We start from the raw sequence: 288,358 nt of genomic DNA on the forward strand, positions 1-288,358 counted from the left end.
GTGAATATGGCTGGGTTCAGTATATCACAGTTACTGGTCACATGCTAATCTCCTCTGGGAAGCTGATGAGAAAGGGTTATATGCTGGGACGGTCACTGAGATGATTTGTGGAAAGTTGTCAAACAGTGCAACTGAAAGGAGAAAGTACAGGCAGTGTGAACACAGAATGTGCTGGAAAGTGATATCCCAGCCACACTACGGACCATCCAGGTAAAGAACAGACACGACTCAAAACAAGGACACTTAGGAGGGGCATCTTTCCAATGAACACTTCGTTTTTCTGTTTGTTTTTCTGTGTCCCTTCCCCCACCCCCAGGAGATGTTTCTCCCTCAAACACTGCAACAGTTGAGGGGTTTGTCGTCTATGTAAATAGCCTAAATCTATCCCCTCTCCACGTACATACTCAAGATTACAGCTTGTCTTTTCTGAGTTAGACTGTTCCCCATTACAAAGAGGAGGGGAGCAGAGCCGAGTCAAGGAGTGTTCAAATCGAATAAAGCTATCCTAACATCTGTGTTCCATTAGAGGAGACACCAGACAAAACACCGACTCTTGAGATTAAGTCTAAATTTCCTGCTGGAGCTCTGGAAGAGCTTGGAAGTCTAGATCCAAAAATCGACAAAGAAAAGAGATCTGAAACATGTCCTTAACCCCAGATTCAAAAGCTGCTTAGTCATTTCTCTAAAGCACCCAGTCAGCAATTACCCAAGAGCCACACAAACAAAACCCGGTGAGAATTGTGCTTTGTGGTCAAGCCTCTCTCCGCATTATAGGATACACACCTGGAGTCTGAGTGTCATGGGAGATGCTGAAGCTCCCCTCCAATTCTCCTTCTCCAAGATGTTCCTGAATTCCAACATCTTCCTCTCCTGAAAATACTCACAACACAAGTAGATCCCTAGAGATATCATTTCAGTCTCTTTTGGTGGTCAGTTGGCCTTTACTTTCATAACACACACTTCTAGGAAAAAGCCCAAGCCTCCCACAGACCAAAGCAGCAAAGAAAAAAGCTTGTCACAGCAAAGACTAAAAAGCACAAGGCCAGAATGCACTCAAGGAGCTGCTCTTAAGTCTACAGTTGCAAGCCTACGACCTCTTCCTTGTTGAGCCTTTAAGGAAGTCATACTAACCTATTGTGTGTAATTGGTTAAATGGGTGCTTCTGTAACATGCTACTGTTGCATGTATACTCTCGCACACATGCACACACACACACACACACACACACACACACACACACACACACACACACACACACATATGAAGGTAAGCTTTCCAAGGGCAGTAATTTCATTGTGGTTGTGTTTACTGATGGGATGGTTGTTTTAGATACTTTTCTATTGCTGTGAAGAGACACCATGACCAAAGCAACTTATAAAAGAAAGTATTTAATTTGGGCTCATGGTTCTAGAGAATACTGGAGTCCATAAACATCACGGCGGAGACCATGGCAGCAGGCTGGCAGGAAAGCATGGAGCTTGAGCAATACCTGAGATCTTACATCTGATCCACAAAGCACAAAGCAGAGAGAAAGACTGGTGTGGTGATATATTGTGTATTAAATAAAGCTTGCCTGAGGATCAGAGGACAGAACAAGCCACTAGATTAAACATAGATGCCAGGCAGTGGTGGCACACACCTTTAATCCTAGCACTCGGGAGGCAAAGATCTGTCTGGACCTCTGTGAGTTCAAAGCCACCCTGGACTATATGAGATTGATTCAGTCTAGGAAAGAAACAAGAGCCAGGCAGTGGTGGCACAAACCTTTAATCCCAGTATTTAGGAATCACACTCCTTTAATCCCAGCACTAGGAAGGAAGTGATATGGCTGGACAGAGAAAGGTATATAAGGCATGAGGAGACAGGAACTAAAGCCTTTTCAGCTGAGGACTCAGAGGCTTGCAGTCTAGTATTCATGGAGATAGGATCTCATCTTCCATTCAGCCTGAGGATTCAGTAGTGCCAAGAAGTTTCTCTAGTGACTTGTTCCTTTGTCTCTCTGATCTTTCAGCTTTCACTCCAGGTTTTTATTCAAAGACTATTAGGATTCGAGCAACAGACTGGGAATGGTGTGGGCTTTTGAAACCTCAAACCCTATCCCTAGTCACATACTTCCTCCAACAAGGCAACACCTCCTAATCCTTCCCAAAGAGTTCCACCAACTAGAGACCAAGCACTCAAACATATGACTCTAGGGGTACCATTCTCATTCAAAATACCACAATGGTTAACCTTCATGTTCAGCTTAACTATGTTTAGAATCATTATGGAAGCACACATCTGGTTCTATTAATGAGGCTGTTTCCGGAAGGATTTAACTGAGCTATCTGGATCAACTGTCTAAAGTTCCTTACTTTTTGATTTAATAAGCAATTGAGTTTTTTGCTTCAACTGCACCATTCAAATCATATTCTTAAAAAGGGGAGGGAGATGCAAGTTACTGTTTTTTGTTTGGTTGGTTTGGTTTGGTTTTTTGAGACAGGGTTTCTCTGTGTAGCCGTGACTGTCTTGGAACTTGCTCTGTAGACCAGGCTGGCCTCAAACTCACAGAGATCTGCCTGCCTCTGCCTTCCGAGTGTTGGATTAAAGTCATGCACCACCACAGCCTGGCTGCAAGCTAGTATTTTAAAATGTATATTTTATTTGTAAACCTAGCACAGTTCTCTTGGTGGCTGATATAGGCAGGTTACTGGATCTTTCCTACACATGAGGATGAGAATAAATTTCCATCCAGATATGAAGAACTTCAGATTTTTTTTTATTTTCTACTGGGCCTTCAGTTCCCTTGACATCTACCCAGACTCATTTCTTCCAGGAGGTAAATGTCAAGAATTCATTTTCCCCATTACTCCAATATGCACAGGTTTAAAAGAGTAATTAAAGCTTAAACATACCTGTGAGATATTGACCACTTTCCAGTAAATGAAGAATCACAATTAGTATATTCAGATATGCAAATACGTTACTGATACTGAAAATGACAGCAATAATTCTAGCAGGTCCTGGGTCACCTTACTATAGTACCAGATGTTTCCCATATATCATCTCTAATTGTCATAAAACCTAGGCAGGGAAGATGCTATCTTACATTTTACTAGCGGGAAATGAAATTCAAGAAGACTAAATGGAGGCTGGGGAGATAGCTCAGTCAGCAGAGTGTTTGCCAGGCAAGCGTGAAGACTCTTGGGTTTGATGCTAGACCCCACGTAAAGAGCTGAGCATGGTGGCTGTGTGGTGGTTTGAACGTGACTGCTCCCTACAGGCTCAGCCATCTAAACACAGCACCAGTTGGTCAAGTTCAGGTGAGCTACCTTGCTGGAGGAAGTATGCCTCTGAGGTCAGGTTTTGAGAATTAAAAGCTTTTGGTTTTCTCTCTCTGCTTCATGCTCCCAATTGAGATGTGAGCATTCAGCTTCTGCTCCTGCTGCTCTATGTCCCCATCCCTATGGAACCACAAGCTGAAACTCTTTCTTACATAAGGTGCCTTGCCATGGTGTTTTAGCATAGTACAGGAAAGTAATGGATACATTCTTGTAATTCCAGCACTCAGTACATAGAGAGAAGAGGATCACTGGGGCTCGCCAGCCATCAGCCTAGCCGCATCAGCAACTTTTAGGGCAGTGAAAGACCTTGTCTTAAAAAAAAAAAAAGCGGACAGCTCCTGGGTAGCAACACTGGAGATAGTAAAAACTGTCCTGAACAAACATAGCTTTCCATCTTTTCTTTCTTTGCGCATGAGCACGCGTGTGTGTGTGTGTGTGTGTGTGTGTGTGTGTGTGTGTGTGTGTGTGTGTGTGTGTGTGTGTGTGTGTGTGCAGGTGCACTAGCCCACGAGAGCATGTGTTGGCCGGAAGTTGACATCAGGATGTCTTCCTCAGTCATTTCTCTACCTTATCTTTTGAGGCAGGGTCTCTCACTGAACCTGGAGCTTTCCATTTGGGCTAAACTGGCTGTCAGTCAAGCTCTCCATATGGAGAGGAGAGTGAACAGAAGTCAAACAAACACAGTGAATAAGTAAATGATGGTGGCAAACTAAAAGTCCGTGGAGAGGAGTGAGTGTCCAAATACCACATGACACCAAGTCATGGTGAATAGAATACCAGGGCTGGTGCCTGAAAAATTAGAAAAAAAAGAGGCCTTATGGATAAATATGCCAAATACTAAGCATGCTATGATCAAAACAACGCCTACAAATGGGACTATTTATTTTAAGATGCATGTGAACTTTTGCTCCCAAGTATGATAAAAATAAATATGGTAATAAAAACCATATTTACCCGCACACCCGAAAGACTAGGGGTAGGGGAGATGACATACATGAAACATGGTTTGAGAACCACTGGGTATCAAACAATAATTCCTGATAAACGAGGAACAAATGAGGTGGACCTCATGATGTTCCCAACATACTGGTTTGAAAGAATTTTCAGGCCATGGTACAGGGAAGGGAACGGAGCTACATCCCAACTACAAGTGACCACTACAGTAGTATTTAAAATGAAATGTATAGTTTCAACAACCTATAAAAGAAAGAAGGAATATCTCAAAACAACTTCAGCTCCTACCTTAAATTAGGGGGGAAAAAGAACAAGTTAAAAAGGCATCATGTGTAAACCCTAATGAAGAAACGAGACAGCAGGCTGCTACATAGGGAGGATGCAGGGGGAGGATGCAGGGGGAGGATGCAGGTGAGGAGGATGCAGGGGGAGGATGCAGGGGGAGGATGCAGGGGGAGGATGCAGGTGGGGAGGATGCAGGCGGGGAGGATGCAGGTGGGGAGGATGCAGGTGAGGAGGATGCAGGGGGGAGGATGCAGGCGGGGAGGATGCAGGCGAGGAGGATGCAGGCGAGGAGGATGCAGGCAGGGAGGATGCAGGGGGGAGGATGCATGGGGGAGGATGCAGGTGAGGAGGATGCAGAGGGAGGATGCAGGTGAGGCGGATGCAGGGGGGAGGATGCAGGGGGGAGGATGCAGGGGGAGGATGCAGGGGGCAGGATGCAGGGAGGAGGATGCAGGGGGGAGGATGCAGGCAGGGAGGATGCAGGGGGGAGGATGCAGGGGGGAGGATGCAGGGTGGAGGATGCAGGTGAGGAGGATGCAGGGGGGAGGATTCAGGTGAGGAGGATGCAGGGGGAGGATGCAGGGGGGAGGATGCAGGGGGAGGATGCAGGGGGCAGGATGCAGGGAGGAGGATGCAGGGGGGAGGATGCAGGTGGGGAGGATGCAGGGGGGAGGATGCAGGGGGAGGATGCAGGGGGAGGATGCAGGGGGCAGGATGCAGGGAGGAGGATGCAGGGGGAGGATGCAGGTGAGGAGGATGCAGGGGGGAGGATGCAGGCGAGGAGGATGCAGGCAGGGAGGATGCAGGGGGGAGGATGCATGGGGGAGAATGCAGGTGAGGAGGATGCAGGGGGAGGATGCAGGTGAGGCAGATGCAGGGGGGAGGATTCAGGTGAGGAGGATGCAGGGGGGAGGATGCAGGGGGGAGGATGCAAGGGGAGGATGCAGGGGGCAGGATGCAGGGAGGAGGATGCAGGGGGCAGGATGCAGGGAGGAGGATGCAGGGGGGAGGATGCAGGTGGGGAGGATGCAGGGGGGAGGATGCAGGGGGAGGATGCAGGGGGAGGATGCAGGGGGAGGATGCAGGGGGAGGATGCAGGGGGGAGGATGCAGGTGAGGAGGATGCAGGGGGAGGATGCAGGTGAGAAGGATGCAGGGGGAGGATGCAGGTAGGGAGGATGCAGGTGGGGAGGATACAGGTGGAGAGGATGCAGATGAGGAGGGTGCAGATGAGGAGGGTGCAGAAGGGGAGGATGCAGGGGGAAGGATGCAGGGGGGAGGTGCTGTGGGCCGCAGGAATATATTATAAGAACTCAGCTGGTTATGGCAAAGTCACTACCTGGAGGAATCAGGAAATTCCTCCAGAGAAAGCCAAATCCCAAGGAGTTTTTTGTGTTACTTGGCTTGTTATATATCAGTTGTATTCTGTTATGAAAATCATGTGTGCCTTCATAGTTTTCCCAATTGACTTTTCCCCAAGAAGGGCTAACAGTGTGGACTGATCACTCTCTGGACATACACATTCCAGGTATTTGGAGAATAGTCTCAGGAAAGGCTTTCTCTGGAATCAGACATCTCCCTTGGCCACTTTCAAGGACTAGCAGTAATAACAGTCCACATGCAAGTCTCCTGATTTAAGATAAATTCCACAAGGAGACACCACCTAGGTCAGGTGGACGTTAAGTAATAGCTTTACACAATTCAGCTCAGACCCTCCTTTCTTACAGCCTTACTAACTTTATAGACCGCTAACTCCTTACCTAACCACTTCTAGGAATATTTAGATAACCTTCTGCGCTGACAGCTATGCTCAGCCAGAACCCCAGTTCAAGCCTCTCTGTAATTATCATCATTGGCAACATCCAGCCAGGTCCATCCCCAGATGAGGAAAGTACCTTATCAGAGATACCTGATAAGAACAGATTTTCTAAGAACAGACTTAAGCATCCAGGCTACCCATTTGAGAAGGCCTGGCGGATATGCCAATTAAGCCTTACTTCCTCTTTTCCCAAACCTTACCTCTGGTTCCAGATCTCCCTTTAACTATCACCAGAGATATCTAGCTGTACACAGGTTGCCTAGCAACTGAGCACACTCTCCCCCACCCTGCAGAAAAACGGCAGATAGCTTGGACAGATAGGAGCCACAGGAAAAAAGAAGACAGTTTTATTTTCTCCCATTGACCTAGCAACTTATAGATTCTTAACATTTTCTACTAATCATGTTTAAGACTATAGTTGAGCACATAACATTCCCTCTTCTTAGATATTACCCGAATTTAGCCTTTAGTTAATTCATTTCCCCATTGGTCACTTCCCTTTGGGGTTGCAAATGATAATTAACGGTTATTGCCTCCCTATGTGATTCTTATCACCCCTCCATTTGACCCTGGAAGCCTGGCTTTATATACCAGGACTTCCAGGGCACGGAGAGACGGAGAAGAGAAAAGAGAGTGGAAGAACTAGACGGGTAAGAACTTGAGAGGAACAAACTGAAATGGGGAAGAACTAGGTTGTAGGGCTAGAAGAGAGCACCAGAGGAACGAGATGGAAGATGAGGAACGAGATGGAAGATGAGGAAGAGTCAGATGAGGGAGAACTAGATGGAGAAGAACAAGTTGAGAAAAAACGAGATGAGGAGAGAGAAGGAGATGGGAGAAAAGATGATATGGGAAGGAACAAGATGGATGAGAACCTAGAAGGGGCAGAACTAGATGAAGGAATTAAGATAGAACCCAGAGGGGACCGCAGACAAGTGTAGAGAGAAATCAGGCTAGAAATGAGCTAAATACGAGAGCAGAATATAAGCTTGTAACTGACTCAGAAGAATAAAGTATATGGACTAAGGAGTTTCATGTACATAGATTCACTTCTTCTCATCAAAGATTAATTATCAGCTGGTTGTAGATTCTTCCTGGACCCTGGGAGGGGACTATCAAGGGGCTGGACCCCCACAGTCCCCAATAGGGAGGATGCAGTGGGGAGGATGCAGGTGGGGAGGCAAGGGCCACTACACATGACTTCTCTGCACATCTTGGGCTTCCTCCCAACATGGTGGCTCATCTCAAGAGAGAACCAGACAAGAGCTCTGTCATATCTTCTAAGTTACCTTTTAAGTGTCAACCACTAAAATCAAGTACCCATAGGTGGCCCGCACTAAAACCAAAAGATTTAGACTCACCTTTAACAAAAAAGAATGTGACAGGATTGGCAGTTACTACACCTATGGCTCACGCCGACTCCTTATGTTCCTTCCAAATGTTTGACTGTATCAGGAACTCTCAGAAAGGGCTCTGCATCAGGAGCTAAACACTGTGGTTTCAAATTCTGGTATATGTTTGAAGCTCTCTGTGTTTATGACCACTAATATTCTGTGCCCAAAATACAGGTAGGAATCTCGTGTATTCCAGTGAGGTTGAAGAGGACAGAAAAGAAAAGAGATGGAAGAAAGATATAGTGAAGTATTTAGCTTCAAAGAAGCAGTACAAGCAACAGACAAAATACAGTCTCTAAACTCCATAAACAACATTTAAAGGCACTTATGGGTCAGTATCAAGAAAGAATGGAGACTAGAAAAGGGCAGGTCAGCAGCCACCAACATGGAAGTTTCAAAGTAGGTTATCATCGGAGGCTGTAAGGCCTGGGCTGAGTTTTGGCATCCTGTTCCGAAATGTGATGATTTGAATGAAAATGACCCCAATAGACATCTACAAAAGTAGCATTATTGGAGGTGTGACCTTGTTGGAGTAGGTGTGGCCTTGTTGGAGGAAGTGTGTCATAGGGGGTGGGCTTTGAGGTTTCAAAAGCTCAAGCCAGGCCCAGTGTCACTTAATTCCTGCTGCTGATCCAGATGTAGGACTCTCAGCTCCTTCTCCAGCACCATGTCTGCCTGCATGCTGCCATGCTTCCCACCATGATGAATGGACTAAACCTCTGAACTGTAAGCCAGCCCCAAGGAAATGTTTTCCTTTCTAAGAGTTGACATTGTCATGGCATCTATTCACAGCAATAGAAGCCGAACTAAGACACTAGGAGAGCTTGTGTTTTCTCTAGACACAAGGTTTTTGCCCTTGTTGTATCAGCTCAGCTAGTGCTACCACTGCATGTCTGTATGACCAGTTCTACCGAACTAACACTCTGCAGAGCAGGGAATGAGCTTTAGTCTTTTTAAAAATTTTTATTTTATTCTATGTATCTGACAAGGTGCCTCTAGTGCCTGAGACTTAGCAACTGAGCATTAATGAATTGACCTGAACTATCAAAAAGAGAGCAAAGAGCTAGTCTCAAAAATAAAAAAAAAAATAGTTTAGAACAAGGGATTCAGACAGAATTTAGAAATTGGAAAACAAAGGTCTAATTATTGAACTGTGTAGTGATCTATGGTCTACAACCAAGAAGATCAGTTTTCCAATTCAATTACTTTTAAAATAAATGTGTGTGTGTGTGTGTGTGTGTGTGTGTGTGTGTGTGTGTGTGTGTGTGTGTGTTGGCATGTGTGTGAGTGCACATGAATATAGGCACACATATGGAGGTCAGAGGACAACTTCTGGAAGTCAGTTCTCTCTTTCAGTTGTGTGTTCCAGAGATCAAACTCGAATGGTCGGGCTCGGCTGATGAATGCTTCTATCCACTGAGCCGTCTCACTGTCCACAACTCAGTTCTGAGGTACTTACTCTGACTGGCAGCAGGGATGGCCTATCTAAGCTGGACTTTCCCCCAGAGACTCAAAGGCTGGGAATTCCCACAGGAAGGGAAGAAGTAGCAGGCATAAGGAGAGCTGCTAGCTAGATTCAGATGGCTCCAGACATCCGAGCACCAATTCTCTTGGGTTCTCTAGTAGTCTATCCCTGAAGTCCCCCAATACACACACACACACACACACACACACACACACACACACACACACCTACGATATCCTTTATTTGTTGCCTGGACAATTTATTAGGGCAGCTGCTACAGTAGCTACCAGAAGCAGCCCTTCCCATCTCAGCTTCTGGAAATCTCACTTAGAGAGCATTTCAGACCTTATGTGCCAGGAAAAAAAAAACTTTAAAATTTAGTGACTAGGTGATGTTATTTTTAGAACACATCCAGAGGGGAACCACTTAGGACTTGAAGTTTAGACCTAGAAAATTTAGTTTCAAGAACTGTTAAATTTTGGGTTATATTACTAAAACAGTAGGTCTGAAATCATATTTATTACCTAAATCAACAACAGCATCATTTAGTTATCAAAATTATGTTCCATAAGGTTTTTAAACTCCATCAAGGTTCTCAAAGTCCACTGAAATGATTCGTTCATGATGTCATGCTGAAGAACGGAAGAGGGGCCAGGGAGATAGCCCCGCATTTGAAGTGTTTGCCTCTCAAGCATGAGGACCTGTGCTGGGATCCCCAGAAGCAGGGCCGGTGGGGCAGCCTGTCTCGTCATTCCAACCTCAGAAAGCAGAGGCAGAAGATCTCTGGAGCAAGCTGCCTAGCAAGACTAGCCACATCGGGGAGCTCTGGGTTTGACTGAGAGACCCTGACTCAGTGAACAAGGAGGAAGGTGAGAGGGAGGTAGATGATTCCAGAAATCAGTCTCAAGCCCCCATGTGCACACTCGCATGCACACACACACACACACACACACACGCACGCACGCACGCACGCACACACACACACACACACACGCACACACACACACACATACACACACACGCACACACACACGCGCGCACACACACGGAAGAAGGAAAAAAAATAAAAAGAAGCAGGGAAGGTCTTTATACATACTTCCCATATGGCAGACACTTACATTTGTTTTAACCCTAAGATGCAGGTGTAACCACACCCATTTCAGAGCCAAAGGAATTCCTAACCAGAGTGATTATGTCTAAAACATTTTAACTCACACAACAAAAGAACTCTGATAGCAATATGGCAGAATGGTGAACTTGATGATGAGAAACAGTAGGTGACCAGATGTTCCGGAGTGGTTCTCTGTAAGTCTGCGATATTGAATAATAAAGACAAGTCAATAGCTGGTGGTAAGAGTCTCCCCACAACACAGTGCTAACTAGGGTCAGAGCCTCAGCCCATATTCCCATCTGTTTGACTGAAAAGGTCGTGTTTTTTCCCACAGTGTTGTGTTGCCTCCCTCAAAGGAAGAGTTTGAGAATGATGTCTGAGCCCATAACCAAGGAAGAAGACCCACCCGAGGTGTAGCTCATCACCGAATGGACTCTCACCAGCAGTGCTAGTGACACAATGCGACAAATACTTTGGACTCACCTGCAACCTTCTCCCTAATTTTTTTTCCCAATTAAAATAGAACTATATCATTTTCCCCCTTCTCTTTACTCCCACCATACCCTGCTATGCCCCTCCTTGCTCCTTTTCAAATCCATGGCCTCGTTTCTTTAATTGTTATTGTTACACACATGTGTATACATATATGCATAAATATGTAAATACAAACTGCTTGCTCCAGTTTGGTGTTACTTGTTTGCACATGGTTTCAGGGCTGACCACTTGGTAACCAATTAGGGAACTCATCCCTACGGAAGGCTGTTTCTCCTGTTCTCAGCATTCCTTAGCTGTCTGCATTTACTGGGAAAGTTATCCCTGATTTCCCAAGAAGCATTTTAGGATACAGTCTATAAGCTTAGAAGCGCCTCTCTTTTTTTCAGAACCCAAGGAGGAATTTAAGTTAAATACTACCCAAGGGGCTGGGGAGATGACTCAGGAAGTAAGGTGTCTGCTGGCCAAGCATAAAGACCTGACCTCAGACCCCAGCACCCAGGTAAAAAGTTAGTATAGTGGCCCAAGTCTGCAACCCCAGTGCCAGGTGTCTCAGTTAGGGTTTTTATTGCTGTAAAGAGACATCATGACCATGGCAACTCTTATAAATGAAAACATTTAATTGAAGTGGCTCGCTTACAGTTTCAGAGGTTCAGTCCTTATCATCATGATGGGGAGCATGGCCGCATGCAGGCATAGTGCTGGAGAAGTGGCTGTGAGTTGTACATCTTTTAGGCAACAGTGACACTGATAACTAAGCTTAAACAAAAGAGACCTCAAAGCCTGTGCCTACAGTGACACACTTCCTTCAGCAAGGCCACACCTACTCCAACAAAGCCACACCTCCTAATAGTGTCACTCCCTGTGAGATTATGGGGGCCAATTACCATCAAACCACCACACCAGGGAAAGCAGAGACATGGGGATCCTTGGGGCTCATTGGCAGGGTAGTATAGCAAATCAATGAACTCCAGGTTCAGTGAGAGACCCTGTCTCAAAATGCAAGGTAGGGGAAGACATCCAATACTGACCTCTGGCCTCCAGATGCACACCCATGCATGTACAACCACACACATCCACATGAGCACATACATAACACACACACAGAAACAGACAGACAGACAGAAAGACAGATGAGACAGAGACAGACCAAATACAGCAAATACTGTGAGGAAAGATGGAAAAACAAGTGAAAACAGAGACGAAGTGGGGAGGGGGCAGCCGAGCAAGCTTGGAAGAGGAATGTGAGAACGAATGCTAAGCCCACAGAGCTAAGGAGAAGTCGGGACAGGACTAATTATAAGAAGAGAAGCATAAAAATAAGCAAGATGGGGTAGATTCTGGAAATAAAGAAAAGTGTTACAGAGAGTAAAAGGAATATAGGATGGGAAAAATCACTGAAAAAAGAGAAACAAAAACAATTAGGGGGGTGAGCTGAATGCCAGAAAAAGAGGCGGGCAAGGCCTTCCAGGCATTTCACAACTTAGCTCTATGTCCTTCCATGTGGGGTTTCTCTCCCTTTCCTGACATTAACAAGATCAGCAACTTTGAGTGATACATTTTGCAATAGCAGCGTAATAAATTGAAAGCATCAGTGAGCAAACAGACCCTCACAATGAAAATTAAGCTCCGAGGAATGCAAATTATACTCACATATGACATAATGCTTCAAAATGGGGCACACGACATTGAAACAGGGCCACATTCTGAAATCATTTTCATTCCAAAGGGAGCTTCCCCACCACAGGCTCTGCTACAGAGTGTATTTCTACCATCCTCCATCCAGCAGGCTGTAGATTGGAATTTACTCCATCTTTGCTACTGAGCCATCAAGGAGAACTCTACATAAGCATCCCTGAGCGCAGACATACCCCTGACAGCATGCTCAACCACGTTATGCCTGGGGCACTGCATCCGCAGCAATGAGCATCCGCAGCAATGAGCATCCCTACGCTGTTCCAAAAGGCTCTCTTCCCTCTGATTCAGGGAGTTTATAAATCGCACTCACAGTGGCCAGACCCTTACTATGCCTACAGTTGAAATAGCTTCTTCCACACTTATTCGTCTCCTTTTTGAAGATAAACATTTCTTTCTTCAAAGGTAGAAGCTGAGAACCACAAAGCCATGGCTGGAGTGAGAGACATTTACTGAGGGTACCTAAAGCCCGGGTCCAACCAACAGCACCATAAAAACAAACAAAGTTCATGCGTACGTGTGTGTGTGTGTGTGTGTGTGTGTGTGTGTGTGTGTGTGTGTGTGTGTGTGTCTGTATGTGTGTGTGTGTCTGTGTGTGTCTGTATCTGTGTATGTGTGTGTGTGTGTGTGTGTGTGTGTGTGTGTGTGTGTGTGTGTATCTGTGTATGTGTGTCTGAGGGAAATTTAGCCAATATATTAGTCCCTCAAATGGGGATAAATTTAAAAAACAGAAAGAAAACAAACAAACAAACAAAAAAGTAGGCCTGAGGCTAAAGCTTAGGGTAAGTACTTGTCTAGCTTGCTTGGGCACAGGGTTGGAGTCCCAACATGGAAAAAGAAGGGGTGGGTACTGGGGATGGGAAGAGATGGAAAAAAGAAGGAAGGAAGGGAGGGAGGGAGGGAGGGAGGGAGGGAGGGAGGGAGGGAGGGAGGGAATCAGGAAAGTTACCCTACAGCTCTTGTTTTTAAGAGAAGTGTTTTATTAAAGGATTTTATTAAACCCAGAAGTATTTTATTAAAGGACTCAGACTAAATATTTAACAAGTGGCAGCTTCTAACAAGGCCCTGCGACCTGAACTACACAAGATTCTAATAAAAACATCAGCCATGCGCTAGGTAATCTACTGAAGAAAAAAAAATCAACTCTATGGACAGGCAGTGCCGTGAGCAAAATCCCAGCAAGCACAACTCGCCCACGTGGCCACTACTTGCCATCACTGAGAACTGCAGCCTCCGCATGTCACTGACTGTCTAAACTACAATCCACAGAGCCCTTGGTCCTCGTTCCCAGGCCTGCTCCTTCTTGGCTGTCAATCAACATTGCAGCTTTCCTCAGCAGATGCCACCCTTCTCCAAAATGGACCCAGCCTTTCTCCCACCTGCACAGCTACGTGCTTCCTGCATGGATACCCTGGCAGAGATTACGGACTCCATTCCTAGCCAAAGTTCATGGAGGAACAGCCACTGGCCTCCAACCAAAACAGGCTGAGCTTTGATCCCAAGTTCTCCACTCACTCACTGGACAGCACTGGGCAGTTTACTGAACCTCCCAGAACTCTGCTGTTCTCTTCATGAGATTGCTATGAAGGTGTTGGAGCTTCAGAAAATGCATATGAAGGCATTTCCCAAAGCCTAAAGGGATATTTACTTATTCAGAAGTGATCATTTTCAGAGCTATGCCATGGTCAGAAGTGGTCTGATTTTATAAATTGTATTATACAGGGAAAGTGACTGGCCTAAGCCAGGTGGTGGTAGCGCATGCCTTTAATCCAGCACTCAAGAGGTAGAGGAAGGCAGATCTCTGTGAGTTCAAGGCTAGCAGAGCAAGTTCCAGGACAGGATCCAAAGCTACACAGAGAAACCCTGTGTCAAAAGAAAAAAAAAAAAAAAGGAAGTGACTGGCCTATGAAAGTCAGTAATTGCAGGCCCAGCCCTGGCTCTGCTAGATAACACTAACCAAGTCACTCAGCCTCTGTGATCCACTGCACAGCCTAGTGGTTTTACTAACTTGAAGGTCCCTGAAGAGCCTTCAAGTACTAGTAAACTTGGTTTGTAGCAACTTTTCTCAGTACACTTAAGTTAAAAAAAAAAAAAAAAGGATTTAAGAGCAAGCCTGGGAATAGACTAGCAATATAGCATTGTTTATACAGAAATAAGTTCTGAGTTCTGACAATTAACTTACAAGTAGACTTTTGGAAGAAAATCAGTTCTCAATTTGGAGACCGTTTGGACCACAATGGTAGATTTTCTTAGAACGGCAAAAAATCAAAAAACCTCGGTGAAGTTAAGGAATCTCTCCCCTGCTCCTCTGGAATGGATTTCCCACATCTGTGCTCTCATGCTGGATGAGATTCAGCTTGTAGTCAGGTTTTAGTTAACCAAATACTACTGATTCTGAGAACAAAAGGGATTTCCCTTTGGCACACAGTAGGTACACACATGTGCATGTGTGTGCCCGTGTGTGTATGTATGCACACATGTACCAGCCCCCACCTAACTTCAGCTCAAACGCAGCATCCATCTTGCCAGTAGACTCTGTTAATTCAAGATATATTTCAAGGCTCCTTGTGTCCTCCTTCCAAAATCAAGAATCCAACGAGCCACGACAATGTCACAAAAGCAAAATAAAGAGACCTCACTGGAAAATAACTCGCTTACACCATGCCACTCTGTGCTCGTCCTGTTCTCCCAATTCATCATAGACAGGAGCCACATTGGGTTAGGGCCCCACATCCATGACTTTATTTAACATATTTGCCCCTTTGCAGTTCTTGCCTCCAAATACATTTTCTAACCCGTAGTAAATATGCTGAGGACTTCAACATGTGACTTTCAGAGGACACAGTTGAACCCATAATAGATGCAGCACAGACTACGTTGTTCCAGCTTTTTGTTGTTACAATACTGCAATGAATACTACTGTATGTGCGTTTTTGTACATGTCTGGGTGTGCTGGTAGAATTAACTCGGAGAACTGCTGGGTCAAAGGAACGCATTCATATGTACATTGTCAAATTGTCCCCCACATTTCTGTGTGATTGAGGCTGCCTCCAGCAGTGAGGGAGCGCTGTCATTTCCCGTCACACACAGCACATGGCCTGCCATCAAATCTGTCCATCTCACCCATCTGCCACTCTTAAGTTGTCTTATTTCAATCTGCTTATTTTAATTCTATATTATAGAATATACACAGTGAAGTTTATACTGTGTATGTTCTATAAGGTAAAGTGGAACATGGGAGGGGGTATCATTATAATAAGATGCCATTCTTGTTATAGTGATTAAATTTCCACATTCTAGGCCAGCCTGGGCTACCAAGTGAGTCCCAGGAAAGGCGCAAAGCTACACAGAGAAACCCTGTCTCGAAAAAACAAAAAAAAAAAAATTTCCACATTCTAGATATTAAATTAATGAATCAAAAAACTTTAAGTGTCTGTAATGGTTAATCTTGCCAACGTGACAGGATCTAGATTCTCAGGAGACAAACCTCTGTATGTGTGTGTAAGAATGTTTCCAGGGAGTATTAACTAAAAAAGGGAAGACCTACCGCAACTGTGGGTAGAATCATCCCATAGGCTGGAGTCCCAGAGTGAATGAAAAAAAGAAATAGTTGTTCGCCAGCATCCATTTCTCACTTCCCGACCGTGAATGTACTGCGACCAACTGTCACAAGCTCTTGTCACCATGCCTTGCCCTCCGTGAGGGACTGTACCCTTAAACTGTGAGCCAAAATAAACCCTCCTTCCTTAAGGTGTTTTGTCTGGCATTTTGATGTAGCTATGAGAAAAGTAACCAAAACAGCATCTTTATTGAAGCTTACAAGCAGGCATAGAACTGTGGTTCCAGTACCGTTCCAATAAGAAGCAGATCCACCACGTATGTTCTGCAAAAAGGCTGTTCTAAGTACTTGGTGAGTGAAACTGGCCAGTGGCCAATCCTACCAGTCTTCAGAACTAGTAGTACAAACCCTAACTGTCTGTGCCTTGCAGAACGGCTGCATTCACATCTTTAGTAAGTTTAAATTAATTACGACTTTTTCTTCTACTAATTTTCCTCCCGTTGATATGTTCGCTATGATTTGACCTGATATTTTCAAACTATACTGAAAGAAACAGTTGGTTTTCATTTGAAGCATCTATGGGAAAGTTTGACAAATAAGCCAAATTTATTTTTTTAGTTTCTGACTAGGATAGACTTCACTGTTTTTGCACACTATCACACTTTTAGAAACTGTAAAGCAAGCAGAAGCAGGAGCTGCTATCAGACACATTTAATGAACAAAGCAAGTTTCAAGTAAATAGACAAGATGCTGGAAGGAGATGAGTATGTTTGCTATAGAACATACATTTTTTAAAAAAAGAAAAAGAGCCTGCAGGTCTTTACGAGTGTACTTGTTAGGATGAGGACCCCACAACGGGAAGAAGGTCCTTCTACCTCTAACAGAACTGTCTGGGTTTCCCAAGTGCCTTCTAACAGCAGCAGCAGTATTTATGAACACACACACTAGTGGATTCTGCGGGCCACATGTAAATCTGAAGTGCACATTAAGGTTTTCATGCCTCAGGATTTCATCACACTTTTGGCAAGGGTCTGTACACATAAGGAGACCTTTTGTCAAACCACATAACTCTGACTTGTTTATGAGCTCTAAAATTAAATTATCTTGCGTAAATGCTCAGAAGGTAATCTTCGTGTTCCTCTCAATGGTCCACAGTGCCACCACAAAAGATGCAGTCACAATTCATTCTGTGACACTGGGCAGCCCTTCGGCTTCCTCGGTGGTACAATGTGCTGCTTCATGGGAGTTTCGCGACCTACAGACTCTCACGAGTTCAGGGAGGGAGAGCATAGCTGGACGCGCTTCTGCCAGATCTGTAGTGAAAGCATTCACTGTTGAACAAAGGAAATCCATGAATGTAAAAGGCCAAAAATACTACTTCAGAGCCTGCAAACCTTTTCTATGTGGGACCAAATAGTAAACATTTCACATTTTCCAAGCCATACAGTCTAGGTTTATGGGCAACTACTAAATTTTGCTGTTGTATCATAAAAATCACCATAGATAATACATAAATGAACAGGCACTGGCAGTGTTCTAATAAAACTTTATTTAAATAAAATGGATGGCCAACCAGATTTTGCCTGTGGGCTATACACTCTACATAAACAAACCAATTGCTCTGGACTATGTTGGTCTCCCTTTCTCTATGCTCTGCTTTTGTATATATACATGGTTAATAAGAACCAGACCCTTCTAGGCTTAAAAAAATTACTTAATTCCTGATGTAGTGGCACAAGGTTGTAATCCCAGTACCCAGGAGGTAAAGGCAGGAACTGGGAACATCAGGAATTCAAGACAGGCTTGTCATGTAGCTGCTTCAAGGGCAGCAGGCTACATGAGACTCTGTATCAAAATAATAATTCTTACTGGGGCAAAGTCAATGGCTTCATACGTAAAGTTTTTACTGTGCAAGGGCTAAAACCTAAGTTAAGATCCCCAACATGTGCCGGGCAGTGGTGGCATACGCTTTTAATCCCAGCACTTGCGAGGCAGAGCCAGGTGAATCTCTGTGAGTTCAAGGCCAGCCTTGGGCTACAGAGTGAGTTCCAGGAAAGGCGCAAAGCTACACAGAAAAACCCTGTCTAGAAAAAAAACCAAAAAACAAATCCCCAACATGCATGTAAAAGCCAGACCTGGCCGTGTGCACACCTGTGACCCCAGTGCTGATGGCATGGAGACAAGTAGATCCCTAGAGCTCTATGTTACCAGCCAATCTTACCAATACCTTTCCCGAAGAAGTACCCTGGATACTTAAACGTGCTATTTTTTAAAAACAAGAGTACAATAGAAAAGTCTATATTTGGGGTGAAATTAGTGACTATGAGGATAAAAATAAAGAACCTTCCATTGTGTGCGGACATGGCTAATAGGTACCATGGATAAACCAAACAGTGGTCTCCACCAGACACCAAATCAGCAGCCACCTTGACCCTGAACTTTCCTTCCAGACTGTTAAATACAATTTTTATCATTTGAAAACTAAAAAAGAAACACAAGAGCTCCCCAAAGTTCTATACTACAAAATTATGAGTCACAGGAATTGAAAGAGATCTCTCCACCGTGAATAGGGGACATTCTGAGCTGTGGGATTTGTCCAAGATTGAAGGGAATCATTCTGAGCACTGGTGTTCTCATGGCACCAGGGGCAGGAGTTCCATTGGAAGTTGTCACTTGCCCGATATTCTGCATGGCTTCAGCCTCTCTAGCTATGCAGACCATCATACCGTCCGGAGTTTTGTTTTGATCACAATTTACCTCCCCTGGCAGGATTAAAGCCACCTTGTAATTAGAGGAGAAAGCAAACCAATAGTTCACCTTGGAAACACAAGACATTTTCTACAGTTGCCAAAGAGAATTTGAAATGCTTGAATATTGAGATTATACATTCAGTCAAATCCGCGATTACAAATTACCAGCTTTGTGCAAAGACAAAACAAAAGTAAAACTACAACTTACTTACCAAACCAGGGTCTGCTGATGTGGTCAGTGGGAACAAAAACCAGGCCCAGGATGGAAGGGTCTCAGCAAGACTGAGCTGAGACAAGTTTATAGGAAACAATCAGACTTCTTATCCCCTTATCAGAAACAGAATATCATGGCGGTTGCCAGGAAGAATACAATTGTAGTTGCCAGGATACAATGACATGTGCAAGCCATACAGGGTCCACAAGGTTAATGTCTAAGACTATTTGTCCAGTCAAGCTTCTATATGCTTCGCTGACTTCTAGGGAACGCAGGATACACAGGAACCCAGCATGCTGCATGGCCTGAGGGAGAGCCTCGGGTTCTCAGAAACTGTGAAAGGCACACAGTACCATAGAGCCACGGACTCTAACCTGAAAAACCTATGCCCCATGCCTCTCAAGGCAGCTAGGCCAGGTCAATGCCATGATTTCCTGAAAGAGATTATTCTCTGAAGAATCACAGTACAATCCACAGACCCAGAGAGGTTAGATAAAGAGGAGAGGTCTAAAGGGACCCATGGGACTCCCTGGGAAGGAGACATAGAATAGATTTTGTGGGTGGACTGGGGTTGGGTGGGGATGAGAGCAGGAGGGATCAGGTCGGGAAGGAAAGGATGGAGGGAGAGAGTATTGGTGGAATAGGTGGGGATTTAGGGGGCAATTGAAGGTGACCCTAGCAAGATCCTCCCAGTAATGGAGGATATGGAGCCTGAATCAGCCATCTTCTGTAACCAGGGTAGATGCCCAGTGGTGGGACTGGGACACCAGTCCAGCCACAAAACCTATGACCCACAACATACCCTACCTGCAAGATGAGCTGGGGAAATGGTGGCTCCGAGCTTGTGGGAGTGGCCAACCAATGACTGTCTAATTTGAGGCCCAAGCCAACAGAGGGAGCCCATGCCCAACACTGCCTGGATGGTCAGGATCCAAAAGCTCGATGACTCAAAAACCAAACATGACTGGAAAAAAAAAAAAAGTAAATGAAATGATTCCTAATGCTCATAGATTGGTACCTAGCCCAATCATCATTAGAGAGGCGTCCTCCAGCAGCTGATGGGAGCAGATGCAGAGACCCACACTCAAATACTAGGCAGAGCTTTGGGAACCCTGAAGAAGGGGAGGAAAGATTGTAGGAGCCAGAGGGTCGAGGACACCAGGAAAACAAGGTCCTCAGAATCAACTAAGCAGGACTAATGGGGTTTTTAGAGAATGAAGAGGCAATCACAGAGCTTGTGTGAATCTTCCCTAAGTCCTCTGCATACGTGCTGTGGTTGTTCAGCTTGGGGTTTTTGTGGGACTCCTAGCAGTGGAAGTGGAGGCATCTCTGTCTTTTTTGTCTGCTCTTGGGACACTTTTCCTACTACTGGGTTGCCTCGTGCAGCCTTGATATGAGGGTTTATTCTTAGTCTTATTGCATCTTGTTACATCGTGTTCGATTGATGTCACTGGGAAGCCTGCTCCTTTCTGCAGGGAAATGGAAGAGCATTTTTCCTGCAGTTGGGTTGTATTGTATGGGAGAATAAAGAAAGGGGGAAAAAGGAGTCTCTGGGAAAGAAAAGTGGATGTTTTCACATCCCATTCATAAAACCTAAGTGCAAATCCATAAGCTCTTCTGTGACCTTTACTGCAGGAAAAGAAAAATGACAAAACACGGCTTCCATTTGTTAGAATGCTTCAGCTTTCATGTCCTGTGAGAGCAGAGGACACTTGACCCTAAAAGATGCCACAAAGCTTATACAGACCATGTTTTGCAAGGTTAAAAAAGTATTTTGTCAGAGCTGCAAAGATGGCTCATCATTTAAGAGCCCTTGCTGCCCCTGCGGAGGACCCGTTAGGTTCTCAACACCCGCATGGTGGCTCATAGCCATCCATAACTCCAGTTCCAGGGGATCCAGCATCCGTTTTCCCCCCATGAGCATCAGATACTCAATGCAGTGTACATACATACAGACATGCAGGCAACACACACACATAAAATAAAAATAAATAATTTCAAAAACATATTGTGTTATGTAAACGTGTTCTGTCATTCACTAGAAAACAACAGCACCACCACAGTGGTATTTTGACCTCAGTTCCTAAGAAGCTCTGAAGATTTGGGGGTTTTAAGTATAATACTTTTATTAATCCATTGTTCATACTATATCCCTTGATGATATTTAGTCCCCACTCCTTTCCTTATCACCTCCAGATCCACCCTAATGCCTCCCAACCCCGGCTAACTCGGTGTACTTTTCTCTTGTCATAATCCACCCCATCAATGTGTGATGTCCATATACTCATGGGTATGGGGCCATCCTCTGGAGCATGGTCGACCTACCAGGGCCACACACTTCAAGAAAACTTACTCTCCTACCCCTGAAGCCATCAACTATCAATAGCTCCTCAGGAGTGGAGCTTCATGAGCCTCTTCCCATTCCATGCTCCATCGTGTGTAGGTCTTATGCAGGCAATCACAGCTGATGTGAGTTCATACTACAGCAACCCTGCCATGTCCAGAAAACACTGTTTCCCTCTAGTCCTCCCTGATTTCTGGCCCTTCTGGTCACTGAGCCTTCTTGGGGGGAGGGTATGACATAAATGTCCCATTTGCAGTTGAGCACACCAATGACAATTATTCTCTGTCTTTGATTAGTTGTGAGTTCTCCATAAATCACCATCCACTGCACCAAAAAAAACAAACAAACAAAGGAAAACTTCCCTAATGGATTAAGAGCTGCACCAATCTATCAGTACCGATACAAATTTAGAGAGCGGTTTGCTACTATGCCCTTTTAGCAAAATAGCAGCGGGAGGTTCACCCTTGGGGTCGGTGAGTTGTCCATGGGTTTAGGGCCAGATTTACAGTAATACTCCCTCTTGTGATACGGATCTTCAATCAAATTTGTAAAAGTGGTTTGTTACCCCCATAACCTCATGTCGCCATTGCACTCACACTCCATATCTTTATATGTCGGTCATTATTGGTTTTTTTTGTTGTTGTTGTTTTTAAAGATTTATTTATTTATTATGTATACAGTGTTCTGTCTGCATGCATCCCTGCAGGCCAGAAGAGGGCATCAGATCTCATTACAGATGGTAGTGAGCCACCATGTGGTTGCTGGGAATTGAACTCAGGACCTCTGGAAGAACAGTCAGTGCTCTTAACCTCTGAGCCATCTCTCCAGCCCGTCGGTCATTATTGTAGCTCCCAGGGCTCACAGCTAGATACTGCTGTTGAACACACACACACACACACACACACACACACACACACACACACACACACACACAGGAGAGAGTGCCTACACAGCACCAGCAAGGAGGAAGCTTCCTGGTCAGTACCAACAGGATTTCTCTGTGTCTTGTGACCACAGTGTGTGGTGTCTTCAGCCTCAAGCTCTGAAGTGTTTATTGAATGAGAAAACATGAAAAGATAGAAGAGAAACATGGGGGCCCAATTATGTGCTTGGCTTTGTGCTAGGAAATCAAGCTGTTTCACTAAGAAAATAGCTAACTCATTAATATTGATTTCTAGGTTCAAGTTCTGGAGACTGTTGAGTATTGTTTGAAATGCTTTCTCATTGTAGTCTCTGTTCGGAAAACTTTGAGTGGGGAAGCCCTCCTTTCTTTTGACTAACAACTTTATTTGAAAGAGGCCAAGGACTCTCTCTTCCGTTTGTGCGTGCTCTCTGTGACTGCCGTATGAGCAACGGGACCTCCGACCATTTTGGGTTATCCCTCCTTCCCGCCTGCTACTCTCCATCACAGGTTGGTACATCTTCAGTACAAGTGTGCTCCTTACTGTGGTAAGCAAGGCATGGTAGAAGCGACTTTAACAGCAGCAGGGATGCCCCTGAAGAAGTCATTTGGAGAATTAAACACGGGAGCATCTGACTCCTTTTCCTGAAGACCTTCTGAAGGGGAGCTGGCTACTTCTTGCAGCTGACTGACGCCCGCTGTCCCTCAGCCCTGACCCACTGTGCCTCCGTGGACCTAGAGAGCAGCTTCCACACCACTTCTCTATCGAGCCTCCATGGCCCTGGAGAGCTGTTTCGGACACCCAGAGCTGCTCTTTCCTCACATTTCCACCTTGTGTCTTGATGCAAATTCACATAAAACTAACTTATCCCTTTTTGTTGTTTTCTCTGTGGCATTGTGTTGCTTTTGTCAATATCAGTTTAGCTAACACTATCTTAAGTTTTAAGGTACGTGAAGCTTGTGGGTTTTTTTCCCATCTCTATGACTAATTACCTGACAAGAAGCAACTGAATGGGAGAAGTACTTATTTCTGTTTGAGAGGATCCGATCGATCCTGGTAGGACAGAAGATATGGTGGATGGAAGATACAGCAGAGGCAGTTCTGTGGTGGCTTGTTCACACTCTGTGGAACGAAGGCTAGCTATAACCCTCTGGCCCCAACATCTGCCAGCCTGCCTCATGTCCAGAAGGTGCTGCAACCTCCAAAAACAGCACCACTAGCTATGGACCGAGTGTTCAAACACATAAGCATGGGGGAAGTATTTCATATCCAAATCATAACTAAGCTTTATCATCACTTAGAAGCACCCATGAATCAAGTGTAATACTGTTAGCTCTATTTAGATAATCTATGCTTTACACAAATAATTCCATGCTTCTAGTATTATCGCCATAGCCACCTTGTGAGGTACGTGTTGCTATCCCCACAGCACAGAAATGGAATTAGAACCTTAGACATTAAGTTATCAATGGGCAAGATGGTGATCATGAGTCAGCTGCTCTTCACCATGAGGCTGAAGCAGCTGGGCACAAAATGACAAATGTATTCTCATAAGTTGTCTCTGTCTCTTTAAACTTTATCTTCTTTTGAAAATCACTTTTTCATAATATTAAATTTAGATATAGTGGGTTTTTTACATCATTTTGGTTGCAGATGCCACAAGGAATTAAATGCTATGGGCCTGCCACCAAGAAATAAAATGCACATGCCGCATGTCTAACACTGTAGATGCTGCCAACTTAGATGGGGCTTTCCTGATCAATCAGATGCCTTTTCATCCACACACTAATATTGCTAGCCATCGCTCTGTAGAAACGAGTACAAGCCCTCTTTTATCCTTTGCTTTTATTTTTGACTTATGAAACATGGTGATGGAGTGGAATGACTCACAGTGGACTTTCATACTATAGATCCCATCCTCAACAATAATGGTGAGGATGGGAGGGCCTTTCCCCATCAACCTCAAAGGGATGGTGTTGTCTTTCTATTGCCAGCACACTTCCCTCGCATTGGAACAGTCTTGACTTGTGCATTATGTCCATATAATGTAAGGCGCAGTCACTTTTCCTAGAAACACTCAAGAAAAGGAGCTGACCAAAAAGACATAATGGAAACACTTAGAAGAAGCCAGGTATGAATGGCAGCCTCAAACGGTGTGGTAGTAAAGAACCTAAGCTTTGTCTTCTTTTTTCAGATGATTTTTTAAAAGATATATATAGATATAGATATATATACATATGATTTATTTTTATTTTATGTGCACTGGTGTTTTGTTTACATGTATGTCTGTGTGAGGGTGTTAGAGTCCCTGGAATGGGAGTTACAGACAGCTATGTGCTGCCACATAGGTTCTAGGAATTGAACCCAGGTCCTCTAGGGGAGCAGTCAGTCCTTTGAACTTCTGAACCATTTCTCCAGTCCCTAAAGATGATTTTTTATAGAAAATATTTTAATTTTTTCATTAAGAATTTTTTATTCATTTTACATACTAATCACAGATCCCCCTCTCTTCCCTCCTCCCACCCCTCCAGCCTTTCCCCCTCCCGCAACCCATCCTCCATTCCCTCCTCCAACAAGGTAAGGCCTCCCATGGGGAGTCAGCAGAGCCTGGTACATTTGGTAGAGGCAGGTCCAAGCCCCTCCCCTACATCAAGGCTGTGCAAGGTGTCCCCCCATAGATAATGGGCCCCAAAAAGCCAGCTCATACGCCAGGGATGGATCCTGGGGAAAAAAATTTTTTAACGATATATTCTGGTCATGGTTTTCCCCTCCCCCAACTCTTCCCAGATCCTCCCCAATCACTCAACTCCATGCCCTTTCTCTCTCTTTAAAACACACACACACACACACACACACACACACACACACACACACACACAAGAAACCACGAAAAATGTAAGCAGAAGACCAATAAGAGGGAAAAAAAAATGTCCAAACAAAGCAATATGAGACAAAACGTCTACAAAAATACCATTGAGTTCAATTCACTACTCCTGAACATGGGGCCTGCCCTGAAGTGTGAGACTTCATTGGAGAAAACCGATTCTTCCTTTGCAAGTAGGTGTCAGTGGTAGAGAGCTCCTTGGTGAGGGGTGGGAGCTCATGTCCAGTTCACCCTCTCAGCTCTGGAACCCCATCTGACTTGACTGTGCAGGCCCTGTGTGCCCGCCAGTCTCTGTAATTCACATGTGCACCAGTCCTGTCGTGTCTGGAGGACACCGTTTCCTTGGAGTCAGCCGTCACCTCTGCCTCTTCCGGTCTCTCTGCCCGTCTCCCACACAGATCCCTGAGCCCTGAGTCCCAGCCTAGGGCGGACACTGGGGTCCCTGGTGGAAAGTGTTTCTGGGAATTGGAATTGGGAAAGAAGTGGAGATAGGTCAGAAGAGAAGGCTGAGAGGGTTAGCAGGAGAGAGCTAAGCTAAGTCCTCACCGAAAGGGAGAGTCCCCCAGAAGGTGAGAGGAGGGACTCTTGCAAGCAGTCTGCTCTAAGACTGAAAAAGAACGCAAGCTTTGATGGATGTGACTATGGCCTCAAATGTGGGTTGTGCCATTTACTTCCTGTGTGGTCTTGAAAGACTTCTCTCCCTCCCCCATCTCTTCTGAGTTTCTTAATCTACAAAATGGAGATAATATTACATATATTTGCATGATGTGTGTTAATGTTAAAAGTGATCAGATGGGCTGGAGAGATGGCTCAGAGGTTAAGAGCACTGACTCTTCTTCCAGAGGTCCTGAGTTCGATTCCCAGCACCCACATGGTGGCTCACAACCATCTGTAATGAGATCTGGCTCCCTCTTCTGTATACATAATAAGTAAATAAATCTTAAAAAAAAAAAGAAAAAAATGTGATCAGATGAAAAATTCACATTACATGATACCTTTTATAATTTACAACACTCTCACTATCTAGAATACAGAAAGAATGTTCATGTCAATAGTAGATAGGTAGGTAGGTTGATTTACCATTGATAAAAGCAATATGTAGGGGCTGGTAAGATGGCTCAGCACTTAAGAGCTCTTCTTGTTGTTCCAGAGGACCCGAGTCAGTTCTCACCACTCACATCAGCTCACAGTGGCCTATCACTCTAGCTCTGAAGATCTGGAGTCTTCTTATTGCCTCCAAGGGCACACACACACACACACACACACACTAACATTGAAGATTAAACTATAGAACTTTTGCCTGTTCCCAGAATGAAACCCAATCAGTTGGATTTCAGATTTTTATTGTGATTTTGGATTTCTGACTTTTAAGCAGTTCTAAAAATACTGGGCCAGACAGTTCAGCAGGTAAAGCACTTGTCATGTAAGTGTCACAACCTGAGCTCCATTCCTGAACACAAGTAGAGGTGGAAAGGGAGGACCAGCCACACAAAGCCACATATCAGACATATCATCATCATCATCATCAATGAAGACCTTTAATAATAATAATGCTTAAAGCTAAAATTGCATGACTTATACTATGTTTAATCATTTGTAAGGATCCTTGTGCTTAGGATATACTAATGAATATACATCATTATTACTGTACAGTAGGCATACAGATTGTGGTATTTTGAAAGAAAATGGCTCCCAAAGGGAGTGGCACTATTGGGAGGTGTGGCTTTGGGGAAAGGCCTTGTTGGAGGAAGTGTGTCACTGTGGAGGCGGACATTGAGGGCTCATATATACTCAAGATACCACCCAGTATCTGAGACCACTTCCTGTTGCCTGCAAGATGTAGTACTCTCAACTATTTCTCCAGCACCATGTCTGCCTGCAGGCTGCCATGTCCTGCCATGATGATAATGGACTGAACATCTGAACTATAAGTGAGCCACCACAAGTAAATGTTGTCCTTTATAAGAGTTGACATGGTCATGGTGTCTCTTCACAGTGACAGAAACCCTAAGACAAAGATATATAGAGAAAGAGAAATTGTCAAACCATAAAATATTAATTATTCTTTACTATAGTCAACTATTTTGTGACCTATGCTTTTAATTTTATTTATTTTTTTAAAGTTTCATACATGCTACCTTAGTTACGGTTTCTATTGCTGTGATGAAACACCATGACCAAAAGCAAGTTGGGGGAGGAAAGGGTTAACTTTCACATTGTAGTCCATCATTGAAGGAAGTCAGGACAGGTACTCAAAAAGGGCAGGATCCTGGAGGATGGAGCAGAGTAGAGGCCATGGAGGGTGCTGCTCACTGGTTTGCTCTTCATGGCTTGTTCAGCCTGCTTTCTTGTAGAACCCAGGACCACCAACCCAAGGATGGCACTACAGAAAATGCCCTACAGCTGGCTCTTATGGAGGCATTTTCTCAATTGAGGCTCCCTCCTTTCAGATGATTCTAGCTTATGTCAAATTGACATAAAACTAGCCAGGACACATGGATACAATGTATATTAATCATAACTACCGCCACCTCCCCTAGGGCCCGGAACGCATTACTAAGAAGTCATCTAGAGCCAGGTGTGGTGGCTCATGCCTGAAATCCCAGCATCAGGGAGGTGGAGGCAAGAGGATATGAAGTTTAAAGTCATCCTCAACTACATAGCAAGTTCAAGGTCAGCCTTGGCTGCATGACCTTGTATCAAACAACAACAAAAATGAAAAGAAGTTATCTAGGAAATGTGATTTTTGAATGATACTGTGACAGTGTTGGGTACTCAATGTAAAGTCCCACATTAAAGGCCAAACTGGAAAAATATCAACGCCAGATAGTGTCCAAATCCTTGAGGTATTTGCTCTTATTGTTTCCCTACTCTACAGGTGAGCCAACTGCATGTTAGAAAGTTTAATTTCCAATAGACACACCTAGTGAGTCACATAAAGTAACTAATTAGTGCATCAAGATTCTAATCCTGGCCTAACGTCAAAGCCCAGGTTGTTCATACCCTACTCTGCAGCTTGCCAAACTTTACAGAGAAAGATAAACAAATTTCAAACCAATCAAGAGCTCTGCCTACAAAATATCTACCCCCCCCCCCCCCCCCCCCCCCCCCCCCCCCGCCACACACACACCCAACTCCCACCATCTTCAATCAGGTAATGCTGGTGGGGGATAGCAAAGTTCAAGGAACAGACATACAGAATCTGGTCCTCTAGAGTAAACAGGGAGATTTCAAAAAAAAAAAAAAAAAAAGGTAAAAAAATTCAGTAGCTCTCTGATCTGAACCATTTAAAAATTACAACACTCCTTTTGGCTTGTAATGCAGCGTCACATAAATGAGCTACATCCTAAACTAATTAGAACTCCAAGTTATATAAACATAACTTGGCAATTTGATTACTTACTAATTTGAATAAGGCATTGCAAAGGGCATATGAAAATGCTACGCATAAATCAAGGGAATTTCTCCAATTTCAATGAATCGTATTTTCAGGAGTTAAGCCACAGTTAAAAGTGAGTTTAGATGCTAATTAATGAGGCTACAATTTAAACAACTTGCCTGTGCCTGGAGTGAAATGTACTCAATCTAGGATCATTTACTTTTCATCTGTGGTAGTAACTTATCGGTGTGATTATAAGCAAGAAACTGAAAAAATAAAGTGTTAGAATCCAAGTAATAGAACAGGAATCAACAGGCACGCAGATCTGAGCAGACACTCGGCACTTCAGAAGTGTCACTGTGAGAAATGGGCAGCAATCATACAGTCATTTGTCATCTTGGGAGTCTTAGTTTTCTGTGTCTACAAAGTTCTTATTTTTTTTTAATCCAGTAGACATACATTGTATACAAATTTCTCTTTTTCACTTAAAGTACTTCTCATGGAGGATCTCGCACTGGTATCATTACATCCTATCAAGCATGCGGTATCTCCACACATGAACATACTATAATTTATTTACTCCGTCCCTACAGAATACCGAATAATTTTTACTGCGGTAAACAATGCTGCAGCAACATTCTAGAAGTTACATTTCAGTGCAGATATGCCAGAACATTATCAGATAAAGTCCTTGGCACAGATCCTAAATTTCTGTTCAGTTTAGCAGCCTGGTTATTTCATGGCAGATACTGCACACAGTAAACATTTCCGTATTGCTCTAGAGCAGTGGTTCTCAAACTGGGGGTCGAAAGACCCTTCACAGGGGTCACCTAAGACCATCAGAAAACACAGATATTTACATTACAATTCATAACAGTAGTAAAATTACAGTTATAAAGTAGTAATGAAAGTAATTTTATTGTTGGGGGTCACCACAACATGAAGAACTGTATTAAAGGGTCCAGCATTAGGAAGGTTGAAACCACTGCTTTATAGCCTCCAAGGTGGAGGCATTAATTATGACTTATCCAAGGGACATGCTCAGTCTCTCTTCTGTTGGGTTAAGTCTTCCCAATTACCTATTTTTGTATCAAATTCAGAGGCCTTCCTAGGGCCCTATATCTGACCCTCCTGTCACTGTGAAGGTGTCCTCTTCAGGGTGAGAGGCACCTCCGCCCTAGAACATGCTCTGATCCCAGTGGTCTTAGAATTCTCTGTGTGAGCCTAAGCCCAGTTCTGGACACACACCGTCTTCCTCCCTGGGTGTCAGGGCACATAGGGCAGCATGGAAGGGTTGCAGGCTTGATCCCCACAGGATACACATATGGTCCTTGCCTGATAGGACTAAACCTTGGAACAGTCACGGGCCTCCATTTATACTGTCGCACTCCAGGCTCCCCAAATGTTGGAATGGTTGCCATGATACCCAATATCCTATTCTCAGGCTCCATAGAGCTCCCTGGGTGGAACCACTGCCTAAAACTAGAAGAAACAAATAGAAAAAAAAGCCTCTTCCAAATCATATGTGGCCTTATTTCTGCACCTCTGCTGTCAAAAATTTTGATTTGCCAAATTTAAAGCTTAAGCCTTGAGGACAAACTGACGTTGTGAAGGAGTGAGGTGGGAACAGGCTGGCTTTGCTTGTCTGTCCTACCCAGACCCAGGGAAGCAGACGGTGATGCCCCCCTGGTTTTGTCTTGAGAACAGCCCGTCCCTGTGCCCTGTCGCCCCACATCCTCCTCTAGCTGTATTTGTTCCCTTCAATCTTGAGGCCACTGCACACTTGGTCACGTACAACAGTGTCAACATTGGTACCTAACCATCATCCTGTCTTCTAGCTGGATCCCTTACAACATACACATATTGCTTAATAAAGAAGGAATACTGCCAGACTCTAAAATTAAACAGTGAATTGTGAATACACCCATGCCCTCTGCCAAGCCAAGACAAGAAAGAACATGAAACAATTCATTTGGGAGTGCTCAAAGGTTCTCCGCAAAAGTCAAATGTCAGTCCAGATTCTAAATAGCCCATAAACTTTAAAATAATACTAAAGTTGGCTTATTTCCTCCCAGATTGTTTAACCAAATGGAATAACCCATACTCGACTCCAGATAAAATTAGCCTTTATGTAACCCACCTTTATTTATTCAAGTTTATTCTAATTAGTAAAGAGGTGTCTAGACAGTGATAACCAGCCGAAAGGCAAAAGACACGTGATTCAGCAAGCAGATGGCCCCTTGCTGTTTAATGAACAGACAGTTTTTTATTTAGATTGATGACCCGAGCAGAGAAGGTATTTAGTTTAAGCTGTTCCCTAGAGAACTCTGGATGGCTGGACCCCAGTGATTTTGTTCAGAGTCAAGTCTTCCTCCTACCAGAAGTGGCCTCCATAATTCATAAGGCCTTGTGTTTACAGCAGGCAAGCACAGAGCAGACAGCCACACTCCTTCAGATGGTGTGCTAACTTACTCTATTTCCGGGCTCAGAAAAGCAGAGCAGAAGAGGAAAAGCCCTTTCCATCTTCCAAAGGTGGCATCAAAAAGAAAGAAAGCAAAAAAAAAAAAGGAGATCAGAAGCAACTGTTCCTCATTTGATCATTCTCAATGAGTGACTTAAATCAAGATTCATAAAAATTTGTTGAAGGTAAATGGCCACAGATGTGAGATTCAGGGCAGGACCCAGAGGTGGACACCAGGCACTAATGGAACGGTCTTTTCATGTACTTCTCAATTTATAGCTTGAGCTGCCCTAATCAGCTTTGAGAGCCTTCCTAGAAAACTTCACAAATCAGAGTGCTGCCAAGCCTGACAACTGTCTGGTGACTCCGACAAGTTGTCCTCTGACATTCACAAACATACACACACACACACACACACACACACACACACACACACACACACACACACACACACACGTTAAGCATTCAGGCACATATTAAATGTGAGTGTTGTACAAAGTGTTTATTAAGTTGTAAGAGACCAGCATATAAAATAGGAAGTGATGTAAAAGAAATAGATGTTTCTAACAAGGTAGATTAGATAGAATAAATGCATCTGTAAATATTGTCTCTTTCACATAACATCTATGGAAACTAGACAGAGAAACACCTACAAAGGGAGGGTGTTACTCATTGTATCTGTTTTTCATGAAGTTACAACCCAAGAGCTATTTAAATAAATACAAAGTTGTTGGGAGTTATTTGGTTTAGGGTTGGGCTTGTTTGTTTGAGAGATACGATCTCCCTATATAACCCCAACAGGCCTGGACCTCCCAGTGCAGCCCAGGCTGGCCTCAATTTGCTGAGAAAATGGTGGTTTTTAAAGTCAGTCTGAGGTTACTACCATCATCTATTAGGTTTGTTTTTGTTTTGTATTTTCTTTCTCTGGCTTAAAAAAAATTATATATGGTTCCCCATGATGAACCTTCTAAAATTCAGGCTTTACCAAATATGACTTTTCTCAGATTCATTATCTTTACTGAAAAATAATTCTAAATTGGAGATTTAGAAATTAAAACTTAGTCTTCTTTTTCCAAATAACTTTACAAATACGTCAACAAGAGAAAGAAGTCAGAGTTAGGAGGCAGGAGGCCACAGAAGGTTTTTTTCTGGAGGATTTGATGTGAATGCCAACAGTCCCATAGAGGTTGCTCTCCAAAGGAGGAATGGGATCATGGATCTTGGGTAGAATCATTTTGGCTGGCCTGGATTAAACTGAAGCTTAAAGATTCGGAGAACAGCTCGGGCTGTGATGTCTTGTCTTCCTTCTTTAAAGAATCTAGTTGTATTTGGACTCCTTGCCACTCTGCCAGCTCTGAGACAGCTGGAGTCTGGCACTTGCTTAACCACTAATAGAGGCAGCCGTAACTCGGGCTGTAACTCGGGCTGCAACTCAGGCTGTAACTCAGGCTGTAACTCAGGCTGTAGTCATGCCCGCACTAATACACATGATGGAACTTGGGTAGAACCATGAGTGTGTGTCTCCCTGAAACTCAGCATGCGTAAATTTGGAATAAAGCTCCAATCCAATGGGCTGTGAGGTCTGTTCCTTTCACAAAGGGATGTTTTATTATTAAGCTCCCAGAAATGAATCAGTCCTAGAGTGGCTACAGTGGGTGGTCTCTGTGTAGCCCAGGCTGGCCTTGAACTCCTGATCTTCCTGCTTCGGTTTCCCCGGTGCCCTTGGTTACAGGTGTGAACCGCCCTGACTGGCATTAGCTGGTCTTACTTACAGGCTACTGTTATGCTCTCTTTTATTTTTCTCTTTGAGTAAATGAGTCGCTTTATATTCCCCAGAAATACATTTGCATTTTGCATCCGATATCTTAATTTTTGTCCTTGACATTTTCTTGTGACTTCAGGACATAAAATTATAATACCACTGGTGATAACTGTAGAACACTTGAAAGAAAAGAAAAAAAGGTCGCTGTAAGTTGGCAGCTCCTTGAGGCCCTGTTTTCTAAGTCTGAACACAAACATTGTGACATATTTAAAGCTACTCCATGAGTTTCTGGTCTCAGAACAAGGTGAGGTAAACAAATTCTTCCTGCAAAGTAAACTAAAATCGTGCATGCGTGCGTGCGTGCATGCGTGCGTGTACATATGTATCCATAAATACCAGACTTGGAGAAAAAAAGGAATCAACTCAGAAGTATCATGAGCCCAAACAAAAATAAATAAATAAATAAAGAGGAGGAGAAGAAAATCAACTATATTGGCAGAGTTTTTGTTGTTGTTTTGGGTTTGGGGGGAGGGTTGTTTTTGGTTTTTTTGTTTGGTTTGTTTTGAGGGTTTTTGTTGTTGTTGCTGTTTTAAGCACTCAGGAGACTGAGGCAGGAGGATCACATGTTCACCTGCCTACCTTTATCTGTAGCTTTCTGTGGTCTAGACCAAGCATATATAGCTGATAAGACATTTTAAGCTTACATAAGAAAACTCTAGACTGCAATATGAACACGAAAGAACAGACATGGAGCATATTCAAGGCAGACAGAGGCAGCCCTGGCATCTCACTTTAATCTGACCTCACCTTGAGAATCAAAATCTTACTTCCAAAGCACAAGGTGTTTACAACCTTGCTATTCATCAGACAGATAAAAAAAAATCACATTAATATTTAATAATCAAAATGCCAGTTAAGAAGCCTTGCATGTGTTTGTATGTGTATAACTAGGCAAAACCAAAGGAGTAGAACAGAATAGAAAGCCAAGAGATAAAGCACACAGGGCTGGGGACATGGCCCAGGAGCAGAGTGCTTGCCTAACATGCATGAGACCCAAAGCTCAATCCTCAATACTACCAGCAGTAAATAAATACAAATAAATAACCCAAGTGTATGGGGATGTAGTATATGGACAGGGTATCCCCTGAAATCAATAGGGGAAAGATGAACTATTTGATAAGTGGTACAGAACAAATTGGATAGTCATGGGGGGGGTGTAAATTTTAGACTCACTGGGTAACTTAGTTATCCATCACTGTGACCAAACACCTGAGGAGGAGGAAAGATCATTTGAGTTTATGACTCTAGAGATTATGGTCCACAGTCACTTGTTCATACTGCCCTAGACATACAGAGAGGGAGCACAAATATGATAGCTATGCATGCTGAGGAAGGCTGTTCAGTCCATGGAAGCCAGGAAACAAAAAGAAATCCAGTTCAATCTTATATATAACCAAGTCCCCCCTCCACGAAACCCACTAAGCTATTAATCCCTAACTGGATTGATCTTGTCATGATGATACAGTGTGAAGGGTTATGAGGGATAAGAAGAAATGTCAGTGTTGAAGCTGTGAGGATGAGAAGCAGAGGCTTACTCCTGGGACAAGACAACCAAGTAGACTGGCTAAGAGGGCAGGGGGGCAGGCTGACCTGCCTTGAGGATGTAACTCGGGCACTGTGGCCCTTTCCTTTATTCTTACTTTTAATGCAGCTCATTGTATCAGATTTCAAGGTAAAGGTAGGTTTTAACAAGAAAGGAGACCGCTCTGTCACCCCATAGACAAAGCCCTCGAGATGAGATAACCATCAAAGATTTCAGAGACGTGTTAGCTCTCTGCCAAAGAGGTGAGAGTCAATCATGTGGCTGTGAAAACAAAGATTGTTGTATGATAAGCAGCTATCAGACCCTGTGAGGCCTAAGAGCAGCAACAACCTCGAGGGCAGCGTGACTGGAAATGCTTGTGGGAGCTCATGACCAACCAGCAGACGGTCAACGTCAACATCTACCAAGGTGAGTCAGAGGAGGACAAGGGGGTGCTTCAATCACCCCTCACTGAGTGACAACGAACAGCCAAAACAATGGGACGCTGAGGCTTGCCAATGCCATGTGATATGACAGAGACACAAGATCTAAGAAAATGGACGTGGAAGGCTGGCAGGGGAGAGCAAGTGGCTTCCGCAGGAGACAGATGCCTACCAAAACAGACCCAGGGTCTGCCGGCTGCTGCAGCGGGACAAATATCCCAACAGCTTGCGCCTACATGTACTGTCTGAGTGCTGTGCTCGCCCATTTGCTCATTCCTTTATTTATTTATTCTTTACAGGCTGCAAACTTGGGCTCTCATTTTAGATTAAGTATTTTAAGGGCAGAAGGGAATTATATTCTCCAAACTTGATAGGCCCACGGAAATGAAAATCAATTTAAGGAGGCAATTATTTTTACAGAACATTAACCTAAATTATAAGATTAGGAATGGGGTGATTATAATGAGCCGTTATGAAAATCAAAAGTGATCATTGCTAGGATGCTTGCTGAATGTTGATTTCAGGGAGGTTTTCAGAGCCACTCCTGACCTCCTGACGTCTGTCTAAGCTTCCATAGTAAACTACCGACATTGAAACATTGGAAATGTGGGGAGAGGCCACACATAGCTTTAAATTTGAGGATTTTTTTCCTCAAGAGATGAAGGAGGGAAACTTTATAACGGATATGTAGAATATATAAATTTAAGTCTCTGTCTGCTAGAGGCCAGTCTGTTTCATTCTCCATAATCCCATCTCAGGTTGCGAGTGTCTCACGCATGCCCCCCAGTGCTCTCTATATACTGCATCTTCTCCTGGTTGTTAGAATTCTGTTGCCGCCTCTGTCTCACCTGCTAATGGCTTTCTGGACAAAGCTCTGTGTCTTTTATTTACTCTGATGTCACAGAACTGTGTAGTATGTCTGGCTCACTGGTGTAAGGATTATGTCCTTAATTACGTCACTAGCCTGCGAGGGCGTTCCAGCCTAAAAAGCGGGCGTGCCCTCTGTGCCCTCTCCTCTTTCCACACTCTCTCCTTCCCCCCACTCTGTGCAGTCCCTCTCTCCCTCTCTCTCCCTCCCAATAAAGCTCTAGAAAGGTAACCATGGCTCGTGATTCTCCCGCCAACCAGCACTCTCCTCTGTCAGCATGGCCGCCACCAGCCACGAGTGCTGCTGCTTAACCAACAATTGGTGCTTAGTAAATTTTTTTAGCTTAATAAAGTACCAAAAAAATTAAAAGTTACAGCACATATTTTATGTATCAGTGACTCTTTAGATATCCAACAGCTTCATTTAGCCTGAATTTATTTTGTTTTGGTATATTCTGTCAAGTAAACGCCAGTTTATAAACTGGGCCTGGTGGTGCATGCCGTTAATCCCAGCACTCAGGAGGCAGAAGCAGGAGGATCTCTGTGAATTTGAGGCCAGCCTGATCTATATATTGAGTTCCAGGAGTCAGGGCTACCCAGAGAAACCCTGTCTCAGAGAAAGAAAAAAATGGTCAGTTTACGAAGCTAAAGAGAAAAACTGAATGGGAAGGGCATCCCGGTAGTCCTTAGCATATATATTGTGGCTTCTGGTTTTGTGTTTAATGGAGTTCCTGTGGGTGCAAACGTGTGTGTCTGCATCACCATGGGTTCCTTCTGCTTTTCCTTCGGCCCCTTCCTTCTGTTTGTTTGGTACTATTCTGATTGGTTTGTTTTGTTTTATCTTATTTTATTTCCTTTTATTATTTTCCCTTGGGTAGCTGTTTGGTTTTTTATTTATTTACCCATCTATTTGTTTATTTATATGTGCATTAGTGTTTTGCCTACACGTATGTGTGTGTGAGGGTGTTGGAACAGGTGTGAACTGCCATGTGGGGGTGCTGGGAATTGAACCTGGGTCCTCTCGAAGAGCAGCCAGTGCTCTTACCAATGCTCTTAACCACTGAGCCATTTTCCAGGGCCCCAGCTGTTTGTTTTCCAACAAGAGACAGAAATGGGGAAGGGGAGAGAAAACCGTAGTTAGAATATATATTGGTGTGGTGGGGGGGGATCTATTTTCAAGATTTTTTGGGGGGGGGAGTTTCAAGACAGGGCTTTCCTGTGTAGTTTTGGTGCCTGTCCTGGATCTTACTCTGTAGACCAGGCTGGCCTCAAACTCACAGAGATCCTCCTGGCTCTGCCTCCAGAGTGCTGAGATTAAAGGCATGCGCCACCACCGCCTGGCTTTATTTTCAATAAAATTTTTAAGAAGAGTGTCACTGTAACACCACAGTGAAGCTCTCCAAGGCTAGTTTTGTTTTTAAAAGTCAACTTTTTCCATCATCTCTGTATTCAAGGTATAGAAATTATTGCAGATGTGTTGGTGCCTTCGATTGCGATATGCTTTTTTCCCTTTTAATTTGAATATTGTATGACATCTGACACACACAAAAGAAATCTAAATTTCTGTGTCCAAAAGATGTTATGTCGTAGAAATGAGACACTACATACACTGTAGGCTCTACCTGCCATCTTATGAAGAGGCCCTGCCTTGTGTGGCCAGGAGGTGGCAGCATGCTCCAGCGAAATGTCACCAGATTGCTGTGCACCACCTTCTCGGTTTTCAGAGCCGCCCCATTAACTCCCTCCTCTGAAAAGTACGGTAAACAAAGAGCTTCTGGCTCCCGCTGACTGTTTTCAAAGCAGCGGGGATCGTGGAGTGGGTTCAACCAATAGACAACTGGATCCGCTGTTACTAATTATCGCCTCTTTGCTAAGAGAGGAAAGAAGACCTCAGGGAAGAAAGAAAGGAAGGAGGGACGAAGGGAGGGAGGGAGGGAAGGAGAAAGTTCAAGGAACCTGGAACCTCATTATCTGCATACTTAATGAACTTTCAAGCCAATACACATGATTAACATTTGGTATATCTGTACCGTTTTCAAGGCTAACCCTTTACCTTCTAACACAGATAACTACTGATTGTAATGAAATCATACAGCTACAAAAACTAGTGGAGATTTTAAGTTGGTTAACTTACTGATCCTGTGGACATGTAAATCCTCCGTTTTTGCCAAAGAATTTATCCCTGGGAAGGGCCCTTCTATTCAGACTGACAATATCCTCACACCATGCATCACACCTATGTTACTGACATGTAATCTTTTCTCAGAATAATGAAACTGTAATTTTAGGTAACTAGATTTTAAAACAGACATACAATTAGTTGTCTATTTGGTTGGATTTGATTCGGTCAGTAGCAAAATGTACTAATATGTATACCTCCCTAATTTGTTTTATTCTGCCAGGCTGACATGCTTACCTACAAACCATTAGGTAACAGCACCCTTGAACTAAACCTCCAAGAGTTCCTGGCATGCTTTTCAAACCATTTTCCTTTGAGTGCTTACTTTCCTGTGCAGTTTCCCAGGAAACGGAATGACCAATTACTATTTAAAACACAAAAATAAACTGAGGGCTTGTCAGCTTAGTCTTGTCTTCAGTAAGAAAGAGCAAGGAGGTTATTAAAGACCGTCTTGGGGCTGGAGGGACAGCTCAGTGTGCGGAACACTTACTGCTATTCCAGAGGACATTTGTTCAGTGCCCAGAGCCCACACCAGGCAACTCTCAACCACCTGTAACTCCAGCTCCAGGGGACCTGATGCCTCTCTTGGCCTTCAAGGGTTTCCTGAACACATGGCGCATATACACGGAGACACATACATTAAAAATAAATAAATAAATAAAATCTGGGTTTAGAGACAGTCTCCAGAGTAAAGGCAAAGAAATGGGTAGAGTGAAATAAGCAAGGAATGAATAAATTAACGGACCAAAGACGTTCATTACTTGTTGAATTGCAGTGTGGTTAGTAGTATTTATGTTAATGGCTGCAGTTGCATGCAGAAAATTAGCATTTTTCTTTTTTCTTTCTTCAAGGCTATTATCAACAGAAAACAATATATCACATATCGATTCTGTTACTAAATTGATGAAAGTTTATTGATACTTATTTGAGATTATAAAGTAGTGATCCCTAAGTTTAGAAATGTGTCAGGCAATAAATAGAGTATAAGCCAGGTTTGGGTTTGGTATTTCACACGAAACCTGAAGCCTTGGTGAAATATCCCTGTCCACAGGCCCAGCCAGTGCCCTATAGTGACCCAGCCACAGACGCACAGTCACTTAGCATCACTCCCCATCTAGTACACAGCTAAGTCATTGAGGGATGAACTGCTCGGCCGAGCTTTCTGTACTCTGTGTGCTCTAGAGATTTGGTAAATGTAAGGATGGGGCGGAAGATATGGACTTGGTGCACAAATAAATTGAACAAAGGAAATTTACCAAAGAATGGAACTGAACTGGTAATAAAAATGATCCCTGAAGGATAATCGCTAAAAACTGCCGCAGCCAGCACAGCAGAAGCCAAAACTAGGAGACCCAGAACAAAAGAGCAATGATTGCACAGGTTCACACGGCTCCCTGAGTTTCTTTTCCTGAGAAAAGAAACCAACTTTGTTTTACAGCTGCGTGTGTCTAAAGCAGGGTTCCTGCAAGTGTCGGGCCTTAGACAGAGCTGTCGAAGTCACAAGAGCTCAGAGCGACCTCATGAACATACTTCCCCCCAAAGCGTCCCTAAAGGCAGTTTCCTTCTCACTATTAGACTGTCCTGCAGGACTCTGCAGAGACATGTGAATGCCAGGGGGGTGGATTAACTGAACCACAGGTCGCCCTTTAATTTAGGTTTGCCTTTGAGGAAAGCTTTTTAAAAGTCATAAATAGTTTCTAAGTACTTTCTTCTAAGTGCTTTAGAAGATCCTGGGGAAACAAATGTAAGTCAAGTGTTGGCAGAGAGGTGGAGAAGGCGGCAAATGTGATCTCAACAGTTTACACCTACTATGAAAATGTCATAATGAATCCCATTATTATATATGATTAATATATGCTAATAAAAACATTTTTTTAATTGGAAGACTGGAGAGAAAGCCAGCAGTTAAGGGCACTTGCTACTCTGTCCTAAGGACCCAAGTTCAGGTCCCTGCACCCATATTGCTCACAAACACCTGTAACTCCAGCTCCAAGGGATTCAGCACCCTCTCCTGGCACACACACACACACATACACACACACACACACACACACACACACACACACACACACACACTGATACACACAAAATATTTAACGGGTCAAAAACATTTGTAGCATGGTAGACAAGTCAGAGATAAAATATGAATTTGAGATTTATTTATCAGTAAAAGACCAAAGTTATTCCTTCAGAGAAGGAATGGGGAGAGATAAGAATTCTGAAGCCACGCTTGGCAGAAGCCTAGATAAAAGGCTATACAGATAAGCTAGCCGGAGGCAAGAGGGTAGAGGACATGGTGGAGAAAAATAGTGCCTTGGAACCTCAAATGGCTGTCACCAGGGGAAAATGCCAGAGCTTGGGCAGGTAGATGTTGAAAACGTATTGTGTTCAAGTGCTCGGTTCAGGGAAGAAGAGACAGAACTGCATCGGGCCAACAGTAAAATAAGTAGGTATTTAGATCCCCATGCTTCCATCATTTCCAAAAATCATCCTTCGCAGTGAAACCACAGCCTTAAAGGGATCCAATACATCAGTACACTCCTCTTCAAAAGACTTTAAATGTGCAGCACATTTAGAATGAGCGAAGATGTGGTCGTTTTGGCTTCTGAAGAGGTAATAAGCACTGTATAAAATGCCACTTAAAGCCTCCGGGCAAAGCTGCACTCAGTTGGCAGAGTGCACGCACAAAGCCATGGGTTCGGCCACCAGCACCACATGAACAGCGTGGCCAGGCACACATGTCACCCCAGTGCTCAGAAGGCAGAGAGGAGATGACCAGAAGTTCCAGGTCTCCCTCAAAGCCAACCTGTGCACCCGAATCAAAGATAGTGAGAAGGTGCCAAGAAGACTGTGCTTCCAGCTAAGGCCCGAAGGAAACGGAATCTGGTCGCCTTTCTTTGGCCAATGGGTTCAATTTTCCATGAGAAAGTTTAAGGCCAGCTTGGACTATATCATGAGTGGTAAGGCATCTGGAGACACAGCAAGACACTGATTCAATATTAAAAAAAAACAAGAACAGTGTTTTAATATCTCTTTTAAAGTACTAGGTTAAATTGCATTCTTCTATCAACGATAAAAACTCATGTTCTTTAATTCATTACTAAAAATCAAACCAAACTGATGAGTTATAGTTCCTGCTTTGACCTAAGAAGTCAATGACACCTGTTATTTTCAACTTAGTTCAAACAGCAGTCAAATACTATCAGTATCCAGTGACACCAGAGAAACAAATTATTTTACAATGGTACATTTGGCTTTTTAAAAAAGCCATGAGAAAGTTGAAAATATTCCCGTGTTCAGTCATGGGGGAGGACACAGGAAGCTAAAATTCAGTGTCATGCTACTATCATCCTCCCTTTCCAAGGGGACTTTGACAGCAGATGTTAAAGCAACCTATGAAACTCAACAACAATCAATGAGACAATAAATACAGACGTTCCAAACTTAAGGAAAGAAGATCTGGCTGCTTTTGAGTGGTCACGGGGTTTAATTTCTCACTGAAATGTAAAACCACACACACAATGTCTCTGCCACCATCAAGTCGCCAACCAAGCTGCCATTTTTCCCAAAGCTGAATTCTTTACTCAGTGGAAATAACAGGTTCTTCCTGGCTGGTTCGTTCTCTCTCTCTCTCTCTCCCTCTCCCTCTCCCTTTCCCTCTCTCCCTCTCTCCCTCTCTCCCTCTCTCCCTCTCTCCCTCTCTCCCTCTCTCCCCCACATGATGCACTGGCCCATGCTTCCTGACCCACAGTAATGTCAACAGCTGCCGCTGCCTTGCTCTCACCACTACCACAGACGAAGCCACCCCACCACGCCTTTCCCACTACAGCAGACGGAAGGCCATCACAGCTATGAGCCCAAACCAGCCCCCCTTTAACCTGTCTCTACGTGCGTTTTTGGTCACAATGACACAAGAGTAACTGATACTGAAAACCAAAAGAACTGTATTTTATTCCCCACCCTGTGCTCACTAGTTTATGAGATAAAGATTTCATATTGACGGAGTCCCTGTGTATGGAAGATGTGGGGAAGGACCTTTGAAGGCACTAGCATAATTGAGAACAGTAAACACTAAATGAGGTTGATACAAAGGGGAATTTTTGAAAAAGGCTTCATGTGTCAATTAGCTGATACCCCAAATCTAGATATTGGTTCTGAATAACTAGTCTATATCTTTTGCAACTAAATAATTGTTGTGTATTTTTAAGATATGTGACCCATTACCTTTTTTCTCTTATTACATGATGTTCATTCCAGTTGAATATAATACCTCACAAACAATGCTTGAGAGCTACACAAGGGGAAAGAAGTAGAAAAGAGAAAGTTGAAACTTTTCTTTGGAAGGGATGTTGAATGGTCAAAAAATCAAGGAAGACATTTCCATGAGAAAGAGTCAGAGTTTGCTTGTGTTGCTCTTTTCCAGGTACCTTCTGTGTCCTGGGCCTACAGTGTCCCTGGTCAGTAGTATGAAGAGTATCCCTCTTGTTCCACTGAACTCCAGCAGGACACACCAGTGATTTCAACTTCAACATCACTTCCATTTCAGTGGCGACTTTAACCATTGCTCTCTTCTGTGGTTTTCCAGTACATTCTATAATTCGAATCAGGAATCTCCTCAGAAATATAGCAGGTTTCAAAGAGTTCAATCCATCATGGTGGGGAAGGCATGGCAGAGGAGCCTACAACATAGAAGGCAAGAAACAGATGGACTGGGTACCATCTTGTAAGGAATGATCTAAGCCTGACCTTTTTCTTAGTGTTTCATCTTATATACTCAGGAATCTGATGCCCATTGAAATGAATGTTACTGTTGCCCATACAGCATCCATCTGTTTATCCCACGCCTGTACCTTTCACACATAATCCGAATTTCACGGACCCTTACCAGAAGATCTGTGATCTTCAGAAGAGGCCAGCTCCCTCCTCAGTGCTGGGGTATAAATCTTAACTGCCTTAAACCTATCACAGAGGCCTTCCCTATACCCATTGCCTAAGCATAAGCAATTACAGCAATTTTATTTAATGAGACACAAGGAGAAAATCTGCCTGATGAGAGGGTTCCCTTAGCCTTGAAACAGAAGAAAGCAGTGTGTCCTTTTCCTGCTTCAGACACCATCTGTCACCTGGACCTGTGAGCACCACTCGGGGATCAGAAAAGAAAACCTGACTAGAGAACAACCCAGTCCATAGATGGCAGACCTTAAACAGGCAGACATCTCAAGACTTATCGACATTGTCAGACACTAAATCCATCAACCCTGGGGAATGGCTTCATGCATATAGCTATCTAGGCCAAGCGTAGAGAGGACTTAACATAAGGACACTTAGTAAGGTTCCATTACAGCAACTGAAAGCCTTACAGCTGATAACATAGCCTTGCTTTTCAGCTGTTTCCATTCCTAAACAACAGCTTCTCAGTATAAGACTATGCAATAGGTTTGAAGCAAAAATAACTGGCAAACACTCCTCTTATGCTCAAGCTGCTGCTCCAAGTCAGAGGAGGAATCTGGTACCCATCCCATGAATCTATCTCTCATCAACAAAGTTCAGCAGAGGTGATATAATGCTGGTTCCAAGTCTAGGTTTTTCTTTCTCTTTCACTCTATGGAAGCCAGCTACTGTGGAAGAACGCTCATGCTGACCATCTAAAGGATGGATGAGACTAAATACGTGGTGAGATTCCTGAGTGAGGAACAGCAGGTTGCACAAGCAGGAAGGTAGCAAGCATCAAGTCCAGGAGTATAAGTAAAGTCACTTCGAACTTCCAACCCTGGCTCAAGCACCAGAGCTAGCGTCTCATAAGGCAAGGCCTGGCAATCTCTGCTAAACATTGTTGAATTCCTTGCCATGGAATTTTTGTGAGCAACATTTGCTGTAATGTCTAAGCCTTCAGAGTGGTCTGTTATCCAACAATAGACAACAAACACCAAGTAGTATTATTTTGACAGAAAAACACAAAGGGGACAAGAGTTTATTTGGGAGTCAAATATGAGTAGTCATGGCCAGGGAACACAGATTTAGGCCATCCCAAATTAGATGTCCCAACGTGCAAGCAGTTTCATGAAGTTCTTATAGTAACAGAACAAAGAAAGTCGTGAACATCAAGACACTTTTTAAATACATTGGTGGAGACCTCAGAATCAGGTGATAGCCCAGTGGAGAAATCTCAGCAATAGGCTTCAGATGATGTCTGATAACAGTTAATACTTTTCAATGGAACACTAATACATTCCAAATGATTTACCTAAGGTCACAGAGCTATTAGGTCAGATACACAGGGGAGTAATAAATGGTTGTTAAGAGGGCTAAAGATGGCCTAGATAATTTGGCTCTGGACTTGCAACATCCCAAACTCTCCAAGTCACTTAAGTTCTAGTTAATCAGCCTTGCAAAGGTTAATGTAAGGTACAGCTTCTTTCTGGGAAGTTTTGCTCAAGCTTACCTATTTGCTATATTATTTCACATTATCTATGATTATTGAGTTATTAATAGATCTAGAGCCTAATGGACATTGTTTCCAAATATCTGATTTAAGTGCTAGTTCACAAAAGAGAACTTATTTCTGTCATCACCTTGTTACCCTTTTTTTAATTAACATTTTTTAAAAAGTTACAAATAAATGGAAAACTATTTGTGAAACATATCTGGCGTCCTTAACAAATACAAGATATTTCACAAAGTAAAGTACTTTAACTTTTAAAAAGAGACAAGCTGGGACTGGAGAAATGGACCTGTTAAGAACATTTGCTACTCTTCCGGAGAACCACGATCCATTCCCAGCACCCACATGGGGGCTCACATTACCTGTAACTCCAGTTCCAAGGGACCCAACACCCTCGTCTGATCTCCGTGGGCACTGCACACACATGCCATATAAACGAAGACACACACACACACACACACACACACACACACACACACACACACACACACACACACAAATAATAAAGGTAAATATTTTAAAACGAGGACAGACAGGCTGGGAAAGATAGCTCACAGGTGAAGAGCACTTTGCTGCTCTTGCAGAGGGCCAAGGTTGGGTTCCCAGTACCAATGTGCACAACCACTATCACCCCAGTCCCTGGGGATCAACGCCCTCCTCTGGCCTCTGCCCGCAATGCATGGTGTACATATACACTCAGGGAAAACATTTATACACATAAACAACAGCTACTAAAAAAAAAAAAAAAAAAAAAAAAAAAAAAAAAAAAAATGGGAAACCCGACTTTAAAGGCGTGTCTGGCGCCCGAGTCACGGCAGCTGGGCTTTGTGCAGTGACTTCGTGCACACAGGGGACCGAGCAGGCGGCTGCCGCGCCGAGCACCTGGGGCAGCTCGTGGGACCGTTACTTCTTGCTCGGTGCATTCACGCGTAGGTTTACTCTTGTCAGGGGTCATGGAAAACAGCTGTCACGACGGGAAAATCTGAATAGGGAACTGGAAAACTGGGGGAGTGAGAAGGGGCAGACGCGACAATGGAGCTCGGGGGCGCAGGCGGGAGGAAGACCCCACGTGGGCGGGGCGGAGGTTCGCGTGCGCGCGAGCGGAAGGGGCGGGGCGGGCGGAGGCAGGCGCGTGCGCGCGGGCGGAAGGGGCGGGGAGGCGCCGCAGGTCTTTGTGGCCGGCGTGTGCACTGCCCGGGCTGCTCCTGGACCGGCGCTCGGTCGGAGGGGAGGCGGTGGCACGTCCCGGCGAGGCCCTCGACCCCCGCTTTCCGCTGGACGGCCCGGTGGTGCCCCTTGAGGCACGCGCCGACGCTGTGCTTTCACCCGGAAGCTAAAGTGGGTGCGTGCCGCGGGCTGCCGACGAAGACAGGTTGGTGGCGGGTGTGTTGATAGCTGGGCGGGGAGCGGTGGTGTCGTCGGCGCGTGGGGTCCCCTGTCACGGCACTGAGGTGTGGTGAGGGGTGAAGGAGAGTTGCAGCGCCGCCAGGACGCAGGCTTGTTAATGGGTGGCCCTGCTCCGTTAGAGCAGGGAAGGGTGCCGACTTTGCGCTTCTTGACGGGGTCAGATTTCTCTGGTAGGGAGTGGGGCTCGGTTAATGTGTAAGCTGGGACACAGGATGCTGTCGCTGCCTCGGCCCCGGGCAGTGGGGAACTTCTCATCCTGCGCTCAGCCTTGTGAGCTTAGGGCCGGGTTTCAACACTAATTGAAGGGCACCCAGGCCTCTGCATATACCCCTCCAAACATCAGGTCGTGTTTGTTCTATGTCCCCAAAGCTAGTACGTGATTTCTACCATATTTCAATTAAATACAGTTAAATTTAGAATACTCCAGCTTTTGAGAGCTTAAGTTGACTTATCGTCCCTAATAGCATGTTTCCTTTTAACCCAAGCTAAGTATTTTACAGTTACTAATTCCTCACTAAATTCATTCATAAGCCAAACCTTTCTATAATATTGGCTCAGAACAAAAGCCCACACACAGTAAGTCCCTCCACGTTTGTTGAAAAATTCAGTATACTAGTGGGACCAAATAGCAAATATACAGCAATGTTTTATTTAAACAAATTCATGTTTAGTGTGAGTTTTAAAAATGTTACTACCTTAAATGTAGACCAACACTGCCTGCTATAATAAACAATAACTAAAAAAAATTAAGCCTGCATTATATTCTACCAAAAGCTGGGCATGGTGTTATATGCCTTAATAGTAGCACGGCAGAGGCAGGAGGATATCTGTGAGTTCAAGGCCACCCTAGTCTACACAGCAGGTTCCAGGACTACATAGACCCTGTCTCAAAAAACCAGGAAAAAAAATCTGCCAAAGTATTATTACCTTTGGATTTCTGAATCTGCAGCCTGTATTTTATTAAAATTGTTCTGTGGCTGGGGATGTAGCCCAGGGGTAGAATGCTTGTCTAATATGGTGAAGGGCCTGAGTTCAAGTCCCAGCACTGTCAAAGGAAGCCAAGGATGCAGTTTAGTAGCAAAGTGAAAGTGTTTGGTGTTTGTTTAAGGCCCTGAGTTCATTCGCAGCACTGAAAAAAGTTCTGGTTTACATAAGGAGTAAAGAATTTTTCTTTCTTTTTTTTTGGGGGGGGGGGGGAGGGTTCAAGACAGGCTTTCTCTGTGTAGCTTTGGAGCCTGTCCTCGAACTCGCTCTGTAGACTAGGCTGGCCTCGAACTCACAGAGATCCACCTGCCTCTGCCTCCCAAGTGTGGGGATTAAAGGCATGCACCACCGCCGCCTGGCTGGAGTAAAGAATTTAATCAGGACTGAAACATAGTTGAAAGGAAATAATCTCACTATGTAATTCATATTAATATTGCATTCTTACACTTCTAAAATTTTTCTGTAATTAGTGGTAGGAATTTTACACAGTTGGGGGTATGATTAAAATTTTGTCAACTTATTTAGTCTTAAGCCTGTTTCCTTTCAATGTCACAAGTTTTTGGAGATTTTTCTTTCAATGCTGTAGGTTAATAGTGTTTCCATATCTTGTAGGATCCTCCCCAAGCACAAAACCCAGTTGTACTAAGGTTTTTGTATGGCTATGGAATCCAGAGCAATTTCAACGTTAAAACCTCAGGATCAAGAAGAAGAATTAATACTAGTAAAAATAGAAGATAGTTTTTCTTGGAGTGAGAAATGTAAACAGAATGGGAGTACCCAATCTTGCCAAGAATTGTTTCGCCAGCAATTCAGGAAGTTTTGCTACCATGAAACACCTGGGCCCAGAGAGGCTCTGGGTCGACTCCAGGAACTTTGCTATCAGTGGCTAATGCCAGAGTTGCACACAAAGGAGCAGATCCTAGAATTGCTAGTACTGGAGCAGTTCCTGAGCATCTTACCTGAGGAGCTGAAGATATGGGTTCAACAACATGGTCCAAGAAGTGGTGAGGAAGCTGTGAATCTGCTGGAGGATTTGGAGAAAGAGTTTGATGATCCAGTGCAGCAGGTGGGAACAGAGATATGTGTTGTTGAAACAAAAAATGCAGCCTAGATTATGTAGTATCTTATCTGGTTAAAATGTCTCTGAGGAGCCACAACCTTTATATAACAATAGCACATACCTATCTCCACCACCCATTCTTAACCTGTGGCAGTGGCTTCATTTACCTGTTTGAGATTTTTACTAATCGTATTTTCTGGTTCCAGGTCCCAGATAGTCCACAAGGACCATCAGTGTCATGGAAAGATTTGACATATCTCAGAGCATCCCAAGACTCAACAAGCATCCAAGTCCGGCCTTTGAAGACACAGCTGAAATCCTGGAAACCCTGCTTTTCCTCTAAAAGTGGTAGGAATAGAAACTTATCTTCAAATTTATGTAAGTGAGGCCTCTGGTTCTGGAGATGCGGACTTGCATTTATAAACTTGTTGCATGTGCACATCACTTGCATTAAAACCAGAGGTACTCACTTGAGCAGCTTTGTATTCCGTGATCCTTCTGAATTGCAGTCATCCTCCCTTGTATGAGGTTCCCTGTCATTGATTCCCTTCATCGTTTTATAACATGGAAGAATGCTAGAAATGGCTAATCCTACGGTAGATACGTTTCCATCTTCAAGGAACTTTCAGGCCTTCATGAGTGGTTCACAGAGAGGAAAGCAGATGCATCCTGTTGCAGTAAATTATGGACTACAAGTAGGCACTGTGTGGGTACTGCAGCAGCACAGAGAATGACACCGAACCTAATATGAGATTCAAGGAGAGTTGGAGGGGGGCTCAATGATTAAGAGCATTTGTTGCTCTTGCAGAGGACCTTGGTTCAATTCCCAGCTCCCACATGGCAGCTCACAACTGTAACTCCAGATCCAACACCCTTTACTGACCCCTGTGGCACTGTATTTGAACTATGAGTAGGAGAAAGCCAGGTAAATAGGTAGTTAAGGTGAGAGAATACAAACCATTATGGAAATTATAAGTTCTTCGGTTTGACTAGAGAATTGGTAAGGGTAGGCATAATGAAAGAAAAACTAAAGGAGAAAGTGAGGCATGGTTGTTAAAGCCTTTATGTCACACTAATTCACATCCTACATGAAAAGGGTGCAGTTGAAGAGTAATGGATAAGAAAACGGCATTATTGGATTTGTGGTTTAGAACTCAGCTGGATAGTATAGAAGTGATTGGAGGAAGGCAAGATTAGACGCTTACTAGAGACTTGGAATCCAAGAGGCTACAGTGAATGAGGAAATCTGTTACTCTGAGGCAAAGAGAAGATTAAAGCTGAATCCTATTTCTCAGCATTGAAAGTTCATTGCAGTAGATGGTCATCATTAAAAGCAGCTCGTGAAAGAGAATAATCTGAATGTGATCAAGTTTCAGTCTTGAACAGCTTGGCTAATAATGGTACTGTTCATAAAAAAGAAAAAAAAATCTGATGAGTTTGGTATGGTACATTTGGGTACACATACAAGCAAAAATCCAATATGACAGTCTCAAGGTAGACTTGAAGATCTGAAAAGACATAGCTTAAATATAAGTAGTAACTGAAATCTAGGGTAGAGAGTTTCAACAGTTAAGATACATGAAAACCCAGGGTAGACTCTGAAGGAACATAGTTTTTTTAGTTACTAGCCCTAAAATCCAAAAAGAAAAGCTAAAACAACATGGAGAAAAGGAGGGTTACATGTAGTGTCTCACATTTTTAATCCAGCCTTTGAGTTTGAGGCCAGCCTGGTCTGCAGAGTGAAACCCTATGTCAAGAAGAAAAATAGAACAATGGAAGGTATGTGTCTCAGTATCATGCTAGAAAAAGATCCAAGAAGTACCCATTCAATTATATACAGTTAAAAAATTGGTAACCCTAACAAGACTACTATGGGTAGAAGTAGCAGAATTCAAGAGGAAGGTAAACTAGAAACCAGACTGCAGAATGGGAATGACTCCAGACAAACCATTTCAAGAAATTTACTGTGAATGTAAGGTTGCTCAACAGATAGATAGGCAAGGAGCTTGGTTTTTAAGGAGGGAGGGCGTGACTTGAGCTGTAAGTGGGATTGTCTTGGTTTGTTTTGGGTTTCTATGATAAAATACCTTGGCAAAAGCATCTTAAGGGGAAAATGGTTTATTTTACCTCATGATTATAGATTATATTTCATTACTGAAGGAGAGTCAAGACAGTAAGAACTTGAAGCAACTAGTCACATCCACAGTAAAGAGCAGAGAAAGGATAAAAACACACATGCCTACTACTACACTCATTTTCTCCACTCTTATACAGTCCAGGACCCATATCCATAAATGATACAGTCCACAATGTGCTGGGCCTTTTCACATCAATTAACATGAGACAGTCCCCCCCACACACAGACACGCCCACAAGCCAACCTGATGTAGACGGTATCACTGAGACATTCTTCCCAAGTGATCCTAGATTGTGTTGAATTGATAATTAAAAACTAACCATTATAGGAAGTCAACTTGGAAAGAGATTGAAGATAATAGAAAAGTAGTGAGCAATTGATCAGTTGAAGTCTTAAAAGAAAGAAAAGATGAAAGTCAAAAGGAAGATGTAGGCTTTAGCATTGGGAAAGAGAAAAGACCCCAGGTGACATCTTTCTAAGTAGACCCTTCTACTTTCCCTTACATAAAAAGTGACTAAGTTAGCCATAGTGGAGATTACATATAATCCCAACTATTTGGAAAGATGGGTAGGAAGAATCCCTTGAGACCAGAAGTACCAGGCTAACCCATGGAACATAGAAAGACTTGAGAGTAACTGAAGAAATGTAAATCCTGGGGTTTACTAATTTTATTTTGTTTGCTTTTACTATTTCAGATTCAAAGAATAATGAAACAACAGCAAACGACATTTCAGGAGAAAAGTCACCAGAACTGTCTTGGGATCCTTCACTTAGAGGTGTTAGTGAGCACAAAAGCAATTTAGAGTGGCAGCAAAGAAGTCCCCCTCCTCTCCATAGGGGTAGTTTTAGTCAAGTGATCTTCACACACAAATCCTTAGCAAAAAGAGACCATCACGATGAATCTCAAAGATGCTTAATTCTAAGTACAAACTCTGTAACATGTCAGAAAGTTTCTCCAGAAGATAAACCTTACAGATGTGATGTATGTGGGCATAGCTTTAAACAGCATTTCTCTCTAACACAACATCAGAGAATCCATACTGGAGAAAAGCCCTATAAATGTAATCAGTGTGGGAAGGCCTTTAGTTTGAGGTCATACCTCATTATTCATCAGAAAATCCATAGTGGTGAAAAAGCATATGAATGTAATGAATGTGGAAAAGCCTTCAACCAGAGCTCAGCCCTCACTAGACATCGGAAAATTCATACAGGTGAGAAAGCTTGTAAATGTAATGAGTGTGGCAAAGCATTCAGTCAAAGTTCTTATCTAATTATACATCAGAGAATTCACACTGGTGAGAAGCCCTATGAGTGTAATGAATGTGGGAAAACCTTTAGCCAGAGCTCAAAGCTTATTAGACATCAGCGAATTCATACAGGAGAGAGGCCCTATGAATGCAATGAATGTGGGAAAGCCTTCAAGCAGAGCTCAGAGCTGATTACCCATCAGAGGATACACAGTGGAGAGAAACCCTATGAATGTAGTGAGTGTGGGAAAGCCTTCAGTCTGAATTCAAACCTCATAAGACATCAGAGAATTCACAGTGGAGAGGAACCGTATCAATGTAATGACTGTGGCAAAACCTTCAAAAGGAGCTCAGCCCTTGTTCAGCACCAGAGAATCCATTCTGGGGATGAAGCTTATATATGTAATGAATGTGGGAAGGCTTTTAGGCACAGATCAGTGTTGATGCGCCATCAGAGAGTCCATGCTGTTAAGTAACTTAATACAATGACTGGTAAATAGTATATTTTCCTCTGTATTAGCCAGAAGGTTGACTTTGGAGCAAGATTCCATAAAGGTAGTTTTAAAAAACAAATGGTCTTTAGTCAATCTAACTTGCTTTGTGTAGCACTTCCCAATGCAGTGCAAATTTTCTTTGAAACTTGCTGTGATTTACCACAAGATATAAGGCCATTACTTTGAGCTATGCTCTTAACATTAGGAATACTCAGGAAAATAAAAACAAAAAGTAATGTAATAGTGAGATCTTATTTTCTGTGAGAATGTCATGGAAAAGGCTTCATTCTGTCTGTCACTACATCTGATGGTTTGTACCAGGTTTGTGAGATAATAGGGATGGCATGAGAAACTGCTTAAGAAACTAAAGTTTTTACTCAGTGGTAGCTAGTCAACAAGTAAAATGAGGAAACAGTTTCATCAGTGATTTGTTGATCCCAAGGTAGGCCCAAAATGAAATGAGCTTGAGAAGAAAAAGATACAAATTAGTTTATACACGCTGGGGCCCTGTCCATTCCCCACTTCTGTGCTGGGTATTGAACGTAGGGTGGCACAAGCTAGGAAAGTGGTCAGTCCTGTTTTTTTTAATACCTGCTTTGTACCAGGGACTAGAAATATAATGACAAAAGATCATTTCTACAGTCTAATAGCAATTACCAGTCAGGTAATGACACTTTAGTATGGTCAGTGTATTACAACCTTTGGGAGTGGGGTTTGGGTTTGAGACAGGGTTTCTCTGTATAGCCTTGGCTGTCCTGGTATTCATTCTGGCCTCGAACTCACAGAAATGTGCCTGCCTCTGCATCCCCAGTGCTCGGATTAAAGGCGTGTGCCACCACTGCCTGGCACTTTCCCCATTTCCCTCTTGTCCAAGAACTTTGGATAAAGGAAACTAAAATGATATGAAGAATGAGGAGTTAATCAGGAAGGAAGGCCAGGTTATAATAAAGGAAGAAATTTTTTTTTTGTTTAACACCAGGAAAAAAACATGGAACATTGCCTATTGAGTTCAGAATTGGCATCACATCTGTGAGAAGTATGACTACAGCCAGACTCTCAAGAAGTGCATATGAGCCTATGAAGCAGTTTCTAATAGATAAAAGCCTAGAATCCTTGGTCACAGCACCATGAAAAACTTTGTCTTGGTAATGTGGCCTAATGGAATGGGCTAGAAAGTGGTTTCCTGGTACAACCTGAGACAGTGTTTAAACGTCTACCGGGAGAGTGGTAGGAGTGCAGTATGTAAGAGACAGCCTAGATGCAGGCTCTGGGTTCTTTAGACAGTATTGGAGTTGCTATGTTAGAAGACACCATAGCAACTCTTCCTAAGGCTGCTCCATGAGGATTTCTCTACCTGAGCACAATTGCCTTGCTCAGGTGCTCAAAACATTGTCAGTTTCAGGTCTTTGGCTCTTTCTCCAAATGCCTTGCACATACTTTGTCTTATGTCAGCAATATTTATCAGTATCTTGAAAATTTTAAGGACGATGCTAGAGAAGTAACAACAGAAAGGGGTAATTTTGCCAGGTCTTTCCCTCTTCTGAGGAACCCATCAGGAAGAGTATCGTAAGGCTGGTGCAGTGCAAGATGGAAAGCTGATGAACTCAAGAAGCCTGTTATCCCTGCACTCTGAACAGTGAGACAAAAGGATGAGGCATTCCTGGTCAGTTTGAGCTACATGATGGGACCTCATCTCAAAAATACTGTGGGAAAAAAAGTCAATTCAAAGACCTAGTGGTTTGGAGAAATAACATACCTTACCAAAATCAAATCTATGTAGAAGCATAGAAAAATAATTCTTATGAGGATACAAAAGTAATGCTGTCTTGGACATTTATAGGTGAGTATGTACTAACTAATAAAAATAATGAACTAAATGTCTAATGTAGACGTTAAGTAGATGTTAGAAAAGGGAGAAATACCGTAGAGCTCTTACATAGATCAGAAGGAAATGTAATGGTTATTTGCCAAGGGCTTTATGTATGTGTTAATCATTAATACAAATCATATTTTACACATAGGAAATGGAGGCTATCATAGCTAAAAGGTCAGAATTTTAACTCAGAACTCTATTCTGGAAGCACCTTACTACTATCCATGAAAAAGTCCCATTAACATTTAAATCACAGATGTGTCAGTGAACAATACATATATGTCCAGTCTTACAAGTTATAGTCATATTGGAATAGGAGTGAAGGTGGTATTTGTTTTCCATATAAAATTAACAAGGATTCGAGCAAATTAGGACTCTCTTGCTGCTTACAGTCTGTGAATACATATCTCTGGCCAGAAGCCTTAAGCACTGCCTTGGACTTTGACATTCTACCCAGAAATACACATAAGAAACCATGAATATGCATCCTTACAAGCTGTTAAAACATGTTAAACATTCATGATATATTAAATATACAATATATACAACATGATCCTGTGTAAAACATGCATTAAAAATAATGGAAATATACAATGTCAAGATGTTATATTGGTTACTCCTGGGTGATGAAGTTACAGGTAGTGTGCTGTTTTTGTATTTCAAGTTTTACTGCAAAATCTAATACTGTTTGTAGAGGAAGGGGCAGGAGAATATAGTTCAGTTGTAAAGCATAAGTTTACCATGTTTAAGGCTCAAGCTTAATCCCTAGATTCCCCAGCCCTAGGCAGAGCAGGTAGTGAACAAAGGCCCAAAATAGGTGTGGAAATAAGCCCTTGCCTTCTAGGACATCCCTGTCTCAAGTCTTAACTAACTTAACTCTGGTCTTTCATTGTTGATGAAATCAATGCAGACATACCTACTTTATAGTATTAGAAGAATCCCCTTCAAATTCTAAATTCCTGTGCAAGTGAACTGCATGAAGATTTGTGGCTGAGAACTTCTGTCATGAGTGCTTTTCCATGAATTCAGCAGGCATAAACAAGTTGTTAGCTCACAGCTATAGGCTCACATTAAAGGAGCTGAAGATGATCTTATGGTCAGTTTCAACAGCCTTTTCGGAGAGGAAATAACTAATGTCCTTCTCTGCTCTGTGCTTTTCTTCCTCTTGCTCCAGCGGCAGTCTGAAGCAGTGCTTCCCTCGCATGGGTCTTAAATCAGCTTCATACCTTTCTTTCTCCCTCATTTCCACAGCCTGCAGCTAACACTGAGAAAGGACTGAGTCTTTCAGTCATTTGACAGTGACCCAATAACCTACTTCTGTTTGTGAACAACTGAAGAGGAAAGTCCCATCTCTTGGGCCAGCCTAGGCTTTATATGAAACCCTGTCTCAAAATTACTCAAAACATGGGACTAGAGAGATGGCTCAGAGCAGATACTGCTTTTGTATGGGACCAGAGTTCCATTCCCAGCAACCACATTCAGTGGTTTACTCCCTGTAGCTCCACTTCAGGGGGACCCAGTGCCCTCTTCTGGCCTCTGTAGGTTATTTGCATTCACATGCACATAATTTAAAAGTAGTCATTCCCAAGGTCTTTCTCAGCACTTAGGATTGAGGAGGAAGGATATCTTGGTGGATTTAGTATGTGTAGGAATTTAAAAGGTTCTTACTTTCATTCCAATGCTCCAGCAACTCAGCCTTAAAAGTCTGGCTGTCATAGCTTCCTGGTGCTGTTTATTTAACCCAGGAACTAGAAACAAAGTGTGCTACCTACCTTTTTTCCACACTCTTCCCACCCTCCAGCCCAACTCCACTCATGTTGTATTCCTTTACCTGAATGATTTAAAAGCAAAACTTTAAAATTTCAGTTTTATTACAATACATTCCATTACATACTGATACTAAGCAACTGGAGTGCATATTGAACATATAAATATTAAAATCAGCAAAAATTTATACTAAAGATTTTTACCAAAGATACTAGGATTACTAATAGGAAGTAGTTCAGAAGTTAGTTTTGTTATGGGTAATAGGACTATTGATTTATACTTCTCAACACTCACAATTAGAAGAAGGGTTAAATGATATTTAAAACATTGATGCATTCACTTGTCATCTATAAGAAAAGGCAATTCACTGTCCATTTGAATTATCCCTTTAAATTAGAGCTTAAATGATAATTGTACAACCTTTGGAAGCGAAAACCACATCCAGTCCTACCTCCCCTATTCACAATAGCTATTATCGCCAATTCTGCATTTTCCTAAGTAAAAATTACCTTCAGCAATTGTGGGTTAACTAAAACTGCCAAATTAAAATCAAGGAAGTTTTTGTAGAGTCTGAAAGACTGATTCATATGTACTTCACTCAAGTGGCTTATCATCTGCAAACCCAATGCTGAGGAGACTCCAGATTTCAGTGCCCCTCAGCTTCCAATTTATGCTGTTTCCTTGGTGTACATGTATGACTTTACAAACACCAGGGGTTTCTTTTACCATGCTAATTTTGAATACATCTAGATCATACAGGTCTTGTGACCTAAAACAAGGTATCCAACTCAGGCTATTACAAACAGGAAAAGAAACCCACCTAGCTTCTGAACTGGGGTCAAAGAAAACTTCAGCAGGAATTGAAGTCAAGAAACAGGAATGTCTCCAGACCCTCTCCTCATCATGCCATGTATGTATGAAAAACTCTGCTTCTGTTCTGCCAATAGCCAGGCAACCTCTGTATCTTAGGTCTCAAATGAGATATCACACCCAGGAAATCTTTAGTTACCTCGTAGATCAGGTAAAGCATTTCTGAAATGTCTTCCAACAGAACACTGAATTCATCTGGCAATTATTGGCACACTCTTACCGTAATAACTTGTCTAATAAATCTGTATATTCCATTAGCCCTTTATTTTGAGAGTGCAGTGACCAAGTCTGTTCTTCCAGTAGCTAAGCCCAGGGGGTACCAAATAAGGGTGCACACTGCAACAGGAAACTCAGGGTGGAAAGAACTGGCAAGGGGCAGAATGAGCTTCCATCCCTCAGATATTAAACTGATTCAGGACATGACATTTCATAGCCTCAACTCAACATTTCAGAGTTCAGTAACTCTTAAAACATGCCTACTCCCGTCAGACACAAACACTTTGCTGAACAGTGATCTTTGCCACCTTACAAGGAGATCTTGCAGGATCTGTGTCTCAGTCATGGACTTACATGAAGGTGCGCAAAGACAGTTCATCTGTAGTGAGGAATGGGATGAACAGCAGATTGGTGAGAGTCCTCATTCAGAAATGGGTCAGTCTTTCTACCATTCTTCATAGACAAGATCTAGATACAGAAGCATTTTTGTATGAATTTCTTTACAGAACTGAACTGGGCTAGAAAGACAAAAGTCCTGCAGTCAGGAAACTTCTATTTTTTTGTGGAGTCTAACCTTCAAAGTGAATTCCCTGCATTTCACAATTACACAACTCTTACCCACAGAGTTGAACTCTGGTGTGTGTTCTCTGATGCTGCATAAGGCCTGACCTGTGCCTAAATATTTTCCTACATTCATAACATCCATAAGGTTTTTCCCCAGAGTGGGTTCTCTGGTGCTGGGTGAGTGCTGAGCTTTGATTAAAGGATTTTTCACATTCATTACATTCATAAGGTTTCTCGCCAGTATGGATTCTTTGATGTTCCATAAGAACAGAACTTCTCCTAAAAGCTTTACCACATTCAGTACATTCATAGCCTTTGTCTCCACTGTGAATCTTCTTATGCTGAATAAGAGTAGAGCTCTGGCTGAAGGCTTTCCCACATTCATCACAACCATAAGGTTTCTCTCCAGTATGAATTCTCCTATGCCTAATAAGCCCTGAGCTGCCCCTGAAAGCTTTTCCACAGTCAGAACATTTATAGGGTTTTTCACCACTGTGAATTCTCTGATGTCTAACAAGATCTGTTCTGAAACCAAAGGCTTTTCCACATTCTTTACATGCGTAAGGTCTCTCTCCAGTGTGACTTCTTTGATGTCTAATCAGCTTTGACCTATGGCAGAAAGCTTTCCCACAATCCAAGCATTCATAGAGCAGTTTCCCTGTGGGAGTTCTGGGCTGTGTAGTACCATGTAAGTTTAGACTGAGAAGTCCTTCCCCTTCATTACACTCCAAGGTGTTCTGTTCTGTGGAAGGTTTCTTGGTAAAGGCTGCCAGACTGAGATAGCTTTCCTGGGAGGAAAGTGGACTCGTTTCATTGCTTGTATCACTTCCTCTTTGCTTCTCATTGATGTCCAGACATCGCAGAGTTTCTTCAGCTGTCTGTACTGGAGAAGCTGCCCTAGGAAGTCTTCCTGGAGATGCCATGGCCACTGCTGGAACACATTCAACAATTTCTTGCTTTGCTGTCGATACTTTGTCAGCCACCATCTTGCTATCTAAAAATGTGAATAGGCTGTGTCATTTTTTCTCATGTTAAAAAAGTTACAAGAGGAACAACAAATAAACCAAAGGAAACGGGGAATGCTGGGTCTCGAGAGATGGCTTGGTGATTTAAGAGAGCATTCTCTTCTTGCAGAGGACCCTGGTTCAGTTCCCAGCATCCACCTGGTAGCTCATAACCATCTCTAACTCCAGTTCCAGGAGATGCAACACCCTCTTCTGGCCCCTGTGGGGACCAGGCATGCAGGTAGTGCATATGCATACATGCAGGCAAACACTCATACACATTTAAAAGGAGGGCGGGGGGCAGATACAGCCCAGTGACAGAGTGCTTGCAAACACAAAGCCCTGGCTTTGATCTCCAGGGCTGGGAAAGGGATATGGGTGGGGAAATGACAATTAGCTTCCCAATATAGAAGAGTATAGGAGAGTAAAGGGACACTATAGGAGAGTAAATGGACAAAGAATGTAAGTATTGGAGACACTGAGTAGTGAACAAGAAAACAATACTCAGAAGTGACAAACAGTATTACCAGTCATAAACCAGAAAGGAAAGAGACGGTTCTAGATTAGATAATATGAAAAAGGAGAAGAGGTGATACAGAACCAGAAATAAGATGTCTTAAGAGTTGTAGATCAGCATTACATCTAACAAAGCAGAAGAGTACATGATACCATACAGTGTTTGGGGGATAAGTATTAGACACAGGGAGGTGGGCAGGAAAGAGCAAGATAGCATTTGCAAATTCTGGCAGGTTCCAGATAGGGCAAATATAAGCAGTAGAGAAAGACACAAAGCATTTAGAAAGAAATCCTCTGGGTTCCTTACTCATTCTGGGTCAGGTGGGAGTATTAGTAATTCACTACACAAGTATAAATGTTCAAACAAAATGGATACAAACAACTGCCTAAAGGCAGATACAGCTGTCCTGCAGCATGCCCTTTTATTTCTAAATTTCTAGTATCTCTAAGCAGGAACTATTAGAGACAGTTAATATACACTGAATTATTTTAAGGGTAAAGTCTGAACTGTTAAATTATTTTTATTTCTTCAAAAATTCTCTAAAACTGCATTTTACCAATCAGGAAACAGAAGCTTTCAAGAGCTATGGGAAACTATAGGATTACTACTTGGTGGTCAAGATTAAAGATGATGGCTAACTTCACATTTTAAGGTCTTTCCCCAAGTTACCTGCATGTCTTTTTAGAATCATAGCTGTAGTTGCACTGAGACAAAAAATAATTTAAAACTCATTTTAATTCATCTTTGGAAAAGCGATGCTTTTACATAAAAATAAGTATTTCTGATATGCACATTTCACAACACCTTGAAAACAATACAGCATTATACTGAATATCTGACAAAAGCTGAGAGCAAGCTGGCTTCCTGTTCTACCATTTCTTATGAGAAATTAGAGACAGCAAAGATAAGACCTGAACAATGAAATTTGTACTGTTCTAGGATTTCAGAAAGTTAAATCATTAGTTATAGTGACAACTTATTCAAGGTTGTGTTTATCTTTAAAAGTTATAGAAAATGGCTAGGTGGTGGCACACAACTTAAATCCCAGCACTCAGGAGACAAAGACAACTAGATAGATCTTTGAGTTTGAGGCCAGTCTTGTCTACATACTGAGTTCCAAGCCAGCCAGAATTACATACTGAAACCCTGTCTCAAAAAGTATATATAAATAAAACGCCCAACAAAGCACTAGTATATAATAAAGGCATAAAAACAGTACACTTGTTGGGCATAGTGGTGCACACCTTTAATCCCAGTATTCAGGAAGCAGAGACAGGTGGATTTCTGTGAGTTCCAGGTCAGTCTGGTCTACGCAGTGAGTTCCAAGACAGCCAGAACTACATAGTGAGACCCTGTCTTGAAAACAAAACAACAAAAAAAATAAGTACTACATGTAGCTAAAGTTTTCCTGCCTGGCCCACGGTCAGGACAAATCTCTCTCACCTGCCAGACCCACAGCCGCTCAGACCCGACCAAGTAAACACAGAGACTCATATTGGTTACAAACTGTATGGCTGTGCCAGGCTTCTTGCTAACTGTTCTTACAGCTTAAATTAATCCATTTCTATAAATCTATACCTTGCCACGTGGCTCGTGGCTTACCAGCATCTTCACATGCTGTTTGTCATTGTGGCGGCTGGCAGTGTTTCTCTGACTCAGCCTTCCACTTCCCAGCTTTATTCTCCTCCTTGTTCCACCTATACTTCCTGCCTAGCCACTGGCCAATCAGTGATTTATTTATTGACCAATCAGCAACACACTTGACATACAGACCATCCCACAGCAACTACATGAAGTGAAATGGTGTAACCAGAGAAAGTTTGACCTTAGATGCATAAGTCAGAAAAACAAGATTTTTTTTTCCCTGTTCCCAAAAAGACAGCAGGCATAATGGATAAGGAACACAGTAGCGTCATGCCCAAAAAGTACAGTCACATCCTAAGATACTAAGATAAGAGCTAGAGCTTCAACTACCTATGAAGGTAGTCAGAATCTGTCAGGACCTTAATAAAACTAAGCAGAGGGCCAGGTGTGGCATGGCACCTTTTAATCCCAATACACTCAGGAGGCAGAGACACAGGCCTTGTCTACATATTGAGTATCAGGTTTGGGACAGTCAAGGCTATGTAGCAAGGCTGTCTGAAAAAAATAGTAATAGAGACAGAAAGGTAGGTGTGTGTGGGGGGGGAGTAGATATATCTATAAAAGATTTAGACATTGTTATGGTTTTCATACTGTTTGTTCTCTAAGGCTTATCTTTTGGGTGCTTGGTCCCCAGTACAATCATGTAGCAACTGATGGAGCCTTTAAGAGGGCAGGCCTAGCAGGAGATCCCAATCAGCTGCAACATCCTCAAAAAGGATTGGGATGTTTCTCATGAAACTCATTAGTTCTTGCAAGGATTGTGCTAAACGCCTATCTCTGCTTCCTGCTTTTATGTGATCACGTCTGTCTGTACTCTCATGACCAACATTATGGTATGATGTTACAGAAAGGGCCCTAACCAGAAACGAGCCAATGAAAGTAACACAGCTTTAAACTTACAAATGCATAAGCTAATAAACCACTTTTTTCTTTATAGTGTTCATTGCTTCAGGTTTCTCGTTATACTGATTAAAGACTAATACAGATGCTGTGCCGTGGTGGCACACGCCTTTAATCCCAGCACTTGGGAGGCAGAGGCAGGTGGATCTGAGTTCAAGGCCAGCCTGGGCTACAGAGTGAGTTCCAGAACAGCCAAGGCTACACAGAGAAACCCTGTTTCGAAAAAGTAAAAGAAAATCCTCAGCAAAACAAAACAAAACAAAAAAGCAAAACAAAAACACCTCTAATACAGACATTTAGCTATTATTATCTATTAATAGTTCCCTGTAAGGCAATATGATAAGATCATTTTTTAAATGCATTTTAATATGCTTACTGCTTAATACACAGGGTATTTAAGAGGGCAGTATCAGAGCAGGTAAGTAGAGAAAGGTTCAGTGGGTGTTTCTAAAGAAACCTCATTAGATAACTGATATGATTCCTTTGGTGAACTGCCAAGGTTAGGCCTTCAAGCTTCTGTACCCTTATACCTAATTATATCAACATACAATGAACTGATTTACTTCTTAAGGTGGACTCATATTAGCCAAACACTTGTAACTATACAGTATAACTTTAATAATAATGTATATTACATAGACTTGACTTAATAAGGCATTTACTTAATATAGTTAAGCTTCCCTGGACTGTAATAAGATTGCTTGGTGAAAATGAAGTCAGAAGCAGTTAGATGTAACAACAGGTTAATAAACCTGATGTGGCTGCTGTCCATAGAGATTTTGTCAATAACTTAAAGTCCTCTTGGCTCTAACTCTTGGCACCTGTGATACTTTCAACTTATTGCCTCCTTATTTCAAATTTATCACTGTCCTATCTATAATACTTGCATTATGCTAGCACATACATTTTATCAGTTGAGAGAGTTGGAAGAACAGTGGAGAAGAAAACATTTGTGTTCATTCCTACAGCATGCAGGACACCCAACAACACAATAAATTTCAAAGAAACTGTCCACCTTGGCAGCTTCCCAGCAAATTTTATGCTAAGTTAAATTTTCTGGCAGGCTTTTAGTACTGTAAGGTGGCTTCTACTGAATATAGCCTAAGGAGCATTTCAAAGCACATCTCCACCTCCATCTGTGACGATATTGTCTCTAACAATATCATGATCTCAGCCCTAGCAGGAGCAGATGAAACATGGCATATGTGTTCTTCTGAGGACTTTCCACCTTAGCCCTGTACGTTCTAGAGTTTGACTTTTAGTGATACTATAGTGGTCAATGCCTTACTACTTTTCTTCTTGAGACCATCATGTTATGCTGTCCAGGCTGGCCTGGAACATGCAGCCTCCTACCACTCAGCCTTTCAAGTCAGTACTGGTATTATAGGTGTATGCCACAACATCTAGCTTGCAGCTGACAATTTTGAATATTAAGTTTTCCCTTTTCCAAGTTATTATGAGACTTTAGTTACTGATACAATATTCTTGTCCCTCTTAGAAACTGCCTTGTTAGAATGACAAAAATACTTTTAAAAAACAGTATCAGTCTTGGAATATGGTACTAGAAAGATCTTTTCTTTCTTTCTTTTTGGTTTTTTTTCCAAGACAGGGTTTCTCTGTGTAACTGCCCTAGCTGTCCTGGAACTCACTTTGTAGACCAGACTGGCCATGAGCTCACAGAGATCAGCCTGCTTCTGCCTTCCATGTGCTAGGATTAAAGGTGTGTGCCCCACCACCCAGCTTGCACCACCACCGCCTGGACATTAGAAAAATCTTATGAAAGACTTTCATTCTTAATCCAAGTTTAAAAAATCATATTGAAATTTCAGGTTGTAGGCTGAGCCCAAGTCAGCAGGATTTCCCACACTGCTTAGTGACAGTACAGGTGACAGTCATTAAGAAGGTCTTGGCACATTTGATAGTCCTCACCTCCTTCCTCAACCCTAAATGGTAGGGTTGCCTCATCTCGCTCCTGGAAAACCCGGGGCTCCTGGGGCTCACTCCTGCAATGGTTCTCCAGGGACTGCAGTGGGCTACTTGGAGACTTCTGTGTTCCCATGAGTGTCATTTCTTTGCAGATCACTTCATGGCCATGAGCTGTGTCCTAGAGTAACAAGTACCAGCACTGTGACTGAGGATATACAGGAGAAACACCCTACAGCAATGGACAAAAGAACCAGAAAACTCTTCAGATGACTAGAGAAAAAAGAAAAGCACTACAGACCCCCTGACTTGAATTAATGGGTGAATAATTCATTTACCAAGAGACAGGAAACTAGTTAAGTTCCCTGAGCACTGAGGCAATGCCACTCACAATGGCTTCTCTATTAGCCACAACAGATCAAAACCAACAAAAACACTTACATCTTACCTGTTGTTTAGGTTCATCAAATTCTCTCTCCAGCTCCTCCAGCAGAGTTACAGCCTCCTCTCCGTTTCCAGGTCTGTGCTCTTGCACCCAGGCCTGCAGCTCCACAGGCAGGATGGCCACAAACTGCTCCAGCACCAGCAGCTCCACGATCTGCTCCTTGGAGTGCTCCTCTGGCCTCAGCCACTGCTGGCAGAGCTTCTGCAGTTGGTTCAGAGCCTCCCGGGGCCCAGTGAAGTCAGAGTAGCCAAACTGTCTGAACTGCTGGCGGAAAGCCTCCTGGCTCTGGAGGTTTCCCTGAAGACTGAAGTCCTGCCTCCAAACATTTTCTTCTTCAACTTTCACAACACTGAGTCCATTTTGTCCTTTTGCAGCATGACAGGCCAAGGCTGTGGCCTCTCTGAACATCCTGGGCAAGACAATCTGAAAAGACTACCTAGCTGAGGCAGAGAGGAGGTGGATCCAAAGAGCCCCTGAGGTGGACAGTGCTCAGGTTACACAGGGAAAGCATGTGCTCAGAATGTATATACATGTTTATGAAGGATAGCCACCTGGGTATATACCACTGGGGGGTTGGGGGACTGACCTGCAGAACTAAGGAACTCAGCTCACTGGTTACAGTGCCTGTGTAGAAAACGGACTAAAAGGGAACTTCCATACAAATGATAATCTATAGATAATTCAAGATTGTTTTCAGAACATGCGACAAAATTTTAGTATAGCTAAAATCATGCGACCTTTAGTAATAACGTTAGGGATAGCATTAGGGATGATAAAATAGTGCCACATAAGGACAATTGTGTTTTTGTCCATGCTCCAAACGAGGCTTCTGAGCATCATAAGATGACCAAAGACACACAGCTAATAAACAGCAGAGCTGGACTTTGCAGGTTTTTAGCTCTGTCCTGCCATGGAGTCTCCCAAAGACAGGAACTCAAAATGTAACACTTGCTATGGGCTAGCCAGCTTACAAGAGCTATTTTATTGAGTCTCAGTGATACCACTGTGCAGTAAATGTCATCCCCATGTTTTACAGATGAAGAAGTCAGGCATCTTGAATTTGCCCAAGTCCCCAAACTAGTCAGGCTATGAACCTAGGATTGCCTGATGCTCAGTCACTGGCTGTTTTTATTCCAGAACTGACTGCCCAGACCAGTCTTGGTTGTTCTTGCAAATTAGTGATGGCAAAATGTTTGGATGGGAGGGCCACAGGAAATGTCCATGAATGCACAAAGAAGGAGAGATTATTCGTGACTGTAAGTCACAACATAAAAAAAGTCATGGCTTCCCTTCTTTCATTATTTCACAAATATTTAAAAATTGAATGTGCGCTATACAGACTGCCAAGCAGAAGTCTCACGTTAAAAGTTGTCTTCCCAGGGTCTCTTAGTTCAATGTGGGGGGAAAAAAAAAACAGGTAAAAAGCAAGATCAAGGAAGGTAAACACAAGAAAAAGACCACTGACTAAGACCAGAGAGAGGGGGGCCGGAAGAGGCAGGGAGAGCTGCCTGTAGGAGAAATCTCAGGAACCTGGTCTGAGTGACACAATGGCTGTGAGAGGGCATGGCCCACTGAAGAAGTCGACGGTGGTGTAGGGACAGCAGACTAATGGCTGTCACCTCCAGTTATAGCTCAGTTAGCCGTGGAGGACGGACCCTATGACAGATTCCGTCAGAATCTCCGGGAGTATGGTTTCAGTAAATGCCCCAGGTATTTCTATGCACCCAGGTTTAAGAGTCTATGCCAGACCCCGGTACACTAATGGATGACAGTAAGAGAAAACAGAACAGACCTGAACAGCCATCCATGCCTCTTAGACACCTCCCAGACCCTTCAATTTTAGTACGAGAGAAATACTAAATAGTTCCTTTTGTTCTTAATCAGTCAGGATTTAAGAAGTTTCAGGGCTACATAGTGATACCTTGTCTGGGGGGCGGGGGGACGGAATGGAAGGACAAGATGGCACAGTAGACACTTGCCACCAAGCCAGATGACCTGGAACACAAAGAGTAAAGGAGAATCCTTGGATGGTTTCCTCTCATCTATACACACACCCCAAATAAACTAAAATATAAACAAAGAGGGAAACAAATGATATGTGCCATGCCATCACATCCGTTTATGGCATGTCACAGCATGTGCCAGGGCTGCACACGGATGTGTGTTCTTCACTTAGTGATCATCGGTCTGTTACATCTCTAGCTTTTCAATTCCAGTGTCCTGAGATTACTCAATTTTTAAAATTTCTTTTTCATAATCTATTTTTAATTTTATATATATGTGTGTGTGCGTCTATGTATGATCTATTTTTAATTATATATATGGATGTGCATCTACGTATGGGTTTGCACTCATGCATGCAGTGCCCACAGTGGCTAGAAAAGGATATTTGATTCCCTGGAGCTGGAATTACAGGCAGCTGCGACAATCAGCCAACATAAATGCTAGAAAGTAAACTCAGGTCCTCTGCAAGAGCAATATAAGCCCTGAGCCACCTCATCAGCCCTCACTCAATTTTATTATAAATACTGTGCCCAAACAACTTGTCTTTCAGGCTTGTGTGGCTGAGGGGAACTTAGTTATAATCACAAAGAATTGTTTCTGCTCCTCCAGTTCCTTTCCAGTGCCTCCCATAAAATCAGTCCTAGCATTTCCTTTTACTGGCCCTCTCCACATCCCTCAAGACTTCCATACCCTCACTTTCTGCTAATATCCATCACCGGATCTCTAGATCTAGTTGCCTACAGTTGCTCATTCTCATCATGAATTCTCTTGAAACTCTCAAAAGGACTTTAGATGCAGCATAAATCATAATATTATACCTCATAAAATATCTCATAAGATCATGAGGTAACCAATTCATGATTCTTGCCAGCTTAAACCTATATTCAGGCTGGGAGGCAGTGGTGGCACACGCCTTTAATCCCAGTGCAGGAGGCAGAGGCAGGCAGATCTCTGTGAGTTCAAGGCCAGCCTGGTCTACAGAAGGAGTTCCAGGACAGCCAGGGCTATGCAGAAAAACTGTGTCTTGCAGGGAGTGAACGGGGGCTGTCTTCAGTAGACAGGAATGTCCATCTGGCTGTGTGGTCAGTAACCAACACATCTCTAACAGTCCTCTGTAACCCCTTCCTTCTAGTCAAATTAAGCCCTACTGGCTTATTCCCTCCCTCTAGAGTCTGCCCTTCCAAATCTAGCCATCACCCTATTTGACTATTCTATGTGCAAACCACACACCTTACCACCTGCGTTGCCCAAACTCCCTCAGTCCCCACCAGTCTGTTATCCACATTTGTGGTCTTCACAAATCGAAAAGATGATTATATTCCTCTGACCAACTTGTGCTCACAGCAGTGTTTACTGATCAGGGTCAGCTATTGGTTTTGACTTTTGATACCTAATGTGATTGTAACGTGCTATCAAGACTGTGCTTGGGAGACAGGAGGGATGGCTTAGGGGTTAAGAGCACTGGCTGCTCCTCCAAAGGATCTGGAATCAAGTCCAGCACCTAACAGTAGATCCAGCTGACAGCAGTCTGTAACTTCAGTTCCAGAAGATCCAATGCCCACTTTTGGCTTCCAAGGGCTCTGCAAACACTTAGTGCACAGAAGATGTACATGAATGAAAAATAAATGAATCTTTAAAAAAAAAAATGTTATGGGCCAGACTGGGTTTCCACAATGCATCACCCACTAGTTAGCAATCGATTCTGGCTGTCAGCTGGATCTACAATTAGTAAGAATGCTATGTATGTTCCCTCCATGTGCCTCTGGCTCGGTTTTTTAAAACAAAAACCTCTCAGGAAGCCCTCTTTTAACGTACTCATCCCACTATGCGAATGGGATGACTTCTAGCTTAGTCAGATGCACCTAAATCAGATCCCAATAACTCCATCTGTGACACAGTCCACAAAGGATCCTGAGATGTATCAGTGTTGAGAACTCTCAGTCAAGGAGTTGTAAGAGACAAGGTTAAAGGGAACTGCATTTCCCTCAAAGCTCTTCACTTTTTGTCAAAAAACAAACAAACAAACAAAACAAAAAACACTTTCCTGGGTGGAAAGGGTTAGCTGGAGATGGTTCAGTGGTTAAGCACACTTACTGCTCTTACAGAGAACCCAGGTTCAGCTCCCAGTACCCATATAGTGGCTCACAACCACCTTTAACTCCAGTTCCAGGGACTAGAATGCACACAGTGCACATAAATGCACACAGACACACATAAATAAAATAAGTACATAAATTAATACACACACCTTCATGGAACTACTGGTCTTGTCCATGACTACACAACAAGCATTTCAAAGAAGCACTGGTCAACACTGTCGGGGACCTGATACAAACTGAAAAACATTTCCACAGCATTTAGCAGACCTCGGGTAAATGATGTAGCTCACAAAAAGCGCCAGTGTCGGAGTCAGACAATCATAACCTGTCAGGTCCATCACGGTGAGATTTTACTCAGCAGCTGAACTTTTCTGCTGTCCCATTCCCTCTCCTGGGAAGAGCCAATAAAGTAACACGGAGGTGCTAGAGGAGCTAGTTCTGCTTGGTGTGTTAAACACATCTTTTTATTCCGATGCTTTCACACAAATAGTTCCTCTCAGCGCTACCCAGTTCCCACAGCAGGAAGAACTCAGTGTGAGCGTCCCTTTCATTGAAAACCAACAGACCCAGAATCCCCTCTGCCCAAGTTCTCAGTCAAGCTCTCGAGCTCCAGACCATCACTTTCCAATTCTGATCCCTTCAAGGTCAGCACCAAACAAGCAGAGAAATCCCCGTCTCCAGAGTGCACCAAAGTGACCCAAACAAGCAAACACGCAATGTGCTTCTGCAGCTTCCCCTGTCCCCTCTTCCAGCACCACAGCCGTGGTGAGGCAAGGTTTTTACCATTCCCCCTTGCTTTTTCTGCCTCCTGACTCGGGCTTTCACAGCAAGGCACGCCCCACCCCTGGAGAACTGTAGGAACAAACTGCCTTTCCAACCCAAATATCTCCTGTTCTGTTGTCCTAACCACACCTGAATAATAACAAACCCACGTTTCAAAACCGTCCCAGGAAGACAGTCAAGGCAAGAGGCAAGTCCCATTTCACAAGGAATGGGTTACGGAATAGGTTCACTGTGGAAATTTACCAAAAGGACATTCAATAAAAGTAAACCCAGGGCCTTGACTCTCCTTCCCATCCTCTCACAAAAGGCAAGTCTAGAGAGAGGCATCCAGGGTTTCAGGGCCCCACTCCCAGGCCTTAGGACACAAATCTGAAGAAGCAAGTTGTCCCTGAGGATAGACAGTAACTGCTCTGATCAGAAAACCTGGACTTAGGGGTCACCCAGCAAATGGTGAAGGGCAATGGAGAGGTGGGAGGCACTGAACTGGGGTGCAAGCCCCCCTCTGTTAACTAGCCATCATTCTAACCAAGAGGAAACCCCCAGGACACGTCTGGGCAATCCTCCACTGGCGGAGGCAGGCTGTTACTATTAATGCATCTGCTCTGAAATGTTATTATGTGTCAGAATGTTACTGCTGATCATTTAATAATTAACAATACACTGAGCCTTTGTAGTGGATTCCAGCACTGTCAACCCATTTTAATGCCCCAATTCACTTTGTCTTCACAGCATGCTATAGTGTAAGTTCATATATGAAGAGAAACAAAATATGCAAATTGTCCCACCTTGTGTGGCTTGGGAGGTAATATGGACGGCCACTGTTGATTTTGGTTTGGTTTCATTATTTGAGCCAGGGGCTCATACTTTGAGCTAGCCTTTAACAATCTGATCCTCCTGCCTCCACCACCTGCGTGCTGGGATTATAGGTCTGCCTCCAGGGTCCACACTCTTGGAAGACTCCTCTGCTGAAATACCTCCATTACTCACAGAGTCAAAGTGCTCATCAGAAGAGGGCCTGTTTTTCACAGATGTTTTACTATTTATTGTGTACAGACATTATATCAGGAGCTAGGCAGTTATCAGGACATCGCCCCCGCCATTACAGAATTTAACCGCAGGGAGAAGCACACATATGTGTCTAAGAGTGGATACAAATTACAGAGAGCCAGACCTGGTAGCACAGGCAGGGCTGCGAGCTCAGCTACTTGGGAGGCTGAGGCAGGAGTTCAAATTCAAGGTCAGCCTGGGCTAGAGTGAGTTCGGGGCCATCCTGGGCAACTAGTGAGATCCTGATTTTAAAATAACCTACGGAGAGGTTGGTGCTCTGAGAGTGTTTAAAAAAAAAGGTAAGCCAAGACCACGACTGAGATCTGGCCCTGGAACGAGCTTTGTTCACAGGAAAGAGCCTGCCAGCACCGACACACAGGAGGCGCCCGTCAGTGGAAGGGCAATCAGTGCAAGCCGCAGGTGGAAGCGCGCGGCAAGCCCAGGCACCAGCTGAGAGACAGGCGACCCGCTGACCTACCAAGTGGCCCCGGCACAGTTCCAGGCTCTCCCCGAGACGGACGTGGGGCGAGGGGTAGGGGAGAGGGTATATGGGAGGCTCGCCGCCCCACCAGCGGGGTCTGGAAGGCATCGAAGCCGACTGGCTGCACCCTGGCACTCACCTCGCTCCGAAGGTTGCCGGGACCGCCCTGGGAAAGCGGGGAAGCCACTAGAAGCACGCCCCCCGGAAGTGGGGATGAGCATGCCCCTCTAGGAACCCCGGAGGACTACTATTCTGTGGCTGATGCGCTCTTTGGGGAGTCTGCTGAGGAGGGGTGTGCTGGGAAAAGGGAGTAACTGAATAGATGATAAAATTGCAGTCAAAGATTATGGTGGTGAACCAGATCTTGAGAGTTGAATCAAGTCAGTGCGTGGAAGAGACTATTAGGTTTCCAAGGTGTGTTCAGTATCCGTGCTATCCAATATGGACACTATTGGCCACATGAAGCCATTGATAATTAAAATACTGTGTACTTTTCCCTCAAATTGATCTGGCCACAAAGGACCCCCGTTGATAATGATTCTTTCTCAGCTTTATTAAGATCATTGTTTTGAGGCATACAGCTTTCCTGAATGCCAAAAAAAAAAAGGATTCAATCAAAATACAAGTGTTGAGCCTGATACAGTATTTAAGTTAAACAGGTTCTGAAATACCTTTCAGAATGTTCTTTCAGGACTCAGATAGTGAACTACATACAGGCCTTCCAACAAAGCTAGTCATTTATATGCATCACTTATGTTTGCTTAAAAACAAGATTACAGCCCGCCATGGAGGCACAACACCTTTAAACCCAGCACTTGGTTGGCAGAAGCAGGTGGATCTCTGAGTTCGAGCCAGCCTGGTCTACAAAGTGAGTTCTGGGACAGCCAGCACTGTTACACAGAGAAACCATGTCTCCAAAAACTAAAAAGAAAAGAAAAACAAAACATGATTACAAACAACAAAAAGAACAGTGTTCTTGCTGTTTTCTCTGGCCCCAGTTCTGTTGTACACTGAGCTTTGTACAGGGTGTAATCTTGCAGTCATGACACATGATTCTGCATGCATCTCCTCACTTCTCCATGAATCTCCAAGCTGAGAGGGCTCAGGTTTTCAAAGGCCATTCTAAATGCTGTGTGTGTGTGTGTTGTAGCACAGTATCTAATATAAAAATACTTACTGAATAAATAAATTCACATAGTCCTAAGAAAATTCCAGTTGGGGAGGCACGGTGGCACACACCTTTAGTCTCAGCATTTAGGAGGCAGAGGCAGGTGGATCTCTGTGAGTTCTGGTCTATATAATGAGTTCCAGAACAGTCAGAGCTACATAATAGAGACCCTTTCTCAAAAAAATAAAACCCAACAATAATCTTGTTAACCCAGGTTTTCATTCCATGATTGTGAATTTCAACTTACACTGTGGCTCCTAGCTTGACGATGCTTTCTTCCACTTTGCTCCTATGTTCCTTTCTGCCTGGTCCATATCAGGTTCCAGCATTAGACTCATAGACACATGAGCATTACAGACGACCTGACCAGTTCCTGTATTTGTATAAGTCAATTTCCCTAAGTATATACATGCAACACATACATGCTACTACTGCTGTTGCTTCTATGGTTGAACATTGATGTTGTATCCATAAGGAAAGTCACTTCATGATGACAAAAGGGGGGTGTAGTAATGCACACCTAAAATCTCATCACTCAGGAACCTAAGGCAGGAGTTCAAGGACAACCTGGGTTGCATGGTGAGTTCCAGGTCAGCCAGAGCTATACAGCTAGACCCTAACTCACAAAACAAAAACAAAAACCAAAACAAACAAAACAAAAAGCACCGCCACACAAGAGGACTGCAGGTTGGCTTAGTGGATAAGGGCACTTGCCGCCACAGCTCATGACCTGAATTCGATTCCTGGGACTCAACAAAATGGAAGGAGACAGCCAATTAATGCAATTTTTCCTCTGACCTTCATGCTATGTTATAGCATGTGCAAAGACACATATGCACTAAATAAATAATGTCATTTTTAAGAGAGAGAGAGAGTACGCAACGAGTCAGGTCTAGTGAGACATCTGTAATCCCAGCAACACCAGGCTCAGACAGAAGGACGGAAAATCCAAGGCCTGGGCTTTGGCTTAGTAAGTGGGGGAGGGAGGGTAGTGGGTAGGCTTACGGCAACTTGACACACAAACTAGTTATCTGAAAGGAGGGAACCTTAACTGAGGAAATGCCTCCGTAAGATCCAACTGTAGGGCATTTTCTAACTAGTGATTGATAGGGGAGCACCCAGCCCATGGTGGGTGGTGCCTTCCCTGGGCTGGTGGTGTCCTGCGTTCTGTAAGAAAGCAGACTGAACAAACCCTGAGAAGCAATTCAGTAAGCAGCACCCCTCTATGGTTTCTGCATCAGCTCATGCCTCCATGATCCTGCTGTGTTTTGAGTTCTTGTCCTGACTTCCTCTGGTGATGAAAAGAAAAGCGATATGGAAGAGTAAACCAAATAAATACTTTGCTCCTCAACTTGCTTTTTGGTCATGGTGTTTCATTGCAGCAATAGAAACCCTAACTAAAACAAGTGGGGTTGGATGGGGGGCTATGTAAAAGTCAGCGGGGGATATAGTTCAGGAGTAGAATGTTTAACTACTACTGAATGTTTAACTGCACATGTTTAGCATATTCATGTGCCTGGATGGATGGAAGGGACGAGGGAGGGAGGAAAAAAAGAGGACTAAATTTAGGAAGTTCACTTAGGAAAGTGATTAAGTGAGGGGAGGGGGTGGACAGAGGCAGATGCAGCAGAAAAACGGACACGGGAGTTAATCTGGTCAGGAAAATACCGGGCCTTGAGAGTTTTTCCGAAAGATGATGGATTTTGACATTCACCTCAAGAACCAGTAAACCGCAGCAAAGGATGAGCTTTGGGCCAAGCGAGTGTCTTTGGCGGAAAGCTGGGAGGAGCCGCTTTTGGGAACAGCCTGGGATCCTAATGCTCCCTGCGCAGGCTTGACGATGCACCATAGAGCTGTGATCCTCCCAGATTCCTAGAGCGGCCGAGGGAGCGGCCGGAAGGTGGGGGGGATTGTGGGTGGTGATGTTTGACAGGCAGTTTCTCCAGCCCTGGAGAGTCAGGGTCGCTTCTTGGCCACGGACAGCGAGTGGGTTCATGGCTTAGTGTTCTGTGCACAGCTAGCCTGTGCTCACTGAGCCTTCGATTCAACTGCATGAACGTCCGAAATGTTGGGATGCTAGTGGAATCACGAAGTGGGTGAACCCCCAGTAATCAGCCTGCGGAGCTGGAAAAGAGATACCTGACTTGTGTTAGAAGTGAAGGAAGACAGAGAATAACACAGTCGTAATTTCTAGTGCAAATACTAACCCCCGGCATTATTGTTCCAGTTACACACCTCTGGTTTAGTATTATTAACCTCCAGTCTTGTTTGAACACCTCTCATCTTGTAAGGGGAATTGTGTTGGAGAGGGTTAATTCCCACTTCCTGGATGATCAGAAAGGAAGCTTTCACCAAGAGGAAAAGCACATGGAAGCTGAATAAGCTTTTTCTCCTTCACTTTTTTTCTCCCGCACCTAAAAGCCCTAGTCTCAGGAAGGGCATCTCTCCTCTGCACAGTAGTTCCCATCTGCAGGCTTCAGACCGTTATGTGGACATGAGGATCTTACAGAAGAAATGGTAATTCTCCAGTTGTTTCCTGAGGTGTCCAGTTGTGTTCCATGGAGATCCAATTCAGTTGTGACTCTCAAGAGCATCACCTTCTATCAGGTGAGGAGGCGTACATTGCATGTGATACCAGCACTCTCCATCGCCTGCACCCTCTCTGGTAAGCAATACCATGTCTTTGGTGCTCCACGCAAAGTCATACGGCTTTGTTTTGAATTCTAGCAATCCAATTTTTATTCATTTGCCTCTTTTTAAAAATAATAGACCATCTTTTATTAATTTTTTGACAATTTTATACATATAAATGATGCATTTTGATCACATTCACCCCAACTCCCTTTACCAGTTACCCAGACATGCTCCCCGCTTCATGTCATCTCTTCTTTTTTTTTTTTGTAAGCTACCTGTAGGAATGTTGACATATCTTATTGGCTTGATCTTGTGCATATAATCATAGCTGCAAAGAGTACAGTGTTGTGTCTAAAAGAGCAGTTCATAGACTCTCCCCATCTTGCAGCTCATTCAGCCATTCGGCCCTCTCTTCTGGGGTGCTCCCTGAGCCTAGGGAGTAGGCAGGTTACAAAAAAGTCCATTTAGGACTTAGTACTCAGTCATCACTTATGCTCAGTACTTTGACCAGCTAATAGTCTTTGTATTAACTGCTGACCACAGCAGAAAGAAGCTTCTCTGGCCAAGGTTGAGGGCAGCACTAACCTAGGTGTATAAACATAAATGTTTAGAAGGCAGTTTGACAGTGTGTCCACTTAGCAAGACATCACTAGTGGGTTCTCCACTAGGGCCTATGACTTTTAACCAGATTTACAGTGCTGGGCATGAATTATCTCCTGTGTATCAGGCTGAAATCCAATCCAAAAGCAGTTATTGCTTCCTGTGGTGGTTTGAATAAGAATAGCCTTGATAGGCTCATATATTTGAATGCTTAGTCATTAGGAAGTGGCACTACTTGAGAAGGATCAGGAGGTGTGGCCTTGTTGGAGGTAGTGTGCCACTAGGGGTGGACTTTGGGGTTTCAAAAGCCCAAGTCAGGCCCAGTGTCTTTCTCCTCCTGCTGCCTGCAAATCCAGATGTAGAACTCTCAGCTCCTTCTCTAGCACCATGTCTGCCTGCATGCCACCATGCTACCCACCATAGTGATAGTGGACTAACCCTCCGAAACTGTAAGCCAGCCCCAATTAAATGCTTTCTTTTATAAGAGTTACCATGGTCATGGTGTCTCTTCATAGCAATAGAGCAGTGACTAAAACTCCCCCATGATCTTTGTGCCATTATTGTACATGTGAGAACACCTTGCCTGGCTGGTCAGGGTCTTAATTTTCTATTGCTGTGCTAAGATATCATGGACAAGGCAATATAGAGAAGAGTTTATTGGAGGCTTACTTACAGTTCCAGAAAGTTAATGTCCATGACCATCATGTGAGTATGGCAGCAAGCCGGCAGGGATGACGCTGGAACAGTATCACAGAGCTCACATCTTGATACATAACCACAAGGCAGAGAGAGCTAACTGGGAATGGTGTGGGCTTTTAAAACCTCGAAGCCCACCACCCCCAGTGACATACCTTCTCCAACAAAGACACACCTCCTAATCCTTCCCAAACAATCCCATCAACTTGGGACCAGGCATTCAAATCTATGAGCCTATAGGGGCCATTCTCATCCAAGCCACCACAGTCAGTATTATAGCACACAGTGTTTGCAGCTGGGTAATACCATTGATGGATTTTCTCTCCCAGTGGCCTGCATAGCACTTTCAAGCACTATGAAATCTAGCCTGCAGGGAGAAAATTTTCAGGTTAGTTCCAGCTTGTTTTCTCTATATCCTGCAACCAGAATGTGTTATGTCTAATAGAGTCTTACCATTTAGTTCTGGTGGGCAGCCAGGAGCAATGGCAATGGTCTGTGTTGTTGGGGGGGGGGGGGACCTGATAATAACTCAGAGGAGGGTATCCCATGACTGGCACTAAGATTTTCATTTACTTACCCATGTCTTCTTGGGGAAACATTGTCCACTCATGCAGGGTACTTGTGTTCAGGATAGTGGGGTATTGCTGTGACAGACCTCACCATGTTTCATGGAGGATTGTGTAAGGACTTTGGAATTCTGTGCAAGAAAAGCCATTCAGTGTTCAGTGCTTGGTGAGCTCTTCTGTAGGAGCTTGGAAGGTAAGAATGTTGAGGGCAATGCAGAAGATAGAGGCCTGGCTTGTGAAGTTTCAGAGGGAAGTTTAAAGACTCTGTCATAGCCATTTGCTTTTTTGAATTAAGATTCTGTCATTCTGAGCAGCTGGAGCTGAAGAGTCAGCCATGGAATCTAGTAGTGGTGGTGGTGCAGGCCTTTAATCCCAGCACTCAGGAGACAGAAGCAGGTGGATCTCTGTGAGTTCGAGGCCAACCTGGTCTACAGAGCGAGCCTGCGGGCAGACACAGTGCTGGAGCCGAGAGTGCTACGTGTTGATCAGAAGGCAACAGGAACTGGTCTCCAACACTGGGCGGTATCTTGAGCATAGGAAACCTCAAAGCCCACCCCCACCCCACCCTCACACACAGTGACATATTTCCTCTAGCAAGGCTATACCCACTACAACAAAGCAACACCTCCTAATAGTGCCACTCCCTATGAGTTTACGGGGGGCCAATTAAATTCAAACTACTACAGAAACCTTTGCTTTACTGGGACAATTGATGCTGGTTAGCTGGAGCTAAGAAATTAGCAGTGATTAAGAAAAGACCAGCATCACTGAGATGAAATCTTCTGGGAAGTGTTTCCTCGGGGTCAGCACACAGAAGCTGTGTTCCAGAAGCAGCCAAAGTGGTACCTTGTGCTGGCAGCTGAACTTGGTAATGTAAGCATCACCCAGGTGGTACTGGTTCTGAAGGCATGAAGGGGTCATGGAGAGCAGCTGAGACTTGGCACTTGGTTAGGGGTCAGGAGAGGCCATTGGTGAAGGTGTAGCCTCAGAGGCAGTTGAAAACCCAAGACCAAGGAGTCATGCAAAGAAGTTGAGGCTTTACTCCACAAAGAGGGCCTGAGAGGCTATTGGCGAAAGTGCAGCCCAGCCGCAGCAGAAGACCCCAGTACCATTGGGATGACCACCAAGAGCAGCAGCAGCAGCGGAGTGGAGCAAGCCCGTAAGCAGCCTACAGCCTCTGCATCAGCTCCTGCCTCCAAGTTCCTGCCCTGCTTTAGTTCCTGCCCTCACTACTTTTGATGATGAACTGTTATATGGAACTGTGAGTGAAATAAACTCTTTGCTCCCCAAGTTGCTTTGGTTATGGTGTTTCATCAAAGCAAACGTAACCCTAGCTAAGACAAGTTGAAGTCCATTTGTAAAGTATAGAATACATTAGTTAATTTTTCCATTGCCGTGACAAAATCCCCTGACAAGTGCAACTAAAGGGAGAAAAGATTTATTCTGGCTCACAACTGAGGATTACAGTCCACCATGGTGGAAAACTCACCACATCAGGAACTTGAGGCATTTGGTCACATTGTGCATGCAGCTAAGAAGTAGAGAAGGGTGAATGCTGGTCTTCAACTCACTTTCTCCTTTCTATGTGCTGATTAATCAAGATAATCCCCTACATGTGGTGATGCAATATTAAAATATCTCTTACATTCTAAGAGACTGGAACTTTTGCTGGACCTTACAGCCAGAGCTAATAAGTGACCTCACACCTCGAGGCCACTTAAGACTGCTATCCTACTGTGTATTCAGCCTGTTTAACTTGTCTTTAAGAGAATAATATAACAACCAACTTTACTTGCCTTTGATTTCCCATGTTATCAACTTTCACAATTAAGTTAATGCATAGCTGTAACCTTAAATCCTTAGTTATAGCTCAGTGTTCTTTAGTTTATAATATAAACTCGATTTCTTACATTATTTAAGTCTTTGGCAGGGCGCTATTGTACAGGCTCTTCAGAGTACCCTAAAATTAGACTTGAGAGAAGAGGTACCCCAAAGAATTCTCTGGAGTTCTTGCTCATGGCATACAGTAGCAACTTATTCCTTGGAATTGGGACCATTCATTCTGACCACAAGTTCTATAGTATGAAGAGCCTAAAATGGCCAAGAGGCAAATTTACCAGCAATCATGACCTTCCACAGTAGAAGCATCTCTCCACTGAGTGCTATAACTTCAAACTTACCAAGGCCTAGGATTGGGGATAGGAAGCAAAAATAGCCTAAATGGATTGTTAAGTATGTAATGGGGGACAGTGAGATGGCTCAGCAGGTTAAGGTATTTACTGCCAAGCCTGATGACCTGAGTGGACCCATATGTGTGGGAGAAGAGAACTGACTCCTACAGGTTGTTCTCTGGCCTCCACAAGCACCAAGTACACCATGGTGCACATACACACACACACACACACACCTATATATCTATATATCTATATGTCTATATAGAGAGAGATGTGTGTGTGTGTATACATACATACATATTTTTTCATATATAGGAGGAAGCATTCTCATAGCTCCTGTGCTGACTAGGTTTATGTTAACTTGATACACTAAAGTCATCTGAGAGGAGGGAACCTCAATTAAACAAATGCCTCCATAAGACTGGGCTGTAGGTAAGCCTGTAGGGCATTTTCTTAATTAGTGATTGATGGAGGAGGGCCCAGCTCATTGTGTGGGCCACTCCTGGGCTGGTAGTCCTGGCTGCTATAAGAAAGCAGGTTGAGCAAGCCAGTTAGCAGCACCCCTCCATGGCCTTGGCATCAGCTCCTCCTCCAGGTTCCTGCCCTGTATGAATTCCTGCCCTGCCTTCCCTCAATGGACTGTGTCTCTGGATCTGTGAGCCAAATAAACCCTTTCTCCTCTGACTTGCTTTTGGTCATGGTGTTTCATCACAGCAACAGTAACAATAACTAAAACAGCTCCTCCACTCTTGGTTCCTATAACTGCATATGTATTTTGACCATTAAAAAATTGATGAGCTTTTTTTGTCCTTTGTCTTAGGACACATAGTGTGTCCTCTATGACAGCTCCCCTAACATAGCCTTTAGATCATTCCATCATAATCCCAAGTCTGCATTCTTCTGGATGAGGGAACATACATAAGATCCGTGAGCTACAAGTATGTGAGCTCACTGCTATTCTTCCTTTCCTATAATATTACCTTTTTTGGAGGTAGTATTATATAGGATAGCATGGTAACAAACAGAATTTCCATAAATAAGTACAAATTTGTGTCTACACTATGAATTTAATCCTTTGAAAACAAATTTCTGCTATCTTCATGACAAAACTGGTCCCATGCAATGAATCTTCCTCCAGTACATACTGACTGATCCCTATCTTGGAAACATTACCTTAGTTGCTATGTACTGTTGACTCTGGTTGTTGAATATTCAAGCATATAGAATTGATAATAGGCATGTCCACCTTGGAGAGAGGAGATCCATATGTTTGTCACTATATATAGCCTTCATCCTTACCACCGTGACAATTCTGTACTTGAATTAACCATGGCAGCACTAGAATAGAGGCTGATTGACATTGTGCTGTGGGTGTTCTTGTCTTCTAGCTGAGTGGCTGTACCAGGAAATTCTAATTGGTTTTAATAATAAAAACCTGGAGCCAGATATCAGGGTAAATGTTGAAAGATCAGAGAGACAAAGGAACAAGCCACAGCTACCTCTTACCTCACCTACTCCTCAGTCTGAAAGAAATTGAGCTCCTGTCTCCTCCCGCCTTATAGTCCTCTGTCTGCCCAGCCATATCACTTTCTGTCTCCACCTCCCTAATACTCAGATTAAAGGCCTGTGCCTCCTAAGTACTGGAATCAAAGGCATGAGATCCTAAGCACTGGGATTAAGGGTGTGTGCCACCACTGCCTGGCTTCTATGGTTAACTAGTGACTAGCTCCATGCTCTGATTTCTAGTCAAGGTTTATTTGTTAGAGCACAAACAAAATATCATATTTCACTTTTTTTGTCTAAAAGATTATAACTAATATAAGAAAAACTATATACAATAATAACTACATACAATATATACAGGCAATAAATACATCAACAATGTCTAGTCCATTAACAATTGACAAATTCAGAGAAAATACTTCATATCTATTCTATCTTGGTGAGTCCAAAAGGTTGTACCTAATTCACTTTCTATTCTAGCTTTGCATAACCCAAACTATCTTTTAATGTCTCTCAACCTTATACACTTCACACCTCTTTAGTGAATTTCTTTTCTGTATCTGGTAACAAGGAAAACTATAACTATAAAGTGTTCAACTCCATCAGAGACCGAGAAGGAAATAATATTTCCTGAGTAAGCAGGAAGTGCAAGCAAGCAACTTCCAAAAAATGTGAGAAATGACAGAAATAGCTAGATGACTGGACAGTCACCCAAGATTCCTCTGCAACATTGGGGCATCCATCTTTGGCCTACAGGCCTAGCATATCTGACAGAGTTTTTGGTGAAGCAGGATGTTCTGAAGGGTTGTCCTACCTTGTCTTGGCAAACTTTGGCAGTCACTTTCTTTTGTGTCCTGCTTGTCTAATTTGGACAACATACTGTCCCTTTGGGTTACTTCCTGCAGGTAGCGGAGTTTATATGAAGAACAAGTAGGACGTTTCCTTATAATTTCCTTGGCTTGTTGCCAAGTAATGGGAAAATCCTTTTTCAAACCCTTGCTATTGACATTGTGTTTTTTATGAAATTCTGAGGCCTTGAGCACATTTCCTATCAACAGTTGATCAGTTTCATCATTGTCTTGTGCTAGAGGGCCTGGCAGACCCATATGGGATTGGATATGTGTTATATATATGGGATTATTCCTATTCCTGATTATATCTTGTAACTGAATAAACAACAAAGTTAATCCTGACTCATCAGGAATAAATTCAGCAGTTTCAATATGTAAAACAACTCTTTTTACATACTGAGAGTGAGTAACTATGTTAAGAGTTTCTGTAAAATCTGTTAATACCATCAGAATAGCATATAATTCTGACTTTTGGACAGAATCATAAGGGCTTTGAGCCACTTTACTTAAATGTCCTGGTTTATAACCTGCCTATCCTGATTTGTTTGGATCAGTATAAAATGTAGGGATTCCAGAAATTGGAGTTCCCTGTACAATATGAGGAAGAATCTAGTCAGTTCTCTTTATAAATTTAATTCTCTCACTTTGGGGATATTGTTGTTAATCTCTCCCAAAATATTACTGCAAGCTCTTTGCCAAGGTTCACTTTCTACCATAATTTGTCAGTTTCATCATTAGTAAAAGGTACTACATTTTCTGCTGGGTCTATTCCTGATAATTGACAAAGTCTCAATTTTCCTTTTAGAATCAACTCAGAGACCTTTTCCACGTAAGTTTTTAATTTTTTATTCTGTTTATGTGGTAAAAAGATCTGTTCTAAGATAATATCTTCCCTCTGCATTAATATCCCTGTAGGAGAATGTGTAGAGTGTAAAATAACCAGTAATTTTTTTCCACCAAGACTAATTCTCTCTCTGCTTCAGTGATAATTCTCTTGGACTATTTAAGTACGTGTCACCTTATAAGGTTTGAAACAAATTATTAAGTTCTGTATTTTTTTTACTCTAATAGTGAGCCATAGATGGGCACTAGCAACCTTTGAAAGTAATCAAGAGTCTGCAATTGATCTCTTCTAATTTGCACCTTTTGGGGTCTAATTTTTTGTAGACCTATTTTATATTCCAAGTAATTATTAGGATCTCCTCTTTATATTTTTTTTCAGGAGCAATTTGTAATCCCCAACAAGGCAAAATTTTCTTTACTTCTTCTAATATTCTTTCTAAGGTATCTACATTTGAATCAGCTAGTAAGATGTTGTCCATGTAATAGAAAACTATAGATTGAGGAAACTGCTTACATATCATTTCCAGTGGCTATCATACAAAATATTGGTATAGGATGGGGCTATTTAACATTCCCTGTGGGAAAACCTTCCATTTATATCTCTTAACAGGCTGAGAGTTATTATAAGTAGGCACTGTGAAGGCAAATTTTCTCTGTCTTTTTCTTGTAAAGGTATAATGAAGAAACAGTCTTTTAAATCAATAACTATAAGAGACCCCTTTAGGTAACAGAGAAGGCAAAGGAATTCCAGACTGTAGAGAGCCCATTGGCTGAATCACCTTATTAACAGCTCTTAGATCTTACTATTGTCCATTTTCCAGATTTCTTTTTAATAACAAATACAGGAGAATTCAAAGGGCTGGTTGATTCTTAAATATGCTGAGCATTTAGCAGCTCCTGTACCAGCTGTTCTAAAGCCTGCAGTTTCTCTGTTGTTAAAGGCCATTGCTGAAACCATACAGGCTTGTCTGTTAACCATTTTAAAGGTAGGGCTGTTGGTTTCTTTGAAAGATCAGCAGCTGTTATGCCCTGTTCTTGTACAACCTGAATGGTTGGTGACTGTTCTTTATAATGCCTTCTAATATTTTTCTCAGAAACATCTATTAATTTATTCTTTGTTTCTGAGATTGGAGGGATGTTAATATAGGTTTACCATTGCTGTAACAAATCACTTCCCCATAAATTCATTGCTGTGTTAGCCACATATGGCTTTAATTTTCCTCTCTGTCATTCTGGCCCTATACAGTCGACCCATCTTGTGCTACTTTACCTGAGATAATATTCCAGTCCCTAAAAGCTGAACATTTACCTCCTGAAGAGGTCAATTTGGATGCCAAGATTCTGGTGCAATTATTGTTACATCTGCTCCTGTGTCTACAAGACTTTCAATGACAAAGTCATTTATTTGTATTTTTAATTTTGGTCTTTGTTCAGTTATAGAAGTTTGTCAAAATATTGCCTTATTGTATATCCTGAATCTTTTGTTCTCTCTTCTATAGCTGTTCTATGATCCAGAGCAGTATGGTTTCTTACAATAGGCATTAGGTTCTTTAATTACTCTGGGAAGAAGTTTCCTCCATGATGACAGGAAATTATCAAACCAAATTTGATATGGGAGCCTTTAAGAGGCCCCCCAAGGTGTTTCCCGATGTTATAGGGTTACCTTGTCCGTCTCTTGTTGTTCTACATTCATTAGTCCAATGCCTGTTTTGCCGTTAGATTATGCTAACTTCTGCATAATCCAGAAGGGAGGGGCATTCTGTTGGGATTATTCTTAGAAAAAACATTGTTTCTAGGAACACCTGTTTACAATCTCTTTTTAGGTAACCTTGTTTACCACAACTGAAACACCTGACATTTCAATTTTTCTTCAAACCTCTGGAAATCACCTCTCCTATCCAAGCATCATCATGATTATAAAATTTGATATTGACTGTATCTTGGATCCATTTCTCTGAGGGTGCTGATCTTGCTTCTAATGGCCTGATTACCCTTTTGCATTGTCCATTATCATTTTCAAAAGCCAGAGATTCAATTATTATTTGTCTAGCTTTTGAATTTGGTATCATTCTATTTACTGCTGAAGTCAATCTCTGTAAAAAATCAGTGAACATTTCTTTTGGGCCCTGTATTATTTTAGTAAATGACTCAGTTTTATTTCCTAATACTTCAATTCTGTCCCAAGCATTCAAGGCTGCTTCACAGCATAAACCAAGGGTGTGGTCATCATATAGAGGTTGCCTTTCTACATTGACATAATCTCCCTCTCCAAGAAGTTGGTCTTGGGAGATTTCAAAACCTCTAGCCCTACTTCATTATTCAATGGTCTTAGCCTCATCTTTCCACCAGGTCCTACACTGTAATTGAGGGCTAGGCTCCAAGACTGCTGTAACAAAGTCTCTCCAGTCTTGAGGGATAATTCTAGAATAAGCTAACCACAAGTTTAACATCTGCTTCATAAAAGGTGAATGCATGCCATATGAGACTATTGCTTCCTTGAATCTCCTCAAATCTAACATTTGCACAGGAGTCCATTCAGCTCTTATACAGCCCTGAGGATATCTATCATTTGGCAATTCCTGTAAGGTTATTGGATAAATTAAGGTTGTCTGTTTGAAAACCTTATGCTGCTCCTCTCTAACCTTATAATGCAATGCTGAGATTGGTTCTCCTTTAAATTCCTCTATCTGGGTCTGAATATCTCTATGATCTGTTTTAATGTTTTTCTAAAACTTTCATCTTGGCACTTACATTAAACAACTTTTTTAAAGATAAAACAAAAGTGAACAAACAGATATTTATAATTGACATTATGTAAATCCCACCTAATTAATTATCTTCTCATTTAATTGCTCCATTTTCAAACTGTGCAGTGTATTACCATACAGAGACCTAACTCCCTTCATTGTAGTAGTGTTTCCCATTTTTTAATATAGGGAAAAAACTCTCTTTTAACTAATTCCTCCCTTTAAGAATTCCCAATTGTCTTACCAAATCTGCCAACAATGATGATTCATATAACAATGAAGTGTGAGGATGACTGTTCTGCCTAGAACAATGGAAGCCCAAGTGGATTTCAAGGCAGCTACCTAGTGTGGCAGCAGCCTGAGGAGGGGTCCAGGGAAAACCCACAACCCATTGGGAGAGAAAAAGCCAAAGATCCAGCCGTCTGCACAGGGAAACATGCAAAAGTGGCTAACTCCTGTGGTTTGCTGCAGATAGGCTGCAACAGAAAAATCCCAACTCACTCAGAGGCTTGAGGAAAAGAAAGGAAAACCTTAGCAAGCAAAGTAGTGACTCTGACTGCTCTGTGCAGCTCCAGCCTGTGACAGTGGCTGCAAAGCCACAGGCAAGTGGCTTTTGTGAATTTGTGCCCCAAAAGTTGAATGCCAGATGTAGCACAAATTCTAATTGGTCTTAATAATAAAAACCCAGAGCCAGATATTGGGGTAAATGCTGAAAGATCAGAGAGACAAAGGAGCAAGCCTTAGCCACCTCTTACCTCGCCAACTCCTCAGCCGAAAAGGGTGAGCTACTGTCTCCACCTGCCTTATATTCCTCTCTCCACCCAGCCATATTACTTCCTGTCTCCATCTCCCTAGTGCTAGGGTTAAAGATGTATGCCTCCCAAGTACTAAAATCAAAGGCATGAGATCCCAAGTGCTGGAATTAAAGTTGTGTGCCACCACTGCCTGGCTTCTATGGTTAACTCATGGCTAGCTCCACACTCTGATCTCCAGCCAAGCTTTATTCATTAGAACACAAACAAAATATCACCACAAACAACTTCTTTGCTGGATGCCCTTTGATGAACATGTACAAAGAATGCAAATATATTTGCATACTTTGCCCATTCCATGAGGTCTATCCCAGTGTTTCTCCCGGAATTCTTGTTTCTTTCTAGTATTCCAATCTTGTTCTTTTCATGTATTTGATAAGTGACTTGTCATTAGCCATGAATCAATCTAGGCTTATATACTAGACCATTTCCTTTCATAAATAGTAGACAGCAGTTTTATTTCTAAAGTTCTGTCTGTGAGGGAATTTGCTTTCACCATTGTCTGAGACCATCCCTGAATTCCGGGAACATGAGTGAAAGTTTTCAGGCCGATCTGTAAACCTGTTCTGAAATCACTTGTATGTGGAATTTACTTGTGGATTTGCTTTTACAATGGAATGCTGGTTTGCTCAATTTTAGATTTAGTAGGTCAAAACCATCTAGTATATAACAAGCAGTTTATAATGTGTAGCCATTTAGTATTCTGTGATCAAGAAGTTTCCACTGGTGCTTATTAAATAGTAATGCAGAACTTGCTTTTCACTTAGAAAACTATTATCAGCAGAAGCATATATGGCACTGCTCCACTGTAGCTCTCTTAGAAATCTCCCATGTAGCATCTTTACCATCACCTCTAATGCCACAGTTGTCCTTGGCCTGAAGTCAAGTTTGACTCAAAGGTGGCAACCTAGCTAAGTATGGAAGCATACACCTGTAATCCCAGTACTGGTGAGCCAAAGGCAGGTAGACTACCATGAGTCCAAAGCCATCTTGATGTACAAAGTGATTTCAAGGGCAGCCAAGGCTACATTACAGGACTATGTCTCAAACAAACAAAAATAATAAGGAGGGGTTGTGTAGAGCCAGATGTAGTAGCCAATTTCTGTCTTCTCAACACTCAAGAGTTGAGACAGGAGGATTTTGTCATGAGTTGCAGGCCAACCTAGGCTACAGCATATCTCAAACAAAAACAAAAATAGCAAACCTACAATTTATTTAGTCATTTTAGGGTACTGTGAGATGGCTGAGAGGGTAAAAACACTTAGCACCCACCCTGCCAACCTGAGTTTGAACCCCAGGACCCGCATGGTAGCAGAAGAGAACCAGCTACCTTCCGTAATTTATCCTCTGACTTCCCCACACATGTCTTTTCTGTGTGTCTTCATCCCTGGTGTCTCTTCCTTTTGTACATATACATCAGTTCTGTTGGGTTAGAACCCTACCCCATGGCCTTATTTGACCTCATTAAGGGCCTCATTTCTAAATACCTTTCATATTGAGAATTAAAGACTTCAACATATGAATGATGGTAGAAAGGAACATAATTCATTTCATTATACATGGGAAACCAAACAACATTTTCTTTAAAATACAGACATTTGGTAAATATTTCAACAAAAGCGCAGGATAAACACAAAGTTCAGTGTACACATTACTAGAATAGGTAGAGGAAGAGGTTGGAAGGAGACAGGAACAGAAAGCATGCTGCAAATTCTAAGAAAATTTCTGGCAATTTTGTTTTTCTTAAACTAAATGGAAAGTTTAGTTTCATTTATTTAAATTGTATATAGCTGTCCATATATAAGTAAATGTATATATTTTCTGTGTATAAAATATTGAGCTTAAATTTAAAAAGACACTAATATTCCCAAGGAAAATTATTTTTGTTGGAGTAGTTTACATATAACAGTTGATATGTTTAGATTTAAATATACATGCTTTTTATTTTCTTTGATTTTTTAAAACTTTTTTCATCATCTGTGTCTAGTTTTCTATTATAATGCCTTTGTTTTTTTATTCTCTATTATCACGTCTTTTCTTAAACGTGGTTCTATGAATGCTCCAATGCTCTAGCCATTGCAAGTAATGTTTTGATATTGCTCATATATATCATTTACAAAATAATTTTAAATTCATCATTAATTCATTTTGTGTGTATATGTGTTTTATCACAGCATTCTAGCAACAGCTAACTACTGCAGAAATTGGTACCAGGAGTGGGGTGTTGATTGATAAAACCCATGACCTAAAGCAGCTTGGAGCAGAAAGGATTTATTTCAGCTTACAGTTTACAGTCTATCATGAACAGAAATCAGAGCAGCAACTCAAGGCAGGAATCTGAAGGCAGGAACTAAAGCAGAACCATAGAGGAATGCTGCTTACTGGCTTGCTATCCATGGCTTGTTCAGATTGCTTTCTTATTCCACCCATGGTCATCCACCCAGGTGTGGCACCTCTTCCATGTTGGGCTAGGCCCTCCCACATCAATCATTAACCAAGAAAATGCCCCACTGATTTTTTTGTGTGTGTACTGGCCATCTGATGGAAGCATTTTTCTCAATTTAGGTTCCTTCTTCCCAAATGACTATAGCTTGTGTCGAGTTGACAAAAAATTAATCAACACAAATGACATAGATGAGATACTGATACAAACATGGCCTTTTAGGAAAGGTTGTTAGAGGCTCCAGAATTCAAGGCAATTAATAGGAATAAATAATACATATGTTGACCCAAGTATATGGTCAATTGAGCAATAAATATTTTTCTACTTTTTGCCTGTTAGTGAGTCAGCAGTGGGAGGTGATGGCAGGCCAAATTCAGGAATCATATTTGTGATGGTTGGCTTTAGGTGTCAACTTGATACAGCCTACATTAACTGAGAAGAGCCTCAGTTACAGTTGTGGGGTTGTGTATATTGGGTTGACCTGTGAGCATGACTGTTGGGATTGTCTTTACTAAGTTATTAGATGTGGGAAGATCCAAACCACAGTGGGCAGTAGCATTCCCCAGGCAGAGGGTCCTGAATTATATAAAAGTGGAGAGATCAAGCTGAGTCCAAGCAAGCAGCCTGCCGTTCGTCCACGACTCAAATCTCTCTGCTCTAAACTGTAGATATGCTGTGACAAGCTGCTTCAACCTCCCACGGCTGTAAATTCCCCACAATGATGTCTTATAATCTGGAATTTTGAAATAAACTAAGTAATTTCTTTCCTAAGTAGCTTGTTAGTAAGGTATTTTAGCAACAGCAACTAAACTCGAACAGTAGTCAAAGAAAGCTCTCCAAATTACCACTTGGCTGGAGGTCCTTTGGCACAACCCAGAAAAACTCATCGGTAGGTAAGGAGAAGTCATCAAGTGCTGCTCTCTGGCAACCATTATCCCCTTAGTGTGCCGCACTGAGCAGCAGACAGTAGGCAAGTAGAAGAGGCAGCACATGACAGCCGCTTCCGTTACAGTGTTGGTGCAGGCCTTGCACATTGAGCCCTTCACACCTGGTGGTCCGACACCTCTTAAACCTTTGCCTCCGAAGACCTGATAGTGGACTGGACCAGAGGTTCTTCCGGGGTTCATGCTGGGACTCCAAATGGGGAGACCAGGGATGAGAAAGGAAGACTTAAACACTGGGGTCAGGAGGGATGCAATGCTGATCACCCAAGCCATCACGTTTATTAGTGCCATAGCTCCTTATATGGTCCTCAGATGGGGAGCAAACAATAAATTAGTAAAGTTCATTGGACAGCAGAATTACTGAGAACCTCTAGTTCCTCTTTGCAGGGTACATACTGATACTGTAAGCATCTGTGTCTAGAACATTTGGCCACCCCTTTACAGTGAAACTGTCAAGCCCCAGGCCTAGGCCTTGGACCCCCTAGAACCGTGGGATGGGTCCATTGCTGGTCTTGCCAATCAGGACTCTGGCAGGGAACAAAATCCAGCACTCCTGTTCCATCCACAGGGTTTCAAAGGGCCTTTGGTTCTACCTGGACCCCAACATGGTAACTCTCTCAAACTCTTCTGTCAACTAAAGCCTGTAATTGCCTTTCTCTTGCTCCTTACAGCCTGTTGTCCTTCCACCCCAGCGCTCTGTCCTCTCTTGCTCTCCACTCCATTGCCCAGCTTCCGCCCTGGCCACAGTTGTTTAGTAGCTGCTTCAGAAAGCCGACTTCCTTGCCCTTGAGCAACCCGGCCTGCCACCAGCAGGAAAGGATACTTGAGTAAATCCTAGTGTTACAACATCACTGGAGTAGCAGAAAAAAATGTCTCTGGTGGCTTGCTTAGTTAAAGAGGAGTGTTTAAGCCAATCTTTTTTTTTTTTTCAGTTGGATCAATTGTAGCTATTTGTTTGGACCAGTCACAGCCTTTTGTCTTAGCAGCAAATGCAGTTACTGGTTCAGCCTTGTTTTTTAGCACTAGGCATGGCAGTATCTCTCCTAGACCACCAGGGCAAATGCGTCCTTTGCGTCCTTTTCCTGGCCTAGATGGAAGTGGTTGCAGAGTCATTTAGAATACATTGAGACATTGATGTGGTGCTGAGAGAGAGAGAGAGAGAGAGAGAGAGAGAGAGAGAGAGAGAGAGAGAGAGAGAGAGAGAGAGAGAGAATGCGCTGAGGATTGTGATAAACCTCTGGCCAAAACTTTTTTAGACAGCCCTGGTGAGGCTGTGCAGCAGCTGTGGCCTCCCTGTTATTTTCACGGTGTCTGTGGGGTGTTCTAGGTGGCTGAGTATGGCATAAGGGTAGTCCAGCTGGCTGTTGGTCTGGTAGTCTTTTTACTCAAGTTAGCTAGGGCAGCAGGGGGGATGGGTGTCAACATCTTGTCTTGTTCATAGGAAAATAAATGTAAAGAACTTGCCCGACACTATTAGTGATTTTTAGCCCATTTTAATAGTTCTTAGCACCCTCCAGTTGCCTGGAGATAGCTAGATGAAAGTTCTGTGCTGAGGAGGCAGGTGCTGAACGCTCCAGTGGTGCTCCAGGGGTGTTGCAGTCGCCACTAACTGTTCTGTAGGGGAACTTTCTCACCAACTGAGTGATTAGCCTCAGACTTACCTCTTGTAACAACCAGTAATTGTAATGCATCCCGAGTCTATGGAAGTTCCCACCTGCCTAGGCATATACCTGTACTGCATAAAAGGGGGAAAATGTACAATCACTAGGGGTAGAAGTCAGGTGAATTGCTACCATTTTGGCAGCTTTGCTTGGATGGAGGTTAATTAACCTAATGTCTGTAAACATAGGGTCTGGTGATTTACATACGTAACAGTACAGAGTTGAAGGTCACTCCCAGACAGTTCTTGCTGAGGATCCAGGTGCTGAAGCATTTAGTGCTAAGAGCCAGGCTTTGTAAAGTTCCCAAAGAGGGGGGACCACTGCTAGAGAGTTCTACTGGGGGGGTCACACTGCAGAGTCCTGCTGGGGGTCACACTGGAGACACCTGCTGGGGGTCACACTGCAGAGTCCTGCTGGGAGTCACACTGCAGACTCCTTCTGGGGGTCACACTGCAGAGTCCTGCTGGGGGTCACACTGCAGAGTCCTTCTGGGGGTCACACTGGAGACACCTGATGGGGGTCACACTGCAGACTCCTGCTGGGGGTCACACTGCAGAGTCCTGCTGGGGGTCACACTGGAGACACCTGATGGGGGTCACACTGCAGAGTCCTGATGGGGTTCACATTGAAGAATTTGGCCTTGTGAGTTGTTAGTTCTGAGGTGTCGGTGCTGAGGAGGTCAGCACTGAGGTGGTCCTGAAGGGTCAGATGGTGAAGAGCAGGTTCTGGAAGTCACTTTGAAGAGTTCAGCACTGAGGGGACAGGCTCTTTAGAGTTCAGCTCTGAGGGGATTGGGTCCTGATAAGCTGACTGAGGAATTGGGAGAATTCTTGCTAAAGAGGCTCCGGAGGAGTTATTTCTAAAGAGTTTCCTCTGACAAGTGGGGTCATAGTTTATACCAAGGACTTGGGAGCTAAGGAGTTCAGTGGTGTGAACGAGATAGCTAGGCAATCACTGTGCTTGCTGTGGTCTGTGAACTCAAATGCTGGTTTGCCATGACTCTTAGAACTCAACCCTTGACATGTAGAAGTGATGGCCCTTCCAAACACGCTTGCCTTGAATCCACAGCTCCGGCAGTCACCCGAAGGGCTCTTAATAAGAACAAGACAAATGATGGCCTTCTAATTAACCAAACTGAATTGTTTGTGCCATTGGTTACTGTTCATGGACAGCCTTTTTCTGTCAACATAACTCTGCCAGTGTATGTGTGGGAAGATCTATGCCTTCAGGTGCCAGGGTGGAGCCTGGTGAGGCCCTAGAGCTGCAATAGGCTGGACATCTTCAGTTGGCACAATGAAGATTTGGAAGACAACTTCAATGTGTGGAAAGGACCTGGACTAACTCACTCAAAAGCATGTTGAAAGTCCGCAAATGGTAAAGGAGACTGAAGAACTTCACTACATTCCAGAGTCCAAACTTTTGATGGAACTGATAAGTTATGCTCTAGGTAAGGAACTGGTCAAGTTTACTCTCCATATCATTCAATGTGTTATGTTTGGGAAGGTAAATACTGTTCATGCTTTAAAAGAGGAAAATATGCTATGTAACTTGAAAGAAAGTTAGCTGAAGATCTGGGGTGTAACTCAATGATAGGTCATTTGCCTATGAGGTGAAAAGTCCTGGTTCAATCCCTAGTATGCTAAAAGCCACCACTAAAACACCACAACATGGCATTTAATATGTGCACTCTTAGCACCAAGCCAGGCATGACTCACCCTTTCAAATGCAATAGCTAAAAATGATCTTGAACCCTTGATCCTTCTGCCTCCTCTCCATAAGCTAGAAGCTTAATTAGTAAGTTATAGTATTGCTCATTCAGTTGCACACCTCCAAATTTTTGGGTAAAATGTGGAAACAGAGAGTTCCATGTGCTGGTATAGAAGGGACCTGTGTGCCACTGTGTGACTGTCTGGGGATTTAAAGGTATCTGCTTGTGCTATAGTAATTCAATGTTGACCTTAAATTTTTGTTGATGAATATTTGCTGATTAAATTTGTGCTTCGACAGTCTCATAATGTATATAGCACATCCTGTTCCCTCTTACTCCACCCCTTATCTTTACGCCACCCCTGTTGTCCCCTTCCTCCCTACAAGTCCCTTTCCCACGTTCATTCCTGTTTGTTTGCGTTGTATGATTTTAGCCAGGATCGTCTGTGTGTCAACAGGTTTGGATCATTCACTGGATCCTGGTGGGTCATTCACTGGATCCTGGTGGGTCATTCACTGGATCCTGGTGGGCTCGCTGGCACACACTGAAGGTAGTAACTGTCCCTCCCCAGATTCCATCAGTCAGCAGTAGTTCAGCAAGTTGAGTAGGGTCCTATGAGCTTCTCCCTGATCTGGAATTAGCTTCTAACAGGCTCTACCTTGTGCAAACCCAGTACAGGCAGCCACAGCTACCCTGAGATCATGTTTGCCATGGCTATGTTACATCCTAAAATAGAATTTCACATCTCTTCTAGCTCCTTCATCCTTTCTATTCTTTGCCTCCACAGTATTCTCTGTGCTTTAAAGGGAGTGGCACGAATGTCCTGGTTATGACTGAGAGCTGAACTGTCGTTCTAAGCACCTGAACAGCCCTGAGTTTCTGTATTCACTGCCGTCCTCCGCACAGAGAAGCTTCTCTGGTTAAGGATGGAAGTAGCACTTATTTATGGGTATTAAAGTAGGGGGGGCGACATTGGGCATTGAAGAAGTCAAGCAGGAACGGAGGTGGAGGGGTACAGGAAATGAGGGGTTTGGGAGCACAGGTTAACCAGTGTGAAGGCTACACGACAAAGTCATATGGAAACTCAGTACTTTATAATCTGGTTTCAAAATAGCTAAGTTAAAAAATAGTTAGTAGCCGGGCAGGGTGGTCCACACTTTTAATCCCAGTACTCAGGAGGCAGAGGCAGGTGGATCTCTGTGAGTTGGAGGCCAGCCTGGTCTACAAAGTGAGTTCCAGGACAGCCAGGACTGTTAAACAGAGAAACCCTGTCTCAAAGACCAAAACAAGCAAACAAACAAACAAACAAAAGAAAACAGTTAGATAGGATAGTCTAGATGTCCTGGATGGCTGGATAATGCTATTCCTAGAGGCCATTGTTTATCAAACAAAAATTTCAATTCCAAGTATGGAAGGAATACCTTCTTATGAGTACTTGGCCAAGGAGGCCCCAGAGAGTCCCCAAGCAACACAGACTATTGCCATTCCTCTTGGTTGCTCACCAGAATTAAGATCTTATAAGAAAATAAATCCTACTGTCAAAGGCATCATGCCTTTGGTTGCCAGAAAGCAAGTTGAAAATGAGCTGGAAGCATCCTTACTACGGCTAGCTTCCATGGTGCCTGGAGGTGCTATGAAACCTGGAGAAGAGGGCTCAAGGCCTCACTTGGCTGTGAACCTCCAAACCACAGTGCTAATTGCCAAGCAGGATGGGGCCACTGGTACAACAGCAGCACAGCTGTTCTGAGGGCAAACAAGCACTGGCGGATTAGATTTGATGCCTGCTTGGCAGGGGAGATACATGCCTGATACTGTCAGACCCGTTAGAAACTCATGGCCGGGGATAGACCCTAGGGGAGGACTTGACTGTTGTGGTTTAACTAAGTTGACATGGCACCAAACTTCAGTCTAAATAGTTATGATTATGCCCTTCATGTTTTACATCTGTCCTTGGAGGCGGAAGAGATGGCTCAGTGATTAAGAGTACTTGCTGGTCTCCTAAAGCAGTAGTTCTCAATCTGTGGGTTGTGACCCCTTGGGTCACATATCAGATATTTGCATTATAATTCATAACAGTAGCAAAATTAGTTATGATGTAGCAATAAAATAATTTTATGGTTGGGTTCATCGCAACATGAGGAACTGTATTAAAGGTCGCAGCATTAGGAAGGCTAAGAACCACTGTTCTAGAGCATCCATGTGGGACAGTTCACAGCTACCTATAACTCCAGCTCCAGAACATCTGACACCCTCTTCTGGCTTTGGAGGACACTTATACACACATGGCATAAACACACAAACAAAACACACATACATTTTTAAGTGTACTGTCATACACCTAAAAAAAATGAAACCAGTCTTGGTGTGAAAGTCGATTTCTTGTTATTCTCATTAACACATGCAGTTTGAGAAAGTCGAACAACTTGGCCATCTTACTTCTCTGCCCTCTTGTTGTTTGTGATGACAACTGTAGTTCCATCTGGAGAAGATAATAAAAAGTATCAGAGTTATTTTGCAATAGATAGATGTTGTTATATCAAATTCAGTTTTCAACTGATTGCTGTACTGGAATTGATCCTGCTTGGGACTTTTTTGTACAAGGTGTTTAGAATACAGTGCATTTCTTTGCATGTAATAACAATGTTTTACTGTTTCTTAAAGGCAGATGTAAAGGAATTGAAGGGTTTTTATTTCTTATTCATTATTTTTCTTTAGCACCTTACTTTTAGCCTAAATTCCTGAGCATTCCTAGATAAAACCCAACCAACTTCCCTTTCTTACACTTTTTATACTGTTTGCTTTAAGTGTATTAATAAATTGTTAGCTCTAATCTAACCACACTTTTATTATCATAGTGAATCAATTTCAGTTTTCCCAGGTCTTCTGTGAAAATCATACCTTTGTATCTGATAAATCCTTTCTACAAAAGTGTGATCCATTACGTGTTGATTCTTCACGGTTTTCTTCAGTGTTTCTCCATGTTGGGAAGCCTCCTGTCTCATTTGCAGTCCATTACCTTAACCACAAGGGCCACCTGTACCATATCCTCCCCTCTTTGTAGCTGGAGTTTTCTCACCGGGTCCCGCCAAGCCCCGGCAGTCCCTTAGCCCACTTATAAAATAAACACACAGACGCTTATATTATTTAAACTGCTTGGCCACTAGCTCAGGCCTATCATTGTCTAGCTCTTACTCTTATATTTAGCCCATTTCTATTAATCTATACTTTGCCACGTGGCTGATGGCTTACTGGTACCTTACATCTTCCTTGTCCTGGCAGCGGCTACAGAAGTCCCCCCCTCTGCCTTCCTGTTCCCTCAATTCTCCTCTCTGCTAGTCCCGCCTATACTTCCTGTCTGGCTACTGGCCAATCAGTGTTTTATTTATATAGAGCGATATCCACAGCATCTCTTATTGTAATATCTATAGATAAATATTGATTTGTGTCATCTGGGACTTTACAACATGGAGCACATTTTGCATTTGGATTTTGTTTACTGTTCCAGATGGTGAGACTAAGATCAAGATTGGAGAGCCAGCTTCAGAGGAGGAGATGACAGGAAACATTGAAACACTGACTGAAGAATCTGGCAGCCTCCAGGAGGATGCTCTCCAGAATTCCAAAGGCAAAGAATTCTGGGAACTGGGGGATGAATTGAATGACCAGAACCTCTTAAAAAGAAGACAGTATAACTGTAATGAATGTGGCCAAAGCTTTGCTTGGAATACAGGTCTTGTTAGGCACCAGAGAATTCACTGGGAAAAAGCTTATGAATGTGATAAGTGTGGGAAGGCCTTTCGTGTAAGTTCAGCCCTGGTTCTGCATCAGAGGATTCATACTGGAGAGAAACCCTACCCTTGTAATTGGTGTATTAAAAGTTTTAGTCGGAGCTCAGACCTTATTAAACATCAAAGAATCCACACTGGTGAAAAACCTTACAAATGTGATGCATGTGGGAAAGCCTTCAGTCAGAGCTCGGATCTTATTATACATCAGAGAATCCATACAGGAGAAAAACCCTATCAATGCAGTCATTGTAGTAAAAGTTTTAGCCAGCGCTCAGACATGGTTAAACATCAGAGAATCCACACTGGGGAGAAGCCTTATATGTGTAACCAGTGTAACAAACATTTCAGTCAGAGTTCTGATCTTATAAAACATCAAAGAATCCACACTGGGGAGAAGCCGTATAAGTGTGCCGTTTGTGGGAAAGCCTTTAGTCAGAGCTCCGATCTTACTCTACACCAGAGAATCCATACTGGGGAGAAACCATATTCATGTTGTCAGTGTAACAAAAGTTTTAGTCAGAGTTCAGACCTTACTAAACACAGAAGGGTTCACACTGGAGAGAAACCATATAAATGCAATGAATGTGGAAAGGCTTTTAATCAGAGCTCAGTTCTTATTCTGCATCAAAGAATTCATACTGGAGAGAAACCCTATCTATGTAATCAGTGTATCAAAACCTTCAGTAGGCTTTCAGATCTTATTAATCATCAACGAATTCACACTGGAGAGAAGCCTTACCCATGTAGTCAGTGTAGTAAAATGTTTAGTAGAAGGTCAGATCTTATTAAACATTATAGAACCCATACTGGGGAGAAGCCCTATGAATGTGATGAATGTGGTAAAACTTTTAGTCAGAGTTCCAACCTTATTCTCCACCAGAGAATCCACACTGGAGAAAAACCATATCCTTGCAGTGGTTGTTCTAAAAGTTTTAGTCGCCGTTCAGATCTCATAAAGCATCAAAGAATACATACTGGAGAAAAACCATATACATGTAATCTGTGCAATAAAAGTTTTAGTCAAAGTTCAGATCTCACTAAACATCAGAGAATACATTCTGGTGACAAGCCCTACCACTGTGACAGCTGTGACAAAGCCTTCAGTCAGAGTTCTGACCTTATCCTTCACCATAGAATCCACACGGGAGAAAAACCATATGCATGTACACAGTGCACCAGAAGTTTCAGTCAGAATTCAGACCTTATTAAACACCAGAGAATCCACACTGGAGAGAAACCATATAAATGTAATGTGTGTGGGAAGGCTTTCAGTCAGTGCTCAGCTCTAACCCTTCATCAGAGAATCCATACTGGAGAGAAACCATACCCATGTGTTCAATGTGGCAAAAGCTTTAGTAGGCGCTCTGATCTCATTAACCATCAAAGAATCCACACTGGTGAAAAACTACAAGTATGATACTTGTGGGAAACCCTTCAGCACCGTGACCGTTGTTACTGAACATCAGAGGATGCAGAGAGAAGAGAAGCTCTGCCCTCATGGTCAGGGTAGCAGATGTTTTAATAAACCTGATCTTGGTACTTTAAGAAAATCCATCCTAGCCAGGTGGTGATAGTGCATGCCTTTAATCTCAGCACTTGAGAGGCAAAGTCAGGAGGATTTCTGAGTTCAAGGCTAGCCAGATCTACAGAGCAAGCTCCAGGACAACAAGGGCTACACAGAGAAACCCTGCCTGGGAGCAGGGGAAAAAAAGAAATAGGAAGGAAGGAAGAGAAAGGGAGAAAGAAAGAAAGAAAAAGGAAAAATCCATTCTGAGGAGGAAGACTGCATAAATGTGATAAATGTGGGAAAACCTGGAGTGCACAAGTTCTGGCACCATACTAGAACAAAAGTCTTACCAATGCTATACTGACCATGAAAAGGGTTTAACCAACGTCCAACCCATGCTCCATTCCAAAAGTACTGGAAAAATGAATTTTATAAGACTTTAACTTTGAACTCAGAATTACTGATATTAAGAAAATTCTAAGGGGCTCTGGGAGTTGTGTGAAAACCTTCATTGTTCATAACTTTTAAAAAAATGAATCAGTAGACAAAAAATAGAAACTCTTACCTTTGCCATAACCTAAGAGAAATCTTTTATTGAGTTAATTCACAGAGATATCATTATAAAAATATAAGGCATTAATGCAGAACTTACCATTTTTAAAAAATCAATGTGGAAAGTCTCAATCAAAATTCTGAGGGAAATATATTCATACATATCCTAGAAGCCCAAACTTTTACTCAGTCTCAATTACCAACTGCATATCAGAAGTCATTTCAGAGAACGTAGGGAAACCGTAAATCCTGTCATTAAAATGATATTAATACTGACATCACACATATCCTCTAAAAGATGGAGAGTTATGTCCAGTGCTCAAGCTGGGTGTCTATACATTCCCTGTGTAACCCCATGTCCCTTTGTTGCAGTAATTTGGTGGTGGTGGTCTAGTTTGGGTTTTCCTAGTGAGCATGCGTCCCTGTGGCGGACACAGCAATACTAGTTTAACTTTCAGTAATGCAGACCAAAATTTTATTGGTCTGAAATCACTTCACAGCCTCTGAACACATGAAAAAATTATTTTAACGAATAACGTGACTATTTTACCATCAATTGAACAAAAGTGGAACTGTGGTATTGTGGTACTGTAAATACAGTAGTTCCATGGTATCCATGGGGGATATGTCCCAAGGCATAGAACTTTATCAATCAGCTGGTAGTCTTGCTAAATTCAGGTAGACTACAAATAGGCAAAGTGCATCACCTTTTGTGTTAGTAATAGAGGTTCTCAGTTCCTAATTAACAGCTCCAAACTTCGAGTGCCGGTGACTCGGATCCTAGTGGTGGTGTCTTCGCTGCTCTTCTCACAGCCAGAACTATCAGTTACCAGCAGTTCGTGCAGTTTTTCTAACAGATGGAGCTAGACGTTCCCAGCCCTAGTTACCAGCCATTCTCGGTGGTAACAGTTCTAAGGAAACCAGCCAGCCTGCTCCACCGCAGAATCATAAATGTGCAAAACCATCCAGCAGAGAGGCCATTGGTACTTACGCCACAGCGATGCATAGCTGACGGCAGGATGAAAGGAGCGGCAGATTGCGTAGGCAAAAGGAATGGACTCCCATATGTTCATGGTGTCCCGTTGAGGAGCTGCAGGCTTTATGCAATTATGGTTTGTGAGCAGGGGAGGGGTCCTTTGTGGATATGGAGACACCTGAAGCAGCTAAAGAGTGGCAGCAGCATCTGGTACAAACATGCTGTACAGCCAGAGCAAAAGTCTCTCGCTGTGGTGGCTGTGCATTTCGGAAGACACGGGCCCTCCGTGTCACGTGGTCAGCCCTGCATCCCTAACGCCACTTCATTGCTTTAGCGCTTACTGCACACATGTCTATTATTTGCATTTTGAGATGTCAGAATGATAATAAATTTTCCCTTCACAATTTCACAAGATTTATCCTTACTGTAGACTGTAACATCCTCAGATTTTTCTCTTCTCTTAAATGAAAACTTTCCACTCTTTCTGGTACAGGTAATAATAATAATACTGTCTTCTCTTCAACATATCTTAATTGCCAGCGTCACTACTCTTCATCTTGGGGCCATTGTTCAGGAAAGTAAGGATTATTTGAACATAAGCAGTGAGAGTATGGAGACTGAAGCTGATGGTCCAGACAGCCACCAAATGACTAATCGGGAAGATAAAATAGGCAACAATTCACGTCCTGGAGGATGTGCAGAAAGGTTCAAGGTTCATATGGCTCATAAATTGAATTATTTCTAGAATTTCCCATTTATATTTTAAGAACAAGCTTAACTAGGTAACTAAAACTTCAGAAAGCCACGCCATGTAAGCAACTGTATTTGACTGTCATCTCTGACATGTAATTTCTAAAACACTTTGACTTCCCTAAGTTAAAAAAAAAAAACAATTAAGACAGGGCCTGAAGAGATGGCTCAGTAGTTAAGAACACTGGCTGCTCTTGCAGAGGACTTGGGTTCAAATTTCAGCACCCACATGGCAGCTCATGGCTCTCCGTAACTCCAGTGCCAGGGGATCCAATACCTTCTTCTTACCTTTGAAGGCACTGGGCACACATGGCGTACATGCAGACAAAGCAACTTATACAGGATTTTAAAAATGTTTTTAAAGAACAATTTTGTCTTGTTACAACAGACCCTCTTTAACTCCACAAAAATTTGTCAATAAAGTAATTTTGGGAAGACCTTAGAACCATTGGAGCTGGTTGACAGGGGAGCCAAACGATAGAACTAAAACTCGGTCCCACTCCACCCCAACTTGACCTCCGAGAATAAAGTTCAATTACCAGTGGCCAGTGATTTGCTAATATATATGTAAGGAACCTTTAGAAAAGCCTAAAGGACAGGATTCAGAGCATCCAGGTTGTTGAAACTAAAAGGTGGCACTCCTGTAGATGAAAGGTCTTTTCCTTCTAAAACACCTTGTCACATGCAGCTCTTCTGACATCTTGGGTTGTGTTCTTATTTTAATAACCACTAATCTAGTAAGTAAACTGTTACCCTCAGTTTAGTAGAATCATTGTAGCAAATGATCAAACCCATGGATGGGTTTGTAGAAACTTCTGACATATATTCAGCCCAAAGCACCAGTGAAGAAAACAGATATGCAATCTTTTGCTAAAGTTGGAGGGAACAGTCTTGGGGGACTGAGACCTTCATCTGAGGACTCTGTGATAATTCTGTCACAAACTGTCCTCTGACCTCCATCATGGCACACTTGCACACACACACACACACACACACACGCACACGCACACGCACACGCACACGCACACGCACATGCACACGCACACTCACACACCACCTCGCTCCTCCATCTTTCCAACACTTCTTCATCATCCTAGTGGCATTGGGAGCTGTGGTGTGTTACACAGTACACCATTTTGTCCAATCAGCCCCACCCACAAAATGTTCATTGCAATGAGTCATTGTTCTGGTTCAAGGTGCCCGGCACACCATCATCACTGACCCCTCACCAAAATTCCTCTTGGATATCCTGCTGTTGCCCGAGTCATGGAAATCCTACTGTTATCATTCCTCAAGACCAGTCCCTTCACACACACCAGCAAGTCATAGACGGGGTAGGCCAACCCAAGACCCAGCACATGGGTCTGGGTGGTAGCTGAGCTGGTCAGTCTGGGCCACTTGGACTGCCCTTCTCAGGCAAGGGGCAGAGCCAGCTCTCCTAGGCCCATGCCATCATAACCTTGGACTTTTATATGCTAGGCAAGCACCTTGCCATTGAGCTGTACTCCCACCAAGGTATTTTAACTTCATATTTTATTTATTCATTGATGTGTCTTAGGGTTTCTATTGCTGTGATAAGACCTGGCCAAAAGCAACTTGAGGAGGAAGGGGGTTATTTCACCTTACAACTCTGAAGCCACACACCATCACTGAGGAAAATCAGGGTAGAAACTAAAACAAAAGCCATCTCAGAACACTACTGGCTTGCTGAGCCTGCTTTTTTATAGCACCCGGGTATGGTGATATTTTATTTTGTACTAAAATGTTATTTGTATGTTAATAAATAAAGTTGCCCGGGGGTCAGAGCTATTAGCAAGCCATAGGAAAGCCAGGCGGTGGTGGCGCATGCCTTTAATCCCAGCACTTGGTAGGCAGAGCTAGGTAGATCTGTGTGTATTCAGGGATACAGCCAGCATTGGATACACATGCCTTTAATCTCAATACCAACCATAGAAGACCTGGAGGTCTATGACAGACAGCAGTGACAAGGCAGTCATGTGGTTGGGTTTACAACCAATGAGAAGGCAGAACCGAAAGTCTTTATAAAGACTTTAACACAGGAAGTAGCTCTCGTTCGGAGAGGTAAGACCACCGCAGGAGGAAGGGTAAGGTTTTAGCTCTTAGCTCTGACCTCTTGGCTTTCTTCTTTGCATTGGTTCTGTGTTTCTTATTTAATAAGACAGTTGGTTACATCTACACCCGGGACCACCTGTCCAGGCGTGGCACTGCCCACTTTGTGCTAGGCCCACCCATATCGGTCATTAACCAAAAATATGCCCAATAGACTTGCTGACAGGTCACCCAGATAGAGGCATTTTCTCACATGAAGTTCTGCTTTCCAAGATAACTCTAGCATGGGTCAAGTTGGCAAAAACAAGTAGGGCAGGTGTAGATGGTAAAATTCTTTAATGTATGCCAAACATATTTTGTTACATGGTCTTACCACATGGCCTAGGTTAGCCTTCAACTTCGGATCCTCCTGAATCTGCTTCCTGAGTGATGAGATGTGCCACCACACCAGGCTTTATAGTGTCTTGTGGGCTGCTAAATATCTTAATTGTTCTGGGACTTGTTCATTTTTATCCAAGTCTTAGCTCTTAAGTTTTGTTCAAGCCACATCTAATTTAGGGTTCTTTTCTGGACTTAAGACTTCCTGGTACTTTAACCCCAAACTTCTTCAACATCACTACAAACCATTTGTGGCAAATACAGTTAAGCATTGTACAGTTTAGCTACCTCTCTGGCCTTTACCCAGTAGATGCCAGTAGTGGACATATTCCCTAGTTGTGGGAGTTCAGCTCCAACCTGTCAAAGGGTCCTTGAGAGGAGGAGAGAGGAATAAAGAAGTATTAGAAATATAGGCAGAAATGACAAGAAAGACAGAGACACAGGATAGCTTCGGGAGGGCCCTGGGTCAATACCCAGATACCTTGAGATTTATTCTAATGGGCTTTTTATATACTACCAAGCGGAGAGGCAAAGACTTCCCCCTTTCAAAATCAAAGCACAATGTACAGCCAAATGTAGACCCTTCACAACACCTGGTAGCCATGCCCTTGGCCAAATCATCCTATTATGCAGCCCTGCTGGGTAAAGCAAGCTCAGATTCTCTGACCTTGAGTAAGGTCTTACTAGGAAGCCTCTGTGATCCCCTACACCTGGTGTGACAAAACTGTGTTCAGACACTGCTCTATCTCCCTCCAGGCAAAATCGCTCTTAAAAACCACCAGAGAGGCCGGGCGGTGGTGGCGCACGCCTTTAATCCCAGCACTCGGGAGGCAGAGCCAGGCGGATCTCTGTGAGTTCGAGGCCAGCCTCGGCTACCAAGTGAGTTCCAGGAAAAGGCGCAAAGCTACACAGAGAAACCCTGTCTTGAAAAACCAAAAAAAAAAAAAAAAAAAAAACCCACCAGAGAATGCCCTGAGGGTTATAAGGTGGATTTTGGCCTTGTGACTTCTAGTGGTCCTCTACCTTGAGTTTTTGGATTGTTTTATGTGTGCTCATAATTATTCAAATTCCTGGGCAGAATCTTCTGGAGAACTCATGTCCTCTTTCTGAGCAAGTCCACTTTTTCCAAGTAGGCAGACTGCTAAACTTTGCTCCTCCCTTCCCCAGGTGGTGGTCTGGGAAATCCAGCAATGACAAACACCTGACATCTAACTAATTTGTCTCCAGTCTCACCATCCTTTGCTTCTAATGTGCCTTCGCCACTAGTTCAGGCAGGTTAGACCTGATCCCCCTAACTCCACTTTGATACAGAAGTTTTTGAGTAAAAGCCAGCATATTTATATGCTAATAAATATCAAGGAGAAGAATATTTGGTATTTTGAAAGTTGAGCAGATAGGAGAGAACCTGGGTCCAGTGGCATTGTGGAACATTATTTTAAGATGTGTTGTATTTGTTTATGCTGTGGAACATTTGTTTAATGATGCAAAGGTGTGTTGCATTCTTTTATGTTGCATTTGTTTTACTCTGTGAAGCTGTGTTACTTCATCTGTCTAAAACACCTGATTGGGCTAATAAAGAGCTGAATGGCTGATAGCTGGGCACAAAAAGGATAAGCAGGGCTGGCAGGCAGAGAGAATAAATAGAACAAATCTTGGAGGAAAAGAAGAGCAAGAGAACAAGGAGAGGAGGATGCTAGGGGCCAGTCATCCAGCCACACAACCAGCCACAGAGTAAGAGTGAAAATAAGATATACAGAAGTAAGAAAAGGAAAAAGCCCAGGGGCAAAAGGTAGATAGGATAATTTAAAGTTAAGGAAAGCCATCAAGAAACAAGCCAAGCCAAGCCCGGTCATTTATAAAAATAATAAGCCTTCGTATGTATTTATTTGGTAGCTGGGTGTCAGGCCCCTCAAAAGAGCTGAAGAGCCAAAGACCAAAGAGCAAAAACAACACAGTGGTAAGGTTAACTTTAGATAGAAGCAGTCAGTTGATCTAAAGTGAAGGAAAAATAACAAACCAACATATGGACACGTAGGGTTGTTTTCTAAATCTATGTTTACGGTTGTGTGTATGCATGTGTATTTTTTTCAAGGAACAATAATACAATTTACACAAGTTAGTCAGGGAAGGTTTCATTGAGAAACTGTTTGAGGAAAGATACACATGAGGACAGCAACCCCTGAAAGCAATGCTTGATTTACTTAGGAAATGGCAAGAGGGCCACGGTGGCTGAAGCAAAATGAACACAGGGAGTCCTATGTGAGGGCAGAGATAAATGGAAGAGTAGCAGGAAGACCTAGTTAGCCATGGCTGAATTAGGACTTTTCTTCTGAATACACTAAAAGACTATAAGAGGTTCTAGGCAAAGGAAAAACATGATGGCTAAGACTGGTGTGGAAAACAAAGACCATCCAGTTTGATTCTTAAATGCTTCTTTATGGTTTGGAGACTTCTGTTGTTTGATACAGAGTCTCACTATGTAGACCAAGCTAGCTTGAAATGCAAGAGATCTGCTGGGATTAAAGGTATCCACCAGCACCACATCTTTGTAGATGTAACCAACTGTCTTATTAAATAAGAAACACAGAGCCAATACAGAGATGAAAGCAAGAGGTCAGAGCAATAGCTAAGAGCTAAAAACCTTACCCTTCACTGTCGCTGTTGCCCTACCTCTCCGAAAAAGAGACCTACTTCCTGTGTGTCTGTCTTTTTATAGTGTTTCTGCTCTGCCTTCTCATTGGTCGTAAACCCAACCACATGACCTCCTAGTCAGACCTCCAGGTCTTCTATGGTTGGTATTGAGATTAAAGGTGTGTGTCTCCATGCTGGCTGTATCCTTGAACACACAAAGATCGGCTTAGCTCTGCCTCCCAAGAGCTGGGATTAAAGGCGTGCACCACCACCGCCCAGCTTCTGCTAAGGCTTGCTATTAGCTCTGACCCCCAGGCAACTTTATTTATTAACATACAAATCACATTTTAGTACAAATAAAATATCACCATACATCTTTATGTGTTTTCTTATGGAGGATATACAGTAGAAAATAAAAATTAAAAAATGACCCAAAAATAAATAGTATCCTAACACTATAGACATCATCTGTATGACACCATATATGTATGTTCTTAGGATTTCTATTGCTGTAAAGAGAAACCATGACCACAGCAACTCTTATAAAGGAAAACATTTAACTGAGTGGCTTACAGTTTCAGAGGTTTAGTCCCTTATCATGGCAGGACAAGGCAGCATGTAAGTAGACATGGTGCTAGAGGATTCAAGAGTTCTATAACTTGATCCACAGGCAACAGGAAATAAACTGTTGTACTGGGAATAGCTTGAGCATAGGAGACCTCAAAATCCACCCCTACAGTGACACACTTCCTTCAGCAAAGCCACACACACTTACACACTTACTCCAACAAGGCCACACATCCTAATAGTGCTACTCCCTATGGGGGCATTTTCTTTCAAACCACCACATATATACTGTGTGTAAAACACACACACACACACACACACACACACACACACACACACACACACACACACACACGGTTTATTTATATGTACACAACATATATGTATCAGGGTTTCTACTGCTGTGATAAAACACCATGACCAAAAGCAATTTAGGAATAAACAGTCTATTCTGCTTAGACTTCCACAACATAGTTTTCATGGAAGGAACTCAAACTGGGCAGGAACCTCGAGGCAAGAACTGCTGCAGAGACCATGGAGGAATGCTGCTTACTGGCTTACTCACTGCTTGCTCAGCTTCCCATTCTTAGATCATCCAGGACCACCAGACCAGGGGCGACACTACTCACAATTGGCTGTGCCCTTCCACATCAAAAATCAATCAAGAAAATGCCCCATAGACTTGCTTAAGTTTCTTTCCCCCAAATTAGGTACTGGGCTCGTACAGCTTCAAGACCATGGACCTAGAATAAAATGCCCCTCCCCCAAAACCCATGTTGGGTAAAGGTAATTGTGAAGGGCTCCAAGGACCACATGCAGAAATTTGAAGGCAGTGTCCTAAGAGCAGTGTTAGCTAGGTCCATCAGTGTGCTGGCTGTCAATGTGATACAAGCTAGAGTCACTTCAGAAGAGGGAATCTCAACTGAAACAGTACCCTCACCATACTGTCCTGTGGGCAAGCATGTGGTGCATTTTCTGGATTGATGACTGATGGGGGAGGGTCCAGTTTACTGCAGGTAGTGCCACCCCTGGGCTGGTGGTCCTGGGTGCTGTAAGAAAGCAGGTTCAAGAAGCTATTAGGTACAAGCCAAAACGCAGCGTTCCTCCATGGCCTCTCCATCAGTTCTTGCCTTCAAGTGTTTGTCTGGAGTTCCTGCCCTGACTTAACTAGAGACAGAAGTCAAGTCAGGGCAGGAACTCAAGTAACCTGAGAGTTGTAAGAAGAAATAAATCCTTTCTTCCCAAGTTGCTTTTGGTCATGGTATCTTATCACAGCACTGGAAGCCCTAACTAAAAGAGTCAGCAGTATAACACACTTGGACCCAAATGAATCTGGAGAGAAGAGTACTGTTGGAGGCAATGTTCAGACACAGAAGCCAGCACTAAGTAATGTTAGAATGTCAAGTATGGGAATGGTGTGTGAATTGGGGAGGGAGGATAGTAAAGTAACACATGGCAGAGGTTGACAGAGCCCAAATCATAAAAGGCCATTGCTGACTTTATTAACTTATATAATGCATGAATCTAGAATTTAAAACTACAAAGGCTTTCTACAAATCATTAAGAAAATACAAATACCCTATATTAATCAGGACAGAAGCCAAATACAATTATCTTAAACAAGAAAGGGACTTTATTGGCTCACAAAACTTTAAAGTCCAGAGGTAGGGCAGGCTTTAGGCACAACTGGATCTAGGGCCTCCAGAAAAATGGTATCAGAACTTAGTTTTCTCACCATCTCTGCTAGCCTCTGAGTTTCTCCTCAGAGACTTTCTCCACATAGTAAAAATGCAGGCTCACATCGTCCTTGGGTCTCCAGTAGCTCCAAAGCCTTCTTTTCAGTAGTTGCAGTTCTGCTGAACACTCTTCTTAGCCTGCTTCAAATTACATGCCCACTCTCTAATCACTGGGGCTAGTGTGGCTCAGGAGGCTAGGCCTGGTCATGTGCTCACCAAAGCCATATGGAATGGGTTAACCACAATAAATAAGGATACTGTTACCATAAATGAGGGAAGGGATGCTGAACAGATACCCACACATAACCCAATACAAAGGCAAAAGAAGCTGTGAACAAACAATCCTCAGGATTATAAATGACCAATAAACGCAGAAAGAACAACTTCACTATTCATCAGGGAAATGCAGATAAGGAAGGTTTCTTTTTTCTCTCTCTTCCCAAACAGATAAGGACTTTCAAGTGTAGGTAAGGCTATGTGGGGAAATGAGCACTTTGCAACGTTGAAGTGTTACAGATGTGTCAGACAGTAAATGCTTTACAGCCAACCATCCAGGAATTTAAAGACCAGAATACATAAGACGATGTCTTAAAATTCACATATAATCCTGTTTATTTAAAAGGTGTCCACATTTCTGTATATTCACATAGAAATGTGTACAAGCTGTACTAGAATGTGAAGTGGAAAGTGGAACTGACCTGGGGAAAATGGTCTCTCACATTTGTCTATCTTCAGTTTTGTATGATGTTAACTGCAGTCATTTACACTTTCATAATAGAAAGAAAAGAAATGAACAAGACCAGAACAGGACATTAAAACAGCCAATGAACAAAAAAAAAAAAAATGTTCCTTCTTACTAATAAAGGCACAAATAAAAAATCAAAGAACTGGCCTGTAGGATGAGCAACACATTTTCTGGATGCAGCCCTGAGGAGTGCAATGCAGGCAAATGAGCATTCTTACTATTAAAGGAGTTATAAAATTAGTCTAACTTTTACAACTATTTCCTCAAAAGTGTCAAAATACGTACTCCCTGGCCCAATGAATCCACTTCTAGTTATCTGTGTTATGGGGACAACTACATGGGTAGTAAGATGTATGTTTATGAAATGTCAATCTGTTATGTCTGAAGAACCTACGAACCCATCGGTATGGGGCTGGTTAGATGGACCATGAGTGTACTAATGTAACAGAATACTAGGTGACTATGGAAAACGTCCACATCAGTGTGGGGAGGGAAAGCAGTCTCACTACAATGGATGTACAGTGGAGATATTATCTCCCTCAGGTTTGCTGAGGAGTAAAGCACGTTAGTTGGTACCTATACTCAACCCAAGACTGTTATTTTAAAAGATGTTTGTTTAAACGTGTATAGAGTTAAATTTGGAAGGACAATAAACCAGATTACCACCATTTCTGGCTAAATCTGATGTCTTTTTTTCATCTTTTGTTTCTGCATTGTGAACATTTCAAATAGGTATATATAATAACTTTCAAGTTCGTTAAACAAAAGATGTACTGGTACTAAACAGGATTTGAATGCCCATCTTTTTTTTTTCTTTTTTTTTTTTTTCCAAGACAGGGTTTCTCTGTGTAGTCCTGGCTGTCCTGGAACTCACTCTGTAGACCAGGCTGGCCTCGAACTCACAGACACCTGCCTGCCTCTGCTTCCCAAGTGCTGGGATTAAAGGTGTAAGCCACCACCACCCGGCTAACACCATCACTCCTGACAGTACAAACAAAAAAACCCAGCCTCAGGAATCCACAGAACTAGGTGTGTTTTAGCTTTAACTGGCCATTTCCAAGTCACAAGATCCAAGTTCCAAGATCACTGGGTCTTGTTTTTCTAGTCCACAAATCTGGATGAGATTAAGTATTTCAATCCAATACTTAGCATGCACATTTTTCTCAGTACAGGTAACCTCCTCCTAAGGTCACACAGATGTAAGACAGGCTGCTAATGGTCAAACATCTGTGAATATATAAAACGACCAAACAGCCTGTTGGGCCAGTTGGTACGCATGCCTTCATACAACTGCTCATCTGCTAACCAGAAAGGTACTAGTTAGGCCACTACTTGGCACCTGCTCATGCCTTCTTTAGTCTGGGTACCCCCAAATGATGATGATCTGTGTGGGGACAGGTCTGAAGTCAGCAATCAGTGTTACTGTAAATTAATGTCTAGTGGGAACTTACGACTTGCCAGAGTCAATTAAGTATAAAACCCACTGCTTCCTTTTCCTGTATACCATGAGGGATTTTAGACTAGCCCCTTGTCTGAGCTTCCTTCCCAACAGATACACAGGTGTCAGAGCCAGCAAGACAACACATATTTGCCAACTCTAGTACCACCTCTTCTGTGCTTTCACATGACCAAACAGTTTGGGCCCTAAAACTGTTAAGTCTGGCATTCCACCCTGAGAGGTTACTCTGAAATAAGAACTCTGTCACCCCAGCAGTCATTCAAATGTGCCACCTCAAACACCTACTGGAGAGAGCCAGCCATAAATAACAAGTACAGCAATTCCGGGTGACTGTATCTTAGAGCAGAGGAGCTTACAGCTTTATTGACAGTAATGTGTTTCCTCTCCGCCACAGAGAAAAGACCCAAACCAAAGTCCCTACATTTTCTTGTATAACTTAAAAATACATTATAGCATACTACATATTTATACTTCAATAAATCTTAAATCTATAAAGCACATTTCTTATAATTGTTATCAGAAATCTACGAACAAGCTTCATTCTGCCTTACTTCATCAGCTGGCATTGCATTTATTACTGTTTTTCAATAGGCTCACACAAAAATCTCACTTTCCATTTTAAAATTTGACCAAGCACCAGATATAACCCAAATTGCTGGAAATATATGTACTCCCATGGATCATTTTCCATGTAATGATGCCTGTCTTACATAAAAAAAAAAAAAAAAAAAAAAAAAAAAACCCTCTTCTTACACTCAATGCTTTTAACTTCCAGAGTTTTCCATTAAACAGTAGAATCACAGTACTTGGATTCTTAGCCAAGGCATACAGAATCCTACGAATAAAATGTATTACTTTTAATATGGTTTTTAAAAAATGTGTTAAGACTGTAAATTAAAAAAATTCAATAAATTCTGACAGTTAATAAACTAGTTATTAATAGCCTAGTTGTTTATTTTTAAAGTAGAACAGTCCATTCAACTTAACATGTAGTTAGAACTGCAATGCTCCTAGAAATTACACTGGGGTTTTTAAGACTCAAAATGTTCAAACTAAGAGTGTATCTTGAACTCACCTCTGAAAAGTGCTAAGGACTGACTAGCTAGCTAGCTTTCTGAGCTGACGTCTCTCCCTCTAAGCACAACACACGTGTTAGAGAACTACAACTCTGGGAATCTCAGAGGTGACCTGGGAATGCTGATGGGGAACCCCTATGACTTACAGTGGAACAGATGCCTCCCCACTGAGAGTAGGCTTACAGTACCTAGCACAGTGCACTGTCGGTGGAAACGTTTAATAATAATGCGTGGCTGTTTTAGCCTGCTGTTCAACCCTTTTGTACCAAAGGAATAAAGAGCAAACCTGATAGTGTTGCCCTCTCATCAAGGAATTTCCTATCCTTAACTAGGATTTGTGAGTTTTCCCTAAAAGCCACATCATATAATTGCCCTAATTTTACACTTGCTTTTCAACACCAGCATTCATACGAATTCTTCCTTAGTGTTATATTTACCTTCACTTTTACACAGGCAAACTGCTTTCATTAGTAAGATGCCCACACATGAAACAGACTCAGTTTCTTGTCTGGTTGTAAGTTTTCCTTTAGAAGGATGGCTCTGCTTGACCGGTGCACTTCAGTGTGTAATTTCTCCCTCTCACTCCTGCAGTTTCACCCTCACCGCTCACCTGGGATCTTCAGGCTCACTTCACACTGACGCTTTGGCCAGCCTTTATCTTCTATTTCCCCCAAACATACTCAAACTGAACAAAAGGAACTAAATTTCCAAAGATGTTTTTAAATGCTTAAAGATGGGCTTTTAGATTTTACAATTCCTATGTTGCCTTTTAAAATAGAAAGGTATATATCCTTACAAAACATTCCAATGACCAACACAGAAATAAAGTATTTGTCTGAAAAAGGAAATTGTTAGAAAGGGATAAAGAATCAGGTAGCTCATTACTTGGGGGAAAAAAGAGAATATAAACATCACATGGAAAATTTAGGTATTAACACCTGAATTATTTAAAATTTCAGTTTCTAGGCATAACACCATTTCTTTCACAATAATAATGGTGAATGAAGATTTTTTTTTTTTATTTCCCAATGAATTTTCTCAGTCAACAGGGAAAAAAAAATCTTTTCTGTATCACTTCATGTTTTTAATTTTGTCTTCATTTCTGAAGAAAAAGACCTGAGTGCTTATCGTTTCCCCTAATTTCTTAAACTTTCACAACATTCAAAAGTTTTTCTGCATTGTGTCTTCTCTGATGTCTAAAAAGATTTGAACTTTGACTATAGGATTTTCCACACTGAACACATTCATAAGGTTTCTCCCCAGTGTGAATTCGCTGATGGTTAATAAGCCCAGAATTCTGGCTAAAGGCTTTCCCACACTCAAGACACTTGTAAGGTTTTTCGCCAGTATGGACTCGCTGGTGCTGCACAAGGATGGAACTTCTGCTGAAGGCTTTTCCACACTCGACACATCCATAAGGCTTCTCCCCACTGTGGATCCTCTGATGAAGAATAAGGGCTGAGCCCTGGCTGAAGTGTTTTCCACATTCGTCACAAATGTGCTGTTTCTTTCGAGAGGGATTTCTCTTTCTTTCAAATCTGCCCTTGGGAAAACAGGTTTCTCCATATTTAAAGATTTGAGAAACACCTATATTAAGAGGGCCAGGAACATCATGAGCTTCTGCAGCTGAGGCAGTCTCCTGCTTTGGAGCCAGGGCTCCATTTTCTGTCCTGGCATCATCTTCTGAAATAAAGAGAAAATGCAAATGTCACTCAGTTCCTATCTGAAGATAAAAGAACTTGAAGGAAAAAAAATGTTTTTTGTTGTTGTTGTTGTTGAGACAAGGTCTCACTATGTAGCCTAGATTGACCTTGCAGTCACAGAGATCTACCTACCTCTGCCTCCTAAATGTTGGGATTAAAAGTATGCACCACCATGCCTGGCAAAAGAGTTTTTCATGAACTAAAAACAACACCACCACCACCAACAAAACTGTACACATCTATGAATATATATATAAGGTTGACAATTCTCAAAAAAGAAAAACGGGGAGGTGGGGGTAGATTATGATGTCAATGAGCTAATGGCATGGTAGCAAAATGACACAGAAGGGTTTATCTACATTTTTTTCTTTTTTTTTTTTTTCTTTTTGTTTTTTAGTTTATTGAGACAGGATTTCTCTGGATATCCCTGGCTGTCCTGAAACTCATTCTGTAGACCAAGATGGCCTCAAACTTAGAGAGCTGCCTGCCTCGGCCTCCTGAGTGCACCACCAACCACCCAGCCAGTTTTATCTAAACTTAACATAGGGGCTAGTGAGATGGCTCAGGCATGAAGAGCACATGATCTTTCAGGACCCAAGTTCAGTTCCCAGCACCCACACTGAGAGGCTCACAACCATCATAACTCCAGGTCTAGGGGGTTCAATTTCCTCTTCTGACCTCTTTGGGCAACTGAACAAATGGCATACATAAATATATGCAATAGACACATAAAATTTTTTAAATAGAACATAGTCAAAAAGGTGACAAACAGATGATAAAATAAAGGGGAAAAATCAAACTGAAATGGTAGGTCTGAAAGAAACTTTGGGAAGAAAAATGATGGTCATTAGGAAATGATTTTTAAGAAATTGTATCAAAATGAAGGTACAAAAAAAATCTGTCAAACAATAGTTATTGTTGAAGTAAGTCAGTGTGTCACAGTCAACACTGGACTCAAAGCACAACATGTGAGTCCTGAAGCCAAGAACTGGGCGTGGTGGCACACTCCTTTAACCCAGCACTCAATGGAGGCAGAAGGCAGGCGCGTGTGAATTCAAGGCCAGTTCCAGACCAGTCAGGGCCACAGAATGAGACCAAGTCTCAAAACAAACAGAACAAACAAACAAACAAAAGCTAAAGCTAATCTGAGCGCAGCCTGTGTTAACCAAAGGCGTCCATAGCACTTAAAACTTCAACACACAATATAAAGGTTCTGTGTTAAAGAGACTCGCCCCAATTTGGTATTTGTCATGGCAGCTAAAAAATGATTCCGTTTAAGTCTTAGTGAGATGTGTCTAGAAAACAAAAGCCTCAATTTTATAAGTAGCACCACTGCCTACCCACGGACAGAGGTAAGAGCAAAACTCACTGACAATTTTCCTGAAACTTAGGTCATACAGCATGGACAGGTAACACATGGTGAGCAGCAGCACTCAACAGTGGCCAATAATGGATGTCACAAGGGTAAGTCAAGCGAGAAAGCAGGAGAGGGAGACCCAGGGACCCGAGGGGTTAGAGGCTTAGATACTTGGAAAGTATGACGGGTAAGTGGGGACACGTGACATGAAATAAATGGAACTTCCTGAATGTGAAAGTGGTCAGACTGCTAAGACAAAGCCAACAGCAGAAAATGCACCTCCTAAGAGCAAGTATAGTTCTCAAACGATCACACTGAAAAATGTCCCCCAAGAAGGAAAAAGCACAGGGTGAGCAGATACACCTCTGCCTCAGTTCTGATTTCTAGCACCACCCCTCACACAGGAAGAAAACCTGGTCACATCCTAATGTTTGGCATACTGTTACAGCATTATCTCCACCTATCTCAAGGACTGATTCCTGAAGCATTCTCAAACAAAACTCCAGATAAACAAAATGCAACACAGCAATTTAGTATACTAGGTCATATAAACAAGTATACAGTATTAAGTACCAGTATATCAGAAACAAAAAAATCTGAATTATTACAATTATACTTTGATGTTTCTGCACTTAAACCATATTATAGCTTGGGAGCCTAGTTTGAATAAACACTTAAGAAAAAGTGAAAAATTTACCCTCCTATCATTTGTGGGTTTGTTTTTTTGTTTCTTGTTTTTATTTAAGTTTCTAGAGGGCTGTAGAGATGACTCAGTAATTAAGAGCACATATTGCTCTTGCAAAAAAGCCAAGTTGAGCTCCCTGCACCCTCACTGGGCAGCTCATTAACCACCTACAACTCCAGGGAATCCAATGCTCTCTCTTGACCTCTGAGTACCTGCACTCACATGCACATCCTCATACACAAGCACACAGAATTTTTAAAAGAAAATCTTTTTTACAAGTTTCTTAAGGGGTCTGGAGAGATGGCCCAGTGGTTGAGCACTGGCTGCTCTTCCAGAGGACCTGAGTTTAATTCCCAGCACCCACACAGCAGCTCACAACCATCTGTGACTCCGGCTCCAAAGGATTTGACATCCTTTTCTGACTTCCAAAGACACCCAGCATGCACATGCTACACAAACACACATGAAGGTAAAATACCCATACACATAAAATTAAAAATAAAATGGAGTTTCTTAATTAAAAAAAAAGAGAGAGAGAGAGTAGGTAGAATATTGAAGCAAAAAGCAAAAGTAGCAGAAATTTTAGGAAGACTTCAGAAATAAAATCAAAAGGTTGATGGAGACTCCAAATAAGTCCACTGTATGAATACGATGACGCAGGAGACTACAAACCCAAGAGCATAAACCAGGCGACAGATGAGCAGTGCCGTGTACGAAACAGACAGGGTCTACAGCACTGGCTCAGAATAAGGCAAATGTGAACCCAATATGAGCAGTCTTCATGGAAGCAGGCTCGAAGAAAAGCTAAAGATGCTAAAGTCTAGGAGTAAACACACCCGAGGTCACGAGTCTACCATGAGAAAGGTCAGCCTCTAACAGGACAGCTATTTCTAAACAGCAGCTTAAAAGTGTTTTGCCAAAAGAACAAGCAAAGCACTCTGGGAAAAGGCCACATGGTGTCCTGGTCCTCACCACAGTGCCTCAGAGAGTGGAGTTCCCAGGATGCCCACTTGAGCTGGTTCTCTACAGCATCAAGCTCAGAACTTGGTAATCCCTGAGTGTCTTCTTGAGGTATCTCCTCTACAAGCACTTCCCGTTTTCGCCGACGGACTGAAACCTGAAAACAAGATTTTAGTTCAGTTGAGAAGGATTTTGATACTGAGCATACATAAGAGAAGCCACAAAAAATACACTACAAAGTCTTAGACAGCAGAGCAGTGTTAATGGAATATTTGTTTAACTATGTACAGATGTGTTGCATTTGTTTAATTACATAAAGATGTGTTGCTGTTTTACCTTGCCTGCCTAAGGTGCCTGATTGGTCTAATAAAAAGCTGAATGGCCAACAGCGAGAGAGGAGGTATAGGTGGGGCTTCTGGGCAGGGAGAGTAAGTAGGAGGAGGGATTTAGGCTTGGAGGAGAAAAGGAAATGACAGAGAAACGCCAGGGGCCAGTCAGCCAGACACAGAGGAAGCAGGAAAGTAGTACATACAGAAAGTTAAAAAAAAGGTAAAAAGCCCCGAGGCAAAATGTAGATGAATACAAACAGGTTACATTAAGTTAAAAGAGCTGGTGGCTGAGCATTCATAATTAATAAGTCTCCTTTATTAGGGAGCTGGTTGGCAGCCCAAAGAAGATTCCACCTACAGAGCAGCACAGGTATTGCAGAGTAGCAAGGGACCAGGAGGGAGGCCCAGCCACAACTTTAACTTAGTCAAGCTAAGTTAATCCAGCAGCTGCCTACTGCTATGTTAGTTAGTGTTTCTGACTAAAGTGAGGCAAGCCTGCTCACCGGCTGTCCAGGATCATCAAGCTCACTCTCCAAGTCCTCTAGAACAGTCACTGCCTCCTCTCCATTCTCTGGATGATGTTCTCGAACCCAAGTCTGTAGCTCCTTGGGCAGGATGGCAACAAACTGCTCCAACACTACCAGCTCCAGTATCTGTTCCTTTGTGTGTGTCTCTGGTCTGAGCCACAGGCGGCAAAGTTCTCGGAGCTGGCTCACAGCCTCTCGGGGACCTGGTGAATCCTGGTATCCAAACTGCCTGAACCGCTGTCGGAAAACCTCCGGGTCAGGGAGATGATTCCAGGAAATGCTTGATCCCTCTTCACCATCAGGATCCTCCTCTAGTTTCACTCTCAGAACTTTTTCTTCTTCATCTGGATTTGGGATGATAAGTATTGAATCTTCTTCCACCGGCTGTGCAGACATCCTGTTACAATACTTCAGGAAAAGGCAGTAGAGGCAGGAAAGACCTCACTCAGAGAAATACTCTGTATTCCTCAAAGGTACTCCTAAGGTATAAGAAATAAAAGACACATAGATTACCAAATACCCCAAGATATTTGAAAGCAGCAGAAAAAAAATAATTTTTTTTTTTTTTACTGGATTAAAAATTCCAATCAAGGGCTGGAGAGATGGATCAGAGGTTAAGAGCACTGGCTGTTCTTCCAGAGGTCCTGAGTTCAGCTCCCAGCAACCACATGGTGGCTCTCAACCATCTGTAATAAGATCTGGTGCCCTCTTCTGGCATGCAGGCATACATGCAGGCAGAACACTGTGTACATAATAAATAAAACTTTAAAAAAAAATTCCAATCAATAGTCTATACTGATTGAAATACTACCATAGTTGGTAGACTACAGCCAAATCTAGCTTGCTGCCTATTACACCATCCATAGAAAGAGTAGTGTAAAAATGTAAATGGCTAAAAAGCATAGAAACATTTTATGATAGGAATATATGATGTCTCTGTCTAGGACCAATAAGGTCAGTCAGTTTGCAGAGGCACCGGCTTCCAAGCCTGATGACTGAAGTCCAATGACCAGCATGTACATAGGAGAGACCTTACTTCTTCTGAAGTTGTTCTCTGGCCTCCACAAGTGTGACATGACATGTGCATGCCTACATACATACATACATACACACACACACACACACACACACACACTGTAAAAAATATTTTATATTTTAAAAAATGGTTTATATTTATTTTACATTCATTAGTTTTTGCCTACATGTGTGTCTCTGTGAGGGTGTTGGATCTCCTGGAACTGGAGTTACAGACAGTCGGGAGCTGCCATAGGGTGCTGGGAATTGAACTTGGGTCCTCTTGAAGAGCAGACAGTGCTCTTAATCACTGAGCCATCTCTCCAGCCCCACAATATTTTTTAAATTTGTGTCTATAAACCATTAAATTTAATCATGGTTCAGGCTATAATGGCAGAGTTGACATGGTTCAACAATTTCAGCTAAGATCTAAAGCAACTTCATATTTACTATCTGGCCCTTTCCAGAAAAAGATTGCCGGTCTCTGACATATAGTCAACAAAAGGGAATTGAATAACCTAAAATCCCATGTAAGAATCAGCCTATCACAGTGTTCTCCATATGTTCTGAACCCTTGGGGCTGAAGAATTGGTTCAGCAAGTAAGAACACTTGCTGCCCTCGCAGAGGACCCAGATCTGACTCCCAGCACCACAAAGCACCCTTCTGACCTCCTTAGGCACCAGGCAGACACATGGTACACATACACATAAAATACAAACTAAATATTCAGAACTGTAGGATACTTAAAACGTTCTTTGGCATTTATTTTGTGTTTGTACATCTCAGCACAGGTGTGGAAGTCAGAGGACAAAATGCAGGAGTTAGTTCCCTCCTTCTGCTATGTGGAATCTGGGATCCAACACAGGTTGTCAGGCTTGGAGCAAGCTCCCTACCCGATGAGCCACTGAGCCCACCCCACTTTTTGTTTTTGCAAATCTGAAGTAGGAAACAGGTCAACTGCCCCCACCTCCCCCGACATCCTACTCTACCCCCCCTCATGGTTAGAGATTGTATACTAGGACCTTGCACATGTGCGCTACTGCTGAGCTAATGCTCAGAATGTGAACACACACACACACACACACACACACACACACACACACAGAATTCTTTAAATTTAAAAAATACTAAGTTGTTTAGGAACTCCTTAAAGAAAATGTATGTGAAAAATGTCCATTAGTAGCTGAGTATGGTGTCCTAAACCTGTAACCCTTGCCCCTGGGTAGAAGCAAGACTATCCTCATCTACATAGCAAAGCCAGCTGGACTATTAAGAGCTTGTCACAGATTCACTTTTACACAGTTCAGTAACACATCACAGAACACTGGGGAAGAAACTATTTCACATAACATGCAAATGTCATTTAGGCATCCACCACACCATACATGCATTTAAACTTACAGTTCATCAACTGCTGCGAATTCTATTAGGAAAAAGCACTCACAGCTTCTCACAGTGGCCTGGAGTCTTTTTCATTAAGTAGTTTCCCCTAGCTTTTCCTTTGGGGAAATCTGTGAGCTACTTTCTGATCCTTTTAGTATTTGCAAAATCATACCGGTCCCACGGTTCATAGCACATTAAGAATAATAAGCTTAGCCTGTCGGCGGTGGCACACGCCTTTAATCCCAGCACTTGGGAGGCAAAGGCGACAGATCTCCGAATTCGAAGCCAGCCTGGTCTACAGAGCAAGTTCCAGGACAGCCAGGGACACACAGAGATACCTTGTCTCCAAAACAAAACAAAACAAACATAAAAAGAATAACACAGCTACTGTTTATTTATCAGAGCCAACAATATAAAAAACAGAAACTTAAGAAAACCTTATTGAAACCTGTCAAGATGAAGACAAAGAATCAGAAATACTGTATCAAACAGACAGACCATATAGACCCGTTAAATATTCTTGAGTGGGGTGATGGCCTCACAGCAAAACCCAACAGCTAGCTATCTGTTCCTATTCCTGGACCCGACCCTATCAACGGCTCAAGCATTTCTACGTAATAGAAATTGCTTTTTCTTCTATTTTGTACTGCACCAGGCTCGTGGGACGAGGAGGAACGCCGTCAAGCACTTGGCGGGATCCTGGTCTTCAACGACCTCCCGCCTCACAGCGCCGGGCCCAGCCAGCCCCAGAAACTCCGGCCGATGTCCTCTTCCCAGCATTCACCGCGAAGGGCCGCAGAGGCCCCAGAACACCCAACCCCACAGGACGGGCCGGCGGGACTACAAATCCCAGAAGGCCGTGCGCGAGAACCACCGGATCCCCACCCCCCACCCCCGGCTTGAGCGACTCCCAGAACCCTCCGCGAGCGGCCAAAGCCTCGAAATAGAACAAAACCGGCCGGTGGGGGAGGGGCGCGCAGGACGGCGAGGACGCGGGCGCCAGAGGCTCTGCGGACACACCAAGTGCGGCAGGCCGCCGCCGCCGCCGCCCTTCCGCCGCGGCCTTCTCCGCGCACGCCCGAGACGCCGGCCGCTGCCCGGCTGCTGCGCCCCGACCCGCGCCCCCTCCTCGAACCCTGCCCCCGCACGCCGCTGACCTCTGGCTCGGGCCCCACCGCAGCCTCGCCGTCCCGGGCTGACGCTGCGCCGTCGCTTACAGCCTCTTCCCACAAGCCCCCGGCGCGCACGGCTTCCGGTCCGCAGGACGGGGGGCGGGGGTGTGGGGGGGGGCAGGCGAAGCCCCGAGTTGCCATGGGGACGCGCGGCAAGCCGGGGGGAGGTGCGGCTTGATGACAATGGCCGCATTGAAGCTGAGCTTGGCTTGGGGCCTGGGCCGGAGTGGGCGCTGCTCTCCGTTCCCACTTCACCAGAAGGAGAGGGGAGCAAGAGGAAGGTGGGCGGCGGTTTCCCCAGGGTCCCGTGCTCCTCCTAGGAACCCTCCGGAGTAACTCACGAAAGTGAACATTTCTCAAAGCCCGTCGCAGTCGTGCCCGGGCACAATCGCTGCGCTCTACGTGCAAATCATTTTCTTTACCCCCCACACCCTATATATAGTGCAGGAACTTTCACTATTCCCGCTTCAGGGCCGAAAGCTCATTGTAAGTAGGAAGCGAGGTTTGCACTTAAACGTGACTCAAACCGTTGTCTCCCACGAGCCGCGTTACAAAGGTTATGACAAGTTATCAAAGAAGCAAGATGAGACTAGTTAAGAACCTTGGCTAGTTGTCATAGGGAGTTTGCAGAATAGATGCATGCTGGTTATTTCATGCCAAAAAGCAGCTGCAGGCATCATCAATCAGACCACCTCTTTCCCCTATTTTAAACCCTCCAGTGCATCTCATCTACCTTAACTATGACATTAAATATTTGTTACATTGTCCTGCAGGTCGTCTATGGTCTGTTGCCTACTTTTTCCCTCTGACTATGACCAATGCGTATTGTGGCGCCTCAGCCTCACTGGCCAATGCTCTTTCCTCCAAGTGGCCCCCATATGCTTAGGGACACTCTTAGACGTGATCTCATTACTTTTAGCTGTGCTTTGAAAGTCCAGGAAAGGTTGGGTCGTCTCTGTCCTGGTTACCACAGTACTCCCACCTAGTCTCGGGATGCTGGCTGGTACATAGAAAACTACATTTTCTTTGAGTGAATGAATTGTGGACTGGTCACATTGCGGCCTTTGCTAGGTCACATGTCAAGTCTCAGAAATGGCACAAAAGAGCCCTGTTTTGGAAAGTCCTGTTAGAAGCATAGGTCAAGCCTCGCAGAACGTTTAAAAGATCCTCAAGCTTTGCCTTATTGTCTCATTCAGGAAAGGGCCTCTGCAAAGTGTCCTGAGCCTCTGCTGGGTTAGTGAATGAGAGCAGTAAACAAGCCTCTGACCCAACAGCGAGACACTTTATTCCAACCAGAGCTCACCTTCCCATAACCCCTGCTAACTCCTTCCTCCATTGTGCGGCTTCAATCCAGCATTTTCACTCTCCGGGTTGGCTGCAGCCAGGATCCAGCCTGGCCGCTCCCTGTAACCTTTTGCTCTTCTGGGACTCCTAAGAACTAACTCAAAGCATGCTGCCTTGATTCTTTAAGAGAGTCTACAGCAAATTAATCCCGAAAAACAAGAATAACCAACGTACTCGTGTAAAAATGTGCTACTTTGTGATCTGCTTTGCCTCTTGATTGCATTCCCAGTCATTTTTGAAGTAGTAAATGGGTACCATTGTGAGAATTGCCTCACCACATCACTTCTTTGAAGGCACCCACTTTAGAAAACTGTCCTTTCAAGCCCTAGTCTGAGGACTTCTTTCCAGAATGGTAACCCTTGTCTTGCTGTGGGATGTTCTGTATGGCAAATGTGTTGCTGATTGGTCAATAAATAAAACACTGATTGGCCATTGGCTAGGCAGGAAGTATAGGCGGGACAAAGAGGAGAATAAAGCTGGGAAGTGGAAGACTGAGTCAGAGAGACACTGCCAGCCGCCGCCATGATGACAAACAGCATGTGAAGATGCCGGTAAGCCACGAGCCACATGACAAGGTATAGATTTATAGAAATGGATTAATTTAAGCTGTAAGAACAGTTAGCAAGAAGCCTGCCACGGCCATACAGTTTGTAACCAATATAAGTCTCTGTGTTTACTTGGTCGGGTCTGAGCAGCTGTGGGACCGGCGGGTGAGAGAGATTTGCCCTGACTGTGAGCCAGGCAGGAAAACTCCAGCTACATTGTCTTCTTAGAGATCTAGTCACATCGGAGCACCCCAGGGCTGGAGAGACCACTGGTAAGAGCTCATACTGCTGTCCAGCAGCCCGTGGTCGGCTTCCTACTTACACCCACCTGTAACTTCAGCTCTGGAGGATCCAGCAACCTCTTCTATCTCCACCATGCTTGCACACACGTGTCACATACACAATACACACAAATATACACACGCATACATTTAAAAAGTAAAACTTGTCAGGCAGTGGTGGCTCACACCTATACTCTCTCTCTCCCTCTTCCTCTCCCTCTCCTTCCCTCCCTCTCTCTCTCTCTACCTCTTGCTGTGGGTCAGATGTAAGCACTCAGCTACTGCCTCACCCTCATGGCTGCCTGTTTGCTGCCAAATTCCCTGCCATGATGGTCACTGACTCTACTATCCCCTGGAAACCTAAGCCCCAAATGAAATGCTTTCTTTTATAAATTGTCTTTGACATCATGAAGTAGTGACACATGCCTTTAATCCCAGCACTCGAGAGACAGAAGCAGGTGGATCTTCATGAGTTCGAAGCCAGCCTGGTCTACAGAGCTAGTTCTAGGACAGAGAAACCCTGTCTTGAAAAACAGCAGCATAAAAGCTGGCTGGTCATATTGCTTTGTCACAGCAGTAGAAAAGTAGCTAAAACAAGCCAGCAAGACAAGGTTCCTGGAGTGGCACAGAGCCTCCTGGACTCAGGTGAATCCCAGTAGTCAAACTGCTGGAATCATGGGCAGCTCTCCAGCCCGGAGAGCTGCATCAGTAAAGGCTCAGGTCCAGATCACATAGTCCTCATCTTAATGTATTCTATTTTTATAGTCTTTTATTTATTATTTTGACCATCAATATTTTTACTTCCTATTACTTTACTATTGAATACTCACCTATCTGAATTTCTCAATTACAAGTATGGCCTGCAGGCACATCTCTTCTCTTTCCTACGAGAATCCCATCAGGCTCTTCCAGGGTTTGTAGAAGGCATGTTGGTTACTCTTCTAACTTTGCAGACATTCTGCCTGGCAATAGCTCAGGGCTGTGGGGCTTAATCCCAGGGGTATGGGAATCTCCTTATAGACGCTCCTAAACTACACTAAAGATAGAAATGGAAACAAGACAAATTCCTCTTCCAACCAACCAAGATCAGAAACAAGACTACAGAAGTACTGCCCTTGTCCTTAATATCAACCACTTTCAAAGATCCCTTTCTTATGACAACCAAGGAGCTAAGACTCATTAACTCATGTATGTGAGTGATTTCCAACTTCTGAAAAGCCTTGCCCAAGAGGGTGATGAAATGTTAAGAAAACAGCCAGGACTGCAAAGGACCTGCCAGAGAACAGGGACAAGAGAGGACTGAGAAAAGCACTCTCCCTGGAACAGGGTCAAAGAGCCCAAAGAAATGGCCTCATGGGAAAAAGACTTGGGTGTATTTTTCAACTTCTGGTAACTGTTAAAACTATTATTTATGGGGCATACAATCCAGGGCCTTGTACATGGTAGGCAAGGGCTCTACCTCTGAACTATCTCCAGGCCATGTTAGATGGACCATTTTTTAAAAGCAATCACATAGTCCTCATCTTAATGTATTCTATTTTTATAGTCTTTTATTTATTATTTTGACCATCAATATTTTTACTTCCTATTACTTTACTATTGAATACTCACCTATCTGAATTTCTCAATTACAAGTATGGCCTGCAGGCACATCTCCATGAGCAACGTTTCTCCTTTTAGATTATTGGCTTCAAGTATATCCCAAGGCAGCTGCATATTGGGATCAAAGGAGAGAGGCAAATCCTGCCTTGTATATTATCAAATAAATTGTAAAACAGAATGTCAATCGTAGTGTTACGGGCAACACAGTAATTTTCCAGGGCAGCAGTTTCTGCATGCATTCTTTTGCTAATAAAAAGGAAGACCATTTTAGTTTATGAATCACTAGTAATCAGATTTTAAAAATTGGACAGTGTATGCACCAGTGTAAGTTCAGCCACAACTGACAGACAAATCTTACCAGTGCCCCTGTTTTCCCTCTCCATGTAGCCTGTGGTTTATCCCACCCCACTCCAAGTGCTATCCACAGCAGTGGGGATATGGCTGTGACATGAGTCCGGCCTGAGGTTTTATAAAGCTTACGCTACCAAATTCCTTTACACGGCAACGTGGTAGACTACAAACAGTGACAGAGGGTACACATTTTACGCTGTTCTGTAGTGCTTAGTAAAACTTGCTAAAGTCCTCACAAAGCCTTGGGAGGTTATTTTTATCACCATGTTGTAAAAGAGGACTCTATCACAGCAAGATGAGGCTCCCAGGGACTAAGGGGCTGGGTGGAGTCCGTGGAGTCCTGACGTGACCCCTTCTTAGAGGGTCTGAGAGTAAGAGGCCTGAGGCCCGCAACAACACACCCTGTTGATCCTAGGTCAGAACAAGAATATGGGGCTGATATCTCTATGGGTGGGTCGTAGAAGCTAAGGCAGGCTTCTGGAAGTCACAGGAGGGAAGCCTCCAAAACACACTGCCAATTCAACACTTTTGATGGAATCAGTGTTTCCACAATTGCTCCCAGCTCCCCGCCCCCCCCCCCCCCGCCCCCGAGATGTTGGAAAAGATGGCCTAACACACACGGTGGCCTGAAGGAGCAGGGTCCCAGGAGCTGAGGCTACCCCATCCTGAGACAGGACCTGGGGGTTCCAGGGTGCCTCCTGGGCCGGGAGCCAACTCTGGGAGCTACACAGGCTCTGTGCGGGCTCGGAGAACACAGGATAGACAAGTGCAGGTTGGGTGTGCATGAGAAAACGGGAGGGTGATGCTGTGGCTCAGGCCTGCCCAGGTTTGTGGGAGAATCCCAGAGAAAGCCGGCTTCATGCTGCTTAGGATCTTGAGGGGCCCAGAAGGGCCCGGATGGAGGCAGGCTCTGGATGTGTGAGCAGTTGCCATGGAGACGGGTGCTCCTGGCTTGGGCTTTGGTACAGCCAGGAGATAGACTTGACCTCTCATGAGTTCAGGGTCCCATGCCTCTCGCTCAAATCAAACCATCGTCGTTTCTCAGAGTTCTGTCAACAACTAGGCAAAGTTACAGAAAACAAACCCTAAAGTCCTGGGCTCTTGTAAAGTCACAGAAACCAGGAGGCTGCTGGGGTTTTGTCACAGTTTGCTGGTCCCATCTGTACACTAAATGTAGCTCTGCTCCAAATATCGATGTTTTAACGAAGAGGTCTGACACGTTCCCAAACGCCCACACCTTTTTGTTCACAGAACATAGTGGCCTTATAAAATGATAAGAACCGGCCTGTACCATGAATCTCACCACTAGCACATTTGTTTCTATATCCTCAAATATCTTCGAGTGCGGTGGAAAAATAAGTTTGGGACTAAACGCGGCATGGTCCTTAGTTTCCTCCTCCACCAGCCTGCTCCCGGGGCTGGAGACAGTTCCACAATCGCTCTTACCTTACAGCTGGATTTGGGAAAGAATTCCTGAACACCACAACGATGCTCATGGGGCTTGGAGCTGGGACTTTATGGACTTCTGGATAATTCGAATGTAGAGGGAAATAAGGAAAGAGACAAGAGAGGTCAGATGCTTGAAACCCATTAGCTAATCCATAAACGGCACGGTCAGAGGCAGTGTGGTCCCGCACTGGCTGTGGGCACCTTGGACAAGTAAAGAACCTGGTATCCTCCGAGCCTAAGCCAGCCTCAGAGCAAAGGGGATCCAGGATGCAGCCCCAGTGTGGGGCTGACCATCTGGAAGCTCCCAATTGTCACTGGCTGAGTCTGTGTTGAAAGGCTGGATGAACTGAAGCCGATGTCCGCCAGTAACAGCGGCAACAAACAGACGCTCGCACTCAGAAAGAACGGAGCTTCTGCGTGCTGGATGACCTCTTTCCCTCTTTTATTCCCTCTGGGTCCCAAGCCTGCTGGATGGAGCTGTACACATTCAGGAAGATCGCTCCTCCTCAGTTACCATCTCACCTGTCAATTCTCTCTAGAAACGCCCTCAGAGACACAATTAAAAGTGCACCTTTACTTCATGCATGCTGGGCCCCTCTGCCACTGGGACAGATCCCCAGGCCCTGAGCCTTTGTCTGTATTTCCCCACTCTCATCTGGCTCTTCTGCCGACCACTCCGACCCAGCTGATTGTCCTGTTCTGCAGTCCCTCAGGTCTGTCATCCACCACACCTTTGGTTCCTGCACCTGTCATACTGTGGGTTCCCTGGAAGCTAGCTCGTCATTTCCGCCACAACTCTTTAACGACTAATGAGGTCTAACGTGAATCTCGAGTCTGACCTTTTCCTTGAATTCTCTACGGAACCGACTGACACCAAATGCCATTACTTGTTTCGCAGGCACCTTTAACAGATTGCACTTATCCCTCACCTCCGGGTCTCCTGTTCTCCATTTCTGGGATAACTAACCACCCCATCCATTCCTTCTCTCCAAAAGAACTGTGACCTCTCCTGAGATGTCTTTCTCTATATACATATATGTCAGGCTGAGCTACGTGACATTCGTCACTGTGCCATCTATCCCTTTGTTCCCTGGGTGGTGGCTGGCACATTAATCTCTATCGAAATCCAGGCAAATATAAAATCCACATGGATATGGACCAAAAAAAAGGAGGAATAAATGGGTAACGAGTCAGTTTCCCATTAGCCATGGCACCGTGAGTGTGAGAAATTTTATTTATTGGTAATGGGGGCCCAAAGTAATATCAAAAGGAGATAAGATGTTAAGACTGAAACCGAACAGAGATTGTTAGGGATTTCATAGTTGTCAGTGAGGATGATAACCCACGAGGGGGGGGGGGGCCTCGTGACTCGGAGAACGGCTGCAATTAGACGCGTTATAATAAAAGCATAATGGCTCCGTGACTCTTTGAAAGTGAAGAGATGAAGAATATACATTTTATTCAATCCTAAAAATACACATCTAAAAGACGGCGATGTGCAGTGAACTGGAGACATGCATTAGCATTTCAGGGTGTTCTAGTACGTTGTGTTTTTAGCGCAGTTCCATATAGTCCTGCTTCTTGTCAGTCATGGGTCTGATGAGATGATAGCCACAGACTGCAGCTAAATATTTTTATGAGGTGGTGGTGATGTGTGTGTGTGTGTGTGTGTGTGTGTGTGTGTGTGTGTACATGTGGCATCTCCTTCAATTCCTGTCTTATTTTGAGACAGGTCCTCTCACTGAACCAGGAGCTCACCATTTGCTCTGGATCGGCTGCCCATGGAGCTGCTGGGATCTGATGGCCTCCAAGCCCTCCAGTGCTGGGGTTACGTGGGTGATAGCGATCAGAACTCAGGTCTTCATGCCTGTGCAAGCACTTTGCCCACTGAGTTATCTCCTCAGCCCCTACAAATAAACATTTAATGATGCCGAATTTGGGGCATATTACCACAAAGTATAGGTGGTTTAAAACACTGCAAGGATGCTACCTCATGCTTTGGAGAATCGCCAGGAGTCTACACTACAATCAAGGTGTGAAAGGTCACACTAGACTGAAAACTGAAGGAACTCACTTCCAGTCCCCCTTACTCACCACTGGTAGTTGCCAGCAATCCTCTCCATCCCTAGCTTGTAGCAGCACTGTCCCAGTCTCCCCCTCTGTTCTCACATGGGTTGCTCTCCTTGCTGGCCACGAATGAATTTCTCATCTTCTCTTAAAGGGCACCATGCAGTCAGACTCATCCCACAAGCAAAAGAGGTACATTTGCAAATAAAATCTCATTACGAGGTTCCACACAGACCAGAATTGGGGGGAGGGTACTAACAGTTTACTAAAAATTCGTATTTATTTAGCTCGTTTTCAAGTGAAATGAACCCCAAAAGTCTCTTCTGTGGCAAAAGACGTAATGCTCTAATGTGCCACTAGAGGGCGCAGGAGAGCCATCCACTGAGTGGCCGCTTTGCCCGCCTGGATAAAGTAAATACAGCCAAATCCTTCAGGACCTAGCATGTGCTTTCCCTGGCAACTGACGCCTGTTATGTTCTAGGCAGTTGATGCCTGTATATTCTAGGCAGTTTTGCTGCACAGTGCCTTCCTGAGCTACCTGGCAGTATTGGTTTAACCTTGCACCTTAGAGATTTCTGGAAGTTCCAGGGGGCAGGTTTCCAGCCACTTTCATTACCATGATATAACCCTGGCCTTTCTGCCATCCCGTGAACCAAGACTGTATGCCGAGGTACAGATACTCACCTGGGGGCTAAGAGCAGCTGGGACTGCACGTGTGTGCCACAGTACCTGGTTGTTCAGCTAAATGTGAAGTTATCCACTGGAATAATCTGAGGTTAGGATGAAGGAACCCACTAGGGAAGGCTTTCATGTGCTGCTAACCAGACGCTAGGAAGTACTACCAGTCCGAGGACTCTTTAAACCGCACATGAGCCTTCAAACTTGCCCAACCATGCAGGTTGTTCAAAACTGGGCTGTGATTCTGTACAAAGACTGTGCCTCTTCCCGACCTGAGGGCAGGTTTCCACTGACTCCTAATATTTCAGGTCTCTGTTTTTCTGGCCTTGTTAGGCCTCTATAAAGGGAAACTTTAAGTGTTTCCTAGTGGGCAATCTTCTAGAAAGTGAATTGGCCTACCTTTCTTTTCTTTATCCCCCGCCCCCACAAACAATCTAACATCTTAGCTATATGCTGGTTCAGAAACTGAATCTTGACTCTTACCTTACACTATATAAAAATTACTTTTCAATGGACAGCAAATATATATGTGCTGGTTGGTTTCTCTGTCAACTGGGCACAAGCCACTGAGAAAATGTCTTTGTAATATTGGCCCATAGGCAAGTCTGTAGGCTATTTTCTTGATTAATGGTCTATGTAGGAGGGCCCAGCCCACTGTGGGTGGTGCCATTTCCAGGCAGATGGTTTTGGGTTGTATATCAAACCAAATGACCCGTAAGGAACAAGCCAGTTAAGCAGCATTCCTCCATGGTCTCTGTTTCAGCTCCCAATTCCACATTCCTGCCTTGACTTTCCTTCATGATGGACCGAATATAAATATAAACTGTAAGATGAACTAAGCCTCCCATGCTGCTCTTGGGCTAGTGTTTCCTCACAACCATAGGAAGGAAACCAAGACACCAGGAATGACCCAAAACTAAAACTCTTTTCTGGTTGGTTGGTTGGTTGGTTGGTTTTTTGTTGTTGTTTTTGTTTTTCAGGTTTTTTGCTTTGTTTTGTTTTGTTTGTTTGTTTGTTTGTTTTTTGTTTTTCAAGGCAGGGTTTCTCTGTGTAACAGCCCTAGCTGTCCTGGAACTGACTTTGTAGACCAGACAGGCCTCGAACTCAGAGATTTGCCTGCCTCTGCCTCCTGAGTGCTGGGATTAAAGGCCTGTGCTACCACACCAAGCAAAAAAACAAAAACAAAACAAAGTAAAAACGATCTTATGACCTCAGACTAGGCAAAGGATTTCCTGGAGAGGAGACAAGGATGAACCACGACAGGGTGGGAAGGATACTATTCTGCTCCTCAAAGGACTCCATTAAGGGGCTGGAGAGATGTTTTGATGGTAAGAGCACTTGCTGCTCTCCTAGAGGACCAAATTTAGCTCCCAGCAACTATATCAGCCACATTAGGTGGTTCCCAAACGCCTGTAACTCCAGCTTCAGGGGTCAATACTCTCTCTTGACTTCTGTGGGCATGCACATACAAACCAGTAACACATATACACATTAAAAAAAACAAAAATAAATCTTAAAATAATTTTAAAAATAACTCCATTAAGAAGCAAATGAGGTAGGCGTGGTGGTGCACACCTTTAATCCCAGCACTCAGGAGGCGTAGTGGTGGATCTCTGAGTCTGAGGCCAGCTTGGTCTTCTGAGTGAGTTTCAGGCCAGCGAGAGTTACATGGTGAGACCCTGTCCTAAAAAAACAAAACCGGGCGGTGGTGGCACACGCCTTTAATCCCAGCACTCGGGAGACAGAGGCAGACAGATCTCTGTGAGTTCGAGGCCAGCCTGGGCTACCAAGTGAATTCCAGGAAAGGCACAAAGCTACACAGAGAAACCCTGTTTCGAAAAACCAAAAAAAAAAAAACCAAAAACAAAAACAAAAAACCAACAAACACAAAAACAACAGGGGGAAAAAAACAAATGGAAAGAAACTTTGTTGCAAAATATGCCTCGTGATGAATCTGTCGTCAGACTATATGAAACTTTCACAAGTTGCAAATGAGAGAAAAGAAACCGGGTTGGAAAGCAGCTCAGAGGCTGGGAGTGTCGCTCTGTGGAAGAATGAAAACCTCATGTGCAGAAGGCCCTCGGTGTGGACCCCAGAACACACACACACACACACACACACACACACACACACACACACACACACACACATACACACACACCGCCGCCGGGAAGGAGCCAAACATGTAAATAGACAAACCCCCAGTGCTCTGGCAGTTCCTGAGTATCTCCTAGAAAGGGTCTTGAGAAGACTTTCAGCCTTTCGGTCTCAATCCCCGTTTGCAGGGTTTGTGAAGGAGGTTCAGATCTACCTAAGAGCCAGAGAAAGCTGGAGAGCAAATTTTCCTGGACTATTTCAGGAAGACCCGTGGTCGCTGGCAGTGGCTTTGCTTGAGCCCGGCAGACTGTGTTCCCGCTCAGCTCCTGTCCTCTGTCCCGGGTTTGTTCCTCTGTGGTTTGCAGCCCAGAGAACCAACCGTAGCGAGTGATTTCTCTAAATCCCTCACACATCCTGCCTGGGAAGTGGAAGACAACAGTTGCTACTATGAGTTTTCGGTTTTCACCATCATTCAGAACGGCAACATGTAAAACCTTCACTGGGACGCAGATGCCGCCTATGAAGGGCAATATTTGATACATTGTTTGTTCATTCGTGTGTGTGTGTGTGTGTGTGTGTGTGTGTGTGTGTGTGTGTGTGTACACGGGAGGAGCACCTGCATGTGTATATGCATGCATGGGCATGTGACGGCCAGTGTTCCTCAACTGCTCCCTACCTTAGCTTTTGGAAGGTGAAACAGGGTCTCTCACAGAACCTGGAGCTCAGTGGCTGGTCCACAGGCCCAGGGGTCCTGTCGACGCCATCCTCTCAGACTGGAATTACAGAGGCGAACTGCTGGGTGTGGCTTTTCACACAGGTGCTGGGGACTGCACGCGGGTCCTCACACTTGCATAGCCAGCCTTTTGCTGGTGAGCCATCTTCCCAGCCCCCTGATCAAATAAACTTCTCAATGGAAACATAGTGTAGCACCTCAAGTAACTTAAAAGAGACAGTGCAAGGCTGCTACGCATAGCATAGCACACCTTTCTTTTCCAGGAAGTGCTCCGTTAAGAACTTACTACATCTTAGGATAAGGAGACTGAACATCTAAGGACATTAAGATATGGCTTAATCACAGTATAAGGTGTTCTCCCTGCCAAAGTGGGCTGCTTTGTTGTGTGTGACACGGGAGTGCTTGTGACCTGGATGGAGTCCTTTCTCGGAATTTATACATGCAGGAAGAAAGAGACATCCTTCCTCTGGGAAAGCAAAGCCTCCTACTGTGGAATTACTCTAAATTTTCCAAATTCTCTTTTCCACAGCAGCTAGCCAAGGAGCAGCTAGCCAAGTGCTGGATTTCCCTTTCCTATCTGGGAAGTCAATTCATGAACACTAGCCACATAATCCAATGCTGTGTTGCAGAAGTAAATACCCTGCGGCAGCATTTTGTAGCGTCACCCCTCTGTACACCAGAAGGGGTCTGACCACTGGACAAGGGCTGACCTCCTTTCCAGAACCCTGCAGGGTGAAGGGTTTGGGGGCAAAGTTTGCTCAGGATTGTGGGGTGTCCCAGGAGCCTGAAAAGGGCTTCACCAGGGCCACTTTGCCTATAGCCCTGTCTTTTCTCTTTCTTTCTTTCTTTCTTTCTTTCTTTCTTTCTTTCTTTCTTTCTTTCTTTCTTTCTTTCTTTCTTTCTTTCTTTCTCTTTCTCTCTCTCTCTCTCTCTCTCTCTCTCTCTCTCTTTCTTTCTTTCTTTCTTTCTTTTTTTGGTAGAACAATAAACACCTTTATTACATGACCTATGAATGATGGTTTATTTGCCTTTTCAGGCTTTGATCTTCCTCAGACAGAACTTCAGCTCTTTGCCTTGTAGCACACAGCCATCTGCTCGGCCACACTGGCCTGGGCTTGAGACAGTGCAGGCAGGAAGCTTGCCCTGCTGGAACTGCTCCTCCAGAAGACTGCTGATTTTGGCCGTCTGTTTACTCCCATCATATTTCTTTTGAATTTTCTTTGATTGTTTTTGTTTAAAATCTCTTCCTCCTCAGAAGTCAGCTTGGTTCCCTTCTTGCAGCCCAGGAACAGTGCATAGTGGGACTTGTACCACGGTCGGTATGGTGTGCTGTTGATAAGCACAGCGCAGTTCCTCACCAGGGTCTTGGTGAGGACCAGCTCATTAATGGATGCATTGTAGACAACATCAGTGATCGTTGTTTTGTGAGTACAACGCTCAGGGACCCAGGAAAAGTTCTCCACGTCCACTCTTAGGGCACGGTACTTCTTATTGCCTCCTTGAATTTGGACTGTGTGTATGTGACAAGGGCCAATCTTAGCGTCGGCAGCAGGACGTCCCAGCTCATACTTCATACTTCTCATGGTAGGTACTTTCTCTTACCCTGGGTCTTGAGGGTCTTGTGCCAGTTGTCCCAAGATGTCTATCGCTTGGCACTGGCTGGAATGAGCTAGAGCCCTGCCTTAGTCAGGGTTTCTATTGCTGTGAAGAGACACCATGACCACGGCAAACTCTTATAAAAGGAAAACATTTAATTGGGGCTGGTTTCAGAGGTTTAGTCCATTATCATCACGGTAGGGAGCATGGCAGCATGCAGGCAGACATGGTGCTGGAGAAGGAGCTGAGAGTTCCACATCTGAATCCATAGGCAGCAGGAAGAGAGACAGTGGGCCTGGCATGGGCCTTCAAAACCTCAAAGCCCACTCCCAGAGACACACTTCTTCCAACAAGGCCACATCTCCTAATCCTTCCAAATAGTGTCACTCCCTTAGCATTCAAATATATGAGTCTACAGGGGCTTTTTCTTTTTCTTTCTTTTTTTTTTTTTTTTTTTTTTTTTTTTTTTGAGACAAGGTTTCTCTGTGTAGCTTTGGAGCCTTTCCTGGAACTCACTCTGTAGCCCAGGCTGGCCTCGAACTTACAGAGATCTGCCTGCCTCTGCCTCCCGAGTGCTGGGATTAAAGGCGTGCGCCACCACCACTCGGCATATGGGGATCATTCTTATTCAACACCACAAACCCCTTACTGAAGACCCTCATTGACTGGGACACACATTCCTGGTCCCTTTTCCCAGAACTGTGTGTGTGTGTGTGTGTGTGTGTGTGTGTGTGTGTGTGTGTGTGTGCACAGGAGTGTGGAAACCAGAGGTAGGGTGCTTAGGCCTTGTTCCTCAGGTTACTGTATCAGCTCTCCTGTTTTTTGAGGCAATTCCTCAGGGTCTAGAGCTTCCCAGTTAAACTAGAGCAGCTGGTTAGCAAGCCCCAGGGACCTGCCCAGTTCCACATCCCTCCCAGTGCTGAGATTACAGATTACAGATTACAGATTACAGATTACTGCCATGTCCAGTTTTGAACGTGAAGGTCAAATACAGGGCCTCATGCTTTTGTGGCAAGTAGTTCACTGACTGAGCGGTCTCCCCAAGCAGATCTGTGTTCTCAGAGCGCAGAGTGGACACTGTCCCAAGAGGCCAGGACCCTTTCTACCACTAAAGTTGGTGACTCCAGGTACTGTTTCAGAAGACAGAAAGATCCAGGGTTTTTCCAAATTGTTTTTTAACCCAAGAGCATAAATAATCTTTAAAGTCAAAACTTTTTATTACAGAAAGTTTTTTTTTTTTTTTTTCATTAAAAAAGAAGTTGGGCCGGGTGGTGGTGGTGGCGGCGGCGGCGGCGGCGGCGGCGGCGGCGGCGGCGGCGGCGCACGCCTTTAATCCCAGCACTCGGGAGGCAGAGCCAGGAGGATCTCTGTGAGTTCGAGGCAAGCCTGGTCTATAGAGTGAGATCCAGGACAGGTACCAAAACTACACAGAGAAACCCTGTCTCAAAAAACAAAAAAAGAAGAAGAGGAGGCTTTTTTTTGAGAAATTTCTTCATTCTTGTTCTTTTCTTGAGTTATAAAAGTTTGTCTTTGCCAGGCGGTGGTGGCACATGCCTTTAATCCCAGCAACTCAGGAAACAGAGACAGGTGGATTTCTGAGTTCAAGGCCAGTCTGGTCTACAAAGAGATTTCCAAGACAGCCAGGACCGTTACACAGAGAAACCTTGTCTCAAAAAAAAAAAAAAAAGAAAAAAAAGAAAATTGTCTTTGCCTTGAATGTCGAAGTGGACCTATTTGGGGAGATAAAAGACCAATGAGTGTTGGCGCAAAGAAGCCGAGATCCACCCGCCTCTGCCCCCCTAGTGCTGGGATTACAGGGTGTACCACCACCACCTGGCCAACATTTGCATATTTAAACCACACTAGCAGCCAGGGCTAGGAAAGAGACTTGATTTTACTGACGAGAACACATTGAAAAAATCCAGAGAGCTTTGTGGGGAAGACTTTTACTTTTCACCAAAGGAAACATTCCACTCCCCCAACACACCCCCACCCCCGCCTCTTATTCCTTACTTGAAGGCGGTTTCAGGTTGTACCGGTTCTGTGGAGACAAACTGAAAGATGAAGTTCAAACCCGTGAAGATGGAAAGTGTGGTGCACCTCTGGGTGTGGCGCTTTAAACTCGAAGACAGAAGACGACCCTCGCTAGTGAACTGACTTTAAGGCAAGGGATACTCGGGATTATCCGGTGGACCCAGGGGGGTCCTCCGGGGGTCCTTTAAAGTGGAAATACGAACTGTGAAGAAGAGTTGAGAGGCCGAAAGAATGCAGGGGTGGAACTTGTTCTGAAAACGCAGGGCAGCGATGTCAGGAGTGAAACCGACACGGTTAATTTGTAGAGAATATTTGTAGAACCGTAGTAAATACGCATGTATCATCCCTGTAGTTAAAAGGACAGAACAGGATCCGAGACAAACAGCGCATTTGTCCTTTTGTCCACTAGAGGGCAGAAACCGAATGAAAGTTTTCAACTGGATTTCTTAAGCGGCACTCTACCTCCTCCTTCGGTTTTGGTGGACTTGACAAATTGTTGTTTTGCGTGAATTTGTTTTGTTTTGTGACAGGGTCTTACTATGTATGCCTGGCTAGCCTGGAACTCACTATATAGACCAGACTGGCCTAGAATTTACAGGGATCCCCTTGCCTCTGCCTCCCAAGGGCCGGGATTAAAGGCATGTATCACCACAGACGGTTGTGAGCATGTTGTCTTAATGCCAGGGCTCAGAAAAACGCTAATTCCCAAATATCACATGATCTGGCTACACCTCTTCAAAGTATTTACCCAAAGGATTCAAAGGTAGACTACAACAGAGATATCTGCACGCACATGTTTAATCGTGGCTGTTTTCACACTCACCCAGTTATGGAAATAAATGACCTATGGCTGTAACGATGTGTAGACTGCCACTGTCTAATGCCGGCTCTGGCTCCGGCTTGTTGAACTCCAGCTGAAGGAATAAGTATGGAGGACTTTCTACCATGGCTTGAATAAAGCGGACTGCCGTCGGGGATAAAGAGGAATATGAGCAGTACTCTGCGGTGAGGAAGCTGTGCTGCCTGCAGGAAAATGGATTGATCTAGGGATCATCATGTTAAGTACAATAAGCCAGACAGAAAAAGCAAATATGTTTTCTCTCGTAGGTGGAGTTTCTGGAGGTTTGGAGACAGGGAAGTACATGGGAGGCTATTGGGAAGGGGAGGGGTTGGTGGGACAGGAAAGGGTTGTGGAAGGGCACAACGACCAAAGGGCATTGTATGTATGGATGAAATGTTACAATGGCACCCTTTCTTATGTGTAATTAATATACACCGATAAAACTAATTTCAGTGAAAGAAAAAGACAGCAGATATTGGAGGCCCCCAAAAGCATCTTTTTTAGCCTCCCCAGCTCTGGTGGCCACCACTGTGCTGTCTAAGAGTTTGTCTTTACCTCACTGACGTGGAGTCACACAGCATCCGACTCTGTGACTGGCTTATTTTAGTTTACATGATGACTTAAGGTTCGTGCACGTTATAGCGCATGTCAGGATTTCCATTCAGGGTGCAAATATACTACATCCCTTCATCCCTTCATCTGTTACTACACGTTCAGATTGCTTTTGAGACCATTTCTGCAGTGGACATGGGAGTGCACATCTGTTCCAAATTCCATTTCTGTTTGTTTAGTTCTACACCCAGATGTGGGATCACAAATCAATTAATGATTAACCTTTATAGGCTGTGGCACCATGAGCATTCTTGGTATATTAGCCTTCAGTCGGACTATAAAAATTGATGGTGGGCCCCGGTAGACGGCTCAGTTGGCAAAGTGCTTGCCATACAAGCCTGAGGAACTGGATTTGGTCCCCAACACGTATATAAAAAGCTATGTAGGGCTGCAGGCCTATATAGTGGTAAGGGGTGGAGGCAGGGGGATCTCCGGGGTTTCTAGCTGAACCTTTGGGAGTCTAGCTGAAGTGCTGAACTCCAGGTGCAGAGAAGGAGTGAGAGACCCAGAATCAACAACTAGGGTGGAGAGCAACTGAGGAAGACGGTTGTCACCAGCATCTGGCCTCTGAGTTCAAAAGTGCAAATGCACATGCACACGTGCACTCTCTCACACACACACATGCACAGGTGTTATCTCCTTAGTGTCATCTGTATTTACTTAAAGCCTACTGATAATAAGCATATGTGCACGGCCCACTGGTGTTGAGTCTCTTTTCAGGAGCTGTTTACTAGCTCTGCATTATAAAGTTTTTGTTTTTGTTTTGTTTTGTTCTTGTTTGTTTCTCAACACAGGGTTTCTCTGTGTAGCCCTGGCTGTCCTAGAACTCCTTCTGTAGACCAGGCTGGTCTTTAACTGCCTCCCAAGTGCTGGATTAAAGGAGTGTGCCACCGCCCGGTGGGTTATAGTAATTTTAAAGACAAATTTTGAAATTTGTGAAGTTTTTTTTTTTTTTTTTACTTTGTTGAAAACTGTGGCCAAATTGTTATCTCCACGGCAGAGCAAGGCAACCGAGGAGAAGCTGGCTGCCTTCTAAAACTGTTACTTTTTAATTTTTTAAAAAAGAATTTAAATTAGGTTTATTCCTTTTATTTTGTGTGTGAGTGTTTTTGCCTGCATGTATATCTGTGTATCCCATGTGTGCTTGGTGCCTGTGGAGGCTAGAAAAGGGCATCAGATCCTCCGGAACTGGAATTATAGTGGTTGTGAACCTTCGTGCGGGTGCCGGGAGTCAAGCATGGGTCCTCTGTAAGATAAACAAGTGCTTTTAACCACTGAGCCATTTCTCCAGCGCCCCCCACCACTTTTCAGTATTATTTCTTATGAAATTAAAGGTTGATATTATTTCAGTCTTCGTGTCTCTGTGTCTTTTTCTTTATAGTTTCTTGTTTACTTGGGGTCCCTGGAAATACTTTCCCACTATACATAATTAAAACATAGTTGAAAAAAATTCTGCATTTTATAATTCCTTGTAATAGTCTTTGATATAAAGAACAAAACATGAACCCATGCTTTTTATTCAGTTTTCAATTTTGTTTGTGTGTTTATTTATCTATTTATTGATTGTGGTGCGGGAGACTGGACCCAGAGCTTCCTGCATGCCAGGCAAGCGCTGTACCACTGACCCTAGCCACCATGTCGTTTTAAAGGCCCGTCCTGACACCAGTGATGAACCATCACCTCCTCCCACCTGCTGCCTGGAAATGTCATCCTCACGCCCTCATAGCTGTCCTGTCTGTTTGGGTGGCTGCTCCTTGCCTCCACTGTTCTCTTTTTCCTTTGATTTTTAGCGTACCCATTCTTCTGATTCCTGTCTTAGATCTCATCTATACCACGTTCCTAGACCTTTTTTCCCCCAGACATTTTCTTGCTCTCAGCATCTTTTTTTTTTTTCAAGTTTAAAATGAATCGCTTCACTTTTGTATTAAAGGGAAGAGGAACAAATGCCACTCGAGGCAGGGAACTTGAGCGTGTGAGGCTCTTGGAGCTGAAGGGGTTTGGAAGCTCTCAGAAGCACTTTCCCTGACCCTCTGCCCCACTCTTGGCTGCATCCTTGAAACCAGGGTTCCTCGTGCCCAAGGTGAGTGGTAGGAACTGGAAGCCCTTTACTCAAGCGCAAGCCATGAAATCTGGAAAGGCCACTCCCTTCCTTCCCCACTTGAACCTTTATTCCAGAAGGTCCTGGCGTAAGCCCGAGCAGAAGTAACGCTACACTGAGAGGCCAGGAAGAATTTTAACAGGGGCTTTTCTGGGCTTTTCCATGCTCTGTCCCACTAGCTCCAGCCAGCCAGCCATGGTGGTGCCCGTCTGGAATCCAGCACTTGGAAGGTAGTGTAAGGAGCATCAAGGCCAACCTCAGCTACTTGGCAAGTTTCAGGCCAGCCTGGGTTAAATGAGACCCTGTCTCAACCAAAAACCAGAAACATTGTGTCACGCTAATGTAGTTACATACTACACACACACACACACACACACACACACACACACACACACACACACTTTAAAAATATTAATAAAATAGTTCTCTCTGTCCTGGGTCTTCATTTCTGAGGGCTTTTGGGTCATGCAAAACTTTGATCAAACAAAATGTATCATTCTCGGCTCTTGTTAACTGTAGTCTTAGCTACTTGCTTGTTATGGTAATAAAAACACCCTAACAAAAGAAACTTAAGAGTTTACTTTGGCTTACAGCTCCAGAGGGATACAGTCCATCATGGCAGGGAAGCCATGGCAGCAGACAGGGAGGACATGGTGGAGCAGGAGGCTGGCTGGCCACATTGCATCTACACAGAGGAAAAAGAGAGCGTGAACAGGTTATGAAAATCCAATGCCTGCTTCTAATAACCCACTTTCTCCAGCAAGGATCTGCCTCCTGAAAACGACCTTCCTAAAGAGAGCTGGGGAGCAAGGGGTCAAACACTTGAGTCTACAGAGAACATTTCACACTCAGACCACAATGCCCATCTAATGGAGGAGCCTTGGTTGTCACCCTTAGGATGGCTATGGAAAGGGCTCACCTCTCCCCAACCCTACGTAAACAGTGGACATACAAAGGATACCCTGATGAACAAGACAGTTCAGAGCCCTGTCTACAGTAATCAGAAGAAAATGGATGCAATGGGCCTAGGGTGTAGCTCAGTGGTAGAGCACTTGCCTAGCATACACAAGACACCAGAATAAAGATTTTCAAGGGACACACTTGGAGGACATGTCTCAAAAGCAATGGGTTAACGGTGCTGGAAGAGGGACAGGGAGCTAAAGAGGGATGTGGACTCCATAGCACATCAGCAGTGTGTTTGGATGAGACATCAAAGATGAGTTAGATGCCCATGAGAAAGCCAATTTGGGGAGTGTTGAGGGCCCAGGGTGACTGTGGGAATGTGGGCAATCACTCACCAGCCTTATGGGCAGCTGATGAAAGAGATGAGGTTTCTTCGCCAAGACTGCCTCCAACACCAGGCAGACTCTGAGGTCTCTCTCTTCAAGTCCTTCAACACCCCTTCCCAATTCACCTAACACAGAACAGAACATTCTTTTCGCCCACATGTCTGCTCTGTTCCCATACACTCTGTGATCTTCACACGCCCCTCCCTGCCCGCCCTCCCTCCACCCTCCCCTGGCTTATGGCCTCCTGCAGGCTGTGCTCTGCCCTCCTCTACACACAGTGGTTATTTTTTGTGCTCAGGAAAATTTCTACTTAGGCATCTGTTTGTTTCTCAGGCCTTCCCCTATGATCGCTCTCTCCCTCGCTCTGTCTCTCTGTCTCTCTCTCTGTCTGTCTCTGTCTCTGTCTCTGTCTCTGTCTCTCTCTCTCTCTCTCTCTCTCTGTGTGTGTGTGTGTGTGTGGTGGGAGTGAGTCTCAAATATCAAGCCAGACTCTCTCTAGTCCAGGTCCTGCAAACTCTCCTAGCAAATGCCTCTTCTGGTCTTTGTTATTTTTCCCCGAAGCCTCTTTGCTCTCTAAGTCTTTTTTGTTGTTTTGTTTTGTTATGCTATTTTAAGACAGGGTCTCACTATGTAGCCCTGGCTGTACTAGGATTCAACTCACTTTGTAGACCAGGCTGGCCTCAAACTCACAAAAATCCTCCTGCCTCTGCCTCTCAAATTTCTGGGATTAAAGTACGAGCCACCATCGCCCTCCGGGCGTTTGTTGGTTTGTTTGTGTTTGTTTGTTTTTTTGTTGTTGTTTTTGTTTTTGTTTTTGTTTTTTTTTTTTTGGTTTTTTCGAGACAAGGTTTCTCTGTGTAGCTTTGCGCCTTTCCTGGAGCTCACTCTGTAGCCCAGGCTGGCCTCGAACTCACAAAGATCCGCTTGCCTCTGCCTCCCGAGTGCTGGGATTAAAGGCGTGCGCCACCACCACCCGGCTTTTGTTTTTGTTTATCTCCTGCTCCAGGATTGCTGTTCTTCCTGCCCCAGTCTAATCTGTCAGCTGGTCAGAGGACCCCAGAGTGGTCTGGCCCTTGGGACCCAGGAAGCCCTCATGGACCCAGTGGACCCAGTGGACCCAGTCTTTTTTTCCTCCACCATTTCCTACGTTGCCCGCTCTTCATGCTCCGTTCTTGTATGTCAATCTGATACCACAAAGCAACAGAAAGTACAGCCCTGTAGCCCTGTCTTTCAGACCCCCAACACGCTTCTAGAAGATTCCTCCTATTAAGCTTGTCTGCAGGGCGGAGTCATGGCACAGGGAGCAGGCGTCGCATGGGCTGTGGTTTCCCCTGGGGCTGCCCCTTTCTGCCAAAAGGCCACCCCAGGCAAGTGAACCTGTTTCCTTTTTTGGGAAATGCTGGTGTCAGCTCTCCAGACTGTCCTGAGAAACCTATGGTGCCGTCAAGTCTCACACTCGCTGCAAACATGTGGCTGTCACCACAATTATCACTATTTCCTCCTTGGTGAAACTCAGGTGAGACATCTCAGGGGAAAAGAACATTCTCCCCGGGTCTCCTTGTGGTCTTTTGTTTTTGTTTTTGTTTTTTTTTTTTTTTTTGGTTTTTCGAGACAGGGTCTCTCTGTGTAGCTTTGCGCCTTTCCTGGAACTCACTTGGTAGTCCAGGCTGGCCTCGAACTCACAGAGATCCGCCTGGCTCTGCCTCCCGAGTGCTGGGATTAAAGGCGTGCGCCACCACCGCCCGACTTGGTCTTTTGTTAAATGTGTTGGTTTACAGACTTCACTCTGAATAACCTGGGGAAAGTAGAGAAGGAGACCGAGAAGGGGCACACTGTCCTTGGCTCTGTTCCAGTGACTTCCGAGCCTGAGGTTCCCACACCCCCCTTCCCTGAGGGCTTTGTGTTGTACAGCTGCCCATCCCGGAGAGGGCTGGGCAGGGCACTGCCAGCAGTTTGGCAGATAGCCGTGGCTCCTCCTCATCACCAGTCCCTGACTCCCCAGGCCACACAGGGGCAACAAGGGGACGAGGGCTCTGGCCCCCGGTTGGCTCTGGCTTCTGGTCTCTTGGGAGTCCCTACCTCGGATCCTCCTCTGGGGAGCCCATCACTGCAACACCTTGGCCCTTAATCCCTCTCTGTTGAAAGAGCAAACGGCTCCTCTTCTGTTCATGGCTTGTATAGGAGCCCACCATCTGAGGAGACAGCCATAGGCAACTGGTGCACAGCCATATCACAGGTGTCTTTATCACCTGCTCACATTCAGATTCCTGGTGATTGACAGGATCTGATGACAGCCTGCTGGCTGCTACAAGCTACCTGCTCCATACCGATAACACTCATTTCTACTTTGTAGCAAAATCTTGCGCAGCCTGAGGATGGGTAAGTTTTTTGGGCCTGATGGAAAGGCTGGCCCCTCACTGATGCCAAGTCCTGACCAGATAGCCACTTCATCCTCTCTGATAGTTCTGTCTCCTGGCCTTCCACGGCCTTCCTGCTTTAAACGGCGGCGGCGGCGGCGGCAAGCAGGAGGCAGCAAACCTCTCTGGGCACACCCCCAAGCCTGGCAGCGTTTGCAATGGGAGCGACACTTGGCCCAGTTTGGGCTGATCGAACATCCTAAAATAGAGAATCATGGGTTCAAGGCCAGCCTGGGCTCCACAGAGAGACTTGTTTTTCAAAAGAAGGAAGGGAGAAAGAAAGAAAAAAAAAAAGAGTATCTTTACAACATAAAGGACGCTGCCAGGGCCAGGGATTTAGCTCAGTGGTAGAGTGCTTGCCTCATAAGCACAAGGCCCACGAGGCGCTGGGTTTGGTTCCCAGTACTGCAGCAAACAAAACAAAGAATGCGTCTAAAGACTGGCTTGTGACCCAGCTACAGCCTATAAAGAACTGAGCCTGGCCGAGAAAGGATTTCAGGGAAAGCGACTAGTGTACCGGCGTACGGAGGGCAGGTGCAAACGTTGCTGTGGAGCAAGGGGGATGAGCAGACTCGGGCCCAGGAAGGAGTTGTGGCCACAGAAGTTTCCAGAAGCTCTAGCAGAAGGAAGGAGAAATAGATTTGAAAGGGACCTGGATGGCTGGAACGATCAGAATGTTAAGCCTGAGGTGCCTCCTCCCCACACTCTGAGTTGGCCTGTATAAACGGACCTGTATAAACGGACCACCCCTTCTCCTTGTCTTCACATCGCTGGTGCCTCCAGTCTGTTGGTAGAATGCGGTGCAGTACGGGGCAGGGACAGCCTGGACCACTCTCCCCCTGGCCTCCTCCCTTCACTCAGGAAATGGTTTGCCTAGTTCAGTGGCTGCCAGGTTGTCACACCAGGCCTCTCTGGTGGGTGAGCTGCCCCAAGTCTTGTCATCCGTCTATAAGCGTCCCCACCTTCCTCAGGAATCTCCAGGCTTATCTGTCAGAGGCACTCGCTCAGTGGTCAGTGGTCAGTGCTCCTATGGCTGCTGTGAGGGACCAGACCTGCCTTCAAGAAGCCTACAGAGTGGTAGAGGAAGGCTTGTCCGTGAGTCACTAGTCACAGGAGAATGACGGGGAGTCCTTGGATGCTCACACGTGGGACCGTGGATAAGTTCCTTGGTAAGGTGACTTCAAACGTAGCTGGGAAGGAGTGTGGAGTCTTGGCAGGAAGGAGGATTCTCAGGTTGAGACTGTTTAGAACAGCAGCTGAAGAAGAAGGGCAGCTTACTGTCCACAGACACGCATGTAAAGCCAGTGGCAACAGATACATCTGAATGGTCTCAGCATTTTGAGACAGTGGGCTCTCATCCAGCTCCCTGATTTGATGGATTACTCTGCATTTGCATGAAATACCAGATGTATACTACTCTGACCGTGGGAACCTGCCTTGCATATTCCAGATACCCAAGTCACTACTGACTTGTCAGCGTTCAGATGCCACAGGCAGGAGCGACAGGTGTGTCCTCATGCCATTCTTGTTCAGCTGGCTTGATTCTCTTCCACAGAAATCCTCCCAGGGTTTAATACAGGATCTGGTATACTCCCTTGATTACAAAGTTGTCTCATTCTTTGATGGATACCTCCATCAGACTGTAGTCATCAAAGCCACTGGAGCTGTGGGTTCTCCTGCAAGGGATCAGGACAAAGCCCTACGGACTAACACCCGAGCAGGGAGAGGTCGGACAGAGAATGGAGAAGGCTGGGGAAGAGGAGAGGGTGGTTCTGCATCTACAAGCAAGATGAGACTTGAAGGGCTGGGAGACGCGCTGGGAGGCTGAGAGTGCCCTGCCGAAGCTAGATCAACATGGGGCCAGGTGTGAGGTTGTAAAGGGAGCAAGCACAGACTATTCCTGAAGAAGTCTGTGAGAAAGGGCAGGTAGGAATGGAGCAATACCCGCAGGAGGGCGTGTCTCTGATGGGTGAGGTTTGAGCAGGACAGAAAGTCTGCTCTGGCTTAGCAGCTTCTTGGCTGTAGCATGTCAACACCGATGTGACAGCGAGTTGGCCTGTGGGCAGGGACTCACACAAGTGTCTACCTCTAACGACACCGTTGTTGACACCGGCCATAAGCATACCATAGTGCCCATGGGCGCGGAGTTGACACCCCAGAGAGTCTGGCTAGGCAGCAAGGAAGCTGGAGCTCATGGAAACACTGCTGACCAGGGGGTGGGAACAGAGAAAGAGGAGAAAAATAGAGAAACAGCGTTGGATAAACGCAGACTGATTTTTGGAAATCCACAAACACCCAAAAGATAGTGGGGCTGGGTTTTAAAACATATGTCAAAATCTTCCAGAGCCCCAAGGTTTGTTCAGAGCCCAGGGCTTCTGTGGACAGCTGGTGACTGTGGGTGGACATGGCCGATGTGACCATACCTGCTTCAGGGGAAGCCAGCTATGGTGACAATATCTGAGGACTAAGGACAGCAGCAGAAGCTGTCCCCAGCTACTGGGAGAGAGAGGCTCTGAAGTCTGGCCGGCACTGCTGATTACAGGCAAAGAAAGGGAACTTAAAAGAATTGGGCATATCTTGTACAATAGAATCTACTAAGGAGACTTTCAACTTGGTCGCTGTCTTAGTTAAACTATAATGAAATGCCCAGGTCTCCAAGAAAGTGGAAATGAGCATTTGAGTTTACTAACATTAGAACACAACAAATGTAACTCTTCAAGCTAAAATACACAAAGTGTGTGTGTGTGTGTGTGTGTGTGTGTGTGTGTATGCACATGCAAATGCACATGCCCTTGGAGGCCAGAAGACATTGGCTATTGTTTCTCTGGTTCAGTTTTCCTTGTTGATTCTTTGTTTTTTGTTTTTGTTTGTTTTTGTTTTGAGACAAGGTCTCACCGAGTAGTCCTGGCTGTCCTGGAACTCGCTCTGTAGACCAGGCTGGCCTCAAACTCACAGAGATCTGCCTGCCTCAGCCTTCCTAAGTGCTGGGATGCTGGGACTAAAAGCATGCATCACTAAGCCCAGCCTGCTTGGTTGTTTTGTTTTTGAGATAGGGTCTTTCACTTTTACCAGGCACTCACCAAGTAGGTCAGGCTGGCTGGCTAGTGAGCCCCAGGGGTCTGTCTGTCTCTATTTCTCCAGCCTGAGATTGTAAGTGACCCACTCTACCTGACTTTCTTTTTAAACAAGTTCTGGGGATCAAACTCAGGTCCTCACGCTTGTGTGACAAGCATTTTTCTGATTGAGCCATCTCTCCAGCCCACATAAGTTATGTTTCAAAAGAAAAGTAGACCTTTGCTCCTAACCAAGGTGAAAAAAGAGACTATATTTACCCTCCCACAGGAAGCACCTCCCCCCGCCCCCAAAGAGGCAGGGAGGACGGACAAAACATAGAAAACAATGGTTCTCGGGGACCTGGACATGAGCAACACAACCACTGACCTTGGGATGAGGGAAGCAAATTATTTCCTCCAGCTCTTTCACAGCGCCTAAAATCCAGCAGGAATCCAGAGGGAAAAGCTGACTCTAAAATAATTGCTTGTTGTGATCTTTGAGGAACGAAAGATGAGATTATTTGAAAAAAATCAAAGACGAATTCAATAACTGTGAATATGGAAGAGTAGACATTTGAGGAAGAAATTAACGAGCATCTGATAGGTCAGAAGAGAATCCCAAATCTCAGCAAATGCAACCGCAAAGGAACTAAGGGAAGGAATCTGAGATGAGGAGAAAGGAGGTGAGGCAGAAGCCCCATTTCAAGAGTTTAGAGTTGATTTAAAGTTAGAGAAAACATTATAGCTCGGTGTAAATGCTGGGTGGGGTGTGGCAGTCCCCCTGTAATCCCAGGAAGTGGAAGGAGGAGGTAGGGGATCCCTGGAACTGTATTAGTGAGCTCTGGGTTCAGTTAGGAGTCCTTGTCTCTGTGAATAAGATGGAGAGAGAAAACTATTGACATCAGCCTCAAGCCTCCACACATGCACACATGCACACATGTACACGTGCATGCACCTGAACACACACTGTGAGCACACGCCACATGCAATGCACATAAAAAGATTTTATTTGAACATAGGCCAGCAAGGTCCTCAGAAGGCGAAAGCACTTAGTTCACAAACATGACGATCTGCACCCCACAGTGGAAGGCAAGAACCGACTCCCCAATGCCGTTCTCTGACCTCTACAATTCACCAAGGCACATACATGCTCACACATAATAATAATAATAAACAAATAAACATTTAAAAATTAAGCCATTAACTCATAGCTGACTTCTCGGCAGAAACAACAGGATCTGGAAGACAATAGCATGCCCGTAACAATGAAAACACAAAGTGACGAACGCTGTGGACGTGTGTGCTCCGGCAGGTCATAAGCGGTATTCATGAAGGACCGGAGAGTTTGAAAAGGTCTCAGGAGGTGGGAGGGCACTGAGCAGGCGACTAAAGAAGTTTTGGGAGATGCTTCTCGGCAGAAGAGAGGAAACTTGCCAATGGCTGGAACACTGAGTGCGTCAGCTTGGAGGAAGCAGAGCTTCTGGTACTGGGAGGGGGGTGGGAAGGACAGTGGAGGCAAGATGGAAAGGAATCTGCGTCTACAGGCAATGGGGTATCGAAGAGCTTCCGCAGTATCTCCGTCTTGCTCCTCATAAAGTATTGCTTGGTCCTACGATGTCTCCTTTCCTTACTCAGAGTGCTTCGAACTCTAGACAGACATTGGGTTCAGCCTAGACTGGACTTTTGCTCCCTCGAGAGGAAGTATTATTAAGCTGCCATTTTGAAGGACTCCAGTCACAGGAACCTCATTTCCACTTTCACTTGCGCCTCTGGGGCAAGGACGAGACATCCACAGAGAAGAGAAAGCCAGCTGGTTCCCCTTCACAGTTTCTTCCACGTGCTGACCTTTGATTTTCCTCCTTCTGCGCATGCACTTCTGTTCACCATAGCCTTCCTCCACCGGTCACCAGGAGGGCAGATGTTCCTCAGGCACTCACACGACCTCTGAACTGCTTTGCTCCCCTCATCTCCGAGGGGCCCTTCTGTTGGCTGTGCTCCTCTGTCGTACTGCTCTGATGTGTCTGGTATACACCCTTACATAATTTATGAGTCTTTAAAGAAAAGTTCATGGTGTTCTTTAGTGGGTGTTTCAAGTTACATCAATAGCATTGTGCTTTTAGGATCCTGAAATCTGGTTTACTAGACTGAAACCCATACTCCCAATCTTTTCTATTTTCTTCACCTCCCTAAAGATTTTTGGTTTGGGTAGGAGTTAGTTTCTTTAGGGTTTCTCAGCTTTAGCATTTGGTGATTTCACATTTCAGTCATAAACTGGGCATCATGGGGCATGCATATAATCCTAGCACCTAAGAAGCTGAGGTGGGGCGGGGGTTATCATGAGTTTGAGGACAGCTTAGGCTATCCAGTGACTATAAGGCAAGCCAGAGCTACTTAGGGAAACATTGTATCCAAACCAAAAAAAGTGCAACAGTCAGAGAGACCCCAGGGACCTCCAAAACCATACAGACCATTGCCATTGCTCTTGGCTCCCCACCAGAACGAGGCGGGAAAGGCCTTTGCTGAAAATGCTGCAGACTTTTATCACAGGACAGAAAAATCAATGAAACAAGCTAGAAGCTCCTCCCCTACGGGCTAGTTTTCATATTATCAGAAGGTGCTATGTAGGATGCTGTGGGGGAAATTTTGTCAACAGTCTTATCCAGCAGTAAATCCTGCAGCCACAATACCAAACTGCCAGGCAGGTTGTACCGTATGGCGCAACAGTGGTAGGGTTGTTATGGATGTAAACAACTGCTTTATGATTGGATTTGAGGTCTGCTCCACAGGAGAGAATTCATGCCTAGTTCTATAAAGATGGTCGTGAGCCTGTGGTTGGGAGGCCATAGGCCCTGGGAAGGGGACCTAATACTATTGCTTTGTTAAATAGTCATGGCATCAAACTGCCTTCTAGATATTTATGTCTATATCTATAGATTAGTCCTGTACTCAGCCTTCATCAGAGAAACTTCTAATTGCAGAGGGGTGATGGTTAATACAGAAACTCACAACTGGCCAGAATGTGATGGTGGAATAAGTGATGGCAGAATAATTCCGGCTGGTCTCAATAATACAAATCCAGAGTCAGATATAGGGGTAAATGCTTCTCCGAGGCTCAGGGTGTAAAGAATATAAGATCCAAGGGGTTAGGAGATGTAGAGCAAAAGGTTGTCTTCTGGATGTGATACAGCCATTGCACGTGGTCACTCCAGTGGTGGCTATCCACACAAGACCTGAACAGGACTGTAGCTCATCAATATTTCATCAGAAGTGGGAGAGGGGCTGTGAGTTCCAACCTCTCCCTGAGGGTCTATTAGCGATTAATGCTTTCTTGGGCTTTGGGGGGGGGGGAGCAGTCTGGCAGTGGGAATGTGATGATATTTTGTTTGTGCTCTGACAAATAAAGCTTGCCTGGAGATCAAAGTGCTGCACTAGTTAACTGAACAAGTTAGGCAGTGGTGGCACACACCTTTAATCCCAGCCCTTGAGATCTCATGCCTTTGATCCCAGTACTCGGGAAGGCACATGCCTTTAATTCTAGCACTAGGGAGGTGGAGACAGGAAGTGATATGGCAGAGAGAGGAATATAAAGCACGAGGAGACAGGAGACCCCCCCCACCCTTTTTCAGGCTGAGGAATTGTAGAGGTAAGAGGTGACTGTGGCTGTTTTACATCTCTGATCTTTCAGCATTTACCCCTATATCTGACTCCGGATTTGTATTATTGAGACCAGCCGGAATTCATGCTACTCAGGGAGGTCACTGTCTTCAGTGGTCTAGCTGCTGTTGTATTGCCTATGTTGTAAATCACCTTCCGCTCACACTCATTCGAGCAACTCTCATTAAACTTAGTGGGTCACATACAAAAGGAAGACAGGAAAGTGGGAGAGGGAGCTGCTGGGAAGAAGAAAGGCCTCAATGGTAGAAAGAAGGAGGTAAGAGCGAGGAATGAATGAATAACATTCATTATATAAATGCAAGAAACTGTCACAAGAATTTTAAAAAAGCAAGCAAACAAACAAAATACACATGAACCAAAACAAAAAAAAACTTTCTCTATTAACTTAGTAAGAGCTCTTCTTCTGATGGTTGTATGTAATAAGAAAAGGATTCACAGAGGGACATCAGTGCCACACCCATTTAGTTGAAGTGGACAGTGACAAGTGTTTCTAGAACAGCCAGACCATTCCATATTGCTACTGTAGGAATGCTTCATTTTTACAAACTGACCACTGGGTATTGCCCAGCTTTCAGCATTAGTCAGTATTGTAGGGATAGGAGTGCGTTTCTAACTGTTGGGGGTTCTCTTTTGCCCACTGCCCATTTTCCTAATGGGTTTCTTCTCTCTCTCTCTCTCTTTTTTTTTTCTTTTTCTATAAAACATCTCTGTATATCCTAGAACACTTCTGTTACATACAGCTAACAACTATGGAAATGTGTTTGCACATTTAAACATGGCACACACCGCCATAAGCAGTTATAGAGTGCTGGAAATGTGGACGATGTGACTGAGGAACTGGGTTTTTAAATATTATTTAATTTTCAGCAGCTTAAATGTGTGGCTGCATTCCTGCTGAGCTCCTCCTGGCCTGGCTCCAGAGAGTAGCACCTAGCCCTAATCCATCTTTTGTTTAACTGATACCTTTTGTTTCTCTGATCGCCCTATGTGAATCTTGTCGGAGAGTCTCCCAAGGATACAAAGCCTGTGCAAAACTTAGTTCAGGAAACCTGGAAAGCCGTGGTACCTGAAAAATTGAGGAATTTGCCCTTGGCATTGTATTTTGGGGAGCTCCTTTCAGGTTGTTTTGAGCATATGGAAATCAACTTGCTAAAGTGTAAATATTGAGAAAAATAAAAATGCCCTGGGCAAAGGGAAAGTGTTTCAGTCCTTAGAGGCTGTGAAAGGCTAGATTCATTCTTAAGGTGCCTCTGAGTCTTCTTTTCATGGAACCGCATGAACCCACACACCTGTGCCGTGACACTTCACGACATAAATGTAAATGTCACTAGCAATAGGTGTCCAGCTGCTGTCATCTTGGACAGTTCAGGGTCTATCTATTGGTCCTTTGTCAGGTTTTTGCCACTGTAAAGACCTTCACCCCAAATATCTTCTGTCAACTGTCCAATGACTCGGTCTACTGAACCTTTTGTAAAGCAGAAACCCTTAACTTTGATCTTGACTTTTGCTCTGTGATTGGCATTTTAGGGGTCATGGTCTTCTGTAGGATGGACTTTCTACCAAGTTCAATTTTACCAGGCTGTTCCACAGCAGGCTGAGGGAGTGGCTTAGTGGGTAAGCATATGTGCTGTGAAAGCTACCCAGAACCCACAGAAAAACTGGGTGTGGCCATGGACACCTGCAGCACTAGTACTGGAAGACAGGGACAGGGGGATTTCTGAGATCCGGCCACTCAACAGAGCTGAACAATGGCAAATTCTGAATTCAGGGAGAGACCTTCTCTCAAGGGAATACAGCAGAGCATGATAGAAAAGGACCCCAATGCTGTCTGGCCTCTGCACACACACAAATGGGTGCACATGCACGCACGCGCGCGCGTGCGCGCACACACGCGCGCACACACACACACACTCAAAATTCCCCCAAATCTTCTGTAATTTTTAAGTGTTGCCTTCAATTTTCAGTTCTTTAATCTGATCAGTGTTCCCATTTATACACAGGGTAAAGTAAAACTTACTTCACTTTACCCAGATGGAAGGTGGTCTACTTACGAAACAATGCCTCCTTTCCTTCCAGAGTGTGGGAGCACTTTTAGAAAGGTCATGAAGCTCCAGTCACACCAAGGCACATTTTAGTTCTGTACTGTGCACTCGTCTCCATCTGCCTGCTCCTGTGCAGGCCACCCTGTATTGACACCACTCTTCTGAAGCATTTATGGGTAATTGTTAGGACAACTTGCCCTTCCTTGCCTCATTATCAAATTGACTCAGCTATCTGGTAATTATACGTATCTTAGTGCACACAGGTCTTTATACGGAAGTTGCATTTTTTAACAGGTAGCATATAACCAAGGGCTGCTTTTTAAAAGTCCAACCCGATAATCTGAGCATGCTCACTGCCCATGACTACTGATGTAGTTGTGTTGTAATCTCTCATCCTGGCATTTATTTCCTGTGTGTACCCTGTTCTTTGTTTCTCTGCCCTCCTTTTCTGTCATATTTGCTGCTGATTATATTTTATGACCCCATCTTATCTGTTGCTTCATTGAAGGTCACTCTTTGTTATATTATTTTTGTCTTGCTTTAGGGTTACAGTATCCATCTTTAATGTACCAAATTATGTTATATTACCCATATATTTTGCAGGAATCTTCCAGGAGTGTGCTCCGATCTCTCCCCTCCAGGTCTTTGTAATAGTGTTGTCTTAGGTTTTACCTCTAAACCCAACAACATACGGTTATTGCTTTTGCTTTAAGCAGCCCATTATCTTTATGTGAGATTTAAAAAATAAAAACCATCTTTCTAGTTCCTCATAGAATTGCTGTTCCTAACTCTCATTTCTTTGAGGAAATCCAATTCTCTGTCTGATGTCATTGTCCTGTCCGCAGGACTTCTCTCAAATGCTTCTTGTAATATGAGTTTTCTGGTGATGGATTCCTTCTATTTTTATTTGAAAAACAGCTTTGTTTTGTCTTCTGTTTTGAAAGATAGTTTGTTGAATAAGGAACTTTAGATTGACTCATTTATATAAAATTAAAGATATGTTTCATGGTTTTTTTGCTTACATTGTTTCCAGAAAGGAGTCTTGTTCATGCCTGTGTCTGTTCATATGTGGCCCTTCTCCAGAGACAGGGCAGAAGAATCCTACACTGCTGCGCTGACCATGTTTGTGACTGGGCCTCTTAATGCAGACTCAAGGTCAGGCCCCCCAGTTTCCCCTGCCTCCCCTCCCATCCTTTCCTCCTAGACCGTCTTTGCTCCTTTGTGAGTCCCTGACAAACCACAGAACAGCTCAGCAACAGGGTCCTCACAGCTGCCACACTTGACAGGACTCAGAGTGGGCAACCAAAGAACCAGAGAACACCCACCCAAAAAGGCAAGGCCAGATTTCCATACCTGAAAACACTTAAAATGTCATAAGTCCAGATGCCTAGATCCCAGTGCAAAAACAGAGGTGAATAACCAAGACCATGTGCCTCCGCGTCAGAAGGAAGGAGCCCGTTGCAGCAGGAGAAAACAAATGACCTGGAGCAGAAGGCAAGGGCTTCAAAAGTGCAATTATGAAGATGTTCAAGGGCCTTAAAGAGGATAAGAATAAATTGTGGTGGTATTGTGTTCCCCAAAATATTGTGCACCCTAATAAACTTATCTGGGGTCAGAGAACAGGACAGCCACTAGATACAGAGGCTAGAAAATGGTGGCACTCACACCTTTAATCCTAGCATTCCAGAGGCAGAAATCCCTCTGGATCGCTGTGAGTTCAAGGCCATATTGGAAACAGACAGGCATGGTGACTCACACCTTTAATCCCAGAAAGTGAGCCTTTAATACCAGGGAGTGATGGCAGAAAGCAGAAAGGTATATAAGGCATGAAGACCAGGAATTAGGAGCTTTTGGCTGGTTAAGCTTTCAGGCTTTCAAGAAGCAGTTCAGCTGAGACCCATTCGGATGAGGACGCAGAGGATTCCAGTCTAAGGAAACAGAATCAGCTGAGGAACTGGTGAGGTAAGGAAGCTGTGGCTTGTTCTGCTTCTCTGATCATTCAGAATTCACCCCAATACCTGGCTTCAGGTTTGTCTTTATTAATAAGACCTTCTAAGAATTCATGCTACAATAAATGCTTTCAGGAAAATCATGAAAATACAAAGAGCAGAATTAAATAATTAATACGACTCAAGATATGAAAGTAGAATTTAATGATGAAATAGAATCACTAAAGAAAACCAAAGCTGAAAAAAAGATGGAAATGAAAAACTTAGACTATCAAACAAAAAAACCTCCGAGGTAAGTCTCACCAACAGATTAAAAAACAAGAGAGAATTTTAGGTCTTGAAAACAAGGTAGAAGAAATAGATATCTCAATCAAAGACAAATCTAAATCTAAAAAAACTCCAAGAAAGCTGGCACACTATGAAAAGACCAAACCTACAAATAATAGGTATAGAGGAAGGAGAAGAAACCTAGGTCAAAGGCACAGAAAATATTTTTAACAAAATGATAAACATAAATGATACAAAAAGCTCACAGAACATCAAAAAGCCAGGGCTAGAAAAGAAATTCCCCATGACAATCAAAACACTGAATGGACAGGACAAGGAAAGGATATCAAAATCTGGAAGGGAGAAAGACCAGGTCATATATAAAGCAGGCCCATTAGAATAGCAGCTGACTTTTCAGTGGAGACTCTGGAAGCCAGAACGGCCTAGACGGATGTTCCACAAAGTCTGAGAAGCCATAGATGCCAGCCCAAACTACTATACCCAGCAATTGGCAGAGAAAGAAAAACATTTCATGATAAAAACAATTCTAAGCAATTTCTGCACTGCAATCCAGCTCTACATAAGGTGCTAGAAGGAAAACTTAGTCTGAAGAGAAGGTTCACCACCCGCAAGAGGACACAAGGAATAAATAATCTCAGAACAATTAATTAAAGTAGGGAACCCGTACCACCACAAGAAAATAACAGGAATTAGTAGACACTAATTACTACCAACAATATTAATGGTCTCAATTCTCCAATAAAAAGACACTAACAAATTGGATTAGAAAACAGGATCTGGGTCCACCTGGCCCTGCTTGGCCTGGGGAGGTGGAGGACAACCACAGGCCCACCGGGCACAATTAGGATGAGCAATTACACGGTGGAGAAATGGGAGAGAAAGAGAAGAGGAGAGGGTCGTGTGCTGTGGAGAGAGGCGTAACTGAGGAAGCAAAGGCGGTGAGGAAGAAGCTGATGTGGGTGGTCTGCACTGCCACCCGGGACCGTGGTGACGTCTGGGCCCAGGCTGCTGCCAAGGACCATGTATGGGTCCTACTGCAGCCAGGGTCAGTGTTAATGTCCATGGCCCATGTTGCCACCAAAGGCCACATGGATGCCCAGGGCCACTACCTGTAGCCATGTTAGTGTTCAAGGGCCATGCCACTGCAGGGGTCATGCTGATCTGAGTGGCCAGTGCTGTTACCTGGGACCATGGTGATGTCAGGGCCCAGGCTGCTGCCAAGGGCCATGTCTGGATCCATGGTGCTATAGCAGCCAGAGTCTGTGTTGATATCCGTGGCACCTGTTACCCTCAAAGGCCCTGTGGATGTCTGGGGTCTGAGCTGTCACCACCTGAGACCAGATTGGTGTTTGAGAGCCATGCTGCCACTGGGACCATACTGATCTGGATGCCTATGCTGCCACCCAGGGCCATTGTGACATTGGCCCCAAGTTGCTGACAAAGGTATGGGTCTGTGGCCCTGCCAAAGCTGTGGTCTGTGTTGACCAACAATTAATATATGGGATGTCACAAAGCTTTTTAAAAAGCTTCTGTATGACAAAGAACACCATCATTCGAGCAAAGCTGCAGCCTACAGGATGGGAAAAACTTTATCAATTATGCATCTGATAAAGGGTTAGTTTCTAGAATATATAAAGAAAAAAACCCCTGAACATCAAGAAAGCAAATAACCCAATTAAAAAAAATACAGTACAGAACTAAACAAAGTTCTCAAAAGATGAAACACAAAAGGCTGAGAAACACTTCTAAAATGTTCAACGTTTTCAGACATCAAGGAAATGCAAATTAAAACTACATTGAGATTTCATCTTACCCTGAGATGACTAAGATCAAGGAAAGAAATGAGAGCACCTGCTAAGGAGGACTCAGGGGAAGGGACACTTATTCACTGCTGCTGTGAATGCAAACTGGTACAGATACTATGGAAATCAGTGTGGAAGTTCCTCAAAAAGTTGAAAAACAGCCTACCAGAAAATTCAGCTATATCACCCTTGGACATATACCCAAAGGACTCTACACGTCCCTATGGGGATACTTGCTCATCCATATTCATTGCTTCTCTGTTCACAATAGCCAGAAACTGGAAACAGCCTAGATGCCCATCAACTGATGAATGGATAACAAAATGTGGTATATTTACTCAATGGGATATTATTCAGCTGTTAAAAAATTGAAATTTGTATATAAATGGATAGAGCTAGAAACAGTCATCTTGAGTGAGGTAACCCAGAACCAAAAGACAAATATTCTATATATTATTTTTTAAACTTCAGGTATCTATGCTCCAATCAGAATAACCACCGAGGTTAAGTAATTAGTAAAGGATCAGGTCGGGTGGGGGAAGAAATCTTCCAAGCAAGGAGAAATAGAGTATAGTGTTATGGAGAGACTAGGGAGAAACTAGAATATGAAGACTAAATATGGAAGTGGATGGGAGAGAAGAGTAAAGGAAAGAATGTGGGGAGAGCAACCAACTAAAGGCCTTTTGGAACCCATATGGAAGCCAGGCATGGTGGCGTACGCCTTTAATCCCAGCAGTTGGTTGGCAGAGGTAGGCAGATCTCTCTCTGTGAGCTCAAGGCCAGCCTGGTCTACATAGTGAGTTCCTGTCTCAAAAACAAACAAAAAGGAAAGAAAGAAAGAAAGAAAGAAAGAAAGAAAGAAAGAAAGAAAGAAAGAAAGAAAGAAAGAAAGAAAGAAAGAAAGAAAGAGATGGGGGAGGGAGGAAGGAACCCATATGAAAACCTACTACTGTAGAAGCATTCTAAAATAGAAATATATAAAAAAGAAAATTAAATGGAGTCACCACATAATTGGAGGCGGGGGCAATGTACCAACTAGATATCTTATGCCACCAAATAACTTTCAGAGTCAGGAATGGGTTACACCTTGTTGAGTCTTTGGCCAAAGATTCCCATAGACCCCCCCAAAAAACAGTACAAGCTATTTCCAAGGCTATTGGCTACTCTCCACAACCTGATGGTGGGGCCCTAGTGCTGAAGATATCACTTTCTTATGTCATCAAAAAACATGGAAAAACAAGCTGGTGCCCAGCTAGAAGCTTCACTCATACTGACTAGCTTTCATGATGCTGGAAGGTATTCTGCGCACTACCAGAAGAGAAAGGTAATCAATCAGTATCACCAAGCTACAAACCCTTCAACCTACAACAGTGATTGGCCTGCAAGATATATTGGCGCAACAGTGGTACAAATGTTGTGGGAGTAACCACCTTCTTCTGCTTAGATTTAAGACCCACTCCATAACATGAAATTAGCCTAACACTGCTAACTTGGTCAAGAACCTGAGACTAAACAGGTCATGGACCTAGGGGAAAAACTACTACTATTCTGCTAAAGGAACATAGCAATAAGATGACTCCTAATGACATACTGCCATGCCCATAGGTGAACCCCCATCAGAGAAGTGTCTTCTTCTAGTAGATGGTAATTAACACAGAGATGCACACCTGAGCAATGTGCAGAGAGTGAGAAGCTTTGGAGCAATTAGCATTATATCTTCATCAAACCCTCCCCTGAAGACCCAGGGGCCTATATAGAAGAAGAGGCAGAAAGATTGTAAGAGCCTGAGATGGTGGATGACTCCTAGGAAACAGTATCTTCCAGACATAACAGGACTGATGCACTATGAACTCACAGAGACTGTGACAGCATGTGCAAGACCAAACAAAATCCCAGCACAAGAAGGGGAAGTTGCCACAAAGTCACAGTCCTAACCAAGAAGCTATTTGTAATTGACCTACCAGGAAAGGAAGTATCAGTTTTTCCCCAATGGAGTGTCACTGAGAATATCAACTGCACTCTAAGCCTAGCCCCGTGCACAGGACTAGTTGGCCAACAAAAGCAGACTCCACATTGTGTGTGTGTGTGTGTGTGTGTGTGTGTGTGTGTGTGTGTGTGTGTGTATGTGTATGTGTGTGTGTGTGTATGTGTGTGCGTGTGCGTATGCGTGTGTGCGTGTGCGTGCGTGCGTGTGTGTGTGTGTGTGTGTGTGTGTGTGTACTTTTTGTTTTGCTTCCACTGTCTTTTCTTCTTTTTTCATCTCTTTGGGGGTTTTTGTTTGTTTTGATTTTTTTATAGAGAGAAGGGGATTATGAAGTTGGGTAGCTAGGGAGTCATGGAGTATCTGGGAAGAGTTGGGGGAGGGAAAAAGAATATGGTCAAAATATATTGTATGAAAAAATTTAATTAAAGAAGAGAGGTTTTTTTAAAGATATTTTCATTAATGGAATGGTTTCCCTTGGTTTTGTTTTCTTTATGTATCTAATGTCTAGGGTTCAAGTTTCTCCATCTCTTGCCTCTCCTTTAAGATTTCACTTATGCAGACACTGTTGGCCAGCCGCTTTCCCAATGTTTGCTGCTGTCCTTCCTTCCTTCCTCCCTTCTTCCCTCCCTCCCTCCCTCCTTTCTTTCTTCCTTCCTTCCTTTCCTTCCTTCCTTCCTTCCTTCCTTCCTTCCCTCCCTCCCTCCCTCCCTCTTTCTTTCTTTCTTTCTTTCTTTCTTTCTTTCTTTCTTTCTTTCTTTCTTTCTTTCTTTCTTTCTTTCTTTCTTTCTGCTTCTTCATTTATGATTATCCCCTCTCCATTTTTTTTTTCTTTCTGAAGCTCTTACTATTTTGTCAGGTTTCCTGAACTAACCTCTTATTTTCCTTTAAAAATTACATTTATGTATTTGTGTGTGTGTGTGTGTGTGTGTGTGTGTGTGTGTGTGTGTGTGTGTGTTCACAGTTGGGTTCATCCACAGCGCATGTGTCCAGGTTAGAGGACAACTCGTGGGAGCTGGTTTTCTCCTCCACTGAGTGAGTCCTAGGGCTGAAACTCGGGTCATCAGTCAGTGGCCAGCGCCTTTGTCTCACCAGCCCAAAACTGCTAACTTTCTATTCTCTCCCTTCCTCCTGTCCTCTGTCAGTGAACCTGCCAGCTTCCTTTTGTACTTCCTGAAGACCTTTCTGACCTTATTTCCTGAAGCACTGTTGAATCTCTAGTTTCTCCTACTATATTTTTAATTCACCAGAGAGTTCTCCTGGTTTTTGTTTTTTTAATTGCTGCCTTCTACGGCCCTGTGTTCTTATTTAAAATATGTAACATCTCATCTACCTAAACTATTAATTATGTTTGTAAGCATTTCTTCTGTCTACGCAGTCTTATCTTCCTAATAGCCCCTTCAGGAAGGCTGTGGAAACTTTAGGGCATGAAGCATGGCTGAAGGAAGTAGGTTATTTAGGTGAAGGCCTTGAGGTTCACAGCTAGGCCCCGCCTCCCACCCCAGTCTTTCCTTGCTTCCTGACTGACATCCCAGTGTGACCAGTCACTTTATACTCTTGCATTGTCATGGAGCCACCTGTCACCATGCCTTCCCTGTCTGTTACCACGCCTTCCCTGTCTGTCACCATGCCTTCCCTGTCATCACGCCTTCCCTGTCACCATGCCTTCCCTGTCACCACGCCTTCCCTGTCATCATGCCTTCCCTGTCACCACAACTTCCCTGTCTGTCACCATGCCTTCCCTGTCATCACGCCTTCCCTGTCACCACAACTTCCCTGTCTGTCACCACGCCTTCCCTGTCTGTACCAAAGTCTTTCCTGTCACCATGGACTGTAGTTCCTTAAAGTGTGAGCTAAAATAAAGATTCTCTTTCCCAAGTGGCTTCTGTCCTGTATTTTCCAGTACAACAAGAAGAACGAGGAGTTCACTGACAGTCTCATGTTCCAGAGGTTAGGTTGTGAACATCTTTAGGGTTCCGTCTACCATAGCCTCTTCCCAAACTGCTCATCTGGATGTTTTAGGCATATGGTTGGGGGGATAGAAGCCAGAGAAACAAATAACAGTAGGATATGAAAAATGAGGAGAGAAAGGACTTGAGCTCTGTAGAACACAAAGAGTCCTTTGTGTTTTGGCTTCATGTCTATGACTGTGATTAAAAAAAATACTTTGACAAAAGCAACCTAGGGAAGAAAGAACTTATTTGAGGTCACAGTTCCAGGTCACAGTCATCAAGGCAGGTTAGTCACGGTGTCAGTAACTTAAAACAACAGATCATTTCATATCCACAATCAAGAGCAGAGAGAAAAAAAATGCATGTGTGCATACTGCTCAGCTGGCTCCCTCTACTCCTGTGTAATTCAGGACCCAGGGAATGGTGCCTCCCACAGTGGCCTGGGCCTTGCTATGTCAATTAGCATAATTATGGCAGTCCTTCACAGGCAAGCCCACAGGCCAACGCAATCCAGACAATTCTTCCTTGATGATTAAAATTAACTATCACATTAAGTCAAGTGTGTCAGGATAAACCTTTCATCCCAGCACTTGGGAGACAGAGGCAGGTGGATCTCTGTGAGTTAGAAGACATCCTGGTCTACATAGAGTTCCAGGACAGTCAGAACTACATAGAGACCATTTCTAAAACCAACCAACAAACAAATAAATAAATAAAGCTAACCATCACACCCACTATGAAGAAGGAAAGTGTAAAGTCCTATGAGAAAGGAGTAAGGAGAACTGAGACACTTTAGCACCATGCCCAGCCAGGCTGTACATTCAGGATCTGACTGGAGAGAGGAGGGTCTGGGTCTCTTTCCTCTTTCTGAAGAGATTCATGCTCCATGGGACCTGCATGGCAGCAAATTATCAACTATCAATGAGTGAAGACAAACCTTTGATCCATCCATGCATGGCTGGTTCTCGTTGCTAGAGGGCTATTGCAAGGAATTCCCACAGGGCCAGAGGCGCCATCACACAGTGGACAAGACTAGCCTCTCCTTTCCTGTGGTCAGCTGACAAAAGGCTGTGTTGATGAATGTGAGTCACACGCACTCTGTACAAGAGCGCGTACCCAGGAGAAAATGCTGGACAAAAAATTCCATCACTTCAATTTATTTCCTCTTTCCAAACACTGAGTGTAATGAGTTGTTCTCTGTTCCACCAGCCAGTTCTCAAATAATGACATGGAGACGTCTTATTAATTATGAAAGCTTAGGCTTGCCCCAACTAGCTCTTACAATTTAAATGAATCCATTTATATTAATCTACACTCTACCATGTCGCTTTTTTACCTCTTCTCCATTTCTGTAAGTCCAACGTGTTCTGCATCTCCTGGCATCTCCTGCGCACCTAGATTCTCCTCCTCTTCCCTTCTTTCCCCGGAAGTCCCACCTATACCTGCTGCCTAGCTATTGGCCATTCAGCTTTTTATTACACCAATAACAGCAGATACATCTTCACTCAGTGTACGAATATCCCGCGACACTGGGGAACGTCAAATGTCACGTGTTCAGGTTTATTAGGAACTATCTGAAGGAAAGACCATGTGAAATGGCAAAGCAGCTGCAGACACGCTGGTTGGCTGGACCACACACAGATCTCAGCAACCATTCCTAAGCATGAAATGACTTTTTGTAAGGCAGGGTTTGTGGCCACCACGCTTGACTTGCTCAAAGACAGCCCATTTGCAGCCGTAACTGACATACGCTCACCCACAGTCATCCACACTTGCTGCTGCTTCTCCGTTGGCTGAACCTTCTCGATTTCATGGCTCATTTGGAAATCATTTCCAGACACTAGCCCTTTGCGATTCCTCACTCTTGCATTTTCTATAGTATCTAATAGCTGTGTTATTAATGTGACACAGTCTCGGTATTTGGGGCTGGTAAAGTGGCTCAGTGGGTAAAGGCACTTGCTGCCAAGCCTTGAGGATCTGAGTTTGATTCCCAGGACCCACATGGTAGAAAGAGAGAACTGACTCCTACAAGCTGTCCTCTGACCTACATAAACACACGCACACACACACACACACACACACACACACACACACACACACACGCGCGCGCGCGCATACGCACCAAATAAACGCAAAAAAAAAAGTCAATTTAAATCTTAGTATTCTGTTTTACTACCTAGCAATGCTTTGCTGTTTGTGTCTTGATGTGTAGGAGTGTGTCCACGCGTGCTTCATACTTTTATTTATATAAAGGAACCAACTAAAAAGTGTTCTATTTCCATACTGTGGTGGCTAGTTTTAAATATCAACTTACCACCATCTTGAATCACCCAGAAGAAAGTTTGAATGAAGGACAGCCTAGATGAGGTTGCCTTATAGCTTGGTCTGTGGGGGTTGTCTTGACTTTTAATTGAGGTAGGAGACCCCACCCTAAATGTGGGGTCACCTTCCCTGAGCTGGGCTCTGAACTGTGTAAGAGTGAAGAGAGCGGCCTCAGAGCGAGACAGAAGACTGCTCAGAAGCAGCTGCTTCTCTCTGGTCCCCACCTGTGGATGGGATAGAAAGAGCTGCCTGAGTTCCTGCCTCGAATTCCTCGAAAGGCTGGGCTGTCTTCTGGAATTGTAACCCAAATCACCCACTTCCCCCTCTACATTGCGTTTGGTCAGTCTTTCACAACAACAGAAGCGAAACCAGACATGCACGAAGATGACTTCTTGGGGAACTGTGGAAGTGGAGTGAGTGAAGACGTCATGTGATTGCGGGGTGAGCCAATGCAAGCCAAACGCTGGGGCACGTGCCTCTCTCCTCTCAACTCCTACTGTCTACTGGAGATTGTGCCTCTCACACAGATTGGGCACCTTCTCTTTATTCACTTGGCTTCTGAAGAAAAGCTAGCTCAGCTCTTGCCCTGTGTAGGCTGTCTTTAGGGAGTCCAGAGACAGGGAGGAGCTCATGAGTGTCTGGGGTCCCTTCACCAGTTCTGTTTCTTTTAATGAACTCCATCTCTAATGCATACTGGCTCACTCTGAAATTCTTTGCTACGTTGAAGCCAAGGATATGGTCTTACCTGAGTCACAGTTCCTAGAAACCAAAGGGATGCCCTAGGCTGCTGTGATTGACATGAGGAACTGTGCCTGATCCTTGTTGCCACTGACAGGAAGAAAGGAAGAGACTGGAATCCAGTGAAGTTCAGCTGTAGGGTCTCAGCTTTGCTGTTGGGCTTCACTGGGCCCTGTGTCCTGATTTGATGCTGAGCCTGGAACTCTAGACAGGATGGAGAGCCATTCTGGACACTGAACAGTCACAAAAAGGGAATACTGTGTGTGCTCTGTACTCTCTACCCTCATTCATCAGGAGGCTCCTGTCCCTGTTTTCTTATTTGGGGAGAGGTTGGGGAAATATAAAAGTTTCTAAGTTCCCTAAAAGGGTAAATGTAACAGGCAAGGAGAGAAATGGAAAGGCCAGAGACACACAGAAAGATTGATGGGTTCATCTTTGTTTGGGTGAAATTTTTAGGACTGTAACCACAAGCAGAAATTGTGGCTTGTGACCATGGCCCTGCTGAAGGAGACCAACGCCAGGCCAAAATCCAGGGACTCTGAAATGGAGCTTTGTAGTGGCTTGCAGGTTTCCACTGGTCATTTCTTTAAAAGCTGAAGAATAACAATTAAAATAGAAATGTGTCCAATTATTTGTGTCCTGTCTGAAAGGCTGTAGCTGGTAATGAGAATCACATGTCTCAGCTGCGCCTCTCTCTAGTTCCAAGCAAGTTGCTCCACAAGAGAAATTCCTCCTGTTCAGCAAAGCTCAGAAAACCACATTTCCCTCTCATTCTTGGCTCCTGTGGCTGTGCGCTGCCTTTTACGAGTCCCAGCTATGGACTGCTCGTAAATGTCGTGGAAAACGTTTTCACTTCTCTCTCTTTTCTTTCATTTATAAGTCATGACAGGGTGACAGGACACAGCTTTTCATTTCACAGAACTAGATCAGAAGAATGGAAATATTCAGTTCCAACCGGGTACAACTCAATTTACCAGGAATGGCAGGCAAAGGGCTGGACCACTGCCACTCGGGGTATGGTTAGGCTAGGAGAGGGATGTAAAGAGGCAGTCAGGTGGCCAGGAAAGGGCGGTCTTGAGAACAAGTTTATCCACTCTGTGAATGAGGTTCCAATGACACGGTGACCATATGCTCTGAAAAAGACAGAACGCCATGGCTACCAGCAGTGAATGCAGTCCACTAATGCTGTTCCTACACCCATTGGCTGCTCAGAGATTTGACTGAGGCATCACAGATTCTAGGATAGCAAGACAACCCTAACCCAACTCCCACCACCTATTGAGCCAACCTCTAGATGTTCTGAACATTCAGACTTGTCAGAAGTATGTTGCCACGCACTTCTCTAGTCATTTGAATATCACCATCAGTGAAACTCCTGTGAAAAGCATTGGCTTATTCTCAGATTGAGCTATTTGACTTACAAACTGTTAAGTTGTAAGAGATCTTTTTTAAAAAAGATGTGTATGAGTGTGTGCCTTCGTACATACATGTGTACCATGTGCATTCAGTGTGTGCAGGCCGGAAGAAGGTATTGATCCCCTGTAGCTGGGTTTACAGGCAGTTGTGAGCCATCTTGTGGATGCTGGGAACCAAACTTAGATCCTCTGCAAGAGCAGTAACTGCTCTTAATTACTGAGGCAGCTCTCCAGATCTTTATATATTTTGGGTACAAATCCCTTATGACATAGATTTATAAATATTTCTCATTGTTGCACGAAGTTTATAAATATCTCTCATAGTTTGTAGTTTGCCTTCATATATTTTTTGTTTGCTTGCTTGTTTATTTGTTTTCTTTTCAGTCTCCTGTAGCTCAGGATGAGGATGATCTTGAAATTCAGATCTTCCTGTTTCTACCTTCCCAGTGTTTTGCTTATAGGCATGAACCACCATGCCTGGTTTATGTACACTAGGGATTAAACTCAGGGTCTTGTTCATGCTACAAAGACTCTCTACAGCCGGGCGGTGGTGGCGCACGCCTTTAATCCCAGCACTCGGGAGGCAGAGCCAGGCGGATCTCTGTGAGTTCGAGGCCAGCCTGGTCTCCAAAGCGAGTTCCAGGAAAGGCGCAAAGCTACACAGAGAAACCCTGTCTCGAAAAACCAAAAAAAAAAAAAAAAAAAAGACTCTCTACTAGTTAACTAGGCTACATCTCCAGATCCTTTCTTGAACTGATCGACTGAAAAGCAAAAGTTTAAATCTTGGATTTATTTATTTAATTTTTTATTTATTTATGCTTGTACTATGATGTGCTTTTCAAATGCTATTGAAGAATTCTATACCCAATCCCAAATTGCAAAGATTTTTCTGCAGTGTTTTCTCCTAGATGTTTCACAATTTTTACTGTTAAGCCCTTGGCACATTTAGGGTCAATATTCATATATATCTTGAAGGGTCTAATTGAATTTTTCCAACTTAAGGATATTCAATTTTCATTTTCCCAGCAAGATTTGTGGAAGGCTAATCTTTATCAACTGAACTACCTCATCGTCTTTGTTAAAAATTAATTGATGATAAATATACACGTTAATTTCTTTCTTAATTAAAAAAATTAACTGTGCATGTGAGAGAGAGACTGGGGGCATGCACATATCACAGCACAAGAGTGAAGTCTGAGAACAAGTTTTGGGAGTCAGCTCTCTCCTTCCACCATGGGAGCCCAAGGTTTGAACTCAGCCTGATGTCAAGTGCTCAGCCATCTTGCCATTCCAATTTCAGACTTGTCAACTGGCCAGTATGCTTACCTGTATGCATGATCTGTATGCTCCATTGAGCTATATGGCTGTCTTTCCATTCACATCCCCACTGTCTCAATTACTACAGCTTTGGAGTTAATTTTGTTCTGTTTTTATGAGGGAAGGAACTTAGACCAGTCTGGCCTTCCACTTAAAACGCTCCTCCTGCCTTTGCCTCCCAAGTGCTGTGATTACAAATGGGAGCCACTGCATCCAGCTGTAGTGCTTGAGTACCTACAAAGAGTCTTCCAATTTGATTTCCTTCTCACAAAGCACTTTAACTATTATTGTAGGTCCTTTGCACTTCATGTGCATTTGGGATTGGGTTGTCAGTAGAATCAAGAAACCCTGTTAGGATTTTGATTAGGACTCTGCTAAATCTATAGGACATTTTAGTGATGCCTGCATTTTTGCTTTGAGACAGGGTCCCTCCATGTAGCCTATGCTCACCTCTGCCATGGACTGGCCCATTGGGGGTACCACAACCATAGGAGAACCAGGGCTTGGGTAGTCAGGAAGGCAAGGATTCGGCGAATGACAGACAGACAACACACTCAGAAGTGGTTTGAATCTGCGGCAATTTTACTTCTGCAAATCAGTAGTTTATATACTATACAGAAAAGAAAACTATCAAGTCATACTAGGAACAACAAGAGCTTGGCAATAATTCAATTACATTATCTTTAAAAAATAGCAAGCACACAATTATTAATCGGCACTAGACATATCCCTTCAACCACAAGAACTTTATGACCCAAAGAGCAGTCTGTGATTTCTAAACTTAATACAGTCCCTAGACTTGTACAGACTTCTTGCGGTTGCAGCTGTGTCCTTTATCTTATCTCAGCAGCTTTCTAGTTTATTATACATTTCTACTTTTCTGGTTCTCATGAGCCACTTAGCCAATTTGGATGTTGTAGACTCTCTTTAAGTCTTTCTTTAGTTTTTCATCATATATCTCTTTTAATATAAAACCTTTTTACCTGCTGGAATATGGACTCTTGTACTTTTACTCCTGTAAGGGGAAGGGGTTCTGCTGTAGTCCTTAAGTTTCCCATGCTGAACTTCCTTAACAGAGGGAGCCACCATCTGCCTCCTATGAGATAACGTCTTCTGCCATAAATCACTTTAGTTGGGATTCCTAAAGGATTCCTAGTGGGTGAGTGTTCATTCCCTAGAAGTGCCTGAACCTTTATACTTTCTTTATCTAGTGGCTTGGGGTCTTTAAAAATAGCTCATTCTGTTATATCTAATTAAGATCCATGTCCAGCTTCCCCTTTCCTCCATAGTTCACAACCCAAGCATTCATTAATTTTGGCTGTGCTTCATAGATTAATTAGAACATTATCAGAAAAGCAGTTATACAGAACCCATAGCCCATGGAGCTCATGATCTGTGAAGTACATCTTCTTTGAGAAGGAAGCATAACGCGGGCACTCTGCCAGGGACCTCTAGGGAGCTTAGTCCTGTGGGACACGTATCTCCCGTCCACTATTATTGACATAATTGTTTATGTCACACGGACGACACTGGAGTTGGTGTGGCACACCTCAAATCCACATCTTGATGATTCAGCCCCCAGATCAGGTGTATGTTGCCACCACTGCCCGCTAACTACCATTTTAATAACAGTGCTTTTAAAATCCTCATAGACAAAATGTTTCTCTACTTATTTAGGCCTTTGATTTTGTTTTTGTTTTTTGTTTTTTGTTTTTTCGAGACAGGGTTTCTCTGTGTAGCTTTGCGCCTTTCCTGGAACTCACTTGGTAGCCCAGGCTGGCCTTGAACTCACAGAGATCTGCCTGACTCTGTCTCCCAAGAGCTGGGATTAAAGGTGTGTGCCACCACCGCCTGGCAGGCCTTTGATTTTTCTCACAACATTTTCTGCTTTTTAGCGCACACTTCTTGTACTTTTTACGTCTTTTTCTTTGTCTGTGCATGCATGCACATATGTATGGTATGTGCACATGTATGTGCATATGCATTTATTCATGCCTGCATACATGGGCGGAGGCCAGAGGTTGATGACAGGCATCCTCCTCTATCACTCCCCACCTTGGTTTTTGAGGCAGGGTCTCTCATGGCACCTGAAGCTCACCATTTCTGCATCCCCAGGCTCAATAGTTCTCCAACAAACCAGGGCTACACTTGGAGACTTGTGCTGCCACATCCAGATTTTATGTGGACATCGGGGCTCAGAACTCAGGTCCTCATGCTTGCAAGTAGTTCACCCACTGAGTCTTCTTGCATCAGCAGGAACCCCCTTCAGTCAACCTCCCCCCACTCCAGAGCTCCCCAGGATCATGTGCAGCTGAGGGGCAGGAAGGGTCGAGCGGTCCCCAAGTTCTAAAGGAGAGTGATAGTGTCCCATCACCACCACACAGTCTTCGCATTGCTCTGCATTGCTGTTGCCATGGCTGTACCACAGCAATCTCTGCTCCAGTGATGACCCATGGTCATGGCAGGCCCGGAGGAAACTGCCAATCACAACAGCATGTCTCCTTGTAAGTTATCACCTCCGGTGCTCTGTTATAGTGACAGTAGACTGACTGTCACACTGAAAAACTTCTTTTAGAATTGTTTGGTGGTGGTGGGGGCAGTTAAGTCAGGACTGTCAGCAATATAATATTTCATTCTTTCTTTATCTGAGAATGTGTTTGAAGGTTACTTTTGCTGGCTATGAATTTATTTGGTGGACAGTTGTTTCTTCCGGCACTTCGAGATGCCGTTCCTCTTCCTGTGTCTTCCACCGTCGCTGATGAGAGTGCAGCCGTTTTAAATACGCGGTGATAGAATGGTCCGACACCATTTTAAACAGAAAAGAAAAAACTTTTCAGCTTACAGACCCTTCCCCCAGCAAATTTCTTTAAAAAAAAAAAAAAATCAGTTTTTCTAAGTGGGCCGAGGTGACACAAACACTCACTGACTGGTCATGTCCCCGTTTCCAGGGCACCAGTGGCCACTGGGATTAAAGAGAAAGCCCAGCCTTGGGTTCTTGAACCTCAAATGAGTGCTTTTCACTCAAATTAGGGGAGTGCTCGGCCAATATGTCCTGGCATTTCTTCCTGTCTTTCTCTCTTCTTGAGCTCATTTGCAGCCGGTGGGGTTGATCGGCCCAGCACGCTCCAAGGCTTCTCTTGCTTTACTTTATTTTCTCTTTGTTTTTTAGATAGGGTAACAGTTTATCCACCTGCAAACTCACTCAAACTCTGATACTTCAAGTCTGCCCCTCACCCCGTGCAATCAGGGTTTCTCTTTGCTGTGAAAATTTTCAACTCTAGACTTTTCCTTGTGGTTTTTCAAAAATCTCATTTCTTTATTGATATTTCTGCTTCTCGAGTCATTTTCATAATATTTTTCTTAAATTCTTTAAACATGGTTTTCTTCAATTTTCTCAACATATTTCAAATAGCAGCTTTCAAGTGTTTGCTGAATCCAACATCTGGACCACTCAAAGACAGTTTCTACGGACTTTCCCCAGGGAGGCTCACAGTTTGCTCTCTTCTTGTATAATTCACAGTTTTTGTTAAGATGTGGATATCTTCAGAAATATATGGAATGAAGTCTGGACTCTGTTTTCTTTTTCTCCTCTGAAAGTCTTACTTATTACTGCCGTGTGTGTGTGTGTGTGTGTGTGTGTGTGTGTGTGTGTGTGTGTGTGTGTGTGTGTACCTGTAGTATTCCAAGTTATGGTTATTTTATTATATTTTATGTGTATGAATATGTGCCTGTATGTATCTGTGTTTACCACGTGCATGCCTGGTGCCCACTGGATCCCCTGCGACAGGAGTTAGAGACAGCTGTGGCAATCACATGGGTTGGGAATCTAATGTAGGTCCTCTAGAAGAGCAAGTGCTCTTAACTGCTGAGCTATCTCTCCAGTCCATATAAATAAATATATGCTGTGACTTGATTTTCAGGATCTATCTCCCTGCGGTATGTATCTCTTGATATTCTGCTTAATTTTTTTTAAAACAATCTTACTTATACCCGGTTTTGGTGGGACGTCTTAGTCACTGTTCTATTGCAGTGAAGAGACACCATGACCATGGCAACTCTTATACAACAAAGCATTTAATTGGCGGCTTGCTTACGGTTTTAGAGACTTAGTCAATTATCAGCATGGCCCTGGAGCCAGAGCTGAGAACTGCAACGTGGTCCGCAGGCCGAAAGAGACAGAGAGAACCTGACATGGGCTTTTGAATCCTCAAAGCTAGACACACACACACACACACACACTCACACAGACACAGAGTGACAACAAGGCCACACCTCCTAATCCTTCTAATCCTATCAACCAGTTCCACTCCCTGGTGACTAAGCACTCATATAGGAGCCTGTGGGGGCCATTCTTATTCAAAGCACCACATGGGAGTATGGGACTGAATCACCTCTGTCTGTGTGGCTCAATGGTCACTCAGTGACCGGTCAGAGGCTACAGTCTGTTGCTGGTGGGTCTTTGCTTGAAGGAGGGAACATAATAAAATTGGGGCCATTTTCAATTCTGACTCTTGGTTCCTTTAACTCCAGATCCTCTTGGGCCTTTGCTGCGTATGCTCACAGGCTGCTGGACAGCCAAGCACAGATGGACTGTTGTTGAAGAAGCCCATCGTACTGCCTCAGTTCCAGGCTCTTCCTGTGAAGCTTCTGTCCAGTCCAGCGTCACTCATCTCAACCGGGACCGCACCGCCAGGCCAGATCTGTAAGTTTTTACCCTTGTTGCTGCCTGTGGGTTTCCAGACTTCCACTCTAAATCAAGTGAAGGCTGTTTCTCCCCTGACGGTGTAAGCACTGACCAGTGAGCACGGAAGGCACAGGAGGGCTGGGAAAAGAGCCACAAACACCTACAATTTCACCTGGGTTGACGTGGCTTTTGTTCACGCGTTTGGCTGAGTTTCTCGATTTGTTGTTCAACAATTCCGTTCTGTTTGTTTAGAGAGGGGAAACTCTCAACCGCTCCACTCCCGTAACTATGAGCTACATGTATTCCCAACGGAAAAAAAAAAACAGTTATTTTAGAGCATCTGGATGTGAAGGAGTAGTAAAAATTAAGGTTTAAATTGAGTAAACCTGCAATGGTGTGACCTTTCCCCCTCAGAAATCAAAAGTGTTCTTCACTAGGCATTCTGAACTTATTCCAAAGATATGAACCTTTGATTTGAAAAATCTACTTGTCCAAACAGCAAGAGCTTCATAATTTCCCAGCAGGAAAAATTATTTCAAGGGTTTAATTTATCAACCAGTATATACATTACCTAAAGCCCAGATTAAAGAATTCCAAGTTTAATTTTGACCTTGTTTGTTACTGAGGCCGATATAAATGTTTTCCTGTGTCCTGGGAGAGGTGGCAGGGCTTTTGAGGTCATGATTTATGTATTTTCCATCCTCACCGAAATGGGAAAGCTGCTGAGGTCAATGTAAAGTTCTGAGCCTGGCCACTTCCTTTGGGTCCTTTCCAGCCCATGTCTCCCTGCCTGGGCATCAATTCTGCAGCTGGCACAACACGGGAAGAGGGGGGCATCCATGCTGGGTCTGGGATCCTCAAGGGGGCATGAGAGGCACCTGCAGAGGAAGGCCTTCCCATCGGAGGCACCACACACTGTCCCTTTGCCCCTTTCTGCTTGGAACACTTCTTGCTTGTTTGTCCTGCAGATTCTGGTTTTCAGGCCAGAGTCACCCATTGCACCCTGGTCTCTCCATCTCCTGGAAGGACTCCATGACTCATTCTTGACTCTCCAGGGCCCCTGACTTTTCATGATCTGACCTATCCTTATCCATCTACTTCCCAACTGGAGCACTTAGAGAAAGGGGTAAAGACAAGTCACTTAGACTTGCTTGACTATCGAGAATGCACTACTGTAGCTAGAGTTTTCCTGCCTGGCCCACAGTCAGGACAAATCTCTCTCACCTGCCAGTCCCACAGCCGCTCAGACCCGACCAAGTAAACACAGAGACTTATATTGCTTACAAACTGTATGGCCGTGGCAGGCTTCTTGCTATCGTGGGTCTCTATGCTTTTATCCAAGCAGCGTGTAGCCCAGAAACCTCTTTTTTTTGTTTTGTACTAGCAGAGGCTAAATCCACCACGCAGCTTAATGTGCCACTTGCAGAGGCCTCATTCCCGCCATACTGCAGGTCGAGCATGCACGCTAGGAACCCACAAGTAGCTCAAACCAGCAGCTGCCTGCTCATTTGAGAGAGACAATTAGGAAGCTGTTTTTATCTCCGTTTTAGAATCTTTTCTCAGGTTTTAGGTGGAAACTCTTGCCACCACGTTGGACACCATTTGTAGCTAGAGTTTTCCTGCCTGGCCCATGGTCAGGACAAATCTCTCTCACCTGCCAGTCCCACAGCCACTCAGACCCGACCAAGTAAACACAGAGACTTATATTGCTTACAAACTGTATGGCCGTGGCAGGCTTCTTGCTAACTGTTCTTACAGCTTAAATTAATCCATTTCCATTAATTTATACCTTGCCACATGGCCGTGGCTTACTGGCATCTTCACATGCTGTTTGTCATCAGGGCCGCTGGCAGTGTCTCTCTCTCAGCCTTCCACTTCCCAGCTTTATTCTCCTCCTTGTCCCACCTACACTTCCTGCCTAGCCAATGGCCAATCAGTGTTTTATTTATTGACCAATCAGAGCAACACATTTGACATACAGACCATCCCACAGCACACTAACTACATGTCCGTGTCTTTAGGAACAGAAACATTTTTAAATTAAAAAGCAGTTATAATGTATGTGTTTTATATATATATATATATAATATACATTTTACACACACACACATATATATATATATAATCAGGCTATCCCACTTGGGCTGATGTTACTTACCCCAAGAGTCATAGACTATCCAACAAAACTCGCTACCAGACATGAGAAGCCACCTTTTGAGTATTGCTCAGGGCTGTCCAAGAGACTCCCAAAACAATGTAGGCTATCACTTGGTTGCCCCTCAGAGGGTGAAGGTAAGTTCTACTGTGAAGACAGCATGCATTTCTGATAGAAGACCTGGGAGATCTGAGCTGGATCTTCCTTGAAGACTAGCTGTCCTAGAACTGGAAGATGCTGTGCAAGGAAAGACAGCAACCAGAGGTCCTACCCAGCTGCAACACCTATGAACCACGATGAGCAGCAGCACGCCATGACAACCCTAAGGGTACAGTAGTGGCACTCATATCTTGACAATATCCAACAGCTCTCTAATTGGACTTAAGACCCACTCAAGAGAAGGGAAATCATGCCTGGTACTGGAACCTAGCTAACTACCCCAGGATAGTGAGGTCATGGATCTTGGAGGAGAACATGATACTGCCACTTAACTAAGCCAGCACAAACCCTAACTTAGTCCTAAATATCTATCCCTATATTCACACACCCCTCATCAAAGAAACTTCTCTTTGCAACAGAAGGAGACTGTTACAGAAAACCACAACCAGTCAAAACATAGAGAACAGTGATTATGGGGTGCCCCATAGTTGATCCATCACAATATAACTCCTGTGCCTAAGGCTTGAGGAGCATGACAGAGAAGGGAGGAAACATTGTAAGAGTCAAACGGCCAGGCAATCTACTATGAGATTGTCCCCTAAAATGACAGGCAAATTCACCCCCAATCCCTCAACAATATGGTTGCCTAAACAAGATCTGAAGAAGTCTAACACCAATAGTTGGGCTACCATAAAAGAGAGAGCTCTCCCTGGACCCTCCCCACAGACAGAGAACTACAGGCAACTATGGAATACTGGTAACAGGAGAAATAATCCTCCTCAGGGATGAGCCCCCTCATGGGTTAACCAATATCAGATGGTCAGCCCCGAGAACATATACATCAAGTAACACTAAATGGACTGAGCAGTTTGTATTTGTGTGTGCTCGCGTGTACAAAAATACGTTAGCAATAACAAAGAAAAAGAGATCATGATTTTGAGAGAGAGTAAGAGGGCTACATGGAAGAGGTCGGAGGGAGAATGGGAAGGAGGAAATGATGGAATCATATTTTAAGTTTTAAAATAAACAACAGAGTACCATACTCATTTTCACACCATAAAATATATCTGGTGGTGAGTGACATTCCCAAGGTCATACACATTGTAGATTGAAACAGTACAAAATAAAATCAGTTTTCTGTGGAACAAAAATAACAGTTACAGAAACAGTTGCAATAAGTATGTTTCAAAGGTGTCAGTGGGAGTGACTCAGAGTCAGCTGACTCAGAGTCAGCTGACCCAGGGTGTGGACATGAGCTCAGAGGGGCTGCTCTGATCCAATACGTGCAGCTTAGTCCCATGGAACAAGGGCTGCCCTCCCATTACTGCTCCTTTCTGAGCATGGCCTGCCTGTGGGCTGAACTGTGTCACCCCAAAGCTCCTACTGAAGCCCTAATCCTCAGGTTGAGCTCCTGTGTGGACATACGACCACTTCCGCAGTAACTAAGTGAAGTGAGTTCCTGAGGGTGTGTCTTCATCCAGTGTGACTGGCGTCTTAAAAAGAGGGAATAGTTTGAAGATAAAGGCACACAGATAGTGTGTGAAGACGGAGCAGAGATGAGTGAGGCTGATGGAAGCCAAGGAACACCAGAGCTTCCCAGAATCCTGGAGAACCATGGCAGTGGGCAGTCAGAGTGTGTTGTATCATTCTAGTGCTGGACTTCATCATCTCCCAACAGCAGCATCTTATAAATGTACAAGCAGGATATGGACATTTACACAGTCAAGCACAAAGTGTTCCTGTGAGAGCCAAAGTTACATTTTAAGTGTTAATTACTACACCTTAGAGATCCATGAAACAAAAATGCCTCTGATCTGTAAGCCCCTTGCCCAAGGACAGATAGTTCCTGAAATGCTGGAGGCTATTAAAGGAGATAATTATAGGAGATAATAAGCCACATGTTTTCACTCCCCTAAACAAGTTTGTTTGACCCAACTACACCGAATGTGCTCGATCACATGTGGGTGGGAGGTACATAGGCAGGAAATAGTCAAGATCTATTTCTTGTTAGTCAAGATAGTCAAGATCTTGTTCCTGACTGGACTTGATGGGAAATGCAATGACTTATGGGTTTTCCTCCTTAAGCCCTTGCCACACATGATTCTGGGCCATTTCCCAGGAATCTGACTATGGTCCTAGGCAGAGCCCATCTACCTGGCCAGTATTTAATTAAAGTTTGCTTCAAATTTGACTTTAAACTGTGGTAGTGGTCTTATTCTTGATTGGTGGGATTAACATGCCCAACATAACAGCCCCTCAAATCACACTTTTCATAGCTATACATGTCCCTTCCCTGTGGGAATATTCCTTTACACTGTGAATACATGCTGCTGTGTTTGGTTTAGTAATGAAGCTTGACTGGCCAATAGCTGAACAGGATAAAGTTAGGCAGGAGAGCCAAACTGAGAATGATGGGAAGAAGAAGGGCGGGGTCAGAGAAGTCATCAGCCAGACATAGAGAAAGCAGGACATGTAGAAAATGTGGTGGTAAGCCATGGGCCATGTGGCAAAGCATAGATAAGAAATATGGGTTTACTTAAAATATAAGAGCTAGCTAGTAACAAGCCTGAGCTATCTGCTGAGCATTTATAATTAATGAAAACCTCAGTGTGTTTATTTGGGAGCTGCTGGCAAGACAGAAACTTCTGCCTACACTTCCACTTACCTCCTCCATAGCCCCTAGGGGCTCCTTATCTGTTCTCCATTTCTTTGACCTTATCCTTTCAAGAATGTCACGTACATGGGAAGATACAGTAAGTAACTTTGGGGAGTTGGTTTTTATCCACTAAAAACAATTCTCCAGTGATTCACTAGGTGACTATGTGTATCAATAGTTTGTTCTGTTTTTAATTATTGAGTAGTATTCCATGGCATGCATGTACCACAGTGTGTTCAACCATTGTTAATCCCATAGGTTGGGAATAAGACCACTACCACAATTTAAAGCCAAATTTGCAGAAAGCTTTAATTAAATACTGGCCAGGTGGATGGGCTCTGGTCAGGTCCATCGCTGGATTCCCAGAAAATGGCCTTGAGTTACGTTTTTGCAGGGGCATAAAAAGGCAAACCCACAATTCACCACATTTCCCATTAGGTCCAATCAGGTACAGGCATATATCCTGACATATTTCCTGCCTGCGTATCTCCCACCCACACGTGATCAAGTGCATCCGGTGCAGATGGGTCAAACAAACATAAGAAAAACAGGAACTTATTCTTAATTGTCTTAACTACAAACAGAGCCCTTAACCTGCAAGGTATATTTTTCCTGTTTTGGTCTCACACCATCTTCTGATTAAAGGGCCATTAAACTGTTTCAAGTTTATGACCATTACATATAAAGCTGCTATGAAAATTCACCTGTAGGTTTTGTATGAATACAAGTTTTCATTTCTCTGGCATAAATATATACAGATACAATGGCTAGGCCACATGCTATTTGCAAATTAACTTTTAAAGAACCTCCAACCATTTTATTTTGAACTATAACCTCCAAGGCCTGGCCCCTCCTGACCCCCGTCCCTCCCAGCCTCCTCCCTGCTCCTCCCAGCCTCCTCCCTGCTCCTCCCAGCCTCCTCCCAGCCCCTCCCAGCCTCTCCCTGCCCCCATCCCAGCCCCTCCCTGCCCCCATCCCAGTCCCTCCCAGCCTCCTCCCTTCCCCCTCCCAGCCCCTTCCTGCCTCTCCCTGCCATCTTTTACCCTGAATAACTTTTAGGATCACTGATGCAGATCTAAGGCCAGTCCTCCACCAACACACACAGAGGCCTCAGCACCCACCATTGTACACTTTGGTTATGATGTGGGGACAGGCCTGGGCATGTGATCTCCAGACAGAACAGTCCAATGGAAAGTGGCAGTAGCCCCAAATAAAACTTACTACCACAGGGGAATTGAGCAAAGGTTCTTGATAGATAAGCTGTCCAAACAGAGCTGTGTTCTAAGTAGAATCACCTCCCCGATGAATCTTCCAGGCACCCGCTAGTCCCAGAGGAAGGCTTCTCCTTACAAATGAGCAGGAAAAGCCTAGTTAAAAACATTCACACAGTCCCAAACACAGGGGAACCAAGACAGGTCTGTATTTCATGCTGGAAAATGAAAACCAAATAAATAAAACTCCCTGTCACGGCAACAGGCCAGTTCAACTCTGGGAGTGAACGTCCAAAATACGCCTGGCTTCTATAGAAGCTTCTGGAACAAATTCAGAATCCTATGTACTCAGCTGGCCTGAGCCTGGGCTGGAGAAGGGTGTTAATATTACCTAAATTAATCTCTTACTTTCTTATTATATTGATTTCCTTCACCTTGGACATTTGTTTGGCATTTGTACTTATTAGGGGACTGCTGGAAGAAATGATTTGATAATATTGTAAAATAACGCTTTGGCCTGACTTAAAACGGAAACATTTATAGCATTCCTGCTGACGCCAGATGGTGTCAGCCTGACTACTGTGCTGCCGCTTCAAAAACACGTGGAGGTGAAGGAAACTTCAACAAGTCCCAGTGAGCCAGAGCTCTGGGGCCTTTTCTGCTTACACACACAGTGACAGGACTCGATTTAGAGTTGCCATGGAAACCATCTGAGGTGCATCTGTGAGGGTGTTTGCAGAAAGGTTTAACTAGATGTGGTATCAGCAGCCCATAGGTTGAAGACCTGGACTGAATAAAAAGGAAAAAGTGAGCTGAGCACCAGAGGTCATTTCTTTCTGCTTCCTGGCTGTGGGTACAATGTGACCAGCTGTCTCCTTCTCATCCCACCATGTTTTGCCTGATGGGATGGGGCTATGTCCCCTCAAACTGTGAGCCCAAACAAATTCTTTCTTTCTTAAGTTAGCTTATTCTTTCTATGTGCTGGGCATCCAGGTGTGGTACCTGACCCTGCCTGTGGGCATCCAAGATGTGGTGGCTCTGACAGTTAGGAACTTCTGTGTCTCTGCATCTAAGACAGAGATGAAAGATTCTAGAGATGGCCCAGATACTGCTGTGTACAAGTGTCCGTGTCCCCTCCCAGCCCAGGGCCTTGTAACTTGAAGTCCTCTGTGACCAGACATCCATGGCTTTGTTCCCCACTTTGATTCCCTACCCATTTTTCTCCTGGCTTTTCTTTTTCAGAGCTGAGGACTGGACCCAGGGCCTTGCTCTTGCTAGGCAAGTTGCTCTGCCATTGAGCTAAATCCTCAATGCCTTTCTCCTGACTTTATCCTCCTTTTTTTTCATCCTTTTCTTCTCATAAGCCAGATCTATTAAACTACTTAATTATACTCTAGTCTTATCCCGGAAGCCTCAGCCCCATAGTGGAAATGGGTAAGACATTGCAAGCTCCACGCAGTTAGTCACCGTGTTCAGCAGAATCCTATAACTCCCCTCCCAAAGGCTCCCAGCCCAGGGCAGCTGGAGGGGTGACATAGGACAGGGTACAGTCTTCAGCTCACTGCTGCCAGATCTGCTTTATGCCACGTGTAGCCGGACCCCAGCCGGGCAGTCCTGAGTTGCATCGCTCACCTGGGGCATCGTGAGAACTACGGAAAACTGGGGTGAACATGAGGGTCAGAGGAAAGAAGTTTCACCTCAGGCTTCAATGCAGGCTCTGAGAGAGATAAACAGTGTGTGGGAAAAGAGCAGAACCAATTGCAGGAGTCTTCAAAGACTAAACTATGAAGTGTAATGGGCACTGTGGGCCATGGGTAGGAGGAAAGGCAGGCCTGCAGTTCTGGACAGACAACCATATCCTCAGCATCCACCAGAGGACCCAGAGCTTGAGTTGATGAGCTAGGAAATACTAAGCCTGCTTCATGGAGCTCCTATATTAGTCTGCTTGGGCTGTCAAAATAGAATACTGTAGAACGAGTTATATGAACAAGGACTTTAGTTTTCATAGTTCTTGAGTCTAAAAAATTAGGATGAAGGTATACGGCCAATTAGATTTCTGTAAGGGCCCTCTTCCTATCTTTGAGACAGACAGACAGACAGACAGACACACACACACACACACACACACACACACACACACACACACACACGAGAGAGAGAGAGAGAGAGAAAGAGAGACAGACAGACAGACAGAGACAGAGAGTGCATTCCTGATGTCTCAGTGTTGGATATGTTTGAAGTGAAACTTTGTCCTGTGCGTCCTGGTGTTGAAGTGGTTAAACTTATAAGGGAGTGGCCTAGTAAGAGGTGGTTAGCTCATTGGGTGTTGCCTGTGGTAGTTTCAATGAGAATGGTCCCTATAGGCTCATATATTCGAAGACTCCATCAGAAGTTGGTGGGACTGTTTGGGAAGGATTAGGAGGTGTGGCATTATTAGAAGAGGTGTGTCTGTGGAGATGGACTTTGAGGTTCCAAAAACCAGAGCCATTCCCAGTGTCTCTCTCTTTCTGCCTTGTGATGGTGGATAAGGTGTAAGCTCTCAGCTACTGCCCCAGTGCCATACCTGTCTGCCTGCTGTCATGCCCCCACCATGACAGTCCTGGACTTAAACCCTCTGGGACTATGAGCCCCCAAATTAAAGACTGTCTTTTATAAGTTGTCTTAGTTGTGGTGTTTTAACACAGCAATTGAAAAGTAACTAAAGCACTGCCCTTAGAAGGTATCGATATAATTCTTCTAGAATCCTATGTAATTTCTGGAAGAATAAATTATACAAGAGAGCAAAGTTGGCCCATCCTCCTGCTCTCTAGCTTCCTGTTTCCCATGTAATCTCTCTCTCTTGCTCGCATACACTTTAACCATGGTGCCATCCACCATGATGTGTCTTAGCCAGGGGCTCCTCATCAGAGGCTGAATAAATGGTTTCCCCCAATCTTGGACTTCCAACCAGCTCTGAGAGGAGCTGGTGCCTGAAGACAGCACACTGATCTGCGTGCGGCCTCCCCTTCCCACACTCCCGCAATGGCGTTAACATGGCCACCACTGTGCACAGGACCCCAAACATTTCCTCTTCCTCTCCATAAGGTGAGCAGTTTGGGCCCAGCATGTGAGTCTTTTGTGGTGTGCTGCCTGCCTCACCCAGGGCCCAAAGCCACAGGGCCGATCTGTCATGGATGGGAACCTCCAAAGCTACCAGCCAAAATAAACCTTTTCTCTCCGTAAATTCATAATCTCAGGTATTTGTTATAGTAACAGAAATCTGACTAACACAAACCCCAATCCAAAACCAGACACCAACATTACAAGAAAAGAAAACCACAGACCAATATTCCTCATGGATACAGACACAAAAATCCTTAACAAAATAATATCAAATTGAACACAGCATTTTTTTTAAGGGACAATACAGCATGACCTAGTGGATCTGTTCCCAGGAATGCAAGACTGTTTTATTATTTCAATATCAATCATTTAGAATATTCATCACACTATCAGAATTAACAAAAAAAAGACATAGAACCATCTTAGTCGATATAAGGACAGCATTTAACAAAATTTAATGTTTCATCATGATACAGAGTCTCAGAATAGTAGAAGGAGGGAGTGTCTTCAGGCTGACACAGGGAGTTAAAAAAAAGAAACTTCAAGTTAACACCCTGAAATACAGAAGGTTTCTTCTGAAAATGGACAACGTAGCAAGAATGTCCACTCTGACTGCTACAGCCCACATTTACTGGAAACCACTGTTCCCTGGAACAACAGAGCAAAGAAGCTGAACTAGAGGCTGAGAGAGACTGGAAAGAGCTAAGATGAACCTTGGAGGGGGCTTCTAGCATCTCTGGATACAAGAGCATTTTAACAAATAATCAAAATAAATAAAATTATCAAAAATTCCACTTGACTACAAAGATTGAGGGACTACTCAACAGTTATTAATATTCACAACACCCTACACATGTACACAATCTCTCTCTCTCTCTCTCTCTCTCTCTCTCTCTCTCTCTCTCTCTCTCTCTCTTTCACACACACACACACACACACACACACACACACACACACACACACACACACTTTAAAATCCTATGTATCAAATCACATGACCACAAGAGGCAAAAGGCTATCTTACAGAACAGAACCAAACATTTTCAGAGTTATATATATCTGATAAGAGTCTAGGATCCAGAATACTGAAAGATCTTCCTAACTCCACAGCAAGAAAGACACTGACCTAACAGCAAAACAGCCACAAGATGCTCACACACACTTTTCCCACAGCCATAAAGGGGCACTAGGCACCTGGAAAGAGGTTCCCACATCATTAGAGCGACACCAACAGCAATGACGTAACATTTCATACCAACTAGGGTGACCATAAAGAAAATGGAAACATGAACAAGTGCTGGTGAGTCCATGGAGAAACGGAAGCCTTTGCACACTGCTGGGGGGGTGGGGGGGGGTGAGCGGTGCCGCCACTTTGGAAAACAGCTCAGTAGTTCCTGGCAAAGCTAAACACAGAGGTATTTTATGAGTCGGGAATTCTATTCCTAGATGCACACTCAAAAAAATCGAAAACAATTATTGAAACAAAAACACATGCATAAATGTCCATGGGCACAGTATTCATGAGACACTCAGGTGCTCATGGGCACAGCATTCACAGGACACATGCACTGGAGTCTATGGGTAGGGTGTTCACAAGACACGTGCCCAGGTGTTCCCAGGTACTGCACTCACAAGCCACAGTATCTTAGGGTTTCTGTCACTGTGTGAAATACCGTGATCAAAGGCATGAGGAGGAAAGGGTTTATTTCCCTCACACTTCCCTATCACAGTTCATCATCAAAGGCAGTCATGGCAGGAACTCAAATAGGTCAGGAACCTGGAGGCGGAAGCTGATGCAGAGGCCACGGAGGGGTGTTGCTTACTCTTGTGCTCCTTATGGCTACCTCAGCCTGCTTTCTCATAGAACCTAGACAGCTGGTTCCACCCACAATGGGCTGGGCCCTCCCAAATTGATCACTAATTAAGAAAATGCCTTACAGGCTTGCCTAAAGCCTAATCTTATGGAGGCATTCTCTCTACTGAAGTTTCCTCTTCTCAGAAAACTAGCTTGTATGCAGTTGATGTAAAAACTAGCCAGCACACATGTACATAGGTGCTCACGGGCACAGGGCTCACCAGACACATGCTCCACTTCTACAGAACACTCAGATGAGTTTATACAGACAGGAAGTAGATTAGTGATGGCAAGGGGAAGGTTAGCAAGTGTGATTACTAATCAATGTAGAGTTTCTGGGGCGGGGGCGGGGGCTGGAGGACACAGGGGTAATGGTTGCACAGCCTTGTGAGTGTACTAAAATTATTCATTTGTCTATTTTTAAAATATTTATTATTTATTTTATGTGCATGAGTGTTTTGGCTTCATGTTTGTATGTGTGTTACATGTGTCCCTGGTGCCCACAGAGAGAGATCAGAAGAGGGCATCGGATCTTCTGGAACTGGAGTTGCGGATGGTTGTGAGCTGCCATTTGAGTTCTGGAAAGCAAACCCAGGTCCTCTGCAAGAGCAGCCAGTGCTCTTAACTGCTGAGCCAGCTCTCCAGCCCCTAAGATTCTTTTTACTGCATGTAAATTATCTTTCAATTTTTTTCCAAAGCAAGATTCTAGAAACATAAAAATACTTAAAACGTGGGGGCCGAGAGATGGCTCGGTAGCTAAGAGCACTGGCTGCTTTTCCAGAGGACCTGAGTTTGATTCCCAGCACCCACACAGTAGCTCATACCCATCTGTAACTCCAGTGCCAGGGGATCCAACACCCTTTTTCCCCCTGTACAGGCATCCGGCACCTATGTGGTGCTCAGATGTACATGCACACAAAACAGCAATACATATAAAAAAAAATTTAAAAAGAAAATATAAAATGTACATACTCCTGTGTAAATAGTTAAATATCACTTATAGTAACAACTGAAATCCATAACTATTAGGAATAAATTTAATGAAATATATGAAGAAGTCTGTGCACTAAGAGCTATGAGAAACCACTAAGAGCACTTAAAAAGGACTTACATTACCTGACAGACAGGTTGTGTTTATGTTTAGAATACTCAATACTGTTAAGATGCTCAGTCTTCTCAAACTGATCTGTGGACTCAAATCAAAATCCTAGCAGGCTGTTTTTAAAGAAACCAATAGTCTGGTGGTGGTGCACACCTTTAATCCCAGCACTTGGGAGGCAGAGGCAGGCAGATCTCAGAGTTCAAGGCCAGCCTGGTCTAGAGTGAGTTCCAGGACAGCCACGGCTGCACAAAGAAACCCTGTCTCAGGGGAAGAAAGAAAAAAAAAAGCCAAGAAGGAAGCAACAGTCTGACCTACCTATTTACCTGTTATGTGGGGAACAACACTTGGACTTGGAGAGGACAATCTCAAAAAAGACAGAGCTGAAGCTTCTTGGGACCTGGTCTCAAGACTTCAGTGCATCTGTGGTGTGGCTGGCAAGGTGGCTCAGTGGGTAAGAACACAGACTGTTCTTGCAGAGGACTAGAGTTCGGTTCCAAGCTCTATGTGAAGCAGCTGGCAACGGCCTGTAAGGAGCTCTGGGGATCCAACAGGCACCTTACACTTACACGAACAAACCTCCATAGGCACCTTATAGTCATATGCACACACACACACACACACACACACACACACACACACACGAAATAAATCTATAGTAATTATGATGACTTGCTTTTGTGTAGAGAGGTCAATGGGCTAGGACAAAAAAGACAAGGAATGGGCCCGACAGATGCCCAACTGGTTATCAAGACAGGAAACTACTGTCTTCCACAGGGGAAGGAAAATCTCCTGAGCAGGCAGTACTTGAACAACAGAATGCTGATACGAGCAAATAAAAATAAGCATTGCTCCCCACCCCACATCACACACAAAATAACTTGAATTAGGTCACAGCCTTTCAGAAAGGTAAAACTGTAATGGGTCCTGAGACAAGCAGGGGAGAATATCTTCATGACTTTAGGAGGGGGTGGGTGGATAGAGGCAAAGCTTTCTTAGGACACACACACAAAGAAGGGAAAAGAAAACAGAAAAACAGGGGACATACAAGAAAAAGATTCAAAAAAGACATCCCAGTAAAAATTCAACTCATCAGAATGAAAAGAATGAACACCATGGAGCCTCACGGAGCCCCAGCACCTTAGCCGGCCTCCACCTCTCAGCTCCAGAAGTTTGGATCACGGAAAAGCCCGGGCCAGCTCCCACCCACCTCTGTCGCATAGACTGACTGACAGGGTCGACAGGTTGCGAGAAAGGAGTGCAGCTCTACCCAGTCAAGAGCTTTCCCGTCTAACAACAGTGACCACACTTGTGATGCCACTTTTGCAGATACTCCCGGGCTATGGTTTCTCCTCATTCCCTTAGCTCGGAATTGGTAGCCAGTTTCCAGGCACTTAAGGCATTAAAAATAACATTTTGAACATCATGGTAAAACTGACAGTTCTGACACACCCATACAATACCCAAGCTTGAGAAGGGGCTTATACTGAAGACACTGAAGCATGTGTGTGTGTGTGTGTGTGTGTGTGTGTGTGTGTGTGTGTGTGTGCGCACATGTGAATGTGCATGCACATATGTGTTTAGTCCGGAACTCTAACTATGTAGACCGAGCCGGCCTCATGGCAATCCCCCTGCCTCAGCCATGAGCACTAGGATCAGAGGCATGAACAACCACCAGCAGCAGTACTTCACAGCAGTAGCACACTGCAAAGCACTTCTGTGTAAAGCTGCAGAAGAACTGTGAAGTGCGGGACTGTGCCCTCTGATGATGAGTGCATTGGGGCCTCTGCCATTCTTGAACTGACCCTTGTGCAATGACGTCAGACCTAGAACCCGGGACTTCTACCCCAGTCTCAAGCCAAGACCTAAGAGAACAGGGCTCAGCCACTGTTGCTGCATTAGCACGAGGGGGAGGTAAATCTGCATGGAAATAACCTTTACTGAGTTTACAGAATGGTGAGGGAGCCAGCCAGGCGTTTTTGTCCATGTCTGCATACTGCTCTACTTAGTGAAAGGCTGTCCTGCTGCTCCAGAAGACCCTGCGAGCTCCAGCTTGCGCTGTGATATTAAGCACCTCAGAAAACCCAGAGCGAGAAGGTCAGTTGGATTCTGCTTAACTTTGCTTCGTTAGGAAGCATTAAAACTCTTAATAGCTGGGCGATGGTGGCACATGCCTTTAATCCCAGCACTCGGGAGGCAGAGCCAGACGGATCTCTGTGAGTTCGAGGCCAGCCTTGGGCTACAGAGTGAGTTCTAGGAAAGGCGCCAAAGCTACGCAGAGAAACCCTGTCTCGAAAAACCAAAACAACAACAACAACAACAAAAACCTCTTACTAACTAAATAACAAAAACTATGATGTGCATTTGACAAGGGACTGAGCCTGCAGGGGGCTCAATCTAAGTCTGACTAACAGCCATTTAGGGTCTGGTTTTCTGTGCTGGCTCATACGTACGTGTGGGTCACATGCTAGATAGCAAAGCACATGGAGGCAGGAAGAGGCCAGCAAAGGGCAGAGAACAGGAGGCTGAGACACTGCGGAGCTAAGGAGACAAGAAAGCTGCAGAGATGCAAGACGAAACAACACTGGACGGTGCAGTGTCAGGCTTTGGGAGCTGAGCCAAGCATGCTGGGCTTCAGGGGGTGTGGTGTATTGCAGGCTTTCAATGGTGTGTTTGCCGGCTTCCTTCTTTCTGTGACTTTGTGACTTTAATTATCTTGGGTGTGGTGTGTCACAAACAGGCAAATCAAGACTGTAGTTGCTGAACATGGTGTGCACACCTGTAATGTGAGACAGGGATTGGGGGGTAGGGATCAGGAGTTCAAAGTCATGCTCAGCTCCGCAGCAAGTTCATGGCCAGCCTAGGCTATATAAGTTTGTCCTAAAACAAAGATCTCAGGGCTGGAGAGATGGCTCAGTGGCTAAGAGCACTGGCTGCTCTTCCAGAGGACCTGGGTTCAATTCCTAGCTCACAGCAGTTTGTAAGTCCAGTTCCCAGGGATCATGCCTATGCACTCTTCTGGCCTCTGTGGACACAAAGCATGTAAAACAATGATAACAACAAAAGGCTAAAGTGTAGTCTGTTGTAGACTACACGCTTAGCAGGGGGAAATTCAAGGTTCCATCCCCAGACCAGCATTTATTCCATAAACTGTGTACAGTGGTGCACGCCTGTAATTCCAGCACACAGGAGATGAAAGCAGGAAGACTGGAAGTTCAAGGTCACCCTCTGCCACAGAGCACATTCATGGCCAGCTGGGCATACATGAGACCTTGTCTCAAAAAATAAATAATGAAAATTACACCAACATCTTAAAAGACTCTAACGTTATATTTAAGGCATTTCTCCTGGAGACAAGGACAACTTTTCTTCAACTTTGCGCCTTGGCTAACCTCTCTCTCCTGGGGAAGCAACTGCAGCCTGAGAGACTCACACTGAGTGAAAACCGGAGTGCTGTGGATTTGTAAACTCACAAATCACTGGAAACAACTGCCTCCTCTCAGTCTCTACTGGGTAGGACTTAGTGCAGTAGGTAGGCATGCAGAGTCATTTCCAAAACATCTCTTAAGGCAAGCTCCGCAACACACCATTTCTTAAGGCGGACATCACGTTGACAATAATTTCCTGTTTTTTCGAGTTCTATTCAACACATTCAACAAGTAACGAGTTGCCTTTTGAATCAGAAATAAGTTAATCCAGGATTTTAAAGTACATATTAATAGCTCCTGTGGGTTGTACAATCGATATCAGAGCAATTGATAAAGGACCAAGAGCGGATGAGTGCTTGCTCAGTGGCCATGCTCCTTAACACTCCTGTGGCCTGGAAGGCCGTGTTAGGATCTGCGAGCGTGATGGCTAAACTTGATAGCTTTAGGATCTCCTAGGAGACACACTTCTGCTCGTGTCTTTGAGGGCACTTCTAAAAAGGTTTAACTGAGGCGGGAACAATCGTCCTCAATGCGGGCAACACATTCTGATGAATTGGGGGTCCCAGACTGAATAAAAAGGAAAAAGTGAGGTGAGCACTTGCATTCTTCTCTCTGTGCTTCCTGATTCCTGACGCAATGTGGCCAGCTGTCACATGCTCCCGGCACCATGCGTGCCACCAACCTGAATGCCCCATGCTCCCGGCACCATGCATGCCGCCAACCTGAATGCCCCATGCTCCCAGCACCATGTGTGCCGCCAACCTGAATGCCGCCAATCTGCATGCCCCATGCTCCCGGCACATTGCATGCTGCCAACCTGATTGCCCCATGCTCCCAGCACCATGCATGCCGCCAACCTGAATGCCGCCAACCTGCATGCCCCATGCTCCCAGCACACTGCATGCTGCCAACCTGATTGCCCCATGCTCCCGGCACCAAGCATGCTGCCAACCTGTCCTGCTATGGTGAACTGTACTCTCAAACTGTGAACCAAAATAAGTCCTTCTTCCCTTAAATGGCTTCTGTGGGGTTATCTTGTCATTGCAAGGAGAAAAGCAAACGATACAATGCGTGAGATTTCCCTTCATGACGTCTGACAAAGACGTGGCTGCTCCACAGCGGGGAGGGCTGAAGATGGCTTTCAGGCCTTCATTACTCTTTATCTACTTTTTAAAATAGTTCACATTTTCAGGACAGGTGCAAAGGCCCTACACACACTTCCCATAACCCCAACACCTAGGTTCCCCATTGCTATGTGTATTTGTATGGTGTATTTGTTACCCTTTGTATGATGTATTGGTTAGAATTAACAAACCCATGTTGATACATTATTAACTAAGGTGCATAGCTGATTTGGATTTCCTTGGCTTACCCCCAGTGCTCTTTCCCACCTCGTGGTCCCATTCAGATCTCATACTACATTGAGTTGCCCGTCTCCTGGGGCTCCTCTTGACCAGCACACTTTCCAGACATTCCTATTTTTGACAGCCTTGCCAGTCTCAAAGAGTACTCACGAGGAATTTTGTAGAAGGTCCTTCCAGAAGGACTTGCTGATGTTCTCATGACTACTCGGGGTTACTGGGCTAGGGCGGAAGTCCATCAGAGGGGAAGTGCATCCTCATTGTGTTTATCAGGGGCACATGCTATCAAAGTGACTTTGTACTGTGGGAGGAAGTAGGTTGCTGTCCGGATTCAGCAATGGAGAAAGGGGGAGGAGACTGACCAAACAGGATCCCTCTGCCTCACCTGCCTCCCAGGAAGCTCCAGTGACACACACCCCACTAAGTGAAAGTGACCACTTCAAAGAAGGGAGGAGTTACCCTGCCTTCTGGACTCACTGGGTGTCTAGTGAGTAGATGCCTATTAGACAGTGACTGGGTCACAAGGAAGCAAGCCCAGGACTCCTGGGGGTGATGGGAGTAGCAGCATTCGGGTGGGTCATTTGCTTAGGATGCACATGCTCAGAATAAGGCCTGTTTAAAAGAGCATCCTACTTCTTCAGTTTGTTGCTGTTGTGTCTAGCACTGAGGGTTGAACTCAAGCCCCTGAACATTCTAGGCAAATGCTCTACCATCGGGTCATCCCAGCTCGGAGTGTCCCAAGTACATTAAGACACAAGCGCGGTGCGTATACGACACAAACCGGAGCATTAGCAGAAACATCCTGCAGTTTGAAACATGGGTTCAGAGCCACAGGGCCTGGGAGCACCCCAGAGTAGCCTTGGAAAGTACTAAACACAGTGCATGGGTGGGTGTCTGCAAGATCTGTAACAGAGCCATTCACGGGGCCTGCTGGACTGCAGCAGCAGCATGCTGCAGTGGTGGAGAGCGCACTTTCCCAGCTTCTTCTGGCTTATCCTCGAGCACTCTGCCTGGCATGCAGGCCAGGGTTCTCGGGGGCTGTGGGTTGCTCCCACATGGAAAGTCCCAAAGCCGCTGCAGGATGTCCTCCTCAGTGCCCCATCCTGTTCCTATCACAGCTGCAGCAGCCTGGGCCACATTCCTCCCTCCTGAGTCACTGTGGCAGGCCTGGGCTCCTTGCTCTGGAAGCCAGGTCACCACCTGCTCCATCTTTGGCTTGTCCTTTTCTTCTCCACGCATGTTACGAACGTTTTAATTGCTGTAGGAAATGACTATCATCCGAGGAAAGTTTTCTGTTCTTAACTTACCCTCTTGCCTTTTCTGTGTCCTCAAAAATCTAGCCTGTTCCCTCCCTGCCTCCGATTATAACAATACACTTCTTTTTACTTACATTCTCCCGAACATTCCAACACCATTTTTGGTGGAGAGAGCCTACCCTGGTCAGTTCAGTCCAGTTCCCGTCATCTTTGTGGTGTGTTTCTGACCTTCATGCTTATCAGTGTCTCTTCCTGGCCATCCTTCTCCTGTGTTCTACCACTGTGACATCTTCACCCCTTTGGAGATAAGGTTGAGACTCGCTGTATGACTCGGGCTGGCTTGAGTCTGCTGTATTGCTCAGGTTAGCCTCAAACTCACAGTCCTCCTGCCTCAGCCTCCCAAGTGCTAGGATTACAGGTATGAGTCACCATGCCCAGCTACATCGATCATCATTTAAACTCTCATATGGCAGGATGGGTCTTGCCATTCCCAGGTGGATGGATAAGAAATGAAATGGGCTGGGTAGATGGCTCGGCAGGTACGGGCCCTTGATGCATAAGCATGAAGAACAGACAGTGCAAATATCCAGCGGCCTTGTAAAAGGCCAGGGGTGGCTATGCGCACCTGTAATGCCAGCACAGTGGGGACAGAGACAGGAAGGTCACTGGGGTTTGCTAGCCACCAGCCCAGCTCCAGGTTCAGTAAGAGATCTGCCTCCAGGTCTTTTAAGATGAAAAATGACACAGCAGGATCACTTGATGTCCTTCTCTGGCCTATGTGTGCCCCATGTGCACATATAACACACACGCACATGCACATGCACACATGCACACGCACGCACATACGAAAGGAAGGAAGGGGGAGGGGGGGAGAGAGAGAGAGAGAGAGAGAGAGAGAGAGAGAGAGAGAGAGAGAGAGAAGAGCAAGCTGCCAAACATCTAAACCAAATGATTTTGAACTTGTATCAACCAGTAACTTTGAGATCAGGTAGACTTTAGTCTCTTAAAACTACAGTCATATCAGGTGAAATTTCAAGTTCAATGTAAGTATAACATATATTTGGGGGATAAATTCTGTTTTAATTACAGGATTCTAGAGAAGCCACAGAGTGGCAGTGGGTTTAGCAAATGTATGGGAAGAAGACAGGATTGCAAGCATTCTCTTCATGGCCATTGGCAGTTTCACCCAAAAGAGTGGTGCTATCCATGTCCCCTTGGGTTAGAGTATTGTCCTCACAATACTCCCACTTTCAGTTACATTTATTCATTGTGTGTGCGCATGTGTGTGCATGCATATGTGTATGCACACATGTACGTGTGTGTGTGTGTGTGTGTGTGTGTGTGTGTGTGTATGTGTGTGTGTATGTGTGTGTGTATGTGTGCAGCTTGCAGGAGTCAGTCCTCTCTCTTCATCACACAGATTCAGGCACAGATCCTAAGACCTGGTTACCCCCTGAACCATCTCACCTGCCCTACCCCCACCACTTTGAAGAACTGCTCGTTATTCCGTGAATTCCACATGATGCTAAGTGCCAAGTAGTTTCTAGTTACTTTTCCTCCATTGAAAACCTCCCTCTCATACTTAGTAGTTACTCTATACACTCCAGACCGGCCTGGAACTCACTATGTACCCAAGGCTGACCTTGAACTTCTGATCCCCCTCCCTCCACCTCCCAAATGCACCATCAGGCTTGATTCTATGTGGTTCTGTGGATTGAAGCTGGGGTTTTGTGTATGCTAAGCAAGCGCTCTATCAGCTCAGCTACAGCGCCAGCCCCTCTGTGGGTTTTCCTTTGTCTGTTTCTTTTGTTTTTTGGGGACGATGTCTCATGGAATCCAGACTGGTCTCAAACCAGAATATAGTTGAGGATAAACTTGAACTCCTGATCCTCCTGCCTCTATGTTCCAAGTACTGGGAAGACAGGTATTCACCACCACAACTGGGAGATGTTTCTAGAGGTCTACCGCGTTCAGAGTCTACAGAGCGTCCGTCTCCCAGACCACAGGGTCTCAGCCTAGTGAACAAGGCAACTACAAAGTGGAGGACGGCAGGGCCAGGGAGGGGACATGGGAGCTTTCCAGAAGAGGCAATTGCTGAGCTGAGTGCTGACAGATAGTTGGCTGCTCTAGGTGACAGGGACAGAGAATGAGCTTGCCATGACGTGGGAAAAGAAATATGACACTGGATATGACTTATTTCAGGAGATACTAGGCCAGAATTGTCAGTGGGACTTAACACTCTTGCATGCCCAGAGTGCGGTTCTGAGACTCGTGAAGCAAGGATGCAAAGCCGCAAGTCTTCATCAGGATCTGCTCTTCAGAAGTGGTGAGAGCGGCAGGGTGGAGAGCCAGGGGAGCCAGCACCCTCCTCCCTGACGGCTCTCCTTCCCAGAGGCCTCAGCACAGGCTTGGGCCTTGACTCTCATGCAGCGTGGGTGAATGGACCATTGTCTCCAAGACTGTTACTTTCAGGTTAATAATGAAGCAACGACGTTCTGTGAGTACTGATGAGACAGCATGTGACCTGCTTATTACAAAAGCAACCAACGGAACCTGGTTGTCACCAAGTACAGACGGGGGCTGGGCTCTTCCTTAAGAACTGCATACCAAGAGACACAGCATACTTATAACAGTACTGTGTGCCTTACAGCTCATCTTCTGGCCCTTACAGACCCGGTTTACTCTGATCATGTGTGCACGTGTGTGTGCATGCATGTGCATGTGTGTGTGTGTGCGTGCGTGCGTGCGTGCGTGTGTGTGTGTGTGTGTACATGTGCACAGGTGTTTGGATGTGTGGATGGGCAAATGTGCAAATGATGGTATGTGCATGTCTGTGGAGGCCAGAGTTTGCTCAGGTGTCTTTATCACTCTGCATCTTATTTTTGAGACACAATCTCTCACTGAGCCTGGAACTCCCCAATTCTGCTAGACTGGCTGGCTTGAAAGCCCTAGGGATTCTCCTGCCTCCACCTCCCTGGCAGTAGGGTTACAAGTGTGCCCAGTCACTCTTCAGCTGGGCGCTAGAGCTCCAATTCAGGTCCTCGTGCTTGTGTGGTAAGCACTTTACCAACTGAGCCATCTCCCCAGCCTCCACCTCCCCAGCCTCCCATCTCCCCAGCCTCCCACCTCCTCAGCCTCCATCTCCCCAGCCTCCACCTCCCCAGCCTCCCACCTCCTCAGCCTCCCACCTCCTCAGCCTCCCACCTCCCCAGCCTCCCACCTCTTCAGCCTCCCACCTCCCCAGCCTCTCATCTCCCCAGCCTCCCACCTCCCCAGCCTCCCACCTCCCCAGCCTCCCATCTCCCCAGCCTCCCACCTCCCCAGCCTCTCATCTCCCCAGCCTCCACCTCCCCAGCCTCCCACCTCCCCAGCCTCCCACCTCCCCAGCCTCTCATCTCCCCAGCCTCCACCTCCCCAGCCTCCCACCTCCCCAGCCTCCCACCTCCCCAGCCTCCATCTCCCCAGCCTCCACCTCCCCAGCCTCCCACCTCCCCAGCCTCCCACCTCCCCAGCCTCCATCTCCCCAGCCTCCATCTCCCCAGCCTCCCACCTCCCCAGCCTCCATCTCCCCAGCCTCCCACCTCCCCAGCCTCTCATCTCCCCAGCCTCCTGAGATCTCCCCAGCCTCCCACCTCCCCAGCCTCTACCTCCCCAGCCTCCCACCTCCTCAGCCTCCCACCTCCCCAGCCTCCCACCTCCCCAGCCTCCACCTCCCCAGCCTCCACCTCCCCAGCCTCTGGAGATCTCCCCAGCCTCCCGAGATCTCCCCAGCCTCCCATCTCCCCGTACTTTGATTAAAAAGGCAAACAAAACCTGGTGTTTCTGTAATGACAATGGGTCAGAAAATCTTCAGAAAGGAAAAGAACCTCGCTGCCTATTGCTCCCAGCTCTGGCCCACCAGGTTCATCAACATGAATTTAGTTCCATTAGATCAACGGCCCCTAAAGGAACAGAGCAACCATTTAAAGAGACATCACAGCTGACAAAGACATCGAACATCTTCGCTCATGTAATTGTTTTTTTTACTCAGAAATTTACAAAGCACATATGATGTGTGAGACTCACTGCTAGGCCTGGTAATGCCAGTGAAAAGTGGGTTTAATTAAATGTATCTACCCAATCTTCCCTGCCAAGAAAGTGTATTGGTCAGGGTTCCTTGGGGAAACAGGACAGGAATGGCATACATTACTTAAGGTACTGGGGACCTCATTCTTTTTCTTCTCGTGGGCCTTCAGTAGATTTGAGACCCATTTGTACGTTGGTGGGCAACACACTTAATTCAAGTCCCCCTGAATCATTAATTTCATCTCAAAAGATCAATTTCACCCCTTTCAGTAACATCTAGACCAGTGTTTCCCAACCTATGGGTCGTGACCCCTGTGGGTTGTCATGCTTGAATATCAGATATCCTGCATGTCAGATATTTACATGACAACTCATAACACTAGCAAAATTAGAGTTATGAAGTAGCAGCAAAAGTAATTTTACAGTTGGGGGTCACCACAACATGAGGAACTGTATTGAAGGGTTGCAATATTATAAAGGTCAAGAACCACCGATCTAGACACATTTGACTGGATTCCTGGGTGTCATCACTGCAGTGTGGGATCACGCACGGAGGATAATTGGGGTGTGCTCACCCAGGCAGAGTCCCTGTCTCCTCCTCACCCTCTTCAGGCAGCTCCAGACCAATCTTCTCCAGGGGAAGCAGAAGCTGTGGTGTCCTGCGGGCAGACAGAGAGGCCTGGCTCATGACCCTCCCTGCTCCCTAGGAGCTGTACTGTTTCATAACCCTTGAACTTCAGGTTTCCTGGGTGTGAGGCGAGCACTCTGGACTGTTGTGAGCATGAGACACACATGAGAACCGATGCTTTGTGCTCTCTTAGGAGTGGCCATGGCTGCCAGGAAAGGCTGAAGCTCTCTGACTCAGGGACGGAGGGTACCCCATGTCCTGACGGAGAAGGTGGGCTTATGGAGTAAAGCAGTGGGGGGGGGGGGTCCACACCAAGTATGTGAGCCCGAGTTCCAGGGAAAAATACCAGCAATATTTAAACTTGAGCTAAGCCAAATTTCTCTCTCTCTTTCCAAACATTTAAGATCACCTTCTTGGCCACCCCCACCCCAAACAATCCCTTCCCTCCCTAGAATTCACCTATGACCTCCTTGACATGAACCATTTCATATTTTCTTACTCTTTTTTAAACTATGAAATGGCATTCGTGATGATCTGCCTTCTGTTGCTATATCAGAACACCACATACTGAGTGAATTATAAACAACAGAAGTCCATCGTACTCCTGGTTCTGGAGGCTGGAAGTGGAAGAGCGTGGTGTCAGCCCCTGAAGGGGGGTTTGGTGCCGCACTGCACCATGGTGGAAGGGAAGTGGTCGGGATCGGTGGTGGAACCCTGTGGAGTCAGCACAGGCCCTCCCTACCTCTCCTCCTTCCTAGAGGACCAGGCAGGCTCAGACCGTGCTTCCTGTGTGGATGACCCAATGTCCCTGCCACTGCTTCCGTCCGTCACAGAAAGGTGAATGAGTACTCAGCGCACACATCCTCGGGGTACAGTTTCTCTACCAAACCTACCACACAGTCAAGCAAGAAGTGTGGGCAACTGTGCAGATGAGCTCTTCCGAGGCACCGTTGTCAGGGGCTGGTGTTGTCCTTGGATGGACTCTTTCTTTGGAAAGACCAGACGCTCTTGTCTTTATCTCTAGCCAGCAGTTTCCTCCCCGGTTGCTAGTAGGGGAGATATCACTCGCCGCCGCCAAGGTCTTGACTGGATCGCTGCAAAAGCCCTTCAGTATTCCACACCACACCACGCTAGGCCATGCCATCCCACGTGCATGATGGAGAGAGCCAAGCCTCTCAGTCATCAGGCCGGTGGATGTGACTCATCCTCTGACCCCAGTGAGGAGAGAGCTCTGTTTGGTGCACCTGTCAGCAGCTAGCATCCTGGAGGCCAGGAAAACATCGACTCTTCCAGGAAGGGCTTTGTCTGCACTTGGAACAGAGGCCACTGAGTCATGGAAGAAACCCAGGTGGATCCAGGAGTCCTGTGTTTACAGTAGGAAGGTTCCCTGTCCCCACCCTGCCCCGTCACCAACACAAGCAGACAACTAGCCCTCACTTTTGTTTGCTTTTAAGTGTTTATGGCCTGTTATCCATGGGTAGCCAATGGTAGGATCACAAGGAACAGCAAAGGAGATATAAAGAACGAAGCCAGCAAGCACTTCTGCAGGAGCTTGTCCATCAGGGTCTCTGCTCTCCACCCACCATGCCTCACTCCCTCCTGGTCTCAGTTACAGATCATGTTTATTTCTTCCCTTTTTTTTGAAACAGGGTCTCATATAGCCCAGGCTGGCTCCAAACTCACTACCTAGTTGGGTTGACTTTTAACCAACCTTCTGAGTTCCTGCCTCTACTGGGATTATGGGTGTGTACCACAGGAGTGGTTTTCTGTAGTGCTGAGGCTGGACTCTAGGCTTTGAGCATGCTAGGCAAAGACTCTGCCTACCCAAGCTACATCTTCAACCCCATTTCATTATTTATTTAGCTGCTCATCTACTCCCTCTTTTGGCCCATAAAAAAGAACTGGCTTGTTAAAAGGCACAGAATCAAAGGTGGAGTGCCTGTCTAAGGTAAGCAGTAAGAACAGCTGGCCGGACTCGGAGGCAAGCTCATGGAGATTTCTGTCATGGGATGTCCAGTTGATACCCATGGGCTACAAGTTTCCATCCAAGGGGAATGAGAAAAACAGTCAAGGGGAAGGTCCAGGTCAGGAAAGAGCCCCCTTTTTAATGCACAGACTGGGGGAGTGGGGAGCGCCCAGCCAGACCTCAGGGGCTGACCGTCACCTGCTGCTGAGTTTTCCCGGTGTGACCCTAACCCTGTTTGAGTCTATCAGGGTGTGCATTTTAGGAAGGATTAAGAATTTAAGACTGAACTGGAAATGGGCCTTGACCACAGGGTTGGTCAGTTGTAGAAGTGGAAGAAAATGTAACTCAAGCCCACGTCTGAGTGCTGAAAGCTCATTCGATGAGGCAGTAGGGGACACAATAGGTGTCCGCGCTGGCTAGCTTCATGCCAACTTGACACAAGCTGGAGTTATCTGAAGGGAGAAAACCGCAACTGAGAAAACGCCTCTGAAGATAGAGCTGTAGGCAAGCCTGTGGGGCATTTTCTTAATTTAGTGATTGATGGGGGAGAGCCCAGCCCAATTGTGGGTACAGCCTTCTCTGGGATGGTGGTCCTGGTTCCGTAAGAAAGCAGGCTGAGCAAGCCATGGGGGGCAAGCCAGTAAGCAGCAATTCTCCATGGCCTCGGCATCAGCTCCTGCCTCCAGTGACTTGACCGATCGTTACCTGGAAGTGTAAGCTGAAACGACCCTTTCCTCCCCAAGTTGCTTTGGTCAAGGTGCTTCATCACAGCCCCAGGAACCCTAACTATGAGAGTGTCTCCTCCCCTCCTTTCTTAGTCAGGCACAAGTCCAGCTGAAGTCCAGGGACGGCCGTTCCTTTCACCCCGACAGCTTGCCTGTGCTTGGTGCTCTGAAGATCTAATTTCCTCCTGTGTTTGCAGGATGAATGCTGCTGAGTGCAGCCCGGGGTTTTGCAATGTGGAATATTACAAGGGCTTTTTGCGGCAAGCCAGCCCGGACCTTGATGACTGTTATCGCTCTGGACAACAAATGGGAGGAAGCTGCTGGCAAGAGATAAAGATGAGTTTCTGGTCTTTCTAAAGAACAAGTCCCTTCAGGGACAATGCCAGACATTGGATATGATGTTCTGAATGTATCGGTTTGTCTGTTTCTGCTGTGCTCTTTGCTCAGCTGTCTGGGAAGTTCTGTAGAGACGGAACAGCTGGATTTGTGCTGACAGATTCCAGACTTCACGTGCAGCTTCTGTCAGGAATACAATTGACAGGTGTTTCCCCAAGCCACAGAAAGCCATCCTGGTGCATCCCAAACCCTGTCTCGTATGATTTACTATACCCAAGAAGCTGCTAATGCCCCTACTCACACAAAAGGCTTAGGCCTTGAAGGCTTGGTCCCCGGATGGTGGCTCACTTCGAGGTGATTGGATCATGAGTGTGCTAACTTTTCAGGTGTTTCTGTCACAGCAACAGAAAGCTGACCCACACAGTTCTCTGACTCCAAGACAGCAGAGCAAAGATGACCTCGATTTGGAGCACTGAGAGGACAGTGTCACTGACTTGTGGCTCTTTCTCCCTAATCAGCTCTTTGTGTGAGAAGCTTCAGAAACTGGGTATTTTCTCTATTCAACTGCTAGTAATAAAAATACCACATCCTTGTTAAGTTTATTATGGAGAAATTAAAATACATACAGAGTTGAATGATGTAATGAACTTCCGTGTACTTGGTACACAATAGTTGACTCGCAGCCAATCTTGTTTCAACACTACTTCCATCCATTTCCTCTCTCCCACGTCATCCTAAAACACATTGCAGATATCATATTGCTCTGTCCATTAATGTTAGGTTAGCCTTTGTCTCTAAAATATGAACCCTTTCCTTTAACATTATGATACCAGCATTCCAATAAAATTATTCATAAGTATCCCTACATATCTTCACACATCAAAATGTATCAAGTTCATAATTGTCTCGGAAATATTTTAAGCTTTTTGTTTGAACCAAGATCCAAATAAGGCTCACACCTTCTCTCAGATGAGAACATTATTGGAAATAACGTTGTTTCATATAAGAAGGCATCATTTGTGACCTCTCCAGAGGGCACCTGTACTATCTGATGATGGAATGCCTCTTCCTAAGAGGCACGGGTTCAGAAAACAGTGATAGCTGATGGGAATGAGTTTGGCCCTAAGTTAGGTACCATCATCAGTTACAAAACACACTTGAAGTCAGGATGGACACATGCTTTAACTCGGGAGACACGGTGCAGTGATTTCAACATAAAATACATGTGAGCACTTGGTGCCCAGTGGTGGGTGGCAAAGTTTTGGAAGGTTGAGTTTTGCCACAGTAGTGGAGCCCCTCAGGAGGAAGTGGGTCACTAGAGGCAGGCCTTGAGGTGTTAGAGTCCAGCCTCCCTTCTTGTCTGTTCTCTGCTACATGACCATGGATGCAGTGTGGCCAACTGACTCCCTTTCCCACAGCAAGGGGCGTGTATTTCCTTTGCCAGGCATTTGGTCATTGCAAGGAAAGCAACTACAGTGCATAGCCTTCCTCACCCCAGCTCCGCAAGGTGCATCTCTAATATCTGGCCACTCTGAAGTACACCACATGGCTCCTCTCTTATAATGAAGACATGCAGCATGTATTAGAAGGACTCACAGGCCGGGCGGTGGTGGCGCACGCCTTTAATCCCAGCACTCGGGAGGCAGAGGCAGGCGGATCTCTGCGAGTTCGAGGCCAGCCTGAACTACAGAGTGAGTTCCAGAAAAGGCGCAAAGCTACACAGAGAATCCCTGTCTCGAAAAACCAAAAAAAAAAAAAAAAAAAAAAAAAAAAAGAAGGACTCACGTCAGAGTAGCTTGGACATCAGTGTGGTCTGAAGAAGAAAATACGATTTTTAAAAAATCTATTATTTTTATATGTATGACGGTTTGCCTGCATGTACGTATGTGAACGCCCGGTGTGCTCAGAGGTCAGGAGAGGGTATTGGATGTCCTGGAACTGGGGTCAGAGACAGTTGTGAGTCACCTCATGAGTGCTAGGAACCAAACCTGGGTCCCCTACAAAAGCAACAAGTGCTCTGAAGTGCTAAGCCTCCAAAATCTGTTTCTTTGATCTGGCTAATTACTTTTCCTTTTACGAGCTGAATTTATCCTTTGGGCCCCGGAGGCCAGTGCCTCAATTCACCATGTAGCAGACACAAATCGCCAGCAGGCATGCCATGATGGGTGAAGTCATTCAGAATGTCCAAACTCCTGACAGCACAGTGGGAAACAGACAGACAGACGCTTCTGATCCAGGGAAGGGCCAGCATGCTCACTAGTCTCCAGGACAATCGAGAACTGGGTCTTCATTGCACATTCTTTGCAAATGTTGGACGAGGGTTCACAACTTGCAAGTAAAATTCAGGGACTTGCTTGAGTCAATTTAAAAGCATAATTTTACTGTGTTTTCTTATCAAACAATTTTTACTTGAGTCAACATCTGAAGTATGAGATTGAAAAAAAAAAAAAAAAAAAAACAGAAAGGGAAAAACCTGAAGGGGAAAAAAAAAAAGCCAGAAAGACCCTCATGGTAAGCCAGACATTCTTTCCAAGGCACAGAGCTGACACTCTTCAGATTGACAGCAGAACATGTCTGTTTCCATGAAACAAAATCACAAGTGCAGAGCCTGATTTGGAGGCCACTTCCTCTTCAGTTCCACTCCTCAGGCTCAGGGAACGATGCTGGTGGCCTTCCTCAGGGCCAGGTAGCCTGTGACCACGTCAGACGGCAGCCTGCGAATGTAGGAGAACTCTTCGGTGGTGCTGAACCGCAGCTTGCTCTGAGGGTCTGTGTAGTTGGCCTGGGTGGGAAGCAGACAGAGGGAAGGACAGAAAGTTGTTGGTGGGGATATTTTAAGCACAAACTTGAATCTTTGTCTACTTTACTCAACGTAAAACACATCTTCGTTATGTTTCACTGTCACCAAGAACACTCAATTGCTCACTTTGGCAAGGAGGAACACTCCAGGGGACAGTCTGGAGGAAGAGGAACAGCCTCATCAGATCCAAAACTCGTTTCCTAATGGTCACTTACCCCTGCCCTCCAACTCCCACCTCTGCAGAGACTCAGAACTGGTCACAGCGCTGAGAGTAAGTGACAGCTGAGTGCTCAGTCCTAAGTGGACATCTCTCACCCCTCCTGAGGCTCAAGGACAGGGGCAGAGAGAAACCTAAGGCCGGGAAGGAATGCTGCCCGATGCTGTCTCCTGTGGATGACGATTCCTTTGACAGCAATAGAGGAAAAGGCTTGATGTGGAAAACACTAACAAAGCCGTTTTGCAGAGCTTGTGGCTGTGCAGCAGTTAGGAGAGCGGAGCGCTTTGGCGGGGCAAGCCAGCCTCACATTCTCAGAAGGATGCAACAGGAATTTGGCTTGGATTATCTGGCTCCACAGATAAACCTATGGTTCAGCCTCACTGTGGCTCCCTATGTGGCAGCCTCACTCCTACCACCACCCTGGCTGAGCTGGCCACTCGAGTTCACACCTCACACCAAGAAGGCTGCTATATAAACAATTTAGAATACTGAGGTCTTGTGGCACAGGCAAAACAGTCACAAACAATAGCTGGAACAGAATGGACCCAGGAGCCAACATGCTGTGCTCTGAATAGAAAGGAGTAAGCCAAACTAAATCCCTGAACCAGATGAGTAAAGAATATCCCACCCTCCTCTGGACTGTCCCTTGAGACTGGAAGAAAAGACAGGTTGCTTGCCCATGGGGACTCAGCACACTGCTTAGGCCTTGACCCAACTTCAGGATGACAGGCAGCGTTCACAACCCCCCAGGAGCCTCTAGAACAACACTCATCATAGCTTTGTAAAATACAGGTGTCTCACACACACACACACACACACACACACACACACACACACACACACACACACACACACACACACATCCATGCCTTCCTCCTGTGCCCAAGCAAAATGAACTAGACTGTCATCTAAAACAATAAAATTAAAGCATTTCACAGAGTGAAAGGATCCTTTACCAGCGTCTTCTACCTCCAAGTCTTTTGCTTCCCCCAAGGAAGCCACTCTAAGTTGGGAACCCTTCCAGACTTTCAAAATTTATCCCTTACTAAACAAACCAAACCAAGAAAGTGTGTGTGTGTGTGTGTGTGTGTGTGTGTGTGTGTGTGTGTGTGTGTGTGTTTACCATACAATCCACATCTCTTGGCATCTTCTAGTCAAGAATGTACCCTGAAACTTCATCCATGTTGTTCCACATGGATCCGGCTCACAGAATAACAGGAACACATCTCAGTGAAAGACTTTCATGGGACCTCCAACCACTCTGCAAATAGTCTCCCAGAAACATTTCTTTTTTACATCTTTTTTTTTTTAAAGGTTTATTTATTTATTTATTATGTATACAGTGTCCTGTTTACATGTATGCCTGCAGGCCAGAAGAGGGAGCCAGATCTCATTACAGATGGTTGTGAGCCACTGTGTGGTTGTGGGAATTGAACTCAGGGCCTCTGGAAGAACAGCCAGTGCTCTTAACCTCTGAGCCATCTCGCCAGCCCGAAACATTTCTGCCTAAGTTCCTTGCACATCCTATTTCTTCAGGGAGCTGCATAGAATGCAAATTGCCAAGTCATAGATTTTGTTTGTTTGTTTGTTTGTTTGTTTTTTAAGAAGAAAAATTGCCAAACTGTCATTCAAGGGAGCTGCATCAATACTCCCAAAGAGCCGTGTATGAACGCACAATTTCTTTACATCCAGGCTGAATATACAACCAAGCTTTCTCAGTCCTTCCATCTGATGGTCTTTTTCCAGCCACTAGTGAGGCTGCACACCTGCCTGATCACTGATTTCCTCTGTCATTGCCTGGCTCTTCCTCACTTCTTTTAAAAGACTGTCTGTCAGTGGTTTAGGAGTAGGGTTTTTCATATGTCCTTAATTCTTATACTTAGAGCTGAGGTAATTTGTGTGTGTGTGTGTGTGTGTGTGTGTGTGTGTGTGTGTGTGTGTGGCAAGACCTCTGCTGATGCCCCAGAGACCTGGACTAATGTCCTTCAAAATGATGCTATGCCTCTTCACAGGTGAGAAGCACTGTAGCAGCCCACAGCTGCTAGCCGTGGTTGAGGGGAAAGTGGACATGCCAAGGGCCCGGCTTCTGAGTCTGTTCATAAACCATGACTCTAGCTGCTCAAAATGACACTGGGCCAGATTCCCACTTCAGGACCCAACAGTGACTGGGGTCACACCAGCTTTCCTACCCCAGACAACCACTGAAATGAGCGAAGTACATATTCAACAGGCAAGACCAATGACTGAGAAAACAGCAGTCACGGGAAGGCAGGAAGTAACTCCAGTAAAAAGCTGTGGGATCAGATTGCTAGACGGACATACTCAACCCGGTGACAAAAAGCTGGAAATAGAATAAACAAAAAAGTTCTTTAAAAAATTTGTTTCTCTAAGAGATAACCAAAGCAAGAACAAATAGCAGCCTATTTTGTGTTATCTTACACACAGTAAACATGGCAACCAAGAACAAGAATGCGCTGGAAAGGGATTAGTACAAGAGCCTCTCACTCCAGACAAAGCTTTAGTGCTGAAAATAAACTCATAGTGTGGTAAGAGGAGCATTAGGTCTAGGGGGGCAACCACTCAGCCTTTTTAAAGGGGGCATAAATAAAAATTAAATGCCCAGTTAGCCTGGTACCCTCGTGAGGAAAGCACGTGACAGTTCTGTAGCGGAGCATTCTACAGAATCTGACCAGCAGCCAGCTGTGGCAACATCCGCCTTTAACCCAGCACGTATGCAGCTGAGTTATGCCAGGATCATGTGAGCTCAGGAGTTCAGGACTAGCTAGAGAAGTACAGCCAGAGGACTACCTGTCTCAAAACAACACAAAATCCTGTGACAAAGTTGCCAAAAACAAGGAAATTTTGAGAAACTGCCAAAGAGTTAAGAGTGGTCTAAAGAGTTATGACAACTAAATATGATATGGTAGCCTAGACAAGACAAGACACTAGGCTTGGGCAAAATCTAAGGGAATTTAGCTTTTTGTCTTCACCTCCCTCCTCTTCCCAGTCTGCCCTTCTCTCTCCCTCTCCTTCTCAGCTGGTGGTACTGAGGATCCAACCACCCTATGCATGTGAGGCAAAGCTTATCACTGGGCTACACTTGGCCCCAAACTAGGAGAATTGAAATAAACTGTGGTAACAATGTCATCTCTAATGGGTCACTAATCATAACAAATGCACCACAGACGTTAATAAGAGAATGAGGGAAATCTGGAACCTGTGAGAAACCCCCCGCAAGAGCCTCTCAGTTTTACTGTAACCTAAAACTGTTCCAAAGCGTTTAAAAGTGCCGAATTAGACCGAAAGACGACCGAAACAAGGAATAAAGGCACACAGACGTAACAAAGAAAACAGATTAAATTCACCCACGTTTCGGAATAGTTATTTAACTATGTAAAGATGTGTTTCATTTGTTCAATTATGTAAAGATGTGTTCCTGTTTTACCTTGCCTGCCTAAGGTACCTGTTTGGTCTACTACAAAGCTGAACAGCCAATAGTGAGGGAGGAGGTATAGGGGGAATTCTGAAAAAGGAGAGTAAGGAGGAGGAGGGATTTAGGCTTGGAAAGAAAGGAAGAAAGAAAAGGAGACAATGGGGGCCAGACAGACAGACATGGAGGAGGCAGGACATACAGAATGAAAGAAAGGTAAAAAGCCCCGAGGTAAAACGCAGATGAAGAGAAACAGGTTAAATTAGGTTAAAAGAGCTAGTAGGGCAAACCTAAGCTAAGGTCAAGCATTCATAATTAATAATAAGTCTCTGTGTCTTTATTTGGAAGCTGGTTGGCAGCCCAAAGAAAATTCCAACTACACACCCACAGTTGTGGTCACTGAAATGTGAACCACATAAAGCTATCATCTGGAGCCACACTGTCAGCTGGGTACAAAGCAAGACCCTCTCTAGAAGAAACTCATTGTAGACACAAAGATACAGACAAAGGCAACACACTCATGAGAGAGATGCCATGCAAACCTGCACACAAAGAAAGCTGGAATGGTGTTCTAGTTCATTCTGGGCTGCTACCCAAAAACACCTGGATGCTTTATAAAGAAATGAGGCTTACGGTACTGGAGAGACGGCTCAAAGGTTAGGAGCACCTGCCAGATATCCAGCCCCAGGGTTTCTCAGAGGGCACCAAGCACAGATGGTGCACATACATACATGCAGGCAAAACACCTTTACGTGTGTGTGTGTGTGTGTGTGTGTGTGTGTGTGTGTGTGTGTGTGTGTGTGTTTTAAAGAAGAAAAGAGACTTAATTAGCTCTCAGTGTTGGCATCCTGGTGAGGGCCCTACCTGGCTGCATTTCAACATGGTGTGACGAGAACCAGCCACACACAGGAAAGGCACGTGTGCAAGCCAAGAGAGAGGAAAAAGGGGCTCTTTTTGTGACAGCCCTCTCCTGCAGAAGCCAGTCCATTCCTGTGGGATCTGACCCAGATGTGATCCATTTTTAAGAAGCATCATTAGTTCATCAAGCCCACCTCTTGCTGGTTCAACACCACCATACTGGGGCCCAAGTTCACAGCAAAAGGGCGTTCTGGAGAAGAAACACCCTAACCCAAGCATGCAGCTATATGAATTCAGACCGAACAATAAAAAGGACGAGGAGCTGAGAGAGGAGACTACACAATGGCCGAAGCAGCAGTTTTCCTGGTATAATGTATAGAATTAATCCGGCCAGTTCGTGACAGATGGTGGAGTCAGTTATCCTCATTAAACTGCAAAGCATTGAAATGGCATCCAGTAAATTCTAGAAGTAGTATGCTTCATCATTTCTATAATTTGCAGGAAAACCTCACTTTTCAAATTTACAAGAGATGAAGAAGGATGAGGGTGAGCTGGAATTTCTCTGCAGGTTTGGCAGGCACTCTCTGTTTGGCCAGAGTGGAAGCAGGCTCTCAGTGCCCGGGTATCAGCATTTGCCTCAATCCCAGCCCTCCAGCTCTGTTGGAGAAGCATTGGAGGGGTCATGGCGGTAGGCTAGAGAGGACCACAGAGGACCTGATCCACAGAGACCACACGGAGAGAGGGGTTCCGGCTCTTTTAGATATGTGGGTTACATACACTACTTCACAAGCCGGGCGGTGGTGGCGCACGCCTTTAATCCCAGCACTCGGGAGGCAGAGCCAGGTGGATCTCTGTGAGTTCGAGGCCAGCCTGGTCTCCAAAGCGAGTTCCAGGAAAGGCGCAAAGCTACACAGAGAAACCCTGTCTCGAAAAACCAAAAAAAAAAAACACATACACTGCTTCACTTGAGAAAAGGCTTAGAAATTTGTGTTTGTCTGCTCTGACTTAAAGATTCACTCGATGGTGTTGGGTATGCTAGGCAGGTGCTCTACACTGAGCTACATCAGCAGTCCAGAATATTTTTTTAAAAGTACCACCAACTGTGTGAAATTAGTATTTTAAAACCTTAAGAGTATATATAGAAATGGCTGTTTTATTCATGTTGTCTCATACAGTTAACTATCAGGGAAAAAAAAGAAGTGGAAATTCTGTCTTGTTTTCTGACGCAATGGCCTCTCCAGACTACCCACACAGACACTCAGGTCACAGCCTGAACTCCAGGCAAGACCAACAGTTTAGACACACATGACTGTGAAATCTTATATTTCATACGAACATGGACAGATGTAATTATACTCACAAGGAGGCCTGAAACATCGGAGTACTTCTTAGCCGGCTTAAAGGATGGGGGAGCATCAATACTAAAGTCTAAAAGGAAGAAAAGAAAAGAGATAACCAAATAACCTTCAAAATATCCTAATTCCTTCTCCTTTATTCTAAGCTAACATCTGATAAAGGTCCTGAAGTTTTCCTTTGTGATTACAGAAGCCTCCAGGGATTAACCAGGGAAGTAAGGGAGGTGTCTCAAAAACAGCACAGTATGTCACCAACTAAGTGCAGGCCTCAGCTAGGGTCCTGCCCTGCCGCCAGAGACAAGCTACCCCAGTGGAGCTGCCAGGTTCGTCTACCCGCAGGCTATTTCACAGTCTCCAGCTGAAACGGGCTCCTGGTGATGAGAGGCCACACAGCCACTAACTGGATCCACACACCCAGGCTCAAGTGGTCCACACCCAGATGACTAACTTGTCACCATCTGAGTCACCCCATGAAAGACGCACAGCAGGACAGGAGGTGGAGAGATCCTGGAACCTCAAGTTTCCAGGGTAGCTGAGCAGAACATCTAACGGGTCTTGCCCAGGTCTGGACATATTACAGCAGGAGGTACTTACTCAGAGAGTAAGTGTGTGGCCTCTGAGCTGCTTGCTGGAGATTCTCCCGAATCTCACATTACAGGTGGGCTACGTCGTTTGTGAACACAAATTTAAAGAGTAGATCTTTCAATGAGAGGTCTAATAGGAACATCATCGTTATCACAGTGGGACCTACTTCTCCAGACTGAAATTGTAGTAAACGACTTAGTGACATTCGAATGGCTTTAGTAAACTACACACCCGTGACAACACAAACAGACAGACTCAGTGAAAAGGGAACTGCATGCAGAATACCCTGGATGGGTGCCACTGTACAGTTCTCGGGCTGAGAACATTTTCCCCCGCAATAACACAAACACGAGCAAATAACGTAGGCTTGTTGTAAGGAAGTTCCCGTCTGCATTACAAACACAGGGAGGGCTCTAGACAGCTCACAGTTAGGATCGTTCAGTTGCCACGGCAACGCCCTTTCAGCAGCGAGGATCTGTTTGAGGTTCTTCCAGGTTCTGTTCTTCTTGCCAGCCACTGCGCCGCCATGGCCAGAGTGCTGGAATTAAAAGTGGGTTCGAGGAGAAGAGTCAGTGGAAGGTGCGCTGGGGAAACCTGACGCCACGCCCGTGAGAGTGGCCGGCACCTCTCGTCTGTGAGCAACTGTCTGTGCTGCTGAGACCTTCGAAAAGACCTCACTGTGCACTTCAATCTTTGTTAAAAGAACATGGTTTTTAGCTATTCATAGCGGAGGCAGAATTGGGAATTCAAGGCCAGCTTCAGTTACAGGATGAGTTTGAGGCCAGCCTGGGCTATAAGAGACCCTAAAAAGCAAATAAACAAAACTATAAATAAGCAAACAGAGAACATAGTTCGGGGGCTGTCTAAACCCACGAGTTTGCTGGTGATAGAACAGAAGTAAATGGCTATTTTTCAGCATGCACACAGGAAAGCAAACTCTTCGCTGGGTTCAACCTAGCTGAATTCACTTATGATCTCATCCCTTTAAAATAAGTTTACCACCAAGTTCGATTTCATCTCGAGATTACATCCCTAAACCCCTCTCGGAGGGTGTGTCACTCTGCCTCCTAATCACTAGTGGGCCTGGAAAACCCAACCAGGCTTCAATCATGGTATGGCAAGCCTTCTGGAAATTTCTTTTTGTGCTATAAAGATTAAAAAGCGAAATGGAAAAGACTACTAACACATCTGCAGACCCTGGTTACAATGGATTGCCAAGACTCATTAATTAAAAAAAATAAACCTTTAAGGGTATAATTTGGGTCACTAAAGCTGATTATTTAATATAGCCCTCGTGAATGAAAGGTATTTAGAGGAATTAGTGAGGGGTGCTCCTATTTTAGTTAACTATTTCAAACTTCTTTTAAAATTTAAGGCCAATAAAAAGCATAGGGAAACAATCATGGAAAAGATGTATCCTCAAAGTTCTATCCTCTGGGAATTCTGAAAGGGCCTGGCACACTGGGAGATCTCGAAGGGCTTTTCCAGTCCGGTCCCATATTCCCCCACCTCTCCACTCCCCACCCACCCCACTCCCCCATCCCCCCATCCCCACTCCCCTACCCCTGTGGGGGATGGCAAATGAACTGAGGGAGAAGCGGATTTCAGATCCACCTCAGGCCCAGCTAAGTCGCAGTCCACCTCTCTATTTGTATAACACCTAACATGCTTACCACGAAGTTGGGATCCTTAAATGGCAGCGGTTTGGCAGCTTTTTCCACAGGCCCCGAACTAAAATCAGAGGACGCCATTTTATTCTCACTCATGGCTTCAATGCTGACACCCTTAAAACACAGGAAGAAAAAAAAAAAAAATCTTTGAAGCCAGATGGGCTCCTCATGTCTGCTCTCAACAAGACAGACACGCAGGGTCCAGGGCTCCAGCAGGTAGCCTGCCCCGGAGGCTGGGAACACTATCTGTATAAGCAAGAACCACTGCAGACACAGCGGGACCCCAGGTGCCAGGCTCCCTGGTTCCCCTAGTGCCAAGCTCAGGGACAGCTGTCTCATTAATTCTGACAGCTGCTACGGAGGTGCGAGTCCCCCATCTTACAGAAAACTGAGGCACAGGAGGACTGGTTTAAGGCTACACAGCACACAACTTTTCAATTTAAATTTATTCCATGATGCCACACAGTCCTTGTATCTTGATGATCTTGTCAACTGTGTCTTGAAATAGGAAGGCTAGCCTTAGAGTCTGGACCTCAAGGTCTAACGTGGTCAGAAAACCCAGGCTGGAGCTAGTTTGCATTTGGGGACAAGGGGACATGCGAAGTCTGAAAAAGGAGAGGAAGCTGGAAGGACATGGGCCCACTGGCTGTAGCTGGAGCGCAGTGTCCCGTCAAACAGCTTTAAAACAAACCTTTACACTAACAACCACAAGAGAAAAGAGGCAGAAGGAAGAATGATGTCTGACTTGCAACCCAATTCCAAAACAAACATTTTAGGAACAGAGGCATTGTCTCTGCGGAGTGAAATGTCAGGGAGAGGTTCGCTGAGCTTCCACTATTGACACTGGTACCACCAAATCCTTTCCAAGACACCGAATACACCCACCATTCCAGAACACTCTTTTGTCCCTTCTTGAACAATCCCTTCCAGTCCCAAGGGCAACCAAGGTTCTGATTCTTCTACATCACTTCCACTTCTTCCAGAACTTCTTCCAAGAGAAATCTGACCGTATGTGGCTCGTACCTAGCCTCTTTAGGTCAGAACGGAGTTTTGATGCCTTCATATGGCTCAGTGGTTAGCTTCACCAATTCCCCTCTTAGCAGAGTAGAATTCACTACATGGATGTGTTAAAACCTATTTATCCATTTTTCTGTTGAACATTTGGTCTGTTTTCAGTGTTCAATTATAAACAGGGCTGTCATACATGTGCACCTACCTTCCCTACCATGAGTTACTTTTTGTCATGGTGCTTATCACAGAAACAGAAATCAAACTAGTCCAGGCATGGTGATATACGCTTTCAATCTCAGCACTTGGGAGGCAGAAGCAGGCAAATCTCTGTGAGTCTGAGACCAGCCTGGTCTACATAACAGGTGTGTTATGTAAGCTACATAGTGAGATCCTGTCTCAAACAAAACCTCCCCCAAAAGAAAGACATCAAACTAGAACAGCTGCCATGTTCTCATTTCTGTTGGGTGCTTAGCTAGGAGTGAAGACTGTGTTCCTGAGAAAGTGCACATGTAACTCTATAAGGTGTGCATGCGTGCGTGCATGAGTGTGTGTGTGTGTGTGTGTGTGTGTGTGTGTGTGTGTGTGTGTGTGTGTGTGTATGTGTGCCCTCTCTGTGATATGTCTGACAGGAATAGAATGGGAAAAAAGGGCCATTCACTGTCACAACAGATCTCAGAAAGGTGTCTCCTCAAACACCTTCCCAAACTCCTCTCCAGGGTCTCCGCACGGGCCTGGACTCTTCTGCTCTGCTCACACTACTCCTTAGTGTGGACTGTTCCCCCGTCATCCTCCATCACTCCAATCTTCCCAGCATTAGGCAAAACTTTAAGCCTTAAAAAACTCACACTGAAGCTGAGAGGTGGTGGCACACGCCTTTAATCCCAGCACTCGAGAGGCCGAGGCAGGCGGATCTCTGAGTTTGAAGCAAGCCTGGTCTACAGAGCAAATTCCAGGATGGCCAGGGCTACACAGAGACCCTGTCTCGAAAAACCAAAAAAAGAAAGTGACCCTGAAATCGATCTTACATTTCTCTGTTTATTTGTGAGTACATGAAAGTGCATGTGCACCCTACATCAGCACTTCTCACCGAGCCGTGCCCCTGAAATCCATGTTTGAAGAGGCTGTGATCCAGGGCAGAAGGAGAAAGGACAAGCTGCTAATTAGAGGCAAGTGGAGGATCTCAGGAGGCCTGCCAGGGAGGAGGAAGGAGGTCATCTGGGATGAACAAGCTGAAAAGCTAAGGAAGCAAAGGGGCTAAAGAGAAAAGAAAAACAAAAACAAACAAACAAAAAAACCAACAGGGCCTTAACACCTCCGACGATGACAGTGACGAGAGTGCCGTGGACAGAGTGTGGCCATGTCCACGGCCCCATCCTCCTGGGGCAATGCTATTCCCTGAGATGGGGGTGGGTGGAGTGTCTCCAGAGCCCCTGTGAAAGGCACTCACTGCAGCAAGTCAGTGTGGATGAGACAGGTGGATGTAAAGTTCTCCCAGGGAGAGGTCACCCCATAAAACAAAGTGCTTCTGCTGACTGTCATGGGGGTGTGGGTGGCCACAGCTTGCTGTTCCGGGCAGCAGCCTAGGGAAGCGTCCAGGAGGGAATGACAGTCTGGGAATTAGCTCTGTGGTAGAGCACTTGCTTTGTATTACCGAAGGGCTACTGCTTCTCCAACAGTGGAGGGTTCTATGCCATCTCTAGCCGGATCAACCCCAGGAGTCATACTGGTTTCTGTTTGCCTTTCCTCTTAAACCCCACTCCCATGTTACTCCACCCTTATTTCTCCGTTCCTCTCATTCAGTCTCCAAGTCAGTACTGAGTCAGGATGACAGGAAGGCCTTTAGTCAGAGGGAAAATCAAGTCTACGATGCTCTGCGGCAATGAAGTAAGATACACGATGATGATCTACGCTTTCCATGTTGTGAAAGTACCACTAACACTAAGAGACGGGATATCCAGCCCCAGGACATGAAAGGCCCAAGACAGATGGGGAAGTAACACCTAGAACTAAGGGCTATGCCCTCTTCCCATTACTAAAAAAGATGATGTGAGTCCCAGGGTAGAGATACTACTCTTTCTGTAACACACTGGAGTCAGCAAGGCTCAGGGGCTCCACCCACCTCTACTGAACTGCAGAATCCAAACAAATGGCTTCTGCCAACAGCAGCCCTCATAGCTGGGACTCAGACTTCAGGACAACCTTGTCTTCTCCTGTGGTGTTTTTGTTTTGTTTTGTTTTTCGAGACAGGGTTTCTCCATGTAGCTTTGGAGCCTGTCCTAGAACTCACTCTGTAGACCAGGCTGGCCTTGAACTCACAGGGATCTGCCTGCCTCTGCCTTCCAAGTGCTGGGACTAAAGGCGTGTGTCACCACGGCCAGTATGGTGTTTTTAAAAGAAAGGGGATGGTGTTTTTTGTCATCATTTAAGAACCAAACATAGCAGCCTGGGGGTGGTGGTTCACAACTTTAATCCCAAGCACTCAGGAAGCAGAGGCATTTGGACTCTGTGAGTTCAAGGGCAGCCTGGTCTATAGAGTTCCAGTACAGCCAGGGCTACACAGAGAAACTCTGTCTCTAAAAACAAAACAACAAAAAAACAACCAAACAAAAAGAATCAAACACAGAAACATCTACTAGTAATCTGGACTAAGAAGCCCAGCTTGGGGTACATAGTGAATTTACAGTCAGCCTAGGCTATACAGCAAGACTGTCTCAAAAGGTTGGAAAAAAAGAAAAGAAAAAAAAAAAAGTTTACTCAGCCCAGGTGTGTGGCAGTACATAACTGTAATACCAGGCATGAGGAAGCTGAGGCAGGAAGACTGCCATAAGACCAGTCTGGGCTACACAGTGATTTCCAGGCCAGCAAGGTCTACATAGCTAGACGATCCTGTCTCAAACCAAATCAAACCAAACCAAACCAAACCAAACCAAAAGTGGTCCACAAAGAGCAGGGCATGGTAAAACAGGTCTTTAATTCCAGCACTGGGAGGCAGATGGATCTCTGTGAATTCAAGGCTAGCCTGGTCTATATACCACAAGTTCTAGGTCCAGCAGGGGCTGTTGAGACTGTGAATTAAGAAACAAAAAGAGAGCCGGGCGGTGGTGGCGCACGCCTTTAATCCCAGCACTCGGGAGGCAGAGCCAGGCGGATCTCTGTGAGTTCGAGGCCAGCCTGGTCTACAAAGTGAGTTCCAGGAAAGGCGCAAAACTACACAGAGAAACCCTGTCTCGAAAAAACAAAAAAACAAAAAAAACAAAAAAAAAAAAAAAACAAAAAAAAAAAAAAAAAAAAAAAAGAAACAAAAAGAGAAACACAAAGAAACAAAAACTCATCCTAATGTAGTTAGTGACTACATTGTTTGGTCTCGGTAAAATGAACATTAAATCACATCATGGACGACAAGAGAATACACACGATACAGCTCAAGAAGACTCAAATCAGGAGTATATAACGGAGCTGGGCATGATAGTGCATGCCTGTAACCTCAACATTCAGGAGCCTGAAACAGGAGGGTCAGCAATTTGAGGCCAACTTGCAAACATACTGAGTTCTAAGCCAGCCTGAGAAACATGAGGTCCTGTTTCAAAAAACAAACAACAACCAAAAAAACCAACAAAACAAACATACAGGCCAGGCGTGGAGCACTCAGACAGGCGATCTCTTGAGCTCCAGGCCGGCTTTGCCTCACAGCAAGTTCCATGACAGCCAGGACTACGTAGAGACCCTGTTTCGGGGAGGGCGGGGTGGTACATAAGCAAAGCTAATCAAGGAAGGAGATGTCAGAAGCGTGGTTACTTCTGACAGGGAGGAAAGAGCCCAGTGACAGAATTGCAAGGCTGAGACATGAGGACAAGATCAGCAGGAATTCTCTGGGCCTCTCAGGAATGCTCTTATCTGGAAACTATCCATGGTTTGTGTGTTTCACTGCATGCAAACATAGGAACCCAACAAAATGCTAAAAAGGGGTGGAGGAGTGCTAATTACCAACAGAGTTGCTGGGCAAACGACACACAAGCTGAGGAGCATAACCATCCTTATAAAGTGCTCAGGAGTGGGGAAAGCACGACCACAGCCAAACCACTGCTGGTCTCCCCTAGTTGTGGTGAAGTCTGTTGTGACAACCCGCTGTGCTCAGCACTTTCGTCATGGACCTCAACCTCTTTCTGTCTGTCTTTCTTTCTTTCTGGCTTGTCGAGACAGGGTTTCTGTGTAGTCAGTACCCTGGCTGTCCTGGAACTCACAGAGATCAGCCTGCCTCTGCCTCCAGGGTGCTGGGATTAAAGGCGTGTGCCACCACCGCCCGTCCGGCTTGACCTCAACCTCTTAACCTCCAGATTTAGCACATGTAAGAAAGAAGCCGCAGGTCTCAATCATCTTTGCATTCCCCCACGTTCTCAATCGGGGATCGGCGGGATAGGCTATGGGTAACCCGCAAACTTCCCTTGCAGAGACCCAGAAGACAAGTCCTGACAGAACTGGGCGGCCCTTCTACTAAACCGATTACAACCTCCCACTTTACTCTATGACGCGGGTGATTTTTTTTAACCAAAGTCGTAGGTCCAACCTATGACTCAAGAATACTAATTTCCACCAGGAATTCCACGCGCCTCTGCGGGATCCCAGCCTCACCACCCCACCTCCACCACCCGGCTGGACTGCGCACGCGCCCCAGCCCAGCCCCGCCCCGCCCCGCCCCGCCCCGCGCAAGCGTCCTGGGCGCCTCTCGAGCCTGCGCATGCGCCCTCGTCCCCGGGTGGTGCGGACCGTGTACCTGAGCGAAGCCGGAGGCGGACAGCTTTTTCTTCTTACTGGCGCCGTATCCCCCTCCGCTGCCGTTGTGGGAAGGGCTGACTGGCCTCTTCTTGCTGTTCCTGGCTATGGTGGGGGTAGAAGTGGCAGCCACGATTGGAATTTGAGCCGCCATCCTGCCCGCAGCCGGCCCGCGGCTCCCCGCCCCCACCCCTCCTCAGGCGGCCCTGGGACTTCCGGCTGGAGGTTACTTCCGGGTTGATGCTCCCGGAGCTTTACGGACTCCTCCCTGGCTGCTCCTAGGAGGCGGGGCTCGGAAGTGTTTCTTCCGGGTCGGAAGGGGTCGCGCTGTGGCTGCGGTTGAGATTGTCATCCTGGGTCTGAGCACCTTCCTGGAGGGCCCCAGTGAGCCTCCGATCTTTTAGTAACTATTAATTTTTTTTTTCTTGGTTTTTAGACAGGGTCACCCTGTGTGTAGCTCTGGCTGTCCTCAACTCTCTGTGTAGACCAGGCTGGCCACAAACTGATGTAGCCGAGGTTGTCTTTGAATTCTCCGCCTCCCAAATGCCAGGATTACAGGCAGATGCCACAGTGTCCATCTCGATGGGTGTAAGAATAAAGGAAGTTAAATATCAGTGCACTAACATTAACGAGCTATTTGCTTGGTCTTATTTCTTAGCTGTGCTGAAGTTTATGTATATCTACTGCACAAGAGACTAGAAAGGTAGAGTGTTCTTCAGTCTTTTAGGAGTCCAAGACCACTTGTTGCCAAGCAAGTGATATTCCTGACCTTCTCCACTCTCCTCTCCAAGTGCCTATCAACAGACAAAATCTTTCGTACAGATGTCAGGGAGGTCGCAGATTTAAATTGAGGAATCTCAATGCTCCACACCTTGTTTTTTTGTTGTTGTTGTTGTTTTTGGTTGTTTTTTTTTTTTTTTTTTTTTTTTTTTTTTTTTTTTTTTTTTTGCCTCATACTGCACTGTATTTCTCCAGAGCCTTTATGCCATCATCTAACTTAATGCTAGGTGATACATGTCTTTTGGCTAGGATATAATAACATAATAATAAGGTGACCGCCACCTGTGTCTATCGACTGGGGATAAATATATCTGTCCCCAGTTACAGTGACTTGCAAGTCGTTGATGCATTATAATTATGTTTGGGTGAAGTAAAGAATAAAGGGGTGAATCCCTACAAGTTGGCAGCCTAAGCAGCAATAAAAATCGATGTTTGAAACAGGCTGTAGAGTGATGCAGAGGGGAAGGACCAGTTAAGGGAACAAGGAACTGACAATACTGTTACTGACGCCTCCTCTGGTGTTGAAATGTTTCCTGCGCCAGATCTCCTCCCCTCTCCTCATCTAAATCTGTTTTCCTTATTCCTTGTCTCAAGGACTCATGCCTCCAACCAGCAGTCACTGAAGCAAACCTCTTATTCCAGCCACCTCTTCAGCTTAATTCTTATCTTCACTGTTCCTATCCCAGTGACTCAATCTCCCATGTGATGCCTGTAACCGTCTCCAAATGGAAGTCTGAGTTGTCATCCTTTCCTAATCTACCCTTGGCTCCCAGGCCCTCACTTCCACTGGCTTCTAGAACGGGCTTTTAAATCTAACTGTAGCACTTAACTTTCTTATATACAGGACCCCTTTATCCTCTAGATAAAAACCAGATAACTTTTTAGTTTGGCACGTTAGGTCCTTAATTACTGAGGCTTAGCCCTCTTCTTTTGTTCAATTCCCAACAACAAATTCTTTGTGCCCCTGCCAGGGACAAATTCTATTTCCTAGAATATTCTGGTCTCTGGACTGATACTTTTATTTCCATTGTTTCCTTTCCTGAGAATGCCTAGCTCCTGGCCTGGTGACTATCCATTTTTTTTCTCCCTCAGTTCAAATTGTATTCCTAACAAGCAGCTGATTACCCTATTCCCTTTGCCCCTCACCTGAATTTTGTGGATGTGTCTCCAAGGACATTGAACATAGGGCATCCTATTCACCTGCTTCTTACAATGTTTACTGGGTTCAAATATGAAGGAGTCAGACAAGTGGATGGACCATCATTTGGCTTCCAGTTACCAAATTCAATCTTGATCTCACTGATTGCTTTCTTCCTGAAGTTCTCCCCTTGGTTTCTAAAATGCCACCATCCTCTTATTTTCCTTCTAAAGTCCAGTTGTCTCTTTGTGACAGTTGTCTTGATGTCTAAGGCCCTTGGCCCTTCCAAGCCTATACATTCCCAGCCATTCCAATAACTCCAAGGGCCTGAGATGCCAGCTCCCTTGTGAGCTGTCATCCTTGCTTCCGATTCTGGTGCCTATGGCTGAATCATTGCATTCAATTCCAGATGACAGACTGCATTCAGATCACGCTCCCTATCTGAAACCCTCCGTTGTCTCCTTTCAGTCCCTAGAATGAAGCTCATGGTCCATAAGCAGAGAGACCTGCCATTTCTGCAGACTCGCCTCCTCCTCCTCGGGTCTCTTTACTCCCCTCAGTTTCCATTTTTGTCAATTCCAACAACTAGCTGTGTTCCTCTCTCCAGGCTTAGACACATCGCTCCTCCTGAATGAACATTACCTTTCTTCTACTTCCACCCTCCAAGAGTCCTGGTAACTTCACCCTTTCGTTCTTGGTTGACACTGGCTCCTTTTTAGCTTTCACCATCCTTCTGATCCTGTGTCACCACAGGTCTTGGTCACCCAGTATTGTACCCAGAGTCCCCCGAAGACTACCAAGAGAACAAACCCAATGCAAAAGCAAAGAGTCTTTTTATTGTTGTGAATTAACCCGAGCCTCTCCATCCGTCCATCTGACATGGCAGCTGAGCAGGAGAGACCATGAGTAGCAACCAAGCAGGGTTTTTATAATGGTTAGGGTAGGAGATCTAGGGAAATTCCAACTCCATATATAGTTACGAGCTCAGAATTGGTGCTTACTTCAGGTTAGAGATGCTTGGTTTGAACTGATTGGAGGGTTGCAGCTACAAGGAAATTGCCATGTTCTCTAGCAATCTATGTTGCCAGCAGACCCATTTCCTCTGATAGTTAGACATCCCATTTTTATCTGCAGGAAACTCATTCCCTCTGACAGCTATGGTATACAATCTACAACAGCAGAAAACATCCCACAGGACATATGTGTTGCTTTGTTTATTATTCCAGTTATGTTATATCAGATCCTTTAGGTTCTGGCAGGAAATGTCTGGTGTGCAGCCCCTAATTGTCTGGGTCTAGGGACAGCACATCTTCTGATGAGTTTCCTAGGGCCCAAGAGTGGAGGGGCAGCACATCCTTTGATGGGGTTCCCAGGGCCTGGTGCGCACAGTCTGACCCTTCTCTAAGATGGCTGCAACCCTGTCATCCTCTCACCAGTACCTGTTGATTGCCCTTTATACACTACTTCTGGAGGGTGGAGATTAGAAGGCGCAAGAAGACTACCAGTTCCTGTTCTTGGGGAGCCCCAATCTAGTAGGGAAGGAAAGATTCTGTCTTCCCAGCTGGATGTAGCTGCCTGTGTGCAGTTGTAAGAGTCATAAGTGGTAAGCAGCATCAACAGATGGTGGCAATAAAGAGCATGAGCAGAGAGCTGGAGGACATCTACATAAGGTACAAAGGCTTTAAGTTGGCCAGAAACCTGCTCTACATCCACCATGGAAGCACTGGTCACTGCCCACTGCCAGCACATGAAGAGACCTCTTACACCGCACTGCATGCATAGCTCACGTGTTACCTATGAGTGTTGGAATGGAGCAATGAACTGAATGCCTGCGGCCCATATTCAGCTAACTGGCTTTCCCCTAAATGCCCAGTCATCCCTGGAAACTTGGATGGCCTGTCTTACCTCTGCTGTAAGATGTGCTCTTCTGGGAGTTGTCTCTGCAGCCTCCTCACTGGTTCCTGAAACTCCTGGGTCCCTCTCCAGGGCCACAGTTCTTTCAGTAAAGGCTACTTAAGCCATCCTGTGATACTAGAGACAGTAGACTGAGTGTACCAGTTAAGCAGAGTCTTGATCCCAGTTAAGACTTAAAGATTACAAGTAAATAACATATTTGTTAAGCTGTTTCCTATTTTGAGACATAGAGTGCCTGGTTTATTGTCTCAGAAAAGCTCAGGAAATACAGTGGAGATTTAGCCTCAGGTTGTTGCTGCTGGCTGGAAGACAAGCTGTGCATTTTCTCTTGATAATGTGAATCAAGTACACAAATCATAGCTTGCCTTGTAAAACATGGCTGATAAAGGACTCCCCAGTGGTGGGGAGAAACCTTGAAACTGCTGGTCAAGATGCTGAGCAAGCTCTTCCAGCTACCATGAGCTCCTTGCTCCTCAGTTCATCATGATATGTGAACATCTATGGAGCTCCATGCATCAAACCACAGCCTGCTGCTGACTGCTCTTAGGACCTTGGGAAGATGCACTGAACCTAGGAACAAGGTCTTTCATTCCTGAGATGGGTACAAGCCTATTTGAACAAGAGACTGAGGTCCTCAGTACCTAGAGTAGGCTCTCCAAGTGTTAGCCAAGGATCTGGCTAGACACTCTCCCTGTTTCTACCTCCCTGCTCAGTGTAAACAGGCAAAGTAAAAGGACGGCCTTTTTGCCCAGTCCAGGCTGCCACCTGTAGAATAAGTCTCAGTTCAGAGAAGGCCCCAGACGAGCTTGAGCAAGGTGCATGGAACTCTGGTTTTCCTTACTGCTGGGCTAGGGGAGAGGAAGGTAGGTCCAAGAGGAGACACACTGTTATTTGAGGTGCTGTTGGTGTCTTAGGCGCAGTTCTCACAGAAAGTGGAGAGAGGAGGAAACCACACAGTGTTCTAGGTAGAGAGAGGTATCAGGGTTCAGAAGACCCAAGCAAGGTTTGAGAAAGCCACTCTTTAAGGTGTTGTGAGGGACAGCCTCCTGACAGGAGGCTTGTGCCCAGCCCATTTCCAGGACATCCTTTATAGCCCCTGCAATGTGAAAGGTCAAATATTGCTCCTTTCCACAGACACACCTGGCACACCCATGCAGTCTCCTCTCTCACCTGGATCCCCATAGGCTGTGCTTTACAAAGTCTGAATAAAGGAAACTAGGTTTTATGGGTCATTTTGCCTACTGGAATGACTTCTTTTTTTTTTTGGTTTTCAAGACAGGGTTTCTCTGTGTAGTTTTGCGCCTTTCCTGGAACTCACTTTGTAGACCAGGCTGGCCTCGAACTCACAGAGATCCGCCTGGCTCTGCCTCCCGAGTTCTGGGATTAAAGGCGTGCGCCACCACGGCCCGGCTTGGAATGACTTCTTAAATGTTAAGTAATTACCAATTTAACATTACAAATACAGCCCCCAAAGGGCTGACAGAAGACTTCCCAAATAGTGGGCTTCTTCTCTTTCACTGTGAGAGGTGGGATGCTGCTAGCAGAGCGGCATTTCCCTGGCCCTTGGTACCCATCCATCCCTTGACTCAGCCTCTGGGCACTGGTCTTCCCTTCTCTCTTCCAGAGGCCCCACCCATCACTTAGCATGAGCTGTTATTTTTATACATACTCTCTGTGCATACCATAGAGAAAGAACCCGGTGATTATTGTAATTTCCCCATCTCCGAGGTTCCCTTCTTTTTAAAACTTGATAATCCTCCGCGGTGACGCACTTGCTTCCTTTAATTATCAGTCTGCTTCATTTTCCCCTGTATCATTTTCCTAACTGCTGCTACCCTGTTCATTTTTGTTCATCTCTAGTTATGCCTAACACTTGGTTTCTGTTGTGGTACCAGCACACTGAGATAGTACTAGAGAAGGTCAGTCTAAAAGCTTTGGAGAGTGTTGCTTGTGGAATTAACAGAAGTAAAGACTTGTTTTGTAAACTCGGGAAAACAAAACAAAAAACTCCCACAGTCTGAGAAACCAAGGCCTCTTCCAAGACATTCTTACTCAACCCTCATCAGACATTCCTGCTCCTGCCCTTCAGTAGCTGAGCCAAGCTGTCCAGTTCCCACAATGTTCTAGCCTAGGGGCACAAGGGCAGGGCAAGTGGAGGGCATGGCTGGGGAGGGAGATTCATTCCGGGTAACAATATGAAACAGGTTGGCAGCAGTCCTCCTCCTGGACACAGCCCTAGACAGAGCCCAGAGATTACTGGGACAAAGATAGTGCTGTTCTCTGCCTTTCCCGGGGAGCCTGCTGCTGTTTGTAAGAGCAAGAGATAGAATGCCCTCGTGTTTGTTGTTTGTATTAAATCTTTCATCCCATAAAGACTCAAACTATACAGGATGCCCGACATCCTGACTCTTCCTCTTTCTTTTGTAAATCTTGCCAGGAGCACTTGATCACTGAGCAGCTGCTGACCACACTAGCCTGGGCTACAGAGATCCTGCAGGCTGAGCCCCACCCCAGGCCTGGATCCACTGCTGCCTTGGTTCTTTAGATCCCAATTCCTGGACTTACGTGGCTAGTGTTTCTGACCTCTTCCCTTACCCCACATGCACTTTCACAATCCCCAACCCTGCAGTGGGACACTTTGGGAAATTTATGTTTGTGTTCTCTGGCTGTTCACACTACATCTCTGAACCTCTGAGAAGGAATGCAGATTGTTGGTGTGGGCTGCATGGCTTTTGATTTCTGTTCTAACATGAGTGGGTGTACAGAGCCTTTTTCCTCTAGCTACACAGCCCTGCGTGCAGATGAAGTTGGGTGCTTGCTTCCTAGTTTTCCATTTCTGCCTTTGAAGACTGACTTTAGACATTTCCCTCAGCACACACATATTAACAGAATTTTTGCCTTTAAAATACTGGGAACTGGAGTGATAAGCCCCCACGGGTGCTAGAAGTGTGTGTTAAATCGCCATAAGTGTCTACGAGTAAGGCCCTAGTGAGGACAGGGTACATGTCCAGAGACCAAAGGCACATGCCAATGTCTTTGGAGGAAATTTAGTTTGTCGGATCAAGAACTCTGTTTTTGTAAATCTTGTACCTTTCTTTTGCCTGGGATTGGTATAGGAAGGAACAAGGACTTGCATTTCTTTATCTCCGTAAGGAGCTGTTTTTTGACAGGTAGAGAGAAAGAGAGAGAGAGAATACATGTGTATGTCTGCACACACATGGAGGGCAGAGGTAGATGTCAACGTTGTCCTCAACCTTCTCCACCTACTGTTTTTAGCACTTCAGTTGTTGTGTGTGTGGGTGCCATGGTGCATGTGTGGGAAGCAGGTCAACCTAAGGCTGTCAGAGCTGGTGGCAAGCCCTTACGTCCACTGAGCCACTTCCTGGCTTCCCACCTTACTTTTGGACTCTAACTGGACCTGGAACTCTGATTCAGCTGGGTTGACAGGCCAGCAAACTCCTGGAATCCACCCGTCCCCACTTCCCATGGCACCGGGGCTAAAATGCACACTGCCTTGCCTGGCTTTGTATGTGGTCTTCGGGTTTCTGAAGCAAGCACTTTCCTGCCTGAGCCCCTAGAGAACGTTTCTCTTAAAGCACGGCTCACAAAAAAATCCTCAAATTGTGTGTAGATAAGCAGGTGAAGTTTTACAGAATAAATACATTCAGTAATCCAGGTTCAGAAACAGAAGGTTGCTCTCTTCTAGTCTCTTTGGCCATGTGGCAGAAGAAAGATGAGGCAGGGAACATCATCGTTTGGAAATTGTTGTGATGAGGTACATACATTGTGCCACCACTGTGGCTCTAAGGCAGTGGTTCTCAACCTTCCTAATGCTGTGACCCTTTAATACAGTTCCTCGTGTTGTGGTGACCCCCAAGCATAAAATCATTTTTGATGCTACTTCATAGCTGTAATTTTGCTACTGTTATGGATCTTAATGTAAAGCTCTGTGTTTTCCAATGGTCTTAGGCAACCCCTGGAAAGGGTTGTTTGGCTCCCAAAGGGGTCGCGACCCACAGGTTGAGAACCACTGCTCTAAAGCCTACCGTCTTCAGAAGTGGAGGCAAATGTGGCTGCCCTGCCAAACTCGAGAGAAAGTACAATTGGAGTGCCATGGCTGAGAGACAGGACATGGCCAGGGCAAGTGAGACACCTAACAATGGTCTATCACAGGTTCAGACAGACTCCTGAACGACCAGCTCCTGAACATCCTCTCTAAACCCAGGAGGATGGCTACAGCACCCAACTCATCGTGAGGATTTCAACCATCGGTCATAAAGTAAATGAAGGGCTCTAGCAACTGTGACTCTGCCCCCCACTCCCGCTGCCTTACTAAAAACATTAGGTTACATTCTTGAAGCTAGCCACAAACCTCCATTCCCTTATCAGGGAATCCCTTATCCAACTATCAAAGTATTGAAATCCAGCAATCAAAAGCCCCCTTTTGCTACCCTAATTAGCCTGTCCAATCAAAATTAAACACCTCATCCTAACACGGTGTCTCCTCTTCCCTTTATAACCACCATTTACTGTGGGCCATGTCTGTCTCTCTATCCAGGGGCAGTCCTTTGTCCCTCCAGGACTAACTTCCCTCTCCCTAGTTCCTTTCTCCTTCTCCCTCACCCCCTATTTCCTGTCTTTATCTCTTATTCCTGCCCTTTGTCCCTCTGGGCAAATCTCCTTGGTGCTGAGAACATGGTTTTAGGGTCTCTTGTGCCCCAAGGATAGCAGTCCTTTTAGTAAATCTTCGGTTTCAAAACTGCAATATATATATCTCAGCATCTTAAAATGCATTATTCCCATTGTCAATCCAATCGCCAAAGACTACCACAAAACATTTAGGGTCTTTCCAGGGCATTTGGCTCTTTTAAATCAAAGTGCTTTGAGTAGAGCTGGGAATGTTTAGTAGCAGAGCACTAGCCTGGCATGTACAAGGCTCTAAATTTAATCCCAGCACCAACACACACATACACACACACATACACACCCACACACACACACACACACACACACACACACGCATGCACGCACACATGCATGTACACACACACATGCAGAGGGAGAGAGAGAGAGAGAGAACTAAAAAAAATTAACCTATGAATACAATCATTTTGCCAGCAACCTTCAAAAGAAAGTGCTTTGAACACTGCCTATCCATGTTTTATTTTAACATCATGGTACATTGCTGTGGGATGGTCTGTATGTCAAATGCTCTGATTGGTCAATAAATAAAACACTGATTGGCCAATGGCCAGGCAAGAAGTATAGGCAGGACTAACAGAGAGGAGAATTGAGAGAATTCTGGGAAGTGGAAGGCTGAGGAGGGAGACACTGCCAGCCGCCGCCATGACAAGCAGCATGTGAAGACTCCGGTAAGGCACAAGCCACGTGGCAAGGTATAGATTTATAGAAATTGATTAATTTAAGATGTAAGAACTAGATAGCTAGAAGCCTGAGCCATTAGGCCAAACAGTTTAAATAATATAAGCATCTGTGTGTTTATTTTATAAGTGGACTGTTGGACTGCTGGGACTTGGCAGGAGCTGGAGAGAAATTCTCCAGCCACAGTACATGTGTTTGAATGTATGTAGGTGTACATTCATGTTGGAGTATACGTGGAATGGCATTTTGAGTAGCAGAGTATGGTTTAACAGATAGAGTTCAGATAAACAATTGTATCAGTCTACCTTCACGCCAGCTGCAAATGAGAGTTCCAGATTCCCACATGACTGAGACTTTTCTGCTGAACTGTATGAGTAACTATTTTTTATCAAACAAATGCCCCTTGCAAGGGGAGAGGCCATATGTGATATAGTGAAGCATACAGTCATTCTGGACCATAAAGCCCTTGTGTCTAAACTTTCTAGAGGGAGACATCATGGGGATAGGGAGAAACCTGGTGCTAGGGAAGTTCCCAGGAATCCACAAGAATGACGCCAGCCTAGACTACTAGCAATAGTGGAGAGGGTGCCTGAGCTGGCCTACCCTGGTAATCAGATCGTTGAATACCCTATCATTATAGAGTCTTCATCCAGTAACTGATGGAAGCAGATGCAGAGATCCATAGCCAAGCACCAGGCTAAGCTCCAGGAGTCCAGTCAAAGAGAGGGAAGAGGGATTCTGTGAGCAAGGGCATCAAAATCATGATAGGGAAACATACAGAGACAACTGAACCAAGCTAGTGGGAACTCAAGAACTTTAGACCAACAACTGTGGAGCCTCCACGGGACTGGACTAGGCCCTCTGCATAAGCGAGACTGTTGTGTAGCTTGGTCTGTTTAAGGGGCCCCTGGCAGTAGGATCAGGATCCATCCCTGGTGCATGAGCTGGCTTTTTGGAGCCCACTACCTATGGTGGGACACCTTGCACAACTTTGATGCAAGGGGAGGGACCTGGACCTGCCTTAACTGAATGTACCAGGCTCTGCTGACTCCCCATGGGAGACCTTACCTTGGAGGAGGTGGGAATGGGGGGTAGGTTGTGGGGGGAGAATCTTGAGGGGAGCAGGAGGAGGGATGAGAGGGGGATCTGTGGTTGGTATATACATTGAGTAAAAAAAATTCTTAAAGAAAATAAATAAAATTCTTGAAAACATAAAAAATAAATAAATAAAACCACTTTCACCTGTAAGTACTGGTTCATTTTGTACCTTTCATGAAAAAAGCTTCCTGTGGTGTGCACTTTCTGTTGCCTTGCTGAATTTGCCCCAGGACCAGCTCTAGGTGCACACTGAACATGTTGCACAAATGCCACCCAGGCACTGCCTCCATCCAGCACAGAGACTGAAGTGGTACAAGGATACTGGCCAGCTGAACTGCTTATGAGAGGTGGGTAGGAAATAAGAGGAGACTGAGAGGAAAGTCTGTGGCCTCAGAATGGCGTTATTTTGCTCCAGGCAGCAAAGCAGGGCCAACAGCATGGGCAGAGTTCAAATGGAGCCAGTGACAGGTTTATTATTATAATCACCAAGGGCGAGGTGTCACACTGTCTTAGTCAGTGTTCTATTGCTGTGAAAAGACTCCATGACCACAGCAACTCTTATAAAGGAAAGCATTTCACTGCAGCTTGCTTACAGTTTCAGAATTTCAGTCCATTGTTATCAAGGTGGAGAGCACATTGGCATGCAGGTAGACATGGTACTGGAGAAGTAGCAGGCAGCACGAAGAGAGAGACTCTGAGTTCGGAAAGGGCTTTTTGAAACCTCAATGCCTACCCTCAGTGAAGCATTTTCTCCAATAAGGCCACACCTCCTAATCCTTTCAAATAGTGTCACTCCCTGGTGGCCAAGTATTCAAATCCATGAACCTATGGGAACCATTCTTATCCAAACCACCTCACTCACTGACTTGGTGACAAACACCTGCTTCCTTCATGCTCAGACAGGCAGAAGGCACCTCTGTCAGCCATCCAGAGTAAAGTTTGATGTGGTTGTGGTGGCACACACCGATAGTGTCCTGGTTAGATTTTCTATGTGCATTAGCTTGGCACTCGTCAGTCATCTGGGAAGAGGAACCTGAACTGAGAAAATGCCTCCTTTAGATTGCCATCACCATAAGCAGGGTTTTAACAGGATGTGTTTTGTTCCCAGACCAAGAACTTAATGCTTTGTGATTCCCCAATCAGGGGTTGAGTCTCCTCCCTCACCCCTCAAGCAAACACCTAGTCAGGTGTTCCAACAACAGAGCAAATTTTCTTTCTCCCCAGAAGCACAGCTGTGCACTAATAAGGACATAGCACAGCCAGTGTCCATCTCCTTAGCTCCCAGGCCCCTCCCAGCCTATGATCCTCCTATGGCTGGCCAGACCATCTGGCTTTTGTATGACTGGGTCTTCCTCGTGGGGGCCAGCTGTGGGAAGACTGTTTGACAGCCACACACCTATCTCTTCCCCATCCTTCCCTCTTCACTGTGTGGTGCTCTCTCCAGAAAGTGCCTTGGTCTCTCATGAAGGCCATTCACCTGCCTCCTCTACTCCCTGCTACAGGGCAAGCAAGCAGTCAAGGCAATTGAGAACAGGGGATTGTGTGCAAAGAATGTGACCCGTGTAGCAGTCCTGGGCCCCTATCACACCCTGGAAAGCTGCTGTGGCCACTGCCTTACCTTTAGAACCCCTTTATCTATTTGTTTTTTTCTTAACACTTTTACTTTGAGGCATCATGAACAGGAGGCCTATCCATTTCTCTGTGGGAGGCCTGCTCCCACTTTTTCCCCAGGGTACTCTTGAGGAGGGAAGAGTGAGAAATATTTAGATAGAAAGATAGAGGGGAGAGAAGCAGATAGAAACACAGAATAGCCTCAGGAGGGCCTGGATCAACATCCATCAGCCCCTTCTGTCTCTTCAAAAGGGCTTTTTATAGAAATGCCAAGGGGTGGAGCAAAAGACCTCCCTCTAGCCCAGCAAAGGGTAGATAGACTCTTCCAATCACCAGGTAACCACGCACATGGTCAAGCCATCCCTTAATGCAGCCCTGCTTGGTAAAGCAAGCTCAGATCTCACTAGGAAACCTCTGTGGGCCTCTGCAATCATGGGGGGAAAAAACATACAGATAACACATGGAGAAGACATGATCATAGAATAAAGATAACGCAATTAGAAGCATCAATGTCTGTCAGCTAATGTTGAAGTGGAAATTCGGGGAGTGTGACATGATCCAGGGGCTGAAAGAACAGATTAGTGTTCCTCTCCTTCTTCCTCACCCTCTCCTTCAACAGAACCCACACCAACTTCCTCAACATCCTCCTCCAGGGCAGCCATGTCCTCACTGGCTTCAGAGAACCCCCTCTCCTCCACACCCTCACCCACACACCAGTGCACAAAGGTGCACTTGGCATACATCAGGTCAAACTTGTGATCTAGGCGAGCCCAGGCTTCAGTGATGGCTGTGGTGTTGCTCAGCATGTACACAGCTCTCTGTACCTTGGCCAGGTCTCCACCAGGTACCACGGTAATTAATGCCAACCTTGAAGCCAGTGGGGCACCAGTCCACAAACTGGATGCTGCATATAGGCTTGATGATGGCAACAGCAGCATTGACATCTTTGGGAACCACAACATCACCATGGTACAGCAGGCAGCAAGCCACGTATTTACCATGGGGAGGGTCACATTTCACTATCTAGTTGTCTGGCTCAAATCAGGCATTGCTGAAAGCTGCACATGGTAGGCTTTCTCAGCAGGGATGACAGGGGGCATATGTGGCCAGAGGGAAGTGGATTCAAGGATAGGACACCCAGTTGGTCTGGAATTCTGTTAGGGATCCATCAAATCTGAGGGAAGCAGTGATGGAAGACACAATCTGGCTAATAAGGCAGTTAAAGTTAGTGTAGATCAGGCGCTCAATGTCGAGGTTTCTACAACAGATGTCATAGATGGTCACATTGTCTACCATGAAAGCACAGAGTGTTCCAGGGTGGTGAGGATGGAAACCTGGGAGCTGGGTAAATGGAGAACTCCAGTTGGACTTCTCTCCATAATCAACAGAGAGCTACTCCCTCAGCGGGGGGGGGGGGGGGGGGGGGGGGGGGGGGGTAATATGTGAACCCACAACCAGTTCCCAACCAAAGCTGTGGAAAACCAAGAAGCCCTGAGGACCTATGCACTGGTCAGCCAGTTTGCGAATTCACTCCAAGACAAGGTCAGTGATCTCCTTGCCAATGGTGTAGTGACCAGAAACATCATTATTGGCAGCATCTTCCTTGCCTGGGATGAGCTGCTCAGGGTGGAAGAGCTGGCAGTAGGTCCCAGTGTGAACTTCATCAATAACTGCGGGCTCCAGGCCTACGAACACTGCAGGGGGCACACGCTTGCCAGCTCCTGTCTTGCTGAAGAAGGTGTTGAAGGTGTCATCTCCTCCGCCAATTGTCTTGTCACTTGGTATCTGGTTGTGAGGCTGGATGCCATGTTCCCGGCAGTAGAGCTCCCAGCAGGCATTGCTGATCTGGACACCAGCCTGGCCAACATGGATGGAGATGCACTCACTCATGGCAGCAGGGGTTTAGGAGGTGAGGGTGACAGAGCAAACACCGGTCACCATTCCTGACAGCTAAGAGTCGAGGGAAGTAATGCAATCTTGGAACCTCTTTAAATTCAGAAATTTCTCAGAGAAGTCAAGTGTTAACTCTCCAGCTCCTGGGGTGTTCTTGTAGATCACTTTGTCAGGTCATTTTCCCCTGCACAGCAGTCTTTAGGGACAGGAAGAGCATCAACAACAGGTCAGCAGAGGCTGTGATGAAAGCAACTTAGGAAGGGAAGGGTTTCATAGGCAGGGTTTTCTGTCCCACCAGCCTGCTCACAAACAACCACCCAGAGACTTATTATTAATTATAAATGCTCAGCCGAGAGCTTAGGCTTATTACTAACTAGCTCTTACAACTTAAATTTGCCCATATTTCTTATCTACGCTCTACCAGGCGGAGGTACCTTCTTTCAGCATGGCATGTTCATCTCCTCCTTCCTCTGCATCTGGCTCATGATTCTGCCTGACCCTGCCCTTCTTCCCCACACTCTCTTTCTATCCACAAGTCCCACCTAACTTCTCTCTGCCTAGCTACTGGCCATTTAGCCTTTTTATTAAACCAATCAGAAGGTGCCTTGGCAAAGACACATCTTCACAGTGCACAAGAAGATTATCCCCCGACAGGGTTTATTTTGGGTCACAGTGACAAGGAACAGAACCTCCATGACGAAGATGACATAGCAACGGGTGCATGAGGCAGCTGGTCACATTGTACCTGAAGTCGGGTAGCGGAGAGAGGGACGGTAGTGCTCCACTCACTCATTCAGTCCAGGAACCCCTGCTCATGCAATAGTGCTGCTCACATTTAGGGTGGGTCAGTTGACCTCAGTTAACCTAATCTAGAAACTCCCTCACAGACATGTGCTGAGGTTTGTCTCTTAGGTGATTTTAGACTCTGTCAAGTTGACACTGTTTGTCCAAGGATGTGATGCTAACATCACACCCAGGGCTCTCAGGTGTCCTGCCCCTCTTCCAGTAACCCACTCTTCACCTTTGACCCCTTTTGCCCTACCAGAGAGAAGAGGTACAGCCCAAGCTGGCACCCCACCCAGAAGGTTCTGTGGCTAAGTCCCACTACCGACTAGCAGATACTGGACCACATCTCCAGGCACATGGTCTAGCTTGAGTTTGCTAAGAGTTTTTAATCCAGGAGTGAAGGTTGGATTTTATCAAATGTTTGCTTATTTTTCATCTAGTAAAGACATCACGTAGCTTGTCCTTCTGTGACATGTTAGTGGCCGAAAAGATGACTCAGTAGTTGAGAGCACACACTGCTCTTGCAGAGGACCTGAGCTCAGTTCCATGTCAGGTGGCTACAGCTGTCTGTAATTCCAGATACTCTGGCCCTCTTCTGGACTCTGCAGACACCTGTACTCACATGTACATACCCACATACAGACACACATGTGTACTCATAAAATTTTTTTTTTGGTTTGTCTTGTTTTTTGAGACAAAATCTCACTATGTAGCTGTGGCTATCTTGTAGCTTACTATGTAGACCAGGCTAGCCTCAAACTCACTGGTCTCTGTCTCCCTCTGCCTCCCAAGAGTTGAGATTAAAGACATATACCACCATACCAAGGCATATTTTAAAAATAATTTTTAAATGACAAATTAGATGTCCCTCCCCAAAAGTTAAACTAACCTTGAATTCCTATGTTAAACTTCTTCTTACCCTTTCAATATTGGGTTTGATTTGCTACAAGTTTATTATAAATTTTTGCATCTATATCCATGAGAAATATTAATGTGTAATGTCTTTTCTTGTCATGCCTTTGGTGGGTTTGGAGTAGGGTAACACCAACCTCAGAGATTGAACGACAGGTTAGTCCTTCCTCTTCAGTTTCCTGTACAAGTTTGCATATTATTTCTTCTAAGTGTGTTTGGCTGTGTTCACTAGTGAAGCTAATAGTCACTATTTGGGGGCTGTTATTTACAAAAATTAATATGAGGAATCCAGCAAATGTCAATGACTCCAATTGCCGTTGCTAATACAAACACCCTAACCAACAGTAAGACAAGTGTCAGTCATGTCATTAACTTTATAATCGTTCCCACCAGCTCATGGGAAGAGTGGAGCTGGCAGCTGAACGACGCTCTAGTTGTGACTTGTGGGATGATTCAGAAAGGGCTTCTGTCACAGTTGACCTAAATATTTCAGAAACCAATGGCTTCTGACATGAGTTCTATTTAAATTGCCTTAGGATTTTTTTTTGACAGTTGATAACCCCATCGTGTCTGAGTCTCACTTCTTTCTCTGCACAAATACCCTCTACCCTACAAATACCAGACTCCTTCATGTGCATGCCTCAGATTCTCTGCCTCCTTGGTGCCTTCTCAACTTCCCCAAGAACCTGTCAGCACGACACAGGTCTCTGAATTCCTGACACCCTGGTAGCCCCAAGGGCAGAGCTCTTGTTACATCTTTTTTGTGCTTTTATTGCTGGCCTCTGTATATTTTTCTAACTAGGCTGTAAACTATTCACCTTATACTTAGAGTACCTGATGGGAGGTGGACGGCTTTATAGTTAATCATTATAGCTTGTGTATGAGAGTTCTAATTTCACAAGCTTGGTCATTTCAAAATTTCTCCACTAGAAAGCAAATACTAGGAAGATGGTTTTCCATATACAATGTTCTCATACATGTTTTGTTTGTTTTTTGTTTGGTTGGTTGGTTTTGTTTTGTTGAGACAAGTTCTCTCTATGTAGCTCTACCTGTCCTGGAACTCACTTGTAAACCAGGCTGGCCTTGAACTCAGACATCTGCTTACCTCTGCCTCTGAGTGCTGATATTAAAGATGTGCACCCCCACGCCTGGCTTATTGCATATGTTGTATATCAAATCTGTGCTCCTGTTAAACATAACTTCACTTTCTATCAGTAAAATAAAAACAAACAGCATGTAACTGTATGAGTTACTGCTTAAGGGAAGAAGGATGAGCATGTGACTGTATGAGCAGCTAAGGGAAACAGGATGAGTATGCTGGCCATCCTGGTAAGGAGGACACTCGGCAGAAGCAGTTACAACTATTGCAACAGTAGCCTGGGGCTGCTTGCTTACATCTCCGCAGATCAGCAAGCCTGAGAGGGCAGAGTGGGGCCAGAATATAAGCCTCAAAGCCCACTCACCACTGACCGACTTCCTCTAGCTACCCTGACCCCCTACAGGTTCAAGAACCTTTCAAAGCAGCTGTGGACCTTGTGCTCAAATACACAAGCCTGGAACATTTCACATTCAACTTCCTGTAATCTCCTAATATCTGAAACGTGTTTTCATTCTATCATAAGGTAGAGAGAACCAGTTTCATGTTTCCATGTCACTATCACACTTCGTCTGTACAAATGTTTGATCCTCACGATTCATCCCTGCTCACCCCGCCTGCTGTTACATGCCTGGGCCTCATGTTGTTTCCTTGGACTGGAAATCTACCAGGGTCTGTTACACACACACACACACACACACACACACACACACACACACACACACACACACACACACACACCTCTGCAAGTGAATGCTGTCAAAACAGAATTAATCATGCTTGAATACCAATCTATTGTTAAAAATATATGCTCTTGCTTGGCATGGTGGTGCACAGCTTTAATCCCAACACTTGGGAGGCAGGTGGATCTCTAATGAATTCAGGACAGCCAGGGCTACATAGAGAGACCTTGTCTGAAAGTGTGTGTGTGTGTGTGTGTGTGTGTGTGTGTGTGTGTGTGTGTGTAGGCACATGCACGTATTTTAACCATCAATACCCATTAACTCAGAACATTACCTCCCTATTTTCCACTTCTACATTTTTTAAGTCCCTGTTCATCTGGGAATGTATCCTGAGTGTCTCTTTGCATCTGTCACAGCCTGTGCCAAACTCAGCCTGTGCCCACAGTGATTCCCATTTTACAAAATCCCTGGAGGTCAGCTGTTAGTCTAAGTCTTCATCACAAATGCCAAGGGCCTTAGAACCCCTGATCCTGGGTGTAAGAGGACCTAAGCTCACATCCTCTCAGGTCACATGAGAATTGACTCATGCTGTGGTAACATGGCTTTTATGTGATTATATTTTTGCTCCTGTTAATAGATTAAAAATACTTTGAGATAAAATAGCCTTTTTAGCTCTTTGGTTTAGCATTCCTCCTGCATCTGAGAGACTGTGGACTCAGCTGTCTGATGTGCTTATCTAAAATGAGAATGCACTCATCCCCTGACAAATGATCTTCCAGATCTGTCCCCTGGTCTTCTCCCCCCAACTCCATCCCCATGAGGTTGATTAGATAAACAACTGAAATCCTCTTCTGGTCTGGAAATGTCACTTCACACCAGGGTATAGATGACTTGACATAATCTCTCAATAAAAGAGCACAACCAAGCCAGGAGAGAAGACACTGCAGGTCCTTTGATTTCACTCGGGCCATCCACATCTCAAGTAGATCACCTATTTAATGCAACATTTCCATAATGACCCAAATTTAACGTCCCGTCCCAAAACTCTCATAGTAAAATTGGTTAAAGTGAAACCACTTTGATGACTCGGTGGGGAAAGATCCCTGCTACCAAGCCCAACAACCTGAATTCAGTCTCTGGGACCCACATGATGCAAAGAGAGAACTGACTTCTGTAAGTTGTCCTCAACCTTCAGATATGCGCCATAGCACACAGGTACCATCCCAAATAAATAAACAAAACGTAGTAAAAAAGTTATGGATTGGTTAAAATCTAATTGTCATAAAATTACGATAGGAGTAGATACTGTTAATACTATTGTGAGATATGTTTTACACTACATTTGAAGTTTAGACTTTTATTTATTTTTTTTTTTTGTTTTTTGAGACAGGGTTTCTCTGTGTAGCTTTGGTGCCTGTCCTGGATCTCACTCTGTAGCCCCGGCTGGCCTCGAACTCACAGAGATCCGCCTGGCTCTGCCTCCCAAGTGCTGGGATTAAAGGCGTGCGCCACCACCGCCCGGCCCGAATTTTAGACATTTTGAAGTTCTTTTTGCTTTCTCTGTGAAGGGTTAGGGCAGTCACGCTGGTATAAGCAACTCCACAGTCATGCTAGCTCAAGCCAGCTGGGGAGTTTGGTAAAGCCAACAGCCGTTCTGTGGACTGAGCCCTGCAAATGAGAATTTCTGAAAAAAAGCTACAAAGGCTGACTACAGCTTCAATGACTGTGTAATTTGGAATGTTACAGGTCTGGGGGCATAATTACAATTTCTCTTGGGCTACCTTTAGTCCCACAAAGAGCCATTCCTGCCCACCTCGGTATCATACCTAACATCCTGATAAAAACGATAAAAACCTTTGGAATGTCTTAACTCCACAAAACACTATCCTCGGCCCATGGAATGGCTAAGAATGCCACCAGAGAGCGTCCAAGGCCCGTAGATGTAGTAACCCACCTCTCTGATTTTCCCACCAATGTGTTTTTAAATACCTTGATTTTAAAATCTTTGTTCTGTTACCATGAAAACGCTATAAAACTGCTGTCACTTCTCCATCATACCACAAGGACACCTGCTCAACATGTTCACTGCTGCTATACTCATAATAGCCAGACACTGGAAACAACCTAGATGTCCCAGAGGAAAGAAGAGAGAAGAATGGATAAAGAAAAGGTGTTACGTTTCCACAAAAGAGTATTACTCACCTGTTTAAAACAAATGATACCATGAAATTTGCAGGGAAATGGATGGAACTAGAAAAAAAAATCATCCTGAGTGCGGTAACCCAGACCCAGAAAGATAAATATGGTATGCATTTGCTTACATGTGGATATTAGTCATTAAATAAATGATAATAACCACACTACACTCTGTAGACCCAAAGAGGTTAGGTATAGAAGAAGGGACTGGGGAGGGGGTCACGTGGATCTCCTGGAGGGGGAAATAGATTTTATGGGTGGACTGGGGCAGGGGGGGTGCTGACGGGAGTGGGAGGATCAGGTGGGGAGGGGGTGGGGGAGGGGGCAGAGTGCGGGGATGAGGGAGAGACAGCTAGAATTGAGAGGCATTTGAAGGGTGGTTTGGAAACCTTGTGCAGTGGAAATTTCCTAACTATATGAAGGCTATCCTAATGAAGTCTCCAAATAATGAGGGAAATAGAGTCCCAGATGTCGATCTCTTGTCACCAAAGGAAGCTTCTAGTACCAGGACTGGATTACATCCATTGGCCGAAGTGGTGCCATGGAAATTCTCTAACAACCCAGGCTGTTGCCAAGGTCATAGGTTGCTCTCCACAGACTGACAGCAAAGCCCCATTGCCGAAGACAGCATCCACACAACTCATTGAGCATGGAGAGGTGGAGCTGGTGCCCACATAGAACCTTCACCCCATGTTCTAGCATCTTTGGTGCAGAAAGGTCCTCTGCCGGCTACAAAAAGTGAAACATAAACACCAACTCAGCCCCAAAACCTTTGATCTACAATGCTGTCCTGCCTGCAAACTATGCTAGGGCAATGGTGGCCCAAAGCTTGTGAGATTATCAACCAATGTCTGATTTGATTTAAGGCTTACTCCACGAGATGGAACCCACACCTGACATTGTTTAGGTGACCAAGAATCAGAGACTAGATAGCCCAGAGACCTATTGTAAAACCAAATACTACTGGTCTAAAAAAGAAAAAAGGAACATTATAATGACTTCTAATAATATTCCTCTGTACTCATAGATCAGTGCCTCATTCAGCCATCATCAGAGAAGCTTCCTCCTGCAGCAAACGGGAACAAATACAGATGCCCACAGCCAGACTTTGCACACATAGAGAGACCTTGGAACACACAGCTCTAAATGGGATGTCGTCATCCAATCCCTCCTCTCAGAGCTTAGGGAACCCCTTGGCAAAGGAGGTGAAAAGAGTGTGAGAGCCAGAGGGGATGGAGGACACCAGGAGAACAAGGTTCTCTAAATCAACTGAGCAAAACTCATATGAACTCACAGAGACTGAAGCAGCATGCACAGGGCCCGCACAGGTCTGCACCAGGTCCTCTGTGCATATATTACAAGCTTTCAGTTTAGTATTTTTCTGGAACTCCTGAGTGTATGAACAAGTGGGCCTCTGATTTTTGTGCCTTCTCTTGGGGCTTTTTTCCTTCTGTTGGTTTGCCTTGTCCAACTTCGATGTGATGGTTTTCGCTTTATCTGGGCCTACAGCCCAGTCTTATGGAGGCATTTTCTCAACTGGGGTTCCCTCCTCTCAGATAAATCTAGCCCATGTCAAGTGGACATAAAATTAGCTAGCTCAGCATCCTGAGTGCTGAGATGACAGGTGTGAGCATCCTGAGTGCTGAGATGACAGGTGTGAGCATGCCGAGTGCTGAGATGACAGGTGTGAGCATCCCGAGTGCTGAGATGACAGGTGTGAGCATGCTGAGTGCTGAGATGACAGGTGTGAGCATCCCGAGTGCTGAGATGACAGGTGTGAGCATCCCGAGTGCTGAGAAGACAGGTGTGAGCATCCCGAGTGCTGAGATGACAGGTGTGAGCATGCCGAGTGCTGAGATGACAGGTGTGAGCATGCTGAGTGCTGAGATGACAGGTGTGAGCATCCCGAGTGCTGAGATGACAGGTGTGAGCATGCCGAGTGCTGAGATGACAGGTGTGAGCATCCCGAGTGCTGAGATGACAGGTGTGAGCATCCCGAGTGCTGAGATGACAGGTGTGAGCATCCCGAGTGCTGAGATGACAGGTGTGAGCATCCCGAGTGCTGAGATGACAGGTGTGAGCATCCCGAGTGCTGAGATGACAGGTGTGAGCATCCCGAGTGCTGAGATGACAGGTGTGAGCATCCCGAGTGCTGAGATGACAGGTGTGAGCATCCCGAGTGCTGAGATGACAGGTGTGAGCATCCCGAGTGCTGAGATGACAGGTGTGAGCATCCCGAGTGCTGAGATGACAGGTGTGAGCATGCTGAGTGCTGAGATGACAGGTGTGAGCATCCCGAGTGCTGAGATGACAGGTGTGAGCATGCTGAGTGCTGAGATGACAGGTGTGAGCATGCCGAGTGCTGAGATGACAGGTGTGAGCATGCTGAGTGCTGAGATGACAGGTGTGAGCATCCCGAGTGCTGAGATGACAGGTGTGAGCATCCCGAGTGCTGAGATGACAGGTGTGAGCATGCTGAGTGCTGAGATGACAGGTGTGAGCATCCCGAGTGCTGAGATGACAGGTGTGAGCATCCCGAGTGCTGAGATGACAGGTGTGAGCATCCCGAGTGCTGAGATGACAGGTGTGAGCATGCTGAGTGCTGAGATGACAGGTGTGAGCATCCCGAGTGCTGAGATGACAGGTGTGAGCATCCCGAGTGCTGAGATGACAGGTGTGAGCATCCCGAGTGCTGAGATGGCAGGTGTGAGCATCCCGAGTGCTGAGATGACAGGTGTGAGCATCCCGAGTGCTGAGATGACAGGTGTGAGCATCCCGAGTGCTGAGATGACAGGTGTGAGCATGCTGAGTGCTGAGATGACAGGTGTGAGCATGCTGAGTGCTGAGATGACAGGTGTGAGCATGCTGAGTGCTGAGATGACAGGTGTGAGCATCCCGAGTGCTGAGATGACAGGTGTGAGCATGCTGAGTGCTGAGATGACAGGTGTGAGCATCCCGAGTGCTGAGATGACAGGTGTGAGCATGCTGAGTGCTGAGATGACAGGTGTGAGCATCCCGAGTGCTGAGATGACAGGTGTGAGCATCCCGAGTGCTGAGATGACAGGTGTGAGCATGCTGAGTGCTGAGATGACAGGTGTGAGCATCCCGAGTGCTGAGATGACAGGTGTGAGCATCCTGAGTGCTGAGATGACAGGTGTGCTGAGATGACAGGTGTGAGCATCCTGAGTGCTGAGATGACAGGTGTGCTGAGATGACAGGTGTGTCCTGCCACATCTGGCCCCTTGTGCTGCTAAAACTGCAGGAATTTTCTTACTGGCACCCCAGTAATGAAGACAAACTCAGCAGCCACCATCCCCTGCACATGCAACCCTGGGACAAATAGATGGTGGGATGAGTCCAAACTAGTAATCTCAGCTCTTGGGAGGCTGAAACAGGAAGATTGTCATGAGCGCCCAGGATAGCCTGGACTATGGGCTGGGCCCTGTTTCTTTTTTCTTTCTTTCTTCCTTTCTTTTTTTTTTTTTTTTTTTTTTTTTTTGGTTTTTCGAGACAGGGTTTCTCTGTGTAGTTTTGGTGTCTGTCCTGGATCTCACTCTGAAGACCAGGCTGGCCTCGAACTCACAGAGATCCGCCTGGCTCTGCCTCCCGAGTGCTGGGATTAAAGGTGTGCACCACCACCACCCAGCATTTTTTTTTTCTTTTTAAGTAATTGATGTATTCTTATTCTATGTGCATTGGTGTTTTGCCTGTGCATATGTCTGTGTGAGGATCCCCTGGAACTGGAGTTACAGACAGTTGTGAGCTGCCATGTGGGTGCTGGGGATTGAACCCGGGTCCTCTGGAGGAGCAGTCAGTGCTCTTAACCACTAGGCCATCTCTCCAGACCCCCTGGGCCCTGTTTCTAAAAGCATAGCTTGACTAGTATGCACAGTGCCCCGACTTTAATCGATAATGTCACATAAAACTGAGTGTGATCATGCAAACCTATAATCCCAACACTTACGGAGTGGAGACAGGAGGATCGGAAGTTCAAGTCATCTTTGGCTCCACAGTGAGTTCCAAGCCAGCCTGGGATGCATGAGACCCTGTCTCCAAAAAAAAAAGTGATAAATTAACTAAATTAAATGTTAGTGCCCGGCACTGAGTGCTCCTTGCTGGTGAATGGCATGGGCTCTCCTTGGCAGTGTTCTTCCCTGCCCAGGTTACACGGTGCCGGAGGTGGGCGGTGTGGGGGACAATCAGCTTCTGTCTTCTGACTTAAATGATCTCTTCGGGTCCTGGGTTCCTCAGGAATCTCCATGCCACGGATACCTTAGGAAAGCAACTCTGGGCCAAAGCAGGTTGTGGCCTGAAGTTCACAATTCAAATCGTTTACAATGCCATGCTCAAGAGGACATCGCCTGTGGATCCAAATCTAAACGTGGCCTCTAGCTGCCAGACCTTCCTCTCTGAGTCTGCCAAGTAGCTCAGTGTAGACCTTTCTGGCTCCAGGGTCACAGAGATTGGGGAGAGGGGATCCCCCCTCCCACTTCCTCCCTCTTGTTTCTTTCTTTTTTTTTTTTTTGCTTGTTGCTTGTTTTGTTTTTTCAGACAATGCCTTACTCTAGTCAAGGCACTTCTAGAACTCTCTATCGCCCAGGATGGCCTTGGATTCACTGCAGTCATCCCGCCTCCGCCTCCCGTTCCTGCCGTCATCCCCAAGAGCACCCCCTCAGAACAAACCAAGAGAAGGCTCATCCGGCCCTTCCTCCCCCTCGGTTCCACGTTCAGGTAAGAGGAGGCCTGAAATTGGAGCGGAGAGTTCCCTGAAGGAGCAGAGTGGTTCCAGAGTGAAGTGGCTTCTCCTTCTTCTGGAACATACTGCGGAATAAGGGCGCGGGGCGGGGGGGGGGGGGGGGGGGGGGGCAGAGAAAAGAGGAAGCTGACATTTTCAACTCAATGCCTCTGAGGCTTACGAGCCCGAGAGTAAAGGTTATCCTGAGCTGTCACAGAGTCAAGAGTGGAAATTCAACTAAATGGCTCTGAAGACAGAGAAAATAAAGCCGTTTGCTGTTGGCACCCCAGCTGGGTCAGCCAGCTCAGTATGCTGACTCTCTTTAGCCCCCAGAGACTCAATCTAGCCAAGGAAATCCCTCCCTTTGTGTATAGCCCAAGCTCTCCAGGTCTGGGCTAAGAGCACAGATGTTTTTGGAAGACAATTCCTAAGGGGAATGAGGACAGCTAACAGCAGACCAGGAAAGAAACGCAAGAACATACAGAAATTGTTCTCACCCCACATTAGCCCAGACACACCAGGGACTAAGAACAGAGATTGGACCAGTAAACCTTCCTGTGGGCAGGGTTGGTGTCTTCAACTTACAGAGGACACCAGGGCTCAACCTAGAAAGGCAATATGACGCGGGGGTGGGGGTGGGGATTCTGACTGCTAGATAGATCCCAAGAACTCGCTCCAGCAAGGTCACAGGAGCGGCATGGAGTCAAACACAATTTCATGGACTTAGATGAAAATGAAAGCAAGAACTCTGCACACAGCCACTCTGTACCCAAATGTCCCTGGATATCGTCCTCACCTGTGGAGGATGTTCTAGAGACCGGTTCCGTCTAAGGAACTATTCTGAGCATCCTTCCTATGGAGCTCTTTGGAACTTTGACATCCAGTATCATGCTAATTTTAAATGGGCACGGGCCCAGCTTACAAACAAGCTGTATTCCAAAAGTAATGCTGCGTGTTGGTTACTTGGCACTCAGAATTCGGTTTTACATAAAACCTAAGCTCAAGCTAATCCATAATACATGTGGAATCACAGTGTTGTTTTAGTGGGGATGATGCCAGTTGTGTGTGTGGGGAGGGAGGGGAAGGACTGAGAAGATGGCTCAGTAAAGGCACTGTGTGTGGGGGGGGGGGGGGGACACAGGACCAAGAAGATGGCCCAGAAAAGGCACTTTCCCCCAAGTCCAATGAATTCAATCCCCGGAACCTACATGGTTGGAGAACCGACTCCTGAAAGTAGTGTTCTGGCCTCCACATTTGCACTGTAACACACACACACACACACACACACACACACACACACACACACAAGAAAATATGAGTGCACAGATTCAAGCCTGGGGAGATGGCTTGATGGCTAAACCACTTGCCATGCATCTGAGTTTGAATCCCCAGAATTTGTATAATATTCCCACCGCTCCTCCAGCGAAGGTGAAGAGGATCCAGGAGAATCCCCGGGAACTCACGGAGCTGAGGAGCCTATGACGGCCACAGCAAACAACAGAAGCCCGGTCTCAAACAAGGTGGAGGTTGATGGCTGACACCCAAGGGTTCACCAGTCTTCACATGCATTTACACACACAGACACACACACACACACGCACTACGCACACGCACACGCACACCACACACACACACACTCACACAGATGCAAGCATGCACACACATATATACTAGCGTAAACCAGACACTTTCACACTGTTCTCATGCTTAAACTTTGCTGAGTTTCACATCTTGAAGGCTTATGCTGGGCAAGACGGGCTGTGGAAAATTGCGACGGAATTCTTGGCAAGTCAGGGCCACCCACACGTTTCTCCTGGAAGACCTCCTTGAGCAAACTCCTGGTTCTCTTCCCACGGTCTCTCCCACCACCCCCTGTCCACTGAGCACTTCTCTCTGGCTCCACCTCACCTTTCCTCTGTTTTCCCATCTCCCCCCCACCCCCATTGCATCATGGAATGATAGCCACACAGGAGGTATGAGAGAACGTTTAGGGGAAGGGAAGGTTGACATTTCTGCTTTTAAATTTGCTAAAAACAACTTAATTGCAAAGAAAGAAAATTGTAGGTTTCCAAATGCTAGGTTTCTTCCTCAGTCTGCTCTGTAATGGCAGCGTGTGCTTAGGTATGCTGCCCACACTGGGATGCGGGACCTCGTCGGTCCATTCCGGCCCATTCTAGAATCAGTCTCCTTCTCTGTATCTACCACGGCTTCCACCACTGAAGACCAGGACCGGTCAACACAATTTGTAGGTTTCAGTGCAGATGACAGTGCTGGACTCTTTCAAAAACTGTTAATAACTTCAAGTCAGTGACAGCAGAACCTCATTACACATAAGCTTTTCTCTTGCTTATTGACTTTTTACTAGAATCTCTCTATTCTTACTGTGGGAATCTAAGAACTGTGCTGAGCCCTTTACACACATTTGCTAATTCAATTCTATAACCCTGGAGGTTAAGTATTAGTATGGTTTGATTCAACGTACATACAGAGAAAACAGGAGCCTGTGGGTGCCAAATGTTGTTGGTTATTTTTTTGTTCTTTACTCTTTTTGGAGGCTTGCCACCCAGCTCCCAAATAAGTCACATGGAAGCTTATTCTTTTTTATGAATGCCTGGCCTTAGCTTGGCTTGTTTCTAGCCAGCTTTTCTTAACTATACCATCTACCTCTTGCCTCTGGGCTTTTATCTTCCCTATTTTATATACCTTTCTTTACTTCTTACTCTGTGGCTGCCTGTGGAGCTGGGTGGTTGGGCCCTGGTATCCTACTCTCCTTCTCCTTTTCTCGCTCCTCGATCTTCTCTTTCTCTCCTTCTATTTATTCTCTCTGCCTGGCAGCCCTGCCTATCCCTCTCCTGCCTTGCTATTGGCCGTTCAGCTCTTTATGAGGCCAATCAGGTGTTTTAGACAGGCAAAGTAACATAGCTTCGCAGAGTTAAACAAATGCAACATTAAAAAAATGCAACACATCTTTGCATATTAAAAATTCCACAACATAAACAAAAATAACACATCTTCAACAATATTCTGCAACAGAAACCACCATCCCACCCATCTCTGTGGCCAGCTGCAGTTAATTGGATTGTTCACGCCCTATGGGAGATCTTAGGTAACCTCTGTGTACTTCTGCTAGACGCTAATAGAGCCTCTCCAGGCTGCACCCAGTTGGTAGAGCAGTAGTCTACTGTTCTTGGTTCTCCCTTCCCCGAAAATGAGCCCTTTGCCATGATTAAAGCTGCGTGATGACTGCTGCCTGTACATGCCAAACGCACGTCCACAACGCTCTTCTCCCTTCCACCATCAGTTCCCCTCCTCCCCTCACTTCCATCTCAACGGCTCAACTCAAAGCTGACTTTCTCTGTGTGCTTTTCCTGGCCCAAGTCCGATGCTGCTTCATATTGGTTTTCTCGTGTATTACCCTCATTGTCCCAAGAACACTTATGGAGAACAGTCTGCAATGTGACCCCATCAGCTTCTCCCATGCCTACATGCATGATTCTATGGCTTCCATCTGCCAAGGGTCAGTCTCTAGGGCCACTAGATGACCTAGCAGATAAAGGAGCAGCAAGACATGAGTTTGATCTCCAGAATTCATGGTAGAAAGAGAATCAACTCTGCAAAGGTATTCTCTGACTTCCAACAGGTGCATGGGCACACATGTATACACACACATACAACACGCACACGCAAACAATAACAATAATATTCTTTGTAAAAGAGTCATTTTCTGTCCTAACCATTTGAAGCTGAGGTTGCTATTGAATATGACTTGACCAGTAGAATGTTAGAAAACTGTGAGGCCACCATGGAAGGAGCACGTGTTAGCCTGAGAAGGAGAGAAGCTTCAAGGAGCAGTGATCTCAGCTGTCCAACCTAGGATGAGTTGTCCTGTGCAAGCTTACCAGATGTAAGAGGAAAACGGGCACAGATCATCCAGGTAAACTAAGCTGTCCTGGATAAGAAAAGCCAGGCTGGCCAAGTTGGGAATTGTGAATTAATCAACAAACGCTTATTTTTATAATGTCAATGTGTCTGGGGATTGTTTGTTACACAGCAAAAGCAAACACACACACACACACACACACACACACACACACACACACACACACACACACACAGACACGTTTCTAAACTTTAGGTGCTGAGCTATGACTCACTTACTGAATTCTCAGATTTGCAAATGAGATCAGATCCTCAATAAATGCCTGCTGTTTTATGTTGTTTTGATTTGATTTGGTTTGGTTGGTGTTAGAAATGGAACTCTCACTGCATAGTCCGGGCTGGCTTTAAACACAAAACTGTCCTACCTCATCTTCTTGATTACTGGGATTTCAAATGTGTGCTATGATAGCCAACTAAATGTTTGCTTTTGTGTGAGTGTGCACCGTGTGTGTGTGTGTGTGTGTGTGTGTGTGTGTGCATGTGTACACGGGCCTGTGTGGGGGTGTATGGAGGCCACAGGTTGATGTCAAGTGTCTTCCTCAATTGCTTCTTCACTTTCATTTTGGGGACAGGTTCTCTCACTGAACCTGGAGCTCACCATTCGGCTGGACCGGTTGGCCAGCCTGGGATCTGCTTGTCTCCCCACTGCAACCCTGGGGGTTACAGATGGCTGCTGCCACGCCCAGACTGTATGCGGCTGCTGTCAAGTCGGGTCCTCATCCTACACAGCAAGTGCTTTTGCCTGCTGAGCCATCTCCCCAGCCACTCCATGTTTTCTTTCGATGAGAACAGTGGGAATCTGGAACAGTAAGAATGGAGCTGGACGGGGGACAGGTCTAGCTGGCAGAGAGGAAAGACCCTGGGAATGCTTGGGAGAAGCGGAGTCTTACTTAAAACCTGGAGTCAACTGGGTGATGTCTGAGTCCATGTGAACCCACCCAAACTCTGGAATTTCCGTCATGAAATGCCCTTATCTTGACCGGGTGAGATGGCTCAGCAGGTCAGAAGTGCTTGCCTTACAAACCTGAAGGCCTGGGTTTGATGGGTGGAATCCATGGTAGAAGGAGAGAACCTGCTCCTGAAAGTCGTCCTTAGAGCTCCACACCCACACTGAATATACACACACAACAGCAATAATAGAATTAGAAATTTCTCCATCTTACATAGCTCAGCTGGGTATTAACTTAGACAACACATGCTCAGGTAGCTGACACACTGGCAGGAAGGGGCTGCTCTTAGGGGGAGAGATGAAGCCTGAGAAGTGAGCATAATGGGTTTTTTTTGCATTTGTCAAGTGTTTGTTGATGTGCGATCATGTGCCCGGTGTCCTGGGGCCCAGAACAAGGAAGTATATCCAGAAGCTTTAGGTGTAGAGAGGACGAGCCTTCACACATCTGAGCATCTAGCTCAAGTTCAGTAGGAAGAGGATAGCCGTGGGGCTCCTGGGTGGTGAGACTCAGGCTAAGCTCATTTTCCTGAAGGAAACCGACCATGCTACTCATTCCCTCTTCCTGTGGGAGTTTATAGAATTTTCCTAAGGCTGTAAGTTTGTGTTTTCTTTTCCTTTCTTTCCTATTCTACCTTCTTTTGTTGTTATTATTCAAGACAAGGTTCTTCTGTGTAGCCCTGACTGTCCTGGAAACTCTTTATAGACCAGACTGGCCTCAAACTCAGAGATCTGCCTGCTTGCCTGCTTCTGTCTTTCTTATTCTTTTCCTTTCTTTCATTCATTCTTTCTTTTTTTCTTTTTTCTTTTTTTTTTTTTTTGAGACAGGGTTTCTCTGTGAAGTTTTGGTGCTTGTCTTGGATCTCACTCTGTAGACCAGGCTGACCTCGAACTCACAGAGATCCACCACTGCCCTGCAATTTGTGTTTTCTTAACCAGATTTTCTGTTAGGAACAAAATCTATCGGAGATGACCCTGCGATCTGTGTAACCAGGTTCTGGGTACCACACACTTTGATAGCATCGAAACTTCAAAGTATGTAGTCAAAGAACAAAAAGGGCAGTGACCTATGGTGTCCTCCAAAGCTCAGTGACATCCTGCCTGACAGTTGGGGCCTGACCACAGCTCCCAAAAGGGTAACAGTGACAGTTATTGAGCACTGAGTATTCACCATCTGCTAATGACTTTAGATGCGCAAATACTTCTTAATCCCCTTAGCAGCCTCCTGAGACAAACGTGAGTACTTCTCTTCCGTAGATGAAGAAGCTGAAGCACCAGCAGTTAAGTGACTTGTTGGAAGTCACACAACTGGGAAGGGATAGATTTGGGCCAAGTGTTTTATTTGGGGCTCCGATAGCACAGCTTGTACCAGCCCAGCTCCTGGCTGCACACAACGCCATGAGGGGACTCTTAGGCCTCTTGTCCCTTCCTCCCACTGGTTCAGTAGTTCTTTGGGTGGCTTTTGTAAAATGGTGAGCGAGAGGCTTTGGTGAATTTGAGCCAAGGTGCCCAGTGGGTGAGGGAGATATGCCATGCGGGGCAGCGGACAAGGGGGCACCACAAAGTTACTCACATCATGCAGACATGGCATCCATATGGAAAGTTTTATTATTAAAGGGGGAGAGGAGAGGGAATAGAGAGAAGGAGGGAGAGAGAGAGAGAGAGAGAGAGAGAGAGAGAGAGAGAGAGAGAGAGAGGAAGAAAGAAGGAAGGAAGGAAGGAAGAAGGAAAAGGGGGGAGGGTTTTTCTCTTAAAGGGGACTTTACGTAAGATGACATCAGGATGTTGGGCGGGTCCCCAAGGGGCAGGCCAGAATGCCAACAGTGGCCTTATGCTATTTGAGGTCTTAGAGGATTGAAGTACTTGGCCATAGTTTGGATGATTTGTTCCCTAAGTGCTTATGTGGTGGAAGCCTGGTCCTCAGTGTGGTCATGATAGGAAAGGGGCCGAGGTGAAGGTCAGTCATTGTGTGTGCTGTCCTATATTGAGAATCCAACCCAGTGCTCATAAAAGGGTTGCAGCAAACAGCAAGACAGGCCCTTCCTCAGAATTTCTCTCTGGCTTCTGGTCTCTCCCTGTGGCCTCTTGAACGCATTCACACCAGGACAGAGTCCTTCCCGCCAGCTTCACCACGGGTGGAATGGCCGGGGTTGCCAGGTCTCCAGAGCTGTGAACCCACAGTCCTCTTCTTTTGTGTAGTGCCAAGCTTCGGGTACTTTGCTATAGCAATGGAAAGTGGATTTTTTTTTTTTTTTTTTTTTTACACAGTTCTTTACTTCTTGTTCATCTCTTCTATCTCAAAACGAGAGGGGGCCTGACCTGCTCCCTCCAGGGGGCTTCTGAAGGAGAAACCAGGGAACTGTCAGCCAATGCTTTGCTGACACCAGCTTGTAGGTGACTTGGGGCGAATATGCGAATTCACTGTGTTCACATTGCGCCACCTGGCAGCATGCCACAGCCCCACAGGGGCAGCAGCGGGGGACGGGGGAATGCCCAGGGGGGGACAACCTTGCTGGTTATTCCTGTCCTTGCCTTTTCAACATCTAATTATGGAACCTCAAAAAAAAAAAAAAATCTAACAAGGAAACATAGAATGCTTTCCCTCCCCAGTGCCCCAGGCTTCTCTTTGCTTTTCTTTCTTCTTCTGTTTTCTGGAGGGTGTGGAAGAGACCAGCGTGGAGGTTTTCTGTAGGTACTGTTTTTCCTCTCCGGTGTGGCTAGGGGTGGCCTTCACGCTCTCTGCCCTCAGTGCGCCTGAGGGGCTGGGGCTGGCCGTTAGCTGGGGGCTTTTGTATCCTCTAATATTTTTGCCTCCTGAATTAACTATTTTTGGTTAGGACACAACACAATGGGTTTTGTTATGGCATTCTTGCACACACAGCTCCCTGTGCTTTGAATTTGTCATTTGTCACACACCCCAACCTGGTGTGCCCTCTGGAGACAACGACCTTTCTCTTCTCCTTGGCCCCATACTCTTCTGTGTTCTCTCCTCTGTCTCTCTGTCTCTGTCTGTCTGTCTGTCTGTCTCTCTCTCTCTCTTTTTCTGGCACTCTGGTTCATTCCAGGCCTAGAGTGACTGACACCTAATTCAGATCAGGCTTCCTGTATGGTTCTAGAAGCCTGAGGAGACTAAGACTTTTAGCAAGGTCACTTCTCCCCTGCGCGTTTCCGAGGTGACCTGTCCTTCCCTGCTCGCCCCTGCCAGCTTGAGCAGAACTTCAGCCCCAGATTTCAAGTATTTTTAAGTGTTCTGTCTTGTTTTGGTTTTGTTTGTTTATTTGAGACCATATCTCATGTTATTTAGCAGGCTGGCCTCAAGTCCCGGACTCAGAGTTTCTTCTGCCTCAGCCTCCCATGTAGCTAAGAGGTAGGATTACAAACACATACCACAGTACCTGACTTTTAAAATTATATATATATATATATATATATATATATATATGTGTGTGTGTGTGTGTGTGTGTGTGTGTGTGTGTGTACATATATAATTACTTTATATATGTATGTATATATGTAATTACTTTATATATATGTGGGTGTGTTTGCGTGTGTGTGTGTGTGTGTGTGTGTGTGTGTGTGTGTGTGTGTGTGTGTAATTTTTGAGACAGAGTCTAACTATGTAGCTCCTTGTAACTTTGGCTGTCCTAGAACTCACTATGTAGACCAGGCTGGTCTTGAACTCACAGAGATTCACTGTCTCTGCCTCCCGAGTGCTGGGACTAAAGGCATGTGCCACCACACCTGGCTTTAACATATTTTTTAAAGAGTCATCAATTGAGTTAATCCCAAATATAGCAGGACCATTACCTCCATGAGCTTCCTCGGTCTTACTTAGTGAGGGGGCACTGACAGCAGCTGAGCAGCGAGGAAGGAGTGACTGAAACAGGACCATGGTCCCTCCAAGGCAGGCGGGAGCACACGAGAAACCTGCCCCAGAGAAAGCGTCTGGGCGACATAGCCCAGACATGCTCGTGAAAACGCCAGTCATGGAAGACCAAGTCTTGCACCAGGCTCTGCCCAGAGTGCAGGGAGATGGCCCCAACAGAGGACTTTTCCGGGCAGACTACAAAGCAAGAGAGCTGGAGGAAGGGCTGCCCAGGAGGGAAAACTGTGACTGAGCAGATCCTGGAAGTAAACTGAAGTGCTCTGTGAGAGTGAGCATCGGCACTGACCTTCAGTCCCACCCTGGGAGCAGCAGAGCTGGGTGAGAGCAGAACAGGTATAGTGGGAATCCCGCTCCCCCGTCTCCCCATCTAAACACGCATAGTGGGAATCCCGCTCCCCACCCCCCCACCCCCGTCTCCCCATCTAAACACGCATAGTGGGAATCCCGCTCCCCCGTCTCCCCATCTAAACACGCATAGTGGGAATCCCGCTCCCCCGTCTCCCCATCTAAACACGCATAGTGGGAATCCCGCTCCCCAGTCTCCCCGTCTATCCGAGTCAGTCCTGAGGAGCTGGAGGCAGTCAGCTGGAGGGGTCAAGGCAGTGAAGACTGGCTAGTTAGGGAGGCAAAGGAAGGACTGGCCACCCACATGCCTCTTCACACACCACACTTGCTAGCGGTGGCAGCTTGACAGGATCTAGGATTACTAGGTGACAAACCTCTGGACGAGCTTAGGAGGGACTTCCTGGGTGGCACTAACTGAGAAGGAAAGATGCGCCCCAACTGTGGATGGCACCATCCCATGGGCTGGGATCCTAGACTGAATAAATACAAAGAGAAAGCCAGCTGAGCACGAGCATTTAGGACTCTTCGCTGCCAGATTGTGTACACAACGTGACCTCAAAGTCCTCAAGTTCCTGCTGCCATGACTCTCTCTCTCCCACCTTGATGGATTGCACCCAACTGTGAGCCAAAGGAAATCCTTCATTCCTTAAGCTGCTTTTGTTCAGTATTTTGTCACAGCTAAAATAATAATAATAATAATAATAATAATAATAATAATAATAATAATAAAACACCAACAGTACCCTAGCCTACCATGGCTTTAGCTGAGGAAGGAACTAGAACCAGGTAAAACACGCATGTTTCAACATTAGGCTAGACTAGACCTTTTAACAGTTAAGTGTGACTAGAAAAGGCTATAAAGCTGTCAGAAATTTTGTCTTGGAGTGGGAAGAAGGATGACTCGATAGAGATTTTTCTTCTTTTAAAGATTTACTTTTATGTGTTATGTGTGCTATGTAGATGCCATGTGCATACAGTGCCAGAAGGAAGCATCAGGTCCCTTGGAGCTGGAGTTACAGGCAGTTGTGAGCCTCGTGATGCAGGTGCTGGGAACCAACGCAGGTCCTCTGGGAGAGCAGCCAGTGCTCTGAACCCCGAACCATCTCTCCAGCACTCGATAGCGTTTTCTTGAAGGCAGTTACATATGGATGGGAAGGAAAAGCTGCTGTATTCACAACACCCAGCTGAAGTACCCACAAAGACTCACAGACTCAGAAGTCAACTTGGTTGGACTCAAGAGCCTGGATATGGAAGTGCCTAGTGCATTTAGAAACACACACACACACACACACACACACACACACACACACACACACATACACACACACTTAAACCTTTTTGTGACTTCAGTCTCAAATACAGGATAGATATATCCCTTCAAAACAAGTAAGACCGGCCGGTCGGTGGTAGCACACGCCTTTCATCCCAGCCCACAGGATCTCTGTGAGTTCAAGGCCAACCTGGTCTACAGAGTGAGTTCTAGGAGAGGCACAAAGCTACACAGATAAACCCTGTCTCAAAAAAACAAAACAAAACAAAAAAACAAGACCCAAGGTCATCTCATAGGGCTACCTCACAAGGTTCTCCGGAACCCCTCCCTGGAGCCACTTTTTAGATCTTCCCTGGATCTCCCTTATTGTCTCCTTAATCTTATCATGAAACATACAGCTTAGAATCTAAACACTGGAAGTCCTAAACCCCAAGACAGAGCCTGGTAGTTTTGACTTTGTTTCATATTGAATCTCAGGAATTCTGGAAGCTGAGGAAGCCCTGATCTCTCTCTATTGCACCCTTAACTATTCTCAAGCTTGAGATGCCTCTGCCCCTGCCTCTGCCTCCCAGGTGTTGGGATTCCAGGTGTAAATCACCACATCTGGGGGATTAGACTCTTTTAGGGAGGCAGTTTTCCAAAATGGATGGGTTTCAAACAAAGAAAGCTCGGAGAGGACTCAGCCATCCTAAAGAAATGACTGTGTATCAAAAAGCCATTTCCCATCCTGACTTCAGTTCACATGGCTGTTACTGACTGCAGCTATGGACCGTGAAGAGATTATGAGGGCCTGGCTGAGGGAACAACAGCGGGAAGATTGAGGAAGAAAACCAGAGTATCAAGAGAGACCGGTTCACGAGTCATCATGCCCCTGCCCCATATCCCCTCCCTGTTCTCAGACATAGCCTAAAGCACAGACTAGTCCACTGGGGATAACCAGAAGCTGTGCCAGGACCAGTTTTCTCTTCTGGTCTGATGATAGGACAAACATAAGGGTCAGAGAGCATGGGGAATCCCCTTTTAGTTATTCCCACCATGCCCAAGCTAACCTGGTGTCCCGTGAGGGTAACAGCAGTGGTGACAGTGACCGTCAGATAGATCAAAAGCGCTGTAGCTAGGGAACCCTTCTCTCTGACCAGAGCACAGTGAAAACTTGGAACAGCTTCTCTCTGAGTCTGTCTTCCCACGTCTTAGCTTTGAGGCAAGATGCGGTCAGAAACGGGCCAGGGTGGGGAAACTGAAGTGCAGGCTTCCTAGCCAGAAGATCGAGGAGGGCTGGAGAAATGGCTCAGCAGTTAAGAGTGCAGAGGACCCAGGTTCAGTTCTCAGCACCCACATGGCAGCTCACGACCATCTGTAACTCCAGTTCCAGGGGATCCTCCTCAAGCACTGCACATATCTGGTACATGTACGTACATGCAGACCAAAAAAAAATTCATATTCCCGCCGGGCGGTGGTGGTGCACGCCTTTAATCCCAGCACTCGGGAGGCAGAGCCAGGCGGATCTCTGTGAGTTCGAGGCCAGCCTGGACTACCAAGTGAGTTCCAGGAAAGGCGCAAAGCTACACAGAGAAACCCTGTCTCGAAAAACCAAAAAAAAAAAAAAAAAATTCATATTCCCAAAATAAGAATAAAAAATTTGTACTCCCCAAATAAGAATAAGTACATCTTCAAAATGAAGAAGTGCAGCACATGGTGGCACAGACCTTTAATCTCAGCACTTGAGAGGCGAAAGCAGACGGATCTATGAGTTCAAGGCCAGCCTGGTCCAAATAATAAATTCTAGGAGAGCTAGGATTACATAGTGAGATCCTGTCTCAGAGAGAGAGAGAGAGAGAGAGAGAGAGAGAGAGAGAGACCTAAGTGACTCTTAACAACTCCCAGGAACACACACCATCAAAAGACCGAAACTTGCAGATGTCAGGTCAGCTTGAATTATAAGATGAAAATGTCAAAGCTGCTATGGCAACGAGGCTTTGACAAATGAGCAACAATGATCTTGACAAATAAGCAAGAGTGGTTTTGGAATGACTGAAAAGAGAAAGTCTAAGTAGAGAGAAATACTCGTGTGTGTGTGTGTGTGTGTGTGTGTGTGTGTGTGTGTGTGTGTGCATCTGTATGTGTGCATGCATGCATGTGTGTTCATGGGTGTGTGCTCTAGTGTGTGTGTATGTGTGTGTATGTATGTATGTATGTGTGTGTGCCTGTGTGTGTGCACCGCTATGTGTGCATGTGTGTTCATGGGTGTGTGCTCTAGAGTGTGTGTGTGTGCACACCTATATGTGTGCATGCATGTGTGTTTGTTCATAGATGTGTGCTCGTGTGTGTGTGTGTGTGTGTGTGTGTGTGTGTGTGTGTGTGTGTGTGCCTGTGTGTGTGCACGCACCGGTATGTGTGCATGTGTGTTTGTGGGTGTGTGCTCTAGTGTGTGTCTGTGTGTGTGTGAATCAAATGAAAACTTTAGAACTTAAGTATAAAATAACAAAAGTAAAAATTCACTGGAAGATCTCAATAGCAGAATAAAAATGAAAGGAGTCAGGAAATTGAAGAGAAATTCTGCAATATGAGCAATAAAGGAAAATGACTTTAAGGAGTGAACCGGGAACTGGAGAACAATGAAGATAATCTAAAATTTGATCATCAGAAAACCAGAGGAGGAAAAAGAATGTGGCCGCAAGGCATTTGAAAAATAATGGCTGGAAACTTCCGGAATTTACTAAAAGACAAAGACGTACAGATTTCAACTAGTCAAGCAGATCGTCAAGAGGAACTCTAAGAATTCTCACATATGTGACATATAAATGGCCCTAACACACAAACGAAAGACAGTAATGTTGAGAATGGGTTAGTTTTTTTTTAAAGCAAAATACAACTATGTGCTGTCTACAAGATTCCCAGGTCTCACTGCACATATAATTACACAGAGTGAGAGGTCAGGAAAGGGTGTCACGCAACCACTTATCAACGCTGGATCTGATGAATTAGTGTTAAACGAAAAACTGGTCTTGTTGGTGCAGACTGCAATCCCAGCACTCCAGAACTGTGAGTTTTAGGGCGGTGTGTGTGTGTGTGTGTGTGTGTGTGTGTGTGTGTGTCCGCACTATATAACAAGACACTGACAAAGGAGGAGGGGGTGGGGATGGGGGGGGTGGGGGAGAAAGAGGAAGAGGTGGTGGCAGCCAGCAGGCAGGCAAAGTAGCCCTGGGAGTAAGGAAAATCATTGGGTACAACACAGAGACAGACAGACAGAGATACACATCTCCGAAATGTGTCTATACACGAGGCAACAGCTTTAAAATATAGAAAACAAAAATGGACCCGACTGAAAGAGCAAAGAAATCCAGAAATATGTTTGGAGATTTTAACGCTCGTTCTCTGTGTATCAATAAAAACAAATCGATGAAAAATTAGGCAAAAATTTAAATCTGAACACCGAAAGGTTAATGGCTTAAAAGCCTTAGGGGGACTGCCAAGCGCTGGACAGGAAAGTTGACTCACTTTAACACCTGTGGCCTGTTGGATTCCAGAAGCTTCTGGTAAGAGGATCACCATATCTCTTCAAGTGGAATCTACCACTTTGAGACTGGGGGTGGGGAAGTCCCCAAGCACCCCACACTGCATGCGCAGAGTCTGCACTTCCACGGAGAGACTGCTGCTCTTTGGTTACTCTGATTGAAGGGAAATCTGCTGGAGGGGCCTGTCTGCTGGATTGTATTTCCCTGCCCCTCCATCCATCCCGATCTAACAAACGCCACCGTGAAACAGCTGGATTTGACATGTAAACATTATACCCAATCCCTACCAAGGTAAAGCCAGAACCATCAAACAAACATTTTAAAACAAGAATTTGAATCCTATAAAGATTTATCTCTGCCCTCATTGAAATTGAACAACAAATGAACAATAGAAGTCTTAAGTGGAAACACCTTAAAATAGTAATAAATTAAACAGTTCTGAACAATTGTATCAAAGAATGCCCATTTGGCCGGCATGAGACCATGTTTTGAAACAATAGTATCAAAAAGAAACCCTTAAGAGAAAATTGAAACTGTTCCAAACTGGAGGAAAATGAAAATACTACACATTGAAATGTGTGAGATAGGGCTGGCAGGACATCCACCAGGGTCCTTTTAACTTAATGTCTCCAAACACAGTCACAATTAGAGGTACCAGGAATGAGGAATTTTTTAAAATTTTATTTATTTTTATGTGCATTGGTGTTTTGCCTGCATGTATGTCCGTGTGAGGATGCCAGATCCCCTGGAACTGGAGCTACAGACAGTTGTGAGCTGCTTTGTGGGTGTTGGGAATTGAACCCGGGTCCTTTGGAAGAACAGCTAATGCTCTTAACCATTGCACGGTCTCTCCAGCCCCAGGAATGAGGAATTTAACATGTGAATTCGGGGCCACGCAGTTCCGCCCACAACGCTACTCAATCCTCAGCACTTAGCGCACCGACTGGGAAGTAGGGAGGTCTCAGTAACCGTCAAATGAATGACAGATCAGAGGCAGCAGCAGGACGTGGAAACGGCTGCATGAGCTCTCCTCTCTCTGCGACGTCTGCTCCCCGTAGCAGTGTTAGGCATCCTCCTGCCTCAGCCTGCAGGCCTGAGTGTGTGGCAGTGGGGGGTGGTTATTAGGAGAACTGTTGCTAAGAGAGCTGGGTCCTGTGGCTGCCAGAGCTGGTTCTTTGGTAGGATCTGATTGACAGCTATGTGGTTTTGACAAGACAAGACAGTAAGACGAGGTGCGTTGTCCCAGGCAGGATCCCGTAATGCCCGATATCACCTCAGACTCCCCATAGCCACGGCTTAAACTAATGAGTTCTCAGAAGCCACTACAGAGAGACAAGAGGAGGCAGATGTAGTTGAAAGTTAGGAAAGCCTCCTCAGGACAGCATGACTCACAAATAACCTGAGACCAGGGCATAGCTGAGAAAATCTTTCCATCTCTGACACTTGGACTGCTCAGTGTAGATCCATTATCCATGCCCCCCTCCTCTTTTTGCATATGATGTAAAAGAATAAGAGAAAATTAACCAGTTCAAAATTATTGAATATGTGGCCTATTTTAAAATCCTGTTTCAAGCACCCAAATTAGGCAATTAAAGAAATATTAAGCATTTGGGAAAAGTGCTATTTAAGCTATTTTTTTCTTCCCCTTTTAAATTTCTGGCTCACAAATCTTATAAAAACATCTTAATTTTTTAAAAAGATATTTTTCCTAATTATAGAAGTAGAACATGCGCACTGAAGAAAAAAATTAAAGAAACAGTGAAAACATAAAGGAAAATATACTCCCATACTCTTGAACTTGAACCCCTTCCCCACCCCATTCTCCACCAAGGCCTCCAAGTGCTTAGTTAGGTAAACCGGCTTGCATCTCCACATACTGGGATTAAAGGCGTGCACCACCATATCAGCTCAAGTTTTTATTTTGTCATTAATTTTAATTTTTTATTTTCTGAAACAAGGTCTTACCGTGTAGCTCAGTTTGGCCTTGAGTTCACTATGTAACCCAGGCAACCTCTGGACTCACGGCTATGCTGTCTCGGCTTCTCAAGGGCTGGGACGACAGGGGTGAGCCACCTTGCCCAACTAAATTTAGTCTTCAATGCACATCACGCTCCAACAAAATGCTTCATTCTAGCTATGTAAGCGGCAGAAGACGGTTCTGCCTTGTTCCTGGACCTTGCCCGCAGGGACTCCCGGCGTGACAGCGGACTTCGCGACTGTCCCACCCACGGAGACCTGGCCTTCCCAGTCACCAGTTATTCTGGAAGGAGTTCTCTCCCTCGTGTCCTCTGGTCATCTCTGCTCAAGGACAAGGCGAGATCTCCCAGAGATGTTCCTCTCTCCTTAGATGTTCCTTGTCACTGTTCAAATTCATCTTTTCAAAGGGTCTCCAAAAGATGCTGAATTTGAAGTCAGGCAGTGCCTTTCGGTTTGTTTGGGTTTAAGCAATGAGAAGCCTTTGGACTAGGCCCTTCAGGCTCTGTAGGAGAGACCATGAATAAACATGAAGGAGGAGTTGTGATAAGCTCAACCAAAAAAAAAATGTACAAAAGAATGCCAAGAAATGGGCAGTTCAGAGTTTATCGGAATCAGAGAGCATGGTAGAGTAAATGATTGCCGGGAATTTCTTCCACTCAAATAGGGAAATGAAGTTGGAAAAAGTTAATGGTAAAAGTCGGGGTGCCTTTTGTTTTATTTTTACATTTTAGGTTTTATTTCACTGGGTTCATTTTGTTATGTAGATTTTTGTGCAAGGGTCTCATGTAGATCAGACTGGTCACAACTTTGCTGTGCAGTGAGGCTTGCCTTGAACTCCAGGTCCCCTCCTCTCACCTCCCAAGTACTGAGATCACAGGTGTGCAACACCACACCTAGCTTGTTTTCATATTTAAGAAAGGACCTCACACTATGACCCAAACTAAGATGGAATTTATGTGATGACATATTGTATACTCTAATAAAATTTACCTGAAGATCAGAGAGACAAAGGAACAAGCCACAGGCACCTCCTATCTCTAGGACTCCTCAGTCTGAAAAGGCCTCTAGTTCCTGTCTCCTCCCACCTTATATACCTTTCTCTGCCCAGCCATCACTTCCTGAGATTAAAGGTGTGTGTGCTTCCCAAGCAAAGGCATGAGATCTCAAGTGCTGGGATTAAAGGCATGTGACTCCCAAGTATTGGGATTAAAGGTGTGTGCTACCACTGCCTGGCTCTGTTTCTCTCCTAGACTGAGTCAAACTCATGTAGTCCAGGGTGGCTCTGAACTCACAGAGATCCAGATGGATCTCTGCCTCCCGAGTGCTAGGATTAAAGATGTGTGGAGTCCTAGAGGTAGGAAGTGTCTGTGGCTTGCTCCTTTGTATCTCTGATCTTCAGGTAAACTTTATTAAGGTACACAATATATCACCACAAACTTATTGAATAAAAATAAAAGAAAGAAAGAAAAGGAAAGGAAAGGAAAAGGACGTGATTGCCCCCCTAGGTATGGTATCTGAATTATATAGGGAAGAGCCTCTGGGGGAAGGGCAGCGCTGCCTCTGGGCTAGAAAGTTCAGGGTAGAGGGTGGGGTATGCCAGCCATATCCTGTAACAGGTAGGGTCTGAGGGATGCTGGGAGAACCTGGTGGTCAGGTCCAGCTTTGATGTATTAGACACCTCAGCCATTTGTCCTAAGATTTGAGACTTAACACTTACATGGGGCCCAGGACAGCCTAGAACTCTCAGCAATCCTCCTGCTTCAGTCTGCAGTGTGCTAGGATTATGGGGGTAAGCCACCATACCTGAAATAGAGGTATTACATTTGTGGTTGTGCTGTGGAAGCAGGGCGTAGGAAAGACAGTGGTGAGGGGTCAGGGAGGGTGAGCTTATAGTTCAGCTGTTGACATCCGACATCCATTTAATTTGCCCTGTTGCCAAGGCTACATATCCCCTCCTGTGGCCACCACACCTGCATTCCCAGCTCTGAGTGAACTGTGTAATGGAAGTTTGCCTTGTGTTCCTTATCTCTCTGCCTCTGCCTCCCGAGTGTTGGGATTGCAGGAATGCACCACCTCACTCAGCCGACTACACAATCAACAAAAACCAGTACAAGCAGAAAATGCAGCACACCTTACTGAAAAACGGTTCAGAATTTCAGTGTGGCAACAGCAGGATATGAGGCTGATGGGTAATCTTTGTTGTCAAGTTGGCTGGATTTAGGATCACCTAGGAAACACAACTCTGGGTGTGTTTCTGAGGACTTTGCTGAGGTTTAACTGAAGAGAGAAGATTCACCCTGAACATGGGTGGCCCTACCCCATAGACTGAGGACCCAGGTTGAACACAAAAGGAGAAAAGAGCGCCCCCACTTCCTGTTCTACTCTGATGTGGAGAGGTGGTGTTTCATTCTCATGCCTTACATCTATGGAGCCACCTGATGCCTTCTCTTCTGAGTGGACCATATCACCTCCAACCCTGAGATGAAATACTCTCTTCTGTAAGATGCTTCTCCTCAGGTATTTGATCACAACAATAAGGAAAAAAGCTAATCCAACAGGCCCACGAGTTCCATACCCACAGAGCAGTCTCTACCAACACAATTCCACAAAGGAATGTCCCCCCGCCCCATGTCATGTTGGAAGGGGTGATGGTGTAGCACAAGATGGCACCACATAAGTAGTCCTGGATGTGATCCCAGAATTTTCTTGCCTTGGGTTTTTGAGGCAATCAAGGAGGAGCCTGATGAGAATCTGGGGAGATGCTAGATCTCTTAAATTACTTGCCATCCCATCACCTTTTTGCCCAGTGTTCAAATTTCTCATCCATTATCACCTTAATATTCACTGTCCTCATGGTAGAAGTCCATTATTTGGATATTTTCTTCCATAATTAGGTGGGGCTTCAGGGGAAGAGATAAGTGTATGGGATTCACCTAATGACTTTGAAGAGGTATCAATAATGAGGTCAAGACTTTGAGAGAGAGAGACTCAGAACAATATGGACCCCGCAGCGCACTTCATGTGACAAGGTGATGAAGACACAGCTTTCTGCCCTGCCTCTCTGGAGCCCCTTTTCAGGCTCCTAGCCCAGCTGTGTCACCAGCTGCAGGATTCAGGTGTGCCATCCATTCGCTTCATGGATTAGTTTTGCTTGTTTTGAGACAGAGTGCTCCCATGCAGCCCAGGCTACACCAGAACTGGTGTTGGCAGAAGTTTCTGTCCAGACAGCCAGCTCCCAAATAACCACACAGAGAGTTATTATTAATTACAAATGCTTGGCTGATAGCTTAAGCTTGCTACTAACTGGCTCTTACAACTTAAATTAAGCCATTTCTGTTAATTTACATGCTGGTGCGTGGCTCATGGCTTGTTACCTCATTTTCTGCACATCCTGCTTCCTCCGCATCTGGCTGGTGACTCCACCCCTCTTCTTCCCAGCATTCTCTCAGTCTGGCTCTCTGGCCTTACTTCATCCTGCCTAGCTATTGGCCAGTTAGCTCTTTATTAAGCCAATGAGAGAAACACATCTTCACAGTGTACAAAAGGATCATTCCACAGCAAACTAAGGTTCCTCCTGCTTTAGTTTGCCAAGTGTTAGGATTACAAGCATGGGCCACCACACCTAGCAGAGACATATTATATTGGTACATGGTTGTAACACCAGCACTTGAGAAGTAGAGGCAGGAGCATCGTGAGTTCAAGATCTACTTCTGTGTATAGTCAGTTTGAGGGTAGCCTGGGCCACATGAGACCCTGTCTCAGGAAAAGAAAAAAAGGAAGGAAAGAGAAAGTAAATGATGATTATGATGAGTGTGTGTGTGTGTGTGTGTGTGTGTGTGTGTGTGCGTGTGCGTGTGCGTGTGTGTGTGTGTGTGTGTGTGTGTGTGTGTGTGTGTGTGTGTGTGTGTGTTGAGGGATGAATGAGGGTTGGAGATCGAACCCAGAGCCTGGCACATGCTAGGCAAATGTTCTATTGCTGAGCTACATTCATGGCCCTTATACCTTAGTATCTCCCCCTATTCAGCAGGGGGAGCAGTATAACAGTAGTACTCCCACCTCATTGCATCATTACTTAATGCAATGAATCAGTACCAGAGAACTCAGGAAAAGGTCATTTTTGCCACAGAAAGGTGTGGTTTGAATGAGAGTGGCCCCCATAGGCTCATGCGTTTGAATACTTGGTTCCAGTTGGTAGGACTGTTTGGTAGGGGTTAGGAGGGGTGGCCTTGTTGACGGAGGTGTGTCACTGGGGTTGAGCTGTGAGATTTCAAAAGACTTCTGTCATTCTCAGTGTTCTCTCTGCTTCATGTTTTTGGATCAGGGTATGAGCTCTCATCTGCTGTTCTAGCCCCATGCCTGTTGTAGCGGCCAGGCTCCCCACCATAATGGACCCTTACCCTCTGGAACTCTAAGCCCCAAATTAACCCTCCCTTCTATAAATTGCTTTGATTGTGGTGTTTTACCACAGCAACAGAAAAGTAACTAAGACGAGAGACAAAAGCAAGTCTCTGAAGGAGGGAACAAACTTTATGAAGAATTTCCTCATGAAATGAGAACAGCCCGGGGGCTTTGAGAATGCAAGAAGAGGTCTGCATAAGGCTGGAAACTAGGCTCATTGCTTTCTATAGATTCTGATGCCATGGCATAGATGAATTTCTAAACAGTCTTATTAAATAAGAAACACAGAGCCAAATATAGGGGTAATAGCCAAAGAGATCAGAGAAAGGGTGAATAGCCACAACTAGCCTTAGCTTACCACCACGCTGTAGCTTCCCCAGAGAGAGCTTCTTCCTAACAAGCACTTTTATTGCCTTCCTATTCTGCCTTCTCATTGGCTCTAAGCCCAGCCACATCATTTCCTCATCACTGCCTGTCTATACCGACCTCCAGGTCTCTATGGTTGGTACTGGGATTAAACGCTCGTGTCACCATGCTTGGCTGTGTCCTTGACCACTCAGAGACTCTGCCTGCCTTGTGATCAGATTAAGGGCATGGGCTACCACGGCCTGACTTCTATGGCTCACTATGACCTCTGATCTCCAGGCAAACTTTATTTATTAACATACAAATAAAATATTACATTTCAGCACAAATAAAATACCACTACACCAGGGCTTCCCAGCGAGACTCGGCACAGAGTCTGGAGAATCCCAGCACTGCTCTGACTCTGCTCTGCCTGTTGAGACTTACTCTTAGCTCCTCTCCTTCTATTCAGACATCCACACCCGCATTTTAGAGGGTCCAGATCTCGCCCTGTCTTCCTAGGCATTCAGCTACATGCAGCGAGGACGCCAGTGGTGGCGGTAGAGTACATGGGCTGCTCAGGCAGTCTTGGGCTAAGGCTGACAGAGCTAATACAAAGTAGCAAAGGAGTTTTGGCTAAAGTAGATCTGTGACAGAAGAGGAAAGGTCTCAAGGACAACAGTGACCGGTTCTCTGTCCACTTGTGCCTCGGCAGCTGCCTGTTTAAGGCTCGCATCCTCTCTACTAGTGCACATGTTAGAGGATCCGCCGTGAGACATTCAGAGCCAAGTTAAAGCTAGCAGCCATCCACTCTGCCATATTTATAACTATGTGAAGTTATCTATACTTTGTCATAAAGCTAGCAGAATACACGTGGTAATAAGTGCTTCATTTTGTGAGATAAGGGCAGCTGGCCGGGTTCATATCTCTCTACAGGGAAAAGGTGAATGAAATCCAAGAAGGAACCAGCGTGGAGCAGAATGCTATCTGCATGGACCTTTGATCTCAGTCGTCCAAAGCCAGCCATGTAACTGAGGAGCACAGGAAATGTTCAGAGTAGAGGGATGTACTGCCCTGCACTTGAGTAAACAGACTCTCATGAGATTGCATCCACACATCCCTCCATCAAGGGCCAATTCTCTTCCTCCTCCTCTTCCTCTTCTTTGAGGTTTTTTAAGACAGAGTTTCTCTGTGTAGCCCTGGCTATCCTGGAACTAGCTCTGTAGACCAGGCTGCCTTGAACTCACAGAGATCTGCTTGCCTCTGCCTCCAGAGTGCTGGGATTAAAGGCGTGCGCCACCCCCGCCCTGCTCTAATTCCCTTCTTCAAAGTTCTGAATTTGCATTTTCTTAGTTAAAAGAGCAATTTTATATTATTCTGATGCCAACTGAGAGGAGGTAAAATTCCTGGATCTGTCAGAAGCAATAATCTACTTCCCAGAAGGAAGGAAAACTAGGCAATGTATGATTTTGAGGAAGTGGGTAGAAATAAAGCCTCAGCCAAAATAGTGACAAGAACCAATAGTGAACAGAGGGCTGGGTGTGTGCTGGAGACAGAGCACTTGCCTAGCATGCATGAGGCCGTGAGTTTAGTTCCTACCACAGGCACACCATACTACACCACACACACACACACACACACACACACACACACACAGGCAGCAGAGAAGAAGTGAATCACAGCTGGATTTGAATCTAAAATAGGTAGGGGTATTGCCTAAAGCCCATGCTACCTTTTTTTTTTTTTAAGATTTGTTTATTTTTTTTTTATTTTTTTTATTTATTTAATTTTTTTTTGGTTTTTCGAGACAGGGTTTCTCTGTGTAGCTTTGCGCCTTTCCTGGATCTCGCGCTGTAGACCAGGCTGGCCTCGAACTCACAGAGATCCGCCTGCCTCTGCCTCCCGAGTGCTGGGATTAAAGGCGTGTGCCACCACCGCCCGGCAAGATTTGTTTATTTTTATTTTAAGTGTATAAGTGTTTTGTCTGCATGAATGTCTGTGTGCTACATACATGCAGTTTCCCCAGAAACTGGCAGAGGATGTCAGAACCCTGACAGTTACAGATGGTTGTGAATCACCATGTGGGTTCTGGGAACCAAACCTGGGTCCTTTGCAAGAGAAGCTGGTGCTCTTAACCACTAAGCCATCTCTCCCGTCCATCATGCTACCTTCTTGATGAGGTAATGTTGGAGAAATCTTACCTCAGACTCACACACAGATAGCTACACATTCTGATTTAAAGGAGTAGTGGTACTACTTGAGAAGGACCAGAAATTTTGTTTGTTTGTTTGTTATTTGTTTTGTTTGTTTGAGATAGGGTTTCTCTATATGTAGCTTTGGTTATCCTGGAACTTGCTCTGTAGATCAGGCTGGCCTTGAACTCACAGAGATCCACCTGCCTCTGCCTACCAAGTTCTGGGATTAAAGGTGTGTGCTATCAAACCCAGCAAGATTTTTTTAAATATGTTTAAGTGACTAGGCAGAAGACTCACAACCTATGGAATACATGTGGCAATTTTGCAAAGTGTCTATGAAATTCTGTTGTGGGCTTTTCCACAGCAGAAATCACTTTTTCAACTCTTCAAGATAACTTAGTACTCTGCAATTCAATTGAAGACTAACACTGCCTACCTGGAGCTGATGTCAGATCCACAGGGTAAGGACTCAGTTGCACAATACTGCCTTAGGGTTTCTACTGTTGCAAAGAGGCGCCATGACCATGGCAACTCTTATAAAGAAAAGCATTTAATTGGGGCTGGCTTACAATTCAGAGGTTTAGTCTATTATCATCATAGCAGGAAGCATGGCGGCACTCAGGCAGACATGGTGCTGGAGAGGCAGCTGAGAATTCTACATCTGGATCTGCAGGCAGCAGGAAGAAATCCTCTAACCACTAGGCCTGGCTTGAGATTCTGAAACCTCAAAGCCCACCCACCCCCCAACAAGGCCACACCTCCTAATAGTGCCACTCCCTATAGACCTAGGGGGCCATTGAAACCACCACACTGTCTCCCTTCAGAAACCAATTGCTAGTCCCAGGTTTTCACCTGTACTTCTGACTAACCAGCTATAAATTTAGGGCTTCCACACCCCCTCATCATGTTAATTCACCATAACAGCTCAGAAAACCAGGGGAATATTTACTTACATTTTCAGGTTTATTATAAAGGATACAGACTGAATGCAGGGCAAGGTCTGGGAGGGCACTCCTGTTTCCATGGAGATAAGATTACACCACCTTCTCCACACAAAAACCTGTTCACTAATCCCAAATGTTTCCTGATTCTATTATTTAATATTTCTATGGAGGTTCTATTATGTAAGCATGATTGATTAAATAATTAGTCATTGGTGACTAAAGTCAATCTCCAACCCTATCAGGGGAAGTAGGGGGTGGGGGCTGGGATCGTTCTTCTGGCAACCAGCTCCTTCCTGATGCTGTCTAGAGGCTGTCAAGCTATCAATCATTCCATTATCATATAAAAAGACACTCTCACCATTCAGAGTCTGTCTTGGTTTCTTTTCCTGCAGCGGCGGCGGCGACAGAATGCCCTGACCAAAGCAGGTTAAAGAAGAAAGGGCTTGTGTTGGCTCACTCCCTGGGAAGTCACAGCAGCAGGACCTTGAGGTGGCTGATCGATCACATGGTGCCCTTAGTGACCATGCCAACCGACAGCCATGATCCAAGCCCAGGGAATGGTTTAGGGTGAATCTTCCCACCTCAATCAACCTAATTAGCACAGTCCCTCACAGGTGTGTCCAGAGGATACAAAAGTCCTTGCAGGTGCTCCTGGAGTCCTAGGTGACAGGAGAGCTTGTCAAGTAATAACACCAACAATCACAGACTCCCGAAGTCTTAGCTCTTGTGTCAAGAACTTGAAACTGAGATCAAATACCAAAGATGTCCCTACCACATGGGAATTCCCAAGTGTTAAACTTAAAAGCTCTTTCTTTGAAGTCTTATACCCTCATGAAGTAGAAATCAAATATATATTTCTTAGGCTACCACACAGAAGCATGGGTGAGGAAATTTTACTTGTTTTATTCATTTATTTTATTTTCCTGTCAGAGGATATAGGGGCATTTAACATTCTGAACTTTAACATAAAGGGCTAGATTGAGAAGGTTGTTTGTTTGTTTGTTTGTTTCTGGGTTTTTTGAGACAGGGTTTCTCTGTGTAGCCTTGGTTATCCTGGAACTCAATTTGTAGACCAGGCTGACCTTGAACTCAGAAAGATCTGCCTGCCTCTGCCTCCCAAACCCCGAGATTAAAGGCTTGCTCCACTACACCCAGCTTGGAATGAGAAGTTGTTTTTGTTGTTTTTTTGTTTTGTTTTGTTTTGTTTCGAGACAGGGTTTCTCTGTGCAGCTTTGCGCCTTTCCTGGGACTCACTTGGTAGCCCAGGCTGGCCTCGAACTCACAGAAATCCGCCTGGCTCTGCCTCCCGAGTGCTGGGATTAAAGGCGTGCGCCACCACCGCCCGGCCGGAATGAGAAGTTTTAACGAGTGATGAAATGGCTCCTTCATTGAGAATTGGCATGTGGAAGTCCAATATCACAGGTAGTAAAATTTAAAAAAAAAATAGGAAGATTTTAACAGACAGAGAGATAATTTATTTCTTACTCTGAAAGAAAACAATGGTTGAGTTCCCAGAAAGGGTGTTGCACCACTGAGAGTGTGTGGAGGCCCTGGTAGAGCAGTCAGGGGGGAGTCACCTGGGGACAGCATCTGAGGGGACAGGTGCACCTCTCTCATCCTGTTAAGTAGTGAATTTTACAGTGTTAAGTTGCTTTGCTTGACGCTGGCCACGTGTGTAAGCCATGCTGAGTCACTGGGAGTTAGGCACCAGATGTCTGTGTAAGACACATGACGCTTAGCTTCGGTCGTCAGTCCGACACGCTCTGGAATCACTGGGAAGGGAGTCTCGATGAGATCCAGATCAGGTTGGCTTGTGGGCCTGTCTGTGAGGGCTTTTCTTAGTTTGGTTAATGAAGACGGGAGAACCACCCTGACTGTGAGCGGCACCATTTCCTGAGCACCTGTTCCTTTGAGTTCCCCACGATGGTAGAATGCGACCTGGAACGGTGAGTCAGATAAACCCGTTCTCCCTTATGTTACCTTTGAATTTTATCACAACAACAGAATATTTAGGACATTTTATCAGAGCAACAGAAATTCAAGGAAGACAAAAATCACGGGTCAGTCTGTAAACAGCTGTGGCCAGACTGTTGGAGTATGAGGATCTGGCCTTTAATCTCTACAGACCCCACAGTCACAGAAGAGTAGTTTTATTTGTAGACTAGGTAATCTATCACGAGAGTTTTACTTTTTTTTTTTACTTTAAATGTGTTATTATTATTACTGTGTGTGTATGTGTGTGTGTGTGTGTGTGTATAATGTATGTGTGTGCATGTGGGTCTGTGTGCCGTGACATGCTCATAGAAGTCAGACAACAACTTCCAGGGAGTCAGATCTCTCTTTCACTGTGATTCCACAGACTGAATTCATGCCGTGAGGCTTGCACAGCGAGTTCTTTCACCCAAGGAGCCATCTCACTGGTCCCAGGAAGATTTTTTTTTTAACATTGTATTAGGGATAAAAGTATATTTAAGGCCAGGCAGCTAAGGCCTTTAATCCCAGCACTTGGAAAGCAGAGACAGGCAGAATTATGCGCATCTGAGGCCAGCCTGGTCTACAGAGTGAGTTTCAGGACAGCCAAGGCTACACAGAGAAACTCTGTTGCAGGCAGATTTTTCTGTCCTACCTGCCAGCTCCCAAATAACCACATGGAGACTTATTGTTAGTTATGAAAGTTTGGCTGATAGTGTAGGCTTGATTCTAACTAGCTCTTGGAGCCTAATATCTTTTCATCTACATTCTTTTATGTGGCTCGGCTACCTTTACTCTGTACTCCCACGCTGCTTCCTCTCCATCTGGCTGGCAACTCTGCCTTTCTTCTTCCCAGAGCTCTCTCTGTCCCCAGAAGTCCCACCTAACCTCTCTTCCTGCCTAGCTATTGGCCATCCAGCTCTTTATTAAACCAATCAGAAGGTGCTTTGGCAAGGACACATCTTCACAGTGTACAAAAAGATTATTCCACAACACCCTGTCTCAAAAAAAAAAAAAAAAACAACAAAGGGGGAAAAGTGTATTTAAAAAGATTTGTAGGAAGATGAAAACAAAACAATCCAAATGTCCACCTAGCAAAGTAAATCTCAATATTAAATAATAAATAATCTATATGCATGTGAAAAAAATTGAAACTACCTAAAATGTTGGATACAAAATACCAAAGAGAGGGAAAGAAAAAAGAAAAAAATAGGTGCAGTGTGGGAAGTTCCTGGTAACTGGGGAGAGGGGCTGGAAAACCAAGTACTCATGGCCTTGTCTAACCATTGTGTAATGGTTAGACAAAGTCACAGTTTTAATTAAAGTAAGGCTAGGTGAGGAGACTCAAAAGCAGAAGACAGGGGCCAGGCCAAGATGTAGAACACTTGCCAAGTATGTGCTAGGCCCTGGGTTTGATTCCCAACATTGTAAGTGGCCCCTTTAGGAACACAGCAACAAAAATAAAGAAAAGGCATAGTATAGATAATCAAGAGAGCATGCAGCAGCCTTCATGAAGTGAATGGGCACTGTCAGGCATGCATGAGTGAACACTGCCAGGAATATGGGAGTGGACACTGCCATGCATGCATGAGTGGACACCATCAGGCATGCATGAGTGGACACCGTCAGGCATGCATGAGTGGACACCATCAGGCATGCATGAGTGGACACCATCAGGTATGCATGAGTGGACACCATCAGGCATGTATGAGTGGACACCGTCAAGCATGCATGAGTGGACACTTCCAGGCATGTATGAGTGGATACCATTAGGCATGCATAAGTGGACACTGTCAGCATCTGGAATGTGCCAAGAGTTGTACTAGTTTTGGAACCAGACACCTATTCTTGAGAAGCCTGCAGTCTATAATCCCTGCTTTTAGAATTCCATTAGGCATGAAAAAATATACAGCATTGCCAGGCATGGTAGTACATGCCTATAATCCCAGCACTCAGAAGGTAGAGAGAGGCAGATCTCTGTGAGTTTGAGACCAGCCAGGTCTATGTAGTGAATTCCAGGTCTGCCAGAGCTACATAGTGGGACTGTGTCTTAGTCACGGTTCTGTTGCTGTGAAGAGACACCATGACCAAGCCAATTCTTATAAAAGAAAGCATTGAATTGGGGGCCTACTTACACTTTCAAGGGTTAAGTCCATAATCATCATGGTGGGAAACAGCAGGATGCAGGCAGACACTGGAGCAGTAGCTGAGAGCTATATCCTGATCTGCAGGCTGAGAGAAAGAAGCAGCTAGGCCTGATGTGGCCTTTTCAAACCTCAAGACCCACTCCCAGTGACACGCTTCCTCTAACAAGGTCATGCCTCCTTACCTTCTCAAATAGTGCCTCTCTGTGATAACTAAGCATTCAAATATATGAACTTATAGAAGCCATTCTTATTCAAACCACTACACTCTGTCTCAAAACAAAACAAAAAGCCCTGAAAACACATCATTAAATGTTATCAGATAGCCAGAGGCTGTAGAAGCCTGGTCCACAGCCCTGCCAGGGCAGACCAGGGCAGGTGCCACTATGATGAGCATGTATGTGGTGGAGAGATGGAGAGAAACAGAAATGGAGCAGTTTGTGCACTGTGAAGAGAGGTGAAACCGGAGATGTGAAGGTGATGAGGAACAGCTTGATGTGAGAAGAATGCACTGTCACCTAAGGCCATGGTGATATCTGGACCCCTGCTGCCACCCAGGGCCATGTCTGGGTCCTTAGCCTTTCTGCAGCAGGGGTCTGTGTTGATGTCTATGGCCTGTGTCATCACCACCATGTGGACCTCCTTGGTCTGGGCTGCTGTCTGAGACCATGCTGATGTCTGAGTACCAAGCTGAGCTGAACCCACCCCTCATTGGCCACCACAGGTGGCACCATTGGTGATGTGAAATTCAGAAGAGGTGGCCCCATCCCTCACCAGATGCAGCATGCTGCACTAAGGAGAGTTAGCCTGGCCCCTTTCCTGGCCAGGGCAGGAGAGCTGGCTGGGGATAAACTCAGCTACCACCCAGGCCCAGATCCAGGGCTTTGTGCAGGCCCACCCCAACACCTACCCAATCAATCTATGAGCTGCTGGAGCATATGAAGGGGCCAGTCCTACATATCCATAGCCACAGGATCTCTGTGACTTGGCAACAGCAGGATATCTGAGAGGAATCTCAGTGAGGGTCCAGAATGGATGGTGCAACAGAAGTCAGAGGCCTCAAACCAGCCCAATAACTCATTGCAGTGAACATCTGCAGGTAAAGTCAGTTGGGAAAAAGGGTATACTGTGGGACACACCATGACACACTGCAGCTTCAAGGCGAGACTTTTTTTTCTATTTTCTTTTGGGGGAGGTTACAAGGGTGAAGGGAGGATATAGAAGAACTGGGACACGAGTGGGGTTGGAGTATATGATGTGAAATTCACAAAGAATCAATAAAAAATTATGGGGAAAGTGGTATGTTATTCTTTTTTTTTTCTTTTTTCAGAGCTGAGGACTGAACCCAGGGCCTTGTGCTTGCTAGGCAAGCGCTCTACCACTGAGCCAAATCCCCAACCCCAGTATGTTATTCTTATACAAAAAAAATATAGACACAACTGCAATAAAACGTAATCTTTGGAAGTTTTGCCGGTCGGGGGTTTTTGTTGTTTTGGCTTGGCGGAGATTCAGGTAGGGATGATTTTGTTTTTGTTTTTTTTGAGATATAATTTGATGATGTAGTTCAGGTCAGCCTGGAACTCACTCTCAGATTGGTGGCATGCCTCCTGCCTCAGCCTCCTAAGTGCTGAGGTTATAGGCATGAGTTACCATGACTGCTTATGACCAGTTAAAAAACAAAACAAAACAAGCTTGTCGAAGGCGTACAGGAGGAGAAGGACCAAGGAAGACCTTGCTAACTTAAGTAGCTGTAGAATGGCATCGAAGAGCTGATGCAGAAGATAGGGAGGGACTTCCTATTTCCTATGTCACCATCTTTATTAAATTACAGTGTATATACCCCAAAGCACAGCAGCATAATGGTCAGCTCAATTCATTTTCACAACCTACACATGCCCATGTAACTAGCATTCAGATCAGAACACGAAGCATTGCCTGCATCCCCAGGGCATCCTTAAGACTCTGTCCAATGAGGGACTACCCAGTCACCTCTCACTCTCACCTCCACTAATGGCTGACTTGACTTCAACTATATCCCTTCATTTTGTCCAAAGCAGTTCACTCTCATAAAATGTCTTTGCCAAGGTGTAGGCTTTAGGCATTTAAATCATACAATTGAATATGATAAAATGTAGATAATGAACATTCCCATCATCTCTCTGGAGATTTCCTCATGTTCTTCAGTGATTCATCCCTCATTCTATCTTATCCACATACATTTTCTGATCTCTCTATATGGATTGTTCTGGTTTCTGGGATTTAATATAACTAGGATCATACATTACACACCTTCTTCCTATAGAAGGCCTGAGAAGCCCTGAGTTCAACCCTCAAAACCATATAAACTAAATGTGGTAGAACACACCTGTAATCCCAGCATAGGTAGAGCAGGATGATCCGAAGTTCATGGTCAACCTCACTACACAGTTTGAGGTCAGCCTGAAACACATGAGACAATCTTAAAATCCCCAAACCAACCAAACAACCCCCATCCCCATGTTTTTTTCTTGTTTATTTGGTTCAAATTCTTTCACCTAACACAATGGTTTTGAGATCTGTCCATGTTTCTGTTTCCGGGACTTGTTCTTTGATGTTGCTGTGTGATATCCTAGCATGAGACGGTCCCACCATTTGCTTGCCTATGCTCCTGTTGACAATATTCAGCTGTTCGTGGCTTATGGCTAATACAAATAAAGTTGCTACAAACAGAATGTGTAACAAAGTCTTTCAACACAAGCTTTCCTTTTTCTTGGGCAAATTCCATGGCCAAATCATCTGATAGAGTTTAAGTTTGTAAGACGCCAAGCTGTCTTGCAAAGCCCTCTGCCATTTTGTAAACTCAGCAGCAGTTTGCAAGAACGCCAGTTTGGCCACATCCTCGACAATATTTGATATTATCAGCCTTTTAAATTTGAGTCATTTTAGTGAGTGTGTAATCGGATCTCCTTGTGGCTTTTATTTGCATTTTCCTGATGACTAGTGATGGTAAGCATCTGTACAAATTTTATTAACGATTTTAGACTCTCTTTGGTGAAGTCCAGAGATCTTTCCTTTTAAATGTCATGCCCATTAAAAAGAACTGAAATGAATGTTCACAGCCAGGCAGGCAAGGTAACTCCAAGGATAAAGGCACTTACCGATGGCCTGCATTGGATCTCAGGGCCCCACACGGTGGAAGGAAAAAACTGACACCTCTAAGTTGTCTTCTGACCTCCACATGAGCGGTGCACTACGTGTGTGTGCCCACACGCGTGGTTAATGGATAAAATGTAATAAAAAGCTTAGGGCTAGAAAGACAGTTCAGGGGGTAAAGGCACTTGCTGCCGATCCTGGCAAGCTGGGTGTGAGTCCCAGGACACGCACGGTCGGAGAGAATCCACTGTGGAAGGCTGCTCTCTTACCTTCCCAAGAGCATCGTGGCACATGTGCATCCTCCACACACAGACAGACAAACACACTCGCCCACAAAATAAATGCATAGAATAAACATAGTTATACATTAAAAAAAAATCTTCAGGGCCAAGAAAAGTACTAGTAACAGATATGGTGTCTCCAGGTAGGAAGGGCAACGTGGGCTCTCTGCTCAAGCCCTTCCTTACAAGGGTGGTTAAGTGAGGAAGAGCAGCCCATCAGCAGTAAAAACAACAGCTTCACAGGGCACCCTGGGGAGAGAGGAGAGCTAGTCACATCAGTAGCCAACTGTGGGGGTTCAAATAAGAATGGTCCCCACAGGCCCATAGATTTGAATGCTCAGTCACCAGTAAGTGGCACTATTTGAAAGGATTAGGAGGTGCTAGGCCGCTAGTTGGAGGAAATGTGTCACTGGCAGTGGGCTTTGAGGTTTCATGGGCCCAAGCCAGGCTCAGTGTGTCTCTCTCCCTGCTGCCTGTAAATCCAGATGCAGAACTCCCAGCTCCTTCTCCAGCACCATATCTGCCTGCATGCCGCCATGCTCCCTGCCGTGATGACAACGGAATAAACCTCTGAAACTGTAAGCCAGCCCCAAATAAATGCTTTCTTTTATGAGTTGCCATGGTCATGGTGTCTCTTCACAGGAATAGAACACTAATTAAGACACCATCCCTTTCTTTTTTCCTTTGAACTTAAAAGTTCATAGGGGCAACACTCTTTGTTCACTCAGGACTTAGAATTCCCAAGGTACAGGACTTTCTGTGTCAAAGCCGAGACGTCCCAGGGAAATCAGAATGAGCTGGTCCTCCAGGATAGGCCCTTGGTTTCCCCAAATGAAGATGAGTCTTTCCAAGCTTCATCATTGGACAGATGCAGCGCCATGGTTAAGCTCTCTGACCAGTAAAATGAAAGCAAAAATGATGAATGAATTTCCAGACTCGCTCACACTGAAGCAAGCCCCCTACTCTCTCCCTTCCCATCTTTCAACTGGTTCAGATAAAGACGTAAAGAGAAGTATGGGCATGCCATCTTAGATGACAAGGGGAAGTAGCCTGTTAAGAATGACAAAGCAAGTTGAACAAAGGGCCTGTAATCACAATGCTGGGCATACTAAAGTGAGAACACGGTGAGTTTGGGGTCAGGGTCCACCAGAGAAGATCCGCAGCCTCAAGAAAGATTCCAGGTCTTAATTACAATGGGCCAGCCTACCCAGCTTTTGTGTGCTCCGGGCTGCATGAACTCCTGTGTTTGGGGCCTCCTTCTTAGTTGCCTACTTGAGATAGTGTGTTAGAGCACAGCCAGGAAGGCTGGAAAGAGGAAGAAAATAAATGCTTGTTAAGCATTATGAATACAGAACATTCTGCTACTGGCTTCTTTTTAAGATTGATTTTATTTTTAAAATTGGGTATGTGTATGTCGGGGTGGGGGGCATGTGCACATGAGTGCAGTGCCCAAGGAGGCCAGAGGTCTGGGATCCCCTGAATCTAGAGCTATAGGCAGTTGTGAGCCTTCCCAGTGAGCGCTGGGTTCTCTCGGAGAGCAGAACACACGCTTAACCACTGAGCCATCTCTCCAGCCCCCTGCTGTTTTTTCTTTATACGGGATATTTACCTTTAGTTCATTATTTATCCTTCACAAAAGAACTTAGCAAAAGACGTTGTTGAAATGTAGCAGGACGCAGGAAAAGTCAGGAAGACGGTGAGTTTTCGATTCGCCAGAAATTCCCACCTAATGAGCTTGAGGGCACTTCAGTTACTTTCTGGACTGGATTCATAAAGGAGGTTATTGAATGACTTTAAAAACAGCAGCAACTGCTACTCCCTAAGTGGATATGCCAAGAACCAGTCTGGTTAACTTGTCTGGGTTTCCCTCCTAGGTGATGGCTGTTACGTGGATAGATTTGAAAAATGCGTGCCTGCAGCAAGACTGTGACAAGAACACATGTGGCAACTCTGCAAACCTGTTCTGGGGACAGTACATGACATACATGGACATGACAGAACACGCCTGGCAACTCTCCAAACAACCGGGAAGGTTAGGAAGTAGCTGAACCGTCATGCCCAAAGGAGAAGGGATAACCAACATGGAGGTCAGCTTGAGAGAAATCTGAGGAAGCACGCCTTGATCTGGCTAAAGGTGGAAGAGACTGGTTTAGGGCTGATACTGCTTCCATTTGCAGCACCCACATCAGGCTCACAACCACCTGTAACTCTAGTTCTGGGCGGGGGTGGGGGTGGGTGGGGGGGTGGGGATGAGACTGATGCCTCTGATCTACACAGGCACCTGAATTCTCACATTTCTGTACTCATATCCACATAACCTCCCCTGACAACACACATAAACACACACACATAATAAAAAAAAAAATCTTTAAAAGAAACATGTTTTCAAGTCACTGATAGATAGTGAAGTAACCATGACGTTGACAGATGACATGGGACCAAGGAAGATAGTTCCTTTTCTCGTCACTGTACCAGATACCTGACAGGCAGAGACTTAAGGCGAGAAAGTCTTCTTTTGGCTCACAGTTAGAGGATTGGACCTCCATGGTGGGGAAAGCATAGTATCACCAGCTCCGACTGTGGCGGTGTTGGGGGACCTGCTGCGGTGACCTCTCCCCTCACACACTCCCAGAACAGGAAGCAGAAACTGGATGGGAAGCTGTGGCCAGGCTATCAACCTCAAGGCCACCTCTCTCCGTGGACCCACTTCCTCTCGGTAGGCACCACCTCCCCAAGGTTCCACAATCTTCGCAAAGAATGCTGCCAGCTGCAGACAGATATTAACGCACATAAGCCCGTGGGGGACATTTTCTCTCTAAACCTTAACAGCAGCAAACACTAAAGAAGAGAAAATCAGAGCCAAAAGCTTTTGACTCAGATCATGAATGTGTATTACACTCCTTTTTTATTTTTGGTGCCTGTCCTGGAACTTGCTCTGCAGACCAGGCTGTCCTCGAACTCACAGAGATCGGCCTGGCTCTGCCTCCTGAGTACTGGGATTAAAGCTGTATGCCACCACCGCCCAGCCTAGACTCCATTTTTTAAAACAAATCCCTATCCAATTAGTTAAGAACTGAAAGAGGGGCTGGGGAGATGGAGCAGCAGCTAAGAGCGCTTGTTGATCTTGCAGAGGACCCTGGGTCAGTTCTCAGCCATTACACAATAGTGTCCCTGTGAGTTCCAGTGAGTCTGAACCCTCTCATGACCTCTGCAGGCGCCAGGCAAGTATGTGGTGTACATACATACATACATACATATAAACCATAAATACAATCCATAGGGAGCCGGGCGACTTTCCTGATTCTTATATAGTGCATCATTAAAGAATATCAGGTTTTTTTTTTATGACTTAGTTTATCCAAACAGCTAAAGCTTAATGAAGTGAGAAAAGACAAAGAAGCTAGACAAATATTACTGTGGACCCTAATAGGCCTTAGGAGTTTATAAATCTTGTTTACCTTATTTATCAAACTTATGTTGTTACTTACCTAATTTTTTAGAAGCCCAGTGCTGAACAGTCAGCAAAGACATAAGTACTTAGGTAAAAATCTCTAAGTCAGCTTTTGTTAATTTGAGTAGATCTTTATAACCTTAAAATTTTGTCATCATACAAAAATCATCCATATCAATCCAAAAAATTTTGGAGGCCTGCTGTTGCCTCCTTAAGTCTAAAACGATAAGCAGAGGGTGCCATAGGACTAAGATGTTTTATTAGTTGTTTTATATCACGTGAACATCTTAAGATGGTGGTGAAGTTACATGGAACACACTCTTTAACCTTAGTAAAGATGGCTGCCAGTCACGTGATTGCTTCTATACTGATGAGGTCATCAACCAAGATGGAGACAGGTCACATGGTTGCTATTTAAGACATCAGTTTTCCTAGTAGATCTATTTTTTTTTAATGAGATTTGAATCCAAGTTACACACACACACACACACACACACACACACACACACACATCCTAAATAAGACTTGAATCATGTATAATATACTGTAGGAAATTAAGATTATTCATGTATAGATTTTAATTATAAGCCTTTAGTTATAAGTTTAAAGCCAAACTTTGTTAAAGATTTTGTAGATTTTTTTTCTTAACCATTCCCAATTAATTTAGAAATCCTGAGACAGCATTTATAGCACAGTCTTAAGAGATTTTTTTTGAGAACAGAGCACAGAAAATTGCAAAGATAAAAGATCTGTAATAGTGCGAAGCAGAGGAAGTGTAGAGCAGAGGAGGTCTAGATGTAAGAGATTGAGGGTCATTTATTTGTGCAGTGGCGGTTGCTATGGTTTGTGAGATTTTGGAAATCAAGTGTGCCGATTTTGGGCTATTGAGCCGTACTGAGACCAAGCTGTTTGTAGTTCAAGGAGGAGGGGAGGCGGGGGTCGAAAAAATGGAACTCTGCTGGAGGGATTTCTATATGCTCCAAAAGGGGGCTGAGAGCAGAAGCTGGGACTGCAGATCGGACGGGACCGCGGCTCCCGAGGGAGGCGATGAAGTGTCATTGTGACAAGAACTTCCATGGGGCGTCCCCAAGCGGAATGGGAAACCAGTCAGAGAGGAAAATGTTCTAAATCACAGAGGAAAGGTGTCCATGTGACCAGGACGAGAGGAGCTTCCTGGCAGTAGACAGGCAGGCAGCTTGGGGTGACACTTACCCAGTAGAGAGAGACAGAGAGCAGGGAAAAGGGAGACAGGAAGTGTCTTTAGTAGAGATACCTAGATGGGTGGAGCAAGTAAGAGCTGAGAGACTCTCTCGAGACAAGCGTCCAGGCAGGTGCATTGGGAGGGTGTAGAAGGCTCTCGGAGCCAGAGAGCCTCTTAGAGCATAGAGGAGGAGTGGTTAGAGCACATGGAGGGGAGGAGGCGGGCTCTGGAGTTTGATGGATGGCAGGAGCCAGCAGAAACAAACGGTCCACACACATGCCTTAGGAGAATCAAATCAGCAGTTTGGTTCGGAAAGGCCGAGTTCCTCAGAATAGAACTCATATATGCCAATCCTGTTGTTTTGGCACCAGAGGAATGAAAAATATAAATAAAAAGGGAAGGACATGACTGCTTCTAGGTATGGTGGATGAGAAGGTTTATTGTAGATGAAAGAGAGAGCTTAGCCACAGGTATGGGGTATCTGGGAGAGTCCAGAGTGAACATGACCCTGAACCAGGTCATGTGAGGAGAGGGAAGAGCCAGGAGAGTAAAGGGTAGACGAAAAGGCCAGGTAACAAAAATGTCTGGATTATATAGGCAGCCCAGCCCCTGGGCTGGAGAAGTTTAGGTAGGGGCTGGTATGCCAGTCTTACCCTATAACAGGTAGGGGCTGAGGGTTGCTGAGAGAATCTAGCAGCCAGGTTCACTTTGATATGTTAAATAGACTCCTTAGTCATTCGTCCAGGCTTTGAGACCTAATATACATAAAATAAAATAAATGAATGTAAAGAAGAATTAGGAATAAGTTAGTATTAGTAAGTATTAAGAAAATAATTGAGCCGGGCGGTGGTGGCGCACGCCTTTAATCCCAGCACTCGGGAGGCAGAGCCAGGTGGATCTCTGTGAGTTCGAGGCCAGCCTGGTCTCCAAAGCGAGTTCCAGGAAAGGCGCTAAGCTACACAGAGAAACCCTGTCTCGAAAAACCAAAAAAAAAAAAAAAAAAAAAAAAAGAAAATAATTGGATCAGGCAGTGGTGGCACACTCCTTTAATTCCAGCACTTGGGAGGCAGAGGCAGACGGATCTCTGTGAGTTTGAGGCCAGCCTGGTCTACAGAGCGAGTTCCAGGGCATCTGGGTCTACACAGAGAAGCCCTATCTCAAAAAAACAAAACAGAAAGAAAGAAAGAAAGAAAGAAAGAAAGAAAGAAAGAAAGAAAGAAAGAAAGAAAGAAAGAAAGAAAGAAGAGAAGAGAAGAGAAGAGAAGAGAAGAGAAGAGAAGAGAAGAGAAGAGAAGAGAAGAGAAGAGACGTGGGTATTTTAAGCGACACGCTGAAGATGAGCCAATGTGGCACAGCTGAAGTATTCAGTCTAACCACACTGGAGAGACAGTGTCGGCTCTAAGAAACTGAAGCATGGCTCTGCTAGCAACATCCACAGTCTTATGCCATAGCATGAAAGCTGGCATGCCACAGCTCTGGCAAGGTGTCTTAGTCAGGGTTCCTATTGCTGTGAAGAGACACCATGATCACAGCAACTCCTATAAAGGAAAACATTTCATTGGGGCTGGCTTACAGCTCAGAGGTTTGGTCCATTATCATCATGGCGGGAAGCGTGGTGGCATGCAGGCAGACATGGTGCTGGAGAGGTAGCTACATCCAGTTCTACATCTGGATCTGCAGGCAGCAGAAGGACACTGTGTGCCCCACTGAGTGTAGCTTGAGCACCTGAGACCTCAAAGCCCATCTCCACAGTGACACACTTCCTCTAACAAGGCCACACCTACTCCAGCAAGGCCACACCTCCAGTAGAGCCACTCCCTATGGGCCAAGCATTTGGACATATGAGTCTATGGGGCCATTCCTATTCACATCACCACAGAAGGCTTAGGGAGGCATGAAGCTGCTGCTTAGGTTGGCTTACACGGTGGCGCTCTGGCTCCATGGTCAGTCAGATGCCTCTGCCAGCTCTCTCCCTTCATCCCTCTCTCTTATCTATGTCCTTGCTCCTGGTCTTTCACTCAGCACCCCGTTTTGGTTGCTTGGCCTGGTGCTTTGGCTCTTTCTGTTTCTTCCTGCTCTGGTCACACTCTCTTTCTGACTGGTGTCCAGCGTGCTGAGAGGCCTTAAAAACCCAGAGGGAGGTGCTAAGGGTGAGGAGTGGGCGTGGTGACATCCCAAGCACTTCCTCCCCTCTAACTCTGTGACAGAAGGCAGTTGAGTTGGGACTTGTTAACCCTATCTTTTCCCTAAATCACAACAGTTGCTAGCCACCACTGTCTTCGCAGTAATAGGGAGGCCGAGGCATGAAGATCATGAGTTCGAAAGACCAACCTGGGATACGTAGTGAAATCATTTCCCAAATAATTAATTAATTAAAAACCAAAGAAGGTTTTGGGAAATAAAAAAAAGTATAGTAGCATTTCCAGAACTAGGCAGACAACCAGTTTTTAGGAGATGACGAGAGGGTCAGTGTGGTGGTGCACACCCTTAGCCTTAGCACTTGGGAAGCAGAAACAGGAGGAGGATCTCTGTGAGTTCAAGGCCAGCCTGGTTGGTCTACAGAGTGAGTTCCAGGCCAGCGAGGGCTACACAGTGAGACACCATTTCAAACACAACAAAAGGAGAGTTGATCGTGGCTGGTGAGATGGCCCCGTGGGTAAAGGTGCTTGCTGCCAAGATTGATGACTTGAGTTTTGTTCCCAGAACCCACATGGTAGAAGGAGGAAATTGACTCCCCAAAGTTGTCCTTTGACCTCCACAAGTATAGCATGCATGTGTCCCACTCCCACCTACAGGAACACACCAATGAGGAGAATAGCATCATCTAAGTACTCCAAGCGAACATGCATAGACTACACCTTAAATACCTCTCCTCCGGAGGACAACCAAAACCCTGAATAACACACATTTGCAAATGCACCGAGGAGCTTGCAAGGCTGTAGAGAAGGCTCCTATGACAAAAATAGAGTAAAAGTCGAAATCCGGAGAAGAAAATCAGCCACGGGATTGGATGGGATTGGCTCTCACTTTGAGGCATCAGCTCAACCCTGCTAAACCTTAGCCTTTCCCTGGATGGCACTGCAAAGGATGAGAAACAGGACCTAAAATTGAAAGCCTGCCTGAAGTTCAGAGTCTAAAAGGATATGCCTGACAGAAAGCTGAGGACCCAAAGGGGTACATCATTGATGGAATGATAGACTGCAAATGAATTTGCCCCAAAGAAAAAGACAGCAAGGAATCTTGTCTGTCTCAAAGCTGCCGTGGAATAGAGCCCTGAGCATGTGTAATCCTCGGCAGGATTACACATATGGGTTTTGGCCTGAATTCAAACTACCCAGGAGGTTTTGAAAAAACCCAGCCCGCAAATTGGAAGTAGCCCCAGGCACCCACAGAAGCAAGCCTAATCTTTTCTGAAAGAAGAAACCTTGAAGTCAAGGCTCAAAGAAGTTCTGCAAGGTTTTGGGAAACTCTCAGGTATCCAGGAAAACATGAGAAAATGGGGTAATGGGCGTGAGGGTCAGACAATAGTGGATTCCTTCATGGAGACCCTGCTTACTGTGCTTGTCAGATGTGAAGTGCTCCTTTACTCTGTATACAGAAATAAAAAGGGAGCAAAACACAACTAGAGAGAATGCCATTAAGAATACTCAGCACAACTTTACATTAAAAACAATTTTAAATTGAATTATCTATTATTGACTCTGTCTGTGGAGGGAGGGCATGGTGTATAATTCTAAAAGGACCGAAAAGAAGTTCCAGAAGTGAACTGAATCTGTTTTTATACTGAAATGTGATAATAGTTCAAGACTTCTCTGTGCTTGGAATCTCACTAATAACAGTGGAGTTACATTTACTCTCCCTGATTCTGTCAGATGCAAGTTAGGAATTCCCCTCTCCCCATGGTGGGGGGAGGGGGAAACAATAAGATAATATAATAGACTAATAATGGTCTAGTAAGTATAATGAAGCTGCATGGTATGGTATCATATATAAAAATAAATTATATTCTACATGAGCAATAATAAGCTAAAAATAAACATTTGACAAAGTTACATTTATAAGATCAAAATGAACTAAATACTTAGAACTATAATTTCTTTTGTGGTGATGGTATTTAACCCAGGGCCTCACACATGGCAGGTGAGTGCTCTGCTACTGAGCTACAATGCCAATCCCAGAAATACGTGTTTGTTTGTTTGTTTGTTTGTTTTTTGAGACAGGGTCTATCTTCATAGCTCTGGCTGTCCTGGAACTCACCATGTAGACCAGGCTGGCCTCAAATTCACAAAGATCTGCCTGCTTTTGCCTCCAAGTGCTGGGATTAAAGGCATGCAAGACCATGCCTGGCCCTAGAAATATGTTTTTTTAAAGAAGTGAAAAACCTGTACACTGAGAACTGCCAGAGAACATTGAAAAAAATTAAAGCAAGTCTAAATCCATGGATTGGGATGCTGTACACATTTAGAACAACCTCTACCAAAATCTTAGTGACCATGATACACTGACTCAAAAGTTTACAAAGAGAAAAAAGGACGCAGAATAGTCAATGCATTCTTGGAATACACTGTTGAATAACTCACCAATTTCCAATCTCACTACAAGGATACTGTAAACTGCACAGTGTAGTATAAGAATAGAAACAGGGATCAATGAAATAAAACTGAAATTCCACAAATAACCCCTTTGTATTTATTGCTTTGGTGGGCCAAGGATTAAATACAGTGATTTAGGAATGCTAAGCCCACATTCTACTGCTGAGATGCACCCTTAGTGCCAGTTTTTAATTAAAAATGATTCAGTCATAAGGAGAATAGTCTTTTTAACACATAGTTCTGGGATAGACTTGTTACCCACACACAAAAAGTGAAATTGGGCTGTTAAACCATACCAAAAAAATTGATTCTTAATGAGTCTAAGATACAAATAAGAGTTAAACATGAACACTCAGAGAAGGATATGCACAAATCTTACCTTAGATTTAACCATGTTTTATTAAATATGACATCAAACATCGAAGTAACCCCAGAAAAAAGTGGGTTGTGGGGTCCCTGCAAATGCCACAGCTGGTAAAGCAAAAATCCACATGAGGCAAGAAGGGAAATTCAGTTCAGCATAACTCAGAAATCAGTGGAATCTGGAATCTTCTGGAATCTGACCCAGTGCAGTTATTTTAGACATATTTAAGTACAGTAAAATTTTGGGAAAAAAAGTTTCCTGGTAACAATTATCTCAATCCATGTGCACAATAAAGCTTAAGGCAGGACTACATCAAAACTCTTTTGCAAAGTACATGTGACCTCTACCATGAAGATGGAATCTATAGCTTTTTTTTTTCTCCCTGAGACAGAGTTTCTCTCTATAGCTGTGGCTATCCTGGAACTCACTCTGTAGACCAGGCTGGTCTCGAACTCACAGAGATTCACCCACCTGCGTCTGCCTCCTGAGTGCTGGGATTAAAGGCGTGCACCACCATCACCTGACAGTATCTGTATCTTAAGGGCCTAGGATCTGGTATGGCCTCAGTCATATGGATAACTTAGAGGTCACCAGGTTATAAAGTACATGATGTCTCCCCAAAGGATGGGGTTCCATTGACTGAGAAACAATGCCCAAGATAAAGGTCTACAGAGGAAGAATCTGGGATAAACACAGTAGTCTGGGAAATTCGGGTGTGGCCTGACCCTACAGATAGCACAGATCACCAGGCTATTAACTATGTCCACTCCAAACCTTCTGGGTGGAAAACAGGCATATATCCCTTCCATAGAAGAGACAAGCCCAAGAGGTAGAGACGGGGGATCCCCAGAACAAACTAGACAAGCTGAGTTGATGAGCTCTGAGTTCAAGTGAGTGACCCTACCACAATGTACAAAGTATAGAACAATCAAGGAAGATACCCTAAATTAATCTCTGGCTTACACACACATGCAAAACACACATACAATTCACATGTGTATTCATGCACATGAGAACACATAATACATGCCCAAACAGAACACAAACACATAAAGAGATAAAAATAAATAAAAATGAAAATAAAATCTTTATGTTTCAAGTCTTCGCTGTACCCAAGGATATCCTAACTGCCCACTTCCCAGCTTATGATGCTGTTTTGAAGACTGAGAAGCCCTGAGGAAATGGGGCCTGCCTGGCCGGCAGGAACAGTTCACTAAGAGATAGTCTCCGAAAGTGATGCTCACTCCTGGTTCTGCCTGAGCTGTCCGCGTTCTAGTGAACGCAGGTGAACAAGCAGCACCACACTTCCATCTCCACCATGGCGTGGCTCTTCCCACCATGCCTCCCTCCCGCCATAGACTGGAACCCCCCCAAAAAAAACCATGAGCCCAAGTAAATTCTCCCTCCCTTAAGCTGTTTCTGTTATGTACCTGGTCACATGAACACAAAAGGTAGTCCATGCAAAACGTAAACTTGATAAGGGGATTTGTGTGTAGACCAAATACAGAATCTCTTACAACTTAACCATAGACAGTCAGTACTGCTGGTTACTGTTCTTGTTACTGTGGTCCAGTGCAGCAATGTAAAAGGAGGATTGCTTTGGCTTACAGTTCAGGGAAACACAGCCCGTCACTATGGGAAGGCTCGGTGACCGGAGCATGAGAGAGCTGGTCACATTGTACTTGAAGTCAGGACACACAGAGAGGTGAATGATGACGCTCTCTTGGTTTTCTCCTTTTTTTCTAGTCTAAGATGCCAACCTACAGAATGTGCATGCCCACATTCTAGGTGATCTTCCCTCCTTAGTTAATCCTCTCTGGAGTCAGTCTCACAGATGTGCCCAGGAATACGTTTCCAAGATGACTGTTAACCCACCAAGTGGACGAGAGAGATTAATCATCACACAACCCAATTTAAAAGCGGGCAAAAAGGGCCTACAGAGATAGTCCAGTACCTAAGAGTAGTTTCTACTCTTGTAGAGGACCCGAGTTTGGTCCTCAGCATCTATATCAGGCTACTTACATCTGTAACTCCAGCTCCAGGGAATTCAACACCCTCTTCTGGACTTCATGGGCACTATACTCCTTCCCCACAATTTAAAAATAAAATGAAACTTTTAAAAACAGATAAAGAATTTGATTAAAACTTTAACTAAATAAGTATACAAATAGCCAATCATCACATGAAAAGATACTCAGCATCATTAGTCACTAGGAAATTTATAATCAAAACCACAAGGAGATACACCCACTAGGATGTGGCTGTAATACAAATGATGGAAATGATAAGTACTGGCAAGGATGTAGGAAAACTGGATCCCTCACATATTGCTAGTGGGAATGTTAAATCATGCAGCCGATTTGGAAAACTATTTGGCAGCTCCCCCAAATGATTAAACATAGAGTTACCATATTATCCAACAATCCTACTCCTATATATAAAATAACCAAGGGAACTGAAAACATATGTTCACACAAAAATTTGTACACGAATGTTCACAGCAGCATAATTCATAACAGCTGAAAAGTAAAAGCGGCCCACGTGTCTATCAGCTCGTGAACAGAAAGGTCCTGCAGCCTGCGGTGTGTACAATGGGAGAATCTTCTGCAATAGCACGGAGTGGAATACTGATTTGGTGTGGATGCAGCTTGAATGCATCATGCCAGACACAAAAGGCTAAATTCTGGAGGAGTCTAACCACATGAAATGTCAAAAAAGACAAACTTACAGAGAGAGGATTAATAGTTTCCCAGGATTGGGAGGTCAGAGGATTGGGAACTGACAGATAATGGGCACAGAGTTTCTTTCTGAGCTTGTGACAATGCCCTGGACATTGATAGTGGTCATAGATACACAGCATATGAATTTACGACTTGTAAAAGGTTAACTTTTTGGTATGTGAATTATACCATAATAAAGCTGTTATAGAAGTAATAATTGATATAAAACAGTAGTCCTCAACCTTCCTAATGCTGCAACCCTTTAATACAGTTCCTCATATTGTGGTGACCTCCAACCATGAAACTATTTTGTTGCTACTTCATAACTATAATTTTTCTACTGTTATGAGTTGTAATATAAATACCTGATATTCGACCCAAAGGGCTTGAGAACCACTGATAGAAAAACTTCAGTGAATGCATCAAATCACTTGAAATAATAAATGAACTGGAATATATATATGAGGATAAAACTCAGAGCAAAATACAAAGATGATACAAAGAGAGGAAAATTATACTAGTTAAAAGTCATGGAGGACAGACAAGAACATTTTATATATGTCTGTGTAATCAGAGTTTCAGAAGGAAGGAGAGGAGAGGCCATATCTGGTGATGGATAATTATTATTTTTTCAGAATAATTTAATAAATACCTTCTCCATATGTGTGTGTGATGTTCTATGTTCTATGCGTACACATGTGTTTGCAGATGAATGCATCCCTGTGTGGAGGCCAGAGAGTCACGTGGGAAGTCTTCCAGTTGCTCTGCAGGTTACGTTTTGAGACAGGAGCTCTCATTGGACTTGGAGCTTGTGTTTTCAGAGATTAGCTGGCTAGCAAGCCTTCCAGATGCACCTGGCACCACCCCACCCCTGAAACCCTGGGGTTCTAGTTGCACACACCCATACCTGAGTTTTCAGAGGGCACCAGGGGTGCAAACTCGGGTCCTCATGCTCCTCACCCTTGCATATCAAACACTGCACCCACTGAGTCGTCTCCCAGCAGCCAATCACATGCGTTCTTGCATTCGGTAAGCAGGAAAAACCTCAAGAAGAATTGTTAAAGAAAAAGAAACCTCTCAGACCCTCCATATCCATCTCCAGAACACCACAACCAAACTGAAGCTCTTTAAAAAGCCAGTTAGAGAACTTGCAAAGCAACAAGAAGGACCAAATTATTAACATGCCCTCCACAGTTTGAATGGATTTCGTGAATATTAGGCTGAGTGTGGTGGTGGGAAGCCATTTCCCAAAGGTCATGGGCAGTGCATTTGCATATTAAGGAAGCCACAAATGATGTCACACACTGAGTGGCTTTAATAGAAAACATTTGTTTTCTCCCAGTTCTGGAAGCTGTAAGTCCCAGGTCCCGGGGCTCTTCCTGGCTTGCAGACAGCTACCTTCTTATTTTGTCCCCACCATGGGATGAGTAGGGGCGAGAGACAGGCTTGGGGGCCTTCCTGCTGTCTCATCACTTAACTTTAATTATTACACTAAGGCTTTGGTTTCAGTTGCAGCCAAATTGGGGGTTAGGGTTTCAACATATGGATTCTGGGATGTAATTCAGTCCATAGCATACGGCATGATTCCATTTATACGACATCCTTAAGAATTACATTTTGTAAGGCGAATCAGTAGCTGCTAGGGGTGAGGGACAGTGGGGGATTTAGATGATATTATAAGCAGCATTGTGAAGATTTTTGTGGTGATGAGACAGTTGGGGCTTGATATCAGAGCCGCTTACAGGAATCCACACGCGAGGAGCAGTGTCCCACAGAAAGCGCATACACATGTCAGTAGCCATGTCCCTTTACTAGTGTATGCTAAACAATACGTGACCAATAGGAAAAGCCGGGGACAATTCCAAAAGGCCTCCCTGCAACATTGTTGTAACTTGTGTGTGTGTAAATGTGTGTGAGGGTGAGCAAGCCCTGAGTGCCTCATTTCCTTCAGACAGGGTCTCCTCCCTGACTCTGTAGCTCACAATTCAGTCCAGCCTGCTCACCAGCAAACTCCCAGATCCGCCTGTCTCCACCTCCCAGACAGTGGGGTCACCTGAACAGAGGTAATTCATGGCTCTTTTTACATGAGTGCTGGGCATTTGGGTTTGCTTGCGCAAGCCAGCTCTCCAGCCCTGTAACTTACTTTGAATATGTAATTATTCCAAAAATGAAAAAAAAAATTGTCAGACATTTAAAAAAAATCAATTTCTGGCTAGAAAATGGAAATGTATTTGGAAGTTGGTTTCTCAATGGGGACAGTGGGGGAAAAGAGCAGAAGCAGAGCTTCAACGTGCCAAGACGGTTAATCCAGGATTGTCATCGGACTCTTCCAAGAGTCAAGGGGAAATAACGGCATGTCCTGACACAGGGACAGTCTAACACCGGTAAAGCCTTTCCACTGCCAACCCCGAGGGCTTCAGGTAAACAGTGTGAGATCTCAGGGAGAATGCCTGAGATGCAAGAAGAAATGGTGAAGCAATAAATGGACAACAGTCAGCACATCTAAAGACTGGTAATTCCCTAGCAGAGGGTCAGAGAGGTGGCGACTTGGTGGGCCAAGGCGCCCTCCTGCTAAGCCTGATGGTCGGAGTTCAACCCCAGGACCCACAGCTTAGAAGGAGAGAAGCAAATCCTCAGAATTTTCCTCGGACCTCCACATATGTGCTGTGTATTCCCCTCACACAAACACACACACAGTAAACAAAAAATTTCAAACAAGAGACATTCATCATAAACAAACATGGAACATACCATCCTTAAAGTAGTGTGTGGGTGAAAAGAAAATGATGGATGACAAAAAGCAGAAATTTTTAGTAGTGAAAAAAGAAAAATAATGGCCCTACAATGAGTAATAGAAATATGACCAAATTCAATTCTTTAATGTATGTATGGTGTGTGTACACATGTATATGCATGTTCATAAGTGTGTGGACACGTGGAGGTCTGGGGCTAATGCTGGAGCCTTCTCCAGTGTGCTCAAGTGTATTGACTAAGGCACAGTTGCTCACTAAGTCAGGAGCTCACTGATGCTGGCCAGTCTAACTAGCCAGCTTTCCCTGGGGCTCCTGTCTCTGAACCCTGAGTGCTAGGATTGTGGGCAGCTGCCACATCTGCCTGGATTTTAGGAGGATCCTAGGGATCCCAACTTCATGCTTGCTCGGCTGACACTTGATCTACTGAGCCATCTCTCCAGCCCCCAAATACAATTCTCAGTAGAGTGACCTCATCTACTGAGAAATTAAAACCTGAGCGGACGATCACATGGTCGTGATGTCAGTGAGGACAAAGAATCTTCAGAAAAAGAACAGGGCTTGAAGACTACACAGTCCCCCCAGTCCCCAGGGCCTAACAGTGATTTCATTTTCTCCTGGCTGGGAGCTTTTCTGACCAAGCAGGTATCAGAAGCAGCACTCTGACCTTGCCTTCTGGTTATGAACTCTCTCACTGTAGTGAGAAATCTAGTGTATACGTGCATACATAACCGTGTGACTTTATGTGTAGTATACAATATATACTCCCAATCATCTCCTGTTAAGAATTCAACTTCTCGCCGGGCGGTGGTGGCGCACGCCTTTAATCCCAGCACTCGGGAGGCAGAGCCAGGCGGATCTCTGTGAGTTCGAGGCCAGCCTGGGCTACCAAGTGAGTTCCAGGAAAGGCGCAAAGCTACACAGAGAAACCCTGTCTCGAAAAACCAAAAAAAAAAAAAGAATTCAACTTCTCTGCTTTTAGGATTTCCTTGAGATCATTTGTATGGGGAAACGTATTGAGAAATATCCCTCAGGGAAAATTTTAATATTCTGTTTTATCTAACTGAGTCAGCAACTGTTAGCTGTCCAAGTTACTAACAGATACTCAAAGAAATGCAAACACTGTAAGGCCTTCTGGACCTGGCAGAGCCTCCTGAGGGTGGGGTAGCTAGCAACTGTTTCACTATTGCAGCTGCTTCTTTTGCAAGACGAAGCCTTAGCTTCATAACTATGAGATCAAGACCCATTAAAAAAATCACGAAGACTTTTCTGGAAGGTCTTTGGGACTGGGTGGAGATGGAGTGGCTCTACTTGCCAGCAGAGCAAGGCCAGGAGAGCTGAGTATTGAACACACATCTCCAAGTACTTATAACCCATGCTACAGACTGAGGAAGATGATGCTAAGAGAGCTCATAGCTTCTGGCTGTTACGATTAATGCTGCTATGAACATGGTTGAGCATGTGTCCTTGTGGTATGATTCAGCATTCCTTGGGTATATGCCCAAGAGTGGTATAGCTGGGTCTTGAGGGAGGTTGATTCCTAACTTTCTAAGAAAGCGCCATATTGATTTCCAAAGTGGCTGTACAAGTGTGCACTCCCACCAACAGTGTAGGAGTGTTCCCCTTGCTCCACATCCTCTCCAACATAGGCTGTCTTCAGTGTTTTTGATCTTAGCCATTCTGATGGGTGTAAAATGGTATCTCAGAATCGTTTTGATTTGAATTTCCCTGATGACTAAGGATGTTGAGCAATTCCTTAAATGTCTTTCAGCCATTTGAGCTTCTTCTGTTGAGTGAGGTAATCCAGACTCAGAAAGACAAACATGGCATGTACTCACTCATAAGTGGATACTAGATGTAAAGCAAAGGATAATCAGACTGCAACTCACAACTCCAGGGAGGCTACCTAATAAAGAGGACCCTAAGAAAGACACAAGCATCACTCAATGACAGAGAAATGGATGAGATCTACATGAGCAAACTGGGGGTGGGGGAAGTAATGGAGGGCAAGGGTCAGGGGAAAGAGAGCTTAGGGGAGCGGGAGGTCCCAGCTAGATCAGAAGCAGAGTGGGAGAACAGGGAGGGAGATACCATGATGAATGAAGACCCAAGGGGAATAAGAAGAAGCAGAGTGCTAGAGAGGTCCCCAGAAATCCACAAAGATACCTCCACTGTAGACTACTGGCAATGGTCGATAGAGTGCCTGAGCTGACCTGCTCTGGTGATCGGATGGCCAAACACTCTGGCTGTCATGATAGAACTCTCATCCAGTGTCTGATGGAAGCAGATGCAGAGATCCACAGCCGAGCCCCAGGTGGAGCTCCAGGAGTCCAATCGGCGAGAGAGAGGAAGAGATATGGAGACCATGATTGGAAAAAGCACAGGGACAAATAGCCAAACTAGTAGAAACACATGAACTGTGAACCAATAGCTGAGGAGCCCCCATGGAACTGGACCAGGCCCTCTGGATAAGTGAGACAGTTGATTAACTTGAACTGTTTGGGAGGCCCCCAGGCAGTGGAGCCAGGACCTGTCCTTGGTGCATGGGCTGGCTTTTTGGAGCCTATGCTGGGACACTATGCTCAGCCTTGGTGTAGGGAGGAGGGGACTGGACCTGCCTCGGTTGAGTCTACCAGGCTGGGCTGACTCCCCAAGGGAGACCTTGCCTTGGAGGAGGTGGGAATGGGGGGTGGATTGGAGGGGAGGGCTGGGGGGTAGGAGGAGGGAGGATGGGGGAATCCGTGACTGATTTGTGAAATTAAGTTAATTATAAAATAAATTTTTTTTAAAAAAGAGATCTCATAGCTTAAAAGAAGTATGCTCTTCTTCCATACTTAAAAAAAATAATATCTCCTGTATAAGATCTGGCCTGTTAACATTCCATTGAGGAAGGGAGAGGGTCTCATGAGGTCACACCCTTCCCTGAGGTTTATATCAGTTAGTGGTCGATGAAGGAGGGAAGACCTTCTCTTCAGTGGTGTAGTCACGGATGAGGTGTGTGTGGTCCTGTAAACAAATCTTCACCCACATTCCTGTGAGCAATGACACCTAATGAAACCCACTGGGTTATTAAAAAAAAAAAAAGACATGGAAATAGAAGGGGGAGGAGTTGGAAAGAGGAAGAGAATCAGCCACAGAGGGACAAGAGAAAGTAAGGGGGTGAATGTGACCCGAATACATTATATGCATGTATGAAAATGTCAAAACAACAAAAAAAATCAACAAATCAATGTCTGTAAAGTATCCCTTGGTTGGCTGTTCTCTTTCATTGGGTAGGGGTGAGGGGGTGATGGGCATGGCATTTGGAGGCTCTCTTCACACTTCTGTAGTTGGGAACCCTCTGGATATATGTTTTCCATTACAAGGCATCTATTTTCACTAACTTTAGAAGATTCTGTTGTATGTATTTACAGGGATGGCAGGAATCTGGTCTGAGGCCACACGTGGGATAGCCACAAGGAAAAACCAAAACTGTTCAGAGATGTCATTTCTATGATCCTAAGACAGAATGTAAGATTAGGCTCATGAAGCCAAACCAGCAATAATGAACGATCTCATTGCAGATGCAAAGTAGGAAAGAAAAGAACCAGTTTCAACTGGTTTAGTAAGTAAGCAGCCTGTTGTGACACACTTTGAAATATTTTTAAAAGTATTTTAAAGTGAGAGTAATAGAGAAGAATTAGTAGAAAAAGTAACTCTAGTTTATACAAAAGAGACAAGAAATGGCTGCCTATGTTCCATTTCCACAAAGTTGTGAAGTATTTTCACCAGAAGATGGAAAAGTAAGTGGCCTCTACCACACAGAATCTCACCAGACTCAAAACAAATGGCCAAATTCAACCAGACTTACTAAGAATTTATTATTTAAGAAGCACTTACTCATCTATTTCTTTGGCAAACTATAAATGCATCCTTACAGATTGAAACTTTGAGAAACAATTGTGTTCCTTCTGTGTGCTCTCCACATCTTGAGCTCTGTTGACCATGTTCTAGAATGGGGGAATGCCTGTTTGTTAATAACTACCTTAAAAAGAAGAGCTGTGCATTTTTACCTCATTGTAGAATTTCATCGTTCTGTGTTAAAGAGAAACCACCAAAGAGTTTCCTGGAAACAGAAACAACTCATTTGCAGAGAGATGAGAATCGCATCGACATTTGGACTTTGCAGCTTTATGAAGAAATACAATGAGCAGCAATGCCTTGAAAGGGCTAATGGAAAGCGGCTTGGGACATAGTGTTCCATGTCCAGCCAAGTCATCAGTCTGCAAGTCAGAGAGAATGGGCTCAATACTTAATTAAAAACCATGTGAGCACACGCTCTAGGAAAATGAAAATTAAAAAAGATGAAGACTGAGAATCTAAGAAATAATTGTTACAACTCAGAACAGCAGCAAGAAGAACCCTTCAGGCTATTGCTGGGCAGCAGAAGCAAAGCAATTTGTTCAAATTAAACAAGTAGTGAGAAGGCTTCCAGATGCATGATCTGATAAGACAGCTAGACCTACTTCAGCAAATACACAGGAGTTAAGAAGCCGGCAGCTGTGCATGGCAGCGCACACCTGTAATTCTGGCACTTGGGAGGCTGAGGCAGCAGAATTATCATAAGTTTGAGACTAGCCTGGGATATAGGGTAAGACTGTGTCTAAGAAAAAAAAAAGAAGAAAGAAAGAAAAGCAAAATAAATTGTTGTTAACTTATGAGAGGATGAAAATGATTTTTCCTGTTAAGAAGAGAGAGAGAGAGAGAGAGAGAGAGAGAGAGAGAGAGAGAGAGAGAGAGAGAAACTCCCTTAAAATTAAAAGCCTACAACAAAAAGTACAGTTTACATAAAAAAATTAAATGTAGCATGATCCTAAGTCACATGGAATATAACAAATGATAAAGTATTTGAGCTTGGATTTAGAAGGTTTTACTGTTTTTTTCCCTTCTTTTTTCCTTCCTTCCTTCCTTCCTTCCTTCCTTCCTTCCTTCCTTCCTTCCTTTCTTTCTTTTTGGAGATAGGACCTCTCTGGCTGTCCTGGAACTCATTTACTGTGTGAGGGGGTGTGTAGTGGGTAGCTGTTCCACCTTTGATCTTGAAGCACTGCCCCTAGTGTGGCAGCAGGTACCTGCCACACCTGCCTATGACCTGCCCCTGGGGCGTGGCCTAGACGGAGACCCCTTAAGACCCGAGATGCGTATGTGCCCGCTCTCTCTTGGCTACCTTGTGATCCTGGATGCTGGATGCTGGATCACAGACTAAGCCAGAGTTCTCCAGAAAACCGTGTTGGACTGCACCTCACCTCTCCCGGATCCTGGAACTGATCCCTTTGCCGTCTGTAAGTCGCACCAAAATAAACCTCTCTGAGTATCAGATAAACTATGTGGAATTGCCTCGTTAGCTGCCGCTTTAGGGGTGCAGTAAAGAAACTGCCAACATGACTGCTCTGTTATTGGGGGTGTGATGGCCAGTCTTGGTTGTCAACTTGGCTATATCTGGAATTAACTAAAACCCACGTGGCTGGGTACACTGGTAAGGGAATTTTTTTTCCTAATTAAATCATTTGAAGTGAGAAGACCCACTTTTAATCTGGATCTTCTGAGGTGGGAAGATCCACCTTTAATCTGGGCCACACCTTCTGCAGGAAGTCTAGATGAAGGGCACCGAAGGAGGAAGCTCTTTCTTTCTTTGCCTGCTTGGTTTTGCTCTTGCTGGCAAGTTCATTCCTTCATTGGCATTAGAGCCTACTTCTTCAGGATTCTGGCATATACTAAAGGCCAGTGGAGACATTCAGCCTTGTGGACTGAACAACTACTGGATAATTGAACATTCCATTGGTAGACACCCATTGCTGCACTAGCTGAACCACAGTCTGTAAGCCATGATAATACATTTATATCTATATCTAGATAGTCTGTAAGTTCTGTTCCTTTAAAGAACTCTGACTAATACATATTTTGGTACCTGGAGTAGGGTATTGCTGTGTCCGAACTGACCATGTTGTTTCAGGGAGGATTGTGTAAAGACTTTGGAACTTTGGGACAGAAAAGACATTGGATAAAGCTTGGTGAGCTTTCCTATGGGAGCAAGCCAGTAAGCAGGTATCCTCCATGGCCTCTGCATTGGCTCCTGCCTCCAGTTTACTGCCCTGTTTGAGTGCCTGTCCTGATTTCCTTTGATGATGAACAGTGGTGTGGGAGTATAAGCCACAGAAACCCTTTCCTTCCCAAGGGAACGGTATTTCAGCACAGCAATAGTAACCCTAACTAAGACAAATTGGTACTGAGAACGTATAATTGGGAGAGATATACTTAGAAGTTGGCAGAATTCTCACATTGGTTCTGTGACCTGTGGAGTCAGAGCTCCTACGGTTGGAAAGCCTAAATGTGCGGGTGGCCATGTCGGAGGAGCTACAGAAAGCAACTCGGCTTACGGAATACAGCTCAGAGGACAACAGAGCTACTCTGGGTGCATCCTGGAGAGGCAAAGGCCTGGCAGGATCGTTCCCAGAATGCCCCCTGCTTCTGCTGTGCTTCCTGCTGTTTGCTGCTGTCCTGTGCCTGCTGTATTTAGCACGGTGGGATTACTATATGAAGGGATCCCACCGTATAGTACAGTGTGATTGTTTTGTGGGAAAATCCCACTCTTCACTGCGAAATTTACTTGCAGATCATAATGAAGATGATTTTTGTAAGAGCAATGATGATTGGTTAGATCTATGATTTAATTGGACTTTCTGAATTAGCCTAAAAGATACAGGTGGCTAGGACAGTTAGTAAAATGATGAGGGACATGATTTAAGTTATTCTGCCAATTGCTCCAATAAGAGATACAAAAAAAAGCAAATATAGGCTAAAAGTTGCCTTCCCCTTTGTTAGATATGAGATTTGCAGAGGCTGAAAAATAAGAACAAGGAACTTTCATGCATTATAGACCCGTGAATTCTGCCTGTGGAAAAACAGGCTGATGATCAAAGAGAACAATTATGTCCCTACACCCAAGGTTAGGCCTGAATTCCTTGGTCATGTAACTTACAGAACTAATCACAGGCCCTGGTATGCACCTTGAAAAAACAAAGTTGTAAAAAGAAATTAAACGACTCTATTGTGTGTAAAGAAAAATAGATGGTTAGCTGACCACTCCTTTGAAGTTTCTCTGGAGGAGAATTACGATCAGAAATCTGCTCCACGGAAACCACAAACAGCTGCCTGCTGGTACAAAAGGAACTGGCTGAAATAAACTTACCTTGCTTAAACCTTTGTTAATCTGTAATAATAGAATCATTGCTTTGCGGTGAAGATGTTATGGTGAGAAAACTAATACGAAGACAAATGTTTAACTGCTTGTGGGC

The 288,358-nt window shown here is 44.8% G+C and overlaps 5 protein-coding genes, 2 long non-coding RNA genes and 2 pseudogenes across 21 annotated transcripts; 2 read left to right on the top strand and 7 right to left on the bottom strand.

Moving 5' to 3' along the window:
- Positions 1–40,000: 40,000 nt before the first annotated feature.
- On the bottom strand, positions 40,001–45,382 carry LOC128112589 (uncharacterized). The gene is made up of 2 exons (XR_008219035.1): positions 45,090–45,382; positions 40,001–42,542 (listed from the first exon to the last, which is right to left on the bottom strand). It is a non-coding gene; the product is annotated as an uncharacterized LOC128112589 (long non-coding RNA).
- Positions 45,383–45,480: 98 nt separating this feature from the next.
- Znf397 (zinc finger protein 397) lies at positions 45,481–58,004 on the top strand. 2 transcript variants are annotated; one of them, XM_052741657.1, is made up of 5 exons: positions 45,482–45,677; positions 47,309–47,762; positions 47,963–48,104; positions 50,589–51,104; positions 57,779–58,004. In XM_052741657.1, the coding sequence occupies exons 2-5, from the start codon at positions 47,352–47,354 to the stop codon at positions 57,823–57,825; spliced, it is 1,116 nt and encodes a 371-aa protein (XP_052597617.1). In that variant the 5' UTR covers positions 45,482–45,677; positions 47,309–47,351; the 3' UTR covers positions 57,826–58,004. The 2 variants fall into 2 exon arrangements, with proteins under 2 accessions (XP_052597616.1, XP_052597617.1); XM_052741656.1 differs by lacking the exon at positions 57,779–58,004 and having other exon boundaries at positions 45,481–45,677; positions 50,589–54,103.
- Zscan30 (zinc finger and SCAN domain containing 30) lies at positions 55,357–69,984 on the bottom strand. Of its 3 annotated transcripts, none has more exons than XM_052741659.1 (4): positions 69,911–69,984; positions 63,361–63,830; positions 62,919–63,093; positions 55,357–57,918 (listed from the first exon to the last, which is right to left on the bottom strand). In XM_052741659.1, exons 2-4 carry the CDS (start codon positions 63,763–63,765, stop codon positions 56,975–56,977), a joined length of 1,524 nt encoding a protein of 507 aa, XP_052597619.1. In that variant the 5' UTR covers positions 63,766–63,830; positions 69,911–69,984; the 3' UTR covers positions 55,357–56,974. The 3 variants fall into 3 exon arrangements, with proteins under 3 accessions (XP_052597619.1, XP_052597618.1, XP_052597620.1); XM_052741658.1 differs by having other exon boundaries at positions 63,361–65,352; positions 69,911–69,964; XM_052741660.1 differs by lacking the exon at positions 69,911–69,984 and adding an exon at positions 65,279–69,904.
- A 2,850-nt stretch (positions 69,985–72,834) lies between these two features.
- On the top strand, positions 72,835–107,489 carry LOC128112585 (zinc finger protein 271). 8 transcript variants are annotated; one of them, XM_052741653.1, is made up of 4 exons: positions 73,485–73,546; positions 80,769–80,792; positions 90,482–90,860; positions 94,627–107,489. In XM_052741653.1, the coding sequence occupies exons 3-4, from the start codon at positions 90,785–90,787 to the stop codon at positions 96,324–96,326; spliced, it is 1,776 nt and encodes a 591-aa protein (XP_052597613.1). In that variant the 5' UTR covers positions 73,485–73,546; positions 80,769–80,792; positions 90,482–90,784; the 3' UTR covers positions 96,327–107,489. The 8 variants fall into 8 exon arrangements, with proteins under 8 accessions (XP_052597610.1, XP_052597607.1, XP_052597614.1 ...); XM_052741652.1 differs by having other exon boundaries at positions 73,523–73,604; XM_052741650.1 differs by lacking the exon at positions 80,769–80,792 and having other exon boundaries at positions 72,835–73,546.
- Positions 105,821–118,602, bottom strand: Znf24 (zinc finger protein 24). Of its 4 annotated transcripts, none has more exons than XM_052741665.1 (4): positions 118,473–118,602; positions 114,894–115,396; positions 114,074–114,218; positions 105,821–111,036 (listed from the first exon to the last, which is right to left on the bottom strand). In XM_052741665.1, the coding sequence occupies exons 2-4, from the start codon at positions 115,311–115,313 to the stop codon at positions 110,501–110,503; spliced, it is 1,101 nt and encodes a 366-aa protein (XP_052597625.1). In that variant the 5' UTR covers positions 115,314–115,396; positions 118,473–118,602; the 3' UTR covers positions 105,821–110,500. The 4 variants fall into 4 exon arrangements, with proteins under 4 accessions (XP_052597625.1, XP_052597622.1, XP_052597624.1 ...); XM_052741662.1 differs by having other exon boundaries at positions 105,821–111,039; XM_052741664.1 differs by lacking the exon at positions 118,473–118,602 and adding an exon at positions 117,968–118,080 and having other exon boundaries at positions 105,821–111,039.
- A 12,064-nt stretch (positions 118,603–130,666) lies between these two features.
- LOC128113073 (40S ribosomal protein S8-like) lies at positions 130,667–132,193 on the bottom strand (annotated as a pseudogene).
- An 817-nt stretch (positions 132,194–133,010) lies between these two features.
- LOC128112590 (uncharacterized) lies at positions 133,011–158,668 on the bottom strand. Its single transcript, XR_008219036.1, has 4 exons — positions 158,600–158,668; positions 138,114–138,229; positions 137,423–137,500; positions 133,011–134,307 (listed from the first exon to the last, which is right to left on the bottom strand). It is a non-coding gene; the product is annotated as an uncharacterized LOC128112590 (long non-coding RNA).
- An 18,675-nt stretch (positions 158,669–177,343) lies between these two features.
- Ino80c (INO80 complex subunit C) lies at positions 177,344–210,648 on the bottom strand. Of its 2 annotated transcripts, XM_052741667.1 has the most exons (10): positions 210,439–210,648; positions 204,660–204,770; positions 203,413–203,524; positions 202,407–202,474; positions 195,527–196,523; positions 194,368–194,475; positions 190,662–190,745; positions 189,835–189,962; positions 184,357–186,318; positions 177,344–183,971 (listed from the first exon to the last, which is right to left on the bottom strand). In XM_052741667.1, the coding sequence occupies exons 1-5, from the start codon at positions 210,589–210,591 to the stop codon at positions 196,392–196,394; spliced, it is 576 nt and encodes a 191-aa protein (XP_052597627.1). In that variant the 5' UTR covers positions 210,592–210,648; the 3' UTR covers positions 177,344–183,971; positions 184,357–186,318; positions 189,835–189,962; positions 190,662–190,745; positions 194,368–194,475; positions 195,527–196,391. The 2 variants fall into 2 exon arrangements, with proteins under 2 accessions (XP_052597627.1, XP_052597626.1); XM_052741666.1 differs by lacking the exons at positions 177,344–183,971; positions 184,357–186,318; positions 189,835–189,962; positions 190,662–190,745 and having other exon boundaries at positions 194,316–194,475.
- A 12,047-nt stretch (positions 210,649–222,695) lies between these two features.
- Positions 222,696–224,440, bottom strand: LOC128112409 (tubulin alpha-1B chain-like; annotated as a pseudogene).
- Between the last annotated feature and the right edge of the window lie 63,918 nt (positions 224,441–288,358).

The sequence above is a fragment of the Peromyscus californicus genome, unplaced genomic scaffold, assembly GCF_007827085.1.
Source record: "Peromyscus californicus insignis strain IS unplaced genomic scaffold, ASM782708v3 Scaffold_17__1_contigs__length_78620276, whole genome shotgun sequence".
Taxonomy (NCBI): domain Eukaryota; kingdom Metazoa; phylum Chordata; class Mammalia; order Rodentia; family Cricetidae; genus Peromyscus; species Peromyscus californicus.

Coding starts and splice junctions, on each gene's coding strand:
- LOC128112585 (XM_052741647.1), top strand. CDS start 73,454: ATGGTAATTCTCCAGTTGTTTCCTGAGGTGTCCAGTTGTGTTCCATGG. Junction 73,605..80,768: donor CATCGCCTGCACCCTCTCTG/GTAAGCAATACC, acceptor TTTTCCTTTTAG/AATCAACTCAGAGACCTTTT. Junction 80,793..94,626: donor AACTCAGAGACCTTTTCCAC/GTAAGTTTTTAA, acceptor TTACTGTTCCAG/ATGGTGAGACTAAGATCAAG.
- Zscan30 (XM_052741659.1), bottom strand. CDS start 63,765: ATGTTCAGAGAGGCCACAGCCTTGGCCTGTCATGCTGCAAAAGGACAA. Junction 63,094..63,360: donor TTGATGAACCTAAACAACAG/GTAAGATGTAAG, acceptor TTGTTACTCTAG/GACACAGCTCATGGCCATGA. Junction 57,919..62,918: donor ATTTAGGGTTGAGGAAGGAG/GTGAGGACTATC, acceptor TCACATTTTTAG/ATAGCAAGATGGTGGCTGAC.
- Znf24 (XM_052741662.1), bottom strand. CDS start 115,313: ATGTCTGCACAGCCGGTGGAAGAAGATTCAATACTTATCATCCCAAAT. Junction 114,219..114,893: donor TTGATGATCCTGGACAGCCG/GTGAGCAGGCTT, acceptor TCTTGTTTTCAG/GTTTCAGTCCGTCGGCGAAA. Junction 111,040..114,073: donor CCACTCTCTGAGGCACTGTG/GTGAGGACCAGG, acceptor TCTTTATTTCAG/AAGATGATGCCAGGACAGAA.
- Ino80c (XM_052741667.1), bottom strand. CDS start 210,591: ATGGCGGCTCAAATTCCAATCGTGGCTGCCACTTCTACCCCCACCATA. Junction 204,771..210,438: donor CCGCCTCCGGCTTCGCTCAG/GTACACGGTCCG, acceptor CTGTGTTTTAAG/GGTGTCAGCATTGAAGCCAT. Junction 196,524..202,406: donor CCGATGTTTCAGGCCTCCTT/GTGAGTATAATT, acceptor CTTCCCACCCAG/GCCAACTACACAGACCCTCA.
- Znf397 (XM_052741656.1), top strand. CDS start 47,352: ATGGCTATGGAATCCAGAGCAATTTCAACGTTAAAACCTCAGGATCAA. Junction 47,763..47,962: donor TTGATGATCCAGTGCAGCAG/GTGGGAACAGAG, acceptor TTCTGGTTCCAG/GTCCCAGATAGTCCACAAGG. Junction 48,105..50,588: donor CTGCTTTTCCTCTAAAAGTG/GTAGGAATAGAA, acceptor TTACTATTTCAG/ATTCAAAGAATAATGAAACA.